Raw genomic sequence first — 278798 nt, forward strand, 5'->3', positions numbered from 1 at the left:
AAATAGACCTAAATAAATATGCTAAACTGATCTTTGACAAGGAGCAAAGGTAATACAATGGAGAAAATGTAGTCTTTTCAACAAATGGTACCGAAACAACTGGACATCCATATGCAAAAAAAAAAAAAAAAAAAAAAAAAAAAAGAACCTGGACATAGATCTTCTGTCCTTCATAAATTTTAACTCAAAATGGATCACAAACCTAGATGTAAAGTGTAAAACGATAGACTACTAAAAAATAACATAGGAGAAAATCCAGGTGACCTTGGGTATAGCAATAACTTTTTAGATACAATACCATCAATGAAAGAAATAATTATAAGCTAGACTTCATTAAAATTACAAACTTATGCTCTTTGGGGTGCCTGGGTGGCCCAGGTCATGATCTCATGGTTCACAAGTTCGAGCCACACATCAGGCTCTCTGCTGTCAGTGAAGAGTCTGCTTCAGATCCTCTGTCTCTCTCTGCCCCTCCCCAGCTTGCACTCTCCCCTCTTTCAAAAATTAATAAACATTAAAAAATTTTTAATAAAAAATTATGCTCTTTGAAAGACAATGTCAAGAGAATAAGAGGTCAGCCATAGACTGGGAGAAAAATTTGCAGAAGACCTATCTGATAAAGGGAGGTTATCCAAAATATACAAAGAACCCTTAAATTCAACCATAAGAAACAAACAACCCGATTAAAAATTGGGAAAAGGACATGATCAGACACTCACCAAAGAAGATACATGGATGGCAAATAAGCATATGAAAAAATACTCCACGTCAGAGGTTATTACAGAATTGCAAATTAAAACAGCAGTCAGATATCACTACAAACCTATTACAATAGCCCAAATCCAGAGCACTATCAACTCCATATGCCAGCGTGGAGCAACGAGCATTCTCATCCATTGCTGGTTGGGGTGCAAAGTTGTATAGCCACTTTGGAAGACAGTTTGGCGGATCCTTACAAAGTTAAACATCTTCTTACCATACAATCCAGCATTTGCCCTCCTTGCTATTTATTCAAATAAATTGAAAATCTTTGTGTGCACAAAACCAGCACACAGATGTTTATAGCAACTTTGTTCATAACTGCCAGAACCTGGAAGTCACCAAGGTGTCCTTCAGTAGGCGAACAGATAAATAAACCGTGGTACATCCAGGCATGGAATATTATTGAGGAGTAAGAAGAAAGGAACTATCAAGTCATGAGAAGACCTGGAGAAAGCGTAAGTGTATATGACTGATCTGAAAAGGCTACACACTGTATGATTCCAACCATACGACACTGTGGAAAAGGCATACTGTGGAAACAATAAAAAGATCAGTATTTACCAGGAGTTAAGAAGGAAGAAGGGATGAATAAAGTGATCACAGAGGATTTTCGTGGCAGTGAATCTATTCTGCGTAAGACTATTAATGGCAAATTTGTGTCATTATACATTTGTCAAAACTCAGAATTCACAACACAAAGAGTGAATACTAATGTAACTTTTTAGATACAACACCACCAATGAAAGAAATAATTATAAGCTAGAATTCATTAAATGAAGTTCTGTGAACTTTGATAACGATGTGTCAGAATAGGTTCATTGATTATAACAAGTGTACCAGTCAGTGTGGAATGTTGATAGTAGGAGAGGCTGTTCATGTGTGAGAACAGGTGTTATACGGGAACTCTCTGTACTTCATGCTCAATTTTTTGGTGAACCTAAAACTGCTCTGAAAAATAAAGTCTATTTTAAAAAAATAAAATGTTCTTCAGAATTTCAGCTCCAGTATCACTGTGATATATAGAAGGGTTGGTGTATCGCTTCTCGGCCTTTTGGCTAAGGTCAAGTGTAGAAGGGTTGATGTGAAGCTTGGAAGACATAGTTTGATAATCAGCACATTCTCTTTAAAAGCGTCCAGAGTGTGGGTTACCTGGCGTATGCATTTTCAAAACTCATTGACCTACAACATATAAGGCCTGTGCGTGTAAATTTTACCACAGTAAAAATAAAATTAGATGAAAAGCAGTCAGGGAGACAGATTATCTTCAAAGGAGCAGCAGTTAGACTGAAAACTGACTTCTCAATGGCAATAAAAGCCAGAACACCCTATAGATGTTATCTTCAGATGAAAGAAAATAACTTCTGGGAATGTTACGGCTAGTGAAAATTTATTTCAATAATAAGGGCAAAATATAAATATTTTCAAAACAAACAAACAAACAAACAAAAACCCAGGAGGTTTGCAATCAGCAGGATGTCATTAAGGAAAATCCTAAAAGATGTACTTCAGGCAAAAGGACAAGAATTCTAGATGGAAGGTCTGAGATGTAAGAAGGAATGAAATGGAGAATAGGTAAAAATCTTGCATGATTGGGTCGCCTGGGTGGCTTAGTGGGTTGAGTGTCTGACTTTGGCTCAGGTCATGATCTCACAGTTCGTGAGTTCAAGCCCCGAGTCGGGCTTTGTGCTGACAGCATCCAGCTCTGTATCTCCCTCTCTCTCTCTGCCCCTCCTCTGTCATGCTCTCTCTCTCTCTTAAAAACCAAATAAACATTGGGGCGCCTGGGTGGCTCAGTCGGTTGAGCGTCTGACTTCGGCTCAGGTCATGATCTCACAGCTCGTGAGTTCGTGCCCCGCGTCGGGCTCTGTGCTGACTGCTCAGAGCCTGGAGCCTGTTTCGGATTCTGTGTCTCCCTCTCTCTCTGACCCTCCCCCGTTCATGCTCTGTCTCTCTCTGTCTCAAAAATAAATAAACGTTAAAAAAAAATAAAAAAAACACAAACATTAAAATTTTTTTTAAAAAATCTCACATGATCATTGGCAGTAAAAAACATACTAATGTCTTCTGGGAGTTTAATAACTATTAATATAGAATGAGGGGCACCTAGGTAGCTCAGTCAGTTAAGCATCCGACTCTTGATTTCGGCTCAGGTCATGAACTCACGGTTGGTGAGTTCGAGTCTTGCATCGGGCTCTGTGCTGACAGCATGGAGCCTGCTTGGGATTATCTCTTCCTCTCTCTCTACCTCTCCCCTGCTCACACATACTCTCTCTCTCTCAAAATAAACAAACAAACATTTAAAAAAAAAAAGAACAAAAACACACCAAAATAATAACGTACACATTGGGAGGTCAATGATTAAAATTAAATTGTTCTAGATCTGCTGTTTTTCTTTAGTGTTACTCAATTTCACTGTGATATGTCTGTGTGTAGACTGGTTTTCATTTATTCTGCTTGAAATTCATTTGGCATCTTGAATCCGTAGCTTTGTATCTTTCATTAGTTCTTGAAAACACTTGATCTTTATCTTCATTTCATTCTCTTTTACTCCTTTTTAAACTTTTATCTATGTATCTGTCTATGTCTGTCTATCTATCTATCTATCTATCTATCTATCTATCTATCTATATCCCACAACCCTGGGGTCATGACCTGAGTCGAAATCAAGAGTGGGATGCTCAACCAACTAAGCCACCCAGGCACCCCTCTTTTACTCCGTCTCCAACTCCGATTCGTTATGTATCTCACTTTACTCTCTGTATGTCTTATTTTCTCTTTCATATTCCTTTCCTTGTTTCTCTGTATTTCATTCTGGATAAATTGTTACAATGTATTTTCTAGTTCATTAATTCTATCTTCAGCCAAATCTAAACTGCTTTTTAAGTGTTCTAAAAGAAAATTTAAATGAAAAATTTTAAATTCAATCAAAAGTAAACTATAATGAATCTCCAGGTATTTATCATCTTGCTTCAACTATTATAAAATATAGGTTCCATGTGTACCCCCACAATTTCTTCCAGACTACCACAATGCTCTCTCACTCAAAAATAAATAAAACACATTAAAAAATAGAAAAAGAAACTCTATTTAAATATGTTATATCATTTTTATAGTTTCCTGTTTTCTGATGTATTTTCAATTTTCTCTTTTATTTCTTTAAGTATAGTCAACATAATTATTTTATAATCTGTGTCAGATGATTACAATCTCTGAAGTCTTTAGGGCATTTTTTTCATTGTCTTCTACCATACGGTATGGATGAGTTGGTACGCCTAATGCTGTTCTGATTTTTGATCCTTGTATACAACTTGCTCTTTCTCTCTGGAAGCTTTTAGGATTATTTCTCCGTGTCCAATGTTCTGAAATTCTATATTGGTATGTCTTGGTGTGGGCCTGGCTTATCTTGCTGGGCAGTGTGCCCTTACAATTTAGACTCAGTTGTTCATTTCAGGGGAATACTTTTGAATAATTGCTTTAATTGTTTCTTGCTTTCTGATTCTTTGTTCTCTTTCTACAACTGTCATGATTCTTGGGGCGCCTGGATGCCTCAGTTGGTTAAGCGTCCCACTTTGGCTCAGGTCATTATCTCACAGTTTGTGGCTTCGAGCCCCACATCGGGCTCTGTGCTGACAGTACGGAGCGTGGAGCCTGCTGCAGATTCCATGTCTCCCTCTCTCTCTCTGCCCCTCCCCTGCTCTCACTCTGTCTCTCTCTCTCTCTCTCTCTCTCTCTCTCTCAAAATAAATAAACATTAAAAAATTAAATTAACAGAACTCTCATGATTCAGATATTCAACCTTCTGGACTGGTCTTCTAATTTTTATTAAGGATTATTCTCCTTAAGTAGAGCAAATTTGATGGGAATGCAAGTTGGTGCAGTCACTCTGGAAAACAGCATGGAGGTTCCTCAAAAAACTAAAAATAGAACTACCCTACAACTCAGCAATTGTACTACTAGGCATTTATCCATGGGATATAGGTGTGCTGTTTCGAAGGGACGCATGCACCCCCATGTTTATAGCAGCACTATCAACAATAGCCAAAGTATGGAAAGAGCCCAAATGTCCATCGATGGATGAATGGATAAAGAAAATGTGGTATATATATATACAATGGAGTATTACTCGGCAATCAAAAAGAATGAAATCTTGTCATTTGCAACACATGGATGGAACTGGAGGGTATTATGCTAAGTGAAATTTGTCAGTCAGAAAGACAAAAATCATATGACTTCACTCATATGAGGACTTTAAGAGACAAAACAGATGAACATAAGGGAAGGGAAACAAAAATAATATAAAAACAAGGAGGGGGACAAAACAGAAGAGACTCTTAAATATGGAGAACAAACTGAGGGCTACTGGAGGGGTTGTGGGAGGGGGGATGGGCTAAATGGGTAAGAGGCATTAAGGAATCTACTCCTGAAATCATTGTTGCACTATATACTAACTAATTTGGATGCAAATTTTAAAAAATAAAAAAAAGAAAATTAAAAAAAGTAGAGCAAATTTGATTTTCAATTTTATCCTCCAGTCTTTCTACTGAATTTTTATTTTTGCTATCATGGTTTTGATCTCCAAGAGCTCTTTTTGATTATCTTATTAGTAGTTACTTTCTAAATAGCTTCCTGTTGTTATTTTATGGATGCAATATAGTATCTCTCTGAGAATATTAAGGATGGAATTTTGATTTAAAATTTTTTTCTCCCTTGCAATTTGTTTCTTCTAAATTGCTTTCTTTTCTTCTTATTTTGGTTTCTTTCCTGCATGTTACAGGATTTCCTTAAATGTCTAATGGTGTTTGGCTGCCTGCTTATAGTTTACAGTGAAGATATTAAAAAGCTGATTGGAAAGACTGTGGGAAAGTTAGGACGTGTAGGCCAAAGGCTTAACGGTAGAATTCTTTCGTCTATTGCGTTAAGAGAATCTTGATGAGAGTATCTTTGGGATTTCTCTTTTGGACTGGTCAGACTCCCCACAGGAGTTTTGTTTAACTTTGTTTAGAAATCAATTTCTCAGGTTGCTAAGCCAGTTACCATTCCTCCACTTATTTTCTACCTTCTGAAATGTTGCTGCCGTTGTCTTCTTTCCCTTTCTCATACCCAAGTCTTTTTTTTTTAAGCTTATTTATTTATTTTTGAGAAAGAGAGAGAAAGCAGGAGGGAGAGAGAGAAAGAATGAGAGAGGGAATACCAAGCAGGCTCAGCACTGTCAGCACAGAGCCAGATTTGGGGCTGGAACTCACCAACCATGAGATTATGGCCTGAGTCGGATGCTTAAGGACTGAGCCCCCCAGGCGCCCCTCAACCCCCATTCTTTAACCAGAGGCCTTCACAATTTTTTAGGCTAATTTTATTGGAGGACAACTGTAGGATCATGTAGAAAGGTTTTGACACAGATTACAAGATTGCCCTGAAGTTTTATGTATACATGAAAAGAGGAATGTTTTTATATAATAATTGTGTTTTTTAAATTTATTTATTGTTTAATTTACATCCAAGTTAGTTAGCATATAGTGCAACAATGATTTCAGGAGTAGATTCCTTAATGCCCCTTGCCCATTTAGCCCATCCCCCCACACACAATCCCTCCAGCAACCTTCTGTTTGTTCTCTATATTTAAGAGTCTCTTCTGTTTTGTCCCCCTCCTTGTTTTTATATTATTTTTGCTTCCCTTCCCTTATGTTCATCTGTTTTGTACCTTAAATTTCTCACATGAGTGAAGTCATACGGTATTTGTTTTTCTCTGACTGACTAATTTTGCTTAGCATGATATCCTCTAGTTCCATCTCCATAGTTGCAAATGGTAAGATTTCATTCTTTTTGATTGCCAAGTAATACTCCATTATATATATAATATATATAAACATATACGTACCAGATCTTCTTTATCCATTCATCCATTGATGGACATTTGGGCTCTTTCCATACTTTGGCTATTGTCGATAGCGCTGCTATAAATATTGGGGTGCATGTGCCCATTTGAAATAGCACACCTGTATCCCTTGGATAAACACCTAGTAGTGCAATTGCTGGGTCGTAGGGTAGTTCTATTTTTAATTTTTTGAGGAACCTCCATACTGTTTTCCAGAGTGGCTGCATGAGTTGGCATTCCCACCACCAGTGCAAAAGAGATACTCTTTCTCCGCATCCTTGCCAATATCTGTTGTTGCCTGAGTTGTTAACGTTAGCCATTCTTCAGGTGTGAGGTATTATCTCAATATGGCTTTTCCCTAATGATGAGTGATGTTGAGCATTTTTTCATGTGTCTGTTCACCATCTATTCATGTCTTTTGCCCCTTTCCTCAGTTAGTTTTTGGGGTGTTGCATTTGATAAATTCTTTATAGATTTTGGATAGTAACCCTTTATCTGATATGTCATGTGCAAACATCTTCTCCCATTTCATCGGTTGCTTTTTAGTTTTGCTGATTGTTTCTTTCGCTGTGCAGAAGCTTTTTGTTTTGATGAGGTCCCAATAGTTCATTTTTGCTTTTGTTTCCCTTGCCTCCAGAGACATGTTGACTAAGAAGTTGCTGTGGCTGAGGCCAAATAGGTTTTTGCCTGCTTTCTCCTCTAAGATTTTGATAGCTTCCTGTCTTACATTTAGGTCTTTCATCCATTTTGAGTTGATTTTTGTGTATGGTGTAAGAAAGTGGTCCAAGTTCATCCTTCTGCACGTCGCTGTCCAGTTTTCCCAGCACCATTTGCTGAAGAGATTGTCTATATTCCATTGGCTACTCTTTCTTGCATTATCAAAGATTAGTTGGCCATACGTTTGTTGGGTCCATTTCTGCGTTCTCTATTATGTTCCATTGATCTTAACGTCTGTTTTCGTGCCAAATAATAATTATTTTGCAACAACTATTAAGTAACTTTCAGGCGTATTGCATGCACCACCCACCGGTCTCAATCCTCCACCTGGCGGGAGGAGTCTACAATGCAAGAAACCACTTAAAAAAAAAAAAAGAAAAGAAAAAGAGAGGCGCATGACACCTGGAAGAAGACAGAAAGATTACTTCAAAGGGCCCGAGCGTTAGACCTCATCTCTCTGGAACTGGGGGTGAGGTGGAGGGGGTGGGGGTGGGAGGAGGTCTGAGCTCCTCGATGATTGGTTGGTATCTCTGACCAATCAGGAGCAGTGAGTGGTTTTGCTTATCATCGTGATCCACCTCCCGGAGGGTTTTGGAGTCACGTTTACAAATGGGAATTGGGTAGGTAAGAGGGACAGAACATTCAACCAATGAGACCTTTCGGCGTTCGTGGGCGGGGTGAGGCCGCTGCCAGGTTTAGGGCGGAAGGAGCTGCCCTGAGTAAGAAGGTGAACGAAAGATGGCGGCGGAAACGCTGCTGTCCAGCCTGTTGGGGCTGCTACTTCTGGGGCTCCTGTTACCCGCAACTCTGGCCGGCGGTGTCGGAAGCCTGAATCTAGAGGAACTGAGTGAGATGCGTTATGGGATCGAGATCCTGCCGTTGCCTGTCATGGGAGGGCAGGTGTGGAGGCGTGGAAGGGCGAGGATCTGGGGCAAGGGGAAGGGGGGAAAGAGGAAGAAGGGCCGCTGTGGAGTCTGCATAGCGCGCCTAAGAAGAATCGGGAGGAGTAGGTAGGGGTTTTACGATGACTCCTAAGGACCGTAGACGGAGACCCATTCCCCTGGGGCTAGGGACTGGGAGGGGTGGGGCTTCCCGCTGTCAGCTTCGGTTCCAGATAGAAGCACCCAGACTCCTCCCGGTAGAGAAGTGCGAGCGCTCGTTCCCCTCACCCGCCAAACACAGCTGGAAGACTTGTGGCTCATTCCGACTTGACTGGGCTCTTCCCCAGGATCCGAAGAGGGATCTCGTTGTTCTCTCTGATCCCAGCCTCTCTTTGCCTCCCCGCCCCCCGAACCTCCGTCTTTCCCAGAGCCAAGCTTCGGACGTGGTGATTGTCTCCTCTAAGTACAAACAGCGCTATGAATGTCGCCTGCCAGCTGGAGCTATTCACTTCCAGCGTGAAAGGGAGGAGGAGGCACCTGCTTACCGAGGGCCTGGGATCCCTGAGCTGTTGAGCCCAATGAAAGATGCTCCTTGCTTGCTGAAGGTGAAAGGGGCTGGGAAGAATGGAATGAGGGCTTGGGAACTAGCTATCTATCTGGGAACTGGAGTGCCCATGAATGGGGAGGGACGAGAGGACCTATGGGGGTTAAAAAGGCCATTGGACAAGTAGACATATTGTACAGAAGCAAAGAATTCTGCAACCACTGATGACACTTTGCTGAGTGTAGAGGAGGGTTAGGACAGAAGACCTCAGAGTGATGGTTAAGCCAAGATTGAGGTGCCTAAAGAGGGTCACTGTAGGGTAGGAGGGACATTCTCCTAGAGAAGCCTTCCTGGTAAAGTCACCCCCTGCCCCCGTCACTTTCTGCCGGTGTCCTATTTTATTTTCATCATGGCATTTTTCATGATCTGAAATCATCTTATTAACTGAATCATCAGCTTATTGATCTATTTTTTTTAGTCTGAGTCCCAGCACTGGAATATGAGTCCATGAGGTCAGAGAATTTATCTTGTTCACAGTTGTATCCCCGGTGGCTAGAACAGCACAAGGAATATTGTAGAAGTTCAATTAATATTTGAATATTCAAATTTTCCTAGTCCGAGTGCTTCAAGGATACCATGATTCCTTATCTTTATAAAAGGCGAAGAAGGATTTTTAAAAAAATCTTTAAAAAGGGAGGCGTGGAAAGAGCACAGGTGAAAAACATACTTTAGAGGCATTTCTCCCAGGCGCAGAAGGAAAGCAGCCCTTCCTCGTCACTGAGAATCTGGAGAATTGAGTATGGAAGCAGAGGGGATGAGAAGTAGATGAGAGGTTATGTGTCTTGGAGCTAGGAGAGATTCAGGTTCCAAGCAGAGACTTCTGCACGCTATCCCCTTAATTGTTCTTTTTTTTTTTTTAATTGTCAGACCAAGGACTGGTGGACATATGAATTCTGCTACGGACGCCACATCCAGCAGTACCACATGGAAGGTGACTCATGCCTGCATTTTCCCTAAGCCCTCAGCAACACTTCATGGAAGGTGACCTGCCTCCCCAGTCCCCTTCCCTCTTAGTCCTCTTAGAAGGGAGTAACGGTGCTTCACTGTGGTTTCTCTTGTAGATTCAGAGATCAAAGGTGAAGTCCTCTATCTCGGCTACTACCAATCGGCCTTCGACTGGGATGATGAGACAGCCAAGGTGTCAGGAGTTTGGGGTTGGGAGAGAAAGGGGTCCTGGCTGTAGACTCAGAGCCCTAACGAGAAGGGGAGGGTCAGGATTAGCTGACATGTTGCTTGGGGCTCGGTGACCATTAGGACAAAGTGCCATTTTTTCTCTTTGCTGTCTTTCTTCTGCCCCCGCCCTCCCTCTTGATGTCCTCCCCAGGCCTCCAAGCAGCATCGTCTGAAACGCTACCACAGCCAGACCTATGGCAACGGGTCCAAGTGCGACCTTAATGGGAGGCCACGGGAGGCCGAGGTTCGGGTGAGTCTTAAGAGAGGGAAGTTGACACTCCTTCAGTGACAATTCAGACTCTAAGGGAAGAGGGAAGGGTTGCATGTTATACTCAGGAAGTTCTCTTTCAGACCCAAGACTCTTAAGTTTAAGACTCATATTTCCAGCTGGTAGCTGGATGCCACTGCCTGGATAGTCCCGGGCACTTGAAGTCAACATTTCCCAAACCCTTTCCTCTGAACCACTAGCCACACTTATTCTTTTTCCCATGTTTCTTCTTCTGAGCGTTATTACTGACTCTTCCTTCTCCTTTACTTTGTCTTCCGTTCTTCATTTAATGACTCGTCAGTAAGGCTGTGCAGGTGTAAGCATTGGGCCCTGCTCTGGGGCTACAGTGCTGGGCAGACACACAGCCCCTGTCCTCAGGGGATGTACAGTCTAGACAGGAAGACATGTTAAAGAAGAATCACAGAAATGGGTCTGTGACTACAAACTGAGGAGTGGTGTGAAGGAAAGGAATCTAGTTCTCTCAGAGTAAATGACAAAGCCTATTCGTCCTATTTCTAGATTTCTCTGACCACTGGCTTCTTTCCTATGCTTGGTGCCTTCATCTCTCACCTGCATCATTGCCAACAGCCTCTTACCAGGTGCTCCCGATCTAGTGCTCCCTAACTGAGTTCAGGCAAGCAGGCAGATATACGGTGGGAAAGGTTCTTCGGGTGCTAACGTGTATTCGCAAACGTAAACACCTATAGAGATAAGAATCACACACCCGATGACACAAGAAGGGTCTTTCTGTAATACAGACTTGCACATGCAGTTGTATGCTGGTAAATGTTGAGCATTCTGATGGCTAGGAGAGAGTGGGGAGCATGGAGTGGGGAGCCTTGATCTATAATGTTTACCAGTATCTGTGGTATAAGTAGTCTTACCGTGGCCAAATTCATGCTGTCACTGTGATGTCAACCATCTGCGACATTCCTGAAATTTTTCCAGTTTGCTCTTGTGAACTGGTGTGAGCTGACTCCAACACACCCCTACGGCAAGTGTCACTTCTCTGTCCCGTCCTGGAAAACCTTCTGTGATTCTGCCTTGCACAAAGGCTAAGATCCAAATACTTCAGCACAGACTGAGGTGCCTGGGAGGTGATGGGAAGCCCTCGGGTTCGGGACATATTTTGAAGGTGGACCCAAGAAGATTTATTGATGGATTGGGCACGGGGTGGAGTCAAGTATGACTCTGGGGTTTTTGGCTTGAGCAAATGCAACAATGCAACTGTCATTTACTAGAATGGGAAGGGTTGGGTTTGGAGGGGAACCCAGGTTGATGGAGGTCACAATGACTCTAGACATCCAGTGGCGATGTCCAGTTGGTAGTTGGTTCTGTGATTCTGGAGTTCAGGGATGAGGTCTGGGTCGGAGATATAAATACTCGTTGTGTATCTGCCCCACTGGCCTTCTTTCTGTTCTTTGAATCAGTGGGTTTCATTGTTGCCTCTGCTGAAAGCTGTCTTCCTCCAGATCTTTGAGTGGTAGGCTCCACCCTGTCATTCAAGTTATATATCCCTGTGACACCTCCACAAGTTAGCCCTGATGTTGGCACACAGAACACATGCAGCCTTCTGCCACCATCCGGGTAAACACCTACAGAGTTTTATATTCTTCAAAGCATGTATCATTTCCTGAAATTATCTTACTTGTTGGAATTTAACGTCCCTGTCTGTCTACCCCAACTAGAATAAGCTCCAGGAAGGCAGGGACAATGTCTGTCTTCTTTTCTTTCTTCTTCTTTATCTTTTCTTTCTTCTTCTTATTTTTGTTTGTTTGTCTTATTTCCTGCTGTATTCTTGGTGCCTGGAACAGTGCCTGGCACCAAGTAGGTACCCAGAAGTTATTTGTTGAATGACTGGAATGAATAATAAGCCGGTTCAAATGTCATCGATTTTATGTGAACTTTCTTGGCTAAGCCAGAAGGTGAGTTAGGTTCAGCGTTTCACATCCACATATCCATGTCCACATATATCCATGGCTTAGTCTATTTGGGCTGCTAGAACAAGATACCACAGGCTGAATGGCCTATAAACAGAAATTTTTTTCTTAACAATTCTGGAGTGTGGAAGTTAGAGATCATAGTGCTAGTGTGGCCCAGGTCATAGACTTCTTGTTTATTCTCACATGGTGGAAGGGGCTAGGGAGCTCTGGGGAGCCTCTTTTATAAGAACTTTAATCCCATTCATGAAGGTTCTACCCTTACGACCTAAGCACCTCCTAAAGGTCCCACTTCCTAATATCATCACATTGGGCATAGGATTTCAACATAAGACCTTTCGAGGGGCACAAACATTCAGACCATAGCAACCCACAAGCATCTACACACATATGTAATTGATTATAAGCACTTACTTTATTATATTCGAATTATTTTTGTTATTTGCAGCTTCAGTAGGCCAAGAACTGAGGGCAAAGACTGCACTTTCCTCTTATCTATTGAACATATGCCCTGCACCAAGCCCTGTCATAGAAACTGGGGATGAAGTGGTGACTGAGAGACCTAGTCCTGCTCTCAGGAGACAGACATTAAATAAACAGCCACAGCAAGCAGGATAAAGTCTGACAGGTGAACTACATATCATGGGGGTGATAAGGGGGATGCACAATAAAGGAACTAGCCAAGTCTAGCTGAAGGGGAGGCTTCCTGGAGAATGTGACCTTTGAACTGACAGTTGAAGGATGAGGAGCTAGTCCAGCAGCTGTAGAGGAGGGGTAGAGGGAAGAGGGCATTCCAAGTGGAAGGTCTGCTAAGTGCCATAGGCCTGGAGACAAGGGGCAGTTGATAGCTTTTCGCAGTGACTGGAGAGAATTGTGGGAAGGGAGTGTGGGAGGTGAGGCTGGGCAGCAATTAGGGGTCAGCGTGCAGGTCATGAAGCTCTGTAGCTATGTTGAGTTTGGACAATCCGAGAAATAAGGGGGAAGCTAATGAGATATCTTAAGGAGGATGATGACATATTCAGTTTTGGTTTTGAAAGCTCACTCTGGCTGGAATGTAGCAAATGATTGGGAGGCCAGTTAGGAAGTGGTTGCAGTGATCCAGGTGAGAAAAGAAGGTGGCCCAGGGATGAAGAAATGTGAATTTGGAGGGAGATTTAGGGAACAGAATCAATAGAGTAAGACTCATAGGTTTCTGGGTTGAGCATGGATAGATGGTGGTTCCTAAGTTAGGTAGAGTAGAAAGAAGAATAGGTTTGGTGAAGGAAAATGATGATTCTGGTTTTGAGTATGATGATTTTGGTGGCTGCAGGCATCCAAGTAGAGATTTCTGAGGAGGCTGTTAGATCTGTGGGTTTGGAACTCAGGAGAGAGATCCGAATTGAACCCCGAAGGCTGGGAGTCATCAACATATTGGCTACAGTTGGAGTCTTGGTCTGGGTAAAATCCCCCCAAAGAAACAGTATATAGTGGAAAAGGTGGAACAGAACATTGAGGAAGCCATCATTGAAAGCATGGGCGGAAGGGGGCTTTGCCGAGAAGGGGCCAGAAAGGAGACTACAGTGACACATCTCAAAGAGGGGTTGGCCCAGGGCGTCAGTAGCATTTGAACCTTCAGGGAAGAGGAGGATTAAAAACTGCTTGTGGGCGGTCATGGGAATTATTATTTTAATAAAAGCAAAGCATTCACAAGGAAATAAGAACTCCGGCAGTAGTCATGGGAACCAGATGAAAATTTCTAAGTCCTCTACTCCCAGTCTCCCCTCACCAGTCCTTTGGTTGGACTTAATGACAGAGGTAACTGGTGAACTTTGCTACAGCAGTTTCTGTGGGGTGCTGAAGAGGAGATGAAGAAGTGGAAACCTTGGAAGAAGTCTCGATATGCAGGGGAGGGAAAAGGTGAGCACTAGTTGGAGGGGTTATAGGGTTGGAGAGGGTGTTCTTTCGCGTTTTAAATTGGGAGCATGTGTAAATGCTTTTGGGTGGACCTGATAGAAAGGAGAGATTGAGTTATAGCAGAAAGAAGGGGAAGAGAATGGGACAGAGCTGGGATACAGAACACAGGAGAACAGTTACCCTGAGGAGAGGAGATCTAGGGTTGTAACTGGGAATGAAAGGGTGGTGTATTTGGTGGGGAGTCTGGAGGTGGTAGTGGCAGAAAGTTGAGGGCATTCCTATCTGGCTGTTTCTCATTTTTTATTTTTATATTTTTTTGAAGTTTATTTATTTTGAAAGAGAGAGCACACGTGGGTGGGGGAGGGGCAGAGAGAGGGAAAGAGAAAATCCCTAGCAGGTTCTTCACTGTCAGCTCAGAGCCTGACACGGGGCTCGAACTCACAAACCGTGAGATCATGACCTGAACCGAAATCAAGAGCCCAATGCTCAACCGACTGAGCCACTCAGGCGCCCCTCATTTTTTAGTCCTTACATCCTGATAGACCACCCAAGTTTGTTGCCTTCGTGATTGAGTAAACCACATTCCCCCTGCCTCCCCCCCCCCCCCTTCCTGCCTCCAGGGGAAGCATAGTGAAGTCCTACCTTCTCAATGCCTCCTGGGTAGGAGCCGTGTGCATGGTGTTTGGTAAAAGTGCAGTTTTTCCATGGGGTTTGGGAATGGTTAGCCATCTGGAATTAAGCAAATTTGGATCCCTATCTCAATTCTTATACTAAGTGAGATTTCACAGAGATCTCAGATTTTTTACTTTTTAATTTCTAATTGTGAAACATCTTGGACTTACAAAAATAATGTCACAGAGACCCATAAATCCACTGCCAAGTGAAACAGATGTTAACATTTTGCCATATTTGCATCAGAAAGGAATAAAATGGTAATGAATGATGTAGTTAAAGCCCACCTTCTCATTTCTTCTCTCTCCCTCCTCTCCAGAAACAACCACAACCATCTTCATGCTTGCTTTGTACTTTTATTAGTCATACACGTATCGTAGACACCATATATGTTTTGTGTTTTAAAATTATACATTAGTGGTATCAACTTGCTTTTTCGCTAATCACTGTTTGCCATTCTGTGGCATGACATGGAGATCTAGGTCAATGATTTTAATGGCTGTGTGTTTCATTGTTTACTTACTATTCCTCTGTTGAGGAAAAGTTGGATTTCAACTCTAATGCTTTTATACACATTGCTACAATGTAGGTCTCATTGTGAATGTGCAAGAGTTTCTTTGAGGGAAATACCCAGAAGCATATTTTATTGGTGAATTTGGTGCATTGCTCACTTTTTCTATTCTTTTCTAATGTTTGTTTATTTATTTTGAGAAAGACAGACAGAGAGAGAGAGAGAGAGAGAGAGAGAGAGAGATTAAGTGGGGGAGGGGCAGAGGGGGAGAGAGAGAATGAATCCCAAGCAGGCTCTCCACTGTCAGTCACATGGAGCCTGATGCAGGTCTTGATCCCATGAACGATGAGATCATGACCTGAGCCAAAATCAAAAGTCGGACACTTAATCAACTGAGCCACCCAGGTGCCTCTCAATGTCTTTTTCTTTTTTAAGTTTATTTATTTTGAGAGAGAGAGGGAGGGGGGAGAGGCAGAGAGAGAGAGGGGACAAAGGAACTGAAGCAGGCTCTGTGCTAACAGCAGAGAGCCCAATGTGGTGCTCAATCTCACAACTGTTGAGTTTGTAACCTGAGCTGAGATCAAGAGTCAGACACTTGGGGCACCTGGGTGGCTTAGTTGGTTAAGTGTCTGACTTTGGCTCAGGTCATGATCTTACAGTTTGTGGGTTCAAGCCCCGCATTGGCTCTGTGCTGAGAACCAAGGGCCTGGAGCCTGCTTCAGATTCTGTGTCTCCCTCTCTCTTTGCCCCTCCCCCTCTCCCTCTCTCTCTCTCAAATATAAATAAACATTAAACATTTTTTTAGGGGCGCCTGGGTGGCTCAGTCGGTTAAGCGTCCGACTTCGGCTCAGGTCACGATCTCGCGGTCCGTGAGCTCGAGCCCTGTGTCGGGCTCTGGGCTGATGGCTCAGAGCCTGGAGCCTGCTTCCGATTCTGTGTCTCCCTCTCTCTCTGCCCCTCCCCCGTGTGTGTGTATGTATATATATGATTTTCTCCCATTCTGTGGGTTGTTTTTTACTCTCTCTCTTTTTTTATTTAAAAAAAAATTTTTTTTTAACGTTTATTTATTTTTGAGACAGAGAGAGACAGAGCATGAACGGGGGAGGGGCAGAGAGAGAGAGGGAGACACAGAATCGGAAGCAGGCTCCAGGCTCCGAGCCAGCAGCCCAGAGCCTGACGCGGGGCTTGAACTCACGGACCTGCGAGATCGTGACCCGAGCTGAAGTCGGACGCCTAACCGACTGAGCCACCCAGGCGCCCCTCTGTCTTTTTTTAAAGTAGACTCCATGCCTAACATGGCGCTTGAACTCATGACCCTGAGATCAAGAATCACATGCTCTACCTACTGAACCAGTCAGGTGCCCCTGCTTTTTCACTCTCTTAGTAGTGTTTTTTGATGCATAGAAGTTTTTAATTCTGATGAAGTCTAAGTTACCTATTTTTTCTTTTATTGTCTGTGCTTTTGGCCTCATATGTAAGAAATCATTGCCTATTCCAAAGTCATGATGATTTTCACTTCTGTTTTCTTCTAAGAGTTTTATAGTTTTGAGTTTATTTATGTATACAAAGTAAGGTAAGGATCCACCTTCATTTGTTTGCATGTAAATATCCAGTTTTTCTAGCACCATTTGTTGACAATACTATCCTTGTCTCTTTGAATGGTCTTAATACCCTTGTTGAAAATCAAATGAGCAAATATGCTAGGGTAATTTCTCAGCTCTATTCTATGCCACTGGCCTGTATGTCTGTCCTTATGCCAGTACCACACTGTTTCGATTACTGTGGTTTTGTAGTAAGTTTTGAAATTAGGCAGTGTTGAGTCCTCCAACTTTGTTTTTTTTTTTTTTTTTTTTTGAGATTGTTCTGGCTATATGAGATCCCTTACAATTCCATATGAATTTTAAGATGGGTTTTTCTCTGACTATAAAAACAGCCATTGAGATTTTGATAGAGAATGCATTGAATATGAGATACTTTGTATAGTATTGCCATCTTACTATTAAGTTTTCTAGTCCATGAACATAGGCTATCTTTCTGTTTATTTGTGTCTTCTATAATTTCTGTAATATTTTGTAATTTTGTAGTTTTCCATGTGTAAGTCTTTCACCTCCTTTGAGAAATTTATCCTAAATAGTTTATTTTTTGATGGTATTGTAAGTGAAAAAAATTTTTAAATTGCCTTTTTAGAGGCACCTGGGTGGTTTAGTTGGTTAAGTGTCAGACTCTTGATTTTGGCTCAGGTCATGATCTCACAGTTGTGAGATTGAGTTCCACATCAGGCTCTATGCTCATGGAGCCTGCTTAGGATTCTGTATCTCCCTCTCTCTCTCCCCCTCCCCCATGCATATGTGCTCTCTCTCTGTCTTAAAACAAATAAATAAACACTTAAGAAATTGCCTTTTTGGCTTGTTTGTTGCAAATATACAGAAATACAACTGATATTTGCATGTTGATTTTATGTCCTGAAACCTTGTTGAATTTATTTATTATCTGTAATAGGGTTTGTGTGTGTGTGTGGGGGGGGTTCTTTTGGATTTTCTGTGTGTAATATCATGTCACTTGTGAACGGAGATGATTTTACTTCTTTCTTTCCAATTTGGATGCCCTTTATTTCTTTTTCTTGCCTAATTTGCTCTGGTTATAACTTCTGGTACTATGTTAAATAGAAGTGACATAAAGTGGGCATCCTTATCTTGGTTCCTATTACTCGTGGAAAATTTTTCAGTCTTTCACCATTAAGTAATGCTATTAGCTCTGGGGTTTTCATATGTGGCCTTTATCATGTTGACATTCTCTTCTATTCCTAGTTTTTCAAGTGATTTTATCAGGAAAGGGTGTTGACTTTCAAATTCTTTGTTCACGGTTGAGATGATCATGTGGCTTTTTTCTTCATTCTGTTAATGTGGTGTATTGTAGTGTGCAGATTGATTTTTGTCCATTGAACCATCTTAGCATTCCTGGAATAAATCCCACAGGAATCATGATATATAATGCTTTCAGTATGCTGCTGAATTTGGTTTGCTAGTATTTTGTTGAGAAAATTTGCATTTGTATTCACAAGGGATCTTGGTCTGCGGTTTTGTAATATCTTTGTCTGGGTTTGGTATCAGAGTAATGCTGGCCTCACAGAATGAGTTAGAAAGGCATTCTTCATATATTCCAGATTTAATTCCTTAATCTCCTATACACTAGCTATAGCTTGTCTTCTTCTTTTGTTCGTAGTATCTCAAATGTACTTTTAATTTAAAAATTTAAAAATTCCAATATGATTAAAAATTTCAGTGTTTTTCTTTATAGTTTGTATATTTTATGTCTTTTATTAAATCCTTTTCTTTTCATTTATATTTTTCAAATTATAGAAGTTTTCTTCTCATATGTTAGACTTTAATTCCATAAACAATTTAATGTGTCGTGTGTAAGCTTAGAACCTAAATATAGCTATTTTTCATCTGGATAACTGGCTGTCCCAGCATCATTTATTGAGCAGGCCATATTTTCTCCCTGATTTATAGTGCCACATCAGGCATTTATCAAGTTGCCATACATATGTGCATTTTCTTCTTGGCTTCTTTTTTGTTTCAATAGTCTGTCTATTCCTGTGCCAACTCCACATTGTTTTACATACTATAGCTTTTTAGTAAGTCTTGGTATCTGATAATATGCATTTTTCTTTGTTCTTCAAAACTGTCTGAGCTATTATTGGACAAGTTCTGTGAAAAAAGTCTTTTGGGGATTTTAATGGGGAATTACATTGAATTTTATATTAATTTGGAGAGAATTGATATTTTATGATACTGACTTTTCATTCACAATGAACATAATATTTACTTCTATTTACTTACTGCCTTGTACCAAACTAAGATTTTAATTTTCTCTTTGAAAGCTCTTATAGATCTCATTTGAGGTTAGTCCTAGATACCTTGTAGCTTTTTATTTGTGACTTGTTCGTGTGGGCAAATGTTTCAAGCCTACAGGTACCTTATAGTTTTTGATGCTATTGTAAATGGCATCCTTTAAAAGTTACATTATAATAGCTTGCAGGTTCTCATGGATTTTCTATGTGAATAATAATGTCATCTGCAAATAGACACACTCTGATTTCTTCCTTTCTAATCCTTATATATGCCATTTTTCTTATACCTGCAGTGCAATTCAAGGGGTGAGGTAGGCATCTTTGGCTTGATTTTAAAGAGAGTACTACTGAGGTTACACTATTAACATCGTGTTTTCCTGCAGGGTCTTTGTAGACACCTTTTACCCGATGAATGAAGATCTATTTTATTCCTAGTTTGTGTAATATTTTCATCATAGGTAGGTGTGAATTTTAACCCATGTTTTTTATATATCTATTGAGATGGTCATATGGTTTTTCATCTTTATTTGAATTCAACTAATTCATTTTCTAAGTTTTTTTTACCCTTGCATTTCTGGAATAATCCATGGTCATAAAGTTTCCTTTTTGCCTTTTTTTTTTTTTTGAAGATTTTATTTTATTATTATTTTTTAAGTAGGCTTTGTGCCCAGTGCAAAGCACAGTGTGGGACTTGAACTCATGATCCTGGGATCGAGACCTGAGCTGAGATCAAGAATCAGATGCTCTACCTACTGAGCCAGCCAGGCACCCCTTGAAATATTCTTAATACAGTGATGTATTTAGCTTCCTAATATTTTAATTGATTTTATAGCTATTTTCATAAGTGAGTTGGTCTATAATTTTCTTGTATTTTTTTTTAAGTTTTTAAATGCTAATTTATTTTTGAGAGAGAGAGACAGACAGAGAGCGGGCAGGGGAGGGCAGAGAGAGAAGACGACACAGAATCCAAAGCAAGTTCCAGGCTCTGAGCTGTCAGCACAGATCCCGACGTGGGGCTCGAACTCACGAACCACAAGATCATGACCTGAGCTGAAGTCAGTCACTTAACTGACTGAGCCACCCAGGTGCCCCGAGATTTTTTTTTTTTTTAAGTTAACTCTACCTTCAAGGTGGGGCTCGAACTCACCACTCCAAAAGACACATGCTCTACTGACAGCCAGCCAGGCTCCCTGACTGAGAGATTTTTTTTTTTTTTTAATGCACATACAAACATTTATCTTTGAGCCCTTGCCAAATACATATATAAATAATTTCCTTTTCCTTCCTCCCTTCCTCCCTCCTTTCCTTCCTTTGTTTTTTTTCTATTTGTTTACCTATCTTTTTACTGAGGTATTTTTGACATATAACATTATATTAGTTTCAGGTGCACAATATGTTTCAATATTTGTATATATTGTGAAATGATCACCACAATGAGTCTAGTTAACCTCTGTCAACGTATAGTTAAAATTGTTTTCCCTTGTGATGAGAACTTGTAGAATCTACACTCTTGGCAACTTCCAAATATGTAATATATTATTAACTATAATCACCATGCTGTAGATCCTCATTACTTAATTATTTTATAACTGCAAGTTTGTATTTTTTGGCCCCCTTCCCCCATTTTGCCTATCCCCCTCTTGTTCTTTTTTTTATAGTTGCTATCATTCTTTTAAATTAAAAACAATTTTTTTTAATGTTTATTTATTTTTGAGACAGAGACAAAGCGTGAGCAGGGGAGGGCCAGAGAGAGAGGGAGACACAGAACCAAAGCAGGCTCCGGGCTCTGAGCTGTCAGCACAGAGCCCGACGCGGGGCTTGAACTCATGAACCATGAGATCATGACCTGAGCCAAAGTCAGATGCTTAACTGACTGAGCCACCCAGGCACCCTGCTATTATTCTTTTATACACTGTACTATCATTTGGCTAAATAATACCTTGTTGATGGACATTTAGGTTGTTTTAACTCTTATTAACACAAAAGTACTGCAGTGAATAATGTAGGTTATTCACAGAGAATATGTAGGTTAAATTCCTAGAAGTGGATTGGTGGAATTCTTATATGTACTGCCTAGTTACCCTGCTTAAGTAAATTACTCTCCCTCCAGCAATGTATGAGAATGCCTGTTCCCCTGCAGCCATGCCAACCCAATGTATTTTTAAACTTTCAGATTTGGGCCAATCATCAGACAGGCCTCAGATAAACAGTGATTTCTTAGTATGGTTTTAAGTTGCATTTATCTTGGGAAAAGGTATGTAATCTTAATCATATTTAAGAGGCATTTCTCTCTTTCAGCCTTTACTCTTTTCTTTCAACCATCCAAATTCTTTGCTTATTTCCCTAATCAGTTGTTGATCTTTTTCTTCTAAACTGATAAGAACTCTTTGTATAAGAGAGAGATTATCCCTTTGTCCATAATAGGAACCGTGGGATGCTTCACGGACTCTCCTTTCCTACTCACACATGGGTAAAGCTGTCCATTTAACTCCATGTGGGTTGCATCCCTCAAGTTTTGATATGCAGCATTTCCATTGTCATTGTTATTTGTGCTCTGCTTGAAAACTTATTTTAGATTTACGCTTATTATATTTCTAAACAAATGTCTTTTATTTTTGTTTTTATTTTTTTAAGTTTATTTATTTAGAGAGCGAGTGGGGGAGGGGCAGCGCGCGCGAGAGAGAGAGAGAGAGAGAGAGAGAGAGAGAAAATCCCAAGCAGGCTCCGCGCTGTCAGCTCAACGCAGAGCCCGAGATGTGTGGTTCAATCCCAAACCGTGAGATCATGACCTGAACCATAATCAAGAGTCAGTTGCTCTGGGCGCCTGGGTGGCTCAGTCGATTGAGCGTGGGATTTCAGCTCAGGTCACGATCCTACCGGTTCGTGAGTTCGAGCCCCCGCATCTGGATCTGTGCTGACAGCTCAGAGCCTGGAGCCTGCTTCCGATTCTGTATCTCCCTCTCTGTCCCTCTCCCCCTCACACTCTGTCTCTTTCTCTCAAAAAATAAATAAACGTTGAGAAAAAAAAAAAAAAAAAAAAAAAGTCAGTTGCTCAACATACCGAGCCATGCAGGTGCCCCTATTTTTGTTTTTATATATGGCTATTGATTTCTAATTTTAGGCCATCGTGTCAGCGATTTGTTGTATCAAGACTTTCTCTGTGGCGAACTTTAAAAAATGGTGTGGGTGCGCTTGATAGCATGTGTTTTCTCGATTTAGTTCAAGACTCTAACTGTATTGGTCAAGTTACCTACTAATGTTTTTTGGCCAGGTGGCCAGTTATTATTGAAAGGGGTGCATTAAAATTTTCTCTGTAATGGTGGATTTGGCAATTTGTTAATTTTCCCTTCATCTATTTTGAGGCTGTGTCAGAGAAATGTAAATTTAGAGTTGTGATATCTTCATGGTAAATTATTCCTCTTATATTCTCTTGTACCTTAATGTTGTGGCCCTTTTTTTTCTAATCACATAAAAAAATATTGTGAAATATGCCACAATACATAAAATGGTATAAAACACCCATGTATTGTGTAAGGAATAATATAATAAAGGAAATACCTATCTAATCGCCTTGGGTTATGGAAGGATACAGATAGTACCTTAAAAACGCCTCCGTGCCCCCACACGGTGCATCCCTCTCTCTCCCTTCACCACAGAGCTAACAGCCATCCTAACCTGATAAGGAGAATTCCTTTGTTTTTCTCTAGGTTTTGCCATCTGTGCAGGCACCTCATTTAATTTAGGCTTTTTTTTTTTTTCTGAACTTTATACAAATGGTGTCATATTGTATGAAAGCATGCAGAGTGCATACAAGGAAATCTGGGATCTGTTTCTTTTGCCTAGTACTGCGTGTGTGAGATTCATCTCTGTCCATGGCGGTACCTCTAGGGCACTTCCATGCCTGTCTAGTATTCCTTTGTATATTTCATTATCCCCTGTTCATCCACCTTACTTTTCGTGGACATTTGGGTTGTTTCCAGTTTTCTGCTATTCCCAGAAACTGCTGCTATATGCAAAATTCTTTTAAGTACCTCCTGATACAATGTACGAGAATTTCTTGATGGAGAAATTTGCCTGGGTGTACAATTGCTGGGTCGTAGGATATGGTAGTAAGCTCCTGTTCTACCTTATTTGGCACTGCAGAATATTTTCCAAAGTTTTTGTTCCCATTCATATCCTTATTGCAAAAATATTCCCAACATTCCATATCCTGGCCAATATATGTTACCAGACTTTCAAATTTTTATTGACTTACTGGATGTATGACGGTATCTCATTATGAATTTAATTTGCATTTCACTGATTCCTAAGAACTGATCATTTTTTCCAAGTATTTATTTACTAATATGAAACTGATTTAAACTAATATACTTAATTGATATCCTAATATTAAGCCAAACTTTCATTTGAAATTAAACCATTTATTGATTTTCTAATGTTAAACCAATTTTGCATTCCTGAAATGAATGACTTTGGTCATATGTATTATTCTTGACTATCCTTTTTAGGTCTTGCTGGATTCAGTTTGCTGGTTTTTAAAGGACTTATATATATCTCTCTTGAGAAATATTGACCTGTAGTTTTTCCTTCTAGTACTGTCATTATCATGGTTTGGTAACAAGGTTATGCTCCCCTCAAAAAATGAGTTCAAAATGTTCTCACTTTTTCTATACACTGAAGAATGTTTAAGATTACAATTTTTTACTCCTTGAGTGTTTGCAAGAATTCACCTGTAAAATCATGTTTGTCTATGTTTTTGTTGTGGGAAGAGTTTCAACTTGATTTTCTTTGGTAGTTTTTGGAATATTCAAAGTTTTCTATTGCTAGTTGGGTCAGTTTTAGTAAGTTGTATTTTTTAGGAATTTGTCTGTTTCATCTGATTTTTCAGATTTATTGTCATGAAGTTGTTCACGATACCCTTCTATTATTTTTTAATCTCTGTAGCATCTGTGAATAGGTTTTTCTGTTCGTTCCTGAGGGGATTTTGGCCTCTTTTGTTATTGGTCAGTCTCACCAGGGTTTGGTCAGTTGTAATCCTCTTTTCAGAGAACCAACTATTTTGGCTCTTTTGAATTTCTGTATTGTATTTGTTTTCTATTTTATTAATTTCACTCTTTATTTTCCTTCCTTATGCTTTTTTAAAAATTTTTAATTTTTAAAATTTTTATTTATTTATGAGTGCGTGAGCATGAGCGGGGGAGGGGCAGTGAGCGAGGGAGACACAGAATCCCAAGCAGGCTCCACGCTGTCAGTGCAGAGCCCAGCGTGGGGCTCAAACTGACAAACCATGAGATCATGACCTGAGCTGAAATCAAGAGTTGGATGCTTAACTGACTGAGCCACTCAGGCACCCCTCTTTTGTTTTTTAATGTTTATTTTCAGGAGAGAGAGAGAGGGAGAGAATTAGTGGGGGAAGGGCAGAGTGGGAGAGGGGCAGAGAGAGAGGGGAACAGAGGATTCAAAGCAGGCAGAGAGCCTGGGGAGGGGCTCAAACTCATGAACCGTGAGATCATGACCTGTGCTGAAGTCGGAAGCTTAACTGACTGAGCCATCCAGGCGCCCCCTTCCTTCTGCTTTCTTGAGTTTATTTTACCGTTCTATTTTCAACTTCTTGAAATGAATGCTTAATTCCTTCATTTTCAGCTCTTCCTTTTTTTTTTTTTTAATAAATGTTTCTTATAAATTTCCCTCCAAGTACTGCTTTAGGTATTTCTCACAACAACTTTTTGTGGCCATTATAAATTTCTTCATCTAAATTTCAAATGGATCATGCTTTCTCATGATTCACAACCCAGAAGATATAGAAAGGTGCACAATGAAAATTCTCGCTCCCCAACTGCTCTCCCACCTGCTCAGTTCCCCTTGTGGCTTCCCACCCGTACAGGTCACCTTGTTCTGAGTGCTTCATGTGTGTTTCCAGCCTTTCTCCGGGGTTCACAAGCGGTTAGGACTAGAGAAGCTTATTGCTTTTTCTCTCTTTTTTACACACAATATTTAGTATATTAAACACACATCCTACACCTTGTTTTTCTATATCTTGACAATAATTCTTAAAGATCTTTCAATGGCCATCCATCTAGAGCTTTATTCTTTGTTTTTACATCTGCGCAATATTCCATTGTATGAATGTTGCATCATTTTGTCATCATAAATGGACTGAGTAAAGAGTTTCCCTCCATATTTTTTGTGACTACAAAAGCTTATTACGTTATATGTAGTTCATGTGTAAACATATCTTAAAAGTATAATTGCTGGGTACAGGTTATATATATTTAAGATTCTCTTTGCAAAACTTTTGTTGCGGAAGGCTAAAAACACAGAACATCAGAGATAATTGTACAATGACCCCCTGGGATCATCTAGTTTCAACAAATATGGCCAGTCTCACTTCATCTATTTTCCTGCCCACCTCCCTCTACTAGTACCTCTGTTCCCAAACTACTTGGAAATAAATTGTAGATATCATTTCACCAATAAATATTTCTGTAGGTGTCCCTAAAAGGTTAAACTCTTTGAAAAACATAACTCCATACCCTATCACACTAAAGAATTACCAGTAATTCCTTATTATTATGAAATATTCAGTATCTTCAAGTTTCTCTGGTTATCTTCTATATCTCATAATTACATAGATTATTTGATGGTTGTACTATGTGAGTCCTTTAAGTTTGTTGAGACTTGTTGAATGTTCCAGCGTATGTCTGTTTCTATGAATGTTTCTTTGTGCCTGAAAACGTGTACCTATTATTAGCTACAGTGTTTTCTGTATGTCTGTCTTTCAGTTCATGATTGTTAACCATGCTGTTCAAATCTTTTGTATCCTTACTGATTTGTCTTCTGATGTAATTATGCACTTGTAGACTGATCTGTTATTCCTTGCTCTGCTTTCAGTGTATTCATTATTATTCTATCACTTGTTGCATTATGTACCTTGGGGGTATGTATTAATTTATTCAACAAATGTTTATTGAGGGCTTCTACATGCCAGACACTGGAGTAGTTGTTACAGGTATTTCAGTGAGCAAAACAGATAAAAATTCCTGCTTTAGTTGGGAGAGACAGATAATAAGAAAGATAAAGAACTACATACAGTTTTTTTTTTTTTTTTAACTTTAGAGAGAGAGCATGAGTGGGAAAGAGTGTCAGAGGGAGAGAGAGAATCTTAAGCAGGCTCCACACTCAACACAGAGCCCAGGGTGAGGTTCGATCCTATGACCCCATGACCTGAGCGGAAATCAAAAGTCGGATGCTCAACCAACTGAGCCACCCAGGCGCCCCAAGAATGACATACAATTTAAATTATCTTCTTCATAAATTGAGCTTTTTTAAAATATGAAACATAATTTATTGTCAAATTGGTTTCCATACAACACCCAGTGTTCATCCCAAGAGGTGCCCTCCTCAATGCCCATCACCCATGTTCCCCACCCCCCACTCCCCATCAACCCTCAGTTTGTTCTCAGTATTTAAGAGTCTCTTATGGTTTGCCTCCCTCCCTTTCTGTATCTTTTTCTCCCCTTCCCCTCGCCCATGGTCTTCTGTTAAGTTTCTCAAGATCCACATATGAGTGAAAACATATGGTATATCTGTCCTTCTCTGACTGACTTATTTCACTTAGCATAATACCCTCCAGTTCCATCCACATTGCTGCAAATGGCCAGATTTCATTCTTTCTCATTGCCATGTAGTACTCCATTGTGTATATAAACCACAATTTCTTTATCCATTCATCAGTTGATGGACATTTAGGCTCTTTCCATAATTTGGCTATTGTTGAAAGTGCTGCTCTAAACATTGGGGTACAAGTGCCCCTATGCATCAGCACTCCTGTATCCCTTGGGCAAATTCCTAGCAGTGCTATCGCTGGGTCATAGGGTAGATCTATTTTTAATAAATTGAACTTTTAACATGATGAATTGACCTTTTTGGTCTTAAATTGTTTTACTTAACATCTTTTATGTGGTAATGTAACTGGAACAACTTTCATTGAGTTGTTTACTATATATATTCTTAAGTTGCTCCACACCTTGTGCAATGTGGGGCTGGAACTCATGATGCTGAGATCAAGAGTTGGACGCTTAACCGACCTGAGCCAGCCAGACTCCCCTGTATTTTTTTCATCCTTTTACTTTTATCCTTTCTATATTCTTATGTTTTAAATTTGTTTTATAAACAACATATAATTAGTTGTGTTTTTAGGAATTTTAACCATTTATTTCATGTACGTATATATATTTGGATTTATGTCTAACATTTAATTTTCTGCTTTATTTCGTTCCATCTGTTCTGCTTCTTTTTCTCTCCTTTCTTTTGCTTCATTTTGTCTTTTTAAAAATTTTTTAAAAATATTTGTTTATTTTTGATAGAGACAGAGTGCGAGTGGGGGAGGGGCAGAGAGAGGGCGACACAGAATCCCAAGCAGGCTCCAGACTCCGGGCTGTCAGCACAGAGCCCAACCCGAGGCTCAAACTCGCAAACCATGAAATCATAACCTGAGCCGAAGTCAGGCGCTTAACCAACTGAACCACCCTGGCGCCCCTGTTTCATTTTGTCTGAAACATGCCGCCTTTTCTTTCATCTGAAGTTACGTACTTACTTTCTTTTATTTTTTTCAGTAACGGTTTATCGAGATCGAATTCACATCCCATGCAGTTGAGTGTGCAGTTCGGTGGTTTGTAGCGTACTCACGGAGGTGTGCCACCAGCACCACCGTTCCTTTTAGAACCTCTTCACCACCCTAAAATAAAGCCCCTATTCTTTGGCAGTTACTCTCCACTCCAGCGTTTCCTCAACCGCACCCTCCACTCTAGACAACGTCTCATCTCTCTGTCTCTACAGATTTGCCTGTTCTAGACATTTCCTGTGACTGGGATCCTCTAACGTGTGACCTTTGTGTCTGGCTTCTTTCACTCACCGTGTTTTCTAGGACCATCCGTGTGTAGCATGTACCAGTACTTCCTTACATTTTATTCCCAAGTACTGTTGCACACGCTGTTCATCCATTCATCGCTTGATGGACGTTTGGGTTATTTTCACCTTTTAGCTATTACGAACAATGCTGCGTTTAACCTTTGGGATCAAGATTTTGTGTGGACGTAGGTTTCATTTCTCTTGGTATATACCAAGGAAGGAGTAGAATTGCTGGGTCATATGGTAATTCTCTGTTTAACTTTTGAAGGAACTGCCAGACTTTTCTCAAAGCAGTAGAACCATCGTATAGTCCCACTAGTAGTATTTGAGGGTTTCTCCACATCCTCATCGACATTTGTTTTTGTCTTTTAAACTATAGCCTTCCTAGTGAGTCTGAAGTGGCATTTCATTGTGGTTTTGATTTGCATTTCCCTGATGGCTAATGACGTGGCACATCTTTTCAAGTGCTTTATTGGCGATTTGTGTATCTTCTTTGGAGAAATGTCTATTCAGATACTTTGCCTATTTTTTAATTGCATTATTTGTCTTTTAATTATTGAGTTACAAGATTTCTTTATATATCCAGGATACAAATCTATTGTCAAGGGGCTCCTGGGTGGCTCAGTCGGCTAAGCATCCAACTTTGGCTCAGGTCATGATCTCATGGTTCCTGAGCTCAAGTCCCTCTTTGGGCTCTGCGCTGACAGTGCGGAGCCTGTGTGGGATTCTCTCTCTCTCCCTCTCTCTCTGTCCCTCGTGGGTTTCTCTGTCTCCTTCTCTCTGCTCCTCACTTACTTGTGCCCTCTCTCTCTCCCAAAACAGACAAACAAAAACCACAAATCCTTTATCAGATACATGATTTGAAAATGTTTTCTCCCATTCTCAGGTTGTCATTTCACATTCTTGACGGTGTCCTTTGTAGCACAAAAGCTTTTAATTTTGATGAATTCCAGTTTATCTGTTTTTTGTTACTTGTGCCTTTGATGTCATATCAAATAAACCATTAGCTCATCTAAGGCCATGAAGACTTATAACTGTATTTTCTCCTAAAACTTTCATAGTTTTACATTTAGGTATTTGATCCATTTTGAGTTATCATTTTTTGTATATAGTATGAGATAGGGCTTCAACTTCATTTCCAGTTGACCCAGCACCATTCGTTGAAAAGATGATTCCCATCAATGAATTACCTTGGTAACCTTTCAAAAAATCAATGATGATAAAAGTGAAGGTTAATTTCTGGACTCTAAATTAAAAAAAAAAATTTTTTTTTAATGTCTATTTATTTTTGAGAGAGAGAGAGAGAGAGGGAGAGAGACAGTGTTTCAGTGGGGAAAGGGCAGAGAGAGAGGGAGACACAGAATCCGAAGCAGGCTCCAGGCTCTGAGCTGTCAGCACAAAGCCCGATGTGGGGCTCGAAGTCACAAACTGGGAGATTATGACCTGAGCTGAAGTTGGGTGCTTAACTGACTAAGCCACCAGGCGCCCCTGGACTCTAAATTCTATCTCACTGCGCTATGTATCTATCTTTGTGTCAGTATCACACTGTCATCATTGTAGTTTTGTAGTACGTTTTAAAATCAGTGTGAGTTCTCCAACTTTGTTCTTTTTCAAGATTATTTTGGCTATTTGGAGTCCCTTGAATTTTCATATGAATTTTAGGATCAGTTAATTTCTGCAAAGAAGCCAGCTGGAATTTTGATGGGGACTGCATTGAATGTGAAGATCAATTTGGGGAGGATTGCCATCTTAATGTTAACATTCAATATTAAGTTTTTTAATCTATGAGCTTGTATATCTTTCCATTTTATTTCAGTCTTTAACTTTTAACTTCTTTAAGAAATGTGTTATAGCTGGGGTGCTTGGGTGACTCAGTCAGTTAAGGTTCTGACTCTTGATTTTGGCTCAGGTCATGATCTCACAGAGCCACACCGGGCTCCATGCTGACAGTGCAGAGCCTGCTTGGGATTCTCTCTCTCTCTCTCTCTCTCTCTCTCTCTCTCTCTCTCTCCCAACTCTCTGCCGCTTCCCTGCTTGTGTTTGCATGCACTCACTCTCCCTCTCTCTCAAAATAGATAAACTTAACAAAATACTCACATTAAAAAAATGTTTTAGTTTTCAGAGTACAAGTTTTGCACTTCTTTTGCTACATTTCTTTCTTTATTTCTTTTTTAAATAATTTTTTAATGAAATTTTTAAATGTTTTTATTTATTTTTGAGAGAGAGAGAGACACAGAGTGCAAGCGGGGGAGGGGCAGAGAGAGAGGGAGACATGGAATCCGAAGCAGGCTGCAGGCTCCAAGCTGTCAGTGCAGAGCCCGACATGGGGCTCGAACTCATGAACTGTGAGATCATGACCTGAGCCAAAGTCAGACGCTTAACCAACTGAGCCACCCAGGTGCCCCATTTATTTCTTTCTTTAAAAGTTTTTTTATTTTTGAGAGAGAGAGAGAGTGGGGTAGGGGCAGAGAGAGAGAATCCCAAGCAGCCTGCACGCTCTCAGCTCAGTCTCACGAACCCCATGATATCATGACCTTAGCCAAAATCAAGAATTGGACGCTTGGGGCACCTGCGTGGCTCATTTGGTTAAGCATCCGACTCTTGATTTCAGTTCAGGTCATGGTCTCACGGTTGGTGGGATCAAGCCGCACGTGGGGCTCTGCGCTGACAGTGTGGAACCTGCCTGGGATTGAGAGTCAGATACTTAACCGATGGAGCCACCCAGGTGCCCTGCTGCTACATATATTCCTAATTATTGTTTTGACGCTATTGCAAATGGGATTATTTTCTTTTTGTTACTTTATTCATTTTTGAATTGTTCATTGCAGTATATAGAAATACAGTTGATTCCTATATCCTGCAACCTTATGGAGCTTGTAAGTTAGTTCTAGTAGTTTAGTAGATTCTTTAGGATTTTCTGTCTCTAAGACCATCTGTAAATAGAGATAGTCTTACGTTTTTCTTTCCAACATAGATGCCTTTTATTTCATTTTCTTGCCTTATTTCCCTGGTCAAAACTTCCAACCCAGTGTTGATTGAAAGTGGCACAAGCAAACAACCTTGTCTTATTCCTGGTCTTAGGGAGAATCCGTTCAGCTTTTTACCATTAAGTGTAATGTTAGGTGTGAATTTTTAATAGATGCCTTTTATCAGGTTGATGATATTCTTTTCTATTTCAAGTTTGTTGAATGTTTTAATCATGAAGAGGAGTCACATTTTGGTCAAATGCTTTTTCTGTATCCATTGAGATGATCGTGTGCTTTTTGTCCCTTATTCTGTTAGTGGGATATATTAATTACATTAATTGATTTTTGTGTGTGTTAGCCCAACCTTGCACTCCTGGGATAAATCCACTTGGTCTGGTGTATAACCCTTTTTTTAAAAGTTTTTTTTTTTTTTTAATGTTTATTTATTTCTGAGACAGAGAGAGACAGAGCATGGGTGGGGGAGGGGCAGAGAGAGAGGAAGACACAGAATCAGAAGCAGGCTCCAGACTTTGAGCTGTCAGCACAGAGCCTGACACGAGGCTCGAACTCACAAACCGTGAGATCATGACCTGAGCCAAAGTCGGTCGCTCAACCGACTGAGCCACCCAGGCGCCCCTATAACCCTTTTTATATGTTGCTAAATTTGGCTAACTAGTATTTTGTTGAGGACTTGGGGTCTATATTCATAAGAGATATTAGCTTATAGTTTCCTTTCCTTGTGATATATTTGTCTAGATTTGGTATCAGGGTAATAACACTGGCTTTGTAGTATGCATTGAGGAATATTCCCTCCTTTTCTTTTCTTTTTTTTTTTTTTTTCCTGGAAAATTTTGAACAAGATTGGTATTTATTGTTTTTTAAATATTTGGTAGAACTCACCAGTAGACCCATCTGGCCCAGGCTTTTCTATGTGAGTAGTTTCTAGATTACTAATTCAGTCTCTTTACTTGTTATAAGTCTATTCATAATGTCTATTCCTTCTTGAGCCAGTTTTGGCAGTGGTGACTTTCTAGAAATTTGTCCATTTCATCTAAGTTATCTGATTTGCCGCCATGTAGGTGTTCATAGTATTTCTTTATAATTCTTTTTTATTTCTGTAAGGTTAATAGTAACGTCCCCTCTTTCATTCCTGATGATACTAATTTGAGTCTTCTCTTCTTTTCTTGGTAAGTCTAGAGGAAGTTTTGTCCCTTATTGATCTTTTCAAAACAGCTTTTAGTTTCATTGATTTTTCCTTATTGTTTTTCTATTCTCTATTTCACTTACTTTTGTTCTAATCTGTATTAACTTGCCTCTGCTTGCTTTGGGTTTAGTTTGCTTTTTTTTTTTTTTGTGCCATTCACAGTGGAGAGAAATGTAAACAACCCTAAGGATGCAGTGGTAAATCACAAGGGCGTAAAATAAACTGTAGTAAACATTGTACACTGTAGCAATTTTGTAGCCACCTCCTGTTGCTATTGTGATGAGCTCAAGTGTTGTATCTGCTTAAAAGTCCATGATGTGAATCTTCTCTAGTCTCTGCGGAATCTTCTCTCCTCTCTGCGTGAGCAATTTGTCTCCGATAAATTGCATATCACAGTAAAAAGTGATCTCTTGTGGCTCTCACTATTAGTGGTTAAATTTTTGGGGAGTCAGAAGTCATATGCAGATTTTTGACTGCATGAAGGTCAGTGTCCCTAACCCCTGCATTGTTCAAGGGTCAAATGTGTGTGTATATATACACATATACACACACACACATACACATATATGCCGATATATATATATATATATATATATATATATATATATATATACACACACACTGCATATATACAATTGCATAGATAGATAGATAGGTAGATATAGATATATATACTGTATTTATACAAAGGAAGAACGTGAAACAAAAATTGTCTGGTTACCTACAGTGAAGCTGCCTGAATTCGGTTCCTATTTTTGACCACTTACTAGTGGTCAACCTGACCAAGTCCCTTATCTGCATCAAACCTAAGTTTCTCGAGCCACAAAGTTGAGATACTAATCCCTCCCTCACTAGGTTGGTGTGATAATTCAACGAACTAATGTATGTAAAATGTCATATCCCAATGTATGCACAGTACCAGACACACAGTAAATGCTTAACAAAAGGCAGCTGCTCTGAGAACTAAAGCTAATTATTAGTGGTAATTATTATTTGTTTACCCTCTCTGTCCTGGCAGTTCCTCTGTGACGAGGGTGCTGGTATTTCTGGGGACTACATTGATCGAGTGGATGAGCCCCTGTCCTGCTCTTATGTGCTGACCATTCGGACTCCTCGGCTCTGCCCCCACCCTCTCCTCCGGCCCCCACCCAGTGCTGCTCCCCAGGCCATCCTGTGTCACCCTGCTCTGCAGCCTGAGGAGTACATGGCCTACATTCAGAGGCAAGCTGGTGAGTAATTAGAAGAGCAGGGAGAGGAAGGAGAGACATGGGGACGGATAAGCAGAAGATATGGTATTGAGAGCCCAGAGGCATGTGGCCTTGTCCTGCCTACACACTGTTTTTCAGCAGACTCAAAGCAGTATGGAGACAAAGTCATAGAGGAACTGCACGACCTAGAACCACAAATGTGGAGCGAGGCAAAGCCAGGAGCAGTGCCCCCAAGGAGAGCAGGTAGGACCTTGGAGCCCCTGTTCCATGAAACTTCTCTCCATTTCTTCCCTTTCCCCAGTCTTACGATCCTATACTGACTGTTGGGGGTCAGGGGCGGGGGAAGTACTATGGGCCCTGATTCCTTAGTAATAGCAGAGGGGAGTGTACCCCATTCTACTTGCTCCCTTCCGTTTCTCCCCTCCTTTCAGATTCCTCCCTGTTCTCTGTATCCCAGGTGCACGTCCAACCAAGGATGACGGTAAGGAATCAGATTTCTGGAAGATGCTTCGTGAGCCAGAGGACCAGGCTGCTGGTGGGGAGGAGGCTCAGGCTGAGGTGAGAGCCAGCTTCCCAACCATTTCTCCAATAAGGCTGACCCTGGGTGAGCTGAGGTCATTATGAGATGACGTACCCCTTTCTAGGGAGGCCAGGCTATACCCAGAACCACTGCCTTCAGCATGTGGTAGGCATAAACAAGCGTGTGTACTTGACTCTACCCTTCTCTCCACATCAGGAGCAGGAACCAAATCTTGAGGCAGCAGACCCAGCTCCGGGCCCTCCTCATGGTGAGCGAGCCCTCCGTGTGTCCTTGACTGCTTGAATGTATTTGGGGGTGGGCATGGGGTGGAACTAACCACTGGGGGATAGGGGGGAGGCTGGGCTGCCAGGCCAGCAGTGAATTCATTTTTACAGGAGGTGATACTATTTCCCGGCAACAATTCTATTCTAGGGAGATAACAGAACACAGTGGTTCCACCACTTGCTGACTTTGTAATCCTGGGTGGTTTCACTTAACCCCAGTTTCCTCGTCTATTACCAGTGGGTAATAACCCCTACCTTATAGGGTTGAGGTGAGGTTAAATGAGAACGAGTCTGTAGCTCACGGCAGAATGCCTGGAACAGAGTGGACAATAAATGGTTTGTATTTGTGGAAAGGGGAGAACAGTATCTGGGGAAGTGGAGCCTGTGGCCCCAGAGTCTCTTCTGTGGTCCTAAAAACTGGAGTGATTGCCAGCAGGGCCTCGGCCGTGCATGTGTGACTTTGCTTGTTAGTATCCTTCTCTCCCCACTGTGGGACCACTGTAGGTCAGTGCTCTCGGGGTGGGGGGGTGGTGGCTATGTCGCCCCTCATCTCACTACAGGCAAGTAGTCCCGGAGGCAGGGACCATGTCCTTCCTTGGTCCCCTCCTCTCCTCGCCTTAGGAAATCAAAATAGAATTTAGGACACAACTGGTCCATTCCTGCCCTTTCATCTCAGATTTTCAGAACAACGTGCAGGTCAAAGTCATCCGGAGTCCTGCGGACTTGATTCGATTGATAGAGGAGCTGAAAGGTGGAACAAAAAAGGTATAGGCCCGGCTCAAGGGAGGGGGAGAGCCTGCCCCCCTGCTGGGAGCACTTAGGGAACCGCCTCTGACCTGGGCCTGAAGGCAGCCCAGCGGGTTGTGGACTCCCTTTGTTTCCTCCCCCTGAGTGCCCCCTACCACACTCCAGCCACCGTGGGTCTGCCGCCCGTGCGTCTCTGCGGAAACCCCAACCGTCCACCTCTTTCTCCTGATTCCCGTCCACCCAGGGGAAGCCAAATGGAGGCCAAGAGCAGCCTGCAGATGATGCCACAGACGTCCCTCAAAAGGAAGCAGAGGTGAAGGCGAAGAGTGACGCAGATCATCAGAACGAGGTAGAAGAAGAGGAGGAGGAGGAGGAGGATGAAGATGAAGATGAAGATGAACAGCAGTTACTGGGAGAGTTTGAGAAGGAACTGGAAGGGATACTGCTCCCGTCAGACCGAGACAGGCTCCGCTCAGAGGTGAAGGCTGGCATGGAGCGGGAACTGGAGAACATCATCCGGGAGGTGAGCACAGTTCTCACCTTGACGCTTCCGCAGCTGGCTGCTCCTGTGGGGAGGGACAGGCCGAGGGGCTGCAGGGGAGCAAAGGTCAGCATCCACACAGCGCAGGGCCTGGGACGGGGCACCCTCAGCTGGCAGTTGTTTACTTAATAAAAGGAGGGGGACAATAGGAAAGGGGGAGCAGAGAGAGGCATGAGACTTAGCTATTACTCTTCAGTAGAGCACGGGCCACTGACCTTCACTCCCCAGACCCTTGACTCTCCACTCCTGCTTGGGCATTCCAGACAGAGAAGGAGCTGGACCCAGACGGGTTGAAGAAGGAATCCGAGCGTGATCGGGCAATGCTGGCCCTGACATCCACTCTCAACAAACTCATCAAAAGGCTGGAGGAAAAACAGAGTCCAGAGCTGGTGAAGAAGCACAGGAAAAGGAGGGTTGTCCCCAAAAAGCCTCCCCCGTCCCCCCAACCAGCAGGTAAGAGCTGTCAGACAGGGAGGGGCAGTCAAGCCCATTGTCTTTGTCCCTCGGCCCAGGCCCACGCACCCTGGAGGGCATCCTGCTCTTTCCCTTCTGAGAGTGCTTACTCTCTTCCCTCTTTCTGGAACGCTGTTCTCACTGCCTCCATCCCTTTGCCTGGCCACCTTCTATTCATCCTCTTGGGAAGCAGCCTTAAGAGCATGTCTGTCTTGTTTTCTGGTTTGCTCCTGTGCACCCACTGCCTGGCACTTTCCTGGCACATGGTGGGTGGTCTGTAGATATTCATGGAATGACTGTGAATGAGCCTGTGTGCTGAAGTCCACACACCTGTGAAGGATGCAGCCTGTCAACAGTTAGGACTTTGCACCTCGAGAGGCCCCAGCTGGTTGGGTGTGGATAGGGCAAGCCCAGCTATTCGTAAGCCAATTGCCTGGACAGACTTGAAGTTGTTCCGTCTTCCTGTACCCCCTTATGTCCATTCCACAGGGTCCTGTGAGATCAGACATTCCAAACAGAAGGTTCTGTTTTCAACCTTCCATCCCACTATCTCTATAAACACTGGAATGTCTTTCGAGTACCAGCATGTGGAGTACCAAACCACAGTTTCTGAACCTGCTTCTTAAAACAAAACTTCTTTGTTGGCCCAGGTGGCTTGATTTTTGCTTCAGGAAACACAGCCATTTTTCCTGTAGGGGATAGGCAGAATTATTGGTTCGGGAGGGAAGAGGGAGGCTGTAGCCGGGGGAGGGAGCTTTATAGGCTTGGGGTGGGGGGGGCTCTAATTTATTCTGAGCCCTGGTTCATGTATGCGTTTGAGGTGGAAAACTGCCGAAACCCGTTGGTGGCTTAGGGAGAGGTGACCACCACAGCCCCTAACCTGGAGTCACGGCTCTGCTTTGTGTCTCCCTGTGTGTCTCCCCCTCTAAGAGGAGGATCCTGAGCACAGAGTCCGGGTCCGGGTCACCAAGCTCCGACACGGAGGCCCCAATCAGGATCTGACTGTCCTCGAGATGAAACGGGAAAACCCACAGCTGAAACAAATCGAGGGGCTGGTGAAAGAGCTGCTGGAGAGGGAGGGGCTCACGGCGGAAGGTGGGCCCTGGGGCTGGCTGGCCCAAGAGCTGTTGGCAGGGCCTGCTGCCCGAGGTGGAGGGGCTGGGTCCGGTGGAAACCTGTCTGGGCGCCTGGGGGGCAGAGGCCCTGCACCGAGGCTCCCACCCTTCCTCGCCTCTCACTGCCCACGTGGCTCCTTTCCAGGGAAAATTGAAATCAAAATCGTGCGACCCGGCGCGGAAGGGACAGAGGAGGACGCACGCTGGCTGACTGACGAGGACACAAGAAACCTCAAGGAGATTTTCTTCAATATCTTGGTGAGAGGCCGCCGGCCCCCAGCCCCAGATCTCCAAGCCTTGGCCCTGCTCTAGCGCGCCGTGGAGCTGAGAGCGCGGCTCCGGCCACGCTAGCTAGCCCCAGCCTCGCCGCCACCTTCTGTCCTTCTGTGATTCGAGGCTGGCGGTTCTGGCGGCCGGGAGGGTTTGTCCTCGGCCGGAGCCGCTCGCGCGAGCGCCGGGTCCCTGCCTTCCCCCGAGCCGCCCGTGTCCGTGGATCGTCCGGAGCCGAGGGCGCCCTTGGCTCCCCAGCAGCGACCTCACTCAAGGCACACCCTCCCCGCAGGTGCAGGGAGCAGAGGAGGCGCAGAAAGAGCGGCAACGGCAGAAGGAGCTGGAGAGCAATTACCGCCGCGTGTGGGGCTCTCGCGGCGGGGAGGGCACGGGGGACCTGGACGAGTTTGATTTCTGAGACCACCGCTGCCGTCGGCTGGCCAGGGAATCCCGGGCCTGCCTAGACTGGCCCTGCCTTCTCCCCCACCAGCCACCCGGGCCCTGAAGGCTAAGCGGCAGAGCTGAGCCTCGGACCCTGGCATCCAGCCGATCCTGCCCCCCGGCGGGGGGGGGGGTGGGGGGGTGGGGCGTGGCAGGAGCACACGGCTGCTGCTCAGACCTGCCCAAGACCAACTGGGCCTGCCGGGTTTGCTCTCCCAGGCTCCTCCCCACAACCCCTTCCTTTCTCCAGCCCGCCCTGGTACCAGCCCGCCCTGGTACCAGCCCCTTAACTTGTTGGTTCCTTTCCCCTCCCTACCTGGAGAGTTGGTGAGATCTCTTGCGTGGAGGAGGGCAGGGAGAGCAAGAAGAGTGGGGCAGTTCAGCAGGCCCCCCACCCCCTGCCCGAACTGCTCCTCAGGGTCACCCCCTTCCCTTGGATTGGCTTGGGATTTCCCACTCCTCTCCCTTCCCACACTGTTCCCTACAATCCATACTTCTGAGTTGAGGTGCTTCCCCCTCTGTCTCTGAGGAAATGGGAGAGAGTTGCCCACCACCTCTGACACAATCCCACTGAAAAGGGTGGGGTACAGAACCACCCACCATGTTCTTGAACAATCAGGTTTCCAAATAAAGAACTGGACCATCCGTCAATCTTTTTTCTTCTTCTTCTTCTTCTCAGGGGGAGGTGGGGTGGGAGCTCTAGTAGGCATGAGGCTGACTGTTCTCAGGGTGGAGTGCACTCTCTCTGAAACCATTCTGTGCTCCGTACCCCCTAGGTGGCCTCAGTGGGCACTGGGGCACGCGGGAAGAGGCCAGGACAGAGAAACAAAGCCCACTGGCCTGCCAATGACTGCAACACTTTTCCTCACCCATTTCTGTTCCTTCTCTTCTCCCCCTGTATACCCCAAAGCCAAGTGCACACCGCGGAGTTCCCCCACCAGGGGAATCCTCCTGCTGAACTCTCTCCCAGCAGCGTGCGGCAGCTTGTGTTTGCCACCCACACCCCGTGCCCACCTGGCCGTATCGCTTCATTTCTCCCAGTAAAGACTCTACCCTTCACCACGCCCAAAGAGGGCATTGCTGCCCACACATGCCAGCTTCCTACTATGCCAAGGGCAGGTGGGTCTGGGTAGGTCTCTCCATCTCTTCCTTGTTGCCAAGTACAGATGTTGGGCCCCTCACTGCCCCCCCCCCCCTTCTTTACATCTCTGAGATATATAGTCTTTCTGCCAAAGACTGCACTCACAAGGTAAGATAGAGGGCACTGAACTCCCAGGTCTCCAGAAGTGCAAACTAAGAGATTCGATTGTTGAAGGAAGTTGTCTGAGACCAACCCTCTTCTTTCTGAATGTGGACTGGTGCTTATTTTGCATGTTATGCTTAAATCGTTTTATATGGAAATGGAAGGGCACCTGGGTGGCTCAGTTGGTTAAGCATCCCACTTCAGCTCAGGTACGATCTCTTGTGAGTTTGAGCCCTGCAGCAGGCTCTGTGTTGACAGCTCAGAGCCTGGAGCCTGCTATGGATTTTGTGTCTCCCTCTCTCTCTCTGCCCCTCCCCTGCTCACATGCTGTCTCTCCCTGTCTCTGAAAAATAAACATTAAAAAAAAAAAAAAAACTTTAAAAAAGAAATGTAAGCAAGTGGACTTGTGAAATCCTGCTTCCCCAGATCCATTTGTATCTGTTATGGGGAGGAATGCTTTACTGTGCAAGACCTGAGACCCTGCCTCAAGTGCATCTGTAATCAGAATTCTGGGTTCCAATCCTCACTCCTTTATTTACTGTCAGTGGGGCTGTTGAACCAGCTACTTTAGTTTTTGTTTATTTGTTTGTTTTGGTTACTTAACTTTTCAAGTGCTGCTTCCTCCCGGGTAAGTTCTGGATGATTGCACTGGCCTCCGATGATGGTTTTGAGTATTGAATGAAATCTAGTGTGTGTGTCATGCTCTTAGCACAGCACTGGCCCACAGGAAGTGCTCAATAACTTCAACCAGCTCCTGAGTTCTGAAGAGACTAGATGGTTCTTGGAGGCAAGAGCCTTAGAAGGAATCCCAACAGCTGATCTGAAGCTCCATTGGAAATCTTTCAGAATAGGGGAGCAGGCAGAGACTGGGGCAGGAAAGTTCTCTTTGATTTGATAGGGATGGACTCAACATCATCAGAAAGCTGAGTTCTGGAAACATCGCTAGATTCAATCATCTTGTACCTTCAACAGTAAATTCATTTTTGCTTTCCTTTGGCTTTTGGTGAAACTCCCATGGAGAAAGTCGGCCTGCCCCAGCTGTGCTAAGGCAACCAAAAGGAGGCGAGTGGGATGTGTGGCAGATAGCAACCAGGAGGGGATGGGGAGGGACAGCAGGAATCCAGGCAAGGATACCCAAGGTGAGCCGGGAAGGTGGCATGGATGTAAAAGGGCAGCAGCTCCCCTTCAACCCCTACCACCCCGGGGAGTCTCCTTCTAGAATCCTATTCTGCACAGCCTGGAGGGCTTGACGTTTTTGTCATTCCATCCACTACACCCTTTACTTTTCCCACAAGGCCAAAGACACAGCCCATGATAAAAAGAATTCAGTGGATTACTTAGTGTTGGGATTTGCTGCGGGGAGTTGCCGACACCTTGACCACCTTCCGCCACCGGCTGGAAATGAACTTCCCACCGCCCGTGGTTCCCTGTGGTGATTTCATGCTCTCCAGGGTCCTTACTTCCTCCTCATTCATAGTCTCTCACACTGAGCTTCTGAGGAAGGGAGTGAGTTTTTGCCACTAAGAAGTAAAGTGGAAATGGAGCGCGGGAGTCCAGGGTCTCTGAGCCAAAAGACAGACGGGCCAGGCGTTCCTGTTTGAGTCTCTTTTGCTACTTTCCCCTCTTCCTTTCGTTTTGCCTTCCCAAACTATGCCCCTGCATCTGCACCTGTCACTGCCCCTGCGATCCTGCATTCACCTTTCCTGTGTCAGGCTGCTGTGCTGGGTGATCGCTCGGCCTAGAATCCTGGAGAATCAGTGCCTCCACGTGAAAGGGACCTGGACCTGCCGCTGCAGCCACACCTTGTTAGCTTCATGGCACACCTGTAGCTGTACGTCGTCGTCATGGGACTGAGGGGAAGGGGCCTCTACCAGAAGAGGCGGGGCCACTGACTGAATGACAACGTGCGGTGGCTGTGCCCAACCTGCGCTGGCTGCCGGCCCAACACCACTCCACCTAGTCCTTCTATCAGGGCAAATGCTTTCTGCTGCGTGTGACAAACAGGACTGGCTACACGCTGAACCAGAAGAACTGCAGCTGTTGGGGCAGCACTGGCCTCAGTCTGCTGGGGCCTCAGTGGCCCTGTAGATGACATGGAGGTGGGCAGATGTCCACAGCAGCTGGGCATGGAGTCTGCAGACACCCGGGGCCTTTGGCTGGGAGACAGACTTTCTACCTCTGTCCCCAGGTCCTTACTATAATGAGCTCTACCTCTGGTATCAGGTACCTAGGGTGGTCCTCTCCGGACAGTGCTGGAGTCCTTACCAGGTCCTTCTCAACAGATATTGTTCAGGTTATAAATAAACAGATGCCACCAAGGTAACCCGCTCAAGGCCACCCAGCCTTGAAGTGGAGGGCCTGGTTTCAAATTCAGATCTGACTCCAAGGTTCCTGCTCTCAACCAAAGCTACCCCTTCTGCTCGCCTCTCCAAGCAGCCTCTCCCCTGTCCTCAGAGTCCCCTAAGTTCCACACGGCAGCTTCTTCCCAGAAACAGGGTCATCTTGGGAGTCATTGACTTTTCTGCTCCCTGGATCCCCACTGTGGCTCTGCCCTGCCTGTTTCCTTCCACCACATGATGAAGTATCTGACCTGCCACCTCGTGCCTGGATGTTGCCCTGTCACCAGCCCTGGCAGAGGCACCCTCCGCTGGGCCACTCCTGCCTCCAGTTCCCCAACCTTGACCAAGACCGTTCCCTGACCCGCCTCTTAGAGAACAAACCAGCAGCTCAACCCCTAGACAAAATCACTTCCTCTTTAATTGCTGTTGAAGAAGATTCACACCACCTGCCTCAGAGGAGATGGGGGCCTTTCCCCCTGCCCCCATCCCTCTCCCCTCCCCAAAATTACCTGGTCCTTTGAAAAATATTTTAGCCGAGAGAGAGAGAGAGAGAGAGAGAGAGAGAGAGAAAGAAAGAAAAGAAAAAAGACCGGAAACCACTGACACAGACGGCCCAAGGGCTGGATTGATTAAAGGAGGCAGGGCTGGGCCAGGTAAATCCACCCCACCACCCCCTTTCTGGGGATGGGGAAGGAGGCCTGGTAACCCTCCCAGCCACTTCACATCCTCTTAGCCCTGGCTGGGAGGGATCATGGGGTTGAGGGACAGGTCTGGAGCTGCTCCAGTGGAAGGGAGGGACTGGACAGGAAGAATAGTGGGGGAGGGGTCCCACTGTAGGGGTGCCCCCTACCCCAGATCACCACGGGCGCTGCACAGTCACAGGTACGCAGTCACGGTCACAGACACTCACAACCCGAGAGCACCCCCACCCCACCCCACCCTCTGCCCACCCTTGGCTTCCCCTACCCGGAAACGCCCTCCCCGAGCCCCTGCCCGCCCCTGCCCCCTTGTTGGGGAACAAAGCAATAAATTACAAGGTCCCTCCCCAGTCCCCTTAGCCCGCTCTGCTCCTTCTCTTCTCCCTCCCAAGATAGTAGTGAGGAGGGACCCAAGCTCTTGGCTCCCCCGGCCCTTTAGCTTCCATCCATGGGTGGGTGTGGGGGGACGTCCTGATTTCCACTCCTCATGGTCCCTTTCACGGAAAGGGTTGGGGACCCCCCTACCCCCTTGGGCAGCAGGGGTCCTGCCCCTCGCTGCCCTTCCCCCTTCACTGGGCAGTGAGATTAGCATGGAAGAGGTGGGGGCCCGGGTATTGGCCCCAAGTCCCGGGGCTAGCCCTCCCACGTACTAACCCCTCCCCCTGGCGTGGCGTCGCCCCAGGAGCCAGCCTGGGTTTGTGCTCCAGCCTTGGGATTGTCGAGCACAAGCAGGACTGGGTCTTCCCCCCTCCACCCCTAGGGGGCGCGAGCGGGCATAGCCAAGCTCCCTGCTGCAGGTACCGCGACAGGGCGTCTGCTTCCGCAGACACCCAGTGGGTAGACCCAGCGCAATCCAAGTGTGGAAACGGTGGAAAGGGGGCGTGTTGAGCTGGGGTCTCCATGCCTTTTTGGGGAGAGGGAGGTGAGTTTGTGTCTTCTGGGAGGCGTGGGGGCTGTGCCCTCGTGGGGGAAAGAAGTGCTCCCGTGGGGCGGGGTGCGGTTTAGAGAGGTGAGTGGGTGCATCTGTCCAGCGGTCCACCCGGTGTGGTCGTGCCCGGCCCGCGTGGGAGTGGGGGTGTCTCTCCCGCTGGGCAACTATACCAGCGCGACGGGGGCGTCGGCACGGCCCATGCTGGCGGCGCTGCTCCTGCGGCGGGGGCTGGGCGTGGCGGTGATGCTGGGGGTGGTGGCTGCGCTGGGGGTGGTGGCTGTGCTGCCGCCCTCACCCGGGCAGCCGTGCTGGAGAAGGATGTCGGCGCACAGCTGGCTTCCAGCCTGGCGGGCGTAGAACAGCGCCGTGTGGCCCTGTGCGTCGCGGGCGGCCACGTCGGCGCCGTACTAGAGGACAGAAACGGCCGCGTCACCAAGCGTCCCCGTAGGGCCTACACTCGCAGACATTCTCGCCACAATTTCCAGGCCCGCTTCCAGGATCCCCCGCGCCTGGCTGTTTCCTAGGCGGAGCTCTCAAAGACCCCTTTCCCCACCCCAGCACCCCCACGTACCCACAACAGCAGTTGCGTGATGACCACGTGGGCGAGCTCGGCTGCCAGGTGAAGGGGGGAGCGGAGCTGCGGGTCCTCTACGCTGGTGTCGAGGGGCCCGTGTCGCGCATGGGCCAGAAGCAGGAGAACGGTGGCCACGTCCTGGGCCTGCACCGCGGCCCACAGCTGGCGGCCCAGAGGCTCCTCTGGAGTGCCCAGCGGCGCCAGGAATAGCAGCTGCTCGTACTTGGCGCGAATCCATGACTCCCGCTCCTCCCTGCAAGACCAAGGATGAACGGGAAGGGCTCTAGGGACCGTCACCCAGGACCTCTGCCCCTTCCTCGGCGAAACCTCTCGGGATCCGCACACCCTAAGCGACCCCCTTCCCTCACACGTACCGCGAAGAGTCCCGCGTGGGTTTGGTGCGGCCCCGCGTGTCGCTCTCCCACACGCGGTTGGCCATGTCATTGCCAATGGCCGTCAGCACCAGGGTCAGCTCCCGAGGCCAATCGTCCAAGTCCAGCGAACGAACTCGGGACAGGTGTGTGCCCAGGTTCCGGTGAATGCCAGAACACTCGATGCAGATGAGTGCGCCCAGGTTCAAACTGGCCCACGTGGGGTCTGGGGAGGGAGGGCAGAGGTTGGCTTCTGGCCGGACAGGCAGCATTCGCCAACTCCAGCGAATCACATTCCCTCCCAGACCCCTCCGCTGCCCCCTTGCGCTCACTGGGGGCCCCGCAGTCCACGCAGGTAGAGTTGCCCTTGGCGTTCCGGATCGCCTGGATGGCCACCGCTTCACTTTGGCTGTCTGTGCGTAGCTGCAGAAAGGGTTGGGGTTTGTATTGACTCTCCCTCTGAGCCCTTCTCCAGACTCTTGAGACACTCATCTCTGCTCTCCGGCAACCCTCACCCCGACCATTACCTTGACCTTGCTGCTCTCACAGCATTGCAGACTGGCTAGGATCTGACTTTCGATGGCCTGGACCCAGGCATCCCGCTCCTCAAAACTGGCTGCCTCAAAGTGCCACGTCTGACCAGTGCTGGACACGATCAGGAATTCGAAGTTTTCCTCTGGGTGGGGGGATGGGATGAGGGTCATGAGGGACAGGGTTCAAACAGGGGTTGCCTTCCCCAAACCCTTCCTCCCTGATGTCCATCCCAAGCCCCTGGGAGTGGGGCAGAGGGGTTGGGGAAGCAGAAGGTGGGGGAGAGCAGGAAGCCCGAGCACATGCAGGGGAAGGCAAGGGCACCCCCACCCATCTGCACCCCAGCTGAGCGCCCCTCCCAGCTCCCCGCTTGTTACCTGCTTTATAAATATTTCTTAAACTACCAAAGGATTTTAGTTTCCACATTTTGCGCTTGGCTGGTTTCCCGAAGCGAAGGAGATAGAGATAGAATGGAGAGCAGAACAGAGAAAGAGACCAAGAAAGGAGAAAAAGAGAGGCAGATGGAGAGATGGAGAGAAATAGTGACAGAGTGCCAGAGACAAAGCAGGACAGACAGATGGGGAGAGAAAGCAGAACTAAAGTCAGTGGCCCCGGAGCAGAGTAGAGCAGAAGCCAAGAGCCATGAGAGTAGGCAGATCTGGAACCTGGGTCTGAGCACCCAGCAGAGAGCAGGGCGTGGGGACCAGTTATCATGACCAATGAGGAGCCAGGTCTCTGGGAAGGGAAGGGATCTGAGTGAACACAGGGAGAGGGGGCAGAAGCGGAGTCATGGGCCTGGGACAAGGAGGTCCTGGGGTTCCAGAGGAGTCTCAGGGGTCTGGGGAGGTCACCGGGAGCAGGAATGTGGATCACTGTGGTCAAGGGCTGTTGGCAGAGTTTGGTGACCATGAGAAGTTATGGGGAACAGGGGCTGGGTGGGCGCAGAGTCCAGGAGCTGAGGAGTCACTGAGGGACACTGAAGTCAGGTGATGAGTCACTGGGGACCATAGGGGGTTCTGGGTGCAGGGACTGGGATGGCAAGTGGAGTTGAGGGCAGGAACAGAAACCAGAGGGTCATTAAGAGAGGTGACAGGAGCTACAGACTAATGGGGGACATTGGGATGGGGAGTGGCAGGGCTGGGAACTACTGGGTAAAAGGCATCATCTGGCGAACGGGAGGAGGGACAGGAGCTGAGTGGTCTTTATCCATTTCTTACTAAGTTATGTGCAAAGTGGTTATGATAGTCAAGCATTCAGCTCAGGCACTTTTCCTCCTCCTGAAGGAGCTAGGCCGGGGATCTGGAGTTGGGGGTGAGGGTCCAGGGTGGGAGTGGAGCTGCCCACCAGGGCCTCACCTTCAGCCTGCCCAGCTGAGCCTTCGGTCTTGGACGGTGTTGTCAACTTTTTCCTCCTCTGCTTCTTCACCATGGGAGAAGGAGGGGGTTCCCGACTCAGGGGGCTCAGGTCTCCAGATGGGGTACAGTCTTAGGGAGGGGGACACAGCTACCTCAGTTGCCCCTTCCACAGATTTCCTGATTTCTCCATAGCCTGTCTCCTCCCCTGAACTAGCTTTGGTCCCCCTCCTCTCCAGGAGGTCCCCCTTGATCATTCCTGGGGAGGTGGGCAGATGAGTGGTTTAGAGTCAGACCTGCACTCAGATCCTGGCTCTGCCACTGACTGGCCTTGAGACCTTGAGCAAGTCACTTAATCTTCTGAGCCTCAGTTTCTTCATCCCTAGAATGGGGATAACAATCTTGACCTGACAAGGTTGTTGTGAGGATGATTTGTTACCATTTACTTGTCACATATATACGTACATATATTATACCTCCAAACATTCCAAATACTGATGGCTGGCTATGTGCTGAACAATGTTCTCAGTTTGTTTAAGCCTCAAAGCAAGTTCTGAGATAGAATCTATTATCCCCATTTTACAGATGAGGAAACTGAGGCATGGAGAGGTCAAGCAACTTGCCCCAGTGGCAAGCCAGGATTTAAGTTCAGGCAATTTAGCTCTAGAACCCACTTGTGTTTAACCACTATGATAATCATAGTATGACTGAGCTGGTGCCTGGCACCCAGCAGATGCTCAGTGTATCCACTCATGCACTGATTCCAGCCTCCCAGCTTCTACCCCAAGTTCATTTCCCACCCACATCCCATTCAGATCTGGAAGACAGTGGATGGAGGGTGGGTCCTCACTGACCAGTGCTGAGGGCTCGGGCCAAATTCCGGTCTGGCTTCAGCAGGTGCTTGGATGTCTGGTCTGGTGGTGGCTGCAAGGAACTGGGGCTGGGGCTGGGGCTTGGGGTGGGAGTGGTGGCTTCTGTAGGAAGGGGAACGAGATAAAGCTTCAGCGAGCCCCTCTGTCTTTGGGCCCCACTCCTTATGTAGTCCCTCTTTATCACCTACCCTCCCGCTTACCCAGTCCCAGCCCCCACTTTCCTCCTCCTTCTCCCCCAGCTCTGGCCCCTCTCCTGCTTCTTTGTCATGAGAACCACTCACCAGGACCTTCACCCATCTGCACAGTGCTCATGTCCTTGACCAACCCGTTGATGCTGGCTGAGGGGCCAAAAGCAGAGATGGCTCTTGGGGGCCTTTTACCAGGGACTTTGACTGTCGTTCGTAGCAAGTCCATCTCCTTGCCATGGGTACTGTGGATGTAATCCTGGAGGGGGACAGGGGTTGAGAGTACGGAAAGGCTGAGGTCCTTGGTGCTGCTGGGAAGTGGCCAAGAGTATGGGCTGGAGAGGTCCTAGAGAGGGGACACCGTGTTGGGGGCTGCCTGTGTTGGGACGAGCTTCTAGGGGATGGGCCCAACAGATCTGGCCTGTGACTATCTCCTCCAGAAAGTATTCCCTGGATGGCAGACCCGGTGGAGGTCCTTCCTCCATGCTCTCCCACTAGACTGCAAGTCCCTGGGGAGATGTCTTTACTTTCCCATCTCCAGCATGGGTGCACGGTGGATGCCTCACACATGGCTGCTGAACTTAAGAGAACAGGACCAGGGCTTGCCCAGAAATGACATTTACGTGTGTGAGAGCGCAGACCGGTAGAGGCGGAAGGGTGTCCAAGGCCAGCCAGTGTGGTCCAGCCAATCTTTGCCACTCACATTAATACTGGGGTGGTAGAGTAGGAAGCCATTACTGGACAGGGTCACGTATTTCTTCTTCCATTCTTTGTTCAAGGAGTTGCCACTTCGCTTCAGTAGGAAGCTCTGGAGTATGGAAAGAGACATGTGGGAGGAAAGCCAGTCAAGACCAGCTACCTGCCCCAGCCTGCCCCCAGGCCCTAGACCACCCACCTGTTTGATGGGGATGGCTCGCCCACTCCCTGTTGTCTCTCCCCGACTGTCCAAACTGCGCTTCTCAGAGTCACTGCCCCGACGATTCTGGAATGGTTATTGGCATCAGTTAGAGAACGGATAGAGGGATCCACTGATGGAAGGATGGGGAAGACGATGAAAATGGGCCCGACAGAGGAGTCTAGGGACCAGGGAAGATGGGCAGGGAACAGGGAACAGGAGGATGGGGGAGTCATCATGTCCAATACCGCAAAAAGGCTGGTCCTGCGCTTGGCTGCCCGGTGCAGGGACCCTGGAGTGCTCAATCCGGCCACTGCAGCTGCCTCAGCTCGGAGCTCCCGGTGACCAACATTGGGTGAGGATGGGAGGGAGGAAGAGTAGTCGCTAGTGTGGCCCCCATTGCTAGCCTGGGGATCGATGAAGGAGTCAGCAGAACAGTTGAGATGCTCCCGCCCCACCAAGCTAGAGTTACATCTAGTTACGAGGGATTTGAGACACTCCTTGATCTCATCACTGTTGACTTGTATTATTATTAATAATAAAACTCCTCACTGTCATAGTGCCTTAGGTTTTGCAAGTATCATGCCGTATGATCTTCCTGAAACCTTGGGAGGTATGGGTGCTCGAGGACATTACAGCGTTTCAAACCTGGTTGATTTCCAGCCCAGTGCCCTTTTTAAAAAATGGTGTCACTGCCATATCCATTTGTCCCCCTCCCCCACCTCCTTAGGTCCTCTGTACCTGTTCTTGGATCACCAGCCCCTCCTCTGCATCTTACCAGCTGTGGACCCTGAAACCCCAACTCACCTGTCCAGCTACAGGAGTGGAAGCAGCTGAGTGGCTTGGGGAGCTGGGCAGGGACTTACAGGCAGCCAGAAGCTGTTGCTGTTTTCGTAAGGTCACCACCTTCTGGGCCACTGAAGGAAGGGGGAGAGGAAGGATGCACGAACGGGGCAGATACCCAAGACCCCCTGCCTCTGTTGCCCAGTTTTGAGAACTCCCCAGGAGATAACACCGGCGCCAACTTTACCATGGCCTTCATGCCACCTGTAGCCTGAGCAGCTCATTCAGCCCAGAAAGACCATGTGGGTATTAAGCACACCTTCTCTGACCTCTCTGATCCCTCCTCCCTCCCATGCAGGCTAATTTCCCGTCACTCACTGGGAGCGGCCTCGATGCCCAAAGAATACCCCAGGCCCTCAGCTCCTGGCTTCCCACGTGTCCAGGGAGTCACCGTGCTCACCCTCCTGGAAGACCCGGTCCACATTGAGCCCGTAGGTGGCGCACGTCTCGTAGTAGCTGCAGCGTTTCATGTCTGCGCACAGAGCCCTGGCCCGGGCATCGCCCACCACTCGAGGGGAGGAAGCACTAATCCTGTCTGAGGGGACAGGAAAGGGGCAGGATCGGACGAGGGAGCCTTCCCGCCACTTTTCCTACTTTCTTTTCCCTTTGGCTCCAGTCCCAGTCTGGGCCCACTAAGGACAGGTTATGAGAGAATATTCCCTCCTCTTCGAATGCGGGGCCTGGCTCACAAGCCCAGCTGCGGTATGAGAAGGCTGGGTGAGCTCTGTGCACGTGTCTTCAAAGAATACTCGAGAGGTGAGCAGAGTTTCCTGACAAGGTCTGAAGTGGCTGAGACTCACAAGTGACCATCGCCCTGCCCTGCAAACCCAGTGAGCCCTGACCTGAGTGGGAGGTCATCTGGTGTGTGAACTAGGAAAAGACTGAATGTCCACGGGCAACAGGTAGACTGTTCCCTCAGCAGCAAGGAACCAGGAGGCAAGCGGCAGGTGGAAACAGGCCCCTGCAGCATAGGCCTCCAGACAGAAAGTCCTGCCAGCTCAATACCGGTGGGTAAGGGGCCATGGTGGCATCTGAGCGCCTCTGAATCACTTCTGTGAGAATTTTACAATTCTATAAAAATTCTCTGCCCCCTTTATTTTCGCCATCATTTCATTCGTGCTTTCTCTTTGTTAGATACGTTCCTCTGAAAGGTGTCCGCCTGACCCAGCTGAAGCAAGGGAAAGGTAGAAGGCTCCTGTCCACACCGGAGCCTGAGATTTTCTGTTTCCCAGGGTGGTGACAGGAAATGACAGTGTGAGAACACAAGGTGAGTGACATCTCAGAGGAATGGAGATTGCTGTGACAGCTGTCCCTTCCTTCCTGAAGAGTCCTCTTTGCTCAGACCCGGGGATGTTTTTGTTTTTGTTTGTTTGCTTTGGTTTTTTGGTTTAATGGCTCCCTTATTTGGAGACCAGCCTCCTTCCAGGGGGTTACTGCAGTCCCAGGGGCCATTTCCACACCTCACCATGCTCTCACCTATGTTGGGCAGCACCTCAGCAGCCGTCTCAAGGACTCCCCTGAAAGCCGTGCTTCCCCAGACCCTCCTTACCTTGTGTCCCCACCAGTGCCAGTGCCAGGCCTCCTCGTCCTTCCCCCCGAAGGGAGCTCAGCTGCCCATGGAGACGGCTCACGGCCTGGAAGCTGTTTTCATCCTCCAGGCTGAAGACCAAAATGACAGCATCTGCCCAGCCTGAGAACTTGCGGGGCGTGAGGGAGCAAAGGGAGGGTCAGACAAGTCCACTCCTCTGGACATGATGCCCAGGGAGGTCTGGGGAACTAGAGCTTTCTCTCTCTGCCCCTGCCGACCCCAGTCAGCCTGCCTACCCCAACACCTTAGCTCTCACCTTGGCATCAGGTGCCCCGGCTTCCTCTCGGATCAACACCAGATGAGTCTGTCCATCCACCAACATCTCTTTCTTGTGTTGTTCACCTGTCCAGGAGGGTTGGAAGTGGTAGTAGGTCAGGGGTCACAGGTCACGAAGCTTCCCCATGCTTCTTGTACTTTAGCTATTATGGCTGCATCCTTTCCTCCAGAGGTCTCCAAAGCTGCCTAGTCATTGATCCTGGATTCCTGACCCAAAGCCTTAGCTTCCTATGGCTCCTGAGAACTCACTTTCTGTCTTCTCCAGCACCTGGTATGAGCCAGTCAAGAATCGGTGGATGAGCGATGACTTCCCGCTCCTGGCGTCGCCCAGCACGCCCTGAGAACAAGATTGTGGAGTAGAGATGGTGAGGATTAAAAGGAGGCCAAATGCTTGGGCCTGAACGCTCCAGAGAACTCAAAGACTGGCAGTGTTAAATCATCCAAGCAGGAGCCAGCAGGGACCAGATGATGGTGGGTCAGGTGAGGGCGTTCGGGAAGATCAGATGAGCATGGTAAGAAAGGATCCCAAGCTCAAAGTGGACCACAGGCTGAAGATTTTCAGCAACCCAGTACTGTGTATGTGTGTGTGGGGGGGGGGGGGGGCGGTGGTCACGTCACAGCCCTAGACACTGGTTGGAAAGTTTTACCCAATTCTGTGCAACAGAACATGAAAAGCTAAAGGGGAGATGCCAGAAATGAGGAGAAGGCTGGAGGAGGACCATGGACAAACAAGAAAAAAGAGACTAGAGAAGAAAAAGTTGTAAGGATAGATCAAGCCCCAGGAAAGTGCTACGAAGGCAGGATCTCAGGAGAACTGGAAAACTATTCCCCATTCCCACAGAGACAGGGAAGGGAAGAGATGAAGGGGAGAGAATTGAGTGAGGTGGGTGGGATGTTGGCCCTCAGACAGACTAAGGGACTAGGTTACCTACCAGGCGCAGTTCAGGAATGGAGCGGCTCAAAGTCCATTCCTGGCTATTGACCACAGCTTCTGCAATAGGAAAGGAGCCATAAGAGAGGATGTTGCAGGCCCAGGAGCATCCCCACCCCTCAGCCACCCCTCCTCCTTTTTCAGCTTCCCTTAACCCCCAGGACTCTGGCTGGGCCGGAGAACTATGTAGAAAGGCTAGGTTTAAGAGTGGTCCCCAGTCCTCCCATCCTAGCCGCTGCTCTCCCCACAGCTGTTGCTGCCGCTCAGTGGTTGCTTAGCAACGGAGCCAGCTAGACAAAAATACTTCAGTTGGCATCTCCCTTAAAGCACATCCCCAAACGTAAGTCCCTGCCCCAGATGGGGGACCAGGGTTCTGACAGTGGTGGGTTTTTCCCTGTGGAAGCACGGAAGAGGGTCTCCTCCCTGCCGGCCTGACTTGGATTCCCGGGCAGATCCTGGGAGGAGGGGCTGGGACATGGAAGGGAGTGGGTCTTCCTCAATCTCCACTTCACAAGAGAGAAACTGAGGGATGTCCCTCCCCCTTTTCAAGGTCAACAGCATGGTGGCCCAGACCGCTTCCTACAGCCCGAGCAGTGGAGCTTGGATTTGTCTATGCTTCCCTCTCCCACACCTTCCCCACAAGCACCATCTGAAAGAAGTGTGGGGAAGGGCTCAGTTTCCTGGCCGGGAGAAGCCACAGGCCTGGGGGCGGGGGTACGATGCTCCTTCCGCCCGCCGGTCCAGCCCCCGCGCCTGACACTGGCCGGACGTTCCCGGGGCGCCGCAGCTGCGGCGGGAACTCTGGGATCCGGAGCCATCTGCTCCCACCCGCTCCAGAGCCAAACCTCGGGGGCCGCCCCCGCTCCCGAACCCGCCTTCCCTCCGGGGAGTGTGAGCCGCACCAAGAGTCCCTAGCCTGTTTCTTCCAGAAAAAAATAAAAATAAATAAATAAAGACACCCTTCCCCCGAAAAAAACCAGTACCTTCTCGGTACCCCCTCCCAAGTCTCTGGGGGGTAAAAATTGCCTTTGCTGCAGTTCCGTCCCCCTGAGTCACTCCAGGGCAGCCCCCTGGGGGTTTCAACGCCGCTCTGGGGACAGGGTGGGCTGTGGGAAGTGAGGCCTCCCATCCGCCCCCTCTCACTTCATGTTCAAGTATTCATCACGTTCCAGCCCCCACGCACTCCCGTACTGCCCAATCCACCTTCACTGCACGGAAAGAAACTAGAGTCCCTCCCTGCTGCCTCACTAGCCTGGTCTCAGCCCAGGGAAGACCTATCCCTGGCGAGCAGCTGCCTGCAAGGTCACTCTCCAGCCACCTGCCCCAAGCGCTCAAGAGAAACTGAGGCTGCTTTATTCCCTTCCCCTTCAATATCCCTCCGGGCAAGGCAAAGCTCTGTTCCCACGCTCCCAGAGTCCAGCTGAGACTGGAAGTGGGGTCTGAGCCTTCTCTGGGAGCGATTTCCTACAGTCACTCCGACCAAGGGCATTATTTTCCCAAAAAACTCTGAGGCGTTCTGAGTCCCTCTGAAATCCAGGCATCTCTCAGGTCGCACAAGGTAGCTACCCACCTCCTTTCAGGACCCCTTAGTCTTTGGAAGTGGAGTGAATTTGGTTCATCCCCCCACCCAAGAGAGAAGCTTCCTTAGTTCAATCTTGCACACCTCTCCTCCACCCCAAGCTGAGCATTCATTCCACATGCCCTCCCCTCCCTGTTCTCAGGCCCTGGTCCTACTCACTAGGGGAGGCGCGGAGCTCTGCGCCCAGCAGCTCCCTGGACCCGCTGCCAGAAGATAGGCCCGGGGGTCCGGGAGGGGGCCCGGAGCCAGGAGGCCCCCCTGTGCTCTTGGTGAAGATGCCGCTGATAAACTTGAGCATCTTGCGATCTCGAGTGGATGCTCGGCCCCCCTCCCGGCCCCGTTTCAGCCCTGGAGCTGGAGGCTCTAGAGTGATTGGAGGTGCAGGCCCAGTGGGCTGCGCGGAGGCGGCGGTGACAGCAGCGGCTGGAGCCGGGGTTGCTGGGAGGGTTAGCGGAGGAGGAGAACCAGCAGGCGGTCCCGGGTGCAAGTCACTGTTGTCCAAGGTCTTACTCTTGCCTTTCCGAGGGGACAGCTTCCCTCGGGCTCCGGACCCAGCCCCGACCCCACCAGAGGTCGTGGCTGCCGCTCCCCCTCCCCCGGCGGCGGCGGCGGCCGCGGCGTTGGTGGTAGCGGCGGCGGCAGAAGCTCCAGTCCCCGCGCTGCTCTTTGACCCCTTGACCCTGGGCTTGCCTTCGCTTTCGGGCCATGACAGGCGGCTACCCGCGCCCTTGCCCCCGCCGGCTTTGGCGCCACTCGTGGTCACGGTCTTGCAAGGCTTGGGAGCCGGCGGAGGAGGCGCCACCTTGAGCCTCCGACTGCCGGTGCCCGGGTGCGGGGAGGACGAGCCTGGGACGCCGCCGCCAGCCCGGCCTTCAGGTTCCGGCCCCCCCCAGCTCGGGCTGCTGAGCAAGGGGCGCCGGGAGGTGGGGGCGCCCCCGGGCTTGGGGTCAGGGCTCAGCCCCCCGGAGAGCGGGGGCCCCGGAGGGGCGGCCCAAAGGGAGAGGCGGCGGCCGGGAGCGGGGGAGACGGGGCGGGCCGGACTGGCCGGAGCCGGGGACAGGGCGGGGGGCTCGGCGCCCCCGGCGCCCGCGCTGCTCGTGCTGATCCACAGCGCATCCTGCCGGTGGAAGAGACGCTCGTGCCGCTTCTTGCCCGGCTCCTCCGCGCCTCGGGGGCTGCCAGGATCCCCGGTCTCGGCACCTCTGGTCCCGGGGGCGCCGGCTGCGGCCGCAGACGGAGAAGGCGGCGGCGGAGGCACCGACTCGAGCTTGACCAGGGTCAGCGAGATGAGGTAGGTCGTTGTCCGGCGCTGAAGAGCGCCCGCGCCCCGGCTCATGGGGCCCCGAGACCCCCGAGCTGGGGAGGGGAGGGGACTCCCCCGGACTGCCTCAGGGGGGCCCGGCCATGGGGCCGCCCTGCTCGCTGCCCCCAGCCCCCGGACCCCGCTGAGCCCCCAGCCCGGCTCCGCTGTCGCCGCCGCCTCCGCCGCCTCCGCTTGCGCCCCCCTCCCATCACACGGGGCACCCCCTCCCCATGCTCCCCGCCCTGCGCCCCCACCCCGTTGGAGCCCCGGGACCTTGGTGCTGCTCCAGGGAGGCGCGCCGGACCTTGCACCCCGGCCTGGGTGGGGGCGCCGAGATGGGCGGAGGAGGGCGGGGAGGACAGTAGTGGGGGCAAATAGCGGAGAGGGAGGAAAAGGGGGCAGAAAAGGGGGACCCGAGGCTGGGGAAGAAGAAGAGCCGCTGCGGGGGAGGCAGGGGCGGGGAATGGGGACTCAGGGGACAGGGGCCGGGGATGGGGGTCGGGGAGGGGGGTCTGTAGGAAGGTGGGAAGCTAATGGGCTGGTCGTGCGGGGGATTCGCAGGGGCGCGGGGAGGATGCTGGGGATGGAGATACAGGCGCCGGCGGGGGAGGAAGGAGGGAAGCCTTAGGGGGTGGGAACCCACGGGTCTGGGGTCTGGGAAGGAAGGGGCGTGAGATCCCGGCGAAGGGTCCGGGGGGCTCGCCGGGGCTCGGCTCGGTCCGGATGCGCGCTGTGTCCGGGCGCTCCCCTCACATTGAGGAGGAGGCGGCCCCCCGCCCCCCCCACCCTATCTCCCCCCCAACCTTCTCTCCACCAGCTCCGCTGTCTGAGAAGGCGGTACAAAATCCAGGACTGGATTTCCCTCCCAAATCCTGGGCTGGATTTCCTAGAACTTGGACTCACCTACTCCAACAATCTAGCCCCCTCCCCTAGCACACCACGGTTAGGGAGCGCGACTGTTGGGTGCGTCATTTAGGGACCAGGGTAAAAAATCAGTTCGTGGGTGGACAGTCCGAGGGGGAAACGGAGCGAATTTAGGGGGTCATTGCCAATTTGGGGGAAGTTGAAGTAGGGAAATGGGGAGGCCTGAAATCCCTTTCCCAGTACCCCTTGTCTCCCCCAGGTAATTGCACGCTGTTCCTTTCCCCATCACCCAGCCGCCTCGCCCACCCCCACCCTCCGCAGGGCGATGCATTGGTCGGGCCACGACTTGAGCCCAACTGTCCCAAAGTGAACTTGTAAAGTGTTCCCTGGGGATGGGGACAAACATGGAATTTAGCAGGGTAGGAAGGAGGGGGGTGCCTTAGGAGGGGAGAGATCTAAGGGCTCCAGGACCCCAGGCCAAAAAGTGAGTCAAAGGCTCCAGCTTGAGGTGTAAGGAGAAGGAATATGTCTACAGATTGACACCCCCTATACCAAAATGCATCCAGTCTCCATAGCAACCGTAGCTCCAAGAGTGCCTCCGAATCAGCGGGGATAAGCAGAGAGGAGAATCGGTGTGTATGGCGGGTGGGGGGGATCTGCCAGGGGATTGGGGTTAAGGAAGGCACCATCCTCAAACCTGATTACCCACATGTGAGGTTTTTAGCACCCCTGAATACAAGGACCCCTTCAGTTGAGGTGGGAGGCGGCATCTTTTGGGTTCCCATTCAGTCTCCTGAGGTTTTCAAGGTGGAGCTCTTTTAGAAGGTTAAAGAGGAGATAGAATGGAAAACGTCTGTCGGCTTTGTGTCTACCACCCTTCCAGGGACCCTGGAGTTCGACTCACTGTCCTCTACCCGGGGGAGAAGGCTGAAGGCGTTAGGCCCATGGGGAACAGAGGCTGAGTGAGACTTGGCAGGAATGGGCCTGAGTGGTGGGAGGCCTTCCCACAGGCTTGGAGACACCCCCCCCAACCCACTCCCCTTCACCCCCCTCACCTCCCCCCCACTCGGGGAGTCTCAGTGTTCCCCTAATTTGGCGTCCCACCCTCCTGACGCAGCTGAGACTATAATAAGTGCTGGCGTGGGCGGCTCTAGGAGGCAGGAGCCGACAGCGTGCTTGGCCTGGTAGGGGGTGAGGGGGGGGGGGCGGTACCAGGATGCTGGATGCCCTTTGTTCTCCCTGAGACCTGTACCCAATCCCTCTTGGGTCCAGTCCTGAGGTCAGCACCCCCTCTCTCCACCCCACTCTGGGATGACACCATTCCCAGGACAGGAGACTCTTCAGTAGCCTTTTCTGAATTTTCTGAGAGGGTGAGGGAGTTTTGTTGATTCTGCCTTAATTTTCCTTCCTTCCTTTGGTGGCCTCAGTTTTCCTTTATGTTCAGTGGGAACAGAATCCTGACTCTTAGAGGAGTTGAACAACTCGCTAATGAAGAGCGGAGTCTTCTGGGAGATTTCAGCCTCCACCCCTCCTCACTCCCTCCTTCTCCAGAGCTAAGTGGAGCTTCTCTACCTGGACTAAACCTTTTTCCTCCCCCTCTTTCTTTTCTACTGGGATGGGGCTTGGAGTTCCTCCCCTGGGAGGCCCCATGGGGCCACTCCCTCCATGTGGTCTTTCCACCACTGAGGCTGTAGGTAAGGCACCTGCCAGTGGTTGTTCTCAGCAAACGGTGGGGGGGACAGGAGATGAGAGGGGCACTAGCCTCAGAAAGGCAACGGGAAGGGGATCAGACTGTCCCCTGAGGAACCCGAATCAAATGTTCCTTCTCCAAGTTACGGTCTGGTGGCCTCTGCAGTCAGAGAAGTCTGGCAGGAGGTATCCCTGATGGAAAGAATGGCCTCTCAACCCCCCACCCCCACCCCAAGTAGGCCGCTAAGAATGGAGCAGGTGGGAGAGACCAGGATATGATGAAGGATGTGCTCTTCCCAGACACCTTTCACGGACAACATAGCTGGCTTTTGTCGTTCTTTGCCACCTCAGAGGTAAATGGGATGACAACAGGCTGGAGACCACTTTCAGTTCCACCAGTTCCCTAGTGGTGGGGCCTTGTGGATATGGAGTAGCTGTTCCTGCTGGGGCCCCACCACAGGATTGAAGGTTGGGGTGGGCAGGAGGATGTGGCGGATGGTGTTGCCATGGCAGCACTTCCTCCCTGTGTTGTCATCACTTGTTCTAATGGCACTAAGGAGGTAGAGCGGAAGGTGTGTGTGCTGGGGGTGGTGGGGAGGACAGGAACAGGGGCATAGGGAAGAGAGGGGACCGAAAAGAGTCCTGGGGACTTCTTTGCACTTTAGCTGTGCAAAGCATGTAGTAGGAGTGGCAGTGTGTGCCTGGGGGCCTGAGATTCTCTGTGTGGTGTATTTTCAATGTGTGTGTGTTTCTCTCTACAGCTGGAGAACAAGAGGTCACCGATCCTTTGTGGGTCCTGGGAATGGACACATTATCCAGTCCCAGAACCTCCTGCCCCATACTGCTTCCTGCCCTGGACTCCCCAGACAGGGTCCAAGTCTACCATGGGTCTGTCACAGCCTCTCTTCCCCATGCTCACCCACTTCTCCATTGCCAAGAAGGTCAGCTCAGCAGTGACTTGTATTTTGATCCCCTGGGAGAAGGATCAGAATTGGGGAAAGAGGGAGAATGACACCTCCCATATCTTTTTCCATCGTGTCCAAATGTGTTCTTCCCCCGAGTCCCAGCTCCATCTAGAGGACTAGGAAGTGGCTGATTGGGAAGTGACGTGTGACACAGCAAGCCCTTCTATCCCCCTGCTGGTCCCCGAGACACCCAAGTTTGGAGCTAACCCTCCTCTTACCTCGCACACTGTCCAGTGAGGCCTGGATGCTGTTTCGAAGTTCAGGGTCGCCCACCCTCTCTGCCAGCTTCCTGAGGCGGCTTAGAGACTGCTTGGCCACCTCGTGTCGTCTGACTTCTGCTCTCACTGCAGCAACAGCCAACTGCCTCTGGGCATGCATGTTGCCCAGACCTGTCTTGGCAGGCTAACAGCAACTTCTGGTCCTGAAGCCCATGGCCCTGCAGTCCCCAAACCCCAGAAGGCCCCTTCTGCTGTGCCTCAGAGCTCACCGCTCCTGCCCGCCCTTCCGTCTGTCGGCCTCACTTCCTGACTGGTGAGTTTCAAACCCACAGCCCGGGACAGCACTACCTCCTGCACCTCCCACCCCCTCTAGCGTTGGCTCATCAACTTTGCCAGCCAGCCCCTGCTATGATTCCCCCAGCCAGGTGGATGGAGAGACCTTAACAAGGATCCTAGGGCCTCCTGTGGGAGGTAGCTAATTAAGATGGGTGTTGGTGCTAGGAGAATGTGGCAAGCCAGGCCCTGGGTGCAATCCCAAACTCTTGGTGACCAACAGATTTGTGTTCAGTCTCAAACTCTGACAGGAACGCGTACACACTCGGTCTCACTCTTACAGCCCTTCATTCCAGCTTACGATTGTACCCACCACCCACCCCACACATCCAAAGAGCTTGCATACCTACAGTTTGCTCCATAACCCTTCCTTCGTCAGCCACCCCATGGTAAGCACCTTTTAAAAGGCCAAGTAGTTATGGGGAGAACAGGTTATGGAGGAGAACAGTAATTCTAACCAGACAAAACCACCAGGCTCTCTGCTCAATTACTTTCATAATAATTATCTATAACACTTAATAGTTTACGACACACTTTCAAATATGTTGTCTTCATGACAGGCCCCAGGGGTGCAGGAAAGGAAATCGAAGTTCTGAGAGGCCAGTGTGAGGTGAAACAAATCTGTGGGTCTAGGTCTCCTTCTTTTTTCAAGGTTTTATTTTTAAGTAATCTCTACACCCAACATGGGGCTCGAACTCACGGCCCTGAGATCAAGCACTGCACGTTCCACTGACTGAGCCAGCCAGGCGCCCCATGGGTCTAGGTCTTCTGATTATAACTCCAATACTCTTTTCACTATACTCCCCCAACCAAGATGCTTGCCAGTCAGTTTCCCTTATCCCTAATACCACTGTCTTGCCCTTGATGTAGGACCTGAAAGAGAAGAGGGTGGATGAGGAATTGAAGAACAGAATGAAGACACAGGGGAGATATTGGGAGAAAACAGTGGCTAGTGTGATCTAATCGCTTTGCTTCAGGACTCAAACCTTTCTGGGCCTGCCAAATGTCTCTTCGCCTGCATACCTTCTTGACATTAATTTGTGAAGGATAGCAGATTATAACTATGGATTCTTTATTGTATAGTTAAAGACAAGGGAATCGGAGTTGGGTTTATCTACTGGAACTTATAAAACAGCCTGATTATAATAGCGAACATTGAGTGTTTACTATATGCCAGGTAATGTCATAAGCATTCTGCATATATTAACTCATTCAATTCTCCTAACAACCCAAGAGACAGGTGTATTGTTATTTATCCCCATTTACAGATGAGGAAACGTGCAAAGAGAGCTTAAGTAATGGGCCAAAGGTTACACAGCCAGTAAGTGGCAAAGTTGGAACCCGTGCAATCTGACTATAGCAGTTAAGATTTACTGCTCATGCAGTCCTAGAATCTAAGTACATACAAACTGAAATCATCCCGTGGGGTTGAAGGGAGGTTTTTCGTTTGTGTTCCCATTACCACTGTTTCTCTTGGAAAAGAAGAATTATGCCTTTTCTCATCTCCGTGAAAAGCATTTATTCAGTAATAAACATATTGATCAACCTCTATGCCCACCTTCAGAGTGAAAATGTGGAGACTCCTCCTTCCTCTCATATTTATTCATATTCCAGACCCCTCCCTTTGGCTTTTTTTTTTTTTTTTTTTTTTTTTTTTTTTTTTTTGGCAAGCCATGGATCAGGCATGTGTTCTGAAGACACCGACACCGAGTACACTCATATCTGCACTTGTGGCTTTATCACTACAGAAATGTTCTGGCCCGAGGCGGCTGTTTTGCACACTGTATTTATAGCATATTCACACCCAGCTACGAGAGGATATGGAAGAGGATATGTGTACTAGTGGACACACCTGCAAACGCGTGACGATTTGCTGGATGTTGCTGTGCCGAACCCAGGGCTTCTGTGGCCGGGCTAAATAGCTCGATGTTTTGCTCCTCTGGGTGTTCTCGAGTGTGATGCAATAACAACCGACAATGTCGTCATCATGAGATCACTGCGGGACAAGGGGAAAGGGGCGGGGAAGGGCGCTCCCTCGAGGGGAGGAGCCTTTGGGCCCTGCCCTCCAAGCCGCACCTACTCGCTCTTCCACTGGGTTTCTCCTGGGCCTCCTTCCTCGCATTAGCCCTCTTCCAGCTGCGGCCACAGAAAGCTCCGCTTTCAATCCGGGGTTTTGAAGTTTAGGCTCGGGTCCCTATGAGAATCTATGGAAGCCCTACCCCCAGTTTTAGGTTTCAGCCAATAAAGAACCTAAAGGAGGGGCCGGCAGGCGGATTAGTGACGCAATGCAGACTGATTGGCATTCAGACCATCGACGTCCTGGATTAGCCCCGAGTTTCTCCAATCCAGAGGCAGGGGTGGGACGGTGCAGGCGCAGAGAATTGGGTTTGGCTGGACTCGATTTAAAGAGACAGAAGCTGTCGGGGTCCAAGAAGACGGTCCCCAAGACCCTCCCCCCAAGTCCTTGGGACCACTTGGGTCCCCAAAGCTGGGGAGATGGTTTGCGGTGGCTTTGCCTGCTCCAAGAATGCGCTGTGCGCGCTGAACGTGGTCTACATGGTGAGGTTTTGGAGGGGGGTGGGGGGAGAAGCTTTAGGGCGGAAAGAGGAGTGGGAAGAATCTCTAGGGGACTTCCGGTGGGAAGAGGGGTGTACTGGGGGTTCCGGGAAAATTCCCGGGAACTTCCGGCGAAGAGGGAATTCCAGGGGACTTCCGTGGGAAGAGGGGAGACTTCCGGTGATCTGAGGGTTTGTCTGGGGGTGGGGGGAATGAACTGAAGGCTGTGGGTATAAAGGCCAATCCCTCCTTCCTGTGAATTTGTTTCTCTCAAAATAGAAGTGATGGATGAAACTACAGGTTCCTTTTTATATGCATAGACTCTCTGCCTGCTGCCCCCACCCCTGTCCCAGTCATTCTGATCTCCAGTGGGAGCATACACCTCCTCTCCTTCGTTCACGCAAGCCCAGTTCTTCTTTGTCCAAGACTCCCTTTAAGGCTTTTGGCTGTGCTGCACGGTAGAATTCTTTTGAGATGTAACGTGCTCTGTTTCCTGTAGCTGGTAGGCTTGTTGCTCATTGGAGTGGCTGCTTGGGGTAAGGGCCTGGGTCTGGTGTCCAGCATCCACATCATCGGAGGAGTCATTGCTGTGGGAGTCTTCCTTCTTCTCATCGCGGTGGCTGGACTGGTGGGTGCTGTCAACCACCACCAAGTACTGCTATTCTTTGTATCCTGACCTTAAGTGATGGGAGCACCCGGGCTTTGGGGAGGGCTGAATCCGCTAGGAGGAATGTTGGAAAGGGTAGACTTGAATGATCTTGGGGACGTGTCTCCTTGCCCTGCCTTATGCCATACTTTATGAAACCAGAGCTGATTTTATTGTTTTCAACTAACGTGGTTATAGAAGTTCTACGAACAGGTGAGATCAGATGGTTATTGTAGGTGCAACATAAAGGAATCTAGGCCTTTTTTTTTTTCCTGTAACTCTTCCTCTCAGTACATGATCATCCTCGGTTTGGTCTTCATCTTCCAGTTTGGGATCTCTTGCTCATGTCTTGCTATTAACCGAAGCAAACAGGTAAGTGGATGCCCTTTCAAGTACTTGCTTTCTTTCCCCCTCTCCCCTCTCCTCTCCCCCTCTCCCCTACTCCCCTCCCCTAAGTCTGGACCTCTTAGTAGGCCCATTTCCAGACTCTTGAGCCATTTGCTTCCTCTGGGAAATCTGGCTAATTTCCCAAAACCTGAGGTGGATTTTTATCATTTTCTGTATAATAAACCCTTATTTCTGAGGGATGTTGACTCCCTTTGCTGGAATAGGGAAATTGAGGTATTTGAGGTCAGGATGTAGGAGGATCCTTCAGGTTAGGAGCATCCAATAATTTCCCTCTGCCTATATTCTCCAGACAGATGTCATCAATGCGTCTTGGTGGGTCATGAGCAACAAGACCCGGGATGAACTGGAAAGAAGTTTTGATTGTTGTGGCTTGTTCAACCTCACAACCCTGTATCAACAGGACTATGCTTTCTGCACTGCAGTGAGTTGTGCTGGGGGGAGGGGCGGTGTTGGTAGGAAAGCTGGTTAAGGACAATGCCCAAATTGGCAGATTTAAGAGTTTGAATGGGATTGTCTCTCTCTAGCAGCTCTTTTGCTGTGTGCTGGGGGGGAAGGGATGGATACAAAGGGTAGAGAATTAGTCAAGTGAGATTTCAGGCTGTAGGAGAATAATCAGAAACTAGTAAAAATTTCTGGGGCCCTTCACCATTAGTGTTGGGATAGGGCAGCCTAGCAACTGTGCGTCCTACACACACACACACACACACACACACACACACACACACACACACACACACACACGTTTTACCCTCAGATCTGCAAGAGCCGGAGCTCCACGTGCCAGATGTGTGGAGAAAAGTTTCTTAAGCATTCAGACGAAGCCCTGAAAATCCTGGGGGGTGTTGGACTCTTCTTTAGCTTTACAGAGGTAACATTCTCCACTTCTCTCTTATGTGTCTGTAAGTCTTTCTCTATACCTGTAGGTCTTAGCTCCAGAGATTCAGAATTGGTGATAATTTCTTTCCCTTTGCTTTTTACAGATCCTTGGTGTTTGGCTAGCAATGCGATTTCGGAATCAGAAGGATCCTCGAGCTAACCCCAGTGCCTTTCTATGAGACTCTGGATCCTTCTGACTTCTCTCCTGCTCTCTGTTCTCCCTAAGCTTTTCCGCCCTTAGGGAAAACCTAGGGCCTATAGCCCTTTTTGAGAAAAAGGAAAGGCCCTTTGTCACATCCCCCAAAGATGACTGAACAGCCAGGCTGTGTGCCTTGACATGTTTAGGGGGAGCAAGATTATAAGGAATAAAGAGCAACTTCCTCTCTCTCTAAGTGGATATGGGAAGCTCCTAGGAGTGCATGAAATGGGATGGGGATTGGAGTCCTTCCTGGCTCTACTTCCCCTCTTTTCCCTTCCACATGCTGGACCACCTCAACACATCTTGGCATGGCTGGCTCCAAGGGTAAATCAGGGACAGCCAGGAAAAACCATCAAGAACTCTTTCTTACAATAAGTAGGACCCAGTGTGGGGAATTCAGTGAATATAAAAATAAAAGCCATTTAAACTCCACATTCAAAGAAGCAACTTAAGTGCCTTTTTTTCTCTCTTGCCGGTTGGGCTCCACTGCCTACACAGGCTCTGTGACTGACCTGGGGAGAATCTTTCAAGGTTCTATAGTGAAGTTCCATCTTCCACATGGTTTTTCCAAATCCCCAAATGACAAAGCCCCTCAGAAGATGAAATATTTAAAAAAAAAAAAAAAGACCGTATTTCTTTGTTTTGTTTTGTTTTTCCTGTATAAAAAAAGATCCCAATATCAAGATAGGAAGGGGGAGAACAAGGAAGATACCCCTTGGTGTATGGAAATCGGGGGGGGGGGGGCGGGCAGGGGAAGGATAAGGTTCAAAAGGAGGGATGGGATGGGAGGGGAATGTCATTAAGGCAGCAAAATACTCTCTGAAGAGCTGGGAGGAGTTTCCACAGCCTCAGCGATGAAGCTGAGGTCGCCTTCTCAGTTGGGGGGCTCTCCACTCAAGTGTTCAAAGGAAGGGAGACGACGGCTTTTCTTCTCTTGGTCCTGTTGCAGCCACTCCATCGCTCACTCTGGGTTACCTTCTGCCTTTTGTAGATAAGAGTGCTGCAGGGCTCGGAAGGCAGAGATTCGCTTGTGTGGGTTAAAAGTCAGCATCTCCTGAGAAGTGGAGGCAAAAATCAAAAGACCGTGAAAACAAAAAAAAATGAAATGAAATAAAACAAAAAGACTTTTGCTCACCCCCAATAATACCTAGGATGGCGTATATTCTACATCCCTCTTTGTGGATGGCCTATTCACGGCAACATTAAAAACTAGCCCATCCTCCAACCAAGTCTTAGTCGCCATGACAGTTTAAGTCCCTTTTATACTGCTCTGTTTTCCTCCCCAACCTCCCCTGTGCCCGTGCCCATGCACAAGCCCAGTACCAGCAACAGCTGTGCTCCAGACTCCTCCAACTCAGGTACCACTGACTGCACTGGACGGGGTCCTCTGGGGGAAAAGGCTCCTCGGGGCAGAGACACATCTCGGGGCCAGTCATCCTCTGGGGGCAGCCCGATCAGGCTATGGGGAGCAGGAGAACTCTGGTCAAGAGGGTCCTTCTCCAGCCCCCATTTCCAGGGGCAGAGCCAGTTGCCATCCAGGGCTTAGCAGAAAGATTCAAAATGGAAAATTCTTTTCCCCCATGCTGGTCACTTACTCAAAGATTTTGCCTAACTGGTCAGCTTCAGAGTTTCCACAGAAGAGAGGCCTAAGGTGAGAAAGGACACAGGGAGCAGTCATTTTCAAAGATCTGGTAGTGGAATAATTATTGCTAGTGGCTCAAAACAGAGGGTATAGAGAATATGGGGCTATGAAGTTCCTAATTCCAGGCCATTTGAGAGTTCCTGGTTAGGGACAAAATGGTCAAGAGTACTTAAGTGAAACAATGGGCAGGGAGTGGATGCGGTTTACGACTAAGAGATTTGGGAAACTCAAGATAGTTCAGGATACTTGGGTCTCATACTTGCGACGAAACATCTCTGCAAAGATACAGCCAACGCTCCACATGTCCACAGGTGTTGCATACGTAGACTGCAGAAGAACTTCCGGAGCACGGTACCAGAGTGTAACAACCTAATGGGAATAAGAAAAGCGGATGAGGATTGTATGGGTTACCATGAACCACAACTGGTTAATTAAAGTCACAAAACACATGACTTCTCAATTGCTATGGTCAGCCACTCCCCTACCCCCACCTTTCTACTGACCACGGGTGTAAGTGCCATCTGATAGCTGTAGATTCTGGCCAGGCCAAAGTCAGCCAGCTTGACTGTCCCACCACTTGTCACCAGAATATTCTCTGGCTTCAGATCTCGATGAACAATGCAGTTGGCATGGAGGAAATCTAGGCCTCTTAGAAACTGGCGCATCAGATCCTAGTTTGGAAGGGGGAAACACACAGGAACTGGAAACTAGACACCATACCTGAAATCACAACAGGTTCTACCACAAAGGTCTCGATGTACCTCTCAGTGTCTACCCACCCTACCCACCTTGATAGTCTCCACTGGCAAGCCTGGTGGGGGTGCCTTGTCCAGATATGTCCTTAGGTCTTGGTCCACATGCTCAAACACCAGGGTCACTTTGGTCTCTCGGTCAGTTCGGGCAGTGGCACAGACATCCATCAGCCTGGCCAGAACAAATGGTCACTCACTGATCAATCCCTTTGTACCCGATGGCCTCCCCTATTTCCTCAGGGTCCCCACTTCCCTTCTGACCATCACTCCCCACCTTTAGGTTACCTTTTCCCCTTTACTACCCACTCCCAACCCTCTACCTCTTCTTACCGGACAACATTGGGATGTTCAAAAGCCTCCAGCCGCCTCAGTAAGGCCACCTCACGAACTGTGCTGATGGGAAGGCCCCCGCTAGCACCTCCTCCGTTAGGGACTCTCACACTCTTGAGGGCCACAAAGTGGCCACTGTGGGGATCACGGGCCTTGTACACAGTTCCATAAGCACCAACACCAATCTCGGCCACTGGCTCATATCGAGGAGTAGCCATTCTCAGATCAGAGGAGACCCTACAATCACAGAGACTCCTGCCACTGAAAATCCCTTCCAAAGTTCAGATGGTGTAAGCCTGCAGCAATAAAGTGACTCCCACAAAAGACATTACAAAGACACCACCATCAGCATCCCGTCCCTTCCCCAATCTTCCACGAGGCTGGCCCCTCAGGTAACACAATGACCCTAACTCCAACCCCTCCAGCCACGTGAAGCCCTAAAATAAAAAATTCCTCTTCCTTTGGGACAGACCATCGCGCCCCGCACAAGGTTGATCTCACACGACACACCCCCTGCGTCGAAGATCCGACATCCAGTCCCTAAAATGACACCTCCATATGACCACAAAGGAACAAATTACACCCTGCCCCACTTCCCGCCCTCGAGCCATCCTTCCATAACTTGCTCGTGTAGGAAGCCGTGCAGGACGAAAATGGTCCCAATTCCTGGGAAGGGTCTATACTTACCTCACTCCGTGCCTGGAGCTGCGGGGGCGGCCCGTTATCGGGGCCCCGGAGCCAGATCCTGAGGCGCCATACACTCGAGCTCTGTCCGGTGCAGCTGGACGCTACGGGCCCGACCATAGACACAGCCCGCAAGCTAGAGCGGCCCCCTTACCCCCACCCTCACCATGTGACCAGCTGCCAAAGAGGCGCGCGGAAACTGGAGGGGCGGGGCGAACGCCGGACGTTCGGGGCACGTACGAGACACTCATGCGCAGAGGAGCAGCCAGGAGAGGCTTTGACCGGGAAGGGGGCGGGGAGGAGAAAGGGGCGGAGGAGCAATGGCAGCCACGTGATCTGTTGCTATCACACGTGACCGCTTGACTTAGCTCTGAGGAGCAGAGGTGTGGTTACGCGGCAGGGCACGTGACTGACTGCCAGACCCTGGCGGGGGGGAGGGTGAGAGGAAGACAAGAGAGGGTGGAGTCCAATGCGGTGCCATGGCAACCTGGGCCACCCAGATCCCAACTCGGGGCTGCAGGCCGAGCCTGAGCACTTCTCCAGTCTCACTGCACATCTCACTATATGGTGGTCTGGCGGGGAGGGGGCGAGACGTGGCGCGGTCGCCTTTCTGCTTTGAAGCCAACGTAAAACATACTCTCATTTGCGGCTTTGTTTCATTCATTCACTCATTCAACAAATTTTTACTGAGTGCTTGCTTCCTGTGTGTGTATGCAGGGTTTTTGTTTGTGTGTGGGTTTTTTGGTGTCTCAGTCACTAGCCCTTTAAAGTAATGATGAGGCTGTCTGTAAAGATGTAGCCAACAGTGTGGTCGTATAAAACAGAGTAGACAATACCCATCCGAGGGCAAAACTAGTGTTAAATAATTGATGGAAGACAGATTAATGCAGTGATCCAACAGGAAGAGTGGCAAGGTAATGCCCTCCTCTCCTCCCAACTTCTACCCTTTCTTGGGAGTGTTAAAATTGGGAGTGCTTTCTGGCAGATAAGTTATCAATGAGCAAGAGACAGGAATGTTTAACCTTTAAGGTTCTTTCTAGCACTAAGATGCTAGGATATATATGTGTTTGTATATGTGTATACATATGTATACATTTTATACATTTTATATAGATAGATACAGCAGTGGGCATGTGTGAAGGAGTCACCACTACCACCACCTAAGACATGATTTGTGCTTGTCTACAAACCTTGCGATTCCTTGTTTGGGGTCATTCTGCTTCTCTCTTTTCCCCAATGCAAGTTTTCTTAGCCCTTGCTCCCACCCAGAACACAGACTTTTCCAAATGGCCTCTATTCACAGACACCTAGGTAGACAACAGACAGGTTTCTCTGACTTTCCTTGTCTTACTGGCTTTAACTTCCTTATTTATCTCTTAACCCTTCAGGGGAATGGGAATAAGGAGGGAAAGGATCAGTGTCTCATTTGTGAGAAATTGTCTAAAATCTGAAACCATTTTATAACTCTGTTTGCCACTCTTTCCATCTTAACTTCTATTCTCCTCAACCATCCTGCAGAGGATGTAAGAGTTCAGGCTTGAGATGAATATAAACTATGCTCCAGGGCAAAATGGAATACAGGTCAGTACAGATTCCCCCTCTTTGCATTCTGGTAGTTGTAGCTCTGGGCCCTTGCTGGCAAGGGCAGCTGGGACACAGGAAAGAAAGTCCTCAAGGTCTGAATTGGGTAAGGGGCTTCGGAGGGGAATGTTTTATTGGCTACCTTGCCAGGACTGGTTGGTTCATAAACCTTCTGGCAGACAAAGTGTCTCTGAGTGTGTCGAATTTCTTTCCTATGCCGGCAGGGTCCACTTCAGCTTCACCTTCCACAGCTTACTGTCTTTAGAATAGAAGTCATCCTCTATGTTGCCTTGGGTTCCAGCCCCCTTTCTGATTCATGCATTCATCCATGCAAAGCATTTGAATGCTTCATAAAAGCATTACTCTCCTTAATCACTTTTATTGAGGAGACTTAGTTTGGCAGTCTGTCTCTGGTTCCATACCCTCCCTTCTCCTGTTAATTACTCTTTTGCTAATTAATTTTTTTTCCAGTGCGTTTGACCCAATGGGTTCCCCTGGAATCCCTTTTCCCTCAGCGTTGGAGAGGGGAGATGTAAGTGTAAAGCAGAAATGATGTGATGAGAGGGTAGAACTGGTTCTCAGGGTCAAGGCCTCCATAAAAGCAAAAGCAGAGCTGTGTGTGTGTGTGTGTGTGTGTGTGTGTGTGTGTGTGTGCGCGCGCGCGCGCGCCTGCGCTTGTAGTATTCACTTCAGTGTAGTGTTGTGGGGCAGGAGAGTACCAGGAAAGACACTTTAATCCCTTTAGTACTCTTGTCTCTCTTCCTCACTCACCTCCTCACACGTTACAATTACACACTTCTGTTTCTCATACCATCCAAATGCATCTCTTACTAATATGTTTTCCACTGCCCCACACCATGCACACTCCCGTCTTTTGTGTAAAAGTGTTTATTGCTTGAGTCCATCTCTTGTTCACCTTCCTCACACGTCAGACCCTTGCATAGCTCTTTCTTTGCACACTCCTATCTTGCACAAGCTTCTCCCTCCCGGGTGCACCTGCGTCTTTGACCACTCACCTTGCTTCCTCACCCGCTCAGCAGCACCCGACCCCCATTAACACACCTATTCTCCTACCCGTGTGCACACTCCCCTTCCTTGGCCACTCCCCTCCCTCCACCCTCCCCCGGGCTCGCACACTCGCCCCCGCCTCTGGGGACACCTGCTCGTGCGGGGCAGGGCGGGGATGCGCAGCCGCGGCCACTTCTCTCCCGCTCCCCGCCCCGCCCCTCCCTCCATCCCTCACCGGCTCCCCGGCTCCCGCCCCGCCCGCCCCGCCCGCCCGCCGCTCCGGGGGGGTCTCCGCCGCCGCCGCCGCCGGAAGGAGCCGCCATTTGCCACCGCCGAGCGCACGGGCCGAGCCGAGCCGGAGCCGGGAACCCGAGCGGGGCTGGAGCCAGCTGGACGGCGATGGGGGGCGGCCCCGCCGCAGGAGGCCCGGGGCGCGTAACCCCGGGAGCCCGGCCCGCTCCAGACCCGGACCCGCGGGGCGCGGCACCTTGAGCCCCCCTCCCCGCCCCCTGCCCCGGCCATGGCTGCCCGCCCCGCCGCCCCCGGGCCGCCAGCCCTCTCGGCCCCGAAAGCCCCGGAACCCCGGCTGTGGCAGCAGTGAACTGCGCTCTCAGGCCCCGAAGACCCCGGCCCGGCTCGGCTCTCCTGCGCGCGCCCCCTTCCCGGCCTTGTCCTCTCCCTTCCCCCCGCCGCCCGAGAGCCCCCCTTGCACGCCGCCTCCCGCCCCCCCCCCCTCCGGCGCCCGGACGATGCTCAAGTCTCGGCTCCGCATGTTCCTGAACGAGCTGAAGCTGCTGGTGCTGACGGGCGGGGGGCGGCCCCGGGCCGAGCCGCAGCCCCGGGGGGGCGGGGGAGGCGGCTGCGGCTGGGCGCCCTTCGCCGGCTGCTCGACCCGGGACGGCGACGGCGACGAAGAGGAGTACTACGGGTCGGAGCCGCGGGCCCGGGGCCTGGCCGGCGACAAGGAGACGCGGGCCGGACCCCCGCCGCCGCCCGCGCCGCCGCCGCCGCCCCCGGGCGCGCTGGACGCCCTGTCGCTCAGCAGCAGCCTGGACAGCGGGCTCCGAACCCCCCAGTGCCGAATCTGCTTCCAGGGCCCGGAGCAGGTCAGGCCTGGGCACCCGGCCGGGCGGGAGGGGTGGGGGCGCGTACCTGGGGCGCCCGGGCGGACCACGAACAGGGGGCGGGGCCTGAGGAGGCTGGGCGGGACCCAGGACCCAGAGTGGGTACTGGGTGAGGTTGGGGGGCTGACTGGAGAGTCCCCGAGCGCACGTTTGGGGTAGAGGGGGGTCAGAGGCTCCCGGGAAAGGGTGGGGCTTTCTCATGGGAGGGCTCAAAATCCCTCACACCCACTAACGGGGACAGCCTTTCTGTCCCACTTCTCTCACCCCAGGGTCTCTGTAGGCCGAGGGGCCTATTCTCGGAGGTTGGCAGAGTACTTCTATAACCCCCCTTGAAGGGAGGGGCCCAGCCGGGTGCCCTTGCCTCATTCAATATTTCTCTCCGTGGGGCACTTTTCTTCTTCCCATTCCATAACTTTCCATCTCATTCCAAAGAGTACTCTTTGTTCAATGCTATGGACAAAGTTGTCCTGGGATGGGGGGGGGGGGGTGTACCTTTGTTATGAGAAATGATTCCTTGATTAAGGGGAACATATTCCCACTCCCAGGAACTCCCCCCCCCCCCTTTTGATACTTGGAAACTGAAGACGATAACCCATCCCAGTCTGTACCACATCTGTGAAACACTTTACAGCGATGGGATGGAGGAGGAAAGCATGGATCAGAAGCTCTGACCCTCCTGCCTCTCTGGAACCTAAGGGGTAGCTTTCCATCTGGGAAGCCTTAATAAAGAGCACCCTCCCCAAATTTTAGGAAAGGAGAAAACTCAGTCCTCTCCTAGCCCCATTTCGGTTCGTTCTTCACCTATTTGGTCAGGGAAGTTTACCCTGAGCTCTAACTTTTTTCTTTTTTTTCGGAGGCCTCAGCCTTCTTGCCCTGTTTTGGGTGAGAGGCCTGAATTTTTTTAAGGTTGGAGAATGACTGACCTGGAGAGGTTTCCCTCTCTTGGATTGGAGAGGAGTGGGGTCTTGGAGACAGCTGACCGGACCCTCCTCACTCTTCCTCCAGGGGGAGCTCCTGAGCCCCTGCCGCTGCGACGGCTCAGTGCGCTGCACACACCAGCCCTGCCTCATTCGCTGGATCAGTGAGAGGGGCTCCTGGAGCTGTGAGCTCTGCTACTTCAAGTACCAGGTCCTGGCAATCAGCACCAAGAACCCACTGCAGGTGAGATGCTAGGAAGGAACTTCCAGAAGGGGGCAAGGGCTTTCAGCAGCAGAATTAGGGACTCTCCAGGGAGCCTATTTTAACCGCTTACTTTTTCCTCAAAGCACCCCTGCCCACCATTACCATAATCTCCCGTCTGTCTGTAAGTCCTTCCTTCATTTATTCACATTTATTGGGAACCATCTGTATTCCAGGTACTGTCCTAGGCACTGGGACAACGAAAAGGCAAAAGACGATAATGCCGAAGGTGATGATGATAGCAGACGTGTAGTTTGTTCTATGTGTCACACTGTTGGTGTGTAGCAACTCATTTAATCTTCATAATAATCCTATTAGTTATCTGCCATTATTATCCCCATTTTATTTTATTTTTTTATTATTTAAAAAAGTTCGTTTTAGCGTTTGTTCATTTTTGAGAGAAAGAGAGACAGAGCACCAGCAGGGAGGGGGAGAGAGAGAGAGAGAGGGAGACACAGAATCCGAAGCAGGCTCCAGGCTCTGAGCTGTCAGTACAGAGCCTGACGTGGGGCTCGAACTCACCAACCGTGAGATCATGACCTGAGCTGAAGTTGGATGCTTAACCGACTGAGCCACCCAGGCGCCCCTTACTTTCCGCATTTTAGAGATGAGAACACTGATGCACAGAGATATTTAAAAACTTGCCCAAAGTTACTCAGCCAGTAAGTGATGGAGTTAGGATTTGGAATTCAAACCTAAATGGTCTGGGTTCAGAGCACTTGCCTGATCCTGTCTTTCTAACATAAGACAGACAAGTGGTCTCAGACGGTGTGAAAAGTACCCCATACGAGGTTTGATCAGGACACACAGGAGACAGATTGTTAATCCTGCCTGAAGGGTTTCAGGAAGGCTCTGGAGCATCTTCCTCTTCAGGGCCACTCACCACCTGGCCCTCTTTTTCTTTCTGTGACTTTTTGGAGCCCTTTTTCCCACACAGTGGCAGGCCATCTCCCTGACGGTCATCGAGAAGGTCCAGATTGCAGCCATAGTTCTGGGCTCTCTCTTCCTCGTTGCCAGCATCTCCTGGCTCATCTGGTCCTCACTCAGCCCTTCAGCCAAGTGGCAACGGCAAGATCTGCTCTTTCAGATCTGCTACGGCATGTATGGCTTCATGGATGTCGTCTGCATAGGTGAGGGCACCCCTCTCTCCCTTACCTACTCAGTGGTTTCCTCCAACTCACAGACTTAACTTTCCCTGCCCATTCCCTTAGCTCCATAGCCACAATTTTCTACCACTGGGAGCCTTTAGGGCTATCTTGGTGCCCCTCCCTTCCCTGCCTCTTCAGGTCTTTTGCATACCCTATCTCCTCACTCTGGCCTATATTTGCTTAAGTACCCCTGGCCTAGGTCTGGGCAGCAGGTGACCCTGGATCTCTTCTCCCTTTCGCTCAGGCCTCATCGTGCACGAAGGCTCCTCTGTCTACCGCATCTTCAAGCGCTGGCAGGCAGTGAACCAGCAGTGGAAGGTCCTGAATTATGACAAGACCAAGGACATAGGAGGAGACACAGGGGGAGGGACGGCAGGGAAGCCGGGCCCCAGGACCTCAAGGACGGGCCCCCCCTCTGGGGCCACCAGCCGCCCCCCGGCTGCCCAGCGCATGCGGACGCTCTTGCCTCAGCGCTGTGGTTACACAATCCTGCACCTCCTTGGACAGCTGCGGCCGCCAGATGCCCGTTCCAGTTCCCATTCTGGCCGAGAGGTTGTCATGAGGGTCACCACGGTCTGAAATTGAACTCCAGGAGCGGGGATCTTGCATCAGTGCATCGGCCAGAGATAAGCTGTCATGGCTGCTGGAGGTACCACCTGGACAAGGTGCTTGGGGTGCACTGCCCCCACCACTGAGGATCTCTGTGGGCAGCCTCAAGCTGGAGACATTGTCTGGCCTCTACTGCCCCTTGGGTAGAGACACCTGGATGACATTCCAGCCCCCACTGATAGTTCCTCATGCTTATCCTGGGGCAACCAGTGGGCGGGTGGGAAGAGCATCTTTTCTTCCCTAGAGAACCGTCCTTACCTCAGCTCCTAGGGCCTCCAGCCCCCCCAGCTCCACCATAGTGACTTGGTGAAGGGGGACCAATGCCAGAAGAAAGGGGTTGTAGACGCCCCATTCCCCACCCCATGGCCACAGGGCAGCTGGCAATAAGACTAGTATACATTGACCTTCCGTTCCCTGCATGAGGGCGGGAGGGACCTCCCCCTGCTCCACCCCCCATTGCATGGGGGGAGGGCATAAAGAATCATTTATATGCACGTGGAGACTCCTTTCTCATCTGGGGCTTTTCTGGAGGGTTGGGAGGTGTGGGGAGGTTTCTCTGCAGAGGTTGTGAATCCCCAGTGCAACAGTGGGTTCTGAGTTGGAGCTGTAACTCCCACTTGTTGGTGAATAATTCACATTGGCTGCTAGGTGGCAGTGCTCAGAGGGACCTAAGGGGTGGGCCTGCCACCTGCAAGTTGTATGATCCAGAAAAAAAATCTCTCCGCCGTGGTTTTCCTGTCTACCTCATAGGGTTGGAATGAGGATAAATGAGGGACAGGTTGAATGCCATCACAAAGAAAATTAGTGATGGCATAAAAAGATTTCTAGACTAGCTGATGGTCCATTTATTTCAAATAGTAGCTGGTTAACAAATTCCAAAATGTGTTTTTTCATCTGGGGTTGCACAGAGCCTTGGAAATACGTGTCGAGTGTCATAATAGATACGGAAATATGAGGGGAAATAGATACGCAAGTGTGAAGGATGGTGCTTATTTGCAAGAATGAGAGCTCCCCAACCCCCTAAACATTGGGGACTGGGGAAGGATGGAGCTGTCCTTCTTCTTCTGGTGATCTTGTGGGTTCTATTGGTCCTTCCCAGGTAATGTGCTCACCCAGAGAAGTGGCGTGAAATGAATTTGGACTCATTTGGAGTGAGACAGACAGAATGTCCCAATGTTATGAATCTCCAACCCCAGCTTAAGCTATTCCTATGGAAGTTCAGGGTCACAGGTCTGATCCCGTGCCCCAGCTAGTGGTATTAACTGGAAGGTATTGCGCTTGGAGGCAGCAGCATAGAGAGCTGTTGTTTATAGAGAAAAGGTTTGGGAAGGACTGGTTAAAATGTGGGTCAGCCTGAGGCCTCCTCCCTTTCTCCTGAGGCCTTGGGGCTGTGTATTATATGAATGATGGTGTCTTTTAAGTGAACTATTCATCAGCAATTAAAATAATTACTTCATACATTGTTAAGTCAGATCCAGACGCCTTTCCTATTATTGGTCCTTTCCTCAGGAAGATTCTGTTTTGCCTCCTCCCTGGGGATGTTTTTTGGGGAAATGCTTCTCTACTAAAGGTCTACTAAAGGTCACATCCTTGCCTTGGAAATGGTCTTCTCCATCCTTCTGTAAAAGGGGTGTGTGTGTGTGGGGGGGGGGGGGGGGGGGGTCTTGGCTGCTGTCCATGGTGCTGGCACCCAGACTCTCCTGGGAATGGAGGAACTGAAGCTAAAGGCAGGTTTGAGTCATCTGGAAGTACTGGAGTGTATCTCTTCTAACAAAAGAGAGGGAGAGAGATCAAAGAGAGGGGACAGAGGCCGATTTTTCCGGTGGGAAATTGTTTGCCTAGAGAGATAACCCTCCACATTCTTCACCTGGGAAGACAGAAGGGTCAGACTTTCCTGATTTGCTATTCACAAAATAGCTGGTGGGGACCAGAAGGAAGACAGCAAATCAGAGTGACTACTAGTACCTATCCTGGCAAATATGACAGGTAGGTATGACATAGGTGGGGTTTCTTGTGCCAAACCTGGGCTGTTCATGATGATGGCCCTCCTTGGAAGCTTAGACACACCAAAGAACATATACACACAAATACACTCTCTCCAGTTTCATTCTGGGTCCTAAAATTAGGTCAGTTGAGACAGTATGTTTCCCTCCCTTTCAGTACCATTGGAGGTCTTGCTTGGTATGGGGGTTGGGACCAGCAACCAGTATGGTCCTCTCTCCTTCCTTTTTTCCAACTTAAAGAAATTCTAGTCTAGGAAAGGGGTCATGGGACTGCTGCCCTCAAGTGAGCAGTCCTACTTACCCAATGAGGAATGTGGGTGTACAGAGTTCTCATCACTGATTCCAGGGGACAGGGTGTGAGAGGAAGCTGGGCTTTATTCTCCCTCAAAGCTCAGATCTGCTAAAAATCAGGTCACTTAGGTTCAAGTTAAGCTTAGTGATAGAGGAGTGGGGGTGGAGATGGAGAATACAATAGAGAGTTGAGAGGAGGGGCAGTAAAGGCACACAAACCTTAGTCTCTGCACAGTGCCTTGGGTATATTGTGCCCCTCTGTAGATCTTACAAAAATGGATACCCCCAGAAGGCCCAGTAGCAGACAATGTCTGTGGTCAGGTAGCCATGTCTAGGGCAGGGGGCCGATGTGGTAGGGGAGGAGGAGGAAGTGTGAAGTGAAGAAATCTCCATCTCTATCTAGCTAATCGGAATGGAGAGGAGCAGGAAGAAGGGGGGCAAGTCTTGACATGGGGAGGGGAATCTAGGCTACAGAGGGGCTGCTGGGAGTGTGCTGAGAGATTTATTTGTATGGAAGATGAGTTAATCTGTATACATCACAAGGGGAGAACTGTGCCCAGCCTCTCGGGGGGCCAGAGAATGCTGATTCAGGGAAACAGAGGCTCCTTCTGCCCACCCCCCTTCTGCCTCAGTGCCCCAGGGCTTCTGGCCACCCCCACACTCAGGTTTCATCCTGTCTGAATTCATTTCTGTGCATGTACCCCTGTCTTTCTCTGAAGAAAATTAGCTTGGAGCAACTTTTCCAGAGAGGGCAGACATCCTCCAGTCCTGGCAGTCCAGGTTCCAAAAGCACTTCCACCAGAGTCAGTTGCCTCTGGCCATCTCTGCAAATCCTGTGCTCCCCAACCCACTTTTATAGCCTAGCCCTTGCAGGTACTTTTCACCACCACCCCCTTAAATCTCTTCTAGGGAGCCAGACTTAGCTATTCCCTGTACAGACAGAAACGTGTTGGGTTTGTGATGCAAACCACTCTTCCAGGTGTCTAGACCTCCCATTGTTATGGAGGTCACTCCCAGGACCAGAGAAATCAAAGTAGGGGATTTGGTTGAGGGCCTTGCCTCTAGGACTTGTAGGAAGTAGAAGTGGAAGAGAAGTAAATCAAAAGTCAAGGATGAAACATTCGATTCTTTTATTTCAAAACTGTGAATATTGAAAAATTCCACATATGATAGGAAGGTGTAGGCAGGTACAGGCCCAAAGACGTCTCTGTCTGGGAACTAACTGGTGGGACAAGCCAACTCCTAATAGTGATTAGAGAGTCAAGGAGAGTTTTAAAACATCATAAACCAGGTGAGGGCACACTCTCCTTGGTAGGGGCAAGATGAGGAAGGAAGAGAGTAGACAGAGCCTGATAAGCTGCTTATCCCTTCTGCCACATGGTCCAGATTCAATCTGAGAACCTGTATGGAGTCACCCAATCAGGGATAGGCCTTGGCAGGGGATATAAAGACTGAATAAGGTCTCATTCTTCCTCTCAAAGAGCTCACATGCAAGGAGCCAGGTGCAGACCAGATGCACAATCACTTAGCTCACATGGTGATAAGTGCTTAGCCAGCAGCTCCTAAACACTGTAGAAGCCCCAAAAGGGCAGTGGTTGAGTCCTTCCCCAGGCCACCCAACATTATTAGTTAAAATTTGAGTTGGCGCTTGAAGGATACCTATGATATGACCAGAAGAAAGGCTGAGCAGACACAAGGATCATGGTTTTCTCAGGGCCTGATGGGTGAGGCCAATGCCTACTTCACACCTTGGTCAGGGCTGCCTCAAACAGTTTGCTATGGTCCCTTTAACCAGTCTGGTCAGATAGACAGGTTTCAGGGGGAATACATATCTCTTGGTCTTGTGCCTGATAGATCCCTGCAATGAGAGAAAGTGTGATGATGACAGCCTCCATCCACAGGACTATCTGTCCACAAACTGTAGGTTAATGCTCCTCTCCGGTACCAGGACAGTCCGGGTCATGGGTCTGACTGGGGCAGCACCGGGCTCAGGCTGCACCTCAAAGTGGGTCAAGATCTGGAAAGGGGAGGAAGAAGGCTATCACTATGGGAGGGGTCTACAATGGTGGGTGTGATTGGCAAAGGGCATTATTAGTGTTAGGTTGGTCGATGTTGAAATGGCACCTGTGGTCAGTAGAGAATTTCTTGGTTAATGAGGGTGAGGGATTATGGCAGGGAAAAAGATAGTCTAAATACCTTTGCTCACCTTCTAGATCTATAACAGGATTGCGATATTTCAGAGGATTAGGTTTACCAAGTCATATATTTTGCTATGCTTGTCAGAAGAGTTCATGGCTTTAGAGGGTTAGAGTCTCTCATGTCTAGATCACTCACCTGAGCCAAAGCCATTTGCAGTTCAAGCTCTGCGAGGCGTCTCCCCATGCAGCTGCGTTTGCCAAAGCCAAAGGGAAGAGATGCGAATGGGTGGGGGGCTGGACCTTCCCCCAGCCAGCGAGCTGGACGAAAAGAATTTGGCTCTGGGAACTGGGCAGGATCCCTTGAAGTGGCATAATGACACAGTGTGACCAGCGTCTGGTGGGAAAGGAACATAAACTTGTCAGTTTGGGCCCATGAATGCAGGGAGGGACATGGAAAAGAGGATACATGGATTGGAGCAAAGGCAGGCTCTGGTTGGTTATGGTGAAGTTTTCTGGGGCTACTTTTGGAATGATTTCTCCACTGTCCCATTTTATCCTAGAGAGAGGCATTCAGGCCAAAGGGAGGGTGAAGGGCTTATGTGGAATGTTTGAGAAGAGGACGGGGCCCAAGAGAGTGAGGGGATGGCTTAGCAAAAGGGATCCATAGGCTCTACTCACATTTTTGGGGATAATATAGTCACCCACACAAATGTCTTTGTCTGGGACACGGGAATTTCCAGGCACCACAGGGTATAATCTGGATTGCAGAGCCAGAGGGAAACAGCAAGGTGAGGCCAGGACTTGTAGCCTCCCTCTCATCCCTCAGCCCACAACGTCCAAACCCATTCTTGGCCAGGAGTAGAGTACCATTTTCCTCTGCTCTCTCTCCCTACTCCCACTCACTATCTGCTTCCCCAGGCCTTCCCAGCATTTTCTCTAGCTCCTCCTGTCCTGTTCCCTCACCTTAGCACTTCCTTGACCACCGCCTTCAGCAGGGGTAGCTGGGATAGAGCAGTAGCTGAAGGATGGGCATTGGAGCCAGGGCCCAGGGCAGCTGTGATCTCAGAGTGGAGTGCTGTCTGGACTTCTGGGTGCCGAGAGAGTTCATATAGAGCCCAGGAGAGTGTATTGGATACCTGAGAGGACAGGTGAGAGCATCAGAGGCATTACGAGTGGAGACCCAGTGAAGAGGGCAGAATATGAAGTAGTCTGGAGCTCAGGAGGTGTTAAGCCAAGCTGGCCTAAAGGGCCATAGTGGATCCCCTGCAGCAGCAGGGTGGCCCCTGAAACTGGAGAGGATAAGCTCTGGAAGTTGGGCTCCCAACAGGGAGGAGAACCTCACTGTGTCCACTCCGGCCAGTAGCAGCTCTGTCACATTGCCCAGGATGGACGGGGCAGGCAACTCTTCCTGGAACAGGAAGTAGGTCAGGTGTGCCCCAGATCCCACGTCCTCCTCAGGCTTTCCCTTGCTCCTCAAGGCTACCTCGGCCTCTCGCCGCTCCACGTGCTGCTGGGCTGTGTGAGGAGAAGGTACAGGGATGCCTCACCATCCCCGAACAGCTTTATGTTCCCCTATCCTCACTTCATTTCCATGCCTTACCAAATGCAAACATGTGGTCCCAGTCTCGGCAGAGGCGGCCCCAGGGTCCGGGCACGAGGCGGTGAAGCCAGCTAGGCATCGCCATGGTCAGCAGCGTGGACACAAATACCGATCCCACCGCGCGGATGAAGGTCTCTGTGTCTGGAGGCACTTCGGCCTCCAGGCAGCCCAGGCGTGAACCCAGGAGCACGGCGGCTATCCCTGGGCGCGAGGGGGCGCTGTCAGGGCACTGAGAAGCCCAGGCGGGTGCCTCCTACACTTGCCCCTGCCTTGGGACTCACCTTCTAGTCCAAACTTGTAAAACTCTCCTGCCACATCCCGAACCAGAGCGGGCGGCCCAGCGCCGCGTCCCCGCTGGCGCCGAAGACGCCGCACAAGGTCATGGACCACGTCGTCTAGGGTTCCGGCGTAGCGGGCGGCAGCTTGAGGCCGGAGGAGCAGCGGGGCCAGGAGGCTGCGGAGCCTCTGCCATTCTTCGCCTTCCCTACGGGTGTGCAGAGAGGGGGCGCATCAGAGCGGATGGGGGTGTGTGGGGGTGGTTGGACGGAGCTGGCTGCAGCGAAGATGGAGCGTGTTCGGCCGGGGTGGCCAGAAAGAGACTGCCGCCGCTCCCCTGGGGTACCAAAACCTGCCCCTGCCTGTGCCCGCTTTCCATTCCCCTACTTCGTTACTCATTTCCTGCCCCGGAGGGGCCTGGGTTCCTGGGTAACTTGAGTCACAGAATCTGACATTCCACCTAGGTCCTGGTACCTTCGCCCCTTCGGCGGATTCCCAGGCTTTTGGCTTCAAAAGACAAAGAGATGGGCGGTGGGGCAAGGGCGGGGCTTTACCTGAGCTTGAGCGAAAATGGCAGGGGTGGGAAGCCCCATTTACCAGAAGGTTGAGGGAAAAGGCCGACCTCCCTCCACACCCCGAGACAGACTGTCTCCAGACCAGCCACAGGAGAGGGGCGCAGCAGGACGTTTGGGCTTTGAGGCCAGAGAGGACTCACGCGGTGAGCAGTCCGCAAGCCCGCTGGCGGCGGCGACGGTGCTCTGCCCAGGGTGAGAAGCTGCAGCGCTCGGGCCGGGGACCCTCCTGTCGCAAGAGCTGCTCGATGAGTGTAGGGGCCGCCACGTACACAGTGCGCACCTTCCCGAAGCTGGCCAACCACACGGGACCGAAGCGCGCGACGCCCTGCACCTGGGAGAAGGGGAGGCGGACACTGGAGACGTGGGCCGCCGGCATCCAGCTCGGTCCGTACCAACTCCAAGGGTGTTCGCTGGGCTGTGCAAGGGGGAGCTTCAGTCTCTTCACGAGCTCCCAGCTGGTATGTAGCCCTGACGCTTCAAACCTCTCCTCCTTCTCTTTTCCTCGCTTCACATCCCTAGGAAGTTTGAGTGTGATGGGCACGACGGAGGAACTTTGCACAAAGCGGACGGACATTCAGGTTCTCTCTTAGGTCGCCCGGGGTAAACCGAGGCGGAGAGATCCCAAAGGTTCCTCACGTGGACTCTCTCTGGACGAGCCCCCAGCGACTGAATAGGAGAGCCTGTAGCTTTAAGCTGGAAACGCGGCTAAGGTACTGTGCGTTTCTGCCTCCCGAGCACTTGTTCTGGACTTAACTCGGCCCCAACTTCTACAGAGCAAGAAGGCGCTTTTTGAGCGCACTCTTCTGCTGGGTATAGGGATGGACTCCGAGCAGGTCAAGCCACTGCCGGCAGCCCCAATTTCTCTATAGTTCATGGGCATCTGTTCTCACTGGACCTCTTCCTACTTTCTGCACTAGTCTGTCCTTTCTAGCGTCGTCAAAGCCAATTTCTCCAGCATTAATTTCCAGGAACAATGTCCCCCCTCTACCTGCAGCTCGTGTAGCCGCGACAGACCTCCCTTGCAGAAAAGTTCAGCAAGGAAGACCGGCGTGGATGGGCCTGGGATGTCCGCCAAGCTCCTGGGCGCGGAGTCGGAGCCTCTGGAACCCAGTGAGGCGCTCAGCTTGGGAGCACGGTGGACGCGATGAAACACTCTGGAGGCGAGCTTGAGAGTCTGGGTCATGGTCTGGTTCAGGGAGCCCGTGAAAGAAAGCGCTTTTCCCAAGCACCTAGCTTTCTTGTTTGAACCCCTATTTAAGCTTTGGGAGGGATAGTGGTGACGCCCCCTCTTCAAGCTCCTCAGCCAATCTCCTCCCCTGAGTGGTCAAGTTGGGGATTGGGGATTAATACCCAGGAACAGTAGGCGGAGCTGGAGTTGCCTGGCAGCTCTCTTGGGTCTCATGTTGCAATGACCCTCTTGGGAGGTGAGGCCTGCCTTAGTTTCCCCTTCTGGGCTGGTGCCCCAACCCAGCAGCCTGAAGATCTCTTCCTGGGAAAGGCTATTCGGTGAGGTTTAGGATACCGAGGTACAGGGTCAGCCCCTAGTATTCCCACTTCCCCAGGGAGCCAGGCCCCCTTGGGCCCATCCTCAGGAATTCCCCGTCCTCCAGCTCCTTCCGGACTACTGTAGCTGTCTCCACAGTCTTGGCTTCTGGGGCTGCACCTTTTCTGGATATAAGCAGAACTTTCCCACACTACCACATCTCTCCCTCCCCCCTCCCATACCTGACTCTGGGCAGAGGGTGGGTGAGTTAATGGCTTAAAGTGGCTCCAGGAGCCTTCATCTTTGTTCCTCAGGAGGAAGGGGGTGGTGTTTTAGGTCAACAAACTCTGTCCTTCCAGCCATGGGAGTCTGGGGCTTGACGAGCAGAAACAAAGGAACTTTTGCAAGTTAGAAAAGTTCAGAGATTTCTCTGGGCTCCTGGATGGAGCAAGGGCTAAGTGTTTGCTCTGAACCTCCAGCTGACTCAGTCCTCTTTGGGGGGGGATTTCTAGTCAGCAGCTGATTTTCACTTTTAGCCTCAGAAGCCAGCATAGTTTAGTTCTCTGCTCCTCACTCCCCCACCCTGCCCCTACTGGGATCTGTGCCAGTCAGTTAGCTCTGAAGTTCTGGAACCGAAGGTCAACATGAAAAAGGAGAGGGTCTCTGTGCCCCCCGCCCTGACTCTCCTGAGACAGCAACAATAAAGGCAGCAGATTCCTCAGGTCAAGTCTCAGGCAGGGAGAGGATGGGGGAATGGGAGAAGGCACGGGACACACGCTCTGGTCTTTCCTGAGAAATAGCAACCCACGTATACATGTTATCCCCAGGACTGCAAAGTAACACAAGTGGACAGGCGATCTGAGTCTAGCAAGCAGTTTAGATGGACAGTGGAGAATTCCATTCATCACTCCAGCTGAGAAGGAGAGATCCCAGAAGGAGAAGGAAGTGCTAAGGGAGAGCAAGACCCCACATCCTTCCAAACATCCCTTCTGGTTCAAGGTCTTTTGACCTTCCTAGTCAGTTTCTTTTGCTTTCTGCTGGTGGTAGAGGGGCAACAAGGTGAGGTCAGGGGTAGTTGTGAATCCCAGGTTTCTGCCCTGGGCAGTTTCCCAACTTCTTTGAAAGACTGTCGCCTCTTGGTCCTGGCAGTCTCAGCTCGGAAGGTCCAGGGGTCAAGCTAAGGCAAGGTAAGCAGTCAGTGGCCAAGAGAGGGGGGATTAGGAGTCACTGTCTGGAGGGTGGGATCCTGTATTCTTCGGAAGATGGCTGGGAAATTCTTGCCTCCATTGCGTAAGACTTTCTTTCCCTCTTCGGTTGAGGTGCCCAGGTGTCCCACAATGGGGTCTTCAGTCTGGGAAAAGGAAGAATCCAATAAATCCTTGCCCACCTTTCAGGTTGCCCCTGGCCCTGAGACTCCTATCTCATCCCCCTGGCACTGAGCTGGGTTCAAAGACTACAGAACCACTCTGGAAAAGGCCTGCATCTTTGCCATTTCCTTTAGGCCCCCTACTTACCAGTTCCTCCAGAGGCACACGCTCAAACAGGGGGTGCCTTTCAAAATGGGTACACATCCAGTCGTGTAGCTCCAGCACATCCGTTATGGTATACACCAGCCCCTGCACAGGCAAAATCACTCTAGACAGGGGGCTGCATGCAATTGAGCGGGGAGCTGATGGGAGAGGTGGTGTGAGTCCTACATGCACCCCCACTGAATCCTTAGTGGAAGGTCTCTGAATAGGCCACTCACCCCACCCTCCCTCCTACTCCCGACTCACCCCGACTCTAAGCACGTAGGCATATTCTGCCAGCAGTGTGGGACTGATGATTCGCCACTTGTGCTTCGTCCGCTTGAAATGTGGGTCAGGGAAGAGGAAGAACATCTTTGTCAGCTGTGAGACAGACATGCATCGACAGGGTTGAAAACCTGGCCTCCGTGCCTCACCTGCCTACCAACCTAACCCACGGGGGCCCCTCCCCACCTGGCCCTTGCGGAAGAAGTTAGGAAGATGTTTCATGGCATTGCTACGGAGACAGGCGATGTTCTGGAAGCCACCTCCAGGAGCTGCTCGTAGGGCCCGAATCCGGTCCTGTACATAGTCTGAGACTTTCACCCGGATCTCCAGACCCAGAATCAGTGTGTCTGGGAACAATGGTGATAGTTCCACTGGGCACAGAAATAAGAATGGAATCGTCAACCTCATACTGGTTTTCATACACTGGTTTCCATACACCTCATACATGTGCAGGGTTTTCACACACTGTCTCATTTAATCCTCGTAACACTCTGTGGTAAATTGTGAAGATGACAAAACTGAGGGTCAGAAATGCCCAAGATCTTAGAGCTAAGAAGAGGCAGAACTGGAACTTGAACCAAGGTTTTCTGCCACCAAGTACCATGCTTTTCCTCTCTCTGTCATGCTGTTACCTCTATGGGAAGAACTAAAAATAGGGGTGCCTGGGTGGCTCAGTCGGTTAAGCATCCAACTTTGGCTCAGGTCATGATCTCACGGTTCATGGGTTCGGGCCTGGCATCAGGCTCTGTGACACAGAGCCTGGAGCGTGTTTTGGATTCTGTGTCTTTCTCTCCCTCCTCTGCTCACACTCTCTGTCTCTCTCTCAAAATAAATAAATAAACGTTAAAAATAAAAATAGAGAAGTGGCCGGGCATGCACGACTGGGACGATACAGACAATACAAGAGTAACCTGAAAACATGGGAGTAGAGCAGAAAGAATGAGTTCTGGTGAATAAGGGGGGAGGGGAGGAAGAGTGGTGGAATCCCTGAGAAAGACAGTTCAGGATCACTGGCCACAGTGACTAATCTCTGACGCTTGTGCTGACCAGCTCACTGACCCGGCACCTTGCAGGTGAAGTGGCTCAAGTAGGGAGTGAGGCCGGGGTGGGGCCAGACAGGACAACAACCCAAGTTCTAAGAAGCATTTGAGACAACACCCTCCCTTCTCCAGGGCAAAGGCCACAGACCCCGAGTACAGGGAAGGTAGAGGCTCTCCACACTGATGTCACAGCACTGGTGTCTGGTCCGAAGGGGAAAGGCCAACTATGGCCCCCACCAAACCTGCTGAGGTAGCAGAACCCAGGCATTGCCTCTCCTTGCCCTAGAGAAAAGGCCAGAATGTTACCTAACAGGCCACCATAGCCACAGCCTATGTCTGCAAACTCTACTTGGGCCGGAGCTCTCTCTTCATTCTTATCCTTTGGGTCATCATGGCTCTTATTTTGAGTCAGTGGAGTGAAGAACTCTGGGTATAGCTCAGACCAGTCCATATCCTCTGGCTTCACAGGGCTATTGGAGAGAAGACAGGAGAGACATGAGAAGGTGGGTCATGCCATTGCAGAAATGGTACTACATGTGTGTGGGCGAATATTGTAAGGGTGGGAGGTAAATGGAAAGAGCATTTCTCAAAAATTCTGTTAACAGTGGGCCCTGTGGTCTCTAGGAGACACAATGGAAACCACCCTTAACCCCCAGTGTGAATCATAGGCCCATCATGAGGCTCATGATTGCTGACCTGTCCATCCTCCACTTCTAGGAGTTGATGTGACTCCGGTCAGGCAGCTCTCCTTTCTGGGGCACAAGTTCCCCTTCCCCCGGAGACTGACTGACTAAGGCACTGGGACCTTACTCTTTTTTATGTGCTTTGTGGTAAGAGGACAGAGTAAGGGGTGGGCGGGATTCATGTATATGTTTGTCTTTTTATTAAATCCTATCAACGAAACCGAAAGATGGAAACGCTATTCTGCCTGCATCACTCCAGTCTCAGCAAGTTACTCTCTCTCCCCGGACTTGGGCCGCCACTGAGACTACCGCCAGAAGCCACGCCCCCTCCCAACCCTCCAACTCCGCCCCCGCCAAATCTCCGCGTCCCACCCCTAAAGCTGACGTCACTCTGCCTATTATCCCTTGTCTGAGACCCTGCTGACCATCCCAGCACAGTAGTCTTTCCCGGCTGCTGCGAGCTGCTGCGAGCATTCCTCCCTCCTTTGCCTCCCGCTGCTCCCGTCCCCCTCACTCACTACCGCAGCGTGTGGTCTGCCATGGGGTTGGAGTGAGCACGTTGCCGATAGTAGCGCTTCTGGGGCTGCGGGGCCTCGGCTCCTGCCGCGTCCCCAGTCTCGGCTCCCGCCATGATCCCGGCTCCGGGTTACTCCACTGAACCCACGTGGAGACCAAGGCCCGAGTCGCACGATAATGACGCAGTCAGGCAGGTTGTGAGCAGACCCCGCCTTTTAAAGACCCAGAGTGAATTCGGTGGCCCTCGGCGCGGAGGGCCGGAGGGGGTCAGAGCCCGAGGGCGCCTTTGAGGCACCGGTCTCCTGCTGGGCTGGCAAGGCTTGACTTGGCACCTTGCCTCTTTGCTTAGCCCGCTTCTGCGTGGTCTGGGTTACCATCCTAGTTGCAGGCACCTATGCACCCCGCAAGTGAGAGGGGTCCCAGGACCCCGCTTCCTACACAATTGATCCTCGCTCCACGGCCCCCACCCCGTACCCGGGTCTCGGACCAGTCCGCCAGGGCCTGCCCCCCGTGGTTCGACGTGGGCCCCGTCGGGTGTCTGCTGGGGACCGGAGCGGGAGGGGCAGCTCCTCATCCCACCTCCAGGAAGTCAAAGTGCAGGAGGGAGGGCGGACTCGGGGAGGCGGGGCTCGGTGCCACCGAGGAGCCGAGTGGACCCGCAGCCCCCCACCCCTACCCCGCCTCAGATCCGGGATCCCAGAGCTGGACGCGGTGTCCGCGCGCTCTCTCGGCCAGATGGCGGACCCCCGCGCAGATCCTGAATCAGAGTCCGAATCCGTGTTCCCGAGGGAGGTGGGGCTCTTTGCCGACTCTTACTCGGAGAAGAGCAGCTTCTCTTTCTGTGGGCACGTGCTGAGCATCACACAGAACTTCGGCTCCCGCCTTGGAGTGGCCGCGCGAGTGTGGGACGCGGTGAGGAGTGGGCGGCTCTGGACGAGGGTCCCAGGGAGGTCCAGATCCCCGACTCCCCCTCTCCCATATGGAGCCGTCCCCGCAACAGTTTTTTTCTCTCTCCCCTTTTTCCCCCGTAGGCTCTGAGCCTGTGCAACTATTTCGAAAGTCAAAATGTGGATTTCCGAGGCAAGAAAGTGATCGAACTGGGCGCGGGGACGGGCATCGTGGGGATCTTGGCTGCGCTGCAGGGTGCGTGAACTTCGTGGCAGGAGGGAGTGGCGGGGACTGGGTGGTGGAGGAATAGTCACTCCCTGGATTCTTGGGAGAAGGGAGTGGTTTGCAACCAGATCAGTCTCTTTTTAACACAGTGTGTGTGTGTGTGTGTGTGTGTGTGCGCGCGCGCGCGCGCGCGCGCCAGAGAAAGCACCCAGGGTAGTTGATTTGGGGGCCGGAAATAAAAATCGGGCAGGCTTTAGAGGAAGGAGTTGTTTCCACCTTTTTGCTCTTTGTGCTTTCGTGGACAATGCTGTCACTTAAAACCGCCTTTGCGGTTTTTGTCAAAATGCATATGTGGGGGGGGGGGGACTCTGTAGGGGGAGCAATCTGCATGTATTAAACCTCAGGAGTGCTTTATAATTTTATCATGAATATATTTTAGATTTGTAAGGCTTTGACTGCTTGAGAGAAATAAGCTTGAGTTTCTGAGGGTTAGGGTGTGTTTTGTGGGAAGTGGGGTAGGAATTAGGCACCACAGACTTGGGAAAGGAAAAGGGAAGGGAAGTTTTGCTTCACTTTTGTCAAGAACCCGAAACTACAAAGGAAACATTTCCTTAATTTATAATCTAACGGACAGGCAAAACCTCACACCCAACACACTCATTTAAAACACTTATGATGTCAATGCAAATTTCTTCGTTCATGGGAATACAACTAGGTCACTTTCAGGGAGGTCTTCCCAGAGGCAGGCATTCATTCTTCTCTTCACTCAATCAGTATGTACTTGGAGTCTTCTATGTTCCAAGAATCATGCCAGGTATTGGGATACAACAGTGAGTAAGACAGATTTCCTGTTCCTGAAGAGCTTATGGTCTAGTGGGGAAGGTAGAGGAAGATGTTCCAGTACTGGAATTATGGTGATGTATGCACAGAGCCAGTGGGCATGCTCTGGCTATGTCTCCCTTGACTCCCTGGGAATTCATCAAGGGAAAGCTCTGTCCAATGAGAAGGTGAACAGTGTGAACACAGCAGGCTCAGAAAGAACCAAGGGAGTGTTAAGAGCAATTTTCCACAACGGATGAGCAGACGAGAGGTGTGCAGTTATGCTAAAATGGGAGAAAAGTGTGGAATATGGATGGGAACACCTGTTTCTATATGCTCGAAGACTGGCTTCACCTCCTTTGCCCCTGATTCAGCTGCCAAGTAAGAAATCCGGGTGTCATCTTGTCCCTTGCCCTCTCCCACTCACATCCCTGCAATCAGTCAATCCTGGGGGTCATATGTCCTTAATATTTCCCCTACTGTCTGCTCCTCTTCCTCCCATCTCTAGTTCAGGCCACTTCCCTGGGTTTTCACAAGTGTCTTCCAGCTTTCCCCTGGGAAGTTTAGCATGCCTAAATTAGATCTTGTGATCCTCCTGAACCCAGGCTTCCCCATCCCAGTTAATCAAACCATCATCTCCCCAGTGGGAAACCTAGACATCACCTTTGACATACATGCCCCTTTTTCTCACCCCCATATCCATTACTCAACTCCTACTGATTTTATGTCCTAAAAGCCTCTTGAACTTCATGTTTTTCCATCGACACTGATGGTTCCTCAGTCCATGCCTCCACCGTCACTTGCTTGGATTACTACATTTAGTCAAACTTGTCTTTCTGCTTTGAATCCTTGCCCCCACCTAGACCTCTGCCCACTCTACCCAGCAGTCAGAGTGATCTCTTCAAGAATGCAGTTGTACTTACCTTTCACCTCCATCTTTCAATGACTTCTTGTTCTTTCAAGATCAAACCAACACCTGTAGCATGGCCTCCAAGGTCCTGCCTCCCTCTCTGGACTCTTTTTGTGCCCTCCCTCCCTTCTTGTACTCCTCGTGCTACATCTTGGCCTTCTGTCTGTGCCTCAAGTCCATCTTGATGTTCCCATCCTTGGAGCCTTCACACAGACTACGCTCTGTCTGCAGTGCTTGGATCACCTGGTTAATTCATACTGATCCTTCAATGCTCAGCTCAAACATCCCTTCCAAGGGAAGGCCTCTTTGATATCCCCACCTCCAGGCTAAGGTGGGCCCTCGTAGCGTATACACAACTGTGCTGACTGGTTTCATTTTAAATTTATTGTTATTAACCTCAGGTGAGTCCTTACCTGCCACCCAGCTAGTCTATTACACTTCCCTTGCTTACCTTTTCGCCTTCAAACCTGCCAATGCCTCCTCCCCCGTCTTCACCCTCAGCTGATGACTTTCTTGCCCATCTCTTCTGATTGCTTCTATTTTCTCATAGAAAATGTCCACATGTTCTTATCACAACGTCTCCTCACCTGTCTATATCTTTTTTAAGGGTTGCCTTCTCCCCTGTTACCATGGATGAACACATTGTGCCCCTAGTTAAGGTCAAGCCCTCCACTTCTCACAAGACCCCGAAACTTCTCATCTGCTCAAAGACATTGTTCCAGCAAACCTCCTCCCCACTCCCAGTCCCCCTGCATTATCAGTTTTTCCTTGTCTCTGGAACATTCTATGTGTGTGTGTCTATGCATGCATACACATCTATATCTATATCTATCTATCTATATGGTATATTTTCTCCTATCTCAGAAGGAAACTGTTGGTTGTCCATATTCCTTCAGTTACCACCTCATTTCTTTGTTCTGCTTACAACAAAACTCCTCAAAAGAGTTACTTGTCATTGTCTGTAGTACCTGTCTTACTATTCTTCCCTCCATCTGTTCCACACTTCCACCCCCAGTTGCAGGAGTCAAGGTTGTGAGTTTCATTTCCAACTTTATTTCCAACCAGAGTCGGCCATGAAACCACCTTACTTGACTTTGCAGCATATGACTGCCCTTCCTCCTTGAGATGCTTCCTTTTGTTTCTAGAGTACCACACCTCTGCCTTCTGCTTACCTTACTGGCACTCTTTTCCAATCTCCTTTGGTTTCTTTTTATCTTGACAAATGGAAGTTTGAGTGTCCCAGGGCTCAGGAGCAGTCCTTTGACCCCTTCTGTTTTCAGTCTACACTCACTCCTGAGCAATCCCATCACCTCATGGGTTTAAATAACCTTTCTGTGCTGATGACTCTATAATTCCCTCCTTTCCATCTCCAGACTTGTTTATAGAACCTCCTGCCTACTGATATCTTCATGTGGTTGTCTGGGGGGGCATCTCATGCTTAGTGTGTTCAGAAAGGAACCCATGATCTTCATGTCTGGTCCTGCTCCTCCTACAGCCTTCCTTCTCTGAGTACATAGCAATTCGGTCTTCTAGCCAGTCAGGTCAAACATCTTGGACCCGTCCTCAACTTCTGTCTCTCTCTCTGTAGTATTTCGTATCCAATCTGTCAGCAAATCCTGTTGACTGTACCTTCAAAATCATTCAGGATCTGACCACTTCTTAGATGTTGCTATTGCCCTGGTTTAAACCACCATCACCTCTCACCTGGGTCACTGTAGCTGCCTCCTAACTGGTCTCTGGTTCTGGCCTTACCCCTCTGTGGTCCTTTCTCATCATAGCAGCTAGAGTGATCCTTTTAAAAGATATTTATTTTTAATGCTTATTTCTTTTTTGAGAGAGAGATACCATAAGCAGGGGAGGGGCAGAGAGAGAGAGAGAGAGAGAGAGGGAGACACAATCTGAAACAGGTTCAATCTGTGCTGACAGTTCAGAGCCTGATGCGGGGCTCGAACTCATGGACCGCGAGATCATGACCTGAGCTGATTTCGGATGCTTAACCAACTGAGCCACCCGGGCACCCCCAGAGTGATCCTTTTAAAGCTGAAGTCAGTTTATGCCATTCTTCCACTTAAAATTCTCCAATAGCTTCCTGTCTCAGTAAATGCCAAATTTCTCACAGCCTCCTTACAAGGCCCTGGTGAGGATCTGACCCATGCTTTCCTCCTCACCTACTCTGCTCCAGCCACCGGCCTTCCTGTGGACACACTTCTGGTGCAAGGTCTTTGCACTTGCCAGTCCCTCATTTAGCCTGAGAGGTCCACATGGTTTGCTCCATCATTTCCTTCAGGTCTTTGCCCAAACATAATCTGTGTAGTGAGGCTTTTCCTAACCACTCAATTTAAAATCACACTCCCTGCCCCCTCCCATAAGCAGTTCTCCCCTTTCTCTGCTTAACGCTTCACCATAGCGCCTATTACCATTTGATGAACAGTGTCATTCCTTTTACTTGTTTCGTTCATTGTCCACTTTTTGCCACTAGACCATAATTCCCATGAGCGGAGGGATTCTTGGCTGATTGGTTCACTGCTGTATTCTCAGCACCTGGCATATAGGCACCTAACAAATATTAACGAAGAAAGGAATCCTTAGTACTTCCTGTTCTGTAACAGTCATCATGATCATGGTTAGTTTTGCAGTACCTAGTGTAAAATAAAACTCAAAACCTCTGAAATAAAACCCAAGGAAGGCTGAGGTTTTATCTTGCGCACCACTATACTGCCAGAACTTAGTGGGTGCTCGATACCTGTTATTTCTTGCATGAATGAAGCTTTCTGAAGTGCTAATCTGATTATCTTCACTCTCTGCCTCTACCTATAAAACCCACCACCCTCAGGATCAAGCCTGAGTCTCTTCAGCATGTCGTCATTATTCTCTTGTCTTGACACTTTTCTCCTCCCTTCCACATGCCCTAAGATTCAGCCTTCCTTGAATATGCATGCCTCTCACCACCAGGCCTTTGTACTTTCTGTTCTCTGCTTGGAAGGCTCCACCTGACTAACTAACTCCTACTTGTTCTTTAAGGCTTGCTGAGATCATGTCTTCTGGGAAGTTTTCCCGACCCATGAAGTTTGGTTTCGGTCAGTAGAGGCTGGGTGCGCAGCCCATGTCCAGCTTGGTCCTGCCCAGGCTTCTGCTGACAGCTGATTGTTGTGTGTTGGGCAGAGAGGTTGAAGATTAGCTCAGAGGGAACGCTGATGTTATAGAATGTAATGAGAGCGGCAGTGGGTGAGATGGAGGTGAGGGTAACTAAAAGCCAAAATGTTCACTTTGGGCTGTCAAGACACTGTCCTCTAGGCCCTGAGGTCTCTGGATCTTCTGGGCAGGAGCCAAGACCCCTCGATTGGTCCCTCTGACTTGCATTTCTCCTCCTTCCTCTCTCTCAGGGGGGGATGTTACCATCACTGACCTGCCCCTGGCCCTAGAGCAGATCCGGGGCAACGTCCAGGCCAATGTGCCGGCTGGAGGCCGGGCCCAGGTCCGCGCCTTGTCCTGGGGGATTGACCAGCATGTCTTCCCCGGAGACTATGACCTGGTGCTGGGGGCCGATATCGTGTACCTGGAGCCCACCTTCCCGCTGCTGCTGGGCACCCTTCAGCACCTATGCGGGCCCCATGGCACCATCTATCTGGCCTCCAAGATGAGAGAGGAGCACGGGACAGAGAGCTTCTTTCAGCATCTCCTCCCCCAGCATTTCCAACTGGAGCTGGCCCAGCGGGATGAGGATGAAAATGTCAACATCTATAGGGCCAGGCACAGGGAACCAAGACCTGCTTGACATCACCCTTCTGTTCCTCTGAACCCCTTGTCCTAAGAAAGAAACTGCCATATCTCCAAAGCCATAAACACAAGGAAGAAAAGTATGGGTTTCCCTCACCTCTCTCTTTCCTCCTTTTTTGGCCCCCCCGCCCCCCAGATGCTCTTAGGCAAGCGCAGGAAGGTGCCTGCTTGCTAGGAGTCTCAGAGCCCTAACAGCACTGGGTTAGAGCACAAAGGAAGTCCCCAGCTCTTGTTCTCAGAGGAGGAAGATAGGAGGGTGTCCAGGATTTCTAGGGGCAGGGGAGGCAAATGGGAGGTGAGAGCAGTGGCTGCAGAGAGACTGTCACTGAACGTTTCTGCTCCTGCTCCAGGCGGATGGATTCCAGATTCTAATGGAATTTCTTTTAAAGGGAAAGAAGATCATTTCTGCATCCAAAGAACTCTGGCTTTTGCTGGGGTGGGGGTGGGCGCTAGGAAGGAAGAAGCCTCAGACCAGCCACTTCTTGCTTCTAGAGTCTGGTGGGACCATGGCCCTAACTGGGTCAAGTCCTCCCTGCCCTGAAGCCAGGGATAGGCAGCAAAGTTGTCCTTTGGACTCTAGCTTCTTTCATCTATTTTCGAGTTAGAGCCCTGACCACTAAGTACTAGGTTCTTCTCATCTTTGATTTTTCTTTAGGTTTCCAAGTGCTGTCGGTCCTTCCTTCCCAGCATGTTTTGTCTTCACCTCTATTCTCTCCCTGCTGCGGTGTCTCTGCTTGGGGCTCTCTTTACATACTCCTTGGGCCACATAACACCTCCTCCGGCCTCCTGGCCTTCATTCTCTCCCCTTCAAGCCATTTATCAAACTCTTGTGATCTTCCAAAATCAGCTGTGACTGGCTTCTGCTGCCTACAGCAAGAATAAGCGCCTTGGCTTGGTGCTCAGTCTATCCTGTGTGACCCCAAACCACCCTTCCATTGCATTTTCAACTGGTTTCCTACATGTACTGCAACCCCTGGGCAAATTACAGATGTCTACTCTGTTCCCTAAATCCACACCCAAACTTCCTGCTTTCTTCATTCTTTTTGATGATTCCCTGCCTGGAAGGGCTATTTCTACCTGTCAAAATCTTTATTACTCTTAGCCTCTTTCCTGAAAAAAGATTTTACTGAGCCTCTTGTTTGGATGTGATTTCTTTCTCTCTAGAGACCCTGTCACTGTTCCTCTTATGGGTATGTCTTGGGTGGTCATTGGTACCGGTTCCCTATTTTCTCGCCATTAGATTACCTTGGAGGGTAGGGCTGGGGTTTACTCCTCTCTAATTCCGTGAAGCATAGCACACCTCGCGGCATACGGTAGATGTTCAACAACTATTTTGCTCATTCAACAAGCATTCACAGGGTTTGTTGAAGGGACTCCACCCCTACCTCCTCCCTAGGCCACCTTGGCCAAATTTCTGAACCCACCCGCCTACCTTGCAGTTTGTCGTGTCTTAAATATATAATGACTGTGAAAGATGAATGTAAATAAAGAAGCATAAAGTGTTGCCGCATGTCTTGGGTTGTTATTTTGCGACGACTTTGTCTCACGGTTTGCGTTATTTTCACCGAGAGCGGGGAGGGGGGGCGCGGTAATTTCCTTGCGAAATGCAGTTGCGGAAAGTGAAGCCGAGTTGACGAGCGTGCCCACCCCCGGTCAGCAGGTGGCGCTGCCCTCGCTTGTCGCGTTGAAGTGGAGAAGTTTGGCCCCGCCGCCACGCCGTAGGCCTGTGGCCTCACCGATGAGCCAGCCGCCGGAAGTGTGCTCGGGGGCCAGAGAGATGTCGCTGCTGCGGTCGTTGCGCCTCTGCCTGGTCGCGCGGGCTGGGACCTGCCCGGTGAGGGGTCTTGGCCTCGGCACCGTCCCACTCTCCTTGCACATCTCCCGTGCGCTTGGAACGCACCCTTCCCTTCCTCTGTCCCCCCGTTCGACTCCGTCCCATCCTTCCTCCGACCTCAGTGTTTCTTCGCGGTCCAGTCCCCGGTTGGCTGCCTTTCCCCACCCCCCGGAGCCCCAGTCTCTCCTAAGGTGGCGTCCCTGCTGACGTGCTTTCGGCCTCCCAGTGCTGCTGGCTGCTTCCTGCTTCTCATACCTTTCTTCTCACCCCTGCAGGCGGGGCCCCTTCAGCTTCAGTCGTCTCAGCCCAGGCACACATTTCACACTGGGCCCAGGTTGGCTTCCTCGGCCTCCAGCAAGGAGCTTCTCCTGAAGCTGCGACGAAAAACAGGCTACTCCTTTGTGAACTGCAAGAAAGCTCTGGAGGCTTGTAGCGGGGATCTCAAACAGGTGTGGGGGAGGGGGACGAGGGGAGCGGGGCGGGGTAGTAGGGCCTGACCTCAGTGTCTCAGAGAGGTGCTGCCAGGGAGCAGTAAATCAGACCTGCTGCCCAGTGGCCCGAAACGGCACAGCTCTAGATAGGATTCTGGCTTAAAATGACAACCTCACCCTTTTACTGTGTTTTGGCCCTAGAAGCAATGAGCTCAGGATCCCACGGTTAACAAACCGTATTCCAAGCACGACTGCTGTGCTGTTTCCTGCTGCTTGGAGCCGACAGGGCTTGTGTGGGCTTTGGGAGTCAGACCCACCAGGACTTAAACCGTGATCTTGGACACCTTACTTAGTCTTTCAGAGTTGCATTGTTCTTGTCTGTATAATAAAAATGCTATTGTCTGCTCCATAGGGTTGTTGTGAAGATTAAATTTATCCAGAGCACCAGGCGCTGGTGCTGGTATTTGGCAGTTGGTAGGCTGCCAGTAAATGATAGACTACTTTAGTTTCCGTTATAGGATTAAAGAGAAGCAGAAAGAATCAGGGAACCTGAACATACTGTAGAGCCCCTTTCAGTTCTAAATTCTGTGACTCCGTCATCTGCCCTGTTTTCAATTTATAGGCAGAGAGCTGGCTCCACAAGCAGGCCCAGAAGGAAGGCTGGAGCAGAGCTGCCAAACTCCACGGCAGAAAAACTAAAGAAGGTCTGATTGGGCTACTTCAGGAAGGAAACACAACTGTATTAGTAGAGGTGAGTTGTCCGAATTCCAGAGACCAGGAGCACTTACCTCTTGGGTGTGAAGCTTTGTGGTAGATACTTTGCATTCTTTTTTTATTATTTTATTTTGTTTTGTTTTTCTAATTTACATCCAAGTTAGTTAGCATATAGTGCAACAGGGATTTCAGGAGTAGATTCCTTAATGCCCCTTGCCCACATAGCCCATCCGCCCTCCCATGACCCCTCTAGTAACCCTCTGTTGTTCTCCATATTTAAGAGTCTCTTATGTTTTGTCCCCCTCCCTGTTTTTATATTATTTTTGCTTCCCTTCCCTTGTGTTCATCTGTTCTGTGTCTTAAAGTCCTCGTATGAGTGAAGTCATATGATATTTGTCTTCCTCTGAGTGGCTAATTTCGCTTAGCATAATACCCTCTAGTTCCATCCACGTAGTTGCAAATGGCAAGATTTTGTTCTTTTTGATTGCCAAGTAATACTTCCTTGTATATATATACCACATCTTCTTTATCCATTCATCCATCGATGGACATTTGGGCTCTTTCCATAATTTGGTTATTGTCGATAGTGCTGCTATAAACTTGGGGGTGCATGTGTCCCTTTGAAACAGCATACCTGTATCCCTTGGATAAATAGTAGTGCAATTGCTGGGTCGTAGGGTAGTTCTAGTTTTAGTTTTTTGAGGAACCTCCATGCTGTTTTCCAGAGTGGCTGCACTAGCTTGCATTCCCACCAGCAATGCAAAGGAGATCCTCTTTCTCCGCATCCTCACCAACATGTGTTGTTGCCTGAATTTTTAATGTTAGCTATTCTGACAGGTGTGAAATGGTATCTCAGTGTGGTTTTGATTTGTATTTCCCTGATGATGAGTGATGATGTTGAGCATTTTTTCGTGTGTCGGTTGGCCATCTGGATGTCTTCTTTGGAGAAGTGCCTATTCATGTCTTTTGCCCATTTCTTCACTGGATTATTTGTTTTTTAGGTGTTGAGTTTGATAAGTTCTTTATAGATTTTGGATACTAACCCTTTATCTGATATGTTGTTTGCAAATATCTTCTTCCATTCTGTCGGTTGCCTTTTAATTTTGCTGATTGTTTCCTTTGCTGTGCAGAAGTTTTATTTCGATAATGTCCCAGAAGTTCATTTTTGCTTTTGTTTCCCTTGCCTCTGGAGATGTGTTGAGTAAAAAGATGCTGCGGCCAAGATCAAAGAGATTTTTGCCTGCTTTCTCCTTGAGGATTTTGATGGCTTCCTGTTTTACATTTAGGTCTTTCATCCATTTTGAGTTTATTTTTGTGTATGGTGTAAGAAAGTGGTCTAGGTTCATTTTTCTGCATGTCGCTGTCCAGTTTTCCCAGCACCATTTGCTGAAGAGACTTTCTTTATTTCATTGGGTATTCCTTCCTGCTTTGTCAAAGATTAGCTTGCCATATGTTTGTGGGTCCATTTCTGGGTTCTCTATTCTGTTCCATTGATCTGAGTGTCTGATTTTGTGCCGGTACCATACTGTATTGATGATTACAGCTTTGTAATGCAGCTTGAAGTCCAGATACTTTGCATTCTTAAAGAAGAGATCTAAAAGGTTGCTGGAATTAAACTGTTGTGGGGCACCTGGGTGGCTTAGTCGGTTAAGCATCTGACTCGATTTCAGCTCAGGTCATGATCTCAATGATCTTGTGGGTTCGAGCCCCAAGTCGGGCTCCACACTGACGGAGCAGAGCCTGCTTGAGATTTTCTCTCTCTCCCTCTTTCACTGCCCCTCCCCCACATGCATGTGTGTGCTCTCTCTGTCTTTCGCTCTCTCTCTCTCAAATAAGTAACCTTAAAAGGAAAATAAACTGGTGAGACCACAGTTACTGTGAACTCACATAAGTGTAGAAATGCACAGGTGTGTTGACAATTAAAGGCCCAGCAGTCAAGAATATTATAGATATCCCCCAGTTTTCAAAAGCTTGTGTTACACACCCTGCTTTTACAAAAGACCTATATTTGTACCTGTTTTTGTTTTTTGTTAACCAAAGAAAATCTAAAGAGTACTTTCACTTTTATGAAAAAGGGCAAAAAGTGAGAATAGCATTCAGTGTTGGATTTGCACTGAGCCATTAAAGAGGTAGGGGATACTGTAGCAGTGAGAGTTGCCCCGCCAAACTTCTTCCCCCATGAACTATACTCAGCTTCCAGCCACCACAGCTTTGATCTTTGTGAGCATCTGTGCTTTATGTGCATTTATTTTGTGTATCCATTTCCATATAAATGAATGGTAATTGGTTTTTCCGCTTTGTGCCATTTTAGCTTACGAAAGGTTTTATAGGAACACTACTTTTGGATAGTGGGGCAAACTTGTGCTTCTGAATGTGAGTCTCCTGTAGCCTTACACCTTTTCATGGATTGTTTCCTGGAACAGATTTTAAAGCCAGGAATTTATATTAATTAGTTGATGGATAGCAAGTAGGTGTTTTTTTTGTTTGTTTGTTTTTAATGTTCATTTATTTTTGAGAGAGAGAGCATGTGGAGGAGGGGAAGAGAGAGAGGGAGACAGAGGATCAGAAGCAGGCTCTGTACTGACAACAGAAAGCCCGATGTGGGGCTCATACTCACGTGCTATGAGATCATGACCTGAACCAAAGTTGGACACTTAACTGACTGAGCCAACCAGGCGGCCCAAGTAGCTGTTTTAGAGGAGGTTTAGGGGCCTTAATTGGCGAAGAATCAGATGGGGATTAGTATAGAGTGAGAAAAGGAGATAAGCACGCTGACAGCCAAAGTGGTTTGGTGTTGGAGGAGGCTGGAGAATGAGGTGATGAAGGCCTACAGCCACAGGCAAGTAGTGAACTCGTAATGAATCCTTTGGGGACACCATGGAACCATCTTTTGAATGTGTGGGTCATTGCTAATTCACTGGCAGAGCAGGAACCGCTTCATTCAGTTTCTGACTTCAAGCTAGGAGAGGAACTGCAGCTTTAAAATTCTGGGGTCATTAAATGTCCATCGACTGATGAATGGATAAAGAAGATTGTGTGTGTGTGTGTGTGTGTGTGTGTGTGTGTGTGTACACATACATACACACAATGTAATATTACTTGACAATGAAAAAGAATGAAATCTTGCCATTTGCAAGATGCAAATGGAACTGGATGGAACTGGAGGGTATTATGCTGGGTGAAATAAGTCAGAGAAAAAAAATTAAATTCTGGGGTCATTTATTTCTGTCTTCTTGAGCCTGCAGCTTGTTCTACAGTACCTTGGTTTACTCTGCAATCTTAAGGCACTTTGGGAAACCATCAGTGAACAGCTTACACAGCCATATAACTTTGTTCCCACAGGTAAACTGTGAGACAGATTTTGTTTCCAGAAATATAAAATTTCAGCAGTTGGTCCAGCAAGTAGCCCTGGGCACCCTGTTGCATTGTCAGAACCTAAAGGATCAGCTCTCCACATACAGTAAAGTGAGTTGTGGGGACTGTCAACATGCTGGGTTTGCACACACACCCCTTTCTTCGGGTCTTTGCTGTTCTCTTTTTTCAGACGTTCTCATGGGTCCTTTCCTTGCTTCCTGTCCCTGCTTAAATGTTCTCTCTTTGGAGAGGAGTATCGTTCCTCCTGTTGCTCTAGTCCCTTATTTTGCTTCATTTGAGATTTTTTGTTATATACTTACATATTATGTTTTTATTTATTTATATATTGCCTTTCCCAACAGAATGTGAGAACTTGTCTTTTCACTACTTTGTGTCTGGTGAAAGAGGAGTGGGCCCAGCATTTGGTTCGGGCTCATTAAATCTGTGTTGAATGAATGAATGCCAGTGGGGCAGAGTCTGTCAAGTCAGGGGAAGCTTTGTATTCCGAAATCTAGAATGGCCTAGAGAGGATTTCTAAATACAGGTATTGGAGGAGGCACAATTTAGGAGAATAGGCATATTCTTGTCCAAAGAGGATCAGGATGGAATTATATCAGTCTACCTTTGGTTCATCCTTACTATTAAGGCAAAAACAAACCCAACTACTCAAAATAGTTTTTTTATGTTTAGTACCACCTTTTTCCTCCTATCTATCCTTCTCTTGAGAGCTCATAGTAACTGTTAATTGTTACTGGCATTAAATAGTCATTATATGGAAAACCATGTGGTGATTATTGAGTATTGAGTAGATGAGCCACTTGAGCTACAAGTTCTAATTTTTTTTAAAGTGTATTTATTTTTGAGAGGAAGAGAGAGTGTGCACAGGGAAGGGGCAGGGAGAGAGGGACAGAGAGAACCTGAAGCTCACGAACCATGAGATCATGACCTGAGCCGAAACCAAGAGTTGGATGCTTAACTGACTGAGCAACCCAGGTGCCCCCCCCCCCTTTTTAATGTTTATTTTTGAGAGTGAGAGCATGAACAGGGGAAGGTGCAGAGAGAGAGGGGAACAGAGGATCTGAAGTGGGCTCTGAGCTGACAGCAGAGAACCTGATGCAGGGCTCAAACTCATGAACCATGAGATCATGACCAGAGCCAAAGTGGGATGCTCAACTGATTGAGCTACCCAGACAACCCATTTTTAACTTTAATTTTGAAAAACATTCGGACTTACAGAAAAGTTGCCAGTGTTTTACAATAAGCTACTTGTATTTTTATGTAGATTCACCATTTATTAACATTTTGACTCATTTGCTTTATCACTTTTTTTTTTTTAAAGCTTATTTATTTGAGTGAGAGAGAGTGCATGCACAAGGGAGGAGCAGAGAGAGAGGAGAGAGAGAATCTCAAGCAGGCTCCACGCTGTCAGAGCAGAATCACAAATCATGAGATCATGACCTGAGCCAAAATCAAGAGTCAGACACTCAACCAACTGAGCCACCCAGGCGCCCTGCTTTATTACTCTTTATATACATCTTATTATTATTATGACTATTTTATTTGATTTTATTTTTAAGATTTTATTTTTAAATAATCTCTACAGCGAATGTGGGGCTCGAACTCACAACCCCAAGATCAAGAGTTGTATGCTCAGCTGACTGAGCCAGCCAGGAGTCCCATCAATATTTCAAAACTTTTTGCAAGTATGTTGCAGACATCAAGACCCTTTTCCCCTTGAACACATTGTCTCCTGAAAATGACATTCGTCTATGTAACCACAGTTTAGTAATCACATTTAGGAATTGAAACATCGATACAATATTTTTATTTATATAACATATGATAACATTCATATTTTGCCAGCTAGCAATTTTTTTTCTGATCCAGGACAGTGCAGTACAGTTGGAATTAAGTGTATTGCAATTACTTGTATGTCTGTTTAGTCTCCTTTCTTTGTTCCTCAGCCTTTCTTTGTCTTTCATTACATTGACCTTTTTTTTCTTAAAAGATTTTATTTTTAAATAATCTCCACATCCACGGCGGGTCTTGAACTTACAACCCCAAGATCAAGAGTTAACATGCTCTTCTGACTGAGCCAGCCAGGTGCCCCCATTGACATTTTTGAAGGGTTTAGGACAGTACTGCAGAATAATCTTCAGTTTGGGTTTGTCTGATGTTTCTTCATAGAGTATAGATTTTTAGCATGAATATTAAATGCTTATTTATTTTTGAGAGAGAGAGAGACACAGAACGTGAGTGGGAAAGGGGCAGAGAGAGAGAGAGACATAGAATCCGAAGCAGGCTTCAGGCTCTGAGCTGTCAGCACAGAGCCCGATGCAGGGCTTGAACTCACAAACTCTGAGATCACAAACTGAGCCCAAGTCGGACACTTAACTGACTGAGCCACCCAGGTGCCCCTTGGCATGAATATTTAATAAGTTATCCTGAATTTTTCTCAGAATATCATATCAGGAAGCATGTAATGACTGTTGGTCCCATTATTGATGTTAATTTTGATCTCTTCTTGGTTAGGGTGTAAAGTTATTCTGTTCCTCTTTGTAATTAACAAGTAATCTGTGTGGGAGATTCTTTGAGACTACGTAAATGTCCAGTTCCCCAAAAAACTTACCTGAAAGTATTAGCATCCACTGACTCTTGTCAGGGTCAGTTATTTAATTTATTAAAAAAAATTGTTTTTAATGTTTTTATTTTATCTTTTTTTGAGAGAGAGTGTGAATGGGGGAGGGGCAGAGAGAGAGGGAGACACAGAATCTGAAGCAGGCTCCAGGCTCCAAGCTGTCAGCACAGAGCCCGACGTGGGGCTCAAACCCACGAACCGTGAGATCATGACCTGAGCAGAAGTCGGACATTTAACTGACTGAGCCGCCCATGCGCCCCATGTCAGGGTCGTTTATTACTATGATAGTTGCATAATGGTTATATTTTTAACTCTTACAGCTTCTTTTACATGTATTAGTTTTATCAGTTGGCATTCTACCGTAAGAAAGACTTCTCCCTATGTTTAGTGATTTACTTAGTACTAGCATCAATGCATGTATTATTTTATACAATATGTCGTAATTCATTATATGATCCATTATTTAGTTTGATGCTCAAATTATCCCTGGATTTGGCCAGTGCAAGCTGGCTGTACTGACCGTTTGAATATGTGCTCATTATTTTCTGAATATTTCCTTACTTTGTGGCATAACAAGATACTTTGGGCCTATGTCATACTTTCCTTGCCCCACCCGTGGAATTGGCCACTTCTCCAAGGAGTCCTGATCCTTTTTAATGGGGGAGTAGTTTTTAGAAACCAAGATCTGGTCATTACATATGCTTATTTCGACTGAGATGTCATTGCTGCTATGCTCTTTCAGCAGACAGATCCAGGAAGAGAGAGAGAGAGAGAGAGTATGTGTGGGTCTGTGTGTGTCCGTGTGTATCCTAATCCTCCATCACAGGGTTCTTCCTTTCCTTCCCCCATTCTATATTTGTATCTTTCTTCTCTCACAGTTAGTACACTTGGCTCTTAGCAACTTCAGTATGTTTACTTGTTTACCCATTGGTATAATACACACTAAATTGCTTTAGAGTTTCTATACCTGACCGCTGCAAATAACAAACCTATTAAGGAGTTCAAGATTTCTTTGATCTTCTTTTTTTTGTCTTTACACTTATGTGGTCAAAGGACTATTCTGAAAGTTACTTGGATTAGTTTTTTTTCCCCTTTATGTGAAGTTACGTTACTCATTTGAAATATAGTTAGTCTTATGTTTCTGTTTAGTCAGTTTCGGTTTTACCTAAGAATTCTCTTTAATCTAATTTTGTTTGCAAATATGTAAAACATTCACAAGATTCTGAAAGTTAAAACTGTAATGCACACACACAGATCTCTCGCTACTTCTCTCCTTTGTACCATATTCTTGTCCACTCCTGTAGATAACCAGTTTCATCGGTTTTTGGTTTTCCTTTACCTTTTTTTGCAAAACTCAGCATATTTCTATAAATACTACTTTCTTACACAAATGGTGGTATACTATACTTGTGCTCTTTTTAATTGCTTTTTTCACTTAATACTGTATCCTGGAAATAATCCATAGCAGCCTTTGCAGATCTTTCTTTCCTTTTTCCTTTCTCCCAGCAGCATGGTTTTCCACTATGTGGCCGTGCCATGGTTTATTCAACCAGTCTTTGAGCTTTAATGTTTTATGATTGTTTGAAAATACTGTTCTTGGTATCTAGGAAATTACAATTTAAAAAGTTAGGCCAGAGGATGGGATTGGGATGGAATTGGGGCTGGTGCGGTGATAGAATAAAATATTTATAAAAATGGAACTGTTACATCTTTGGCTTATTGAAAACATTCATTTGTATGTAGTTGTCTTAAATCATTTTTTGAGAAATACGCTATTTTTGCCTAGACTCTTGATCATTTAAATAGGACAGAACTGATTCATTCATTTTCTTTATGCGCTAAGGGCTTCTTGAATTCCTCCGAGCTCTCTGAACTTCCCGCTGGGCCTGAGACCGAAGGCTCTCTCAAGGATCAGCTAGCCTTAGCAATTGGTAAGTATTTGTAAGCATTGTGGGAGCTGGAAGTTGAGAACTGGATCTCATGGTATCTTTGGTATTCTCCACACCCAGATTAAGAATCACAAACTCATGTGCCTACATGGGTCAGATGCTATGAATGTGGGAAGTGGGTCGTGTTGTGTGTTAGATACTAGTGAGCTGTAGGCTCCCTGAAAAGCTCACGCTCTGCTGAACGAGACCATTACCAAGCCCCAGCCGTTTGTTACCTCGGGGTCCCAGTGTGGTCAGAATTTTTAAATTCCTTTAAAAGAATTTAGCTTTGTATGCAAAAATTTTAGTTTTTTGGCTATTTGCTGCTAATCACAATCATTTTCGGCACTGCAGGCCTCACTTTACTGACCAAACTAATAAGCATGTCTTCAGGCAGGGATGGCCTTTGGCACCTTCCAGTTGACTACTTCTCTCTCTACACTGTGGGAGAAACAGTACATCGGAAGTCATCTCACCTTCTTTATGGAGGGATCCAGGAATATTTTGGGGTGTCGTGTGTAGGAATTTCATCTCTTTTTTAGAACAATCTGATCCTGAATTTGTGAAGGTACGTTCTCTCAGAACCCACTGGCTGCAGGAACCACATCTGGGTCATTGTGCCAGAACGGGTGGGGATTTTGCTTTCTTTCTACATGTCCTTGATGGAAGCAGGGAAGTAGGGATGGGGTTGAGCTTGCTGGGAATTTACTACTCATCCGACGTTTCCAGTCAAGACATCAATTCTTTTTATCAGGTTATCTTGAAGTATGTATAATTCAGTGAGTCATAGATGAGAAACCAGGCAGACAGCTGTGAATGAGACTTATTAAGAAATTCTGGAAGAACTGGGTGTTTTAGCCATGTCAATTTCTGAGAATTAACTATTGTTTGGATGCTTTGAGTAGTTTTTTTTTTTTTTTTTTTTTAATGTTTATTTTTGAGAGAGAGCATGAGCAGGGCTGGGACAGAGAGAGAGGGAGACACAGAATCTGAAGCAGTCTCCAGGCTCTGAGCTGTCAGCACAGATGTGGGGCTCGAACTCACAACCATGAGATCATGACCTGAGCTGAAGTTGGACACTTAACCAACCGAGCCACCCAGGCGCTCTGAGATGCTTTGAGTAGTTTTAAGATTTATTTTGATTTCTGGATACTCCCCCGTTGAAGACTCTTAGATAGAACTATGGCTAATGGAGGGATATATACCCAGATCCCTTTTGGGGTCTTCTGCTCCTTCCTGCCTTTTAGTTTATTTGAATTTCTGTTAGAGACAGGGAAAACTGGAATCATGTTTATTTGTTTTTTTTTGTTAATAAGTTTTTTAAAAGTTTTTTTTTTTTTTTTTATTTTGAGAGAGACGGGTGGGGGAGGGGCAGAAAGAGAGAGAGAGAGAGAGAGGGAGAAAGAGAATCCCAAGCAGGCTCCATGCTGCCAGTGCAGAGCCTGACGTGGGGCTCAAACTCACGAACTGTGAAACCATGACCTGAGCTGAAACCAGGAGTTGGATGCTTAACCAACTGAACAATCCGGATGCCCCATTTTTGGTTCTTAAAAACAACTCTGAAAATGTTGCCTTTTTGTTTCTGATGGGAGGAAGTTGAAACTATCTGATGACTTGGGGTTTTGGATTTTCTGGGGCTTTTAGAGTTGTGGACTTTTTCCTGATATAGTGGACGATGATGAAGAGTTGTCTGTGTCAGTTAACGGTGATTTTCGGAAGGGATGGTAACTTGGGGAGGAAGAAAACTCTTACTTGCTTTGGACTGAGATGTGGGTTTTACTTCCAGCTCTGCTGTGTGACCTTGGGCGGGTAGCTTGAGGTCTCTAAGCCTAAGTTTAAGGTAGTAACAATAGCCCGCATTTGAGTGTCACTGCGTGCTAGATACTGTAGTTATGTGCTTTTACATGTGTTTCTTTGTGTATTTCTCCTAAGAACCTTCCTTTCCGGTTATCTTAAGCAGTGTCCTCTCCATCTTACAGAGGAGGAAACCAAGGCTTGATAAATTAGTAAATGGGGTTATGTCCTTAAGTGGTTGCCTAAGGTCATATAGCCGGTAAGAGGCAGAACTGTGTGACACCCTAGCCTGTGTTTTTAAATCCCAGGGTGGCACATAGTTGGTGCTCCATAAAGGTGTTCTCTATTTCTCCCACCCCCACCCACCTACACACCTTTTCCTCTTTCAACTGCAGATGGTATCTTTCCATCTTAAAGCATTTCCACAGTATGCGTGCAGAGGACTGTCTTCCAGACTTGACCATCTCTATCCATATTTTGGTACTACCACAGTCATTATCTCCTGGAAGTGTGTTATCTGCTTTTGCTTTCTTATAGGGAAACTGGGAGAAAACATGACCCTTAAACGAGCTGCATGGGTGAAGGTGCCAGCTGGGTTCTATGTTGGCTCTTATGTCCACGGAGCAATGCACAGCCCCTCGCCCCACAACCTGGTGCTGGGGAAGTACGGGGCCCTGGTCATCTGCGAGACATCTGAGCGGAGAGCAAACCTCGAAGACCTTGGCCGCCGCCTCGGGCAGCATGTGGTGGGCATGGCCCCTCTCTCTGTCGGTTCTTTGGATGATGAGCCTGGGGGAGAGGCGGAAACCAAGATGTTGTCTCAGCCATACTTGCTGGATCCCTCCATCACATTGGGACAGTACGTGCAGCCTCAAGGGGTGTCTGTAGTAGACTTTGTGCGGTTTGAATGTGGAGAAGGTGAAGAGGCAGCAGAAGCTGAATAGGTTCCAGAGACTTGGCCCGGGAGGAAATGCTTATTCTTAGCTCCAGACATCGTTATGAAGAGAAGTTATTTCCTGAGCGTCTTCAAACCCAGAATTTGTTTTTCATTTGCATTTATAATGAAGCGATAAACTCAAAGGGTAAAGTTATTAAATAAAATTATATAATAATGAGAGTAGAATCTTTTCCTTGTTTGCATAATGCTGACTTTAGCTTTTCTGTCCTTACTTGTGGGAAGTTGTAGAAAACAACAGGTGGGCTTTATTGAGGTGACCGACAGTGTCTGCGGGGACAGGCAGGTGTAGTCATGCTGCTGCTCCCCCCAGCGTTATCCCTAAAATGTCTGACTCAGTTTATCTTACTGCTTCTGTGACCTGGGACTCTTGTTCTGCTTTAGACTGTGCTTCTATCCTGGAACTTCCCCAGTTACATTACTTCTGCCACATGGATTCCTGGGGAATTGTTGACTCAAACTTGTAGTTGTCTGGAAAATGTGGTTCATTTTGTTGATGTCTGTAGTGTGCTTTGAAGGCTGTCTGCAGTGGTATACATGCTGGGCTGGCCTCATTACTAAAATCAGTACCACATGGCTCTATTTGTCTTTTGGATAATGGGAGTGTAGATGGGTGGGGACGGAGGTTTCCTGGACAGCTGGAAGGCAGATTTTGGCATTCTTGTGCCAGAAACAGGACGTACAGTGGTCCAGTTATCCCGAGAACTCACTCAGCAGTGCCTCTTTATACCCAAGGGCTGAGACATTTCTCCCAACATAACAAAATAATCACCGTAAGAGGCAAACCCCAAATACTGAAAAGAACTATTTTCTCATACAGATATCTTTACTTGAAAAGTTAAAAATCTCTGGCACATACAGATCTGGGCATTTGGATTTTGACTTGGGGTATATATGCAAATAACTTCGGTGATTGGTGGGTTAAACTGATTTCGGAAATACGGATCTTAAAATTTATTTATTTTAAAGTTTACTTATTAGAGCACGCACAAGCGAGGGAGGGAGGGGCAGACAGGGAGAGAGAGAATTCTAAGCAGGCTCCACGCTGTCAGCACAGAGCCTGACTTTGGGCTCCAGCTCACGAACTATGAGATCATGACCTGAGCTGAAATCAAGAATCTGACGCTTAACCGTCTGAGCCACCCAGGTGCCCCCTGATCTTAACATTTAAGACCAATGTGTGTCCTTGCCCCATTATTAAATGCTTTAAACTTTGTTTTTTTTTTTCTCTTACTTTGACTTCAGTGGATTCATGATGCAGGTTTAGTGCTTTCTGCTGGGATGCCGGAAGGCCACAAAAATCGAAAACTGAGTATTTAACATTTTAGGTATATAACAAGGAATGCAGGGATGAGAAGAATGGAGAACATGCTGTGATTTGCATCTGACTTAAGGAGCTGGCTATTAGGCAAAAATTGGCAGGTAAATTCTTTTCCTGATATTGGCACGCTCTGCTCTCTTCTGTGGTCTTGCAGTAGGCATATAGCTTCTTGCCTTAGAAAAGCCCCTTTTCTTTCTTCATTTGGAGCTGCTTCCAGCCAGGCAGAGCAGCAAATTGCCCTCTTGTGATGCCAAACACAGAAATAAAGTCCTGTTCAGAGAGGTAATTCTAAGAGAGAAAACAGAGTCTCCAGTTAGAAGGAAAACATGGCACCTATCAATGCCAGCAGAAGTGGGGAGGGTAGAGCCAGAGAGTGTCTTTGAAGGGGGAAAGAGAGTGAAGTTTTCAGAAAGTCTGTAATAGACTTAAATTACTCATTGAAGAGTTCTTAGGTTGTGGGGTCTCATTTTGGCCCGAGGAGAAGCTGACTGGATTTGCTGCTCTCATGGTCCCACCTGGCACCAGTTTTTTTCCAGAAGAACAAGAATGGGTTATATATGATGAATTCTAGACATTAGGTTTTGGCTGAATGGAGAACTGAATTGAGTGATGGTTTTCCGTGCTTCATGCCCTATCTGCCATTTTTATCCAGACGTTTTCATTTTTTTTTTTAATGTTTATTTTTGAGAGCGTGTGCACGTGTGTGTGAGCAGGGGAGGAGCAGAGAGAGGGCGGGGGGGGGGGGGGGGGGCGGGGAGAGAATCCCAAGCAGGCTCCTCACTGTCAGCACAGAGCCCGACGTAGGTCTCAATCCCACGAACCACAAGATCATGACCTGAGCCAAAATCGAGTCGGACGCTCAACCGACTGAGCCACACAGGCATCCCTAACCAGACATTTCCAAATGCATGATCAAGTGGATCTTGTTGAGCGCATAAAATTCTCCTAACGTTTATTTATTGATGCTTACTGAATATTTTCTGTCTGAATGAAGGTATGGCCTCTGTTTTCAAGAAAGTTGTAGTTCAGATACTTAAGAGTTGGTTGGATAAGACATTGGGGGAAACCCAGAGGCCCTTCCCAAATCAACTCCTTCAAGGGGAAAATGAGTTAATTAATTCAACGTGTTCATTCATTCAGCCAAAACTTAAAGAGGGCCTACTTGTGGCAGGAACTGTTACAGGCGCTGAAAAGTGGAGAATGTGGTGGCGAATGAGACAGACAAGGAGCTTGCTCTTAAGCAGTATTTGACGGGGCGGTCAGGGAAGGCCTTTCTGGGTGGGCATTGAAGCTGAGGCCTAAACAGTGTGGAGGAGCTGGCTCTGTGAGGATCTGAGAGAAGAAAGTATTTTTGGGTGGGAGCAGTAGCAAGTGTAAAGGCTCGAAGGCTGGGATGAGCAGGTTTGAGACAGAAAGGGAGCCACAGGCCAGAGTGGGTGGGAAGTGAAGAAGGCAGTGGTCGATGAGGTGAAATCAGAGAGGTGGGCAGGGGCCAGGCTGTGTAGAGCCTTGGAGGCCACAGAAGGGATTTTGGATTCTGTTCTAATTGCAGGGGGAAGCCACGTGAGGTGTTTCGAGCAGAACAGTGTTACCTGTGTTAAAAGCCTATTGGCTGTTATGTGGGGAACTGATCGTAGGGACAAGGGTGGAAATCAGTTGGGGAACTATTGCAGTCATCCATGATGGCTGGACAGCAGAGAGATGGAGGGGAGGGGGCAGAGGGTGGCTGATGGGTTGCTGTGAGAGGTGATTAAAAAAAAAAAAAAGGAGCCCTGGGGTTTTGTCTTGAGCTACTGGGTAGCTCAGATGTCTGTTGAGGGGCCTACAATGTGCCAGAGCTGTCCTCCTAGGCTGTAGATTGAGACAGGTGCTTTCCTCATGGAGAGCTCCACTCACATTAGATGCAGCTCCTTTAGCTACTTACCTCCTTTTTGGCAGGGTTCACATCCTCGGGCAGCTCCTGATTTTGATTTTTCAACAGAACTTCTATAGGGTAATATTTTGGCTCAGAATTCAGGGAGAGGGTTGCGTTCCTCATGTCCTGGGCAAGGTAAGAACGTAGACGGGATAAAAGACTGTTCAGGTTCTGTGCAATTGAAGTTCTGTATGTATAACATTTAATATTTCGGCTTATACCACTGCACCCTTTGTGATCACCTTTTAGAACAATGGTCCCTAAAGCTGACTGCATGTCAGAATCATCTGGGAAGCTGAAATATTCAGATTTTGGGGTCCTGGGGAAAACTGATTAAGTCTAGGGTAAATCCTGTATAGCCATTTTGGCATAAACGCTGTGCCTACATCTCATTTAAATACTGTGATCACGTACCTTCTTTTGGCACTTGTATTTAAGCTCTACATTTCCAGCCTTTAAATGACTCTCAATTGAAGTCATACTATTCTTTTTTTTTTTTTTTTTTAAAGTTTATTTATTTTTGAGAGAGAGAGAGACACATACACAGGATGCGAGCGGGAGAGGGGCAGAGAGAGGGAGACAGAATCCGAAGCAGGCTCCAGTCTCTGAGCTGCCAGCACAGAGCCCGATGAGGGGGCTCGAACTCATGAGTCGTGAGATCATGCCCTTACCAACGTCAGGACGCTTAACTGACTGAGCCACCCAGGAGCCCTGAAGTCATACTATTCCTACATATATTTTAAAGATACTACATCACCATCAGTTTTGGAATCTTGAGTTTGTAGAGCACAAAGGATAGAATTGCAGATGGTTTGGACACCTGGTACCATGTACTCATCCTGATGTTAAAGAAATGTTGGATTCCTGGCCAGAGGCTCCACTTCCTGTAGCCATTGAAACGGGGGTAATGGCCTGAGTTTCTGTGGACCTGACCGTCAGAAATCGGTAAGCATATCACGTAGGTTAAAAGCTTATTGTTTATGAAAAATACCACCAGTGTAATCTGTCCTGAATAACAGACTTGAATAATAAAATTAGTTTTTGTTTTTGTCGTTTTCATTTGTTTGTTGTTTAGCTTAAACAGCAAACATTTCTCACCTTTGTGGAGGCTAGGAAGTCCAAGACCACGATGCCTGCATCCTAGGTCAGGCGAGAGGCTGATTCCTGGCTTGCAGGTGGCATCTTCCCATTGTATCCTCACATGGCAGAGAGCAGAGAGCAAGCCCTCATAGCTCTTCCTTTAAGGGCACTAATCGTATTCATGAAGGCCCCGCCCTCATGACCTAATTACCTCCTAAAGGCCCCACCTCCCAGTACCATCATGTTAGGGGTTAGGAGTTCAACCTATGTATTTTGGAGGACAAAAAATTTGGTTCATAATACCAGGTAGTTCATAGGTCGTAATTCCTTGTATTTATATTTAAAAATATGTTCGGCTTTTTTTTTTTTTTTTTGGTGGGGTCGGGGGGGAGGCGCCTGGGTGGCTCAGTTAAGCGTCCTGACTTTGGATCAGGTCGTGATCTCACAACTTGTGAGTTTGAACCCCTTGTCGGGCTCTGTGCTGACAGGTCAGAGCCTGGATCCTGCTTCCGACTCTGTGTCTCCCTCGCTTTCTGCCCCTCCCCGCCTTGTGCTCTGTCTTTCTGTCTCTCTCTCAAAATAACTAAGCATTAAAGGGGCGCCTGGGTGGCTCAGTCGGTTGAGCGTCCAGCTTCGGCTCAGGTCATGATCTCACAGTTTGTGAGTTCAAGCCTGCTTTGGATTCTGTGTCTCCCTCTTTCTCTCTCTCTCTCTCTCTCTCTCTCTGCCCCTCCCCTGCTCGCATTCTGTGTGTGTCGCTCTCTCTCAAAAATAAACAAGCATTAAAAAAAATAAATGAATAAAAATATGTTTGTTTTTTTTAAAGCAGCAAGTCTCTTCTAAATTCTGGAAGGCAGTAAAATGAGGGACTTGGCTTTGAGACCTGCTTTTCTGTTGATTAAAACAATCCTAAATCTGGGGGCACCTGGGTGGTTCAGTCAGTTAAGCGTCTGACTCTTGATTTCCCCTCAGGTTGTGATCTCTTGGGTTTGTGGGTTCGAGTTCTACTTTGGGTTCTGCGCTTACAGTGCAGAAACTGGGATTCTCTCTGTCTCCCTCTTCCTGCCCCTCTCCCACTTGCATCCTCGTGCTCTCTCTCAAAATAAATAAACTTAAAAAACACCCCAACAATCTTAAATCAAAATGGACCACTAGAGCGATACTAAGAAGGACGAGATAGGGTTTTGCCCACACGACGTCTGTAGCATTTGCGGTTTCTCTCGGGCTCTGCTTGCTTCTCCAAGAGTAAACCCAACTCACTGCGGTGATTCTTGTGATAGCAGCAGTGTCTCCCAGCTCTTCTTTTAACTGTTCATACGATTTCCCTGCCTGAAACAGATACAAAACAGGACGCGGTGCTGTTTCTGCGGGGAGTGACACCTCAGGCCTAGGCTGTACCCTCAAGGAGAGCAAACAGGTGAAAGAATCAGGGAATCAGAAGACATTGTGGGGGGCGGGGGGAGCACAGATGAAAATTCCCCCTTCTGGTCAAGGCCAGGCTGGAAGGTACTTAAACATGATCTGCGCTCTTTGCTGGTGTTTCCTAATCCTCTGTATGAGACTGAAGACAGAGAGGTCGGCTAGGAGTCAGAAATCCTGGCTTCTTCCTATTGGTTAATAGTGACTTTAGACAAAACCCCTCTCCTCTAAGCCTCCTCATTCATAACATGGGAAACAGGTTACAAATGCCCCAGCTGTCAGGGTGGCTGTGAACCTCAAAAAGGTGATGTGTGTGGATAAACATTATAAACTATTGCCTCCACGCACTGCTTATTCCTGAGACAAGCTGTGAGTTTCCCTAACTGGTGGGTGGAAAAGAGAAGGAAAGTAAAAAGCAGGGAGTGGGGAGGGGGCGGGGGGAATGTGGTCCTGGATTTACTCAGCCCTTAAGTCGGGACCCCACTTTCCCCCTGAGCTACCAGCGCTCAGCTCCCAGGCGGTAGGGATATCTCGCCCATGCTCTCTGTTCTTACACTCCACATATGCGAGTCCCAGGCCAAGAACCATCCTGTGAAGGTGGGAGGCTCAAACCCCTGTTTAATGATCAGGATCGGTGTGTCAGCATCTCGGCCACTGGGGTGAGTGTGCAGGTACTCCGCGGCCGTTGTGAGGGCTCTTTCCCTCTCTGTGGCATTGGCCTCAGCCCCGATCCACAAGAATACCTGTTGGAGAGGTGGAACATTCATGTGCTTATATCAAGGACAAGGTACCAGACCATATACCCTGCCCTATCTTGCCCCCTCAGCAAGTCACAGCCTCAGAGAACTTTCCCAGCTTGATTTGTTCAGCAGAGAGAAAAGTTTTCCCAGAATTCTAATTGTACATGTATCTCCTAGATCTCGTTAAGCTTCAGCTTCCTGAACCCAACTTCTTGCAGGACCCCCCTCATCGTGGTCTCCGAGCACCTCAGCTACAACACCCCCAAAGGCAGCTCTTCTCTTCTAGACTTGGGTCTGTGTCTCCATTCTTGGTGAATGGCATCCATCGGGTCACCTCGGGCAGTGCCCCGGGAGTCATCCCAGATGCCCCTGTATCCGGCATTTGGCAAATCTGTCACCATCCCACTGCCCCTGTGCAGCTTATGGTGGCTCTTACTTGACTGTTACAATACTCTCCTGGCTGGCTTCCCAGTGTGCAGTGTTCTGTTGTCCCGTCCCCCCCGCCGCCATCCCTCCTCTCCTACTTTCCAGAATGATCTGTTGAAAGCACAGTGACCATGTCACTCACCTGCCTAAATTTCATTAGCTTTCCAGGATGAAATTCAAACTGGGCCTGGTGGGTACGGCAGGTAATCTACTTCTTAGCTTCATCTCTAACTCCTTAACTCTATGGCTTGATGGGATATCGATGGTAGTTCCCTGTGTATTAGACTCTTCCGTGCCTTGCTTTTACTTGTGCTGTTTCCTTTGCCCAGGATGCTCCCTCTACCTCTCTACCGAGCCTACTTGTCCTTGGAGATTCAGCCTGGGAGCCATCTCTTCTAGGGAGTCTTCTCTGAGCCCCTAAACGGTGTTGCGTGCCCCTAATTTGTGCTCCCGCGGCACCTCACACCCCCATCATAGCAAAAGGATGTTTCTATGTCCAGCTCCTCCATCGGTCTGTAAACTCTGAGAGCAGGGGCCCTTCACCTTGGTGACACTACACCCACCCCAGGGGCTGGCATGAAGGAGGGGCTGAGTATGTGTGCTGAGCTGAATGTCAGGGAGGGGTTGCCCCGAAGATATCCCCTTTACACCCCTATATTCCCTAAAAGGCCCATATCTCCGAGTGTGGAGCCTGTTGGCGGAAGAGAAAGGAGCGCATGACGATAAGATGGCCTGATTTTCCCAGGGCAAAGTGGGAAAATCCCCAAGGTGGCAGTTCTAAACAACCTTCTGATTTCTCCATCCCTGGCAAAGAGTGGGCTCTTCCTTTGGTTACCCTTGACGAATGTTTGGTTGACTCGAGGGTGGGCCAGAGCTACCCTGGGTTTATCCTTGACAGGGGAGGCACTACACAAAAAATAGCCTCAACTGTGGGGATCTCTGCCACTCGTTCTCTGGCTGCGTCTTACCTGGTCCCAGGTATCCAGGAGCATCACATCACCTGGGTTCAGGTCATCCTGGGTGAAGTCTGTGATCTCAGTGACAACGAACCGCCCTGTCTTATTGGAACATTCAAAGAGACGGGGCTGCGCGTCTAGGATTTCCTGCTGTAGTCTGCAATACAGTCCGTTCAGAAGGAACTGAGCGACGTGGAAATCAGGTTTTTAAAATGGAAAGGCATCCTACAGTTTGTGCAGTTCCCAAGCCTGGGCGGCAGGGGGAGCCCAGACGAGGGGGCGCTGTGTTCCCCTACCTTTTGTCATTGGCGTAGGCAGTCTTGCCTCCCAGCAGGTCCCAGAACTCAGCCGGCTCCTGGCCCTCGGCCACAGTGTCCTCAGTGCCCTCGCAGAGAAGGCTGGCCAGCTCCTTGGCCATTGCCCGCTCATCCCCACTAGACCCCTGAGTGGGGTGAGGAGAGCACAGGGGTTAGTTATACATAGATGCGTTGATGTAGGGGGCGAAGCCACACTGAGAGTGTCCTGGGATCAGCTACCAAAGCCACAGCACCTCAGGAGGGGGAGAGGGGTTTGTTCTAGTGCTGGGAGAGGAGGGGCGGGGGAGAGGAAAGCAGCGTGGTGGCAGAGAGCAGGACTGGACTCTGAAACCCACACAGAAGTCGGCAAGAGCCCCCTTGGTTTTGGCTTCACTTGGAATTTTAGCACCGACTTCGGATTCTTTTTTAAGAGAAAAAAACTTAAATTTGAAAAGTTACTTATTCAAGAAAATTCACTCTTTTTGGTGTACACTTCTATGAGCCTTGACAAACACACAGAATCATGTTACCACCATCAAAACGGAAGGTCTAGAACATTTGCCTCAGCCCCGCCAAAAATTCCCTCGGACTACCCCTCTGTGGTCGGATGCTCCCCACGTCCCTAACCTCCGGCAACCGTCTGTTCTCCATCACTACACTGTTGCCTTTTCCAGAATGTTATACATGGAATCACGCACTGTGTAGCCTTTGAGGCTGGCTTCCTTAGCACAGCGCATTTGAGATTCAGCTTTGTCGTGAGTATCGACAGCTTTTTTCTTTGCGTTGCCGAGAAGTATTCTACTATGAATAGTAGTATGAATATACCACTGTTTTCATTTTCTAGTTGAGTTGCTTCCAATTTTGGGTGCCAGTGAATAAAGGTGCTATGCCTATTTGTGTGAAGGTAGTTTTATTATCTCACATGGGTAAAACCGGGCGTGGGGCTGCCGGATCTTATGTGTGTGTTTTATAAGATTAACCGTCAAATTGTTTCCCAAAGGCCGTATTTGCACTGCCAGCAGCAATGCCCACGAGTTCCTGTTGCTCTGTGCCCTCATCTGCACTTGATATTGTCTACTTTTTTTTTTTCTTTTTTTTTTAGCCACTCTCCTAGCTGTACAGTAGCATCTCTGTGGTTTTCACTTGCACTTCCCCGGTGAGTGTGGCATTGAGCATCTTTCCCAGCTCCGTTCTCTTTTGTAAGTGTTAGTGCTTTTTAACGTAGATGCGATCTGAATGGACAGAATCGCAGTTCTAGCGCTTTTGCTCAATGTTCATGCCTATCCTGTTACATTCCACCAGACCGGTGTGGAAAGATTGGCTTATCAGCCTCCGTCTGTGTAGAAGCTTATGGAGTGTCTCCTGGGTGTGAGCAACGTGGTCAGTGAGTTTCTAATTGCAAGAAAACACTCGCAGTCCCTTTGAAGATCCTTTAGGGAAAGGCTCATCTTCTTGAGGACTGCTCCGGCCTACTGTTTAGTTCCTCTGGCCTCGCTGACGGGAGGGAGGGCCCAGGGCAGGGCTCCCAGGGGCTGGTGTGTCCACCGGGGCCAGACGTCTTACCTTGCCGTACCACAGGTAGTGTTCTGCTTGGGCCCGCAGCAGAAAGACATCATTGGAGTTTAGGGAGGAGGCCAAGGCTGGAACCTCCACCGCTTTGGTGTTGGATTTGTCATTTCCTTGAATCCGGAAGAGCCTCACTGGAGGGTCGGGCTCAGCGTTTCCCTTTCTGGAAGTCCCACCCTAGAGAGGAGAAGAGCAGAATCTGGTTCTCTGGAGCCCCACGTGAGCGGAGCTCTGGGGTCGCCGTTGTAGAGACTGTGGATGAATTCAACACTGCTTTTGCCCACTGGGAGCTGCCATGCACACTGGAAGAGGTCAGGTGAACTGGCATCACTGAGCCAATAATATTAGCTCCCACTCTGAGACTTTTATTGTCTGTTAGGCTCTGTGGTTAGCACCTCACCTACATTATTTCACGGAACCTCAGAATAACCATGTGAAGTAGGTATGATTATCCTGCAGTACAGATGGGAAAACTGAGGCTTAGCAATCTGGTTAATAAATGACAAGGCTAGGACTTGACCACAGGCTTGTGTGATATCAAGCAAATGACATTACACATTCCTGGTGTTGCTTCGGCCAGAGCTTCATGGAGGAAGTAGGACTTGAGTTCGAAAGGGCACATCCAGTGGGGGAGGGAGGGTTGGACATGGCGGGGCTGGACGCGTGGCACACGTGAGGTCTCATGAGGAGACTCACCTCACTAGAGTGAAGTGTGTAGGTTAGGGAGCTGAGGGTAATACACCTGCAGAGGTAATATGGGTCAGATTATGAAGGACCTTGAACATTAATTGGGCAGTGGTTTGGACTTAAAGTCCTAGGCAGTTGGGATTCACCTGAATGGCTTGGAGAGATTAACCCTCTTCCCCTTCTTCTTCTTTGTAAAAAATGTTTATTTTTGAGAGAGAAAGAGAGGGACAGAGAGAGAGAACACGAGCGGGGGAGGGGCAGAGAGAGAGGGAGAGAGGGAATCCCAGGTAGGCTCCATGCACTCATTGCCAGTGCTGAGCCCGGCGTGGGGCTCAAACTCATGAACTGTGCCCTCGAGCCACCCAGGTGCCCCGAGATTAACCCGCTTCTTGTCTGTGTCTGCCCCAAGCCCTGGTCTCCCTCCCTCCTCTCCGATTCGGTAGCCTCCTGCTGACCTGCGAGTTCTGGGCATTCCTGCTCATGGTGTAATCTTATCTGAGGGGGTCTCACCTCAAAGATAACGAGCTTCCCTTTGAAGATGGCCATGAAGTGGCGTGGCTCCTTCCCCATGGTAACTCGAACCTGCACAGGGGCCCCAGCAAACTCCTGATCCACCTCCACGGCCTGGTATGCCGAGGCTGCCAGCTCATCCTTTGAGGCGTGGCGGCCCTGCGGTGGTTAGAGGGGGAGAAATGGGTCCCCACCACCCCTTGCCCCCACTCAGGGGCCAGAGGAAGCATCAGCAGCCAGAGCTAAGAGCCTGCTTCAGGCCTACCTGCCAGATGTACAAGACGTAATGTGGCTTCCCATTCACCTCGTACGTGTAGAGGACCAGATAGCAGTCTCCCCCATAAAAGAAGCCATACCACCGATGCTCCACAGGGACCAGCTCCAGGTTTTCAATTCTCCAGACCTGGGCGCAGAAGGAGACACAATTTCCCAGGGATGGGAAATTTCCCAGGGATGGGGCTCCTGTTCGAAGGGACAGCTGCGGAAGGGATTGGGCCGTGCTCAGCAGAGAACGCAGCAGGAAAGACACTAAAGTCCACTGAAAAGTACACCTTCCCTCCCTGGTTCTTCTTTCCTCGCCGTGAGGGCTTTTCACACTTGCAGGATCTGAATCCCGAGGAGAACCAGATCATTACCGCTCAGGTGCATCCCATCACGGCTCGGGGATGATTTGAATCTATCTGCCAGGTGAGTTATTGACAGCACGCTGGGCTGTCAGCCTTTCACGTCCCTGAGGAACTGTGGGAAAGCTTTGCAGACTCAGATACCTCTTAGAGACTGCTCCTGAGGTGCCAGAGGGGTGCCAAGGCAGACACGGAATCACCTGCTCCCTCCTCTCCAGCAGGACAGCTGGGAGGGCCGGTGCCTCCTGCCCCCCCCCCCCCCCCCCCCCCGAGGTGTGAATCGCTGACTCACCTCAACTTTTCCATTGCCATCATCGACCATCCTTTCCTGGGCAGCCACCTCCGGCTTGGCGTGCAGCAGGGTCACATCAAATTTCTCCTGGAAAACTTTAGCTGCAGAGAAGGGGTTGGGAGAAGCCGAGTGAGTGAACGGCACCCGTGGCTGCCTTTCTAGAGAGTCCCAGCCGTGAGAAGGCAATCTGAGGAGCAGCCTCACCGATTTTGCCAATGCCAAATGTTTTCCCCAGGCCGGTGGTCTGGTCCTTCACTGACCACTTCTGGAACAACTGCTTAAACATGGCCGACTCGGCACCATCGTTGACGGTCTCCACGTTGGTGCTGCTGGGGTAGCCCTTCATCTGGATGAAGCTCTGCAGACACCCCCAACCCCGGAAGGCAGGCCAATCAGGGAATACACTGGGTTCTTTGCTCGGCTGCTGACTCACCCCTTTGAAGCCAGTTGATAGGATTGCTCCCTGCTGGGAGTCAGAATCAAATCCTAACTCACTTATGTGTAGTGGCCAAGTTACCTGCCTCAAGGGAAGGACAGAGGGAACAGTCCCAGTATCTCTTGATTGGCCTGTCATGATTATGACTAATTTTTTTTTTTTTCAAGATCGTCTATACTATGTGCTTGCAGCACTCACGTACTCCACTGATTTCGTGTCAAATTCGTTTGCTCGTTTACTGCTTTGTAAGTGCATCCTGCTGGGCTCATCTGCATGGGCCTGCACGGCATCATAAGCTTCTTGAGGACAGGGCTGTCAAGCGTGATGGGACATCCCCTTCGATAACAGCAGCCGTATTTTCTGAGCAGGGGTAGGGGCCAGGTACTGTTCTAAGTGCTTTGCAAATGTTATTTAATCCTCAGAACCCTCAGAATCCTCCGAATATACCGGAGATATATAGCAAACCTGGATTTGAATCCCAGTTTGTCTATCAGACTGAAGTTCACATACGTGACTGTGATGTTCTATGCCCCGGTTCCGAATATGGCTACATGTCTGAAGTGTTACTACCAGAATTTTGGGGACAATACCATATGCCTGTGGCTCCTACCAGGGCTTTAGACATGGCTGTCTGTTTCTCAATCTTTGTGGCCCCTCTTCCTTTCCACACGTAGATCTTGGTTCCACTTTGGTCTAAGATGTAGCAGTCCTGAAGCAGTCGGGGATAAAAGTGGTTACTGCCACTGAGGAACATAAGGAAGGTCTCTAAAGCCAGGGCTGGCCCCAGACGCCAAGCCCACCCAAGCTCTACTTACATCATGGTTCAGTAAGTCCTGGACCAGTGGTCTTGTTGCTACCTCTGTGACCGCCAGCTGCCCAGCTGAGTCTGAGACACTGGAAAAGGGGAGAAATTAGCCTGTGCTTTCTCTTCTACAAAGCATCTTGTAGTCAATTTGGTATTTTTGCTGGCTTTTAGTGTGGAGTTTCTGGATAAATTTTGACTTCTTATGACAGGGGTGGCTTAAATGCAGACAAGAATGTAATGGACTCTGTTCTCTAGAAGACTGCTGTGCATCTCTCTCCCAAACATTATCTCCTCCACCTTCCGGGGCATATATAGACTCAAGTAAAGGAAGACCTTCCTCAAGAGACGAGGAAGGGTTGCTGACAAGAATAGACAGTAGCTGCCTCCTTGGGTGGGGAACACTGAGCTCCGTCTAGAAGCTGCATATGAAAAGGGTTAAAAGAAAGCCAGACGCCTGTACTCAAAATGAGGAGCCAAGCACAGGTGCTTGGTTTTCCAGGAGACATCGTCCCCCTACCCCGGCTTCCAGCCAGCATGTAGGTTTAGTTACTCACTGATACAACATGATGTTTGATTTCTGCTGCTGATCTATGATCTCATCGGGGACTGCAGGCTTGATAATGGAGCGTTGGCCGAGGGTGTCCTGAAGGACCTTCATCAGCTCCGGACTCGCTGCCTCCTTGTCTCCCTCGATCACACCTATTTCAGCACGGCCCCCTCGCTCTCTGTCCCGAATATCCTTTGCCAGAAGCATAGCCTATCAAAGAAGCCCAAGGAAGCATTTAGCCCCACCGGGGCCCCTTCTGCACCTGCTGGCTTTGGGAGGAGCAACCCGGGTCCCAGACATAGGGGTTATTCTGATGCTTAGGACCCTGGAGTGAGTCACAGACTCACGCACTTGGCCTGTCTCTGAAACAGATTCTACTCAAAGGCAGAGGTCTGTCTTGCATCTCAAGGGAAGAGCCAGTGGAAGAAAGAAAAAGGAAAAGGCAACTGAGAGATTGCAAGCCCCATGAACCACACCTTCAGGCGCTCTCCGCTGTTGCTCTCTGGGCCATTCCATTGGATGATGACCTTCCCAAGGTCCAGCAAGAAGACATCACCTTGGTTAAAACTGTCCCAGCTCATTTCCACCTGCAGATGGGAAGCAGACATCGTTCAGGAGGAATTCTTAGGCTCCAGGTGGAGCAGACAGACGGTGGGGAGGACTTACCTCGGTGGCCCTGATGTTTCTTTTCCCCTTCACGTGTAGCAGCCGCTTCACATCATAGGTGTTGGTCTCCACATGCTTCATCCCGGAGGCCACACCCCCCTTCTTGTAGCTGTGGGAATATCCAAATAACAGCCAGTTATTTACCGAGCACCTGCCACGTGCTGGGTACTGGGGGGGACTGTTGTAAACTACACAGCTGCGGCCTCTGCCTGTAGGGGCGACGACAGGACATAAGCAAGTAAACATGAGTGATGGTCATGGCTGCCACGGAAGTAGACTGAGTGACAGACTTTTTGACAGAGTGGTCAGAGCAGTCTTCTCTAAAGGAATGTCAATCAAGCTAATGTATTAAGAGGGATAGGAACCTGCCAGACAGAGGGCTAGAGTTCCAGAGGGTTCATCGTCAGTGCGGAAGACCCTGTGGCATGAACTTGCTTTGTTCTAGCAACTGTCTGAAGATCAGTGTGTGACAAAGAAAGGGGCACAAGTCGGGAAGCAGCAGAAGCATCAATGACACTCGGGCCTTAAGACAAATCCTCTCTCCAGGAATCAGCCCTCCTATCCCTGGTGTTTGTCCCAACCCGGCCTCCATCCCAGGGTCCTCCACCTGAAGGGCATGCAGAAAGCCACCCCGGAGCCGAAGGTTTGTCTTTGGGCTTCCTGGTAACACCTTGTGGTGCTCTGTGCCCAGCAGGTCCCCAGTCAGTGGGGACTGCCAGCCTGCAAGAGGCGAGCCTTGGACCAGCCTCAGATTTCTCCAGCTCGTTTGAATTCCTCTTGTTGTTTTTGATCTCAAGTGCAAAGTTTGGAGTTAATTAAACTCCTCCGTTCATGGGACATTATCAGTACTGTCCTTTACAAGACCCCTCACTCGTTTTCAGTATTTATGTATTCCCTTTTATCTGCATATGCTCGCCCATTCCTCTCCCTCCCACAGGCATCCCTTCCAACAGTGGAACAACTATCTTTTTCTTTTCATCCTGATAAGTGTGTCCTGTTGTTTGGTGGGCATATATTTTTTAAAAACAGAAACTGGCATTGTCACGTAGTTCAAGTCTGTGTCTTTGTTCAGGAGCACCATGGATGTAAGACCCGCCCACACGTTAGGCATGTGTCTGACCCATTGTCTCCAGCTGCCACACAGTGCTCCTTGGCGTCCTGGAGTATTTCTCCTGTCCAGTCTCCCAGGGGTGGGCACTCTACCTGGCCTACAGCTTCCTGCCACCACTAATGGCACTGCTGTGGACATTCTGGCTCACGAGCTCTTGCAGACCCGGGTATATGAGAAGTCCTCTGAGTCATGCCCCCAGAAGTGGGATTTGCCTCCGCGGAGCAGACTGCTCTCCAGAACGCTATGGCGGTCCCCCTGCCAGGGCGGCACGAGGGCTCCTGTTTCCCCACGGCCTTGCCACCACCTGGCCCTCTGATCCGGCCTACTCCGACAGGTGGAAGTGATAGCTTTGTTTTGATTTGCATTTCTCAGACCCTTCACGTATTTATTGGCCTTTGTGGTTTCCTGCTGGGTAAGCTGCCACTTATGTCCTTGCTCTGGCGTAACTACTCACACGATGCCCTGCTTGAAGTAGCCGTGGAAGGTGTCAGACTCATGGTACTGGACCTCTCGGTGCTGCACGGGGCTGCCCCCCAGGTAGTCGTCCAGCTGTGTAGTGTAGATGGCCGCACAGCTCTGCTCGTCCTGGGAGGAGTCCTTCCCGATCCAGAAGTGGATGTCCTGGGAGAGGAGGCTGCCCACTCTTCGTGTCTGGGATGTCCAGAGAGATCGGGTCGGGGGCCGGCTCACCCACCCCGCCCCTGCTCTGCTGCTGGCCCCTCCGGTGTGGGAGGGACACAGCATAGGGTGGCTCGTGTCCCGCCCTAGGGGGGCTCGGGGCCTCTCTCCCTTGCGGCAGTGGCCTCTGTGCAGACCTGCTGTGTGGCCCAAGCTCCAGCAGCCCACATTCCTCCCACCTTGGGGGCAAGTTGACAGCTTACTGTTCTCAAACTACATGGAGACCAGTGAGGATCCTTTCCAAGGCAGGGGGCAGACTTACCTTGCTGCCCCCTGCCCTTACACAGCTGGCACAGCGCTGGTCTGTCTATCTGCGTGGCTCTGTTGGCATCGTTCTTTGGGATATTGTTTCCTCAACTAGAACGAGCACTTTGAGGCACGGCCTTGTATTTACCTGGCCTTCCTCCACACCACTTTAATGTGGGGTCTGAGCCCCGGGAGGGAGAAGTGATGCTTGCGGGCTACCCGCTGAGGTTCAGACTGAGGGCTCCATCCCCTAAGAATGGCCTTTGAGACCCAAGCTGGAGGCCTGTTCTGTAAAACACTGAGGAAAGACCAAGACGGATACCAAGGACCTGATTAGCGTCAGCAGCAGATCTCAGCGGAACCGGGGAACTGGCTCTCAGGGGAGAAGTTCTTGGGAATAAGGAGACGGTGCTCACCGAGAGGATGACGTAGCAGTCCCCCTCATAGAAGTTGCCATGGGCACTCAGGGGCACCAGCGCCAGCTCCAGTTTCTGGAAGGACAAGGGGTGTGTGTAGTCTGCAATCTACCCCACCCCTCCACCCTCCCTCTCCTCTCCATCTTTTGGCACATGTGGCAGGGGAGAGGTAGGGGAGATGTCACCACTGATCCTACGGGGCATAGCGGCCGGCCACAGGATCCAGGGGGCCGCCCCCCTTGCTTTTGCTCGGCTCTGCCTGCATGGTCCCAGCTCTGAATCTGGGTCCCCATCTTCACCCCATCCTCCTCCCCACCACCTGCATGGTCTCGTCTCACTACACTGTGAGGAGCCTTTGCAGGCTTTGCAGGCAAAAGAGCTGGATATAAGCTGACAAGTGAAATCCCACCTCGGAGCAGCCGCTCCAGTGCCTCCAGCACTGTTCTCCAGCCCTGACCGCCCAGCGCTGGCCAAGGTCTGCAAACGGGACGTGGGGATACCATGGGGCTGTGGGAGGCGAGTGCCAGCAGGTGCAAAGGGGCTCCATGCCCGGTGTTCTGTATTGCAGCCTGGGGTGGGGGCCTGAGCTGCCACCTGCACGCATGGCTTGCCCCAGGAGAGCCATGCACCTGGACTCACACGTGCATTTCCATCACTCTCGCCAAGTGAGGTAAACCTGAGTCATACTTGTGTGTGTTCTATGTAAAATGTGCGTGTCAAATGTAAAAATGCTAAATAGACCATACTTTTGGTAACGTTTAGTACCTAAATTGAAACGAACAGGTAGCCTTAAGTGCTTTGGGTTTTCTGCAGCAGCCCCTCTCTGGGCTCGGAGCAGGGACGTGGGGGCTCGGGGAGGGGGTCTTTACATCTGGCAGGTGGAGCTGCCCCGGGGCCAGGGCTGTTGCCAGCTACAGACTGTTGGAGCTGGAGCTGGAGCTGGGCGGGAGAGGCCCCCCCCCCCCCCCCCCCGCCAGAGGCAACCACGCCCCCTACCTCCGCTACCACTTGGCAGGAGCCAAAGTGCCCTGTGGAAGACAGGTTCTGGTTTTCCCACAGAAGCAGCCAGGAGTCGCAGGTCTCCAGGGTGGGCCCAGGCCCCACCCATCGCCCCAGGGCATTTACGGGAAGTGCAGACTCACGGAGCAGATGGCGGGATAAAGGGCAAGCTTATTTTTGCTTGGGGCCCTGCTCTCCGGGGCTAAAAGCGTTTCTTCCACCTGCCGCCACCTGCTTTGAGCACCCAGGAGGGGTCAAGGATAGGAAAAGGTGGCTCCGAAGCCGCCCCTTGCTGTTCCCAAAGACGGGAGGCTCGGGAGTGCCAGAGGGCCGCCAGAGCCGTGCCCCGCGGTACAGGGAGGAAGGTGTGCCTCCGGCCCAGCTCACCTCGATCCGCCAGGTGATGATCCCAGGCTCGTCGCCCACGGCCCTGAAGGCGCCGCTCAGAGACATGGTGCTGGTCTTCGCAAGGCTGCCACGGCACAGAGTGAGCAGGGGAGACGAGGCCCCTCACGGGGGGCAGGCACCCACCCAGCTTTTCTCCTAGGTCATTTCCTAGCTTCTCATCAGCCATCCTGCCACGTCCTTGTGGTGCGCCCTGCGGCTCCACGGTGCGGGGGCGGGGAATGACTCATCGGAGTTCTCGAGGGAAGCCTGGCTGGTCTGGGGGTCCCCACCCAGAAGGTCTGCTCCCCCCTTGCCACTTCCCTTGTCAAGAGCTCTGGTCAGAGTCACTGTCATTTACTGAAGGGATCATAAATATGTCAAGCCCTGTGTTGGCTCACGTTCTGTCACTTAATTCTTATAAACGGAGTATATTTTATCTTACATTGCAGGCGAGTTGAGGTTCAGAGAGGTTAAATAATTTGCCTAGGGTCACACACTAGAGCGAAATCCGTATCTGACCCTAAAGCCTGTGCTTTTTAGTCACTTCGATGTCGCGTAACCCTTCCTAAACGCACCTTCCTTCAGTGGCTAACGGGGAGAAAAGCTTACGTCGGAATATTTCCAAGCTGGGCTGCCTTCTCTCACTCATTCCTTCCAGCTCTTTCCAGAGGTCCTGCTTGCCAGGTCCTCTGCGGGGTCAACTCTCTTTCTCATTGGGCTTTTACTTTCCAGACTTTTCTAAGTAAACTATCCTAAAACTTGAACAGCTTGTCTTGCTTTTGTCTGATGACTAATATGTTCTCTGGGCCTCGCAGAAGAGGGAAAGTAAAATGGCAGAGCCTGGGCAGGGAGAGGGGGAACAGAGTTCAGGGAGCCAGCAGGGAAAGGCTGGGTGGCCGGGTCTTCCTGGGGGCTGATGCCCTCCTTCCCCCTCTCACACAGATCCACAGGAGCCAGTGGTTCAGTGGCTGCCCACGAGGCAGGGTGGGGAGAGGGAGGAAGTGGTGAAGAGAAGTCCGGTGCCCCACCATCTGTATTCAGGGCGTGTCCAGGGTTATCAAGTACTTACACACATGCATGGTCATCTAGGGGCTTTGTATAAATAAAATGCCTGCCTGTTGTCTGGTTCTTGCTCTCAAGGAGCTTGCATTCCGATACGGATAACTGATGAATGTTCTCAAGAGGCAAAGGAAAAAAGATGTGCTTGATGGATTTACAGAAGCAAAAAAAACCAAACCAAAACAAACAAACAAAAAAAAAACCCAACAAAATAAAAACAGAAACAAAAAACAAAACATGAAACAACCCACCCAGAAAGGGCCGTATGGAGTTTTGCTACTTGGAGGCATACTGTGCTTGTTAAGAGCATGTCTGCCCATTCTATCCTTGAGCCTTGGTGGATGAAGCCAGGTTTGGAGAGCTTGTGCCATTATGTAGTGTGTGGACTTTGGCAAAAAGCGCAAAAGAAACAAAAAAAACAACAAAAAACCCAGACTCCCTTTGTGTACTGCTGGAGCAAGACTAAAGCAGGGCACAGACCCGGAGTAGCCGGCGTCTGAGGATTTCATTGGATAACTCGTGCTGCCCCACCCTACCTGGTGCTGCTCAGAATTGCCAGGAAATATTTGTTCAAGTTCTCTTCAGACCCTAGATTTCATTCATTAAATGCAAATGCCATGACCCAAATAGGGGAAGGGGACAAGGGCCAGTGAATTCATTCGTTGAAAATAGACAAGCTTCCACCTGGTAGAATCGGCATTCATCAGGGCTGTGAGTCTGAGAGGCCAAAAGCAGTCCCATTTCCCAGCAGGGACTTAGCAACAGGGAAGGAGCTCACTGGGCCAAGGTCCCCCACTTAAGGAGAGGACATGCTCAAGGAAGGGACTTCCTGCCTCCCTGGGACACCCAGAAAAGTTGATGGCAGCTGTGACATCAAAGTCCCCCAAAGCTCAATCTCTTCCTCCCTCTTCTCCAAGTCCTTAATTCAGCACTTTTGAGGCCCCTGCAGAAACCCTTGGGGTGGGGTGTTTTGGAGGCCCAGGCTAAAAGCCAGCGGCCCTTAATTCTCACAGATCCCCCTGTGAACGGAGCCCAAGCAGAGGAAGCAGTTCTAACCTCCGCCTTGGCCCAAGGCGACGTGTGAAAGGGGTAGTCTCCACACTTCCCAGCTTTTGAAAACAGTGCTCTATCTGTTCAGTGGTTTCTAACAAGGGCCTTAACTTCGCAGCAGGAAGTTTGCACAACTCGTTACAAACTCCTGGTTTAATCCTTTAAAAGCCTCATCCAAGAAGACAAAGGCACAGAAATGTCGATCTCCTCTTCCCTTGTTTCTTCCTTGCTCAGTAGGATTGCTCTGCTGATGGACACCCACACACCAAATAGACCTTACCTTGCCTTCTCTCCCACCGGTCTTCCTGGTTTTCTGGCGAGAAAGTAGCAGCAGTTCCGGAGAACCAACCCAAAGCAGAAGGTGCCAGGTTCCGCTGCCTTAGCCTAGTAATGGCTGCACAGACACTGCCTTATATTTGCTTGTGTTTGCATCTTAACCTCATTTTCCCAGTCCTGGCCAATCACCGCCAACCTAGCCCTGGGCTTGACTTATTCAAACCAGAGGGGAAGCTTTATCTGTTCCTATTCAAAACAGCAGAAAGAAGTGCAGACTTTTAAAGGCTTCTTTTCTCTTTTAACTCCAGCTCCACGCCCTGATCTAATTGATTTTTTTTTTTAAAGTGCATCGCCCATCAATAATGCAGGGAAGAGGGTGGGAGGATATGAAATTTGCCATATTGTAGATATGGATGCATTATGCTGATGACAGGAGGCAGGGGCCAGAGCTGCCCCCTGAGTGCCTGTGATGTCCAGGCTAGCAAATGCCTCCCTGAGAAGCTTCTGGGCATTTCTCGGAGGGAGGGAAGTCTAGGAGAGGGGCGATCAGGTCATCCTGTTTTGCTCCTTAGGGTCTCCTTTGGGGTCCAAACATTACTGGAGTGCCTATTATGTGCCAAGAACCATGCTGGACTCCCAAGTTCTAGGGATCCCGCTTTGGGAGCATCGGTAAGGAACATGGGAGAGTGATGACTCCCAGTCCCTCGGGGCTTCCGGTTCGCCCTCAGAAGTCGGTAGGACACCAAGTGTATGATTATTAAGCACCTGGATGGCAATGGAGTTGGTTCCAAACAGGGGCCAAGAAAGAACTAATGCAGCCCGACTTCTGTAACCTTGAGCAGAAGCCCAGTGCTGAGTCTGCAGCTGGTCTCCCAGCCGGAGGCAGCCGCTTGGCCAGCCTGGGTGCGCCAGCTTCATCGTGACAGAAGGGGCTGCAAGGCAAGACGAGTGTGCCTGCTAAGTGCCCAAATGAACAACAGCAAGGTCAAGAAGCAGCTCCCATTCCTGGATGGGTTTTTTAAAACCCGCTTTTATTAATTAATTGTAAGTAATACAAATATTCCAAAAATATAAACAGACACTTAATGGCGTCCTACATTTCAAGTTTTTGAATACAACAAATTTATCAAACCATGAATCTGTAAGCAAGGTAGTCAGAGTCCCATAGCCCAGTCACAGTGGGGAGCAGATGCCCTGCCCTCCAAATGGCATCTTGAGGGGGAAAGTGGCATGACCTGGAATGTGTCAAACTTGGGATACTATACGCAAAGCTCAAGGGGCCCAAAGAGGGTCTGCTCTGGGGCCGACCCCTACAGCGGGCACGGGACAGTGGGTCAGACCTCCGCCTTCCCTCCCCTGCTCGAATGCAAATATTTATTGGCATTTTAAAAAAGAAAAAGATAAAACGAACTCCATTTTACAAAAAATGACTGAGGAACAAGAGTGGTAACCGATTGAAGACCTGAAGGGGGAAATAGGCTTACTTTCCACAGACACTTGGCCTGGCTGGGAATGGGAGGGAGGACAGCCTTCCCTGGGGGCTGCCCTACTGAAGGAGGCCTCAGGAACAGGGTAGGGGGAGCAGATTTAAATGGGATCCATTTCCCAGGGAATGACTGCCTGTCTACACTTCCCATGCTTTTAGCACAAAGATGCTTCTGGGCCACTGTTTATAGAGGTGAGTTTATACATTTACAAAATGGTCAAAATCTTTGGGAGGCAGGAGGAACTAAACGGAAGGTCCCAGGTTAACTGAAGGCAAATGTACTCAACCTCTATAGTAAGGGACCCCTGGGCCTACAGAGCGTCCCCTCTACAATGTGCAGAGTGACAACTCTTACCTTGACCGTTTCCAGACTGGTCCTGTGTCCAAAGCTCCCCCTATGAGAGGGACACGAACATCAGGCTTTTGATTTAGAAGCCCAATCAGAGAGACACAGTGTGTCCCTGAAGAGGCACCTTAAAGAACTGACCCTGGCAGTTGGGCAGGTTCCTGGCATGGCTTGGACGGGGGCTGACCAGGCACAGCGGCCGACTGCCTCCTGAAGACAGTCTCGGACAGGAAGGGCTGCTGGGAAGCCCCAGAACACATCCTGGGCTGAACTGACTCCCTCCCAATCCTGCCCTCCTCCAAAATGGAGTCTGGCCTGATTCCTCTAAGGAGCGAGTTTTGCAATCATCACTTGCCCCTAACACACTGTGGAACTGGAAACCAGACAGCAAAGGACTTCAGGTTGGCTCTGGTCCACACGGACGGACCCTGTTTAGGCTTATTTGGCTGAGCTGCTTCTCCGCAGACGGCAGGAGAAAGGGGACAGTGGGAATATGGTATTTCTGTTGAGGAACTGCAGGTGGGCAGGGCTTCACATAGAAGCAGCAGGGACACCCCTCACCAAGCTGACCGGGGGCTCTGGTCATGAGTCACACTCGGGGCATTTGGATAGGCCTGGTAGGAAAGGGGGAGGCACAGGCTCTTCCTTCACCTGGAGAAACATGGGAGACCCAAAGGAGGGCAGAGAGGGACCGAAGAACTGGATCAGCTTAGAGCCTCTTATTGCTTATTTAGTCAGAAAAGCTTGGCTGGGCCCAGATGGCAGATGTGGCCCAGGGGCTAACACTTAGGGTGGGGCTTGGGAGAGAGACCCCAAGGCATTAGGGTAGAGGCCGAGCCAGGGCCTTAGAATCAGAAGCTCCCATCTTCCTTCAGGAGGTACCCCTCCCTGGCTAGCACCGGAGCCCTCTTCCCCTGCTTGCAGGACCCCGGGGGCCCCGGAGAAGGATACTGACGGAAAGGGCCACATGAGCTTTGGGGACCTCTGTTCCACTTCTGTGACACCAAAGGGAAAGACCAGGCCCTTTGGCCTCGGGACGAGGAGGGGAGGTGGTAACAAACAATGCTGGAGAAAGACGCTCGTCAGCCCAGTGCCACTCAGGACACCAAGCTGCTGCCCTACCGCCTGCTTTGCTCAAAACTGGTCAATTCCTCAGGCCGGACCCAGTGTGGATCCAGTGTGGACACTGCAAAGGGTAACAGGGCTAAGAGTCCTGAGTGGGGGGGGGGGGGGGGGGGGGGGTGTGTCCTCACACCTGAAGCAACTCACAAAGGCTCTGTGACACCTGCCTCCAAGGAAAACAGAACTGGGGAGGGGAGAGGAACTCCCTCCTGCCCTAGAAGGAGAAGGGAGGGGAGGCCGTGATTAAGGCAGTGATGCTGAGGTGGGGCTCAGCTCCTGAGGGGAACCCCTTGTGCTCCCAATTCCAGCAGTACTTCCTTCCCCTTTTGTTTTCCATCCTCAGGAAACTTCCATTTTGTGGCTATTTTTTGTCTTTTAAAGCATTCACTACTGAGAAAGTCTGAAAGCTGGGGGGTGGGTGGGGGGGGAAGCAAAGTGCAGGTGTGTCAAGGGCTCACTCACACCTGTTACGAGAGGCGAGCGGCGCGTGCATTATGTTGGCAAATGAAATGACGACAACGCCCGTTCCCCTCAGCCCAGGGAAAGCAGGAGTGCCTCTGTGGCCCTGGAGGAAAAAAAGCAACAGCCAGAAGGGAGGAAGACAGGAGTAGACTGAGAGAGGCACAGGCCAGGCCCAGGGGAAGACACAATGGGAAAGAGCCCTGCCCAAGAAGTGGGAGGGGCCGGGCCGGGAGCGCCCTTCCCGGACTTTGGAACACAAGCCCTCGCACCAGCACCAGCAGAGAATCCCTGAAGCACAGACTTAGGGACGCAGTCCCATACTCAGCTGATCTACAAGCCAAGGGGACACACACATTCATGCTTGGGGGGGGGGGGGTCTTCCTCCTCCCTGCACCCCCAGAGCCTCCCACATTCATCACAGGCCCAGGGCTGCAGCTCTGTCAGAAACAAAACAGGCCCAACACTCCATGTTTAGAAAGAATTTTAAAACAGAGTCGAAAGAACGGAAATCAGTTATCTGTCCTCTTCCAGGGCAGGGAGAAGACCTCCTTCCCCACAGGTTCAAGACTATGGCTGGGTGGTGAGGAAGGCAGGCCCGGAGCCCGAGCCTTGGGGAGACACAGAAAGGGCCCGTGCCAGGCACTTGGCTGGAGGCGAGCGCAGCCCTCGGACCACAGGACGTGATGGCCACTGGGGCTACCGGTTCTGGAAACAAGCTTTCATCTTTCCAGAAACGTTGTCTTTCTGTATGCAGAAAGCTGGCTAGAGAAAGGTTTCAGAAAGGTGTGTGCCTGGGACACCAGACGGCAGCCTTGGACTCCCTTTCTCCTTGGCACGAGCCTTACAACACTGAGGAAAGGCGCTGGGTTTGGCAGCAAAAGCCTTCAATCGTCTTCATCCCTATCGAGCTCAGTGGCTCCCAGGGTGACCGGACAGGAGACAGACTAACTCCGGGAGTCTTCATCTTTCAGTTTCTCCCTCAACGTGAAACACTTATATCCCGGGGCCGCAGTTCAAGGGGAGACACACATATACACACAGACACACACAGACACAGACACACACACACTCACATCTGGGAGCCCAACTCAGGGAGCAGGCAGCTCTAGGTGCCGTCGGTCTGGGACGTGCCTGCTTGGCATCTATCCTGTCCTAAAGCTCTTTCCAACCACTTCTATTCCCAGGCCCCGTTTGGTGAGATGCTCCAGCTTCCGCTCTGTCAGGCTGGTCATAAAGGCACAGTGTAGGAAAGTCCCCTACTGGGATGGCCATTGCTCGGAAGCAGGGAAGGCTAAGGGGCCCGCAGCTGCCCGAGGCTGGTGTAGACATCCTCTGCTCCGCTCAATTCCTCAAAGATTGGGATTAGGTTCAGCAACTCAGTGTCTGCCATGTCATCAAACCAAGACTGCACGGGCACCTAGGGCAGGGAAGAGGCAGCGTAAATCTCCTGCCAGTTCCTCCCTCCCTTGCCCCAAAGCCCCAGGAAGCTGGCTGGGTACACCTGGGTGCCATGCTCCTCTGGAGAAGCCCGGGCTTCCGATGCCCACTCCCTCCCCCCTCTGCCCGGGACTGGGGCTCCCCAGTCCCTGCGGTGTGGCTGTGTCCGGACCACTCACTGCGTTTTCTGGGTGGAAGATGTAAGAAGCAGGAGAGTTGTCCAGAATGAGGGTTTTCCTCAGATCCCTTCCCAGGCGGCTGAGGTCCTTGACATAGCAGCCTTGGTGGAACACACAGGACTCCCGGAACAGGCGGGCCCGGAACACCCCGCACCTGTCCAGCAGGTCCGTCACTGGGTCGGCATACTAGAAGAGAAGGTGCTTTTGCTCAGATGCAGTCCTGGCTCCCCCCGCCCCCACCACCGTGGCTTCCCGTGGCCCAGCAAGGGGCTGTGGGACGCCCCCGCCCTGAGGCTGCCACAGCCGCTCTTGGCGCCTGACTTCCCTTCCGCCCTCAGGTACCTTGGCCAGGCTGGCAGTGAAGAGAACACATTCAAAGAGCTCCCCCATTCGTCTCAGGAACTCATCCACGTAAGGCCTCTTGAGCACATACACCTGAGGAAAAGCAGAGAGGCTTGTTGGAGGCAGCCCCGTGAGGGTGAAGCACTGCTCATCTGTCAACGTCACCACGTCCACAAAGACCAGCAGGTAGGTTCACACCATTCCTGGTCCGGCCCCTCCGCCCCAACCTCTGGGGCCACCTGGCTGGAAACCTTCTGCCCACCCCCCCCCCCCCCCCCCCACACACACACAAGGGCACTGTATCACCTCCTCACCAGGCTTCTGCGGGCTTAGTGGCCCAACCTTGACCCAGCTCAGGAAGAAATGCACGTGCCTCTGTCCCAGAAGCCATCTCTGTTTCGGGCGGCGAACCATCAGCTGCCTCCAGAAACAAGTAATCAAGAATAGGCCTCACAGACGGAAACAGCCTATCCTGGATTACTTGAATCCAGCCACAGCCTCAGTGGGAGCTTCCTGTCCTTGGCTCTGGCGGGACACTCTGTCCAGGTCACCATCACGCGAGCCTTGGTGGAAACCAAGGCTGAAATCACACGCCCTCACACAGCTTCTCTGAAATGCGCCAGGGAGAAGGGACTTCTCTCCGTCAGTGACCAGGTCAGATGCTGTGTCTTGCTCAAGCCCCACACCTGTCTGTGCTTGCTCCAGCCAGCCACCCTGAACGCTCATGCCCACCTTTCATCATCTCGCACGTTTCCGCCTGAAAGTCTCATGGGCCACATGTACCTCATCGCTCTGCATCTACCGCTTCCCTGCCTCTGGGATCTCCCTCTCCCCTAGCCTTGATGCTACCAGAACCATTCCTTCAATGCTCTTGTTATCCACGGCACTCCCTGCTCAACGAGCACGTGCCTGCCATGACTCTCCCTCCTTGGAGGTGGCCCGAACCAGCCACTGACTCACCACACCGCTGGTGGCTTTGCCACAGGAACCCTCGGCTCCGAGCAGCCACAACTAGGTTCCCCTGGATTTGCCGTTTCTTCAAACTTCAACAAGTCCCTCCCTCTTCCTGGCTGTTTATCAAGCCAGGCATCCCCCTGCCCCTCTTCTGCAGGTAGCCGCGCACCAATTTTAATCTCAGCTGTTTTTCACGATTCATGCTGCTCCTTGTTAATCAGGAGTTCACAGTGCATATCTGCCCGTTTGCAAATATGCCTTCGTCTGGTCTCTGTGGGTTTTGTACATCTCCACACGTGCAAATGGACTGTAAAGGGTAGCTGGGCAGAGGCTGACCAGTCCAAGGGCAGAGGTGGTGTTAGGGATGAAAGCCTCTAAGGGACAGAGGACAGTGGTGACTTGTCAGGGAAGCCTCAATCCCCTCCTTCTCTACACATAAGTCTTCTATTTAACCAGGCCATGTGAGCAGGTATCAGGGCAACCCGGGCGTTGTTCCTGGTGCTTCCTGACGCTCAAGCAGGTCTTCTGGGCAAGCATTTGGAGTAAATGCTTTTTCGCTATCAACACCTCATGATCCTGGACTGAGTAGGCTATGCAGGGCCAGAGCCTAAGCTTACTTGGATTTAAGTGCTCTTTGAATAACATTTACTGGGGGAGAATCCAGTGTAGGGACCCAAGGGGAGGGGGAGTAGAAAAGCTTCACAGAGGGAAGTGGAGAAGCCAGGGCTGGGGAGGAAGAAATTCCTTAGCCAGGAGGAGTGGGTGGGCCCGGGGAGAACAGGAAACAGCTAGTACTGGCTTCCTTGCCTGTTAACAGGCAGAGACACCACCTCTTCAGGATTAGAGGAAGTATCATCGTTTAATAGCACTGGCCACATTGGCCAGGAGGTGGTATTCAGTAGATCACAGCTATTACTATTATTAAATGATACTTTAATTTTAAACAGCTTGGCTTCAAAGCAAAAAAAGACGACAGCTGGATGGAGATGAGAAGCGGATTTTTTTTTTTAAGATCAGAAAGCCTGGAGTGTGAGAGGTTCCGATACAGAAAGGAGGCTGAAGTTGCAGGAGAGGGACCAGTGACGGAGCACACCAGAGGGGTGGGGGCCCTGAGGCCTCTAGGCTGGCTGTGGCCTGGCAGGCAGCTCACCTGGTGAGTGGTCCCCTCAATCTCGACAGGCACTATGAAATCGGCGTTGTTGATTGGCTGGAAAGCAGAAAAGTTAATGAGGTCAGCATGGTAGGAGGGAGACAAAAAGCCTCGGCCACACCCCCACACGCATGAGCACACGGTCCCTGCCACAGCACCACTGCGCTGTCCCCTGGGAGGGGCGGGGAGAAACAGGTCTCAGAGACTCCAGGAAGCTCCTCCCACCACCCTACTAAGAAGCACGCACAGTATCCCCTCCAGGTTTTCCTTACTGCCACCACCCCCAATTTTACCCGAGCTGACAGAATTTCAGGACCTTCTTGAGTTAACGAACATCCTGACAAAATGGAGGGGGGGCAAGGTCCAAGGCTGATTCAAACCCTCTTACGTAGGCCTGCCCTGTACAGAGCCCTGGTGGCTCTCTGGGCTGTGTGACAGACAAAGCCCGTTGGCAGTGACTGGGTGGAGCAGGGATTCCTATTCAACATTCTTCCGTGTGGCCCCCGAGTATGTGTGATGCCAGTGTGGCCAAAATGGCAGAGCCCCCATCCCTCACCCAGCTCCCCTGCCTCATCAACTTTATGCTGCCTCCGAGCACCTTCAGTTAGACGGGCAAGACAGCCCGAGATGGGCGTAGGGAGGACTCCAGATACAGAGTTACCTTAAAGGAGCTATGCACAAGGGTTTCATCCAAGTCGATGACCACGCAGATCCTTCCTTGATCTTCCTCTGTCACCTCTGGGAGCAGGCAGGTCCCCGGGATCTGAAACCAGAGCCAGGCTGCCGAGGTCTGCCACCAGGAAAGCCCAAGTGTTCTCTTCAGCAGAACTCTGGGAAGAACCAGGCTCATCGAGAACACAGAAGACCCCCGAGTTCGACCCAGAAGAGGTGCCGTTTGAAGGCCAAGAAGTACACAAAGAGATGGAGTCAGCTCCTCGGCTCCAGCCTCCCACTGGACTATGGAATGATCTGGACACTGAGATGCAGGCCAGGGCGGCTGTGGGACGGATGTCAGCTGTCCCCCCCCAAAAGCTAATGTCTTTGCAGAGTGGGCCCTCAGCAAATATCTGGGACAAATGGCTTCCCGGGGTGGGGCCAGCCAGGCACTGAGGAATAAGGGCGTCACCCAATGTGATCACAGGGTCTGGGGCTTTTGGGCATGTACCTGTCAGATTCCCATACCTGATAAAACTGGTACTGGAGACAGTGGAGCAGATCCGACTGTGGGAGGAAAGGAAGCAGTCAGTACCGACCGGCCAATGCCGTCCTACCTGAAGCCCACTGCTTCTGCCTCAGGCCTGGTGGGTAAAATTCTCCTCAAGTTCCCAGCCCCCTGGAACGTAGGGCATAACAAAAGTGACTTTTCTTTCCTTCCCTTTCCATTTATTCTGAGAGAACAAGTGTGTGCACGAGTAGGGGGAGGGGCAGAGAGAGAATCTTAAGCAGACTCTGCGCCCAGCACAGAGTCCTACCGGGGGCTCAGTCTCCCAACGGTGAGATCATGACCTGAGCCGAAATTAAGAGTCAGACGCTTGACCCACTGAGCCACCCAGGCGCACCTCTTTTTTTTTTTTTTTAAAGTAAGCTCTACACCCATCATGGGGCTTGAATTCATGACCCTGAGGTCAAGAGTCACATGCTCTGCCACTAAGTCAGTCAGGTGCCCCAAAAGTGACTTTTCTTAAGAGCTGCACAGGAAAGGGGAAAGGCCAGAGCTGCCTTTCAACATCAGGTCTGATGAAGGATGGAGAAGGCAGTGTCTCAGTTGGACAAACCGAGGGACGGGGAACTCAGTGGCTGATGCAGGGACACGGGAATCAGACACAGAACCAAAATCAGAACTCCTCACTGTGGTGGTTCAGCGTCTTTGTGAGTCCTGGAACCCAGGCTTCTCTTTGAGAACATGTGTTTTCTATACTCTCTTCTGGGGGTGACACACGGTGCGGGGAGGGCGCCGAGCCCCTAGGATACATCAAGTATGCCAACGTGAGCCCACACTGTGGGTCCTGAAACGTGAGGGGGGGGGGTGGAGTACAGAAAGGTCAGAAAGGCTTCCCTGGCCTTTTGCTAATAATAGAGATGTTGTTATGACTGTCAAACGTGATACCTTGAGGCAACATTAAAATCCTAGCATTTAGAAAAAATTCACGTTGGCATTTTAGTGTATTTCCTTCAAGTCTATTTTAGCAGCCCTTCCCCCCATAATATGTAATTTCACATTCTGCTTTTAGACTTAATGTTGCGACTCAATACTTTTTCCGTGTTACTGTGAACTTTGTAAGAATCAATTGCTAAGTAATACTGTCACGTTGCACTTTATTTAAGTGCACTTCCGCCTACTGAGTAATGTACTGATGCATGTCTTCAGCCTGGTTTTTAGAGAGGAATGGGACAGCTAGACCTTGGTTATGTCGGAAAGAAGTAACCAATGGCATTGGGGGCAGATGGGTTTTTGGTCAGGGCTGTGCCCACCCTTGAAATGCCAGACATACCTTCTGTTCACTGGGAGGCTCAAAGACACCCATGAATTTCCCAATGTCCCCCCAAGACAGGTGAGAGTGCTGGAGTGTGGCAGAATTTCAAGAAGTCAAGTAACTTGGAAGACAGCTTTGCATAGTAAACAACAACAACAAACACAGGTGTCACAGCCAGAGAGATGGGGGCTTGCACTCTGATACTACTTACTATTTATTAACCACTAACTCTTCGGGGGCTACACAGACCCTCTGGATCTCTGTTTCCAGGTGTGTAAGTGGGAAGAGCCTGTGACCCTCCCTGCCGGGCTGCCGGTTGCACCACATGAGACAGTGTATGCAAAGCGCCTTGTATGGTTCCTGGAACATGGGAGGATCTGGACCAGAGGGGCTCTCAGAAACCACAGGGATATCTGCATGGCCCACATCGCAAATGGGAGCCAGGAGAAAGAAAATGGGCCACTCTAGGAAAGCCAGAGGAGGGGCCTCTGAGCCAGAGGTCTTTGAGACTTCAGGGAGGACTACCTTTGCCCACATGCCACGGCTGCAGGGGCCCCCACTAGCAGTCCCCTCCTTGCTGGCGTCCCGCCACCCTGATCTAGCTACCTTAGCAATGGTGTTGGCTTCCTCCTTGTATGCGGAGAGCTCAGTGGAGGAGCTGGACTGGCCAACATGCTGGGCGCGAAAACAGCAGAAAAAGGCCTTGAAGATGTTCCGTCCACGAGGTTTCTTAGGAGATGACTTGGAGACCAGGCCTAGGGCAGAGGGAACGATGAGGCATTAGCTACCGGGTGGCTCTGTCCACAGGTGGCCCCGTGCCCGTATCCCCTCCAGTCCGGAAGCCCCACCAGGGCACAAGCCACGTGCTGGGCAGATCACCAAATACAGTCAACACTGAAACACACACGCTTATTCTGACGGTTCTCTAAAGCAGAGGCAGCAGGAATCCCCACTCTCTGGTTTAGGAAATGAGCTGCAGAGGATTCGGTCTTCACTCCCTGGTCGGGGAGGGGCACCAGGTATCGAGTCCAGGTGTCCTGCACTCTGGAAGCGGCACACTGAAGGAACCCTCAGGAGTAAAATTCACCAGCACAAAAATCCTCCTCGACCAACCCCAGTTCGCAGAACTAGCCGTTCTACACGAGGGAGAAACCTAGGCCCCTGCAAGTCCGTGGAGCTGTGGTTCTGTTCAGGGTCAGCTTCCCTAGAAGCTGGGTCAGTGGTGGCAGGACTGAGGCCAGACTGGAAACAACAGGCTAGAAAACAGAGCAGCTGCAGCCCAAGGAAGAAGCTGTGCTCCTCCTTCAGTGCCCCAGCCACTGTCCCTGCTGCTCTCCCCTCAAAAGGCACGAGGCCTGATCCGTAAGCACAGGCACGCTGACCCCTGGGAAACACAACTGGTGTCGCATTCTAAGCTAACGGCCTTGCTTCTAGACCAGAGCTGCCCGTCAGTCTTGCCTTTGTAACTCAGGCTTTGGATATACAAAGCCATGTTAACAGGATGCTCAGCAAGGCAGCCCCAGAAAAGCCAAGCTGATACAAAAAGCTATGGGCATTACAGGATCAACCAGAAATGGACTTCAGGGTATCTTTCCAGTGCCTCTTGCTTTTACAGGAACTATTCTGGCAACTGTTCAGCAAGTATAGGAAGACACGGTGGGTCCTGTGGCCAGGAGGTGGCGCCACATAACTGCTGCCAGACCGGTCCCCAGCCACAGGTCTCCACCTAGGCGGGAGGGGCTGAGGATTAAACCCAGCCCACTTCACCATAAAGCATGGGGCAAACTACAGTGCAGGAAACAAAATGAATCTGGAAACGCTTGTCTTTGTGGGGGGTTAAAAAGGCAAACAGAATGTGGCACCAAGGACAACCCTCCTCTGGCTGTTCCCTTTATGAAGGGAAGGGGGAGGCAAGCAGGTGGGGCCCACCCCAAAGCAAGGTAGGGGTTAGTCGTCTGAGCACAGAGGCCCTTGCAGAGAGGCGGTGGGACAGCCATTTAATACCCAGTTGCGGCTGCCTGGAACCCTGCAGAGGAGAGAAAACCAAACTCTATTCCCCATGACTCAGGGTGAGGAAATGGCCGCTGAACAGCAGTCAGTCAAGTGGCAGCCAGCACTGCCCCGGCCAACCTACTCCCTCCGACTCAACAGAAGCAGAGGGCTTCCTGCAGGTGCAGGCTGGCATCTCTGCCCTTCAGAGCTCGCTCTCCCTCCCTGGGTGAGGCCAGACCCCCTGACACTGGTATGATCATTAGAAACCTTCCAGTAAGTGACCAGGCCTCCCTGGCAATTCGCCTACATACCCGGGGATCACTCTTGAGCTCTTGGCCCCAGTGGAAAAAGCAAGATTTCCAGGGACTGGGGATTCTGTGATAAAAGGAAGAAATTGCACTGGGGCCCCCTCACCACGCCCCCACCAAGGCCCCTGTATCAAAGAGACAAACCTCAGAGCAGAGCCCAGTACTAAAGAGCAGGATGCGTGGCTCCTTGGACTTTTTCCTACTCTTAATAATCTATGCAGGAATCAGAGGGCAAGGGCGGCTTCTCCACCTGCCTGTATGGCCCACATTCAATTCCGAGCCCGGGGACTCCAGCAGACGCTGACACAAAGCTCCAAGACCAAAGCTGAACCATCACTTTTCCTTTGGTTTATGGTTTCTTCACGCAGAACCACATTCAGAGGCTTAACCCGGGCACGGAGCCTTTCTTAAAAGGCCACACAGCCCGAGCCTTTCCTGAAGAGAGGCCGTCAAGAACGCAGTCAGCATCTTAGTGACAGACGATGTGAAGGCTGAGTAATCTTAAGAGGCAGGGGGGTGAAAGGGGCAGCTGGCTGGGGCCACAGAGAGGCCTGGTCGGTGCCCACTGTGGGAGGCCCAACAGGCAGAGGCGCTTGGGCCTTAGACGCAGAGCTTGGTGGGGTGGGGGGCAGGGCTCCTCAGCTTCATCTGGACTCAGCAGGGGATGAAGGTCTTCTCAAAAACACAATGTGACCAGGCAGCCCCTGGGCCTCAGGGACCACAAATGCCTTGACCTCGGGGGCAGGCGCCTGGAGCAGAGCACAGAGCTGTGGCGCCTGGGGAGGGTATCCCAGGCCAACAGCAGCAAGGTCAATACCCTGCATGCCCCTCTGTTGGGGCCCTACCTCCCTCAATCCTTCTCCAGGCTGTCTGTCCTCCTTATATTTACCAACACTGCCTCTGAGAATCTATCTGGGCCTCTTTAGCCTCCCCTCAACATGGCTGCCTCCTGACGGGGCCTGTAATGGCCTTGGCCGAGAGCATTCACCAGCCTCTGGAGCTCAGCACAGCAGGTACTCAGTAACTGTAACTGGCTCAGTGAACGACTGCGGGAACTCCAGGGCCCTGGGTGTCACTACTACGGAGCCCGGCCCCGTGGAAGCCTTCGCTGGTTTGCAACAACCCGGAAGACTTAGAAACAGAAAAGCATTCTCTATGTGAGGACAGTGAGGCAGGCACTGGAGGAGCGGAGCACCTGAGGCAATCCCGTTCGTCGTTCCGTGCCTTAGTCATGTTTACCACGAACTGATGACGTGCCAGCCCTTTCTTAGGACACTTGACACCATTACTTCATTTAATCCTCACTACAAACCCATTTGTAGGCACTAATGCCCCGTTTTACAGAAGCAAGACTGAAGCAGAGAGGTTAAGCAACTACTCCAGGTTACACAGGTAGTATGAGAGCAGAGCCATTGAACCTAGATCTGCTAACCCAGTGCCAGAGCTCTTACCCACTACCCCACAGGGCCCCTGACAGGGGGCATCGTGTACATTTATTCATATGACAGCAGGGATGCTTGTTTGTTCTACTCCTCTCTAGGCTAGGATGGTAAAGGATTAGTTTGGGGCCCACGCCCCTCTTTCACTGTCCTCTTGGGCAGGCCATGAAAGGTGCAAGGCTCTGGTATTCTACCCCAGGGCTCGCTTCACCCCCATCCCAGTCCTGCACCTGCGCTGACAGATACCTCTGGGAAATCAAGAGGACAATGGCAGAGGGAGAAGGGTAAGGGCTGGAGACAGGGCCTCTGGACTGAGACCTGCTTTGTTCAGTGGGTTTAAGGGTAAGGGGGAACACTCATCAGAGTGGGATCTGAAACTTGTGTCAAAGAGTCTTTCAGAAGCTCCTTTCAGCCGGCACTCAGTATTATGCCCCTGACGGCCAGGGGCCCCTAAACCCCTTTCCGGGGCCGGGAAGATGGGGCACGAGAGGACTTCCAGGTCCCTGGGGATTTCATTGCACACGGTCTCCCAAACAGGGAGGGCAGGATTCCAGGGGGTGCCATGGAGCCCCATAACTAGCTGCTATCCCTCATTCATTCCTCCTGCTACCTGCTTTGTGGACACCCAGCCTTCCTCTCCTGCCCGGCCACCGACCCGCATCTGCTCTCCCTGCTCTAAACATCTGGTGTGGGCCTGAGCGTCGGAGAGGACCAGCACAGACCTAATGAGAGGACCTCTGGCTTAAGAAGAAAGCGAGCAGGTGGCTGGGAACAGGGAAGCCAAGCCACTCCTCCAGTTCACTGGTGCAAGGCTTCCTGCCAAGGCAGGGTGTGAAGAGAAAGTGGGGTATGGCAGGGACCCCCACTCCGAGTATCGCCTGGGCTGGAGGCCAGACCCTGCCAGTTACTGACTCTGACGTACAGTCTCTTTGACCCTCAGTTTCCTCATCCACTACCTGGGATAACACCAAGACCTCCCTCCTGAGTGAAGGGAGAAACAAAACCTGCCCTTCGCACGGCAACGTGCCGCGCAAACTCTACAACTCAATGCTGTGCTCGTTTTAATCATCTAAAGGGAGATGACCACTAGTGAGCAACACTGTGACCTCACTGCGGGAGACCGACAACAGGGGACCAGGGGCCCTCCCGCTCCCAGCATGTGGCTGAAGCTCCAGAGGAGATTTGTGAGCGAGGTGCCAAAGGACTCTGATCGTGAGCAGGTTTCACGAAGTCTAAACAGCCCCTACCTTCTTCCAAATCCACTACAAAAGTTGTTTCCCAGCTTGCAAACACCCTGGCTAATATTCTACAAATAACAGGAAAGCAGGTGAGGCTGCTCCACTTGAAATAAACAGTGCCCTCTCTCCGTCTGTCTACCACCGCTGCCCCCAAGAAGCACCAGATGGGGACACTATTTGCCTCTGCCTCTTAAGAAGCTTGTGCATGTACAGGTCTGTGCGCACACACACGCGCACGCACACACACACATACAGATGAAGATTGGCTTTGCCAGGACAACACTATTTATAACCCTCTTCTGAAGGTCAGGTTCAGATATCACCGTTGCCAACAACACAGCTTCGTGTCCCAGCAAAGGAACTCCTCACACATCCGCCTAGGAGTCGGCAGAAGGCAAGCTCTCAGGCAATCGGGTTTTAACAAGCCCATTCACGTAGAAGGATGCTTTCTTGGTTCCCTCAGAAGTACTTCCTTCCCCACCATTTCCCATCCCCCCATAAGCAAAGGATTTAGTCTGGCTATCACTATAAAATGGCCTCTCTGAGGGGCCTCCCTCCCCTTAGCTATTGGAGGAAGGAGAGTATTTGGAGCATTTCCGGCCCTTCTTGGCCAGCTGCCTGGGCCCTGCAGCCAAGACACGTCTGATTGGGGCTCCCCATGGAGAGGAGTCCTCCCAGGTCCACAGCAAGGGGCTCCTGGGCCTTGGCTGGGGATAGGCCCTGAAGTGCCAGGTGGACGGAAGGGCTCCTTGGACCAGCAGGTGAGTCGGCAGGGGAACAAGAGGCTGAGAGATGCCTAGACATCCCCCACACAGAAAAGACTGGAAACAATGGGGAGGGTATACCAGTTTTCACAATGTCAATTGCTGACACTGTTTTCTGCAGGTGACAAGGCAGGCAGGGTTTCACGCAGTTCAGCACCAGCTCCCGAAGTTCCAAAGAGCATCTGTGACTGTGACGGCACAGATTTTTAAAAGTTGTTTTAGGGGTGCCTGGGTGGCTCAGTCAGTTAAGTGTCCGACTTCAGCTCAGGTCGTGATCTCGCGGTCCGTGGGTTCAAGCCCCGCGTCGGGCTCTGTGCTGACAGCTCAGAGCCTGGAGCCTGTTTGATTCTGTGTCTCCCTCTCTCTGACCCTCCCCCGTTCATGCTCTGTCTCTCTCTGTCTCAAAAATAAATAAAGGCTAAAAAAAAAAAAAAAAAAAAAAAAAGTAGTTTTAGCCAGGCTCTTTAGCTCACACCAGCATGTTCTATGCTGGTGCCCTCCCTGCCCTCCCGTATCCAGGCTGATTTATTCATGTGGTGTCTCTGTTAGTCCCCTTCTCTGAGCGGGACAGCTCCTTGTATCTCCGTTTCTTCTAAGAAAGAAGAGCTTTTTTCAGTCCCAGGTCTTTAATGCCACCTGTAGGGTGGGGGTCACAGGTCACTAGCTATTCACCTCCTGCCCTTCCCCCTGCCTTTTACCCCCAACAATCTGGTCACCGATCTCAACACAGGGCCTCAATTTTAGGGACCTCCCTCAAGAAAGACCGTCTTAGGAGCAGAGGATTCCTGGTAACTTCTCAAACATGATCAAGATACTCTACCAAGCAACCTTTATACAAGTCATGGCCAAGACACCCACCTAGGCAGCTCTAACATACTTTAAAACCACACTGGGGTGGGGCTGGGGTTCCCAGAAGCAGCAGCAGGTCCTGGACTAGGGCCGAAGAAGCCGTTTCCTCACATAGGTGTCAGCGGAAGGCTCAGCCCCCAGCCGCACACCAGAGGGCTCTCAGTGGACAAGCGAGCGATGGCCCACAGTGGTAGCTGAGACAGACAAGAGATACCATCCGGGAGAACCCAGAGAGCTGGATTCTGCCCCTGCCTCTGCTGGAGGCCTCGCCCCACGCACGCCAACTAGGGCAGAGATGTCATCGTGGGGGCCTGGAAACCACCCTTGCCCACCTTGAGCCTCTCTCTCCCCGTGGAGGTGCTGAGCAGGCCCCTGCGGGAGGCTGGGAAGCTAAGAGAAATCTGCCCAGCAGGACAGAAACACCTTGGTGGCTGTTTCAGCCCTGGTCTTGGCTCTCTGGCCGACTCCTGGAATGCTGGATTTGGTGGAAGGCCCCGAAGAACCCGGTGCCTCTTCCCCCCCAGCTCCGTAAGCCCGCCTTCCGTGACATACGCATGAGCGAGCTGAAGAGCAGTGAAGGCACAGGATAAAACGAGGGACCCTCAACCACCTTTCCTCCGACGGGTGAAAAAGACAGTGGTTACCCAAAGGGCCACGGACTTGGGTTTACATCCTGGCTCTACCACATATAAGGTATGTGGCCTTGGGCCTCAGTCTCTTCATCTGTAGATGGGAACTAACTACCTATTCCACCGAGCTGTGAGAATTGTAAGGAGCCTGGGGTGTGGCCTGGCTCTAGTGTCAGCTGCTAGTCGTTCAGGGTAAGGCACTTTCATATCCTAATCTTGATCTCAAAATGTTCCCACTGACACAGACCATAGAGATTTCTTCTCATCCCAGAGGTCACACAGAGGTAGTGACAGGGCCAAGCCTGGGAAGTGGCCTTCTCGGGGACTCCACAAAAACCAATCAGTCTCTCTGTCTCTCTCACATACACACACACACACTCACTCACTGAGGTTGACCAACCAGTTCCTTCCTTCCTCTAGTCGCTTGGCCTCTGCAGAAAGACGGGAAGGAGTCTGCCAGGGAAGGACTGCCAGGGAGTCTGTCCGCCTCCAGGGAAACTCACCTGCTCCTACCACACCCCTTGGCTTCACCTGGGATCAGCCAACCGGTATAGGTGTGTCCAACTGAGAAAGCACTGAGCTAGAAGTCAAGAAACCCCGCCCCACTTCGCTTCTCAACCAGCTTTGTGGTCTTGCCTGAGGTGCAACCTCTCTGGCTCAGTTTTCTCCCAGGTCAATGGGAAAAGGTCGACACTACAGGGTCCCTTACAAGGTGGCTTCAGATTACCTGAAGCTTGTGCTTTTAGAAACTGGAATGCACAATGCAAATAAATGAGAGGCAGTGCGGGTCATGGTTAAGGCCTGACTCTGGAGTCAGGGTCCTGGCTGACACTCACTAGCCGTGTGTCCTTGGACAAGGTGCTTCAGCTCTCAGCGGAGTTTTCCTCATCTGTGAAGTAGAGATAATTCCCATCTCTCATCTCCCAAGTCATTGTGAGGATTAAGTGAGATGCTAGATATAAAAAACCAGGAACAGTGTCTGGTCCATGGTAAGTGCTCTATAAATCTCATCTGGGATCATTACTCTGTCCGTTCACACTCAGAAAACTTTAGGATTCCCCTTTACGAGCCACCAGATCTTTAACAAACAGCAAAACTGGATCCCTCCGGGGGACTCTTCCTGCTCAGGGCTAAGCAGGCAGTTGGGGCCATTGCTGTGTTTACCTGGCTCTTCTCCAGGGACACTTGTCAGAATCATAGGGAGCATTTGGAACACACACATGCCTGGCCCACCTGCTCATGCTCTGATTCGGCAGGACCCAGGTGGGGTCTATATTTTTAGTAAGTGTCACAGGAGATCCTGATGTGTGTCCCTGGCTGAGGGACAATACCTAAAGGTTGCCAGTGGTCCTTGACTAACCCTTCCAGGACTGGAGGATGATTCAGCCAGCGGCCCCTTGGTCCCTCTTCCCACCATGTCTCACTGGCTCAGTGTTTCCGCTATCTCAGAGGACTTGTACCAGTGGGGTCTGGTTTTCCTCTCTAGGAGTACTTGCTCTATCATGGAGTCAAAAAGCCTGCTATCTCTTTTTGCAGACCCCTGTTCCTGTGAAGGAGGGGCCCCAACCCCATTCTGCTATGGAAACAGAGGAGCTGGGACTCACCACACTGGGAAGGCGCTCCCACAGCCTGTGTTGTGCCATTTGAGCCTTCCCATGAATCTGCCTGGCTCTCAATGGGAATGGGGCTACACTTGTTCCCCGAGAACGGTGCAGGTGGGGAAGAGCAAATTCTACAGGATGCAAAAGCTATTCGTTCCTCAAGAAACGAGAGTAGCAATAAAGACAGAGTATGAGCAAAGTTTCAATTTTAGGGGGCAAAAGAAGGACTAGGGGCACCTGGAAAGGGAAGGCAACTGTCAGGAGATGTACTCAGAGATCAGGTTCAGGGCTGACCCCTAGAAGAGGTGACCAATAAAACAGGACATACACACCTACTGCCTAGAGGGAGGCTGGGTGCTCCCTGGAGTACTCATTCTGTAATAACAGACCTGATGCAGGCACACAGACCTGAAAGGGCTGGGCCCTTTGCTGGACAAAGAAACTCTGTTCTAGTTGGTTTCTGGTCCAGAGAGGCTTCTAGTTCTAAGTCAATGTCTCCACTTTGATTTCTACTGGTTCCTTCATAAGGGTTGCACATTAATAAGCTCATCTATAGTTCCCAGTTGGGAACTATGCCTCCATTTCAGAAGAGGGAGGGAATTATGTCAGGGCCACACCCAATCCCATGACCCCAAGACAAGTGAGTTAATTCTGTGCTTTGCGAGCAGGCTGGCCTGAGATAGGATGAAAAGCAATTTAAGGCTGCTTTTTGTGCTTTCTCAATGCTGTACCCCCAAACCACAGCAGCAAAGACACAGCTTAAGAGCATCTATTTCTTTCCGAAATCCCAGTTTTTATTTCTCTCCTTGTTACTAGAATTCCCTAAAAGAAATGTGAATCTCACTGCGTCCATTAACCTTCCTACAACGCAGCACAGAGTTGTCCTAAGTGTTCATTATATCCATTTCTGAGAGGCTGAGCAACTGCTCAGAAGGCTTGGACTTCAGAAACTCTTCACAGGAGGGGCATGGCTCCCTGGCCTCCCATCCCCAGATGCCCAGACGCCAGGCAGAGCGGCAGATGCCCTAAGGCACACGCTACTCGCATTAGTGCAGATAAAATCCCATTCCAAGTCACACAGGCACAAAGAAGGGGTCTATGCAGCAAGGCTGTTTGCAAGCCTCAGAGGTTGATCCTTCCAGAAGGCCCAAGCCCCCACATCAGTGTCCCCTCTGACCCCCAGCCACCTGTCTTTAACAATAAAACTCACATGACCCTGTGCTGTTTGCACTCTGTCCTTGGGGGAATGGAGGAGGAATGAGTAGTGGTCTGGCTGTGTAAAAAAAAAGGACATTAATGTTTATCAATCATCTCCTAAGTACTAGGCATTACAGAAGTATAAATATCAATATTCCTATTTCACAGGTAAGTCACTCAGAACACTAAAGTGATTTGTTAAGTCTGTGAATAAGAAAAGCAGGGATGTGCACCCAGGCCTGAAGCAAGGAACTCTGCTTCTGGAACAATTCTTTTTTTTTTTTTTTTAATTAAAAAAAAAAATGTTTGTTTATTCTTGACATAGAGAGTGTGAGAGAGCAGGGGAGGGGCAGACAGAGAGGGAGACACAGAATCTGAAGCAGGCTCCAGGCTCTGAGCTGTCAGCACAGAGCCCAACGCAGGGCTCAAACCCACTAACTGTGAGATCATGACCTGAGCTGAAGTTGGACGCTTAGCCAACTGAGCCACCCAGGCGCCCCAACAATTCTTTGAAGTAACAATGAACACCTTGCTGCCCCTGCCCTCCACCCCTTCCCATTTCACCCAACACAACAAGCAAACTTCCCAAGATGGGAATAAAAGACACTATTCCTAAATGACCCAAAAGTTAGCAGGAAGAAAGCTGACGAGGAAGAGGCAGGGATATACATTTGCATATAGATATGTATACTTTTGCATATTGTCTGTCTTTCCTTTTCCTTTCTTATAAATACTGCTATTATTTAATTCTCCACCGAGGGGCTGGGAGCATCAATCCACCTTGGCTAGAAACGTTACTTCTACAGTATTCACCATCTTGACAAAGCCCACGATCATAAAAGATGTGGCCATTCCCACACAGGACGAAACAGCATCTCCACTGCCAGTTTCGGTAAGACCCCTATAGCGGAGAAGGGAGGAGACAGAAACACCACCACCCGTGCCATCTCTGAAGGGTGTTTCACAGCAATTCCGAAGTCCTTCTCCACAGAGAGCTATGCCAGTCAAAAGCAGCAGCAGAATGGCAAACTCCCAGCCTCAGGATGTTAAAAATTTACAAACTTGGTTGCGGAGTTAGCAGCACTCTCCTGGGCTATTCCAGAGGGAGCAAACACAGTCTTTAAGTCACCACACAGGCCCCTATCCCACTCCAAGATGGAGGAAAAACTCCAAAGGGAGCCTCAGAGCCTCAAAGAGGCCAAGACTGAGAGTGGATGGGGACACATGCATCCCGGACCCACAAAGAGCAAACTGAGGAAGAAAGCCCCAACGACATTTGTTCGGAGCTTTTCAAGTGAAGGGCCTGCCTCCGACATGAGAAGTGTTTGAGCTTTTTCATGAGAGAATAGGGCAGAATTTCCTCCTTATGGGGAGAAAGCAAGAGCTAGAAAAATGTGCCACCGTCCTGATTCTGGGGGATGGTCAGCTACCAGAACCTGTGCAGTTTCTCATGTGAGAAGACAATCCCCACACTCTCCCTGAGAGGAAGGGTCATTAGGTCTCATGGAAAACAAAAAAAGGACCTGATTCCTCCCTGGCCCCCCCCCCCCCCCCCAACTGTGGGTCACTTTGAGCCCTGGAAGAGGCTGCCTCCACTCCCTCCTCTTACACGGAGAGGTGACAAGTTTGGTCCTGTTTCCTGGGCTTTTCCCCCATCTAACTCTAAAGCCCCATGGCACAACCTCCCAGCAGCAGGGCCTGCACTCTCGTATGGGGCTGTAATAAATGGCTGTTCTCTGGCCAAACTGGTATTAACTTTTCCTTTTTACTTTTGATGTTACACACAACCCTGTCCTTGCTGTACCAGGAAGCCATTTCACCCATCTGGCTGGGAAGATGATCCAATTTTGGTCCTTTTATCATCAATGCTTTCAGTAACTTTTTTCTACTTCCCTTGCTGTAATTACTTTTGAATCATCAACACACCCAGCCAGCCCTAAAGCTCCAAGAACAGAATGCTAAAAAGGAAAAACACACACACACACACACACACAAACCTAAAATCCTGTAATGGCAAACAACCTCACTAAAAAGCCACCCAAGCTGAGAGCAATTTAGTTTTCTCCTAGAAATTTACTTATTGATAAACTGCATTACACCCCCTCCCCTTTTTTTCAAAGGAGGCAGGAGGGCACAGAGATGGGATGCTGGCAGAAAAGGGGCAAGGAACTCATAAAGGAGAAAATTGAAACATCTTCTCCCCACCCCCACTTAAAAAAAAAGGGATGCAGGATTTGTAAATAAGGAGAGACTCAGAAAGTTGGCTTGCTGGTTGCTGGGTGCCCAGGCAGCCCAGGAAAATAGTATGTCTTCTCTGGAATGCAGTCCAATTACATGGAGAAAGACCCATGGTTGCTGGCTTGGGAATTCAGATTCCTCCAGGGATAAGTCTGAAGGACAAACCACACACAAAAAGGAAAACAAAAAACGTAACTCCAAGAAAATCCAACCAACATCAGCAACCCAACACTGTACAGAAGCCAGCTGCTCCGCTTCCTGCTGTCATCTATTCTGTTCCCCAACACAGGCCCTTGTGGCTGAAACGGCCAGCTGATATGTAAGATGCCCCTTCAGCAGTCCTGCTCTGTCTCACTCCTGGTGTGATTCCCTCACCAGGAAGGCACCCTCCAGAGCCTCTGCAAGAGGAGGACCAGAGCAGGGAAGCACAGGGTGGTTCTTCCCAAGTGTCATTAACACAGACCCCTATGGAATCCTTCCACGCCTAAGCTCTTCACTTATGGCTACCTCCTGGGATGAGACTGGGACCAGACAGGAGTCAAGTTCTCAACCCAGAAAGCCTCCACTCTTCAGGCCTCAGCACAGCTGGGCGGCCAGCAGAGGTGAAGTTGCCCCTGGGGTCACACAGCCTAGTTAGTGATGCAGCCAGGAGAGCAGGGCAGAGGGAGGCAGGGGTTTTTCTGGGGTTGGGATCTGAACAGGCAAAGCTCTCCCCCTCCCTAGGACAAGCTTAATTTAAAGAAGGCCAGAAATTCAGGAAGCACACAGTGCCCCCTCCCCAATCCCTTCCACTCCAGGAAATAGGGAAAGGCTGACACTAGCAGCCCTTGCCCCTAGGCAAGTTAGGGGAGCTCCTTGGGACTGTGAACCCCAGGAATAAGTGACCTGCTGACTAATGTTTCCAAATAGGGGGGATGTGGGCGACACCGAGGCACCACAGCTGGCCACCCACCAGGGTCTAGGCCTGGATATGTTCAATTGCAGTACTGGCCCTGCACGTCCTGTTCTGGGGGGGTCGGAGGAAGGGCAGGAACGCTTCAGATTTGGTACCAAGAGCGTGCTTTCCCCAGTCTCAGGGCCAGGTGGCCTCAGTCCGGGAAGTTCTCCAGAAAAAAACAAAAACAAAAAAAAAACCCACAAAAAAAACAAACACCCCAAAAAACCGACGCTAGTCCTTACTCCCGGCAGAAATTCTGTCCACTATTTTAGACACATTCCTCAAGGCTCCAGGAGGAACGTGGGGGAGGGAAAAAAGAGTTTCGGGGCTTCCAGTGACCGAACTAAGAGATTCCACCCTCGGGCCCGACCTTTCCCCGCCCTCGGGAGAGGCCGAGGCCTTACCCCGCTCCGATCGCCAAGACCACCCCAGAGAGGGCCCGCGACCCCCTCGCGTCTGCACCTGACCCTCAGGAAGGCGGGGGCCGCGAGCTGCTGCCCACGGAGAACTCGCACTTTTTCGCTGCGCGATTCAGAAACACGCCGGGTCTGATGCCATCCGGCGAATTATGTAACCAGGGACACCGCTCCCGGGCTAAACAAACGCGGCTCTGTGTGTGCAGCGGCGGCCCCGGGGAAGCGCACCGGGGCAGGGAGGGGCTCTGGCCGGGCCTCGGGGTCGGGCTCGTAGGCTCAGCAAACGCGGCAGGAGGCAGCCCAGCCGGAGCGCCGCGCCGCCGAGGTCCCGGGCCCAGCGCAGGGCCACGGGCGGGCCAGTAGGTCCCGCAGGCTCGGCCCCTCCCCCACCGCGGCCGCCCCCGCCCCCAGGCGGTGAACTTGGTCCCAAGTCCCGCAGGACGCCGTCACCGCCCGCGGCCACCGCGACCTCGGGCTTAGGGAGCCGCTGGGAAGTGCTGGACTCCAGTTCCGGCTCCATTCCAGCTCGGGACCCCTCCGTCCCCCTTCCCACCCCTCTCCCCGCCGTTCTGGGGCGGCTGCGCGCCGTCGTGCGGGAAAGTGACGACCCCACCTCCCAACTCAGGAGGGGACGGACGCGGGTGACTCGCGCTTCGAGCGCTACTCCTCAGTCTCTCTATACGGGGGGAGGGGGTGCAGGACGGGGTGACAGCTGCGCGGATGACGCCCCTCCCCCTCGGGCGCCGGGAGCCCGGGCCCCGCACCGCCCCCATGGGGGTCTGAGTGCGGACAGAGACGCGGGGGCGGATGGACTAGGGAGTCTGGTCGGAATCTAAGGCTCTGATCCCCGGGAGGTCAGGGGCCGGGACTCGGGTTCGGGGCTTGTGCTAGGCCCCACCCGCCCGGGGGCGACGCAAAGTTTTGGGAAGTTGCTGCCCCTACCTTGCTTGGTGAGCACCAGGGCGTCTTCCCTCCGCGCCTGGGTGATGATGGAGCCGTGTTCCATCTAACAATCCCGCGGGCCCGGGCTGGCTGGGCGGGAGGACCGGCGGGCGCGCAGGCTGGGCTGGGCTGGGGGGCCTGGGCGGGGGCCCGCTCCGGCTCCGGCTCCCGAGACTCGGACTCCCACAGCTGTTCACATCCCTGCTCTCGTTCCCTCCCTGGGCCGGGAAGGGAGGCGGCCTGTACGGAGGGCGGGCGGCCCGGGCAGCGGCTCCCCGGTTGCCCCCGGCCCCGATCCCCCGGCAGCAGCTCCGGGCTCCTCAGTTTGGGTCCAACATGGAGAATCCGGAGCGAAAACAAGAGGAGGAAATGGGACACGGGGCGGTTTCCAGGCTCCCCCCTCCCCTCCGTACTCCGGATAAACAACCCGCGGCTGCAGCGCCCACCCCCGCGCGCCTCCTGGCTCCGGACCCGGCCTCTCCACGGCCGGCCAGTGCCTGCCGCTTCGGAGCACAGTCCTAGGCCCCAGGACCCTTCACCTGTGAGCTGCTGGGGCTGCGGAACATCCGGAGCTTTGCTATTTTATCACGGAAAAAGCGAATCCCCGAGGGGGGTGGGGTGGCGGGCGGGCAGGCTGGCGGGGGAGACTTGAAACCGCTCCGGCGCTCCAATTGGCCCTCCTGGAGAAAAGGGGCGTGGCCCCTCCTTACTATGCGGTGCGAGGACCCAACAACATTCCAGTCGTTGCGGCCACGCCCCCGGGCCACTCCCCCCCTCGCCCCGCTGCGGCCTCCCAGTCTCCTCGGCCACACCCCCTTCCCAACTACTTAAAAGGACACTCCAAAGCTCACGTTTCCCTACTCGGTGCTTGTGTGTTCACGTCTGTGCATCTCTTCTCGGGTAACCAGGGCAAGCCGCGAAGCCTAACCCAGGTTGGGTCAGGATGGGAGGGTTCGGGGCAGTTTTCTTACTTCCTGCTTGGCCCTCGAATCGTGAACCCCCAGTTTCACATAAAAGAGTACAACCATTGAATACCGAAAGGGATGTGTTGGGGGGGGCGGTGAGGGGGAGGCGGACTCAGGATCCCAGAATATCAGAACTGGAACTGATCTCGGGACGGTCTCAGCCCCCCCCCCCCCCCCCTTCAAATGAGACATGAGTTGCAGGGCTTTGCTCAAAGCCCCTCACTCATTCCCATTCAGAGCTTACTCTCCTCCCCCCACCCCCCCTAACCCGGTAGTCCCAGCCTCAGTTTAGATGGATAGAGGTCTCTAAGGGAAGAGCTTTTCTCAGTGACCTCAATGCTGCCCTCCCTCTTTGCTCTTAGGCCTCAGACACCCTCCCTTGGCTATGGCTCCTGGACTTTCAAGGCTGTAGGTGAGGGACACACACACACACACTTGTTCCCAAGAGGCTCCAGAAGAGCAAGTTTTAACTCCATATTAGATCCTTCCCAGTGAGCTACATCTGTCCACAGGTGATGTGGGCTGCCTTGGGAGGAAGGGAACCATTCAACACTGGCAGGAGTGATGTAGGGTGAGATTGCACTGGGTGACTTATGAGCTATTCGAACCCTAATAGTACCTGATTTAATGGAACTCACCGACCAAGGAAGGGGCTTCCAGAAGGTAAGGACTTCTCTGGTCTCTGGCAGCTGGGAGCAGCTGATGGCCTTCCCTCTGCAGTTCCCATTGCCCAACTTACACCAGGTCTCACTAGGAGGTGGAGGACAAGTAGGTCATATCTGAACTCTCCAGGTACCATCAAATACCTGACCCCCACAGTCCCTCCTTCATGAGGACAGGTGTGGTTGTGATGTGTATCAGCCTGTGTGCCTTAATAGTGCTCGTGTGGGCCTGTTTCTTCTGTTCCTACACACACATTGACAAAACCTTTTTATATAACACTATTTTAATGGAAATGCTGTTTTTCCAAAATGAGAGCTGTTACAGAAGATCTGAATGATGCTTATGTAACTTTAAAAACTGAGTTTGGGTAGATCTTAATTTGTTAACGGAAGGGGAAAGGGAGGCGTTCTTGTGTATTTATCTCCCATCATTATTAAAAGATCACTAAACCAATAGGATTCTCGAAGGTAAATCTTCATTAGTTAGGTTATGATGGGGCCTTTTTGGGCCCTGCCCCCTACACCTTTGCAAGTTAGTTCAGTTGATGGGAGGAGGGAGAGTGCAGGGAGGAGGGGAGAATTGAGGATTCAGAGGGACCTGCTACCCCCACCTCTGTAGTGGTGGACAGGACACTACATCTCTCTAGACTTCAATTTGCTCATCGGTAGAGACAATCCCTCCCTCATTTATAGTTTATAAAGTACTCACACAGACACTGCCTCTTTTAATCTCTCATGTCTTTGAGGTTGACAGCAGTTTTATGCCCATGTTGTAGAGGAGGAAACAGGGTCTGGAAAGGTTAATTGACTTACCCAAGGTCTTTCACAAGCTTAGTAAGAGGAGGCAACACTAAACTCTTTTTTTCTTTTTTCTTTTTTTATAATTTCCTATGTGTAGAATGGAGGAAATACTAGAACCTAGTCACTGTCTTTTCTTGCTAAGAACTCTAATTATATCACCTCCTCTGGGAAGTCCTCCCAGATACCCACTCTCACATCAGGGTTTTACAGCTTCCTACATACTCTGAGCACTTAACATTTTGTCTTGCAACTGACAGTTTGCTTATTGGCTTCCCACCCAGAAGATGGATTGAGATTAATTGAGACTCATGAATAATGTATTATTTATTAGTGTGTCTCTTGTACCTAGCATAGTACCTGCCACAGAGCAGGCAGCCTTATGTGTTTGCTGTATGAGTCTTTACTCTATGTCTTAACCCGTGTTCTTTTGGACAGGGGTTCAGAGACCCATGGCAAGAAGCACATTTTATACTACAAGATAACTAAAACAATTTTCTATTGTATTCTATTTCATGTTTTTAAGGTGCTGTCCGTGACCCACTAATTTGATTTCATGACCCACTACCAGGTTGTGACTTTTGGTTGGCACAACACTGCTGTCATTTTCTGTCTGTTGTAGATGCCTTCTCTGTGTACTGTTGAACTGTCCCTAATAGATGCAGAGGATATGGTGCTCAGGTAGCCATTGTTATGAGGTCAAGGAAAGGTTTATATATATAAGAAAACAGAAACCCTTCCAAGACTAGAGAGAGGCACAAGGATGCAAACAGAAGCCAGAGGAGGGGGAGGGGATAGATGAGGGAAGGTCTCCGAGAGGCCTGCTGGGAACCTTTGTGCCTCCAGAGACTAAAAGGCAGTGCCAGCTTTACTGGAGCCTGGAACCCCAAACACGAATAGGCCATGGGACTCTTATTGATCTGCCCCCAGAGTATAGGTCTCCACTCCAGAAAGCTCTCTGTTAAGGGGGTGGGGGAAGTGAGGGGTAAGTGGACATTCCCACTTCTGCCTAAAACAGCCTCTTCAATAAACCTCTTGCCTCTAGGCCAGTTGCTGACTATGTGACTTTGGGTAGGCTGTTTAATTAGGTTCAAGGTTGAGGGTTGAAGCCAGGGCTCTCTGGGCCTCACAGCTCTCCCAAAAGAAAGCTCACCTACCTGTCCCATCCCTATACCTCACCGGGAGGGCTGGTGAGAGGCAGTGTGAAAACAGAAGCACCCCCACCCCCAACCACCAGCAAGTGCCAGAACAGTGGCATGGTGAGGGTGGGGCTCCAAGGAGTGGCTGTCCCTGTCCGTCCCTGTCTGGTGGCCTGGACTGGGTGTTCCTGAGCCAAGGTTTGGGAAAGGGAAACAGAGCTGGAGGGGCCTCCTCTCAGGGAGATGCCTGCTGCTTCAGAACCCTGCCCCCTTCACCACAGAAAATAAACACAGGATTGGGCCAAGGAAGACCTTTCATGACCTTCTGATGTCACCGAAATGTTCCATTGAAAAAAAAATGTTTATTTTTATTACAAACGGAACACATCCATTTTCTTGTTTTCTCTGTTCCCGCAGAGTCTCAGTTCCGTTTTGTGTTGTAACTAGGAAGGTGGGGTCTCGGCACCAGGGTTTGAGAGCCCTGTGCCCTCTGGTCAGTCGCAAGGCTTGTTTAGTCCTGTCCTGGCTGCTCAGGGCAAAGTCCCGAGGGGGACATGGGGTGGGTTGGGATGAAGGAAGGAGAACCAGTTACCGTGACTGAACAGTTGGTGGGGGTACCAGGTACTGGGGGCTGGGGAGGAGCTAACGGTAGTGGGCATAGCTTCTCTGCAAAGTAACCTGGGACCCCTCACTGGGGCTTCAGATTTGGGAAGATGAATTCTGCAAGGTGCAGGCATGCTCACATCCCAACCCTACCACCTAGTTACTTAAACTTTTGACTACCTTCCTCATATTAAAATGCGGCTAACAGTAGTACCTACTTCATAGGTCATTGTGAAAATTAAATGAGATAATATGTGAAGTGTTAGTGCCTGAAACACTAGAAGTGCTTAATATTACTCTCACCATCATCCACCTTTCCTCCAGAACTGTTCCTCCTGCATCTGCCCAGTTCCCCAAGCCAGAAACCTGACGTCACCCATGCCTCTTCCTCCGGATTCATGTCCCCGCCAATCAGTCCTGAGGACCAGTGACTCTTCCCTTCCCAAGTATTTGTCAGGATTCGTTTAAAAAATTTTTTTAGGGTGCCTGGGTGGCTCAGTTGGTTGAGTGTCCGACTTCAGCTCAAGTCATGATCTCACGCTTTGTGAGTTCGAGCCCCGCATTGGGCTCTGTACTGACAGTTCAGAGCCTGGAGCCTGCTTTGGGTTCTGCATCTCCCCCTCTCTGCCCCTCCCATGCTCATGTTCTGCCTCTCTCTGTCTCTCAATAATAAATAAACATTAAAAAAGTTTTTTTTTTAATTTTTTTAATGCTTTTATTTATTCTTGAGACAGAGACAGAGCATTAGCAGGGGAGGGGCAGAGAGAGAGGGAGACAGAATCTAAAGCAGGCTCCGGGCTCTGAGCTGTTCGCACAGAGCCCGATGTGGGGCTCGAACCCATGGACCGCGAGATCATGACCTGAGCTGAAGTTGGATGCTCAACCAACTGAGCCACCCAGGCGCCCCAAAAAAGTTTTTTTTTTTTTAACGTTTATTTATTTTTGACAGAGAGAGAGGGAGACACAGAATCCAAAGCAGGCTCCAGGTTCTGAGCTGTCAGCACAAAGCCTGACACGGGGCTTCAACCCACCAACTATAAGATCATGACCTGAGCTGAAGTTCGACACTTAACCGACTGAGCCACCAGGCCCCCCAGGCCTTCCTTACATTCCCTGCTGGTACCTCAAGCGTGGCCGACAACAGGCTCCTAATCAAACTCTCTCGGTTCCAAATTTGAACCCTAGCACTGCTAGAAGATGCAAATCTCATCCTGTCTACAAGCCACTTCCAAATGGTCTTCAAGATCTGGCTCCTGGTGGCTTTCCTACCCCATCTCCTACACCTTCCACACACCCACTCGTGCTTGTGTCCAGAGGAACTAAACACTTGTGACACCTTTTGCCCCATACCTTTGCATGGGCAGCTCTCTGCCTAGATGCCTTGCTTCCCCAAATCCTCCCAGTTCTGTCCTAGATGCTTCTCTGTGCTCCTATATTTCCATTCTGGTATCCTGGATTGTCCCCCCACCCCCACCCCCATCCCCTCCAGTATAGGTTCCTTGAGGGCAGGTACTGTCTTTTTTTTTTCCCCTCTACAGTCCTAATGACTCTCACTGAGCCTGGCCCACGGTAAGCTAGGTGGCAAACCAGTGCCAGTAGGCATCTTCCTCCTTGGGCACTGCTTATCTCCTGGGGCACTGAGCCAGGAAGGCGGGGAGGCAGGGTGCTAGCCTCCTAGGCTCTTTCTCTACCACCCAGGAAGTGGGAGTCCCGGACCCAGAGTGGAGCCCGGGAGCCTGACCACCAGCACAGACACAAGAGCCTAGGACTTCGGAGTCCTATTTGCCCCGGGATTTGAAAACTGGAGGCTTGGTGAGACTGACAGACACACCTGGCCCAGGCAGTGGAAAAGGGCTCGTTGGGTGGGCGGACCTGCCGCAGGGCAGATCCTAGGCCTCCCCACCCCACGGTCAGTGTGCAAGAGTGTAAAATAAAGACAAATGGTACTCTTTGGGGTGGGGGCGGGCCGGCCAAGCCTGGACACCCGCCTCCTTCAATCCAGGTTCCTCCCGAGCACAGCCTCCCCCCATCCTTCCCCATCACTCAGTCCTAGGTGGCCACGTGACCTGCGCCCCCTGCAGCCACGGATCGCCTGGCTCCAGACCTCCTAAATAGGGAAGGGACTGAAGCAGATCGAGTTTCTCGGCCCGCATTTACAGGTTCCCTAGACGAAGCCAAACCTCCTCCTTCCCTCGCTGCTCCCCCGACTCGGCCCCCCCCCCCCTCCCCAAGCCCGCCTGGCGCGGTGGGGAAAGGAAAGAAGGGGCCCCTCCTGCGCCCCACCCCCACCCCTCCACTCGTTTCGGCCCGGGGACCGCCCCTCCCTCCACCGCCCCTCGGTCGGCCCCTCTGGGGGCACAGCTAGGGTCGCCACATTCCAAACCCCGGGCGGCCCTTTGAGGTCACGTGGCGCAGTGGGGGTGGGGCGGCAGGACGCCCCTAACCCGGCGACCTAGAGGCTTTCCAGTGCTGCAGATTCTGGTCCCTTCTCCCTGGACCTAGCGTAGGCCAGATTTGCTTTGGCTTCTAGAGCCCGGTGAGTGATGCACGGCGGGTTTTTACCCTCCAGCGTGTACTGTGTGTCTGGGCCACACTGAGCACTCAGGTTTCTTACCTCCAGCCCTCCCTGCACCCCAGGCATTGGCCGCATACCTTTACTACTGGAAGACACTAGCAGGCAATCGCCAAGGGAAGCCAGCTCAAAGGGCTAGAGTCTCAGCTCTTGGCCTGCAAAGTGGACAGGGAGGCAGGAAGGCTGGGTCGAGCCAGTCGCCGAGTTTAGGGCACTCTCTATCCTTGTTAGGAAGGCCGAAGTCAAGAGCTCACCATGTTCCCTCTGGTTAGCCTGGGTTCCAGACCTCTGAGAGCTGTCCTTTGGGTCCGGGGACAGGGACACTAAGAGGGGATGGCTTTCCTTATGGGCTGGGCAGATAGTCCCTAAACTGTTCACTCTATTCTAGTGCCAACTCAGATAGAAAGCCCTATACTGGAGCTGACCCTGGTCACACCAAGGCACCTTGGCTTCTTTTGAGGTTGAGAGGGGAGTGAGTGGATTGGAAGGTGGGGCACTGGCCACAGCCAACCTGCTGGAGACGTATGACCTTGTAGGAAGGAGAGTAGATGGTAGAGTGGACATGGCAGAAAGGGAGGCATATTTTGGGTGGAGGGAGAGGGCTGCATTTTTTGAATCATTAATTCACTCATTCGACTATTTACTGAGCCCTTACTAAATGTGAGTCATGTATTCAATCATTTGCAAAATCATTGACTTGCATAATCAGCAATCTGTCCTGGGGCTACTGTGAGTAAGACAGGATTCCTGTCCCCATAGAGCTTACAGTCCAGTGGGAAAGGCAGGCAAGAGAGGGGCATTCTCTGGAGCTGGGAGCATCGTAGGAGCAGGGTTGTGTAGAAGAGGAACACTTCACCCAGATTAGGTGGGGGAGGAGGCTCCCTAAAGAGAAAGTGTTATCTAAACCGAGGCCTGAAGTATAAACCATCTTTAATCTGTTGGGCTGAGAGTAGGGAAGGAAAGAATAGCCTTCCAGGTAGAAAGGCACAGCGCATGCAAAGTCCCAGAGGCACATTCTGGAAATTGCCAGTTAAGTAGGGTTGGCATACAGCCAGCCACTTGGGTGATGGCTGACAGAACAGGAGGAGATGGAGAGATTGCATCTGGGAGAGGAGGAGGGCTGAGCTGGTAAATAATGCCACCCGCGAAGATGGTCCTTGGAGTCCACGCGGGGTGCTGCAGGAATACTGTAGGGGAGGATGTGACGCCTTCCTTTTATAGTTGCTTTCTGAAATCAATATTTATTTTTATCAAGATGCTACATACACATAGCTTTAAAAATCAAATAGTTCTAAAGGGCTGTACGAAAACAGAAGTCCCCTGGCCTTTTTCCCAATCTTTATCCTACGCCTAGGGGCAACCACTGTCAACTGTTTTAGCTGTTTCTTCTGCTATTTCCTTCCTTATTTCTAAATAATATACGCACTGCCATTCTGGATTCATCTATCTAATTTGTTGACTTCTTGTTTTGGTAGATGAGGATTTTGATTCTCTTAAAGTCTTCTCTTCCCCTGCTCCCACCCCACCCCCTTTATGTTTATATCATAATTTATGGTTAAATCCATGTTCAGTGATTTCATTATTGAGTTTGTAGATATTATTTACTTTTGAGGCAAGTATTCTGGTTACATTTCCTCTTCTAATATCACTTTTTGTTGTATGCTGTGTTTACATTTCCTTTCTTGTACAACTTTTTTGTTTTTCCTGGAGTTAATTGCCTCATTTTTTTCTTCGCGTGGTTTTCTTTGAATCTCTGGCTCTGTCTTCCCACACCCTTCAACAGTTCTGTGAAACGCCTTCTCAGTACAATTTTGCATATGGCCAAGGCTGTCATATAATCTTACCGGTTCTGTTTTGTTTTTCCTTGGAGACATTTGTCCTGGGGCATGCCATCCTTCCGCTTCTCTCTGGATGCATTGCTCTGCAGGTCTGTGGCACATCTGTCACCCTCGGACTTCCCTTTGCCCTTTTCCTCTTTCAGGGACTCAATGTCTTTCTCTTTCTCTGTTTACTTCCTTGTTTGGATGAAACACATCTTCCAGATATTCCAGTAGCTTCTTGAGAGAGTGCCTGGGAGGTATAATATTTTAGAGCCTTTTGCATACGTCAAATGGTTTTACTCACCCTCACTTTTGATTAATATTTTTGGCTGGGTATAGAATTTTAGGTTGAAAATTGTTTTCCATCAGAATTTTGAAGGCCTTGCTCCTTTGTCTTGCAGTTTCTAAATGTTGCAGTTGAAAAAAAAAATTAAAAAATAAATCAGTAAAATGTTGCATTTGAGAAGACTCAGGTTATTTTGATTCCTGAGACTTTGAATTCATCTCCCTCCCCCACCCTGCCTTCTCAGATTTTCTCTTTCATCCCTGATACATTAAAACATCACAGGGGCACCTGGGTGGCTCAGTTGGTTAAGCCTCCGGCTCTTGGTTTCCGCTCAGGTCATGATTTCATGGTTTCGTGGGTTCGGGCCCCACTTCGGGCTCTGTGCTGGCAGGAGTAGTCTGCTTGGGATTCTCTCTCTTCCTCTCTCTCTCTTTCTCTGCCCCTCCCCCACTCACACTGTTTCTGTCTCCCTCCAAATAAACAAACAAACAAACTTAAAAACAAAAATGAAAACATCATGATGTATTGACATGGGTCATGTTTCATGGCACTTGATAGGCCTTTTTAATGGAACAGTGGTTTTCAAAGTGTGGTCCCCAGACCAGCAGCATCAATACCACACGTGGGAGGGAACATGTTAGCTATGCACCTTGTGAGCCCCACCCCCCATCTAGTGAATAGAAACTCTGGTTAGGTCCCAGCAATCTGTGCTGTTGTTGTTTTATTGAGAGATGACCGACATAGAACATTGTATTAGTTTCAGGCGTACAACGTAATGATCTGATATTTGTATATGCTGCGAAATGATCACCCCAATATGTCTAGTTAACATTTGCCACCTTACATAGTTACACATTTTCCTCTTATGATGTGAACTCTTAAGATCTACTCTCTTAGCAGCTTTCGAATATACAATACAGTATTATTAACTGTAGTCACCATGCTGCACATTGTGCCCCTGCAACTTATTTATTTTACAACTGGAAGTTTGTCTCTCTTGACTCCCTTTCCGCACTTTGTTCACCTCCACCCCCTGCCTCTGGCAACCGCCAGTCTGTCCTCTGTGTCTCTGAGCTTGGTGTTTTGTTTGTTGTTTAGATTCCACATATAAGTGAGATCATACAGTGTGTGTCTTTCTCTGTCTGACTTATTTTACTTAGCATAATGCTCTCAGAGTGCATCCCTGTTGTCACAAATGGCAAGATTTCCTTCTCTATGTGTTGAATTGGCTGAATAGTTTATATATTTTATATTAATATCATATATTAATATATACTTATACATGATAGGTGATATATATAATTTGGGTTTTAACAATCCCTCCAGGTATTTTTGTGCATATTAAAGTTTAAGAACCTCTGTTTTAACAGGGTAGGCCTTTTAGTTCTGGGAATTTCTTTGTTATTTCTTTGGAATGTCTGTAACTCCTGCTATTTGGATACTGGACCTCTTGGATTGATCCTCTGATTTTCTTATTGTTTCTCTCTTATTGGCCATCTCTTTTTTCTATTTTCTGGGAGATTTCCTCCATGCTATATTCCAATCCATTTACTAAGTATGTTGTCACGAATCCTTTTCTTTTCTTTTAATTCTCAAGAGTGCTTTCATGTTCCCTGGTTTTTCTCTTCTTTTCTTTTTTGCGTGGTTTCCTGTTCTTGGTTCTCTCGATACGTGCAGTACCCTCTCTCCGAGGATATTAATTTGTTCTTCTCTCTATATTGTCTCAGTTTCCTCTGATTTCCCATTTTCTGCTGTTTTGATTTGTATCTCACTGGAGCCTTTCCACAGATGTCTGGTCTGCCTCGGCCGTCCTTTCGTATTTGAGAAGGAGGCACTGGATGGATCTGGAAGTGCTCCGTGTGGGCTTACGGTAGGGCAGTTAGGTGGCTGGCTGGACTCTTTCACTGGGGAGCCCCAAAGGTCAGTATCGATGGCGCAAGCTTGGTTTTTTTCTGGAAAGGTCCTTGAGTCTAGTCTCCAGCTGGAAGCCCACCACCTGCCCGGAGTTCTAGAGCTGGGTGTAGCATTGGAAGTGGGGAGCGGCATGTGGCAAGCGGGCTGAGGAACACAATTCAGAATGCTGACTTTCGCTCAGTGTTTGTTCCCACTCCTTCTCCACCTCCTCCCCCAGGAAAGTTCAGTATCTCCAGGATCCATCTTCCTGTTTCCTGCGTGAGTGGGGAAGGGGACACAATAAGTCATTTGGTTGTGTTGGGTACAGCTGACTTTCCTGACTATCGAATTGCTCTTTAAATAGATCTTGGAACAGGCCCCCAGGTTTTGGACCCCTGTCGTCTAGTTTACCTGCAACTTCCAATTCCCGAGCTTCTCTAGGGTTCTGGGGGAAGAGTTGGCTTGCTTCTTATAGGTATATGACTCTGGATGTTTTGGGCCTGCCTTTCTTAGTCATTTGTCACTTTCCCATCTACTTACTGTTTCCATATGATGTGGTCCAGGATTTTAAATGTCTCCTAGTTTAGTTAAAGATGGAGTTTGGATTTCTATTTCTTATTCTCCTTGTCATTTGGGGGGGTGATTTTTTTTTTAAGACTTAAAACTTTTTTTAAATGTTTATTTATTTTTGAGAGAGAGAGAGAGAGAAGGAGAGAGAGAGAGAGCCAGCAGGGGAGGGTCACAGAGAGAAGGAAACACTGAATCTGAAGCAGGCTCCAGGCTCTGAGCTGTCAGCACAGAGCCTGACGCAGGGCTCGAACCCATGAACCGTGAGATCATGACCTGAGCTGAAGTCGGATGCTTAATCAACTGAGCCACCCAGGTGCCCCAGGGGGTGATTTTTGAAGAAAAAAGGTGATGGAAAGAGCTTTACCCCGCCATCTTGTGACCAGAGGTCTGAGTGTCTTCTTGAGGTAGATAATAGTGATGTCTGTGCCCAACACTCTTGCTCCTGCTGACAAAGAGGGCGTGGGTTATTTGTAGGAGAAGGGCGAGCAGGGAGAGGAGGGGAGGTTCAGGAGCTTAGGAGAGCTGCTTCAGGAACTTGACTGGAAACCTCCCAGAGATGACAAGGATTACTGGGCTCCAGGGAGGTCTAGCTGAGGTGAGACAGTGAGAATCAGTGGTGAGAACAGCATGGAACAAGGATGGAGGTAGTGAGCAGTGGGGAGTAAGCCTCAGCTCAGAAGAAGAGAGTGAGAAGGGTGGGGGACATTCTAGAAGCAGATAAAGGGGCAGCAAAGGGGCTGGCTTTGAGGCAGACTATTCACCGTGAGGCAGAAGAGGATAAGACGAGATCGACAACCACTAGTCAGATGTTGGTTGTGTGCCAGGAACTGGACCAAGTTCTTCAAAGCAGGCTCAGTGGTGGGGACGGTGGGAGGAGGGAATGGACAGGAGGAAGGGAAGGAGTTTTAAGGTCCCAGCAGGAAGGTCTGACTCTCAGATTGGAGGGTGGGGTAGGTCTGAGTGATGAAGGAGTCTTATGTCCAGAGGGGGGATTGCTGCTCAAGAACAGAAGCACAGAGCACCATGTCCGTCCGCCATGTCTGCGCAGAGAGCGAAAGAGGAGGTGGGGGAAAGGGCAGTGCACTCGCTCAAGTCTTCTGAAGGAAAGGCAACGGGTGGGAGAGGCCGGTCATCTAGATGCATGGCCCCCTGCACACCAAGGAAGGATAGAATTTTAAAAAGGGAGGGTAGTCAGGGCGCCTGGGTGGCTCAGTCGGTTGAGCGTCCGACTTTGGCTCAGATCATGATCTCGTGGTTTGTGAGTTCAACCCCCCGCGTCGGGCTCTGTGCTGACAGCTCAGAGTCTGGAGCCTGCTTTGGATTCTGTGTCTCCCTTTCTCTCCCTGGCTCTCCCCCGCTTTACACTCTGTCTCTCTCCCTGTCTTGAAAATAAATAAGCATTAAAAAAAAAAAAAGTTTTTTAAAAGGGAGGGTGCTCACTTTACTTCAGTATCTACTGAACTACTGAAGGTACTGAAGCACCTTCCCCAGGTCACAGAGCCTCGGGGTACAGTCATAGTGAGGTTGCCTGAAACATACAGCCTCTGACTCTGAGCTCTGACGACCTAGCTTTCAAAACCCACCAGACATTTTCTCGGGTTTTAGGGCTGTTTCACATCTTCCATCTCATGGACATGTGCTGTCCTAGCCGTGCTTGCTGCTCCTGTCACTCCTCACTGCATAACCCCAGATCTGCAGCTGCCCCAGAATTCTGTGGTTACAGGCCGCAGAAACTAACGCTGGCTAACTTAAGCAGGAAAACAATTGATTGGAAGGTTATCAGACAGCTCATGGATGCGACGGCACTCCCTGCCTTTTGTCCTGTGCTGGTACGCTTTGATTTTATTCCTGAAAGTACCTGTCCTCTATCCAGGCCACAGGAGAGGAATGCTGATAAGTCTACGCAGCCAGTCAGGGTGTTTCTGCCTCTTGGCCAGCAGCTGGTTCAGGCCCAGACATGTGATGCTACTCTAGCCAATGAGACACGGGGGAAGCCCACTAGGCCAGGGATCCTGACACAGTCACAAGCTGCCTGGAAGTTTGAGTGGAGCCTCGACTTTATTGAAGGCAGAATTAACCCTCTTTGCCTCTGAAAAATGATATACTGGGGCGCCTGGGTGGCTCAGTCCATTAAGCCTCCGACTTCAGCTCAGGTCACCATCTCACGGTTTGTGGGTTCGAGCCCCGTGTCGGGCTCTGTGCTGACAGCTCAGAGTCTGGAGTCTGCTTCAGGTTCTGTGTCTCCCTCTCTCTCTGCCTCTCTTCTGCTCTCTCTCTCTCAAAAATAAATACATTTTAAAAAATTTTTAAAAAATGATATACTTGCTGATTGTTTAAGCCACATTTAGTTGGCTTTCTATTGCTTTCAACCAAGAGGTTGAAACTATCACATAAATGCCAAGTATCTTCCGTGGGTGGTTGGTGGGGCGATGGAGGGGAAAATAAACTGACGGCTGAAAGGGTAGCATTAATAAGATTTCAAAATAAAGGAGGCTGATGCATCTTTTGGAGACACAAGAATTACCTCATAGATAATAATTGACTGAAAATGCTAGCGAGAAGAGGAAAACTCGGGGAGGAGCTCACCATTCATTAAGTAGACACTTGCTGTATACCAGGCACTGTGAAGGGGGCGAAGATATAATGATGACAGAAGACAAGATCCCTGCTCCCTGGAACTTTCAGTCCGGCTGGGTTGGGGAGACATTGAGCATGCAAGTAACAAAATAAACAGGATAAGATAATGGAAGGTCATTTTAGGGGAGTGGTTAATTTTGGTAGATGGTAGTCAAGGAAGTCCCCTCTGAGAGACCCAAAGGGAGAATGAGCCAGCCATGTGAATAACAACACGGAGATTCCCCCAAAATGTCTCAGGGCAGAAGTTGGCTCTGTCCTGGCTGGGAGTCCAGTGCTCATTCCAGAAAGGGAAAGAGGTGGTAACAAAGCTGGCCTTGGAGGCTCAGGCAGGCCAGGGGTGACAGAGTAGCTGGAGACCTCCCTCTGGCAGGACAGGCTAAGTGTCATTGACTTTCTAGAGGCTGGAAAAGTTTGAATGGAGTATTTGGAGGGAGAGCCTGTGGGTTGAAAGAAAGACACTTGGGGCCAGCAGATGACCCTCTGGTGTCTGAGTGCCCAGCTACTTCCTGTCTCCCCTTGCTCATCCAGTCTGGACTTCCAACCTGTTCCCCTGTTTTAACATGTCTTGATGTGGGCTGCTATAACAGAATGCCACAGACTAGGTGAGGCAGGCTGGGAAGTCCAAGATCAAGGTGCTGGCAGCTTCAGTGTCTCGTGAGGTCTTGCTTCCTGGTTCATAGATGGCTGTCTTCTGGCCATGTCCTCACATAGAAGAAGGAACAAGAGAGCTCTGGGGTCTCCTTTATAAGAGCATTCCATTCCATTCATGAGGCCTCATGGCCTCATCACTTCTCCCAAAGGCCCAACTTCCTAATACCATCACATTGGGGGTTAGGATCTCAACATATGAATCTTGTGGGGACACAAACATTCGGTCCAAAAAAACCCAGCTCAACCAAATCAGTAAGCACCTCCAGAGTGTTGGCTTTTTGTGTGGCTTCTGCTCAGAGTTTGTGTAGGGTGGATACAAAGATAAGACCCGACCTCAAGGAGCTTGCTGGTCAAGGATTCAAGAGTACTGCATCTGAAACAATTATCCACAAAAAAACCCCAAGGACACCCCACAGGGTTAGAGAACATGGGTGGCCATTACAAGCCGTTCTCACTGCATTGGTCACTGCATTGGTCACAACCTCCCAACCTAGCACCAATAGCCCTCTCCTGGCCCACGGGTCCCTTCTTCCCCTAGGGCTAAGGGTCGCCTGTGTCTTACTGAACCTCCCAGATCCCTTTAAGAGTAATTCATCAAGTTAGAGCCCGACACATGACTTCTGCTCATTCTGTGATGCCTTCCTCCAGTCTCCTGGGGATGTGAAGGAGGAGGAGGGAGGGCCAGTCAGCTGGACTAGGACTCCTTCGCCTAGAGGTGACATTGCCACAGTGGGCTTACCCGGCACAAGGTCCCAGTTTTGGGGTCCTGTAGCTGAACAAATAAGGAAAATGTTGACTCCTTACCATATCGGTATGTCGAAGAGGCAGACCACTAGCATTTTTCTTGTATTACCTGATTATATCCACACAACAGCCCTACAAGGTGAGGACTTTATTCCACTTTACACAGAGGTAGAGTCACCTGTCCTGGTCAAACAACTAGTAAGTGATGCAGCCAAGATCTGAACCCCAGCAGTCTGACTGAAGCATCCCGAGTTGACGCCATTGTGCTCGCTGCCAAATTGGCTTATTCTAGGAATTTCCCTTCTTGCCACAACATTAAGAACTGAGCTAGAGGCCATTCTGAGCAACGCGAAGAGAGGGCTTTGGGATCCAAGAGAAGAGGAATTCCGGGAAAGACACTGCCATTTTGGCTATTTTTTCCCTCATGTTCCCCAGGCAGGGAGCGCTAACTTTTGATTTGCCAGGTGTCTGTCTGTTCTTCTAATTAACACCAGAGTCCGCCTTTAGTCAGAGCCTCCCTATAGCTGGAATCCATAACCCCGTAGCTCTGGGGCCAGTCCTCCCTGAGAGCCAGGGAGGACAAAGCAACTCCCAAGTCGGGGTGGAGTTTCCTGTGATGACGTTCCCTTTGCCTGTCTATAAAAAGCTCCAGTATGATCTACCCCATTTATGGTGGAGGCCAGGGGGGCAGAGTGCGCTGGAGGAGGAAAAAATCAAGCTGAAACAGCTCCTCTTTGCCTCCCTGGATTCTCTTCCAAAATGCTGTCAGCACTGCCAGTTGGAAAATATTTTTCTCCCTCCCTTTGTCTTCTTTCTTATTTAAAAAAAAAAAAAAAAAAAAAAAGCCATCTGGTGTCAAATTCACTCCTGGCACATCATAAAGGGTAGCACTAAAAATGTCCCTGAAAAACTAAAAGCAAAACCACAGCAGTACACATGGGATTTAATCTCAGCATCCTAGAGTTTCAGAGTTGCCAGGGGCCTCAGAGATCAAACCTTTCCTTGTACCTGGGAGGAAACTGAGGCCAGGCGTGGGGGTGGGGTTAGGCCACTCTTTTCGGAAACGTTTGTTGAGGGCCTACTATGTTCACAAGGCACTGTTTGGCGTGGGAGATTAATCGTGAACAGAAAAGACAAAAATCCCTGCCGCCTGTTTTCGGTGGGCGGTTCTTGCCTGGTCCTTGGGCCCTGCCTCTGCCCCGCATTCCCGAACGGCCGGGCGGGGGTGGGGTGGGGGTGGGGGGTGTGCTGGCTTTGGCCATCTTCCGCCGCCCCCCCCCCCCCCCCCCCCCGCGTGGTTGTCACCTCCAGGCTGCGGGTCCGCGGGGGCCTCGGGCGGCGCCGCTTCCCGGGCCTGGGCCGCTGTTTACGTTCGGGCGAAGTTCGCCGCGCGCCGCCCCGGCGCGGTCCCCGGCGGCTGTCGTCGTAATCTCCCGCCGCTTCCTCCCGCCGCCGCTGTGGCTCCGCATTCCTCAGGGTTGAGCAACAACTTTCCCTCCGAGGGCGGCTGGGCCGGGGCCAGGAGGGGCGCGGCCCGGGCCTCGGTTCCTCCGGCGGCACCCCCAGCGCGCGGGTCGGGTGCGAGCGCAGCGCGGCGCAGCGCAGCCTCGACTCCCTGCCCTGGGAGCCGAGGCCGCCGCGGGGCGGGGGGCGAGGCCGTGGTGCCGCGCCGAGCTCCCCGCGGCCGTGGCCGGATTGCCCGAGCGCCCGGGTGGGGGAGTGGGCCTGACCCTGGCCTTGATCGTGGAGCTGGCGGTCCCCGCTGCCCGCCCGGTCTGGTGGCCCGCGCGGGGTGAGCATGCAAAGTTTTCTTCGATGTTCTGCTCCACCTTCTGAGGATTCTTTGACGGCGGAAGGAGGAGGGTTTGTAGTAACTACAGAAGAGAGCTCCTAACCCAGTTCTTGGCCGGAATGTAAATATTTACAGCAATCATATTAATACAGGCACTTGAAATACACTCTCATGCCTAGTGAACTTCAACGTATCTCTGGAGGGATAAAGTTGATTTCTTACTCTTTCCCTTATTTCAGGAACTGGAAAGCCCAGGCATGTAGTTCCATGTCTAGTCAGGAGCCAAGAAGGAGTCAGGCCAACGGGGAGCACCCTCCCTGGAGCCTCCTCAGGTCTCCTGACCTTCCTGCACCCTCATGGGCCCGGGAACTGGCCGCACTTGTTCCACTCAGGAGCTGAGTGCTGGGGCCAGGAGGGTGGAGTGGGATTAGATAATATCAAGCTGTCTACCCACTAAAATATAAACTCCAGGAGGGCAGGGATTTGGCCATTTGTTTACTGCGGTTATCTTTGGCTCTGAAAACAATGCTTGGCCCATAATAGATGCTCAATAAATATTTGTTGAGTGGATGAATGACCATAGTCCAGGTCTTCAGATTCCTAAGAATTCCTCTTGCCCTTTTACCTTACCTTTAAACTTATGCTTTCCTTCTCTTCCTGCCTTTTAAATCTTGAGCTAAAGGTTTTAAAGGCTCTGTGTGTTTTCTTTTAGTTAATTTGGAATAATTTTAGACTTACAGAAAAGTTGAAAACACAGTATAGAGAGTCTCCACATACTCCTCACCCAGCTTCCCCCAAAGTTAATATCTTAGGTCACGTCACTGTGGTACATTTGTCAAAATGAAGAAATAACATTGGTGCAATACTATTAACCAAATGACACCCTTTATTTGGATTTCCTGTTTTTCCACTCGTATCTTTTTTTCCGTTCTGAGACCGATATGGGATATCTCCTTGCATTTAGGGCTGGAAGCCTTTTAATATGTAATCCAGATCTCACTGTGTAAAGTCTCTGTCATTGGCAGCGACGCAGGAGGCGGTGCCCCTGGCACTGGACTGAGCTTCCTGTCCTGGGGGCCTGGGAAACACCTTGAGCCCTGGATCTCCTGAGAGTGATATCAAGGGATCACTCCTGGGTCTGCTCACTGGTTCTGGTAGCATCTGGTACGAATCCAGACCCTGAGGCCGACACTGGGTCTCCCCTCCCTGCCCTGGTACCCTCACTATGCCTATACTGGAAATGGGATGGATATGACGTTGCGGGTGATCTGACCCAGGTCTGCATTTCCTTTGGGACCTGACTCTTCTCTGTGCCCCTCATCACCTGGCACCCATTCCTTCATCTTCATAAGGGACAAACCCCATTCACGTCTCCCCTGCCTCACTCTCTGTTTACTCCATTCTGGAATCATCCTCCAACCTGAAATCCTCAGGGAAGCAACTTCTATTTCGGGCGATGTTACTTGCTCACAGCGCACCATTGAGCTAGCCTTGGGATTGAGTGGAGATGAGTGAAGTAAGGGACAGCCTGCTTATGCAATTGGCGAGGATTTATTGAGCCTGTTTGGGTCACAAAGACGAACAATTCTGATCCTTGCTCTCCAAGGTCTTACCGTGTGGAGGAAGAGGCAGGTAATGTGAACGAATAATCAGGGGACAGCCTTTAATAGAGATAATGTGGGCACACACTTGTGTGGCAGCACAAAGGGGCAGAGCCTGCTTGTTTGGGCTGTGGAGGAACATTGGGACAGCTCCTGAAGTCATGCTTGAGTTGGGTCTTGAAAGATGGATAGGAAGTGGTAAGTGCCCAGGAAGGGGGCAGGGAGAAGAGAGAAGGAGGGCTCTCCCAGCAGAAGGGAAACCAGGTGTGAAAGTGCAGGCACATCTGAGAGCAGAGCATTTAGGGGAACTGGAGGGTGGCCCAGTGTGGCTGGGACTTGGGGGCGTGTGGGAGATGGCGAGAGGGAGACGGTGCCAGATAAGTAGACTGGTCAGGTCTTAGGTTCCACAGAAAGGAGTTTAAACTGTGTTCAGCCGATGGGGGAGCCTGGGCTCCGGGCGAGAAGTAATGGGGTCTGAAACAGGGCGGTGGGGTTGGGGCAGAGGGGACAGACACCAGAGAAACTCAGACGCAGGGCCTGGTGATTGGATAGTGAGTGGGGTCACGGGTAAGAGGAGATAGGGTGACTTTGGAGTTCTGATTTGGAGGATGAAGAGGAGAGAGACTGAGGGGGAAGTGGAGTGAGCTAGAGTTGTTTTCTCTACACACGCATGAGCATCCTGAGAAGGGGCGAGGATGGGTATTGTGCACGTGGTGTGGCTGGGCCCCAGCCTGCTCACCCAGAGGACGGTCTTAGGGCAGGAAGGCAGTTGCAGGACAGGCAAGTGAGGGTTGTATTTCTAGGGGGAACTGGCCTGGGAGACATTGGTGGAGAAGTGGGGAGTGGGGAGGCCAGGGTCTGGAGAAGATGGGGTGGGGAATGAGAAGGGGAGCAGTTTGGTTCGGGAAACCGAGTCATTCCGGATTCAGAAGCCAGAGGAGGCCTCAGCGCCCTCCCCTAATCTGGGCACTGACTAGATGGGACCAGGTGGTCCACGGGGCCCCGAGAGAACACTCAGAGCTGAGGAGGTTAGCAGGTGCAGCGGCTCCCCTGTCTTTGGGCATTTCAGGGCCTGCTGGAATTCTGGAAGTGGCTGAAGTTCACCTGAAGACTGCTCCCTCTGGTTGTGGAAGGGCCAGAGGCATCTGAAAACACCACTGTGGGGGTGCTTGGCTGGCTCAGTAAAGAGCAGCATGTGCCTCTTGGTCTCGGGGTTGTGAGTTCAAACCCCACAATGGGTATAGAGATTACTTAAATAAATACTTAATTAAAAAACGAAACAAAACCAAGCACCTATGTGGATAGTTCAAGTAGCTAGGAAAGGACTTGTGGCAGAGTTTTAGTAACCATCCCTGCAGAAACCTTGATTCTTAGCTGGGCACTGTCAAAAATTATGAATATCTGCAATTTTATCCTATTTAGAAGCTAACAAATTGGCCCATGTCATAGCTGCTGGCAGGTGTGTGCGTGTGTGCGTGTGTGTGTGTGTGTATGTGTGTATGTGTGTATATATATATATATATATATATATATATATATATATATGTATGTACATGTATATCTCCACATATATATGACCCAGGAGCTGAGGCTCCTGGGTCAGAGATGAGGACATGTTATTGTTCACAGCAATAGCAGTAGAACAGGGTCAGCCTCAATTCCCACAGGGCCTCACAAAGAGGGCCAGGTGATGCCTGGACACACGTGGGTTGCATTTCAGGAGAGGAAGGCAAACTTGGGGATATGAAATCTTTTAGAATGGGCAGCATGCCTGTCCTTTGCTCTGGAGGAAGGCACTATATACCTTCTATGGGTGTTCACTATCCTGGAAATGATAGTCAGGAACAAAGGACAGTCAGTGTTTCACTTCTAAGACATAAAGAAATGGAATAGAACCGTGGAGAACAGTCTGCCGGCAAACACATGGCCATAGAAAGCAAATGATACATTTCCCAGCCTCTCTTGCACCTAGGTGTAACCATCTAAGTCATGGTCTATTAAGCGTGAGCTTTGGTGTGGCAGCTTCAGGGAAACTGCAAAAGATGGCTGGCATGTTCCCCGGGCTCCTTCTTCCCATCTTTTTTCCTGATGGCTGGAATGTGGACATGATGCTGGAGTGTGAGCAGCCATGTTGGGCCAGGAGTGGCGTGTAAGGACTAAGGATGGCAGCGAGATGAAAGAAGCCTGGGTCTCTGATGGTTTTGGAACCCACAAACTAGGTCTGTGCTGATTATCTTCAGATTTCTTTAGGCGAGAGAAGAATAAACTTCCATCTTGTTTTAATTTTTTTTTTTTTTTTTGGTTTATACAGCCAAATTTGATTCTAACTGGTAACAGGGCTAGCACAGAGGAGGATGGTTTAAGGGAGGGTTAAACCTGTCAGCAGAGAGAAGGGTCAGGGGCACTTTTCCCCCTTCCCCTCACCTCAGCCTCGGCAGTGACAGGGGGAGGGAATGGGGAGTCACCTCTGGCTTGTTCACCACCCACTGGCGATGCCCCATTCACAAGGGGGCCCAAGCTGGCCACGCGACCCAGCAGCGTCCATTTGAAGGCAGCAAGCAACAAGCTGGCTCCATTCACAAACCCTGTCCTCCTTTGAAAACCAATCACCGTGCAAAGCGTGACTGGGTGGTGGCCAGCACTGGCCCATCTGTCACGCCCTTTCAGAGAGCCAGGCGAAGGCAGCCGGCCTGGGCGAGCCAGCCCCTTCCCTTTGTACCCCAGGGACACGCACTGTAAGGAGATCACAGCGCCTACTGAATTATTCAGCGCTGCCCTGAGTGTCAGTTTTATTATAAACATGCAGATTGCTCCGGGCTCCAAACTTCCAACCCTCCAGCACCGGCTCCCTCCAGGATTTTTCACTGGCTGCTTTGTGCCTGTGATTCTAGACTCCCCAGGTCTTGCCGGCCTAATTTGCCTTTGACTGGTTCCTACCTGACGCCAGGCAATGAAGGCCTCCGTGCCCTTTAGCCTCGGCTTCTTCAGGCCCCATTCTTTGCTCCTGGACTGTCCTCACCGCCACCTCAGCCGTCCTGCCTCTTCCCCCGTCTCCTCCTGGCTTCACCGCCCAAGCTGGTGACATCAGACTCTCCTGAGTGCCTGCCTGTTGGGGACATGCTAATAACAGGATCCCCCACTTCTGTGGGCCTCCCTCTAGTCCCCGTCCTGGTGAGCTTTCCCGTCTCCCCTCCCATCCCCATGTTCTGGCCCCACCTCAGCACTCTCCCCTTCCCCACAGGCCCCAGGTTCTCTCTGGAGCTGGTCTGGAGAATACACCCCCCCCCCCCCCCCAGCTGGTAATGAGGCAGAGATGGTAATGCACATTTAAGAGTAATGAAATGCAGTGATATTTCAGGCCTGACAGACCTATTTCTGGCAGCCTTAGAATTAAAGTGTGAGGCTTTGTACTGCAGCTGCTACTAGGAGCCTTCAGAGTTTTTCTAAAGATGTGAATAAAGCTTCCAGGGTTTCGGCTCAGATCACTGGGGCTATTTATCCTGCTGCTGCTTTCATTGTACCTTTTTATTTGAAATTTTAGAGCTTTTAGATGAAGGAAACACAGCAGCAAGTGCAAAGCATACAAAATATCCTGGTAGGGGGGAAATGTCCTGGTTTTTCTCTGCGATTGTCCACGCGGCTCTGAGGAAGAAGGGCTTCCTAATGTGGAGAGCGTTGCTTCTGTCTCCCCTTTGAGTGGGGTCCTCCTGGATTCTTGCCCCGTGGCAGCAGGGAGTGCGGCCTCTTGAGAAAGCTCTAGGAGGGAGTCCATGCCACCAAGATTGATGGGGCTGGGCGTGGGCTGGCCCTCCCCCACCATCTCACTGCTCTGAGCTGAGTATATGCAGTCTTCGGTTGGGGAATGTGGTAGAAAGAAGTAGATCCACTCTGGGCGACAGCAAGAGCTCATTTCCCAGACTTCAGCCAGAGAAGCCAGCCTGCTAACTCCCATTTCTGTACCCAATTCCATCCCCCCATGGCCACCAGGAAGATTGGAACCATCCACTAGGAGAGGCCACGGAGGGCAGTGGTGCAAGGCATGGGCTTCGCCATCACACGAACCTGGGGGTTCATCCCGGCTCTGTGCACCAGCTGTAGTCCCCAGGGCAAACCGCTTACCCTTTTGGGACTTTGGTTTCCCCACCTGTAAACTGGGGATAATGATGCATCATTTATTGTCCTTGTGATGTATGTAAGGTACCTGCCACATATGAAGTTGCAACGTCTATTATTTAAAAAAAAATTTTTTTTAATGTTTATTTGAGAGAGAGAGAGAGAGAGAGAGCGCATGAGCAGGGGAGGGGCAGAGAGAGAGGGAGACACAGAATCGGAAGCAGGCTCCAGGCTCTGAGCTGTTAGCACAGAGCCCCATGTGGGGCTCAAACCCACGAACCGTGAGATCATGACCTGAGCCGAAGTGGGGCTCTCAACCGACTGAGCCTCCCAGGTGCCCCACAATGTCTATTATTAATAGTGAAGTTGTCACTGGAGTCAGAATAGCAAGGCTTCCTTCTTGGCATTGCCCCTCATGGGTTAAGTCCCTTCTCCCCCGTGGAGCAGTGGAAAGGGAAGGTTCTTTGGGGTCAGACAGAGCCATGTTCCAGCCCCAGCTCCACCATTTTCTGGCTTTGTGAACATGGGTAGGTTGCTTAACCTCCTTGATCCTGGTTTCCTCATCTGACAACACAGTGATAATAAGCACTCACATCAAAGAGTTGTGGTGAGTATTAGATGAGATAATTTTTATAAAGAATCCACACAGGGGTGCCTGCGTGGTGTAGTTAAGCATATAACTCTTTAAAAAATTTTTTTTAATGTTTATTTATTTGAGGGGTGCCTGGGTGGCTCGGTCGGTTAAGCGTCCGACTTCAGCTCAGGTCATGATCTCATGGTCCGTGAGTTTGAGCCCCGCGTTGGGCTCTGTGCTGACAGCTCAGAGCCTGGAGCCTGTTTCAGATTCTGTGTCTCCCTCTCTCTCTGCCCCTCCTCTGTTCATGCTCTGTCTCTCTCTGTCTCAAAAATAAATAAACGTTAAAAAAAATTAATGTTTATTTATTTGAGAGAGAGAGAGTGTGAGTAGGGAAGAGGCAGATAGAGAAGGAGACACAGAATCCGAAGCAGGCTCCAGGCTCTGAGCGGTCAGCACAGAGCCCAACGTGGGGCTCAAACTCATGAACCACGAGAGCATGACCTGAACTGAAGTTGGATGCTTAGCCGACTGAGCCACCCAGGTGCCCCAAGCATCCAACTCTTGATCTCAGCTCCAGTCTTGATCTCAGGGTTGTGGGTTCAAGCCCCATGCTGGGCACCATGCTGGATGTGGAGCCTACTTAAAAAAAAAAAAATTCACACAGTGCCTGGCATATAGTAGATGGTGTATAAATAATGGCCACCTTCCCCCTCCCTTGTCCTCTCTCTGTTTCTGTTCAAAGAAGGGAAGTTTCAGATCCAGGCAGTTCACAGGAAATGCAGGAGGAAGACAAACATGTCAGATGATAGCAGGGGGATACCATTGGTAAAATCTAGAATTTGGGAAATTCCAGAGGAGACATGATCCAGAATCTTCAACTAGTATGTGACAAGACAGAGAAAGAGGGAGAACCACATGGAATGTGTGGACCCTGTTTGGATCCTGATTCAAACAAACCAACTGGGAAAAAATAAGAGACCATTAAGGAAATTATGTGAATGGCTGGATATTTGATAATGTTACGGAATTGCTGTTAATTTTTTAGGTGTGATAATGATATTGTGGTTATGGTTAAAAAAAGTATTGTTTACATTTTTTTATTGAAAACATTTTAATGCTTATTTATTTTTGACAGAGAGAGAGAGCATGAGTAGGGGAGGGGCAGAGAGAAAGAGAGAGAGAGAGAGAGAGAGAGAGAGAGAGAGAGAGACATAGAATCTGAAGTAGGCTCCAGGCTCTGAACTGTCTACACAGAGCCCGATGTGGGGCTCGAACTCACGAGCCTCATGAGCTGTGAATGACCTGAGCTGAAGTCAAACACTCGACTGACTGAACCCCAAGAGTATTTATCTTTTAGAACACATACAGAAGAAATTACAGATTTCTGGCGATTGGGATTTGCTTTAATCCCATAAAGTGGAGGGAAGCAGGGTCTGGGGCATTGATGAAGCGACATTGGCCACGTGCAGAGAACGATTAGAGCTGGGTGACGGTAGATGGGGGTTTGTTAAACTATTTCCTGTACTCTTGTATGTGTTTGAATATTTTCATTAAAAAAAAAAAGGCAGTGATCCTTTCTAGATGGGAAGTATCTTCTCCCATCTGTTTCTTCCTCGGCATCCTCCCAGCCCCACCCTCGGCTCTTGCCGCGTTATCCTTGCCTGGACTGTCTGTTATGACAGCCTCCTATCGCCTCCCAGACTTTGGTCTCTCTCCCTTCCCGTCTCCTTCCCATTCTGCCACCAAGTTATCTTCCTAAAACACAAATCACATCAGGTTACCTACTCGCTTAACAACTTTTTGGTAGCTCCCTATTGCCAATCGTCTATTAAAGTGTAAAATCCTTATTATTATGATATTCAAAGCCTCTCACAGTGTAAACTCGGCCTTCCTGCCTCGTTCCAGTTCTGGCCCAGTCCTCGCGCCCTCACGAAACCTGGCTTTGGTCACACTGGTCAGGCCTCTGTGACTTCTCTTATATGGCTCTCTATTTGGCAGGGCTTCTCCCTTGCCCCTAACTTCATTTATTGAAGACTAAAATATTTTTCAAAGCTCAGTTCAAATGTCATTTGTCTTCATGCTTTCTGGAAGTTTTTACACTGTTCACCAGATATCTCTGCCTCTCTGCCTTCTGGCATATCTTCTGGTAGAATCTCACTTCCTGGCTTTCTGAGGTTGGATGGGGCCATGTGACCAGTTTTAGCCAATGAGTTATAAGTGGAAGTCATACATTTCATTCCTGGGCCAAGAATTCAATTGCTAATTCAAAACCCTCTGGAGCTTTCTTTCCCTCTGGCTCAGCAATATCCAGATATCAGCTGCTCCATCAGGCTGGGTTCTGGCTTGAGCATGATGCCATGGATTAGAACTTCTTGTCCACCTTGAGGGCTACGTAGTGTGGAATAAATAAATCTGAGGGGTTATTTGTTTCTCCAGCATAACCCAGTCTGCCCTGACTAATAATTCTTCCCTCTCTGATTTAGAATCAACTGCGCTATTCTCTGTACTTTGGCATTATCGTCCTGTGTATGTAACATGTTTGGATGATACAGCCCTTCGGGTAAGGAGTTCTGTTTTATGGTCTTTGCATTCTGGTCCCCAGCACTTGGCATGGAGTCCTGCAGAGCAGAGGCATGAACTGAATGCCCAACCGTCCATGGTTGTGGTTGGTATAGGTGGAGTACGCACAGAGATTAAGATGCCCCTTTCTTGTGAAGGGGCCCCCATATACTCACCATGGTTTGGAGGTGAAGCCAGAATCTGGCTTGATGTTCTCAATGGATGGAATGCCCAGCCCCAGGCAATGGATCAATACTGGTCTAAGGCAGTCATAATAATCCCCTTCCCTTGTGGTTATGATTAGTGTACACACGGGGATACGGGCTGGTTCCAGATGATGAGTTATAGGGGGAAATCTCGTTCCATCCCTGAACAACAGAAAGAGAGATGAGAGGTGCAACTAGTCTGTCCTAATTTGGATCTCCCTGAAAGCAGAGACCGAGAGAGGACTCGAATGCTAGTAGTTTACGTGGGAGGGGACCCCAGGGAGCAGGGGAGAGAAAGTAGAGACGATGAAATGGGAAAGGAAGACAAACCAATAAAGGGTGTACTTCTGAGCTTGTTCCACGGGGGCTCAATCCTGCTGGGGACCCACTGAGGGACGTCAGAATTGTCCCTCCAAATGGCAGGAGGGAAGGGCAGTTATCTAATGACTTTCATTGGTTGCCGATTGCCCCTAATTATACTGGAACTGGATGTTCACCGGTGACTTCTCGGTGACCAGAAGCCAATGGGCACATCCAATTCCTTCTTTGCTGTGTCGTCCTCTACTTTCTGCTCCTGAACTTTCTCTTCTGTCCTGGTTTCTAGGATAGGTCTCCGTCTAATGCTTCTCTGCAGCCTCTCCGGCCATGTCTTTTTTATTTCCTTCCCAGGCTTCTTTTCCTTTTTCCACTCTGTAGATGAGATCTCCTGAATTCTATTCTGGTCTTCCCCACTTCTTCTACCCACTCTCACTGGGAAAATTGATTCATGAAATGGTTTCAACTGTTACTGCTGTGATGCCAGCTCCCAAATCCACCCCCACCCCCACCCCCCGGCTTTCTCTCCTGGTTCTGCAGGCTTGTATCTATTCATCTATCCAACAAATATTTTTTGAATGGTTTGAATATGCCAGAAGTTGGGATAAAGCAGTAAACAAACTCACCTAGGAGTGCTAGACAATGTGGAGCTAGTGAACAAAATTCAAATAAATAAGTCAGATGATTTTGGACAGGGATAAGTGTTATGCAGACAATAAAACATGTCGATGTGACAGAGCTTGAATATGTGTGTGTGTGTGTGTGTGTGTGTGTGTGTACTATATTACAGTGACTGCTTAAGGGAATGGCATCTGAGCTGAGATCATGTACAGGCATACCTTGGAGATATTGCTGTCTTGGTTCAACACCACCTTAATAAAAGGAATATTGCAATAAAGGGAATATCACAATAAAGTGAGTCGAACGAATTTTTTGGTTTCCCAATACATATGAGAGTTGTGTTTACACTACACTGTAGTCAATTAAGTGTGCAATAACATGTCTAAAAAAGACCCATGTGCTTACCTTAATTAAAAAATACCTTATGGCTAAAAAATGCTAACTATCAGCTGAGCTTTTGGCAAGTCATAACCTTTTTGCTGGTGAGGGGCCTTGCTTTGATGTTGGTGGCTGCTGACTGATCAGGGTGGTGGGTACTGAGGTTAGGATGACTGTGGAAATTTCTTAAAATGAGACAATAATAAGATTTGTGGCATCACCTGACTCTTCCTTTTGTGAATGATTTCTCTGTAGCATGCGATGCTGCTTGACAGCATTTCACCCCCGGGAGACCTTCTTGTAAAACTTGAGTCAGTCCTCTCAAACCCTGCTGCTGCTTGATCAGCCAAGTTTATGTAAGATTCTAGGTCTCTTCTTGTCTTGTTGGCAGTCTTCACAGTGTCTTCACCAGGAGTAGAGTCCATGTCAAGAAACTCTTTGCTCATCCATAGGAAACAACTCCTCAGCTGGGAAAGCTTTACCATGAGATTGCAGCCATTCGGTCCCATCTTCAGACTCCACTTCTCATTCCAGCTCTTGATATTTCCACCACATCTGCAGTGACTTCCTCCACTGAGGGCTGGAGCCCCTCAAAGTCATCCTTGAGCGTTGGCGTCTCCCAAACTCCTGTGAATGTTGATATTTTGACCTCCTCCCATGAATCACAAATGTTCTTAATGGCATCTAGAATGCTTCATCCTTTCCAGAAGATTTTCAATTTGCTTGGTCCAGATCCATCAGATGAATCACTATCTATGGCAGCTGTAGCCTTTCAAGATGTATTTCTTAAGTAATAAGACTTGAAAATCAAAAATCACTCCTTGGTCCATGGGCTGCTGAATGGATATTGTGTTAGCAGGCATGAAAACAACATTAATCTCATTGGACATCTCCATCAGAGCTCTTGGGTGACCAGACCCATTGTCAACAAATTGTAATATTTTGAAAGGAATCTTTTTTTTCTGAGAAGTAGGTCTCAGCAGTGGGCTTAAAGTACTCAATAAAGCATGTTGTAAAACAGATGTGCTGGCACCCGGGTGCTGTTGTTCCATTCACAGAGCACGGGCAGAGTAGACTCAGCACAATTCTTTAGGGCCCTAGGATTTTCAGAATGGTCAGTGAGCACTGGCTTCACCTACAAGTCACTAATTGCATTAGCCCTAAGGAGATAGTCTGTCCTTTGAAACTTTGGCACTGACTTCTCCTCTCTAGCTATGAAAGTGCTAGAAAACATCTTCTCATAAAGGCTGTTTCATCTACATTGAAAATCTGATGTTTAGTGTAGCCACCTTCATTAACGATCTTAGTTACATCTTCTGGATAACTGGCCAAGGTTTCTACGTCGTCACTTCCTGGTTCACCTTGTACTTTTATGTTATGGAGGTGGCTCCTTTCCTTAAACCCTATGAGCCAACCTCTGCTGGCTTCAGACTTTTCTTCTGCAGCTTCCTCACCTCTCTCAGCCTTCACGGAACTGAAGAGACTTAGGCCCTTGCTCTGGATTAGGCTTTGGCTTAAGGGAACGTGGGGGTTGGTTTGATCTTCTATCCAAGTTGCTAAACTTTCTCCACATCAGCAAGCGGGCTGTTTCGCACTTTTATCGTTCACATATTCACTGGAGTGGCACTTAATTTCCTTCAGGGACTTTTCCTTTTGCATTCACACCTTGGCTAACTGTTTGGTGCAAGAGGCCTAGCTTTCAGCCTGTCTTGGCTTTTGACATGCCTTCCTTGCTAACTTTGATCATTTCTAGCTTTTGATGTAAAGTGAGAGACATGGAACTCTTCCTTTCACTTGACCGCTTAGAGGCCACTGTAGGGCTATTCATTGGTCTAATTTCAATATCATTGCGCCACAGGGAGTAGAGAGGCCCGAGAAGAGGGAGAGAGAGAGAGAGAGACAGGAGAACGGCCGGTCAGTGGAGCAGTCAGAACACACACACAACATTTACTGATTAGGTTTGCCATCTTCTATGGGTGCGGTTTGTGGCACCTCGAAACAGTTACGGTAGTAACATCAAAGGTCACCGATCACGGACTACCATGGCAAACATAATAATATTGGAGAAGTATGAAATATTGCGAGAATCCCCAAAATGTGACATAGAGACATGAAATGGAAAAATGGCACCAACAGACTTGCTCGATGCAGGGCTGCCACAAACCTTGAATTTGTAAAAAAAAAAAACCAGTATCCTCAAAGTGCCGTGAAGCAAAGTGCAATAAAATGAGGTATGCCTGTCATGGCATCTGTCATCTGTAGTTGTGCAAGTGCAAAGGTCATAAACTTATTAGTGTGCTTGAGGACGAGAAGGAAGGCCAGCATGGCTGGAGCCATGTCAGCACAAGGTCGCATGGTGTGAGATAAGATCAGAAAAATGGCAGGGGCCAGGGCAAGTACAGCAAGGTGAGCTTTGATTTATGATAAAATCCCCAGGTGATGCTTATGTATACTTTTGCACACACTTGAGAACAACTGGGGAAGATGGAGAAGAGATCTTTCCACTGAAGAGAAACTACATAAAAAGTCATCCTTGGGGCACCTGGGTGGCTTGGTCTGTTAAGTGTGCGACTCTTGATTTCAGCTCAGGTCATGGTCTCACGGTTCGTGAGTTTGAGCCCTGCATTGGGCTCTGTGCTGACAGTGCAGAGCCTGCTTGGGATTCTCTCCCTCCCTCCCTGTCTCTGCCCCTTCCCCACTCTCTCTCTTTCTCAAAATAAATAAATAAATAAATAAACTTATGAAGAAAGGTATTCTTTAAAAGTGGTTCTGGAAAGTGTTGAACACCCAAAAGTTTAACATACTGCCACAACCACTTATGTGCCCATCACCCACCTCAACACCATCAAGTTAATTTTACAAAGGAAACTGAAAATAGTAGCCAGGAACGTAGGAGGAAAACCAGGGAAGTACTGTGCCTGGGAAGCATGTCAGAGAGAGAGAGAGAGAGAGAGAGAGAGAGAGAGAGAGAAATCAGTGGGGAATAAAGGCAGAAAGGTCCCATATGCTTAGCAGAGGTCGTATCCCTGTGGTCCCATGGGTGCCTCACAATGAACATGGCGGTCAACATGCCGGCAGCTTCCCTTCAACCTGCTTCTCCTCTTGTTCGCTCTGTCAGAACATCTTCAGTGGCTGCTGTGTGGGATGAGGGCAGGAGCTAAGGTTTGGATGTGGGTTCGGGGAGTTTATCGGGTGTGATGGGGGAGCAAGGAGAGGGAGGCAGGAAGAAGCAAAAGCCATGAAGAGTGTATTACTGAGCGGGCCACCACTGGGGGCAACTGGGGCTCAAGCTGGCTAATCACAGTCCTGAGGAACTGGGTGGAATGTATCTCAAATTGTCGCTCAGAAGAACAGGAGGCTAGGACGTCTATTCAATGAACTTTCACCCCCATTTCTGAAAGGTTGTGCTGGGAGCATTAACCTCCTGCACTTTGGGGCCACCCTGCATGCTGGCTGAGGGAGCTCACCGGGCTTCATGGGACAGAAAGCCAGACATGCGGTGGCCACCGAGGAGGGCTGCTATCGGTGCACGGGGGGCTGTCTGCTGCAGCTGCGGCCCAATCCGAGATGGGCCGCGGACACATAGTGTGGGGCCCCCAGAGTTGTCTGCTGCAGCTCCTGCCACCTCCATGATAGGATCTGAACTCCTTACTGTGGCTCTGGCCTCTCTCTCTCTTACCCAGTCCTGGAACCTGGGAGTCATTCTAAATGCTTCCCTTATCACCCTCTCCGTTTGCCTCTGCCGTCACCCCCTTAGAACAGATGGTTATTTCTTTGAAACAATTTTTTTTAACGTTTATTCATTTTTGAGAGCAGAGAGAGACAGAGCATGAACAGGGGAGGGGCAGAGAGAGAGGGAGACACAGAATCCGAAGCAGGCTCCAGGCTCTGAGCTGTCAGCACAGAGCCCAATGCGGGGCTTGAACTCATGAACTGCGAGATCATGACCTGAGCTGAAGTCGGATGCTCAACCGACTGAGCCACCCAGGTGCCTCCAGATGGTCATTTCTTGAGGACCATGGTGGTGACCTACTTACTTTTTATTAAGTACCAATGATACCAGATAAGTGATGTACTATGAAAAAGTTCAAGGTGCTGTCAGCACGAAGGAGTGCACAGGAGGGTACCTAACTCGGTACCGGAAGCTCAGGGCAAGCTTTCAGGAAGACGCGATAACTAAGCTGGAATCTGAGGAGTGAGGGGGAATTAGCCAAGCTTAGAGGGTTCAGACAAAGGGAAAAGCAAGTGTGAACACTCAAGGAGAGCAGAGCAAATGTAAGACACTGGAGGGAGGTCGGCATTCAGAGCGTGGAGGAGCAAGAGAATAGACAGGGATCGGAGGTAAACAGCGGCCAAATCATGCAGAATCTGGCAAGCCTTATTAACAAGTGTTGACTTTATTCAATGGAAATGGGAAGCCTGAAGGATTTAGAGCAGGAGGGTGTTGGGATTGAATCAGAGTTTTAGTGAGATCACTTTGGTGTAAGTCTAGAAACAAATAAGTGGTTCATGCAAGATTTGAGGAACAGAGAGCAGTTGTGAGAAGGTGACAGTTGACAGGGCAAGAGGGGATGACGTGCTGGACCAGGGCAGGGGCAGTGGGGATGGAGAGAAATGGATGCATTGGGGAGATATTTAGAGGAAGACTCGGAAGGACATGGGGGTGGGAAATGAGGGCCCAGGAGAAGTCTGACGAGGCCCAGGTTTCTGGCTTGGCAAATGGGCAGTGCATCGGTTAGCATGGGGTACGTTATGTTGTAGCAAAAAACAAGTCCCCAGTCTTGGTAGCTTAATGTCACAAAGTTTGACTTCTCATTCTTGCTGTGTATCCATCACAGATCGTTAAAGGAGTTTCTTGTTAGCAAGGAGCAGCGTGACAGAGCCCGGGTCTCAGTGCATGTTTCCACAGTCACTTGAGTCAGCAAAAGGGGATGTGGCAAATCCCTTAAAATTAGCATTCAGTGTTATTTAGCCCAGACAAATCACGTGGCCTCCCCTCATTTCAAGGGGGCTGGTAAATGCAGTCCTACCATGTGATCTGCAGTGGGGGGACTGGACATGTTAAGTGAACAACACTAGCGACTGCCATGGATGGAGAGTGATGGTGCCATTCACTGAGATGGGGAAATAGGTAGGACCAGCTCTGGGATCTTGCACCTCTCCAACACGTGGTGCACTCTGTGGCCAGAATTCTTGTCCTCAAACAAAACTTTCATGTCGTTCTTCTGTTCAAATCTCTTAAAAAAAAAAAAAAAAGGTGGGGAGGGGGGAGGTGCGCCTGGGTGGCTCAGTTGGTTAAGCATCTGACTTCGGCTCAGGTCATGATCTCCGGTCATGAAACAGGTCATGATCTCACGGGTCGTGAGTTTGAGCCCCGCATCAGGCTGTCCGCTGTCAGTACAGAGCCCACTTCCGATCCTCTGTTCCCTTTTTCTCTGCCCCTTCCCCCCACTCAAAATAAATAAACATAAAAAAAAAAATCTCTTTAGGGGCGCCTGAGTGGCTCAGTCTGTTAAGGTCTGATCAGCTTCGGCTCAGGTCTGATCTCACCATCCGTGAGTTCAGGCCCCGTGTCGGGTTCTGTGCTGACAGCTCGGAGACTGGAGCCTGCTTCAGATTCTGTGTCTCCCTCTCTCTCTGCCCCTCTCCTGCTCTCTCTCTCTCTCTCTCAAAAATAAATAAACATTAAAAATGTGTTTTTAAAAAAGTATAAAACATTAAAAAAAAAATCTCTTTAGAAGCTCCCTGTGACCTACCTGGTAACTTTGTAAACCCATAGTGTGGTCACGGGGCTTAGCACTTGCCTACCTGTCCTCTTGCCTAGCTCCGTCCACTGGTATTTCTTTCTATCCGAGACACTCCCTCCCCCTTTATTCTCCAGCAGGACGTGGTGTGCCCTGAATGTGCCTGACTTTCTCAGCCTCCATATCCTCGTGCATGCTTTTTTCTCTGTGTCACATGCCCTCCTTCATCCTTTGCCTCCCTATCTATCTGGAAAGCTTCTATTCCTCCTTTAAGAAACCTTTCTACATGTATCCAGGCAGACTTAGGTGCACGTTCTTTTTATTCTTCTGGCTAATGTTACCCCATTTCTGTTACAATCCTTCATTTTGATCAGAACACTTAAGTGTCTGTTTCCCTCGACATGTGGCTTCTAAACTCCCTGTTTGTTGTCTACTCAGTAGCCGTTCTCTATGCCCGCTTTAGAGGATTTCACTTATTCCCAACCAAGGGATTCAGGTAGGAGGGACTCTTATCCCCAACTATCCCTTTGCTACTCAGCATAGTGGCCAGAGTAACTAGCTCAGGGATGGGCACTTGACCCATTTTAAATGAATGGGAGAATATGAGTCTTAGGACTTGTTAAGCAGTTACTAGTATAAGGATGTGACTCTGGAATTGCTGGCGCCACTTTACGACTGCAGGGGGAGAACCTGGAGCTGCCGGAAGGCCACGGGGTGAAACGTGGTGATGAAACCACCATGAAAGCCTGCATGGCAAAGGGGGGGAAACTGAGTCCTTGGTGATATTGTGTGAAGTCTTGGATCAAGCCTTGCTCAAAGCCAGCTCTTCCTCAGGACTTTAGAGCTAGGTGAGCCAAGAAATTCTCTTGACTGCTTATGCCCATTGAGTTGGATTTGTGTTTACTGCAACCTAAAGAGTCTTAACTAGGACAGAAATTAGTACCATGAGTGGGGAGGGGTTTCAAGAGGCAGGACCCCCAAGATGGAATTGATTCAACCAAAAGAGGTAAGATGAGGGCAGTAAGAACCCCTTTATCTTGGGTTGAGAAATTGGTAATCTGATATACCAGTCTGAGAATTGGTAACCTGATATAGCTAGTTATGATATCTTGGGATGCAGATCATGTGCCTACTGTGGCTGTAGCTGGGATTCTATAAACTTGCAGGACTGGAAAATCCCAAAAACTTTGTCCCAAGTGATGTTACTATAAGCAGAAACAGGGAGGGGAGAATACATTGCATGAGATAAGACTGGGATACAATTAATTCTGTTCCCTAGCCCTTTCTTAAGCACCTACTGTTTTTTACTACCTCCAAGACAGAGGGAACTCTCAATCCCACCAGAGATGTATGTGGGATATAGCCTACAGGTAAGGACCAGACTTAAGGTGCCTAAGATACGGTTTAAGATACGGTTGTTCTAAGATAAGGTTCAAGATTAAGTGTAAGGTTGAGTGTCAGGAAGAGCACCAAGGCCTGTTGCTTAGAGAAGAAATACCCATACCAGACTCCAGACCCGGGATAGTCTCAGCAAGACCTCTGGTTTTATATATTAGCTCATAGAATACACCAGAAGCAAATAGACTAGAAGCCTACCAAGGGAATTACAGTGCCAAAGAAACTCTAAGCCCAGATGACAGTGGCTAGAGACTTTTCAACTCTTAGGTCCTTAAACACAGTGAATCAACCTTCATAGAAATAAAACATTAAAGCAATAATTCTCACACTTTTTATGGACATAAGAATTTTATTAAAAGTATCAATTTTAGGGGCGCCTGGGTGTCTCGGTCAGTTGAGCATCCGACTTTTGTTTTCGGCTCAGGTCATGATCCCAGGGTCATGGGATTGAGTCCCATGTTGGTCTCTGTGCTGAGCATGGAGCCTGCTTGGGACTCTCTCTCTCACCCTCTGCCCTTCTTCCCCACTCAAAAAAAAAAAAAAAAAAAAAAAAGAAAAAAAAGAAGTATAAATTTTGGGGCTTTGTTCCCCCCCCCTTCCATCAAATATGACTCCTCTTATCTGGGATTGGGCTCAGGAATAAGCATTATTAACAAATGTCCCTGATGGTTCACATGTAGGTGATAAGGGAACCCTACTCTGGGAGACACTGCATTTAGGGAAATGTCAAATTCCTCAAGGACAGGCAGCAGGACTTCTTTTGTCCTCATAGTATCTAGCACTGTGTAGGGCACAGAATGGGAGCTTAGCAGAGCCCTGTCTACTAGACCTGAAAAGTGTGGGTTTTCAGAGCCAAGGCAGATTTGGGCAGCATGTAGACTGTGCTTCCAGAGATTGGGTTCCTGCTGGGTTCCTGCTTCCCTGCTCCTTGAGTCTGCTTGATCTTGCTTTGCACCTACTGAGGCAGCCATATCCAGACACTGAGTTGGCGATGAATATGCCTGGGATCCTCTGTCAGTGCCTCTTATGGAGGCAGAGAGTTTTGGATACATCTTCGGGGTGAGGAATGTGTCAAATGTTGGAGAGAGTGTTTACTAGGCTTCTCCAGGTTTATTTTCTTCCTCCACCACACCTCAGGACAGGGAGGGTTCTGAGAGCCTCAGTGAAGCAATTATACTTTTCTGGCACCCTGGGTGACTCATGTGTCTCAATTCCACACACCATCAAAGGCCTTGGGATTGTCAAGGTCAGGATATTTAAAACCGCATTCTTGGGAGTGTTCTGGACACTGCCAGTTCAGCTCAGGAAGAGAGAAGTGCCCAGAGGACAGCTGTCAGGGTTAATGCCCACTGTTTATGGCAAGTCTAACAGCAGACAGAAGTTATGAGTATGGTCATATTGTTGTTTAGTTCTAGCTGGTGATTGCCAAGTGACCATAGAGTTCTCTTTATTCATCCTCTTAAATATTTAATTCAGCTCCAGGGAGGATACAAAGATGTGTAGCTCACTAAGGAAGGACACACAGCTTGGAGTGGTGGAGATGATGGTGGGGTATAGGGAAATCTTCTGGTAGTAGGGTCCTGGGCTAAGTATGTCAACTTAAGTAGAAGTTAACCAGGCCAACTTCAGTTTCAGGCCAAGATGGAATAACAAGGATAGAATTTACCCTACCACCTGAAGCAATGAACAATTGTACAAACTATATGAAGCAAAGGTTTTGGACATCAGAGAGTGCAGGACAATGATCCTCAAGAGAGGGAAGACAACTAAGGTGAGCCCTGTGGTTGCTTCAACCTATTGCCTTGAGAGAGTTCCCAGCCTGCAGCACAAAGAGGAGGAACCCAGGTGGAGTTCAAAGTCTCTCTGAGTTGAGGAGATGGACCAGGGGGTCTAGGGAGGTCAAGGAAGCTAGTGCTTTCAGGGCAGAGTACCAAAGAAGAGTGAGATGTGGAGAGGGGAAGAAGGAGAGGAGAGGAGAGGAGACAGAAATAGAGAAAGAGACAGAAACAGATATCCAGAAATCTGCAGAGGGTTCCCTTGAGTACTGATCAGAATATGTGTGTGAAGAAACCACCCAAGTCTAGGGAAAAAACCATGAAAAAGGAGCAGAGGAAATACTCTTTGGAGCTCACACAAGGCAAAGAATAGTTTATGTTTCCACTAGCCAGAACGGCAAACCTCATACATCACAAGACATCAGACAGAGTACTCAGAAAGGGATTACCTAGTAGTTAGCCAGAATTAGCTCTAGACTAATAAATGTTCTGGTCTCAACTAAGAAAACTTAAAAACAAACCTGAAAAGTATCAAACTGTTTTCAGGTAACTTAACTGTGTCCCAGAACAAAGCTCAGGAATATTTATAGAAATACAAAAATGTCCAGGACCTAACAAGGTAAAATTCATGGTGACTGTCATTCAGTCCAAAATCACCAGGTATGCAAATAATTAGGATAATATGACCTATAACAAAGAAAAGAAATCAATCAATGGAAGCAGAGTCAGATTGACACAGGTGTTAGAATAAGGACATTAGTAGACAAAGACATATAATGTTCAAGAAAGTAAAAGGAAGATTAAGCATGTTAAGTAAAAGCATGGAAGATATAAAAAAGATCCAAATCAAGCTTCTAGAGATGAAAAACATAATATGAAGTGCAAAAATACCTTGGATGGGGTTAACATCAATTAGACACCGAAGAAGAAAACATTAGTGACCCTGAAGATATAGTTGTAAAGACTATCCAATATGAAACATAGGGGAAAAAAAGACTGAGGGAAAAAAAAGAACAGAACGTCAGTGATCTGTGAGAAAACTTCTGGGACTTAACATATGTGTAATTGGAGTCCCAGAAAAAGAAGGAGGGCAGAAAATATTTTAAAAAAATAATGGCCAAATATATTCCAATTTTTTAAAAAGTTTATTTATTTTGAGAGAGAAGGAGAGAGTGTGTGTGTGTGTGTGTGTGTGCATGAGAGTGGGGGAGGGTCAGAGAGAGAGAGAGAGAGAGAGGGAGAGAGAATCCTAAGCAGCCTCTACGTTGCCAATGAAGAGCCCAATGTGGGGCTCATCCCATGAACTGTGAGCTCATGATCTGAACTGGAATCAGGAGTCAGACACTTAACTGACTGAGTCACTCACGCATCCCTATATTCCAAATTTGATGAAAAGTATAACCCCACAGATCCAAGAAGGTCAATGAATGCCTCATATAAGAAACTGAATTATACAAAGGCATATCATAGCCAAACTGCTTAAAAGCAATACTAAATAGAATATCTTACAAGATATTTTTTCCAGAGGAAAAAAAGATAAGACACTACATATAAAGGGACAAAGGTAAAAATGACAGCACACTTCTTTTAAAAACAATAAAAGGCAAGTGTCAATGGAGCAAAATCTTTAAAGTACTGAAAGAAAAAATGTCACCCTAGAATTCTATACCCAACAAAAATATCTTTCAAAACTCAAAGTGAAATGAAAGCTTTTTCAGGCAAAATGCGAAAGAGTTAATCATCAGCAGACTTACACCATGCAACATGTTGACAAAATCCTTCAAACAGAAGGAAAATTACGCTAGAAAGAAGTCTGGATCTACGCAAGACAATGAACAGCACTAGAAATGAGGTGTTTCATCTAATAAATGAAAAAGGAATAATATAATTAGAATACCACAATTTTGAAACCCCTACTGAGTAATGGATCTAGACAATCATGAACAATGGCTGACAAGACGACAAAAAGAGAGACAACCAGATATCATAAACATCGATAGAGACACGCTTCACCTATGTGAAGTAACCTTGACAAAAAACCAAAACCAAAACCAAAAAGAAGTCATAATAGTCAAACCTGAATCTGGCCTCGAGATCTAACTACCAATTTACAGGATATAGAAGGGACAGAAAAAAATTGAAGTGACCACTTTGTTTTAGTTAAAAAAAAAAAAAAAATTCAGACTTGGGAAATTCTATAGGATAAACCATCAGATTTTTTCCCTCAAAAACCAACAAACAAACAAACTTGCAAAGACAGACAGAATGAATGAGAAAGACTGGCATTTACATGATGGGGGAGTATGGACCTATCAGTTAGTCACAGCGCGTGGCTCTTGTTGAGATCCCTAATTCTGACAAAAAAGGGAAAATTATAAGGCATTCAGGGGAATGTGAACACTGACAGGTGTATGAAGGAATTATTGGAGGAAAAAAAACATTACCCAGGCCAAGAGAGGAGGCAGGGTGGGGATGTTCCAGAGGGTGGGGACAGCAAGGGTAAAGGCATGCCCTCTTAGTGAGGGGGTGTCATCCGGCAGTTTCCTGCTGCATAAGTGTCCTCTCTTATCTGCGGGCTAGGGCTGGCTGTGGTGCCCCGGTTTCTGAAGCAGGAGAAGGCAGAATATTGACATGGAGACTATTTCTGGAGGCCTCTTCTGGCTTCTCTGGGTGTAGGGACCACCTGGGGGGTGGGAGGAGGAAGTCCTGAGGGTTGTCAAGGCCACTGTCAGCAACAAGGGGCAAGGACCTGGCAGTGTGGGGTGAGACAGAGGCTCTGAGCACCCTAACTTCATCCCCCCATCCCCCCCCCGCCCCCCCCCCCCCTGCCTGCCCAGCTCTGCCTGGGGGTAGAAGACCAAGAAGCGGAGACCTAGTGAGAAGAAGAGGAAAGAAAAGAGGGAAGGAGAGACAGGGAAGAGAAGAGAGGAAGGCATTAGAGCTCAGTGTGCACTCAGGGGCTTCAAAGTGCTGGTTGGCCCCAGGCTCTAAACGTTGGGTAGAATGCTACCCTCCTCTCTTTGGTGCCGGCCACAGTTCAGTTCTGAGGCAAAGCTTCGAGAAAGGAGGGCTAAAGGGAGGTTCGGGCTGCAGAGATTAAGGAGTCTGCTCAGGTCAACAAGCAAGCTGAGGTGATGAAATGGCTGACGGACAAGCCAGGGGACCTAACCCTGGTTTATCCATGGTCACTTGGATCTACTGTGTATGCCACAGTGCCTCTGTCCTGTGGGTCATTGTTGCACCAAGTGCTCGAGGAGAAACGACAAGAATCTTATCAGCTAATGTTACTGAGTGCTTACTAGGCCAGGCCCTCTTCTAAGTGTTTTACGTATTCATTCATTTCATCTCCTCAACAATCCTTTGAGGAAGGTACTGTTATTAAACCCATCTTGGGGCGCCTGAGTGGCTCAGTCAGATGAGCGTCTGACTCTTGAGTTTGGCTCAGGTTACGATCTCACGGTCAGTTGTGGGATTTAGCCCCGTGTCAGGCTCTGCACTGAGTGTGGAGCCTGCTTAAGATTCTCTCTCTCTCTCTCTCTCTCTCTCTTTTCTCTTTCCCTCTGCCCCTCTTCCCTGCTCACACACTCTCTCCGAAAATCAAATAAATCTTCAAAAAAATAATTTAAAAAACCCCCATCTAATAGATGAGGTAACAGCCCAGAGAGGATAAGTAAATTACTTAAGGTCACACAGGTAGTACGTGGCCCAGTTGTAACTGAACTTAAGAAAGTCTAGCTCCGGACCTCACTGTCCTCAAAAGTCCCCCGAACATCAGTGGTGACCTGGGTCCAGATGAGTGATTTCAGCCCGCTAACCCGGGACCAAGCTTTGTATAGGCTCTTCCTTTCCTCCCACAGCAGCGGGGGCTTAGGGCTGGAACTGAGGCTTCCCGGTATTCTGGAAGAGACCTTGGAGCCACACTGGAAAAGCCACCCTGTGCACGAAAGGCTGTTAGGGCCCAAGGCTGGGGAAGAGTTTGCCAAAAACAATAGCGAGCCTGCCCTAAACTGTTCTCAGCTGCACAGTCTGGATGCTAGTATGCTAGTCCATGATTCTTATCAGCTCTCTGAGAGACAGAGAGAGAGAGAGAGAGAGAGCGAGCGAGCTTTGAATGGCGAGCATTCCAATCCCAGAATATTATGAGGGAACTGGGGAAGGGGGTGTCTGCCGGGGAGAGGGCTCGGGAAGGCGCAGATCCGAAGCCCAGCCTAGCTCTTGGTGGGCAGCTGGGTCCCCTCCCCAGGTTCTGGCAGAACACCCTCGAACAATTTAGCCTGAAATAGCAGAAGAACTTCTTTCCCATTTTTTTTTTCCAGGCTTTTGGATGAAATTATATTTTACAAATGACTCATTATTATATTTATAGCCTCTCTCCAAATGATTCAAATTGTGGTTTGTCGCCTCCCTGTCTCTCAGCTCCCCCCAGCTCGACAGGAAGAAGTGCTGTTTACTGTACGGCCAGGTGTGGCTGCGCAGAGTGGATCTGCCCTCCCTATAATTACGCGCGCCTAAGCCTGACAAGCACCCCAACGCGGTTAGTCATGTGCAGCCTTTGTTCCAGCATGTTGTCGGGAGACAGTATCCGACATTAACTCAGCTTGGAATCTGCTCCTGTAGGAAGTGCGTGTGCGCAGTTGGGGGAGTGGGAGAGAGTGGGGAGCAGGAGGAGGAGGCCTGTTCTCGGGGAGGCAGTGACAGAGGGTGCTTTTGTGGGGCGCAAAGGCTGGGGCAGCCGGAGCTGTGGTTCCTCGGAGCCCCCTGTGAGAAGGCCGGGGTGCGCCAGGGCCCGCCTCTTGGGGGCAGAGCTGCGCCCCCCTCCTGCCACCGGCAGCCTCCAGTGAGGAGTTGAGAGGAGGCTGGCGGCTCAGACATGTCACGTTGTTGGCACTTCACGGTTTCTTGCGAGGAACCACTCTAGCTTTTGCAGGGAGGTGGGGGGGGGGGGTTCTTGAGTCCCCCCCCCCCTTCCAGAGAGCTCCCGGCCTAGTGACTGCTCAGCTCCCCTCTCCCCCCTCCCCACCCGGCTGCTCTGAGCTCCCAGGAAGGTGTGGTCAGGTTCTTGTGGGGCGGCTTGCCCTTGAACAGGCCACCTTTGAGAGGAAGGGTGGAGAGGAGGCCGAGAGGAGGCCTTATTTGCAGTAACAGTTTATTCTACCAGGTGCCCTGGGATCAAAGTGGGATCAAAGTCCCCTTGGTCGGCTCTGTCTGGGTAGTAAGAAAACTGAAAAGCCCGAAAATAGGAAAGAAGAACATTTTGGAATTCATAGTGACATTCTGAGAGCCTCACAACCGTTCTCCTTCCCTCGGGGTCCTCGGATCTCTGGTGGGGTGACCCGCAGGTGCCTCTGGCCGGCTGTGGGATGAGGGCTCTGGGGCAGCAGCAAGGACAGGCTCGCCGGGGCGGAGCACCCATAAGGCCCAGGGGAGGGAAGGCAAACAGGTCACTCTGGAGGGAGTGGGCGTCCCTGGAAATCTCTGCATCCCCCTTCCTGGGCGTGAAGGGAAGAGCTAGCTTCTCGAAGTTACATCACAGATTCCGCAGCAGCTGTGCGGGAGGCTGGGCTGGACGAGGTCGGCAGCCCGAAGTTGTATGTGGTCTGAGCCTTGGGCCCTGGTTGTGTCCCCAGATTGCCTGCCCGGGGTTCCTTCAGGCCTGCTTCCATTTTCACTTCTTGGCACCGCCTGAGTGAGTGGGAAGGGGACTCGGGAGGAGGTGATGTGGGAATGGGTGTGGATAAGCATAACGTAATTATTGGTGAAATCAGTATGAAGCCTTAACCAGATGACTTCCATCTGGGCTGAGCTGGGTCCCCGAGAAGCACACGAGATGGTCCCGAGGCATTGCCGGGGCCAAACACTGGGAGTCCTGGGACCTCTCCCTTTGGAATGTTCCATGGGAGGTGGGAAGGGGCCAGTCATGTCTCCCAAAGGGAAGGGGAGGCTGAGAGAAGGGCCAGAGAGGTCTGTGATGTGGTAGGGTGGCAAGGGGGTAGAAAGGGAAGGGCCAGATGTGGACTTACCTGGGCCATGGGTGACCTGAACTTCCTCCTTAGACCTAAGGGAGGGAGGGAGGGAGATATTAGAAAGAAGCGCTTGGAGCTCCTGGCTGGCTTAGTAGGTGGAGCATGTGACTCTTGATCTCAGAGTTGTGGGTTCAAGCCCCCATGCTGGATGTAGAGATTACTTAAAAAAATAAAATCTTTAAGAAAGAAAGGAAGGAAGGAAGGAAGGAAGGAAGGAAGGAAGAAGGAAGTTCTACCTCTTACATGCTGTGCCAGCAGAGTCGGGGCTGGTGGGGCTCTAGCAGCAGGGAATCCAGCTGGTGGTCAGACTGACAGATGGCCAACTTGGCCAGCTGAGGCCATCTTTGGACCACCTTCTTTGGTCACCTTTCCACCAGCCTTCTGATGGTCATGTCAATGTAGTAGCATGTTCCAAACACTATTAGAAGGTGCCATTTTTGATTGTGTGCTCATGGGGTACACCTCTTCTCCCTGGCTTCTCTCATACCCCCTGCCTCAGCTGTGCTCCTGCCTGGAACCCCGCTTCACGCTTCATCAAGGCAAAGCTGTGCGCATCCTGTGGGCAAGGCTGGAGGCTGGCTCTGAATCAAAGCTAATCCTGGGGAAAATAAGTATCTCAACAAAAGTGGGTTTTTGTGGCAGAGGACAGCCTCTGAAGGATTTGCTTTACTACATGTTGGATGAGGAGGATGATTTGGGGATGTTGACTGAAGATCAAAGCATTATTTTAGGTTGTATTTGGTGGGTTATTTGTGTCTACCTCCTCACTTTTAGGTAGCACCTTCCTTCTTTGAGATGTTTTTAGTCTGACAAAGTGAAGTGAGAGAGGATGAAACCAGCTTGCACACACTTCTCGAAGTGTGTTCACATCCATGACCTCACCCGGGGCTGCCTATTGTCTTCTCCGTTTTCTTTAAAAGGATATTGACATAGGTTAAATACCTTGCCCAAGGGTGCACAGCTCATGAATGACTGAACTAGCTTTAGAACCAAGGTCCAAAGGCTCCTGTTCCATTGGCGACCCCTTTGTGGTTCTATTTCCCCCCCACGTTGAAAAGGGAGCATATGCCTACAGTAAGATGGTCAGGGTCAGCAGAGGTGACTGACCACGGAGTCTGAGAGTAGGCGAGGGTGCTCCCTTAGCTTTGGAGTGCTGGGACAGGGGTTCCCAGAGCTGCTGTGGTCCCAGGGAGGTGGAGGAAAAAGCCCCCATTTGTTGAATTAACTGCAAATCTCTTTTGGGTGACGTCAGAGTTAATGTTGTTGACATTACTTTTTTATTGTGGTAAAACATACTTAACATGGAATTTACCATTTTGTGTGTGGTTTGGTTGTGTATTAAGTACATTCACATTGTTGTGCAGCCACTGCCACCATCCATCTTCAAAACCTTTTTCATCTTCTCGAACTGAAGCTCCAGGGGTGCCTGGGTGGCTCAGTAGGTTAAGCGTCTGCCTCTTGGTTTCTGCTCAGGTCACAATCTCGCGGTTTGGTGAGTTCAAGCCCAGCATCGGGATCTGCACTGATGGGGCGGAGCCTGCCTGGGATCCTCTCTCTCTGCCCCTCCCCTACTCGTGCTGTCTCTGTCTCTCTCAAAATAAATAAATACAACTTAAAAAAAACAAACAAAAAACCCGAAGCTCCATCCATACCCACAGAACGCTAACGCCCGTTCTCCCCTCTCCCCAGCCCCTGGCAACCGCTATTCTACTTTCTGTCTTTAGGAATTTGACTACTCAAGGCACATCTCATATAGTGTTTGCCCTTTTGCGTCCATCCTGCTTATTTTTAATTGGATCATCACTTTCAATGATAACAGAGGCGCTGGTTAGCAGCGCTCTGTGCCCATCGAGGACTGAAAAAAACAAAAACAAGAAAACAAAACAGGGAGAGAGAGAGAATGGGAGTGGTTTGGGGTGGATTTCTTGACTGTCAGGGGTACCAGATGCAAGGGGGCGGTGGTGGCGGGTGGATAGGAAGAAAGTGTTACATAGAAGACAGAGTGCTGTGCTTTGTCACTCCAGGGAAGGGGTGGCGTTCCCCCTGGAGGTAGATGCCTCTGTTTTGAGGCTTATGGCATGATGGACCCTGATGGGGAAGCCGCTCCCATGAGAGCAGTGTGGCCCTCTGACCATGCTGAGGGCAAGACAAATGGTTCTGCAAGAGAACCACAGGAACTTGGAATTTGGGAAGCATCTGGAGGAGAAGAGAAAGGCTGGAGGAGACGGGCTAAGAGTTGGGACATGGGATAAAGGGAACTGTCTTGAGGCGGGAGAAGGCTTGATGAAGTTTTAGGGGAGTAATGTCTAGGGGCACCTGGGTGGCTTAAATGGAGCCTGTTTAAGATTTTCTCTCCCATTTCTCTCTGCCCTCCCCTGCTCACATACATTCTCTCTCTAAGAAAAAAAAAAAAAAAAAAGAGAGATTACTGCCTAACTGCCTATTCCTGGATTCTAATGGTAATGGAGGGGTCCATTACCCCAAACTTTAAGTGAATGTCTGCTTCTGTGCCCATTAGCCTTTTGTGGGCCCAGGGGCAGCTGGGGGAATAGGAGCAAGGGACAGAGCTGAGAGGGAGGGACAGCGGCTGCAGGAGGTGAGATGTAGATGGAGGGGAGAGGGAAAGGCAGGGAACCAGAGCCAGAGGGCACCAGAGGAAGCATAAGCCCGCTGCGAACCGTGGGCACAGAGATGGTGGTAGGCGCCAGAGGCGAGAGAGGCTGTGAGGTTGGGGGGACACAATGATGGGGTCCCCACAGTTGGTGGGACGGGGCTCAAGTCATTTTCCTGAATATTATGTGCAGGCATGCGAGGTAGACAGCCTGAAGGAAGGGTGGACGTGGGTCTTCTTCTCTCGGGGACCGAGTGGCAAGATCTAGCCGGGGCATAGCCGGTTCACTTGGGAGGCCGAGGCTCTCTGAGGTCCCTCAGTTCACTCACCGCCTCCAGGATTTCCATATTCATGGGGGAAGGGTACTGCTTCTTGAGAGATGGAGACGGAGCTAGAACCGAAGCCAAGCCCACAACATGGCTTGAGCTTTCAGAACACCATTCTCTTGAAAATCGTCCAAGGGCAGAGAGCCGGGGCTCCGACCAGCTCTGACGGAGGTGGGTGCCTTCTGGACCTCCTAGACATACCAGGAGCCCGGTGAGAGGGCCCGTCCGCTCCCACCCAGAGACCCCAGAGGAGCCTGGCATGGCAAGCAGGTTGCCGGGAACGCTTGGAGTTTTCCTGACCAGGTCCTGGGCTGAGTGTGGGCTGGGGTGGAGCCCTGCCTGGAATTAGTGATGCGCCCTGAGATCTTGGGACCAGCCTGTGCGGTGGCGGCGAGGCCGACCGAGGACATCTCCCTCTGGTCCTCTCCAGTCTTGGCCCAGAGAACCAAGGCTCAGGGCTTGTCTGGCCGGACCTCATTTTTAACCCAGCCCAGTAACCCTTCATCAGTGGGTCCTGGGGAAAAGGGCCCGGCTTGGCTCACACTGCAGGAATGTTTGCCAAATGTGTTAGTTGCCACTAAAAGCTCGTAAACTAGGGTGCGGGATGCCATGGGGCCTGGGCTGGCCAGAGGCTACGCTCTTTAGAAGTTCCAGAAGTTCCCTGCCTGTTGGGAGGGAGGAATGTCCCTGCAGAGTCAGAGGCGAGCCTGCGCTGGGGCCGGGCCAGCTTTCCCTCTGGCGGGCCCCTCTGCTCTGGGGGAGCTGTGTGCTCCCTTCTCCTCTGGCGGCTTGGGAAAGACCAGAGGCCTTTTCAGGGAAAGAAGAAAGAGGAAACCGGCCTGAAAAAGCTGCAGTGAAAGCTTAATTCTGAGCTTCAGCTGTGGACCCAGGCCCGGAGCACACATGCATTTTCTACTCGGGAGAATGTGGAGTGTTCGAAAAAGTTGTTTAGGGCAATGGTAGAGCCTCAGAGCTTCGGTGCTAGGAGGATCTTAGGGACTGGCTAGGATAGCCCCCTCATTTTGCTGGAAGGCTAATTTGAAACAGAATGGAATTTGGCAGGGGCTGGGATGCCTTTTCTCTTCTGAGGCCCCGTTTCCTGAAAGAGTGTTCGAGATGAGCGGATTCCACCTATTTACTCGTTGCACTCCTTGGTGCCTTTTAAAGAAAATTCGGAGGTCTGACTTGGCTTCTTTGAAAGTAACAGAGTTTGCGGCTTCCAGGGTGTTTTCAGTTTGGAGCCATGATTTCTGTTTGTTCATCTAAAATGTTCATTCACCACAGGCTTATTGCCAGGTTTCCCTTTGCACGTTATCAGGCTGTGCTTGTGAATGGCTGAGGGAAGCCAGAAACAGGAAAACTCAGGAAAAGACTGGACTAAGGCAGGGGCTGGTGTGGTCTGGGAGGGTCATAAGGGCAAGGTCGAGAGGCCTGTGGTTAAGGGTGACCCTCTGAGCACCCTCCTCACGGAGCCTCACTTGGATAGGTGTCTGTGCAGGGCTGGAGGGCTCAGGCCCTCTGTGGTGAGCTGCCCCCTAGGAAGATGGCACCTGGGCTGGTCAGGGCAGGCTCTGAGATGCACAGGCCCCGGGCACCGGAAGCTTAGGGAAGAGCGGCCCTGGATGGGGGCAGCCAGCATATTAGAAAAAGAGCAAAGAGAGAGAGAGAAAGCAAGTGGCACTGAGTGAGGTGGGGCCTGAACTGAATTATAAATTTTGGGAGGGGCCCAGGAGGCCGCCAACTTTGATCTCATCTTCTGGAGAGGCCTTTGGGTTACTTCTTACACCCACCACCCAATCACCAGAGAGTTAGCGCCTTCTGATAGAAGAGGCTCTTGGCAGACGCAGGAGACATATGCAGCTGGAATTGGGGGCAACACATGCTGGGTGTGGGCTGGGGAGGGGACGTACATATGCTGGTGGAGGAGAGGAAGCTCTTCCTGGGAGGCAGAGTGGGAGAGCAGAGAGGCAGGGCTCAGGGCAGCCGTGGTGTCTGTCTTGTTCCCACTGTACCCCCGGTGCCCAGCTCAGGGCCACGAGCACAGAAGGCATGCACTGAATAACTGAAAGGATGAGCTCACCGACTGCTATTCTCTTGAACCCTCAAGTCACCTTATATTTTTCTTCTTTGGGATTTAAAGACTAACGGAGAATATTGGCCTAACTTGTGCCTTCCCTTTCAGGAAGGATCTTCTTAGGGCTGGTGTGACAGGGCATTGAGGCACTGTTCTGGAAACGGTCTCAGCATAAAGACCCTCCACTTCAGCAGGATGGTGGGGTGGGGGTGGGGGGACTGGAGGAAGGCCAGGATGATCTCTCAGGGCCCACCTGGCTCTGGGATGCAGAGGGTGGATGAAATTCTCCAAGCTCTGCTGGCCATGGCCGAGGTCACAGCAAGATGATGCATTAGCAACCCCCTTATCTCTGACAAGGATTAATCCCTGGAATTGGTTATTCCAAGAGGCTATGGGTTGCCTTCCTCGGATGATTTCAGAGCCCATCCTCCTGGTTCTGGCACTGACAGAGATCTTACCTCTCCTCCCAGTTGTCTCCCTCCCAAAGCCCCCCAGCTTCTCTTGGGCTTGTTTTTGGAAGTGATAGTGAACCCCCTCCCACTGTAAGCACTTCCTGGAAGGGCTTGGTGCGGTCTTCCAGAGACAGGGGGATGGCTGAGATGACCTCTTCAAGACTTGCCCACCCAACCGTTTCTGCATCCTCAGGAGGATCTAAACGTTTCCTTTCGTTCAGAAACTGTCAGAGTTAACTCGGCGTGGGCGTGGGCTCCTTGTAGCGACACCACCCTCCCTCTAATATTTAAAAGATCTGTGCTGGTTCTTCGGGGCTCCAAATCTAGTATTTATTTTCCTTGGCTCCGTCTGAAATGGCCACATCAGGTTTCCCACCCCCACCCCCGAAAGCCAGGTCCTCTGGGCTAAACGCAACCGCCTCTCAGCTCCAGAAATGGCTGATTTTCATCCTGCCTTCCCTAACCAGATTATTTCTTAAATGGCTCTCCCCCTTGCTGGGTGTTCGGGGGGGGGGGGGATGGGGGGGCGCACAGGAGCGCGTCTATGGGGGCCCCGGCTTTTCTCCCTCCGCGAGAAGTTGGGGGAGAAGCCTCAGTTTCTCCAGGCACACTCTGGCCCGCGGGCGGCAGGCCGAGGCGGCCCGGGGGAGGGGACGCTCGGGCGGCGGCGGGGGACCGGGCCGGGGCGCCTCCCGCCCGTCCTGACGAACGTGACCGGCCGCGCCAGGCCGAACGCCGCCCGGCCCGGGCGTCTGGGGCCCCCGCGCAGCGCAGCGCCGCGGGAAGGGAAGGGGGCGCCGGGGAGGGAGGCCTCGGGCGCCGGGGCCCGCTCCCTCCCGCCGAGCCCCGCGGCCGGGCCCCTCTGGGATGGGCTGGAGGCGACGCGGGGAGGGGGCCGGGGGAGGAGGGAGCGTTCCCGCAAATCACATGATTTTCCCGCTTATATAAATCACAGCTTGTTTTTCTCCGCCGGCTGCAGACTTAAAGGTGCAGTGTCTTCTTTCTCTCCTCGGGGCCGGTGCCCCGGGGGGCTTCTGCCGGCCCCCGAGCTGCCGCTGGAGGTGGTTTCACCTACGAGGGTGCCAGGGCTCAGGGTTTAGGGCCCCCCTCCCCCATCACCACCCGGGGATGTGTCCTTTTAGCTGGAAACCAAGGAAGGACCTGGAAATTCGATCACCGAAGGAGCAGGCAGAGCCGGGTTGGCGATGTCGGTCAGGCACCTCTCTGGAGCCCAGAGGGTCCTGAGAGTGGCTGATGCCCTGGATGCCTGTGAGGGATCCCGAGCCGAGGGGTTAAGGTGAAATTGGCTTGTGGGAGATCTGTGGTGGCCAAAATCAGGCTTCCAAGGCTGACGCTTATTCTCACCAGCCCTGGCTATGTATTTGAGGCCAGCATATGTGGGAAGAAAACACACAGGTATTCGGCACCTACTGTCTAAGTACTAGGCATGTAGGGAGAAACCAAGACCTATTAGTCTTCACCTTCAAGTGGCTTGTACAGTTTGGGTGATGAGATACAGACTTGGGGGAGATTAAATAGCACTGGACCATTTCAATGCCTGTTCCAGGGTAAATAGAAGAGTTCCAGGCGGTACATAATTACTACCCTTGCACAGTACAGATAATGAGTCCTGCAGGCTTCCAGGGAGGGCGGGAGAGGGCAGGAGGGAGAAGGGGGGCAGCCTTTGGGGGACCTGGAGGCCTCAGGTGGGGCAGGAAGGAAAGGAGCATGGTGTTGGGGGGGGGGGTGTTGTGCAGTGAGCAATCCTTTTGCTAAACCGAGGAAATGGGGAGTGCGGGAGCGGGGCATGAGGCCGGAAAGCCCCAGGGGCCAGATGCAGGCAGTCTGGAGTGCTGGGCTGTGTAGATTTGATTTGACGAAGGCAGTGTGGGATCTGGCGACAGTGCAGGGCAGGTAGGTGGTTCGATGCTTCTGGCAGCAGTGCACAGCATAAACTGGGAGCACTGACGGCACCGGCTGGAGGCTTCTGTAGAAAGGAGGCAGACACAAGGTTCACAGTGCTAGGATGTTAAGGGGAAAAGTAGAAATGAAAAGTGAGAGGTAGGAGATGTTTGGAAGAAGGAATGGAGGTAATTGAGTGATTGTGTATTTGGGGAGGAGAGAAGTGATCAAAGGTGATGGCGATTTTGAGCTGGGGAGGCAGGGAGAAGAAGGTGGAGAGGGTGTGTAAGTGGGAGGTGAGGAGCTCCTTTCAGAGAGTTTGTAAGGACAGTGGGATCTTAACTGGGAACTGTCCAGGGGGCTGGAAATCAGGACAGAGGATCAGCACAGAGGAAATAACCCAAAAGATGAAAGAGATACTACAGATCTGAAAGGAAGCTAACAGAAAGGGAGAAAGAGAAACAGGGCCAGGGAACACCCACGTTTGGAAGGAGGAGCCAGTGGTAAGGCTGTGGAGGGAACGTGTGCTGTGGAAGCAGGCTAACCTGCCTGAGTAGTCGTTCTGCTCTGTGCGGACTTGGTTAAGTTGGTTTTTATGCTTTCTGAACCTTAGTTTTCTGATCTGTAAAATGGGGATAACAACACTTGCATCATATTTTGTTTGGATTAAAGGAAATACAGGAAGCATCTCACACACTGCACAGTACTGGGCACATTCAATACAAGTGCCCTTTCTCTCCACACTTGCTTCCCTCCTCACCCCCTCCCTCATTTCCTTGAAGTGGCAGGCACTTTGAACGTAGTATAATTCTCCCTTTAAAAATTATATCTGAGCTGTTGTTGCTGCTGTTGTTTTTCTTCTTTTCAACGTTTTTTTTTTTTTTTTTTTTTTTTTTTTATTTATTTTTGGGATAGAGAGAGACAGAGCATGAACGGGGGAGGGGCAGAGAGAGAGGGAGACACAGAATCGGAAACAGGCTCCAGGCTCCGAGCCATCAGCCCAGAGCCTGACGCGGGGCTCGAACTCACGGACCGCGAGATCGTGACCTGGCTGAAGTCGGAAGCTTAACCGACTGCGCCACCCAGGCGCCCCTGTTTTTCTTCTTTTAACTCCCCTTCAGCTCCTCCTCCTTTCCCACCTTGTCCTCCTTCTTCTGCTGCTGCTTCTCCTTTTCCTTCTAGAAGAAACACAGCCTTGCTTGCATGACTAATTATTTGAACCGGATATACGCTCCATTAATAAAGGAAGGAAATAATAAATTTGTTTCCTAAGGGCCTTTTAGCTGAAGATGGCTATTACCTCATTTGATCTTTCCAGAGACCCTGCAAGGTTCTGGAGGACAGGTATTATCAGCCCTCCCCCCCCCCCCCCCCCCCAGAAGAAGAATGGTTGTAGCAAGTTTTGTTGTGTTGGAGAACCACCTGTGTATCAGTCTATGTCAAAGACTTCCAAACTTTTATTTTTAGCACTCTTCTTTTTGGAAGTAAATTTTACCTGGTGGTCGAAGAGATGCACAAAACAGAGTTCTGCATTCAGTGGAGCAGGGAGGTTCTGAGTCTCAGGTGCTTGGCTCTGCTCCCACTCCTGGCCCCTAGGCCAGCCTAGGAAATAGGACTTTGCTTCTTGGGGAACCCAGAAGCACCCAGAGCCACTGTCTCCACACTCAGCTGCTTCTTTCTCTTCCTTTTTAGCGTCCTGACTTCAGAGGCCAGGCCTGAGCCCTAGAAGGCTTCTCGGACCCCTGGGCGTGCTGGTGCTGAGGCCAGCAGCCCGCTCTGCCCATGTTTTGGCCTAGGGAGGGGGGTGTGAACAGCTAGGCAGGACCGGTGCCGCTGCTCCAAGGCAGAGGGCCAGGTGTGCCGTCTCTGGTCTGACACCAACAGGAGCACCCGATGTCACCAGGGCTCGGGAACCACCTCGGCTGGGGTATGCTGGCCTGCTCTGCTAATGTGCTTTGGGTTCTATTTTCTCTTTTTGGATGTGTTTCTTGGAAAGCAAACTGTTTGAGGTAAAACAAAAGCCAGTTTATGCTTTTTAGAATGTTGATTCGAAATAAAGCAAATATTGGCAACATGCTCTGCAGTCAGTTATGTAGAACTGTGAAAGGGCCGCAGAGTTTACTCTACGTGCATTGGTGATTTTGAGCCGGGGAGGCAGGGAGAAGAAGGTGGAGAAGGTGTGTATGGGGGAGGTGAGTAGGACAGCACTGGTTATTGTCCTGTGCAAAACAGCCGTCTTTAGGACTCATTTCTTTGCATGATATCAAGTCCCCAAGAGAAAAGCATTAAAAAAAATGATTAAAAGAATTTAATTGGATTTTTGCCTTTACAATCTTGGTAAACCAGCATCCTAATCTTATGCTGTTATTTATTTTTTCCACTGATTTACTTATTTATTCATGTTATAAAGATAATACACACTAATGGTGAGAACAGAAATGCAAATCACCCTGAAGGGTATAAAATGAAAAGTAGAAGTCTCTTCTCATTACCCGTTCTTATTCCCCTTAGATGATTGAAGTTAATGGTTTCTCGTGACCCCCAAATTTTTTGTTATACATATACGTACGTGTGTGTGCATCTAATCTAATATTTTTCCACAAATGATCTAGTCCTACGTTTTTCCCCACTTAAATATGTATCTTGACATATAGGCCTGTCTCATTCTTTTTAATGATTGTCTAGCTCTGGTGTTTCCTTGAATATTGTATATAATATTCCCATATTATATTGCTTCTGTTTTTTCCCCTTATAAGCTGCCCCCAAAGCATCTTTGTATATATTATTGCACACTTGTGCATATGCTAATATACATGTAAGGTAAACTCCTAGCAGTGGAATTAGGTGAAAGTATATAGACGTTAACTTAAAAAAATTTTTTTTAAGTTTATTTATTTATTTTGGGAGAGACAGAGACAGAGACAGAGAACCAGTGGGGGAGGGGCGGGGGCGGGGGACAGAGGATCTGAAGCAGGTTCTGTGCTGACAGCAGAGAGCCCGATGTGGGGCTCAAACTCACGAACCTTGAGATCATGACCTGAGCTGAAGTCAGATGCTTAACAGACTGAGTCACCCAGGCTCCCTAGACATTATATTTTTAAAATTTTTATTCTGTACTACTTAAAGCACACACAAAGAAAAAGACATAAGGAATAAAAGCTTAAAAAACAGTATTATCAACACAGGTAAATACTCCTTTGTACAACACTGGCCCCCCATTCCACCTGAAGGATGCCAGGATCCTGAATTTGATATTTATCATTCTCATGTGATGATTAGAATGTTTTTGCATTTTACATAAATGGTACTTTGCTGAATGTATTCTTCTGAGACTTGCATTTTCTTCTCAGTATTATATTTCTGACATTCTTTCATGTAGATACCGTTTCTGAGTTAATTTCTTTTCAGTACTGAATAACTTCAAATTATATGAATTTAACACAATTTAGGTATCCATTTTAGGGCTAATGGACATTAAGGTTGTATGAGGTTTTTTTTTTTCCTATTACAATGTTACTATGAATTTTTTTTTGAAAGAGTTTATTTTTAAGTAATCTCTAGACCCAACAGGGGGCTTGAACTCACAACCCAGAGATCAAGGGTTGCATGCTCTTCTGCCTGAGCCAGCCAGGTGCCCTTGCTATGAACATTCTTGTGTATATCTCTCTGTTGTAAGCATGTGGGGATTTCTCTAGGGTATTTATTTGCCTAAGAGGGAATGACTGATTCTTGGGATAAGAATAGGGGCAGAGAGAGAATCTTCGATGATTTTAAAAGAAGTTGTTCTTCAAAGTGTTCTTACACTCTTAACCTGCCTTAAGTTACTCCACATGCCCACCAACGCTTGGTATTGTCCTGATTGTCTTTTCACCTTTTAAATGGGTGCCTTTTGATTAACAGAAGTTGACTTAATGTGAGTGAATTTTACATTTAAATTTTCAATATTGTTTTTTTTTAAATGTTTATTATTTATTTTGAGAAAGAGAGAGCGTGTGAGCTGGGAGGGGCAGAGAGAGAGGGAGAGAATCCCAAGCAGGCTCAGCACTGTCAGTGCGTAGAGCCCGATGTGGGGCTTGAGCTCAGGAACCGTGAGATCATGGTCTGATCTCACAGCTCAGTCGGATGCTTAACCGACTGAGCCACCAGGTGTCCCTAAATTTTCAATATTGTTAATTGCCCAATTCCTACTTCTGTCAATAGTGCATATGACCATGCTTCTGCCGACACTGGATATTACTGGTTTAACTTTTTGTTAATCTGATAGGTGAAAATGGTGTATCTTTTTTGTTTGTTTGTTTTGGTTCATTCTCTCTCTCTCTCTCTCTCTCTCTCTCTCTCTCTCTTTCTTTTTCATTTTTCTTTGGTGCCTCACTGTTTTGGTGTCTTAATTACGGGTAAGTCTATTGTTACAGGGTTACTGGCCTTTTGCATTCTTTTTCTGGTTTTATTCTTCATTTTCCTATTGGGTAGTTTGCTTTTTCTTCATTGACTTTCCAAATCAATTTCTAGGAGTTTCTGAATGTTAAAGAAATTTGCCTCTGTTCTGCCAAGTGTGTGACTATATGCCATATGTTTATCCCTTAACTGCAGCCCATTGAAGACAGGACTAGGGAAACCTTGGCCTGCATAACACATTTATCCTCTTTGGCCCTTGAACCCTTGGCCATATTGAGCAATGAAGTAAAAAGCTGTTATTGGAGACTTTGTGGGGGTTGAGGGGAGTCAGCACAGTTCTGTTAGGTAGGGAGTACTGAGGTAGAGAGTGTGTTTGTGCACTGTGGGCGTCCATCTGATGTTGAAGTATAATAAAAATGGAGACTGGAGGGGCGCCCAGGTGGCTCAGTCGGTTAGGCGACCGACTTCAGCTCAGGTCATGACCTCACGGTTTGTGGGTTCAAGTCCCGCGTCGGGCTCTGTGCTGACAGCTGAGAGCCTGAAGCCTGCTTAGGATTCTGTGTCTTCCCCTCTCTCTGCCCCTCCCCTGCTGGCGCTCTGTCTCTCTCTGTCTCAAAAATAAACATTAAAAACAAAATAAAAGAAAAAAGGAGACTGCAGAGGAAGTCAGGGGAGTTATGGTGTGGCCTGTAGTCTTGTTCCTTTCTTTCCCTTTCTTTCTTTCTTTCTTTCTTTCTTTCTTTCTTTCTTTCTTTCTTTCTTTCTTTCTTGTGTGAGAGAGAACGAGTAAGCACAAGTGGGGGAGGGGCAGAGAGAGAGGGAGAGAGAATCCCAAGCAGGGTCCTAGCCCAGTGCAGAGCCCAACTCGAGCTCAATCCTGGACCTGTGAGATCAGGACCTGATCTGAAGTCAAGAGTCGGATGCTTAACCGACTGAGCCACCCAGGATCCCCTGTAGTCTTGTTTCTTAAGTTGAATGTTAGTAATGCCTGGCTGAGTAAGTCTGAGGTGTCTTGGGTAGTGTGGCTCCTCTTGGCTCCTCCTACTTGGGGAAAGTAGGGAAGTTGAATAGTTCTGAGGGTCCAGCATATGCCAGGCACCGTCCCGGGGGAAACATTATTAGGTGGGGAAGAGGAAGCTCCAGAAGGCTGCCTTGCTCCAGGTCACACGGCTGTAAGTGGCCAAGTTGGAACTCAGCTCTGCAGATGTGAATGGTTTTTCCATGATTAGGCTCAGTTAGGGGAGGACTTGGTTTTTTTATCAAGACATTTGTCAGAACCTTCTAACAAGAGAGTAAAATTGGGACATATTTTAAATAGATTGCCATCTCAACAGTGAAATGTCACATTTCTATGTTTCAACGTTAGTAATTGGCTTAAGTAGTCTTTCCAGGAGAACACAGGTAAATGAACAGTAATTATAATTGGATTCTGTTGAAAAAGAGCAATAGTCTTAATAGTCCTGTTCACTCCTAAAAGATGTTCAACATAGAAACCAGCCAGGATTCTGTTACCCACACCACCCCCCCACCTTGTATTTGGTGCAATTTAAATGATGCTAAACTTTCTCTTCACTCATTCGTTCATTCAGCAACTATTTACTAAATGCCTACTTTGTGCCATTTCGCTAAGAGCTGAGAGAGTGAACAGAATAGACCCAGGTCCTGCCCTCATGGAGCCTAAGGTCTAGTAAAAAACCAAATGACATACTAACTGTCCCAAGTGTTGTGAAGGACACTGTGACCGAGTAATATGGGGGCTGACTTAAGACAGGGGGAGTCAGGGAATGTCACGTACATTTTGTGGATGATTGGGCTCTAACATTTATTTTTTGGTTAAAAACACCTTCTATAATCAGCCTCCCTATAAGCAGTTTTCTTTTAGCACAGGAGAAACAGCAACAGTCGGTGAAGAAGAAAAGCAGGGCATGGAATTGTTCCTTCCGGGGGCTACAAAATTAAAATAAAGGTGAAGCTCCCTGGACAGTCTCTCTGGCTCAGCTCTCCTGAGTGAAAGCACCACGTACCCCTAATGCAGTCTTTTCGTACCGTCTGGGTGTGAATCAGGATTTTTACTGGAAATTTCTTACCTGCAGTAAATAACTACCACCCGTCTTTCACGGGAGGGCCTGAAAGCATTTGTGGAGAACATAAATCCCAGAGGTCTGTCCAAAACCAATACGAAGAATCCCTCTCCTCAGTTTGCTGCCCTTTAAGATAAAGCAGCTTCCCCTGAGCAGGTTTGGGGCATTTGCTTTCTGCATGCTGGTCTGCCAGGGGCCAGGTAGCAGGACCTGGGTTCAGTGTTTTCTTGGCCCAGCAAAACTGTCTCCTGCAAGGACTGTCTTCATCCACAGACACTCTCGTTTTGGTTGTTTGCACCATGATGACAATACCAGACTTTCAAGAATATGATCCGATGATCATGGTTAGGATCCACCCAACTAACCCAACTTAGTTAGTTTTCTTTTCTTTTCTTTTCTTTTCTTTTCTTTTCTTTTCTTTTCTTTTCCTCTTTTCTTTCTTTCTTCTTCTTCTTCTTCTTCTTCTTCTTCTTCTTCTTCTTCTTCTTCTTCTTCTTCTTCTCTTTCAATTATATTTATTATTTTCTTAACCAAAACCCCATTAACACACCTAAAAAAATTAATGATAATTCTTTGGATCCACCTAAATCCTCAATCCACAGCCAGATCACTGGGCTTGAACCAAATCACTGGTTCTTTTCTTGGGCTTGAAGTGGACCTCTCTTTCTAACCGTTAAAAAAAAATTCTTAGCGATGCTCCTCTTTTTCTTGTATTACCTCCTTCGAAGCAAAGTTACACATAGCTCTAGACAATTTCCAGGGTTTTGGCTAGTCACCTGTGGGTGTGATTTTACTTTTCAAGAAGAGGGAATAAAAGAAAACTGATCTAAATCAAAGTGCACCTGATCTAAATGAAATCTTTGCTTCCATTAAACTGGTGTTTGGGGTCCCTCTGGTGGCCAAAAGGTTTTAACACAAACTGGGTCTTCTGTTGCCCTCTCGTGGCCAGAGGTGGTATGACACCCTAGGAATCCTTCCCCTGCCTTGTTTAGGATTACAGAAATAAAGATACAGATCAGGAAGGAAGGAAGTTAACAGTTTACTTAACACCCAGGAGGCAGATGGGGCTCAGAGGTGAACTAGTAGTAGTACCAGCACTGGCATGGAATCTGTGGTTGCCGCTTGTTGCCAGCAGAAAATCCAAATTTACAATTCTGTGTGAAATGGGGTGTGAATATATGACATCTTCTCAGTTATTAAATTTTTGATCTTTAGCCTGCGCCTGAATCGCAGAATTTTAAAGCTGGAAAATATTTTATATATCAGCCAACAAATTTTTATTTAATTTTTACCATCAGCCTCTATACTAGTGCTGTTAGGGACTGAAGATGAATAAATCTTGTCCTTAAGGGTTACAAGTGTAATGGTAAAGGCAGTAAATAAATAAGCAAATGCCATCCAGTGTGCAATAACAGTGGAAGAGCATGCGTGCTCTGAGGACAGAGATGCAAAACGGTCACCTCAACTTGGAGGTCAGCGAGGGCTTGAAAGACAGGAAGTAGCAGCCGATCTTGCAGAATAGGGAGTTTTTTGGGTAGGCTGGGTGACGGTGGAGATAGAAAAGGGAGGCTGAGGCAGTTGGAAAGCCCATGCAGGAAGGTGGGATTGTACTGGGTGTCCAGCTACTGCAAATATGCTTGTAGCATATGGTGTGAGGGGCACCGTAGTTGCTCCATAAATCCTTGAATGAATGAATGAAATGAATGAATGAATGAATGAGTGATGGTGGTGGGGAGTGGTGAGAGACGAAGGTGAAGAGGTTATGTGGTGGGCAGATATTAACACTAAGGAATGTGAATGTTATGTTGTAAGAGATGAAGGAGGGTAAGGTGGAGGGCCACTGGAAGCAACAGGGTTATAGGATCAGATTTATGTTTTTAAAATAACTTGAGCAGCAGTGAGAAGGAGGCAAAGAACTAATTAGCAGGCTACTAGAGTAATTTGGTGAACAATGATGAATGCCTAAGACCGTGGAGATGGGAACAGTGAGAAAGGAATGGACTTGAGCACTAGTTGTTATTTATATTTTTATTTATTCCAGTTTTATTGCAATATAATTGACACATAACTTTGTATGAAAGTGTACAACACGATGATTTGGTATATGTATATGCTGTGAAATCGTTACCACAAGAAGTCTAGTTAACATCCATCACCTCCCATAGTTTCAAAAATTTTTTCTTGTGATAATAACTTTTAAGATCTACCCTTTTAGCCACTTTCAAATATACAATACAGTATTGTTAACTACAATCATGCTGTACATTCTACCCCCAGAACTCACTTATCTTATAACTGGAAATTTGTGCCTTTTGATCACTTTTACCTAATCCCCCACCCCTCATCTTTCCACCTCTGGCAACCACCAATCTAACCTTTGTTTTTAGGAGTTTGGTTTTCTTTAGATTCCACATATAAGTGCGATTACATATTTGTCTTTGTCTTAGTATATAATGCCCTCAAGGTCCATCCATGTGGTTGCAAATAACAGGATTTTCTTTTTATGGCTACATGATATTCCACTATGTGTGTGTGTGTGTGTGTGTGTGTGTGTGTGTGTGTGTGTGTGTCACAATGTCTTTATCCATTCATCCATTCACTTAGGCTGTTTCCATGCCTTGGCTATTGTGAATCATGTTGCAATGATCATGGGGGTGCAGAGATTTCTTTGAGATCATGATTTCGTTTCCTTCAGATATATACCCAGAAGTGCAATTGCTGGATCACATGGTAGTTCTATTTTTAATTTTTTGAGGAACCTCCACCCTGTTTTCCATAGTGGTTGCACCACTTTGTGTTCTCACCAGCAGTGCACATGTGTTCCCTTTACTCCACATCCACACCAGCACTTGTTAGCGCTTGTCTTTTTTTGATGATAGCCATTCTAACAAGTGTGAGGTGATACCTCACTGTGGTTTTGATTGGCATTTTCCTGATTAGTGATGTTGAGCATCTTTTCCTGTACCTGTTGGCCATGCATATATCTTCCCTGGAAAAATGTCTATTCAGTTTCTCTGACCTTTCTTTAATACAAAAAAAAAAATTTCTTTTTGCTACTCAGTTATATGAACTCTTTATATATTTTGGATATCAACCCCTTATTAGATATATGGTTTGCAGATATTTTCTCTCATTCCATAGGATGCTTTTTTTTTTTTATGTCATTGATGGTTTTCTTTGTAGAAGTTTTTTAGTTTGATGTAGTCCCATTTGGATTATTTTTGCTTTTTATGTCGTTGCTTTTGTTGTCAAATCCAAAGAAATCATTGCCAAAACTAATGTCAAGAAGTTTACCCTCTATGCTTTCTTTTAGGATTTTTGTAGTTTCGGGTTTTACATACGAGTTTTTAATCCATTTTGAATTGATTTTTTGTGTATGGTATAAAATAGGGGTCCAGTTTCATTCTTTGGCATGTGGCTGTCCGGTTTTCTCAACACCATTAATTTTTTAAAGTTTATTTATCTGAGAGAGAGAGAGAGGCAGAGAGATAGGGAGAGAGAATCCCAAGCTGGCTCTGCGCTGTCAGCACAGAGCCCGTCACGGGGCTTGAATTCACAAAGCGTGACATGATGACCTGAGCAGAAATCAAGAGTGGGATGCTTAACAGACTGAGCTGTCCAGGTGCCCCTCAACACCATTTATTAAAGAGACTGTCCTTTCCCCATTGTATAGTCTTGGTTCTTTTATCAAAAATTACTTGACCATGCATGCTTGAGTTTATTTCTGGATTCTCTGTTCTGTTGCATTGATCTATGTGCCTGATCTTATGCCAATACTATACTGTTTTGATCACTATGTACTTTATACTATGTCTTGAAACCAGGAAGCATGGTGCTTCAGCTTTGTTCTTCCTTTTCAGGATTGCTTTGGCTATTCAGGGTCTTTTGTGGTTCCATACAAATTTTAGGATTTTTTTTCTATTTGTGAAAAATGCCGTTGGAATTTTGATAGGGATTGCATTGAATCTGTAGATTGCTTTGGGTAGTATGGACATTTTAATGATATTCTTCCATTCCATAATGCAGAATACCTTTCCATTTATTTGTGTCTTCTTCAATTTCTTTCACTGGTGTCTTATATCTTTCAACATACAGATCTTTTTCTTTTTGATTAAATTTATGTATAGGTATTTTGTTCTTTTTGATGCAATTGCAAATGGGATTTTTTCTTAATTTTCTTTTCTTATGGTTTGTTATTAGTGTATAGAAACACAACTGATTTTTGTATATTGATTTTGTATTCTGCCACTTTACTGAATTTATTAGTTCTAAGAGTTTTGTTTTGTTTTTTGGTTTTTTTTTGGTAGAGTCTTTAGGGTGTTCTATATAGAATATCATGCCAACTTCAAATACAGTTTTACTTCTTCCTTTCTGATTCGGAGGCCTTTTATTTCTTTTTCTTGCTTAATTGCTCTGGCTAGGACTTCCAGTACTATGCTGAATAAAAGTGGCAAGAGGGGCATCTTTGTCTTGTTCCTGATCTTAGAGGAAAAGGTTTCAGCTTTTCACCATTGAGCATAATGTTAGCTGTGGGCTTGTCATAGATAGTCTTTATTATGTTGAAGTTTATTATCTCTATACCCACTTGGTTATGAGTTTTTATCATGAATAAAACTTTTATTTGAATTTTGTCAAATGCCTTTTCTGGATCTATTGAGATGATCGTATGATTTTTATCCTTCATTTTGTTAATGTGGTATATCACATCAATTGATTAACAGATGTTGAACCATTCTTGCCTCCCACTTGATCATGATTATGTGATCCTTTTAATGTGTGAATTTGGTTTGCTAATATTTTGTTGAGGATATTCGTATCTATATTCATAAGGAATATCGACCTATAATTTTCTTTTCTTGTAGTGCCTTTATTGTTTTTGGTATCAAGGTAATGCTGGCCTCATAAAATGAGTTTAGAAGTGTTCCCTTGTCTTCTATTTTTTGGAAGAGTTTGAGAAAGATTGGTGTGAATTCTTTGGTAGAATTCACCAGTGAACTTATCCGGTCTTGGACTTTTTTTTTTTAAACTTTTTGTTTATTTATTTTGAGAGAGAGCGAGAGCACAAGCAGGGCAGAGGCGGGGGGGTGGGGGTGGGAGAGAATCCCAAACAGGCTCTGTGCTGTCAGTGCGGGGCTTGATCTCATGAACCGTGAGATCATGACCTGAGCCAAACCAAGAGTTAGACACTTAACCGACTGAGCCACCCAGGTGACCCTGGCCTTTGACTTTTGTTTGTTGTAAGGTTTTTTTTTTCCCCCTTAACATTTATTTATTTTTGAGACAGAGAGAGACAGAGCATGGATGGGGGAGGGTCAGAGAGACAGGGAGACACAGAATCTGAAACAGGCTCCAGGCTCTGAGCTATCAGCACAGAGCCTGACGCGGGGCTCGAACTCATGGACCGCGAGATGGTGACCTGAGCCGAAGTCGGCCGCTTAACCGACTGAGCCACCAGGTGCCCCTGTTTGTTGCGAGGTTTTTGATTACTGATTCAATCTTCCTTCTGGCAATTGGTCTGTTTAGGTTTTCTATTTCTTTATGATTTAGTCTTGGAAATTTGTATTTTTTTTTTTTTTTTTTTTAGTAATCCATCCATTTCTTATAGGTTGTCCAATTTGTTAGCATATAATTGTTCATAGTAGTCTCTTACGAGCGTTTGTTATTTAGGATTATAGAATTGGTAGAGGAAGTGAGAGAAAGGGAAGAATCTAGGATGGCAACCCAGGGTTTTGGCTTGGAGTCTGGGTGAAGCAGATTGTGAGGGAAGGGTAAAGGACGTAGTGGAGTCTGTGGGACTTCCAGGTGGATGTCAAGCAGGCATATGGATACATGAGTTTGGGTTTAGGATCACAAGACTGAATGAAAGTAACCCAGAGAGTACTTGGAAGAGTGTGTGATTGAGAGAGCGAAGGACTCTGGTGAGCAGTGGGGTGCTGGGAAGGGGGAGAAGAGAAGCTAGGCAAGAAGTGGAAGGGAAACTAGCAGTGGGACAAGGCATAGAGGATAGGGAAGGGGACAGCAAAGTATGGGCTAGAGTCTCCTCTAACAGCATCAGAAAGCTAGGCTGCCTGGATTTTTTTTTTTTTTTTAACGACTCTTGTGTTTTCTTGCTGAGTGTTTATTTATTCAATGCTCTTCTTAGTGTTTAGTGAAGTTTTTTCTTGCAAGAGCTAAATCCCTAGAGTCTCGTTCCGTAAACAGAGGCTGGCTGCGGTTGTAGTGGAAATGGGCCCCCGCTGCCAGGCTCTCGCTTCCAACCTGGCTCACGACTGTGATCTCACTGCCTTGGTTAATGCACCGCTCTGATGGCTTTTTCTCATCACAATCGTTTGTTGTCCCTTTCTTCATCCCCTCGTCCTCGGGCTCCCCACTGCCTATATAATAATTTGCTAGCCTGGCATTCAGGGCCCTAAAATCTGATCCCAACTCCTCTTTCAGCTTTATTTGTCAGAACTTGCCTACATTTCCACTAAGCCAGACTCAGATACATTGAAACACATTTCCAGTCTCTCCGTATTGCCACCAGAATTCTTTCCATCCTTTAGGGTCAAGACTGAACAGTCCTTCATTCAACTTTCCCTAATTCTTCAAGGCCAGACAAATTGCTTTACTTTTCTGAACTTCTATAGCTGCTAATATATTCTCTGTTCTTTTGCAGTGATTTTGAATCAGTTTTATTTCTTCTAGGCCTGTTAAGGTAGAAAGGTCTTATTTTCCCTGTTTTCTCCCAGGAGCGCCATAAAATGTCCTGTATATATACAGATGCTGCATGAATATTGAGGAATAGTTGCGTATACAAAAACCCTTAGGAAGTGGCTTAAGTGGGGGTATTATGGTCTGAATATGTGTACCTCGAAGTTCATATGTCAAAATCTTAATGCTTGATGTAATAGTAAGTTGAGTCTTTGGGAGGTGCTTAAGCCATGAGAATGGAGCCCTCATGAACGAGATTAGTACCTTATGAAAGGGGCTCCAGAAAGATCCCTAGCCCCTTCCACCATGTGGGGGCACCATGGAAAGTGCTGGCTGTGAATCAGGAAGAGGACCCTTGCCCTACCATGCTGGTGCCTTGTTCTTATACTTCCCAGCTTCCAGAACGGTGAGCACTAAGTTTCTATTGTTGATGAGCTACTCAGTCTATGGTATTTTGTTATAGCAGCCCAACATACTAAGACATGGGGGCAGCAGCAAAATGAGTACGTTTTTTCCAAGCTAGATGTAAAGGATTGGAGAGACGCTGGGAGGAGCAGTCCTCTGATGCAGTTTGGGTGCCTGCAGAAAAGGACAAAGAGGTATATCTGGGGACTATCAGAGGATGAGAGCCAGGATTGGACCAGCCTGGGGGTCAAAGCTAAAGCAACATTGTGCTAAGAGCTTGATGATGTATAAGTCATGCCAAGTATGTGTAAGGACTAGTCTTCATGGAATTTGCCTGACTTGAGTACAGTTTGTGTTCCTCATCTTCATAAGCTACGGCAGTTGAAAGTCTTAGGCGGTGTAAATTCAGTGTCCACTGTGGAGCAAGACGATAGGCACTTTTCACTCATTATTTCTGATCCTCAAAAATAACCCTTCAAGATAGGTATTATTATTATCCACCTTTTACAGGTGAGGAATATGAAGTTCATTGAGCTTAAATGTCTCACTCAGGGCCACAAAGGTACTAAGTGGTAGAAATAGTATTTAAATTGGCTTCTCACCCTTGCAGGTCCTTCGGTTGAGGGAGGGTTGGTGGGGGTTGGGAATGAAGAGTGGGTTGAGACCTGGGATGCCATGAGGAGCTGTGATGAGGTGAACAGACACAGAACCAGGTTTTGTGGGGCTGAAGTGTTTACAATTTGGGGGGGGGACCCTTTAAGAGAAAAGCATGCAAAATTATGTACAAAGTTGCCCATTTAGATACTTATTTAGGGTGACAAAACGAATTGCAATGAACTATTGATGCTTTGGAGATTCAGATACTTTCTTCTGATATATTTTTAGGCAATTTTCCAGAATTTCACACAGAAATCCTTCCCGATTGCCACCTGGCTTCACCTCCCACCAAGATCCCTCTACAACTCCCAGTAACTCCCAGAGCCCTGAAAGTGATGGGTCCTGCGGCTGCAGCTTTGTTAGTCTCCCCGTGAATCACCTTTGGAGGTGACTACAGCGTGGGTTGAGGGATGGGGTGGAGATCAGAGTTGAGATAGAAGGATCAAAAGAAGGATATGGATTCTACACACTACCTGATGAAAAAAAATGAAGGGAGTAGAGACAGAGTGTGGGGAGAAATGATGTTTTATTTTTCAGGTCTTATTGAAAAAATGCCCCACATCAAAACCACCATGTTAAAATGTGGTGTCCCCCTTTCCACCATGGTGGACTGTAGCTGATGAGTAGGTGTTGTGCTTGAAAAGCCCTCGACATCTTGTCTCTAGAGTCAAGGACATGGTTTAAGGAAAGGGATACCTGGCAACTCTGAGTTTTGAAAATGAAACAGTCTATCAGCAACAGTTTTACTCTTTGAATTTTCTTTATTGCAACCACCCATCGAAGAAATGGTTGTGTGCTCGTGAGAAAGAGAGGCAGAGGAGAGGGAGAGAGAGGGAGAAAGGAGGAGCTTGTAATGGAAGAAACCCATGCTTCACTATCTGAATAATTTTTATTTTTCTATGACTTTTTAGATTGGCTGCTAAATCTTGTCTTAAACTAAATATGAAAAAAATCATTGATATTGATGAGGGCAATTATTCCTAATACCGTTTTACATTTGGTTATTTCTCTAAAGGCCAAGGATGCTATGAGGAAATATCTAGGGCAGATGTCCTTAACAAAGGAGACAGTTGAAGGTGGTCTAGGCCAAGAAAGCCGGACCTTTCCCTGTTTAGTGCACCCTCCCTCCGTGGTTGTCTGTAAGTTTAATGATAGGCAGACTGATATTCTCTCGAAGACCTGTGAGCTAGCTGGTGTTGAAGGTCTGGCACAAAGGATGAATCTCTTAGAAGGGAGAGGGGTGGATGATAGTCCCCACGATACAACCTAGTGAATGGAGTTCATTGATGACAATAGGAAAACAGAAGACCTATGTGAGTAGATATAATAAGCCTTGGGTATAGCTGACTTGCAATTCCCAGAAATTTAGTAACAAATTTTCCATAAGTTTTAATAAATTTTTCAAATATATATATTTATATATAAATGTTTTACTCTAATATTATTACAGAAGGGTTATTACTTATCAGTCTTTAACAATTTAGAGTGACTTATTTTATTAGATCCCTTCCAGATGGTAACTGTGGAACTTAATTTTTTTTAAAAGAGGAGGAAAGGTAGAGAGATAGAGGTAAAGTCTGGCCTGAGGAGTGGGAGAAGCAGGGTGCTGTTGGGGCCCAATTATGTTGAGTCTTTAAGTGGGGGTACTGGGTGGCACTTTACTAATGAGTAACTGAAGAAAGACCGAGGAAGCTGTTGAGGACAAATACAGCCTCACACACTTTTTGCGGAGGGACACCTTGCATAGGGGCTGTGCTCAGAATGGAGCAAGTAGCAGAAATGCAGGTGGAAAGGTGTGGTGGGTAGAATAGTGGCCCCCTGATCCCTGGCATCTGTGAATATGTTAAAGTATATAGTAAAAAAGACTTTGCAGAGGGAATTAAGATTATGAACTTTAAAATGGGGAGATTATCCTGATTATCCAGATGGGCCTAATGTGATCACATCATAATCACATGAGCCTTTAAAAGTGGAAGAGAAAGGCAGGAAAATGAGTCAGAGAGATGTGGCTGAAGAAGAGACAGGGGAGACTTGAAGCTTGAGAAGGCCTCAAACTTGGCTTTGAAGACAGAAGAAGGAGGCCATGAGCCAAGGAATGTGGGCAGCCTCTAGAGTGAGGAACAGCACTCAGGTGACAGCCAGCAAGGAAATGAGGACCTTACTGCTACAACTGCAAGAAACTGAATTCTTCCAACAGCCTGAATGAACAAGGAGATGAGTTGCCCCTAGAGCCTCCAGAAAGGAATGAAGCCCTGTCTTGATTTTAGCCTGGGGAGACCGTGTCAGACTTCTGATGTACAGAGCTAGAAGATCATAGATTCGTTTTAAGTCACTAAGTTGATGGTAATTTGTTACTGCAGCATTGGGAAACGAATACAACAGGTAGGGCGCTACTTAATTTCTTATGTCAGTGGTCCTTCACTTTTTGAACAGTCATACAACTCGCCCTTTGAGAACCTGATGAAAGCTACAGATCTATCTAAAAGAATTCAAATACACATGCAACTGAATACAATTTCGAGCAGTTCATGAAGGCACCAAAGCACATCTTGTGGGCCCAGGTTCAGAACCTTTGCAGGTGGTAATGTTCAGAGGAGATGAGCAGGGTAAAAGGAGGCTTCCTAGTGATAGCCTGGTCATCTCCCACCAAGGCTGTCACGGTAGCCAGGAAAGCACTTGGCTGGGTTGCACTGAACTAATTCAGTTGTAATGATACGAATTTCCTAGACAGTGAAGCTGATCTAGCTGTGATCACCCCAGCCTGATCTTTTACTGACTCCTTGGGATGAGGCCACAGTGTTGAGTATGACAGTCAGCCTTTACCAGACAGCGGCTGATATCTAGTGATCTGAGGATCACTCCAAAAATTAAAATGCACAAGTCACTGAGAGCGGGTATTGATTTTACTCCCCAGAGACTATACACAGGAAAAAGCTCCCATATTCCTTAGTAAATTAAATTTACTACAAGTTAGTGATAATCTTGTCTTAGAGATGATTAATGTTATGTAGGCATCTCATTTGTTTAGAGCAGTCTTGTTCAATGGGAATATAATGTGAGCCATTTAGGAAATTCCAATAATCGTATCAAAAAAGGTAAAAGGAAAAGGTAAAATTAATTTTAATGATATATTTTATATAATCTAATATATCGAAAATATCATTATTTCAACATGTAATCGATATAAAAATGTCAATGACATTTTTTTTTGTCAAATTAAGTCACAGAAATCTAGAGTGGAGATTATACTTAGAGCACATTCTTAATTCAGACTAGCCACATTTCAAGTTCTTAATGGCCACACATGACTAGTGGTGATCATATTAGTACAGTTTTAGAGAATAAGGAAGCATTGAAATAGAATTTTTGAGGCATAAATATTATTTAATTACACATGTATACACATATATGAAAAAAGCCTCCAAGGCTGTTATGTACAGGAATGATTGTCACTCACTACTCCCTTTGATCATATGTACAGTGACACCATTGGCAATAATGTGTGAAGGAAGAAAAAGAATACCTAAAGATTATTTTTTCAGTAGGTTTTAATTTAATCTGGTTGACCTAAAGAAATATGTGACCTTTTCTGTACATAATAGGCCTTTAATATACATCTGTTTATTTTTTCCTATTAAAAACAGAATTTTAGTATTGGAAAAGACTTTTACAATCCTTTATTTCATTTTTTATTTTTTTAATTTTAATTAAAATTTTTTTCATGTTTATTTATTTTTGAGAGAAAGAGAGACAGAGCCTGAGTAGGGGAGGGGCAGAGAGAGGGGGAGACACAGAATCTGAAGCAGGCTCCAGGCTCTGAGCTGTCAGCACAGAGCCTGACACAGGGCTCAAACTCATGAACCACAAGATCATGACCTGAGCTGAAGTTGGACGCTTTGCCAACTGAGCCACCCAGGCGCCCCTAAAATCATTTATTTTTAAAAGTGAGGAAGCACAGATTAGAAGATGGATAGAAAACAAGGAATCTAAGGCCTAGAAGTCTCATGATAATGTGTTCACGGTCATAAAGCTCATTAATACAGAGCCAAGAGTCAAACCTACCCTTTTATAGTCCAAAGCCCGTGCTGTTTCTAATATGCCATGCAGCCTCTGTCAGGCTGGGGAAGGAGAGGACTACGAAGGACTTGTTGAAGTACTCGTGGATGATCAGTGAAGTGGCCACGGGAAGGAGGGGTGAAGGGTAAGAGAGAATGAACAAAGAGTAGACATGTAGTATAAGTGGGGAAATGTGGTTGGATGAAGTGTTAGAGTTAGTAGGGTGGTTTTTTCCACCCTCCATGGGTTGATGGCTTGGAGGCCCCACCTTGACAGCCAGCCAGGCAAGTGGGCTTTGAGGAGGTGGAAGAGGAACACATTGGTGAGTTGCTTGATTCCTTTAAAGGGAAGCTGTGCTATAGGGCTGGTTACACAATCTTGGCCCATGTGCTCTTTCCTGCCTGGGATTCTGACGATGGTAAGAACAAAGTGAGGGTTAAAGGCACGTGCCCTCTATTCACACGACATCGCTGAGCCTCTGGTATCTGCTGTCTTCTCCTTGCATACATCTCTTCGTGATGTTTAGTTTCACACCCAGAGGTTTAGCTTTTCCTTGTTTCTTTGTGCTAAAGTTAACAAAGGCAGAAAATTTTTTTCTTGTGGGATGAAAATATGTGAATGAAACAAAGATACACTCTGGGGGGAAGATAAACACAACACCAGTCTTTAAGACAATGATAATGACAGAGGTGCATGGATATAAATTTGGTTATCCCCAGGGCATAATATTTCTGCTGCAGCCTGCTCCTGGGTGACAGACCAGCTACAGGTTTTAGGAATGCACCATGCTTTTTTCAAGTTCCCAAACACATTGTTCCAAAGCATAGCTGCCAAAAGGGGGAGGGCAGCAAAGTCCAAATAGAAAATCCACATAATGAAAACCATAAACGTGAAGGGTGCTTATAGTTCTACGGACTTCCACCTAAAATTCTTTTGGGAAAAGCACCAATTTCAGGAAATACAGATAGGCATGAATGATGGTTATGACTATTTTTTTTTAAATGAGTATTACCAGTGGTTTAAAAAAGCTGTGAACTCTCTTGGTTAGGTTGTGGAAAAACAGGAATTCTCATCTATTGCTGGAATGATTGCCAAATGATATAATCCCTACAGAAGAGAATTTGGCAATATCTGTGAATTTACCCTTTTACCAAATTCTGCAGGAATTTATCCTGAAGAAATATCTCCAAATAGTAGCAAATTACACATGTGGATTATACAGGGCAATGTATTTGTAACTGAAAAGTGTTGGAGATTATCTAAATATGTATACATAGGAGACTGAATACACAATAAAGTCATGTACACATAATAAAGTACTAGGCAGCTTTTATGGAGTGATTTTCAGGATTTACTGCTCAGTGAGAAAAGTAAAGAGCAAAAGCGAATATATATCATACGCTACTTTCTGGGTAAGAAATAAGGGGAAATAATATACATATATCTGTTCATTTTTACTAAAATATACATTGGAAGAACAAACCGGAAACTAATGACATTTGCCTACAGGAGAGAATGACACTTCTCTGGATAAGCATTTGTGTATAGCTTTGACTTTTGGAACCATGTAAATATCTAACATATTTATAAAATAAAGTAAAATCAACAAGTTTGGGGAGAAATCCTAAAACTGAATACAAACAGAAATAAAGGAACTGAACTGTACATCAAATGGATAATCATATAGAATAAAAAGGAACTGGGGTGCCTGGGTGGCTCAGTTGGTTAAACGTCCAACTTTGGCTCAGGTCATGATCTCATTTGTGGATTCGAGCCCTGCATCGGGCTCTGCACTGACAGCTCAGAGCCTGGAGTCTGCTTCGGATTCTATGTCTCCCTCTCTCTCTGCCCGTCCCCTGCTCACACTCTGTCTCTCTCTCAAAAATAATAAATAAACATTAAAAAAAAAATAACAGCTGAAAGACAACCCAGTTGATACATGGGTGAAGGATTTTAACAGATTATTTCTCTAAGAAGATATACAAATGGCAAATAAGCACATGAAAAGATGCTCTACATCATTAGTATTAGGGAAATGCGAATCAAACCCACAATGAGATACACCTCACTCCCACTAAGATGGCTATTATAAAAAAGATGGACAGTAACAAGTGGTGGCAAGAATGTGGAGAAATTGGAAGTCACATTGCTGGGGGTGGATGTAAAATGGTGCAGCTGCTTTGAAAAACGGTTTGACAGCTCTTCTAAATGTTAAACATGGATGGGGCACCTGAGTGGCTCAGTCGGTTAAGCGTCGGACTTCAGCTCAGGTCACGATCTCACGGTTCATGGGTTTGAGCCCTGTGTGGGGCTCTGTGCTGACAGTTCAGAGCCTGGAGCCTGCTTCGGATTCTGTGTCTCCCTCTCTCTCTCCCCCTCCCCCACCCACACTGTGTGTATCTTTCTCTCAAAAACAAATACACATGAAAAAATTTTTAAAAAAAAGTTAAACATGGAGATACTATATGACTCAGTTACCACTCAAGAGAAATGAAAATGTAAGTCTACCCTACACAATAACTTGTACACAAATGTTCATATCAACATTATTCACAATAGCCAAAAAGAGGAAACAACCCAAATGTCTACCAACTGATGAATGGATAAATAATATGTGTTACACCCATATAATGGAATATATTTGGCAATAGAAAGCAATGAAGTACTGCTACATATACAACATGAATGAGTCTTGAAAACATTTTGTAAATAAAAAAAGCCAGACACAAAGACCACATATCATAGCATTCCATTTATATGAAATATTCAGAATAGGCAAGTCTATAGAGACAGAGAGTAGATTAGTGGTTGCCTAAGGCTAGGGAGGATTGGGGGATTGATAAGGGGTGACTAGGCATAAAGGGTGTCTTGGGGTTATGAAAATGTTCCAAACTTGTGGTGATGTTGTACAACTTTGTGAATATACTAAAAATCATTAAATTGTACACTGTCAATGCGTGAATTGAGTGCACAGTATGCTATAATTTATTTTTAAAAAGAGATTATAATTGCTTATGTATCTAAAAACATGGAAGGATAAATAATAAAAATAAATGGTTATTTACATAGTGAGGGAAGGATAAGACAGGAAGGACGGGGTAGAAGCTAGATTTTTCTCTGATAGTTCTTGTTTTATAGACTTGACTTTAGAACCACGTAAATATTTTATATGAGTTGTAAAACAAAGCTACATTAAAAATGCAATCTCTAAAAACTAAAATCAAGATTAAACAAATTAACCTAACTGTACTGAGTTGGTGGCATAACCACACATGTGGACCCTCTCTAAGTGACTTTAAAACACAGTAATATACTACACATCCTTATTGAAATATACCCTAATGCCAAAAAGACTTACAGAAAGGCTCCCATACCCCCAAAACAACAACAAAAACCCCAAACTGCTTTCAGTTAATCATATTGTGGTTGGAGTGCCAAGACCGTATTCTGAGAGTTGTTTTTACATGGTGGGATAAAGCAAATGAGTAATTATGTGGATTTTAGGCATGGGGAAAAGGAGATACAGATGTGAGACTGCTGAAGGTAGTTCTGATTTTGAATTGGACATATGTGTTATATCTTTAGAACACCACATTTCTTAGCTCCACCCACTAGAAAGGTCTAGAAACCATAAACCAACCACCCAGTAGCAATAAACACCCTTACCAGATTGTGGCCTCTAAAATACCATTTCCCATTGAAAAGAACCAGTGTTCCTTGGAGAAGTGGCTGATTCCAGGTCTGCTGCAGGAAATGTTGAAGATGAGTCTGGAACAACTTGTCATTTAGAAAGCAAGGAAGTTAGCAAAGACTTAGAGCATTGTGTCAAAGACCAGGGGAACCTGGGTGGCTCAGTTGGTTAAGTGTCGACTCTCGATTTCTGCTCAGGTCATGATCTCCTGATGTATGTACACACCACTCACCTATAAAATATTCTTGCCAAAGACATTGAACCTGAATCTGATTGTGCTCCTAGATTTAAGTATCAATTCACAGGAAATAGAGGGAACAAAGAAATGTGTGTGTGTGTGTGTGTGTGTGTGTGTGTGTGTGTTTATGTTTATTTATTTTTGAGAGAGAGAGAGACAGGGTACCAGCAGGGGAGGGGCAGAGAGAGAGGGAGACACAGAATCTGAAGCAGACTCCAGGCTCTGAGCTGTCAGCACAGAGACTGACGTTGGGCTCGAACTCAAGAACCATGAGATCATGACCTGAGCTGAAGTCGGAAGCTTAACAACTGAGCCACCCAGGCACTCCCAAAGAAATGTGTTTAATAATATCTTGGGGATGTGATCAGCAAATCCAAGACTATGGGAAATTCTACTGCAGTATTGTCCTCCGACCCATGCAAGGGGCCCCTGCTCTGACCCTCCTCTAGCTGTACCCCTCTAGATGGTGAGAAGTCCTTGGGCTTCCCAGGGGACACACTCCACCCAGAGTTGATGCCTCCCTTTCCAGACCATATTCTGGCTACTCTTTCTCTCTCAAAAATAAACAAACATAAAAAAATTAACATGATGCTTTGTAACAAGGTCCTTTCACTCAAAAGTACATTTAGACTCTTATTTATAAAACTTTAAGTTGGTCTCAATTTTTAACCAATGTTGTAATAAACATTCTTGCACATGTATCTTTTCTGGTTTGATTACCACCTTTGGATATATTCTTAGAAGTATCATTGCTGATTCAAAGGTATGCATATTTAACATTTTGATATGGGTTGCCAAACTGTAATTCAAAAGGGCTGACCCTCTTTATACTCTGACAGAGCTCTATCTCCTATCTCTGCTAATAACACCTTTTGTAAACTTGGCTAATCCAATGAAAACATGTTATCTCATTGTTGGGATTATTTATATTTCTTAACTAGCAAGAATAAAAATATTTTCCTATGCTTATTTGGTGTGTGTGTTTGTGTGTGTGTGTGATTTGCTTGTTCATGTTCTGTACCAGGTATGGTTAGGGTGTTAAACCTTTTTATTGACATGTAAGAGATCTTTGTATATTAATAACATACGCTTGTGTCATGTATTTTGCAAATATTTTCTCTTGGGTTGTTGTTTCAACTTTAACTATAAATGTGCGTGTAGGTGTGTGTGTGTGTGTGTGTGTGTGTGTGTGTGTGGGTAGGGGGGTGGGTGGGCAGGGTTTTTACCATGCAATAATTTTTAATTTTGTGTAGTTTAACCTAAAGTTTAATAGTATTGGGCTTTGGAGTCACGTTTAAGAAGCCCTTTCTGACCACAAGACTATCTACAGTTTTTGTTTTTTTAAAACCTCATGCATCTTGGGCATCCTCTTTTGTCAATATACATCTACCTCATTCTTTTTTACAGTTGCATAGTAATGAATTATATAAATGAGTTTTTTTTTCATTCTCCCCCCCCATTATTTTCCCAAGAAGCCTGTTTATACATTTTTTTCTTAATCATTCCCTCCATGAAATTTCAATACCACATATATACTGTATATCTACATATGTCAGGCATATTTGTGCTTTATGCATAAAAAATAGTTTTTTTTTTTTGTCCCCCACCTCCTGCCAAGAACCAATTTTCATCTCCTTGGTTGTGATATTGCCCCTCTGAGATTGCATGATATAGATACTCCATAACTTAATTATTCCACATGTGGGTAATATTTTTGATATTCCAGTGCTCTATTATCCATACTTATGTTTATATATACATTTTGTTTCTACCGGATAAATTTCTAGAATTGAAAAGTTGTGTCAAAAGGTATTAATATTTAAAAATTTAGCAGATAATGCTAAAGATTGTGCCAGTAATATGCCAACCAATATATATTGAGAATCTGGCTTCAATTTTCACATTTAAGTCATAAATCTATTTGGAATTTATTCTGGAATGATGAATAAGGTAAAGATCTAGTTATTTTTCTCCCCCAAATCTAGCTCATTGTCCTTAAATATTAAATACTTTATCAAATTAACCTTTACTTGATTTACCATATATTAAATATGGCAAATACTCCTATTATACTCAGCCTTTGGATTCTGTTACATGGCTGTTTGCTCATACTCTATTACCACCCTATGTTTATTATTATTGCTTTATGTTTCAGTATCTGATTATATCCCCCTATTTTTTTGGTATTTTAGTGTTTTTTCTCTCAGTGAACTTTGGAGTAATTCTGCCTAGGCAGAACAACAACAGACAAACAACAACAACAAAAAGCTCTTGAAATACTATTGGGATTAAGATTGGGATTGTACTAAATTTATTAATTTAGTGAGAGCTGTGGAGTATTATTACAAAGTACATTATAGAGTAACAAATTTAAAATAAGGCATAGAAGAAACAGAAATAATGTTGACTTAATGAAATATACCTGTATTAGGATGTTTTCAGTAGTAAATGACAAAAGTCCAGATAAAACCCAAGTTTAAGCATAAAAGAGAGTTTATTGGCTCATTTAACTGAAAAGTCCAGTGGCAAAATAGTCTTTGGGCATGTTTGGATCCCTGGGCTCAAATAATGTCATCAGGATTTGGTTTCTATCTTCCAAGTTGGCTTTTTAAGCTTCAATTTTAAATAAGCTTCCATGGAGTAGCAAAGGTGGCCTGTCTACTCCATGCTTATATGGTCTTTAGCACCTGCAATATCAGAGGAAGAGAGTCTTTTTCCTTATAGGGTTAGTCAAAGTATCAGTGATGGTTGTCATTGGCCAGATCTGGATCAACTATAGGAGGAGGGGCAGGGTGGGGAGTTGGGAATCAGTTCCACTTGAACTACACAAGCTACAGCTGGGGAGAAGTGGTTTCTTGAAGGGATGTGGAATAACAACAACAAAAAAAATGCAGGAATAATGTACTATAATACCTACTTACTTATAAAAAGAGGATCTTAAGGAAGCACTAAGAAATAGTAGAGTTGAGGTGCGATTGGGTGGCTCAGTTGGTTAAACCTCTGACTCTTGGTTTCCACTCAGGTCATGATCTCATGGTTCGTGAGTTCAAGCCCTGCGTCTGTCTGGCTCGTCACTGACATGGCAGAGACTGCTTGGGTCTCTCTCTCTCTTTCTCTCTGCCTCTCCCCCAACCCCCTCTCTCTAAATAAATAAACTTTAAAAATTAAAAAAAGAGAAATGTTACAAAGTTAAAGTTTTAAGACTATTTTCAGCATATCAAAAGTTACTTTGGGGCCATAAGGGTAAAAAGAAACCACGTAACTACTTAGGAAAATATGTTGAGAGATTAAGGAAAATATTATCTCTGTTATTAATATTTGTTAGAATTATAATGCTGATTCTTGACAATGACTCTTCTCTCTTTTCTTGATCTCATTACTGTTTAGATCCTCCAAAGTCTTGGTTCATGAATTTATTTTTTTTTTTTTTTTGCAACTCAGTCCTCTTCTTTTCTAGATTTTCCCCCTGTTAAGTAACTCCATTCCCTCCCTCCCTAAGCAAATCAAAAGCCTCTGAATTCTATGGTCTTTCATGCTCCTCTCCCTTCTAATCATTGGTCAACTATAAAGACACTGTTTAGTTGGAAGTCATTGATGATTTCCTTAATCACTACATCCAATGGCCTTTGATCCTCCTCCATGGCTTGCTGTTTCTATAGTATTTGACAAATACTGATTGACCTGTCTTGCTTGAAATGTGGATTTTTGGTTCCTATGTAACTCATTCTCCTGATGCCTCTCTTAGTTTTCTGATGACTTCTTCCCCATCCAGAGCCCTCACATAGAATTTTCAGGTTCAAGGTCTCTGGGCTTAAAACTCTTTCTTTATCAGGCCCCGAGGCCTGAGTCCTTTATCAGGTAAACTACAGGTAAACTAATTCTCAAAAATTAAAATATTTGTCCCAACCTTCCTAGTCTTTTTCTTCTAGTGCTTACCTATATATCTCTCATTTTCCTGGGGTGTTTGTGTGTTATCCAAAACATACCCTAGGCATTCCAAACTTTTTGATTTGTTTAGTGCTGTCCTCTCACCTAGATTATCTTTCCCCAAACTCTGCCTGACATAGCTTTTCTACCCTTTAAAGTCTATTTGAATGCTATCTCTCCCATACAGTGTAGTAGTTAAGGTGGTTTTCAAGGGACAGAACTGGCTTGAAATCCTGGCTCTTGTCTTTACCAGCCATGTGACCCTGGACAATTTATCTGATCTCTGTAAACCTGTTTCCTCTTTTGCAAAAGGGGAGTACCATCCCCTTTTACAAAAGGTTAAACGTGATCCCACTGGTTGAAAGCCTTTCTGTGTATTGCAGGAATCCCATCTCACTTTTTTGCTTCAAACATTGTCTTGATTTATAGTTCCTCATGTTAGTGATTCTGGTATTCATCATACTAACTATTCATCTTACTAGTTTTTCATTAAATATCATAAATATGCAATTATGTTATAGTTATTCTTTCACAATAAATGAGGGCAGAAACTTTGTCTTACATGTGTTTCTATTTCTCACTGTACTTAATAAGAGCTTGTAATTACTGAGTTAATAAATAGGAATATAACCTTTCTGAGATGTTGCTAAATTCTATGAAAATAGAATAAACACAATAGTAATAGAGGAATCTCATATTATTCCCTTACCAGGACCTAGGGAAGAATTTTTCTCAGGTTTCTGTACCAAACTATACTTCTGTCTTTAAAAAAAATTTTTTTTTAACGTTTATTAAAAAAATTTTTTTTTCTTAACGTTTATTTATTTTTGAGACAGAGAGATAGAGCATGAACGGGGTAGGTCAGAGAGAGAGGGAGACACAGAATCTGAAACAGGCTCCAGGCTCTGAGCTGTCAGCACAGAGCCCGACGCGGGGCTCAAACCCACGAACTGCGAGATTGTGACCTGAGCTGACGTCGGACGCTTAGCGACTGAGCCACCCAGGCGCCCTTAACGTGTATTTATTTTTGCGACAGAGACAGACACAGCATGAATGGGGGAGGGTAAGAGAGAGGGAGACACAGAATCCGAAGCAGGCTCCAGGCTCTGAGCTGTCAGCACAGAGCCTGACGTGGGGCTCGAACTCACGGACCACGAGATCATGACCTGAGCCGAAGTCGGACGCTTAACCAACTGAGCCACCCAGGTGCCCTTACTTCTCTTAAACAACTTAAAAAAAAATCTTACAGACCATGTGAAACTTAGAACTATGTTTTGCTTTAGTTGCTAGGGATCTCAGACTAATTTGTGGTAGCATGCCTCTACCAATTACATAGGACCTTTTGGCATGATTATTTTGGGGGTATTAACATACCCTTGCCTTTATTTTCTTTGTTTTCCAATAACCTTTTACCTTTTCCTGTCATTTTCTCCTATTATGGCATATATCTCTTTCTGAGCACACTCAATCTTTTCTGAGACTGGTGGGGGCATTGATAAATTATATGCATCTATAAGATACATTTAAAAAATAGTTCTCTCAGGTTGTTAGAGTATCAAATCTCTTTTGATCTTCTATTTCACAGAGAGCCATCATCTATTTCAAGGTCATCAGGAGAGCACTTCCCCAACTTCCTTCCTCACTTACAAAGTTAGTCACACCTTTATTTTATTTATTTATTTTTTTTTAATTTTTTTTAACGTTTATTTATTTTTGAGACAGACGGAGCATGAACAGGGGAGGGGCAGAGAGAGGGAGACACAGAATCTGAAACAGGCTCCAGGCTCTGAGCTGTCAGCACAGAGCCCGATGCGGGGCTCGAACCCACAGACTGTGAGATCATGACCTGAGCCGAAGTCGGACGCTCAACCGACCAAGCCACCCAGGCGCCCCAGTCACACCTTTAAAAGAGCAACATTACGGGGCGCCTGGGTGGCTCAGTCAGTAAAGCGTCTGACTTCAGCTCGGGTCATGATCTCACAGTTCATGAGTTTGAGCCCCCACATTGGGCACTGTGCTGACAGCTCAGAGCCTGGAGCCTGCTTCGGATTCTGTGTCTCCCTCTCTCTCTGCCCTTCCTCAGCTCCCACTCTGTCTCTCTCTCTCAAAAATAAACATTAGAAAAAATAAAAGAGCAACATTTTATATGTCCTGAAAAATATATATTTGTCATGTGGAATACAGATAAGCAGAAAGCAGAATAGCAAAAAACAGAAAAACCCACCATGTGGTAAGAACCTACATATCGCTGCTTTCATAACCCACTTTTCTCTCTTAACAATGTACTTTACACATCTTTTCTTAACATTAGTCTTCTAAATAATTTTTAACGGTTCAAGGCATCCCACTGATTATGTATCAGGGTAGTCAATCAGACTGCAACTCTACATTCCCTTCCTATAAAACCTGAAGATGCTCTTTTTTTCTTTCAATGTTTATTCATTTTTGAGAGAGAGAGAGAGAGAGAGAGAGAGAGAGAGAGAGAGAGAAAGTGCCAGCAGGGGAGGGGCAGAGAGAGAGGGCGACACAGGATTCAAAGCAGGCTCCAGGCTCTGAGCTGTCAGCATAGAGCCAGATGTGGGGCTCAAACCCATGAACTGTGAGATCATGACCTGAGCCGAAGTTGGACGCTTAACTGACTGAGCCACCCAGGAGCCCCATAAAACCTGAAGATGCTTTTAAGGAAACTAATATAAGTAAACTTCTCTTATTTGCAACCATGTTATCCATGTCTAAGAAGTATGGGTATAATGCATTTCACCTATCTTTCATTGGTGGGCAAGCTGAAATGAACTCCATCCAGCTTAGTATGTGTGCAGTTTTGATTACTTCCTTTTGAGAACTTCCTAGAAGTACACTTCCTTAGACAAAGTATATATACGTTTTAAGGATACAGAGTCCTAAAATGTCTGGGGGGGTGCCTATTTAACTGAGCCCTTGCCCAACACATATATTATTTTCTTTTTAATCTTTGCCAATTTTTTTTTGCATACTCTTTAAAAAAATGTTTATTCATTTTGGAGAGAGCGAGTGTGAGCAGGGGAGGGGCAGAGAGTGAGGGGGACAGAGGATCCAAAGCAGACTGGGAGCCTGATGTGGGCTCAAACTCAGCAACTGTGAGATCATGACCTGAGCCAAAGTTGGATGCTCAAGCAACTGAGCCACCCAGGCTCCCCAATCTTTGCCAATGTAATAAGCATTTAATATTCCATTTATAATATTACTAATGGGACTGAGTATACATATTATTTGCCATATATATGTATTTTGAAATATCTTCATTACTCTTGCCAACTTATAATAGATTTAAAATTATAAACATCCACACCCCCTTTGACATCTTCCTACCAGGTTCCATTTCCTAAGCTATTTATGTACTTGATGTGTGGATCTTATCTCCTCCTATTTCTTTTTTTTTTTAATTTTTTTTTAACGTTTTATTTTTGAGACAGAGAGAGACAGAGCATGAACAGTGGAGGGTCAGCAAGAGGGAGACACAGAATCCGAAACAGGCTCCAGGCTCTGAGCTGTCAGCACAGCTGTCGACGCGGGGCTCGAACTCACGGACCGCGAGATCATGACCTGAGCCGAAGTCGGCCACCCAACCGACTGAGCCACCCAGGCGCCCCTCTCCTCCTATTTCTTTACAGAATCATTCAATCAGTTATTCTCTTTGTTGGCAGTATCTTTAACCTCTGACTACTAGTTGTTGTTGTTGTTGTTTTTTTTTCTCTTGTACTAATAAACACCACTACGTCTCCTCTTCTTAAAGAAAAATCCTAAATTTTTTCTTTTCCTTGCCATTCTTCTCTGGCTACTGACCTTTATCTTTTCCTTTACAGCCAAACTTCTTGAAAGAATTGCCTTCACGTGCTGCGTCCGCTTCATCTCTGTCTCTTCAATTCACTACAAAACAAGATTTACATTCAGGTCTTCAAAAGCCTTCTCTGTTGCTAAGATTTTAACAACGATTACATCCTATGCATATTTATGAAAAAGCAGGGTACAAGATGATTTTCCCCAAATAAACTCAACTGTGTAAAAAACATTTGGGCTGAGAAAACAGTGATAGGTAATACCTGACAAATTGAAGTCACTGCTAGGTAGTGGGGAGGACGGGTGGCTTTTTTCTTTTTACTCACCTGAAAAAAATTTACTTTGATATTAGAACACATTGCAATGTAATATTGGAATTATCAACTTAAATTTTCTACAAGGAAGAAGAAAGCTTAGAGAAGTGACACGAGCCACTGGGCCACACTTACTTTCTTCTCCAGGAGGGCGTGACCCAGAACCCCCCCCCCCCCCCCCCCCCCCCCCCCGGGACACCGGGTGCAGGTGTCCCCGGCGCGGGCACGACTGGATGACCTCCTGAGAGGACAGTCTTGTCTTAGAAAGGCCCTCATGCCCCTCATGCTGATCCCAAATGACCTCTGAGCATCCCGGACTCTACTGCCTAACAGCTTCAAACCGCGGATAACCGCCAATCGCTTCCAGTTGCCCTGGCAACAGCCAGCAACCCTCGCCCCGCCTAACCCGGCGTCTGTAGGTCTTCCCAGAATGCTGCGCGCCTTCTCTCATTCTCTTCTGGTTCCGAGGGCTGGCTCCTTCCGGAAGTAGATGCCTGTCAGTCTCCTGTGACTGCTGGCGAAGAGGCGTTTTTTTCTGCGGAGGGCTGGGGGGGCTTGGGGGGCTGGGGGGTGGGGTGGGGTGGGGGGAATGTTTTGTTCTTTCCCAACATTCAAAATGACTGGAGAGCTAAGGAAAGGCTGTAAAGCCGTTCCATTTTTGTGGGCCCTAGATAAATGGATTAAACCTTATTAAAAAGCTGAAAGATGGAACACACTTTAAAATGATATGCAACTTCACGTGTTGCTGTGACATACTTAAACAACTTACAAGTAAAAAGCAACTATTTTTGCTTTAGAAAACGAAGAGAAGCCCAAAAACAAAACAAAACAAAACACCCACGTCTCAGCCACAGAGAAATAAACACTGGGGTAGCCTTCCAGACTCTTGCCACAGATACAGTAAATGAAATTTCAAAATGGGATCGCGTTTATGCTGTTTTGTAACTTAACTTTTATGAATATGTTTAAAAGGACACTACAACAATATGGTTTCACGTATTCCATTGTATCTCTTGGACACTGAAACAGTTTCTGTCCTTTTTGCTCTTGTTTGGTGCTGCAATGGAGAAATGAAAATCCTTGTAGCTAACTCTTTGCTCATGTTCTCATTTCTTTGTGATAATTACTTTTCTCTTTCTAACTTAGTCCTTTGTGTTTGCACTTTCTTATCTCTCCCACAACACCTTCCCATTCCACTCTGTCTTTATACTGTAAAGGGATGAAGGTACACACACGGCATCCAAAGCCTACTCAGTTTTTTAAAGTTTACTTTTCTGATTGTAAAGGTAATATGTGCTTATTGTGGGACACTAGGAAAATTCAGAATATAATAAAAATATCCCAGTATCTAGGCATCTACTGATCATGTTTTGGTGCAATTTTTTTCCAGTTTTCCTTCTTTGTTGCCTTCAGTGATGAATATTGAAAAAAATATTTGCTAATTTGGTGGGGGAAAGTTACAGCTTTTACTTTGCATTTTTTTCCTTATTCATGTAGCTGGATAGGATTTCCAATAGTATTTCACATGCTTACAGGCTATGGTCCATGTCAGGCCCCATCTTCTCTAGCCTTTCCTTAGTGTTGCAGACTCATTACAATAACTTGTAATGGCGTAGTTTTCTATATGTTTATGTGGTAGCTCCCTAACTAGATTGAAAGTTGGTTGTGTGGTCCTGGATAAATTATTCAATATTGCTGATCCCACTTTCTTTATCAGCAAAATAGTGATAATAACACTTATTTTGCAGGGTTGTAGTCAAGATTAGAAATAATGAATTTAAGGTGAGCTCAATAAAGTGGCTTAAAAAACTATTATAGCTTTAGCAATCTGTATTTAGGAGGTGTTCATGTTTTCATATTTCAGATGAATGAATAATCCTAGCAACCCATCCAATTTGTGTGTTTTTCATTTCCCCCCTCTATTAGCCCATTCGTTTTGCCCTTTTATGCTATTTCTTCATGGTTTTCCTTGTAATTACAACATGTATCCTTGACTAAATAAATCTACTACAAATTAGTACTTTTACCACTTCCCAATCAATACTAAGCCAGTAGAACACTGTTTAACCCACGTGACTTTTGCTGTCATTTATTCTACATACATTTCATTTTTATCTTTCTATGATTTTTTTTTTCTTTTTACCTTTTGACCTCCTTCACCTGGTTCTCCCATTCTCTACTCCCACCTCTGGCAACTACCAAGCTGTTCTCTGTATCCTTGAACTTGTGGGCTTTTGTTTTTGTTTTTTTAGTTTGCATATCTGAGAGAAATCATGGTATTTGTCTCTCTGTGTCTGACTTATTTCACTTAGCATAATGCCCTCGCAGTCCATCCATGTTGTTGCAAATGGCAAGATTTCGTTCTTTTTATTTTTTGACTGGACAGTATTCCGTTGTGTATTTATACCGCTATTTCTTCATTCATTCTTCAACGGACACTTAGGTTGCTTCCCTATTTTGGCTATTGTAAACCATGCTGCAGTGAACACGGGGTGCATATATCATTTCAAGTTAGTGTTTTTGTTTTCTTCGGCTAAATACCCAGAAGTGGAATTGCTGGATCATATATGTTGGTTCTATTTTTAATTTTTTGAGGGTTCTCCAGGCTGTTTTTCACAGCGGCTTCACCAATTTACATTCCCATTAACAGTGCACAAGGGTTCCCAATTTTCCACATATTCATCAACACTTGTTATTTCTTGTCTTTTAGATAATAGACATTCTGAGAGGTGTGAGGTGATATCTCATTGTGGTTTCGATTTGCACTCAATCTAGATATTTATGAAGCACTCATGACACATAAAGTACTCTTTATAATCCTCAAGGTCTCTTGAACACGAATAATTTCAATGTGTTTCTCACATAAACCATGTGCTCCTCTTCAACCTCATCAATTCTCTTATTATTGCCTTCTCAGTCTCTGCCATTATGCTTGGTCCATCATAGTAGGTGCTGAAGAAATATGTGAATTGAACTGGGTAATTTAGTGGAAAAAGAGAAACACAAATTAGTTAAAACCCGACAAGTTGTGATGAAAATGATAACAGATGCAAAGTACTTGGTACGCTGGGAGACCAGGAGAGAATAATTTTGATTAAGATATCTGGGAATACCTTGCAGAGTGGGTAGATTTGATCACGACCTGGATCATAAGGACTGAGGAAAAGGGCTTAATAGATGGAAGTGAGTTAAGGCTTGGAGATGGAAGGAAACTGGTTGTGTTATGTTATCAGAAAGTTATTTGGGGTGGCAAGAGAGCGGGGTGGGTGAATGGGCCCAGGTGAGACAGAAAAAAAGTAGTTGTGTCCCACATTTTGAGGATTTTGAGATGACCAGTCATTATAATTGCAGCTTTCAAACGTTTCTGAGAAGTACTGCTTTCAATATGGCTTGGGATGTCAGGAGACAGGTGGGCCAGACTGCAATTGGTCTGCTGGTTGGAAAAGGCAAGGGAGTGGGACGGTGCCTGAGACCTTCGGAGCTTGAAGGGACTTAGTGGCTAGTACCGAGGAAGGCGTGTCCACAAGGAGGCGGGCTGCTTAACCACGCTTACGAGGACGGGCCAACCAAGCCAAGGGGGAGCAGCGAAGCCCACAGCAGTGTCCGAGACGCTTGCAAGGGCACTTGCCAGGCTCGAGTCTTTCCGCCTGTAGGCGATCCAGAGCCCCGCACCCTCTCGGCCCCCGCTCCTCCCTGGGCATCTAGCCCCGCCCCTTCCCGCCTCTTCCCGCCCCTCCTCGTCCCTCCCGCGCCTCTGGCCCCGCCCCTCGCCTGGTCTCTAGCCCCGCCCCTCCCCGCGCCTCTCGCCCCGCCCAGCGTCCCTTGCTGGGCTCGGAGGCCCAGCAGCCGCAAAGTCCTCAGACACTGTGCGTGGCGGTCACCCTGCCTGGGGCCGGTTCGGCCGGGCACAAGGAGGATCTGGGCGGCCCGGTTGGCGGGAAGGAGGTTGCCTTCCCCGGGTCTCATACCCGGCCGCCCGATGCAGGAGGAAGCAGCGGCGAAGTCTGCGGGCGGCATGGCTGGAGCTCCGGACGAGAGGGGGCCCGGTTCTGCTGCGGGGGAACAGGGGCAGCAGCAACACGTCGCGTGCCAGGTCTTCCCCGAGCGGCTGGCTCAGGGGAATCCCCAGCAAGGGTTCCTTTCCAGCTTCTTCACCAACAACCAGAAGTGCCAGCTTATGCTCCTGAAGACGCTGCAGACAAGTAGGAACCGTGACCCGGAGGCCGGGGGTCGGCGGGGTGGTGTCTGCGACCCAGAGGGCAGGGGTCTCTGGGTTCACCCCCAGGTGTGACATGAGCAGGGTTCAGGCATCTCTGCGCAGAGTCCGGACAGATTCGGCCTCGTGGGGGCGGGGTGGTGGTGGTGGTGGGGGTTTGGGCCTCAGTTTCCCTATCAGAGGTGGTGTTGGGGCCTTTCAGCCCTACTCTTGCTTGTGGATTGAGGGAGGAGTCGGATAGAAGTTTGCCCTTTTCAGTCACACTCACGGGTCTGATAGATCCTCTGATTTCTCATGTAAATTATGCAGCAGTATGGGGACTTCAGCGTGTGGGCGAAGCAGAGTTTTAAAGAGACTCGTTAATTAAGGCATTACTGCCGGCAGCGCAAGAACAGTTTTGCAAACTACCTTCGTTGGAAGGGGTTCTTAACCTTCATGCATGGATGGGCTTCCCAGCGTAGAAACCTCTGAAATGGACTACGAAATCGTGTGCATGCATCTATCTGAGTGCATTTTTCTGGGGAGAGAGTTCTAACTTCATATTCTGGAAGAGGCCACGGATCCCCAAAGAGGCAAGAATCACTGCTGTGGGTTAAATAGGGACACAACTACCTACTGACCAATTTCTCTAGCCCCAGGGACATTACACTAGAGATTTCTTAACTCCTTTACATTGACATGGACTTCCTAAATTTACTTCAGATACATTTAGAAAATCGAAGTCTTAAACCTACTTGTCCAAAAGCAAGGTTACTATTTCATAGCTGGCCAATCACAGTTCAAAAGCCAACCACCTAGAGATTTTCCAGCCTTCTTGAGTTTAGCCGCATGTTAGGGAATCCAGGGAGCGGGGAGGGGAAAGGGGCTAATGGGAATGATGAGGTTGTATTCACTTGGAAATATGTATCCAATGCCTTCTAAGTTCTGGTGTGGGGAAATACAAAGATGAGTAAGGGTCTGGACGGTGCATTTTAGAAGTTGAAAGTGGAACGCAGTGGAAAGAGCCGGTCTGCAGAGTTGGATATAGGTTCAGATCTGGTCCCTCTCCTTATCAGGTGTGGAAGACTGACTTAACTCTCTGATCTCCTTTATCCTTATCTGCACACACAAAAAGGGAAGGGTAGGGATAAAAATACCTCTTTTAGGGTTGTGAGGAATGGATTTTATAAATGTAGATTGTGACCATGTCAGGAGCTGAGTAATGGCTAACTGTGCTTACAGTGGAAGAGACAAACAGTGGAGGCGATGTAGAGAAAGGATGTGAGGAGGGTGGCGAGCTGAGCATGAACCCCAGTAGGAATTAGCAAGTCTCAATTAGCAAGAACCCCTGGAGGGTTGCTGGGAGAAGTGTTAGTGGTATTAAAGCATCAACTTATAGCTTTACAATCCTAAACCTGGGACCTGGCCTCAAGGGAGATCTTTGTTCTCTCTCTCTCTTTCTCTCTCTCTCTCTCTCTCTCTCTTAAATTTAAATCCAAGTTAGTTAACATATAGTGTAATGATGATTTCAGGAGTAGAATTTAGCGATTCATCACTTACATCTAAACCGAGTGCTCTTTTTTTTTTTTTAAAGCAAATCCATTCTAAATACTTCAGGTCCTGTCTGAACCACTGTGCTCCCTGCACTAATAATAATAATAATAATAATAATAATAATAATAATAAACTATTATTATTTTAGTAAGAGTACTATAGACTTTGGAACCCACTTCAACTTTGTAAAACTCTCTTAGTTGCTTGAATAATAAAACACTTAATATGGTTCTTGATGCCTGATATACACTAAAAACACTTATTACTAATAATTGTTTTACTGTTCATACTCTTAAGAGGGGGCAGTTAAAGTAGTAACCTATATCTGTCTTTTTCATCTCCCTACTTTTCTTTTACTCACTTGTTTTTCCTTTCAGCACTTAAAAAAAAAACCTTGGTTTCGTTTTCTAATTTTTTGCTTATGTCATATGGTATGCTGTGCATTTGTGTGTTGAGATAAGACCCCTATGTGGAAAGATGATATTAGAGGCATTTGGGTTTGTTTTACTTTCCCGTAATTATTACAGGCTAATAGATGCTTAGAAGTGGAAGGTCCTGGGGGCCCCTGGGTGGCTCAGTTGGTTGAGCATCTGACTGCAGCCCAGGTCATGATCTCGTGGTCCGTGAGTTCAAACCCTGTGTCGGACTCTGTGCTGACAGCTCAGAGCCTGGAGCCTGCTTTGGATTCTGTGTCTCCCTCTCTCTCTCTGCCCCTCCCCCACTTACGCTGTGTCTCTCTCTGTCTCTCAAAAGAATGAAAAATGTTAAAAAAAATAATTAAAAAAAAAGGCAGTGGAAGGTCCCACAGGACCTTCGCACACTACACTGGAAAACCACTGTGCCATCACTGACCAGAGAGTTTATACACCTCTGCTGGAACAGGTTACCAGTTCTTCGAGGCTCCTTGTGGCTACCTGTATATTGTAGTCACAGCTTTAATTGTTGGGAAATCCTTTCTCATACTGTAACTTCTACTCTTTGGTCCTTGTTCTGCTCTCTGAACAAATATTATCTGCATCTATTCCCACACGGCAGCCCTTCAGATACTTGAGGCCATTGTGGTCCGAGTTAAGATTTTTATTCTCCCTTCCACATCCACATCAACAACTCCTTTCTTGCTTCTTACTGAGCATAGTCCTGTACTGTTCTAGTTGCCTTCCCCCGGGGAAGAGCTGAAGTTGGCAGGTCCTGTTTAGAGTGTGGTACTTAGAATGGGACACTGTTACCCTGCGGTCTGATCAGGAAAGACGCCAACGAGCCACTTACTCCCTTCCTCTCATCTGGATGCTGTGCCGCAGCTCATTTCTATGGAGAGGCCCCAGATTCCCTCATTCTTTTGGTATATGCTTTAATGCAATGTTTTCGATCATGTAACTAAACATGGGCTTTACAAGCATGTTTGATATCATTTGAGATGTTTAGTAGTATTCAGGTATTTGTGTCACAGTTTTATTTCATTAAGGACTTACTTTTATGTTAATTTAAGCTTGTCTTTTCATAACCATCTTTTACCAGTTTTAAGATAGTATTACTTCATTAAGATTTGTGGCTTACTTTTCTTTTTTTTTTTTTTTTAATGTTTTTTACTTATTTTTGAGAGACAGCAAGACAATGTGAGCAGGGGAGGGACAGAGAGAGGAAGACACGGAATCCGAAGCAGGCTCCGGGCTCCAAGCTGTCAGCACAGAGCTCGATGTGGGGCTCGAACCCACAAACCATGAGATCATGACCTGAGCCCAAGTCAGATGCTTAACCGACTGAGCCACCCAGGCGGCCCATGACTTACTCTTTCATAATATCCTATACTGCTTTTTGGAGAATTTAATTGGTGCTCTTTTTTCCTGATTAGCATACCTAATTGAATCAAATATCTTTCTAGATCCCTACGTCAAACTTCTACTTGATGCCATGAAGCACTCAGGTTGGTAAGTAAATCTATTTAAAGTGGTCGTCTGTATTCCGGCTGCTAAAAACAAACAAACAAAAAACACCCCAATCTGCAACTTCTGACAGTTTTTCACTTCTGGCCACAAAGCCTTTTCCATATGGTAGGTGTTGGTGATTCTGCATTCTTTCCAGACAGGTCTGGCTCTCTTCAGACATCTTCCGCCCTAACTCTAAATCTCTGGCTCTACCGTTCACCTCCGGTATTTAGTAAAGACCACACTTAAAGTCTTGTAAGTAATTACCAAACCTGGCTTTCCCGCTCTACCAGCCTCAGCATCGTCCTTCATGGAGAAGAAATCTCGGCTTGTTATGTAGGAGCCTTCCGGGTGTTGTTGAACCTTGAGGAAATTAGAGAAAGTGACGTCTGAGGTCCACTTCTTCAGTCTGGCCCAAGGATAGCAACTCCAGCATACTTCCAATGTGGCCTTAATCAGTTGACCAGATGCTTGATGGAACCTCGTCATGGGAGTTGAACTAGGATAGATTTTGCAGGGATGATTTCCTTATTTTACAGATGAGACAACTGAGTCTTGAAGGTGTTAGTTTTGAGAGGGCTTGATGTTATGGGGCTCCCGACTCCTTGCCCAGGGCTGTTTCCCTTGCACCACTCGCACACTGCTTTTGCACATTGTCTCTTTAATCCATTCTTGCCTTTTAGTGCTGTTAACAAAGAAAGACACTTTTCTTGCGAAGACTGTGATGGAAATGTCAGTGGAGGTTTTGATGCTTCAACATCTCAGGTAGGTATTTTTGCCAAGTTGTTCTCTTTCCTGATGTTTGCTAAGCACCTTCCACATGCTGGGCGTTCTGTTTGGTAGACTTTGTGTACGATTCAAAAACTGAATCTTATGGTTCTTACTCTTAAGGAGCTTATGCTTTCCTAAGGGAGATGAGCCACCAACACAGAGAATGATAAAAATTTGAGGGGGGTTAAACTATTTTACGTGGGTGTAGTTACCACAATGGGACTGTGATATGAATGAAAAATACCAACAGATTCAGCTAGAGCATATAAAGCTTCTTCAGGGACAAAGAAGACAAAGACTGTTGCCCACAGAAGGGGTATTGTGAGCAAAGGTGGTGTATTGGGAAAGGACAAAGTATATTTAGGGAATGGCATGTTGTCTAGTGTAGCAGGAGGGCAAGACTGTGTGGGGAATATGGGGAAATAGGGTTGGAAAGAAAGGTAAGCCATATGGTGGGAGGCTTTGAATGCGTAGTTAAAGAGTTTCACCTGTACCTGGTGAGAAGTGATATACCTTTGAAAATTTTTGATTAGGGGAATAAGGTTTCTCATTTGGAAAATATGGCTAATGATTATATCTGTCTCATAGAACAGTTATTAGAATTAAGTGTGATACCTCATGTAAGGTGCTTAGCATAGTAAGCGCAGTAAGCATTCAATAAATATTGTTAGTTTTAAGTAATTGGAGAGTTTTGACAGTATCTTGGAGTTGGTAGAAGAATTACATTACCCTCATGTGATGAGGGTAGATGAAGGTTTTATAAGTAACACCTCCCATCTTGAACAATCCCTGTTTAACAATACTTACTTGTTTCCTCCTGGGGAATTTTATATATATTTTCGTTATTTATAGCTGTTTCACAGTAATCATGAGAAAAAAAAAAAAAAACAGCATAGGAATGAGAGGTCTGGGTCTTGGAGTCTGGTAGAATTGAGTTCAAATCCAGTTCCCCTGCTTATTGGCTGTGGGGCTTGGGCAAGCTGTTTGCCTTATGCTCAGTTTCCTCATTTGTAAACTGATAGTAACAATCCCTAATAGCTCTCAAAGTGGGTCTTGGTAAATTCATCCCCCCCCCCCCCCCCCCACCGCCCCGCCTTGGGGTTAAATAGAGTGGACATTTTGAACTTGTATCTTACTTCTCAGTAGTGTTGAGCATTGTTGGGCACTCCTTTTATTTTTTTTAAATTATAATTTGTATTGTGAAGTGTTTCATTCACACAGAAGAGCAAGAAACCTATACGTATGCTTTTGGTCACAGTAATAAAATGAGCACCCGTGTAACTGCCACCAGATTTGAGAAATAGCACATTGCCAGGATTTCAGAAGATTGTGTGCCCCTCTTGGATCACATTTCGTCTCCCTTTCTTACTCTGACTTTTGTGATAATCATTCCCTGCTGTTCTGAATAGTTTTACCATCTCTGTGTACAAACAATGTGTTATTTAGTTGCCTGGCTTTTAAGTTTTATACAGGGAATATTTTGAGTTCTGTGTGATACTTTGTAGTTTTATGAAATCACGCAGTAGTTAGTTTCCCGGAACAATTCTTTTGTTGAGCGTCCTGAGATTCTTCCATGTTGTTGTACACACCTCTGGTTTGTGTAGTTTGGCTGTTGTATAGTGTTCCTCTGTATGTCTATACTGCACTTTACCGTATTTATTGTTTCCAACTTTGTTATTAAGAACAATACTGCTGTGAATATTTTTCACATCTTCTCCTGGTGCACATGTGCAAAAGTCACTCCTGTGTCTATGCCTAGGAACAGATTACTGGGTCATATAATATGCATACACTTGGCTTTAGCAGGTAATGTCAGACATTTTCTTCCCCTGGTTTCCAGTGTATGACCCTCTTTGCTAGCTCACCTCCCTCTACCAGCTGTTACACGTGGAAGTCTCTTAATCCTCGGTGTTAGATCCCCTTCTTTTCTTCCTCTGTACTCTGCCAAGGGGATCTCATTTCTTTTCCTAGGTCAGAGCTCTCTTTTGAACTTTATATCTGTATATCCAGATGCCCACTTAGTACCTACCCTTGGATGTCTTAAAGGCACCCGAGACTTCACAAATTTGTTCAAATCCAAACTGATGATTTATACCATCCCCTATCCCCACCCAACCTGGTGTTGTAGTTTTGCATATCTCAGTGAATGGTACCACCATCTATCCTGTTACCCAAGCTAGAAATGTAGAGATCATCCTTGTACCTCTGATTCCCTTCCCATATTCTATCACTAACTTTTGTCCAATTTGCCTCCTAAATATTTTATTTTTTTTGGGGGGGGTCTTACTGTCCCTGCTCAGGTACCATTATCTCTTGCCTAGAATACCTCATTAGCCTTCAACCAGTCTCTCGGCACCCAGTTTGGTCATCTGCTTATTTTTACAACTGGAGTCAAAGGATAAAAACAAACAAAAGCACCTCCCTGTCTCACTACTCCCTTTCAGTGACTTCCCACTGTTCTCAGGATACAGAGTGATTTGGCTCTAGCGGACCTCACCAGCCTTATCTCATGCCTGTCGCCTGCAGCTCTGTGCTTCAGCAATACGGGCCTGCTTCCAGCCTCTCGTTCTGTTCCTTAAGTGCTCCTCTCCTTTGCACAGGTTGCTCTGTCTGGCAGGCTTCCTTCCCACCTTCAAATTTAACTCCTAATCATCCCTGAGATCCTCATTTAAACATTCCTTCTGCAGAGAAGCCTTTCCCAATCCTCCAGACCAAGTCAGGCATTCTCATTGTATGCATTCATGACATCTTGGATTTTTCTTCATGACACCTGTCATTGCACGTATTTAAACATTTTGGCAACTGTTTGATTAATTTCTAGGGCCATTAGTATATATTATAAATTTTAATTATAAATTATAAGTAGTAGATCTCAATAAATATTAGTTGAAGGATGAATGTTGGATGAATGTGTATATCATTCATGTTGGATGAATAGCACATATCTCAGTGTCTGGAACATAGTAAGTACACAATAAATGGTAACTATTATTACTAGGATCCCTCATGTCTTTATTATTCTTATAGGGTCCTGCTCAGTGTGCTGTTGGCTTTTTGCACTTCTTTCTGAAGGTCTTTCTGAGGATTTTTCCTGGCAATTCTAGTAGAATGAGACAGTGGTGGTCATTCATTGTTGATTCATTGCTCATTCAGAAACTTGATAAGAAGCAGTTTACATATATTCTCATTTAATTCTCACAATTCTCTGAGGTAGGTACTCTCATGATCTCCTTTTTATAGTTGAGGAAACTGAGGCACAGAGACAGAGGTTAAGAAACATGCCCAAGGTCACCGAGTTAGTAAGGAGTGGGGCTGGAGTTTGAACCTGTCTGCTGCATTCCAAAGCCCGCTCCTAATATGGTGCTGTGGAGTCCACCAGCTCACCGAGGATGGCATTTAAGTGCTGCTGTAGTTGAGAGAGAAAAGGGAGAAGTTGGTCACTGGGAAGGCTTAATGGAACGGGTACATTAGAGCCAGACCGTGATCAGTAGGTAGGTGTAGGGTTGAGGGAGTAGGGTGGGTGAAGGCTCTGCCCAGCTGGTGAGAAGATGGGATTTACAAAAAGAGAGTGGATATTATAAATATGGAACTTCCCTTATTTTGTTGCCTCCTAGATTGTTTTATGCCAGAACAACATCGGTAGTCAGGCCCATATGAACAGAGTGGTCACCCATGAGCTCATTCATGCGTTTGATCACTGTCGTGCTCACGTCCACTGGTTCACCGATGTCAGACATTTGGCCTGCTCGGAGGTGAGTCTTGTCGTAAAAGATCTTCTTCCCCCTGGAGCACTCTGAGTTTGGACATTTTATTGAAGCATAATTTACTTAAACATATTCCTTTTCTTACGGCCGTGGCTTCATGCCATTCTTAGGTTTCCGTTTTTAACGACTGAACACGATTTTGAGACACGAGACATTTTAAGCATCTTTTTAGAATTGTCTGAATTATAACCTTTAAATTCTAATACTAGTGGTGACTTGATAATTATAAACTATTTTTCCTTCTGTGGATTCTTACTTTGTTCACCACAGTCCATTGAGGTAGATGCTACCATCCCCATTTTATATATGTCGAAAGCGAGGCATTTTTTAGATCCATGGGTTCGGAAGTGGCAGAGGCAGAATTACAACCTGAGTTCTTAACTGGTTTGTTGTGCTCCCTCCTCTAGGTAAAGCTCTTTGCTTGCCTGAGAGTAAAACATTTAGTCTCAAAAATACAACGTAAGAAGTTTTTTTTAGTATTAAGCACATTGGATTGTTCTCAGAAGCGCGATATATTTATGCTCTTAGACGTATGTATTTAATACTTGCATTTCATTACTTGAAGAGTGCAATGTGCTGAGAAGTTAAAAAAACGAATATACATTTCAAGCTGATGCTTTATAACTCAGATTATTTTCTCTTTCCCTTGAAATGAATAAGCAGCCCCATTGCATCTAATTATAACTCATTATTTGGAGAGTACACTGAAACCTGAGTTTTTAAGTAAGTCTCTCTCTTGGGTGTTATGAGAATGAATGCCTGTGAGCCAGTTCAAGTGTGTTAGGTGCCTCGAACTCCTCAGAGGAACGAGGCCATGGTATTGTAGAAGTAACAAGAAGTGGGCCATTTCTGGCTGCAGTGCTTTGGCAAAAATGTGGCCAGGTTGGCTGTAGCATCTATGTCGGTAGTTAGAAGACTGTTTCATCTATTGAAGCTGCATTTTACCTTAAAAATATAGTAAATTAGAAAATATGCCCTAACTTCAGGCTGTCATGCTCATAGCATGACAGGTGTAGAATGTTCTTGATTCTTTGAAAAATTAAGAACTTAAGTTTCAAGAACTTAATTTTTCATAGGACAGTTGCTGCCCTGGAGGAAGGCATGAATTTACACAGGCTTAAGGGAGGTTCCAAGAGAGTTGTGGTGTTTTGGGCTAGCGGTAGGAGGTTCATATTCTCAAAGAGTCTTAGATACTGATGTATTCAATTTTAAGCTCACATTGAAATTCGCTTTGTAGATCTTTGAAAGCATGCTTTCTTGAAGTCTTTTTGGTAATCTATAGAAATATATCTTGTAGAAAGTGTGGACTTTAACTCTGACGTCCAACTTTCTGACTTTTGGTTCCAAAAGAAATTAGTTCTTTCAATAAGGTTATTGTATAAAGTTTTGAAAATTCCCTTTGCTAAATGATTGACCGCCCCCCGCCCCCCGCCAGCCCGTTTATTTTGCATTGTCTAGCATAGCTCATGGATATCTGCTCTTTAAAAGTCTATTCTCAGAAAAGCATGCTAATGTTAGATTCTCTTACAATTTTTATAGAGCACGAGCACTTATTTTCCTTTTGTTCACCTGTCTTTGTGATAGGTTCGAGCTGCTAACCTTAGTGGAGACTGCTCACTTGTGAATGAAATATTCAGGTTGCATTTTGGATTAAAACAACACCATCAGGTAAAACTAACATATGAAATCGCTTACCCTCCAGAGTGCTATGAATGGAAATGATGAATAAAGAAATGAGAAGTACGTTTAGCATTTGAAATTTGAAAGAACTACTTATATGGAAAGAATACAAAATACATACTGTGTAAGGCAAACAGATGGAATTTAGTTTTACTTTTTATTTTATTATTATTATTTTTTTGTTTAAAAAATTTTTTTAAGTGTTTATTTTTGAGAGAGAGAGAGAGACAGAGACAGAGAGAGACAGAGTGCAAGAGGGGGAGGGGCAGAGAGGGAGGGAGGTCACAGAATCTGAAGTGAACTCCAGGCTCTGAGCCATGAGCACAGAACCCGATGCAGGGCTCAAACCCATGAATTGGGAGATCGTGACCGGAGCCGAAGCTGGATGCTTAACCGACTGAGCCATCCAGGCGCCCCTAGTTCTACTTTTTAATTACGGGTGAGCTGTGTGACTAAGTGAGAGGTTTTAATAGTGAAAAGAACTACAATCTTGTTCTTGGGGTACTTTTGGAAGGGGGAGAGATAAAGAATGGACGTGAAATCACAGCCTGTCTTCTATCCAAGCAGTACTGGACTTAAATTTTGAAATGACCACAGTATTCTTGAGTCAAAAAGTAATACCTTTTGACAGAGACTGCCCTGCCGCACAGATTATGGCTGGTAGTGCCCCTTTCCAGGCCCAACGATGTGATAGCAGAGCTTTGAACTGGCACGGACTTGATTATGATAAGTGTCTCTTTTTCCCTTGGATAGCAGCAGCAGAAAATGAATAGAACTAGCAACAGGATGGAAAATATATGGAGGTAGCAGGACCCTGCTACCCTCCCTGAGAGAGAGAGAGAGAGAGAGAGAGAGAGCACGTGTGTGTGTGTGTGCAGGAGTGAGCAGGGGAGGGGCAGATCGAGAGGGAGAAGAGAATCCCAAGTAGGTTCTGTGCTGTCGGTGAAGAGTCCAACGTGGGGCTCGATCTTACTGTGACATCATGACCTGAGCCGAAATCAAGAGTCAGACACTTAACCAACTGAGCCACCCAGGTGCCCCTGAAATCGTAGTTTTAATAGAAATATATTATATTTTGAGAAGAATTAAACCTGACCTGTGGTCTATACATGTGTCTTCCCAAACTGTAGCTCCAGGAGATAAGTTTTTACCGTGCTTTTTCTTCCTGGAAGGGAGAAATTTCCTCTTTCTGGCAATTGTTGTCATAGCTCCAGGTGGTTCTTCCTCTCTTTCTTCTTCCTTTCTGCCTGGAGTGTATTTTTAAGATCGTTGGTTAGTGTAATTTAGGTCAAAAGCACTGATTTATATTTTCATACTAGTGAGCATCTCTGGCTCAGGCATGCTAACCAGGGTGAAATAAAATAGGGAACACACATAGAAAATGAATGATTGACAGGATGCACAGCCATAAGAACCAGTATTTGGTTATTTTTCATGAAAAGGTTAAATGCTATTCTTTTGAGCTTTAGTTTGGGCCTAGTGGAGAAATAAATTGATTTAAAAGTCTCCAAGAATTGGAATGGCAGGACCTAACATATTTAGGATACTGAGAAATTCTAGCCTATTACTGTGTAACATTAGATAAATTATTTTCTTAGGTACCCATTGCAAAGAATGCTCAGGAAAAAAAAAAAAGTTGTTTGATTTTTTTTTTTCCCCCTGAAAAATTAAGACGCCTTTAAATTTTGTGTGTGTATGTGTGGTTTCCTCTTGCCTCCATGGGAGAGCGCCCCTCTCGAAGGAAGAATTATCTATTATGGGCCATCTGAAAAGTAGAGGAGAGAGACATAGAAGTAAAGTATGTTTTAAATCTATTTAAATTTTATTAAAAATCCAACCAGAACCTTATTTATAGAGTTTTGTTTTGTTTTGATATTTGCAAATTGGGACTGACTATTTGTTGGACTGCCTGAAACTTCAGAGAATGACGTCTGGTTATATTACTGGAAATGGTGAAAAAAATGGAGGAGGTCTTACTTATACCTAAGTAATTTTAGGCTGAGTTTAACATATTCCATAACTTAAGAATTATGTTTCTACTTTCTTTTTTTCTATTTTATTTTATTTTTTTATTTCAGAGAGAGAGTGAGAGTGCAAGCAAGGGTGAGGGGCAGAGGGAGAGAGAGAGAGAATCTTAATCAGGCTCCACTCTTAGCACGGAGCCCAATGCAGGACTCGATCCCACAGCCCTGGGATCATGACCTGAGCTGAAATCAAGAGTTGGACATTCAACAGACTGAGCCACCCAAGCACTCCAATGTTTCTTCTTTAGAATGACATAAATTTGTAAAATAATATGAAAGGGAATTAATTCTGATGTGGTTAGACATTATATAAAATATTATTTTATGATTAATTTTTCATATAAAATTAAAGCCATATACTTTTCTTTCTCCTTAGACTTGTGTGCGAGACAGAGCCATTCTTTCTATCCTGGCTGTTAGGAATATCAGCAAAGAAGTAGCTCAAAAGGCTGTTGATGAAGTTTTTGAGTCTTGTTTCAATGACCATGAACCTTTTGGAAGGATCCCACATAACAAGACTTATGCAAGATATGCTCATAGAGACTTTCAAAACCGTGATCGGTATTACTCAAATATATGAAGACAATGACATTTTATGTTATGGAGCTTCTGTGATCATGAAGAAAATATTGTTCTCAAGTGGACAAATATATAAAATGTAAATGATCAATTAAATACATTTAAAACACAGAAGATGCTGATTCTAGCGTATGTTCAGAAAAAGTGGCTGTGGTAAAAGTGAAACTGTCTTAAACTCCAAGGCAAAAATTGTAACTTTACAGTTAGCCATTTGGTAAATAAGGCAAATAAATTACATTCTTGTATTTTCTATGTTGTACTTGTGTTTTTTTATTATTTGTATTTTTAAAAAAATTGTGATTTGTTTTTATTACATGTGGTTATTTTAAAATTTGATTATGGGGGCCCCTGGGTAGCTCAGTTGGTTAAGCAACTGACTTTGGCTCAGGTCATGATCTCATGGTTCATGAGTTTGAGCCCCGCATCAGACTCTCTGCTGTCAGTGCAGAGCCTATATTTGGATCCTCTGTCCTCCTCTCTCTGCCCCTCCACTGCTCATGCTGTCTCTCTCTCAAAAATAAATAAACATTAAAAAAATAAAATTTGATTATGAAACCTGTGAAGTGTGCTCTTGTATGAAGTTGATAGGTGACTACTGTTGGTATTTACATTAAATGTAAAGAAAAATATACTGATTTCATTACAGGACATTTACTGAGATATTAGCATGATCAAAGTATGTAAGGAATGAAAGTTGGGAATGATTTCATTCAATGATCAATGCTTCCCTTCTCCCTGTTCATTCAACATGTATGTTGGGACCCTATGTCTTAATTTTCTGGGGACAGCCCTGATTAGACTCTTCTTTTGTAAAGGCAATGCATTAAATTTATAATTTAATTGAATTTAATTTTTATGTATTTATAAGATTTTTCATATAATCATTCTCAAATGTTTTGTCAAGTCCTATGTTTGAGTTTTATTATTTTTGTTTTTTAATTAAAAATTTTTTTAAGTTTATTTTGAGAGGGAGAAATCATGAGCAGGGGTGGGACAGAGAGAGTGGGGAGAGGGAATCCCAAGCAGGCTCTGCTCTGTGTCAGCACGGAGCCTGATGTGGGGCTCAAACCCACAAACTGAGATCATGACCTGAGCCGAAATCAAGACGCTTAAATGACTGAACCACCCAGACGCCCCTTTATGTCTGAGTTTTAGATTCAGACATCTTATCTATCGGAGCTGCATCTTCCATTTGTCCCTGGCAAACATCTCCTGGCCTGTGTCCAGGCTGAAAGAGTGATCCCTGTGTGTAGATGTGGCTAATCAAGGATTTAAAGACAATGAAGTTAGCATTACTTCTTTAGAGTTAAAATTTAATTAAAGTTATAAAGTGATACTCAAGCTTAAGAACTTATTAAACATTAGAACAAGGTTTGAGGATTCTGGGAAGATAACAGAGTAGGAAACAACAGAAATCTGTCTTCCCACCTAGACAAAGTTGCACCGGCAGAATCTTATATAAATATTTTGGATCTCAAATCCAAAGGCTCCTAACTTTCAAGAAAAGGCTTTGGTGGTAAATTGCAGTTAATTTCGATAAATTTCAGCTCTTAACCTAGTAGTAGCTACCCATTTCCCACCATTCTATGTATGCTCCCGTCAGACAGCTATGTATGTGTTCCTGGAGTAGCTTGTACACAGATTGTGGAGTTAGGGTGGGCAAAAAGCACCCTGTCTTCTGTATATTTGGGACCTGCTCTGATTGCTGCTCCTGAACACAGAGGTTCAGACAAAGAGGTGGTGGCATTGTTGCATCCCCTCCCATTTTTGCCAATGCCAGCTGCTTCCCATTTGGCTGAAGTGACTTCTAGCGTCATTAAAGGGGCTGGTGCCTTTCTTTTTTGCCCCTCACTTTCCCCGTTTGGGAACCAGACAGTGAAACTAAGACCATTCAAAAATAATGTCATATACAGGGGGAATTAGAAAGTCACCAGGCACGCCCAGGAAATGGTGCTGGCTCAGAAAAACCCAAGAAGACCCAAGTTTACACCTCAGGCTGATCCTTGGCACAGAGACAGCCTACAATTAAGAGCAAAACCAAAAACTGGAACTCAAAACAATAGCTAACTCTGGGGAAGCAGGAGAATGTGATTTTCAGAGTTACCACATTATTAGAGGCAAATGTCCAGTTTTCAAACCCTCCAAATCACAAGACATACAAGTGATACATAAGGTATACATAGGAAAGTGTGGCCCATTCAAAGGGAAAAATAAATGAATAAAGTTTCTACTTTCCCTGAAAAACACCTGATGGTGGATTTACTAGATAAGATTTGATTTAAAAAAAAATTTTTTTTAACGTTTATTTTTGAGACAGAGAGAGACAGAGCATGAATGGGGGAGGGTCAGAGAGAGGGAGACACATCTGAAACAGGCTCCAGGCTCTGAGCTGTCAGCACAGAGCCCGATGCGGGGCTCGAACTCATGGACCGCAAGATCGTGACCTGAGCCAAAGTCGTTCGCTCAACCAACTGAGCCACCCAGGCGCCCCTCACTAGACAAAGATTTCATTTATTTTTATTTTTTATTTTTATTTTTTTCAATATATGAAGTTTATTGTCAAATTGGTTTCCATACAACACCCAGTGCTCATCCCAAAAGGTGCCCTCCTCAATACTCATCACCCACCCTCCCCTCCCTCCCACCCCCCATCAACCCTCAGTTTGTTCTCATTTTAAGAGTCTCTTATGCTTTGGCTCTCTTCCAATCTAACCTCTTTTTTTTTTCCTTCCCCTCCCCCATGGGTTTCTGTTAAGTTTCTCAGGATCCACATAAGAGTGAAACCATATGGTATCTGTCTTTCTCTGTATGGCTTATTTCACTTAGCATCACACTCTCCAGTTCCATCCATGTTGCTACAAAGGGCCATATTTCATTCTTTCTCATTGCCACGTAGTACTCCATTGTGTATATAAACCACAATTTCTTTATCCATTCATCAGTTGATGGACATTTAGGTTCTTTCCATAATTTGGCTATTAGACAAAGGTTTTAAAACAACTGTCTTAAAGATGCTCAGAGACCTAAAGATGCACCACAAATGTGCAGAAAATCAAGAAATGATATATGAACAAAATGGAAATATCAATAAAGAGAGAGAAAACTTAAAGGAAACCAGAGAGACCTGGAAAGTACGATAACAAATGACAAAAATCCACTCGAGGGGTTCAGAGGCAGATTTGAGCAGGCAGAAGAAAGAATTAAGAAACTTGAAGAAAATGAAAATTATTGAGTCTAAGGAACAGAAAGAAAAAAGATTGCAGAAAATGGAACAGAGCCTAAGGGACCTGAGGGATGCCATCAAGTTGGCCAACATATGCATTGTGGGAGTCCCAAAAGGAGAAGAGAGAGAAGGGGGCAGAGAGAATATTTGAAGAAATAATGGTTTGTAACTCCACATTTTCTTTTTTATATAATTTTAGAGACCAATACATTAAAAAATTAGTAGTTTATGTTTTGGGGCATACAATGTATAAATATGTAATTCTGGGGGCACCTGGCTGGTTCAGTTGGTTAGGCGTCCGACTTTGGCTTGGGTCATGATCTTGCGGTTTGTGGGTTTGACCTCCACGTTGGGCTTTGTGCTGACAGCTAGGAGCCTGGAACCTGCTTTGGATTCTGTGTCTCCCTCTCTCTCTTAACCCCTTCCCCATTTATGCTCTGTCTCTCTCAAAAAAAAAAACCAAAAAACAAAAACCACACATTAAAAAATATGTAATTCTGTGACAGCAACAAATGAAAGGGATAAAGACAGAGTTTTTTTTTTTTTTAATTTTAAAGTTTATTTATTTTGAGAGAGAGAGTATGACAGAGCACATGAGTGGGGGAGGGACAGAGAAAGAGAGAAAATCCCAAGCAGGCTTCACACTGTTAGTGAAGAGTCTGATGTGGGGCTTGATCCTATGAACAATGAGATCATGACCTGAGCCAAAAATCAAGATTTGGACGCTTAACTGACTGAGCCATCCAGGTGCTTCAGACAAAATAGACTTTAAATCAAAAAAGTGTACAAGAGACATAGAAGGATATTGTATATTAATACAAGCTTCAATAGAGCAAGAAGATATAACATTTACACACCTAATAACAGCCCATCAAAATATGTGAAGTGAAAGGGACAGAATTGAATGGAGAAATAGACAGTTCTACAATAATAACTAGGAAAGTTGATTACCCCACTTTCAATAATGGATAGAACAATCAGACCAAAGATAAACAGTAAATAGATCTCTTGAACAACAAAATAAACCAGCTGGATCTAACAGATATATACAGAACACCCTAACCAACAACAGCATACACATTCTTCTCAAGTGCACATGGGACATTTTCCAAGATAGACTATATGTTAAGCCACAAACTAATATATCAATATATTTAAAAAGATATCATACAAAGTATCTTCTTTGACCACAAAGGGATGAAAGTTAGTAATCAATAACAAGGACAATTGAAAATTTACAAGTTTGTGGAAATTAAAGAACACACACAATCGATCAAAGAAATCCCAGGGAAATTAGAAAATACCTAAGATGAAAACAAAACCACAAGGTACCAAAAATTATAGGATATGGCAAAAGCAGTGCTAAAGGGAAAATTTATAGCTATAAATGCTTATGTTAAAAAACAAGAAACCGGGGTGCCTGGGTGGCTCAGTTGGTTAAGCATCCAACTTCAGCTCAGGTCATGATCTTGCAGTTCATGAGTTCAAGCCCCGCGCCAAGGCTCTGTGCTGACAGCTCAAAATCTGGATCCTGCTTTGGATTCTGTGTCTCCCTCTCTCTCTGTTCTTCACCCACTTACACTCTGTCTTGCTGTCTCTCTCTCAAAAATAAATAAAGAATAAGAAAAAAAAAAACCAAGAAAAATCTCAAATCAGCAACCTAACTTCACAACTTAAGGGACTAGAAAAAGAACAAACTAGTCCCAAAGCTAGCAGATGGAAGGAAATAATAAACATAAGAGCAGAGACCAGTGAAGTAGAGAATAGAAAACCAGTAGAGAAAATTAATAAAACCAGAAGATCAACAAAATTGACAAACCTAGATGGACTAAGAAAAAAAGGGAGACTTCAAGTCATGAAAATCAGAAAATGGGAACATTACTACCAAACTACAGAAATAAAAAAGATTATAAGAGAGTACTGTGGACAAATGTACACACACAAATTGGATCACCTAGATGAAATGGACAAATTCCTAGAAATGCAACACTAACCCATGGAGAATAGAACATCTGATTAGACCTAAAACTAGTAAGGATTGAATTGAAAGTTCGATTCAATTCAAGGTATTTTCTAATTTCTATTATTCAAGGTATTTTCTAATTTCCCTGGGATTGAATCAAAAATCTTCAAAGAAAAGCTCTGGACGTGATGAATTCTACCAAATGAATTCTACCAAACACCATTGAATTGTTCTACCAAACACCAATGAATTCTACCAAACATTTAAAGAAGAACTACTACCAATCCTTTTCAGACTTTTCCAAAAAACTTAAGAGGAGGGTATGCTCCCCAACTTACTCTGAGGCCAGAATTACCCTGCTACCAAAGTCAGACAAAAGCGCAACGAGGAAAGAGAAATACAGCCGCAAATCCCTTATGAATATTGATGAAAAGAAAACTGAATATTGAATTCAGCAAACTGAATTCAGCAACATATTAAAAGGAATACATACCATTACCAAGTGAGATTTATTTCTGGAGTGCCAGGATAGTTCAACATGTGAAAATTCATCGATGTAATAAAGGGAAAAAAATCCACGTGGTCATCTCAATTGATGAAGAAAGAGCATTTGACAAAATTCAACACTCTTTCAGGATAAAAACATTCAACAAAGTAGGAGTAGAAAATAAAAACTTCAACATAATCAAAAGCCTTATATGGAAAGCCCACAGTGAACATCATACTCAGACAAAACACTTTTCGCTTATGGTCAGGGACAAGGCAAGGATGCTTGCTTTTCTCACTTCTATTCAACATATTGTTGGAAATCGTCACCTTTGAGTTTTCCAAACTGAAAAGGGAGAAGTAAAATTATTTTTTATCTTTGTTTGCAGATGATATGATCTTGAATATTCAAAACCCTCAAGATTACACACACACACACACACACACACACACACACACAATTAGAGGTTATAAATTCCTCAAAGTAGCAGGATATAAAGTTAACACACAAAAATCAGGTGCATTTCTATACACTGAGAGTGAGCAATCTGAAAAGGAAATTAAAGATATAATTCCATTTACAATAGTATAAAAAAGAATAAAATACTCAGGAACTGACTTAATCAGGTAAAAGACTTGTACAATGAACACAACAGATCATAAAGACACTAAAGAAGACATAACTAAATGGAAATGCATCCCATGTTCATGGATTGGAAAAACTTAATACTGTTAAGATATCAATACTACCCAAAGTGATCTACAGCTTCAGACTAATGTCTAAAAACATTCCAATGACTTTTTTTTTTTTTGCAAGAAGTGGAAAAACTCATCTTAAAATTCATATGGAATCTGAAGGGAACCTGAATAGCCAAAACAATCTTGTAAAAAACAAACAAAACTGAGGTCTTATAGATCAACGGGATAGGATAGGGATAGGGACCCCAGAAATAAACCCTTGCATATATGCTCAAATGATTTTTGATAAGAGTGCCAAAACCATTTAATAGGGGAAAAGATGACCTTTTGGTCTTGAGAAAACTAGATATCTACATGCAAACTAATGACTGGAACTTTACCTACCACTGTATACAAAAATTAACTCAAATTGGATCAAACTGGGCTAAAGACATAGGAAATAAAAATGATAAAATGTTTCTGGTTGCTAAATTAGACTTCATTCAAAATTAAAGACTTCTGCCCATTGAAAAATATTAAGAAAATGAATAGGCAAACACCAGACTGGAAAAAAACATTCACTTATCTGACAAGGGACTCTTGTGTGAAAATATAAAGACTTTCTCTAACTCAGTGATAAAAAGACAAACAACCAGGTAAAAAGGTAGACAAAACACTTGAACATTTTCCAAAGGAAGATACATAATTGGCCAAAAAATTTGCAAAAAATGTCTAATAGCATTAGTCATCAAAAAAAAAAAAAAAAAAAAGGAAATTGAAACCACAATGAGAAACCACAACACACCCCCTAGAAAAGCAAAACTTTAATTGGCTGCTGACAGTATTTGTTAGGATATGAAGCAAACAGAACTCTCATATACTACTGATTCCTACTACTGATAGGAATGTAAAATAGCACTGTCACTTTGGAAAGAGATTTGGCAGTTTCATATAAAGCTAAACATTTACCTGTCTTTTGACTCTCTTATTCTATGCTAAGTATTTTACTTAAGGGAAACGAAAACAAATCCACCAAAAGACTTGCACAAGAATGTTAGCAACCTTATTTATAAATACTTAAAAACTGGAAACAACCAACCATCCCTCAATAAGAGAATGAATAAGTAAATTGTGATATATTCATACCATGGAACAGCAATAAAAAGGAATAAATTATTGATACATGTAATAAGGTGAATGGTGCTCATAGACATTTTGCTAATTAAAAGAAGCATAAGATACAGAATAGTACATATATGGTGATTCTATATGAAATTATTGAACAGGCAAAAACTAATATGTTTTTGAAAACAAAATCAGAATGGTGGTTGCCTGGAGGGTTGGGGAAAGGACAAAGAATTGACTGGGAAAACACAAGTAATTTTCTGAGGTGATAGGAATGTTCTATATTTTCATTTTGATGTGGGCTACATAGATATATCCAATGTCAAAGTTGTACAGTTAATATTTGGGCAGGTGGAGGGTAGGTGGAGGTATAGATTAAACAAAAGGGCAGAATGTTGATAATTGTTAAACCTGAGTGATGGATCCAAGGATATTCATTATACTATTTTGTGTACTTAGTAACTGTTTAAAATTTTCAATGATAAAATCTTTCTTTCTTTTTATAGATGGGATTTTTAAAAAAAAATTAAATTCAAGTTAACATACAGTGTAGTCTTGGTTTCAGGAGTAGAACCCAGTGATTCATCTCTTACATATGACAGTCAGTGCTCATCCCTAAATGTGCCCTTCTTAATGCTCATCACCCATTTAACTCCCCACCCCACATCCCCTCCAGGAACCCTCAGTTTGTTCTCTGTATTTGAGTCTTTTTAAAGGAGGAAATGAATTAGAAAGATTAGTAGGCACTGAATTCTAAATACAATATCTTTCTTTTTTACAAAAAGCTATGTGAGAACTGGTATAATCACACAGTCTTTGCTATACAATTAGGAAACCATTGTTTATTATTCATTTCTGCCCTTGGGACAGAGAAGGAAGGGTGGACCGAAGAATGAAACGGGACAATCTTAGTCTGCAGCAGTCAGGCCATGCTATTTCAACTATTCAACCTCCCCTTCTCAAGGGGATAGAGATATCCAGCCAACATATTACCAAACCTAGTTATTTGCTAATTAAACTCACTTCAGAGAAATACCCTGAGTGTATAATTAATTAAATGTTAATTTATGTTGATGATAATGTTGCACTTGAATTTTTAAATTTTTTCTGAATTTAAAGTATTTGAGAAGCAAGAGCCAACCATTCTGCTAATAACCTGTATTTTTCTCTTTCTTCTTTCTCTTCCCTGCTGATTTCTACTTCTAACTTTTATAATGTGAGAGTTAGAATCCCCAAGAGCAGAATTTGGTTGTGTAGAAATCACCAAGTAGAATATCTGGGATTTTATAAGGACAATAGTGTTCATTCAACAGGTACCAAAGCTAAGTTAAAAGGAACAAAAAAATAATCATGCAACCTCGCTAAGTGGTTAGTGGCAACTTCTCTGAGTGCTAACTGCATTCATATTGCCTCATATCCAAGGTGGTTAAAAAAAGAGGGAAGAAAAAATCAAACTAAGTCAAGAAAATTCTCCTGCCATGTGCTTCTCTTTCTGAAAATTAGCAAGTCACAGAGCCCCAGTGCAAAGGCCAAAGCTATATGCACCTCCATATCTGGATCTGTAAGGTCAAAGCCAGACATATCTGGAGGGGGTCAGGCAGGCTGCTGGAATGATTATTAGTAGGAAGCCCCGAGGAGCCTCAGAAAAGCCAAGCGGCTGGACTCAGGGTTCACCGAGGGAATCACAGCTGCCCCTCATTCTGCAACCACTGAATGAGGAAGAGAATGAATCTGAGGGGAAAAAAAATAAACATTGCATTCATTCAGTAAATATTTATCAAGCATTCACTGTTTATTACGTACTGATGTGGACAGTAGGGACACTGACGTAACCAACACAGTTTGGACTTTTATCATTGTGGGGAACAGCTGCACCAAAGAGGAAAAAATATGGGGTGATTTGGGGCACCCAAATGGAACCCAGCTTAGAGAAAGTGCCGTATAACTGATACCTGGAGTGTGAAGAGGGTGGGGAGAGGAAATTTCCAGACAAGGAGAGACCCTTTGTGTGAAGGCCTTAGAATGGAGCAGGGGTGATGGGAGAAGGTCTATGGAATGGGATAATGTTGAACAAAGTACCTGGTTCCCAAGGAAACTCACACCCAGTTCCCAGAAAGAGGAGACACTATGTGACTTCAGTGTCAAATCAAAAAGGTAAACAGTGGGGAAGAATGACATATTCTGTAAATGGTTTTGGGGAAATGGAGACATCTGGAAAAAAATTGACTTAAATCCCTATATCATTCCTATACCAAAATAAATCCCAGAGATATCAAAGACATTAATAGGAAAGAAAGCCATAAAAATACCAGAACATGGGAGAATTTTTTATCATCTTAGAATGGGAAAGGCTAAAGCAACATAAAAATCATGAAACCATAAAAGATGATATTGCATACTTAATGGCATTTTTTAAATCTTCAAAAAAAAAAGCTAAATAAAAGACTATTTTCAACAATATGTCGTCAAAGATTTGATATCATTCACAATAAAATGATGACTATACAGTTTTTACATCTACATAAAAAACAACTCAACAGAAAAATGAACAAATGACATGAATACAAAATACATATGGGTGCCTCTCAAAGCATAAGACTTATGTGACCTTTCTCATAATGAGAAATGTGTAAACCATGACATACTATTTTTCACTTAGGAGATTGACAAATATGATGTCTATCAAACGAAAAAGAAGCCATCAACAAAGCGAAAAGGCAACCTGAGTGAGAGAAAATATTGGTAAATCATATATCTGGTAAGGAGTTAACATTCAAAATATGTAAAGACCTCATACAACTCAACAGCAAAAAGCCACAATCAGATTAAAAAATGGGCAGAAGTCATGAATAGACACTTTTCCAAAGAAGACATGCAGATGGCCATCAGACACATGAAAAGTTGCTCAACATCACTCACAATCAGGGAAAAACAAATCAAAACCGCAATGAGCTATCACCTCGCACCTGTCAGAAAGGCTATTGTCGAAAAGGCAAGAAATAGCAAGTACTAGTTAAGATGTGGGGAACAGGGAAGTCTTGTGCACTGTTGGTGGGAATGTAAATTGGTCTACATTGGGACTGTATTGGTATACACACACACACACACATATGCATATTATTCAGCCGTAAAGGATGAAATCTTGCAATTTGCAACAACATGGATGTTGCTTGAGGGCATTATGCTAAGTGAAATAAATCAGAGATAGACACATACTGTATGATCTCACGTATATGTGGAATCTAAAAAAAAACAAAAACAAAAACACACATTTGTTGTTATTCTTCCTAATTTTTTCAAAATTGTTATGTCAAATAACCAATGAGTCTTTGTTAGAAGTTTGAACAAATAATATTAGCCTGGATGTTGTGAAATATATGATAAATTTATTTCCATCAAATTAGTTTCACTTTTCAAGCCATCGCTCCAAACCCACTCTTTTTTTTTTCTTAAACTGTCTACCTTAAAGTTCCCATTTTAACTGGATTCTCTTTCAGTAGTCTTAGTGCTGGCACACGTTATCTGTGATAATGAGGAGTCCCAAATACTCATTTCCAAAGCTAAAGTGCGTGCTGTATTTGTACTGTTCATTTGTTCTTATTGTGCTACCATACACATAAAATTCACCATCTTGGGGCGCCTGGGTGGCTCAGTGGGTTAAGCATCCAACTCTTGACTTTGGCTCAGATCATGATCTCACTGTTGTGAGATTGAGCCCTGTGTCAGGCTCTGTGTTATTCATGGAACCTACTTGGGATTCTCTCTCTCCCTCTCTCTCTCTGCCCCTTCCTTGCTCATGGTGTCTCTCTCTATCTCTCTGTGTCTCTATAAACAAACAAACATTTTAAAAAATTGCATCTTAACCATTTTTAAGCATATGGTTCAGTGGCATTCAGTACATTCGTATTGTTGTGCCAACATCACCACCCTCCATCTCCAGAACTATTTTCATCTTGCAGAACTGAAACTCTATGCTCATTAAACAATAACTCCCCAATCTCCACCTCCTGATCACCCCCAGCAACCGATATTCTGCTTCCTGTCTCTATAATTTTGACTACTGTAAGTACCTCAGAAGTTTGATGTGAGGATTAAATTAGTTGATATACAAAAGACTTGGAAGAGTGTCCACACTTGTATGACTAGCTGTTGTTATCTAGGTGTCGCTGTCCAGTAGAACTTTCTGTGATGATGGAAATGTTCTTTATCTGAACTACCTCATGTGGTACATGCTAGACATATGCGGCTGAGTATTGAAATGTGGCCAGTGGGGCTGAGGAATGGAATTTCAAATTTTGTTTAATTTAATTTTTATTTTTATAAATTTGTATTCATTTTTGAGAGAGAGAACTAACGAGGGTGTGAGCCTGTGCGGCACATGAGGTGGGGAGGGGCAGCAAGGAGGACAGAGGATTCAAGCGGGCTCTGCACTGACAGCAGACCTGAGCTGAAGTTGGACACTCAACCGACTGAGCTGCCCAGGCATCTCAAATTTTGTTTAATTTTAATTAAGTTTGTTAGCCACCTGTACCTAGTACCTCCCCTATTGAACAGTGGGGATCTAGACCTTGGAGGAGAGGCCAGGCCTGGAATTACAGAGGGAGTAATCACCTTATGGGTGATGGTTGAAGCCATAAAGAGAGAAGGGATAAGTAAATGGGAAGGGAAGATGGCCGAAGATTAGAAACTGGATATATCAGCATTTAAGGTTTTGTCAGAGAAGGAAGAGATAGAGAAAATGTGGTCAGAGAGACCAGAAAGAGTGGTGTCCTATAAGAAAATTAGAAGATTATTCCAAGAGGAGGAGTGGTCACTTGTGCTATATCCCATTGGCTGAATCATTAAAATGAGAACTGGGGGCGCCTAGATGGCTTAGTTGGTTAAGCTCCCAACTTCGGCTCTGGTCATGATTTCACTGTTCGTGAGTTCAAGCTTCATGTTGGGCTCTGTGCTGACAGCTCAGAGCCTGGAGCCTGCTTCGGATTCTGTGTCTCCCTCTCTCTCTCCCCCTCCCCTGCTTGTGCTCTGTCTCTCTCTCTCTCTCTCTCTCTCAAAAATAAATAAACATTAAAAAAATTTAAAATGAGAACTGAAAATATCCTTTACTATTCATATGTGTTCTGAGTAGGTCTTGCACCTTTGTCGGTGGTGGGATGGGGAGAGTGGCCATCTAGTGGAAACTGAGGCACCATTTGTGGCTCCTCTGCCTTCTCTGATGAGCACATGCAAAAAGGCATTAGACAGGGATTAGCTTTGATTGCTTTATGAGTACTTGAGGAATAATATTTTAATACTGATTCTCACGACTAATTCTGGAGAGATTTTTATTTTTATTTATTTATTTATTTATTTATTTATTTATTTATTTATTTATTTTTGGAGAGATTTTTTAAAGACAACACTATGTGTACTGTTTTCTACAACATATCTCTATAGAACATTATTAGAAGGCATTGGAAGATTATGGTGGCTGTTTCCATATTAAAATATTAATGTATGAGTCAAACTGATGGTTTTTGAACCTGAAGGATCAACTAGTTTCATTTAATTGTATTAACCAAATTGATTTTAAACCAGCAGAATTATTTGCAGTGCTTAAGAAGTCATTACGCTCCATCCAAGCGAGATATATGGGTCACCTTGGGATTTGCAGCTGGAATTTTCCTTTATGACAATACATTGGGAACCAAGTCATTTGTCCTAAAGAGACTCTTTCAGCAAAGGTTCACCAAACCTGTCTTGATTAATTTTTCAAAAGCACATGAGGAGATTTACCAATTACGCTTTCAAGGGTTGATTTGATCAGTTTCACATGGTTGAACAATCTGCATATTGCCGCTTTAAGCTCCAACAGACTAAAATGGTTAAAAAAGGTCTGATGGAAATGAACTATGAGCTAAATGCTAATATGATCTAAGTGTGTATGCTTTAAATTACTGCATATTTGAGATGCTGCATATAAAATGATCTAATGCGAATCTCATACCGTTTCTGAAGAAGTAGCTGGGGAGCAAATATTAGCTCCATTTGGCCTGTGAGGGATATTGTGACAGAAACAGTAAGATAATGAAGATGATACAGTAACCCATTGCAGAACGATTAGGGTAAGATTTCCTTTCACTGTCCTTCCCTCTTCATTTCTATGGCAGTTATCATTACAGCAATGTGGTTGTAAGTAATCTGCATTTTCTTTCTCTTTTAATTTTTCTTTCTTTTAAAAAATTTTTGTAATCTGCATCTTCAATTCACCCAGACATACAATTCCATCTTGAAACAAACTGCCTTTTCTTTTTTGGCCTCTCCTAAACTCTTGCTGCTTAAAGTGTGGTCCTTTGCCTAGCAGTAACTGCATCAGTAGGAAGCTAGTTAGAAATGCCCAGATTCGGGGCGCCTGGTTGGCGCAGTCGGTTAAGCGTCCGACTTCAGCCAGGTCACGATCTCGCGGTCCGTGAGTTCGAGCCCTGCGTCAGGCTCTGGGCTGATGGCTCGGAGCCTGGAGCCTGTTTCCGATTCTGTGTCTCCCTCTCTCTCTGCCCCTCCCCCGTTCATGCTCTGTCTCTCTCTGTCCCAAAAATAAATAAAAAAAAAACGTTGAAAAAAAAAAATTAAAAAAAAAAAAAAAAAAAGAAATGCCCAGATTCTACTAAATCAATCTCTATTGATTCACAGGCACAACAAAAGCAGGAAGCATTCCCCGAAGGGACATGATGGCCCGCCCCAGGACAGTGGGTGGCCACCCTGGCTGCATATTAAAATTGCGTGGGCTGCTTTTAAGCTGTTAGATTCTTTGGGATTCCAACCTCAGGGAATCTGATTTAATTGGCCTGGAGATGGAGCCCAAGTATCCTTGAGTTTTAAAACTTCCACAGGCAACTCTACTACGCAGGCTTGAGATTCACTGCTTTGGGATTCCAACCTCAGGGAATCTGATTTAATTGGCCTGGAGATGGAGCCCAAGTATCCTTGAGTTTTAAAACTTCCACAGGCAACTCTACTACGCAGGCTTGAGATTCACTGCCTTAGGATAGTGAGGCAGCTAGGTGCCCTTATTTTCAAATTTACCATTCTGAAAACAAAACAAAACAAAACAAAACAAAACAAAACAAAACATTTTATATATTTTGTATAGTAACTTTGTTGCTGCATAAAAGAAGCCTAGGAATTCAGGATTTCTCTCATTCAATCCATTCGTTAATTCAATAACATTTTTAAAAGACAAAAATGCTTTTAATCTCATGCCTAGATGACCCTAATTCAATCTTTTGCTTTAAGCTTTTTTTTTTTTTTTTTTTTTTTTTTTTTTTTTTTTTTTTAAAAGAGCAGAGAGAGAAAGAGAGAGAGAATCCCAAGCAGGCCCCACGCAGAGTGTGGAGCCCAACAGGGGGCTCCATCCCAAGACAGAGAGATCACAACTTGAGCCAATATCCAGTCAGATGCTCAACTGACTGAGCCACCTGGGCATCGCTTTTGCTTTAAGCTTTAATCTGTTAAAACGAATCGGTGTCTCACAAAATGTGAGGGAATAGAAAACAGAGAAAGTGATGTTTTGCTTTTATTCATTATTTTGGTAGGGCAAACGCTGAATGTCACAAGAGAAAAGAATTTCAATTATGAAATTTGGAGTACATGTGAAAATAGGTAAGTTTGCCAGAAAAAAATACAGGAAATCCAGTTAAATTTGAATTTCAAATTACCAATGGATGCTTTTTTGCTCAATAAGTTAGTATTTTTTTTAGTATAAGAGTTTAGCATGAGCATGTCCCATGCAAGTACATGGAACATACTTTTATTTGCTAGATCTGGCAACCCTCAGAAATAGGCCATGTAAAATGAGGAGTACATTAAATCTATAACGAGTAAAAGTTGGAACCTATATTCTGTGCTAGCAGAATCCCTGTGCAAAATGCCTTTTATGGAATATTTTATGATTTAAACACGCTCCCTGATTACAGCTCAATAGGAAATTTCTTGTTTTGACCAAAACACTTCTTTGAGGTGAGGAATGAAACACAAGAGATTAGCGCTGGGTATTGTATGAAGTGATGTATCACGGGAATGTACTCCTGAAGTCAAGAACACACTGTATACACTGTATGTAAGCTAACTTGGTAATACATTATATATATATATATATACGTATATACGTATATATATATATATATATATATGAAACACAAGATAATAATTTAAAATAATTCCATGCATTCTGATTGCCATTATACAGATAATCTTTTTTTAACCAATTTATGTGTAAAAAAAAAGGAATCAGAGTGAAACACTGCATGTTCTTAGAAGAAAACAAAAACAAAAAAACAAGAGAAAGAAAAAGAAAAGCAGTATCCAACAACCTGAACTGTTGGAAAATCTAGCCAGCAGAGGGTGCTAACGTATCACTGATGGATTTTGAGTCACAAAAGTCTCCTTTTTGCAAAGCGTTTCGCAACTCAGATTTTATTGAAATATTTATTATAGTCAACCTCACCATGCAGTGTTGCTAAAACAGATTAGAAACTAAACACAGTTCTGGGGTGCTGTTCAGCTCTTGAGTTGCCCTAAATGATATATTTCTTCTGGCCAAGATGCTTGGCTAAGACATGTACTTAGCCCATCTTGGAAACTGGAACACTATACTTCTGGTTTAGGTCAGAATGCTGGGGTCTTTGCAAGTATATGTGATTGTGGGAGAGATCACAGGTCTAATTTAGCAAAGGCACTGGCGGGTGGACTTTTACTAAGTGAAGGAAGTAAAAATCCCATTTGGGTGGGAGATGGCCATGGCTGGCCTGACTTGATTCTTGAACCAAAGACTGGAGCGTCATGTGCTATAGTTCTGTCCTCAAGAGTGGGTATGGGTCTAGTGAAATTCAGGACACTTTTATTTTTCCCACAGTACTGCCCTATAGGCAGAGAACGAACATTCATTGCAGGCCTGCTTTGTGCCAGGCGTGGCAGTTTATGTGTTTGATTTCGTTTCAATCTCATGACAACCCTATGAGGTAGGTATTCTTTTCATCCGTTTACAAATAAAAACAAAAACAAAAACAAAACCCACTGAAGTTGTGGGAAAGGGCACGGACACGCTTCTTGCAAACAACGTATTCTTATAACATTTGTCTAAGGCAGCATTTCCCAAACTTTGTTCTGAAAGACACTGGTGCCCTTCAAGGTTTCTTGTTTTCCTTATTAAACAATTTTTGCAAAATGTTGCAAACCTTAATTATTTTTTAGAGTTTCACAATGCAGAAAAATGTTCTAAAATTTCTTAAGAAATTACGTGGCAGTGAAACATTTAACCTTGTACAACTCAGGTTTCTTAATCTTAATTGGCTAATGAGCCTTCTCTCCCTCCATTTTTAATAGAATGCCCCCAATATTGCAAGACATGCTGTACCTCCTGTGGCACACATTTTGGGAAACACGGGTCTGATGACTACATAGAAAGACTATGTTCCATAGTAGGAATTATGGAAATTGGTTCATTATTATTATCATGATCCCCAAACATGTATTCAGCTCCTTTTGTTTGTAGGGCATTGGGTTAGGACCCAGAGGTATGACACAGACCCTGTTGTAAAAGACTTTCCTGTTCAGATGAGGAGGTGAAAATGCTGTTTGTTTGAATGGGAATGTAACTTTAATTCCTGTGACCTTATTTCTCCCATTTTTAGAGGAGGATGGCCCTAGTGGCTACCAGAGTTTCCGATTTCTTAATGTGGCATTCTGTTTTGTTCCCCTAGTGAACAATTACCTTTTTCTTCCATTAATTTAGTATGGCTCAGATGCTCAGAAGATGAGAAATTTAAACATTTGATCACAAGTAAATCCTAGATAGAAGTCGTTAAGAATCGTACATCTTTGACACAGCCTGGGAAAACAGATGTTCTCCTTTTCACACGCAAGTGCACACACACTCAATTTCATCTCATCGGTGCATCGTATCTTCATGTCATTTGTTAGATGAACAGGAGCAAATGAAGGATGTGGATTATCTATATCAGGGGATTGGCCTAAGGATTTGGAGTTTGAAGAACAAAGAATTGCAGGTGTTTATCAGTAATTTTGATGGCTTGGAAGTTCTCACTAAGCCAGAGTAACCTGTAGCCTTTCTTCTCTAGAGATGTGATATTTCACCTGATTCTGGCACCCTTTCTTTAAGAATCTTTTAAAGCCTTATCAAGCAATGTGGCATACTACCAACAGGGAAAATGAAATCTGTTCATAGTTGCACCACTAATAGAGGAATTGGAAATGAAATATTCAGTTGTGATTAGATATGCAAAAGGAAACGTGAAAATGATGAAACATAATCTAGATAATTCCATCTTGAAATATATTTTCCTGAGGCATTCAGGTGCCAAAACAAAAAGTAGATTTTTCCTTTTGAGTTGCCTGATGTAAGCCAGTCCCATGACTTCACCCTATGTGCCCCTTTGAAGCAGGGCTCGGCATGGAAAGACCCTGGGCACACAGCCCTGCTTTGCAAAGTATCATGACCTATGACCTATGACTATCATGACCTTCATCTAATGGAGCTCATCTTCTTGGAGAGAAGAGACAAGGGGTTTTATATTAGCTTCTACATATCTTAGCAACCTTCTCATCCTATTAGACCAGTGGGCCTTATTTATTCAGGTCACAAATAACTGAGCAGTGTAGAAATAATAGGATACTGGTGGCAAATTGTGTTTTTCCACATCATGACTGTAAATAAGTTACCTGAGACAACTTTTCAGAAGCCAATTTCAGTAGAACGGTTTAAACCAAAAATCCAATGAAAGGAAATCATTTTTTTCACATAATGCAGTCATGATTAAGAATGATTATTTTCTCTTTATATTGATAACACCTAATCCTTATCCTCCTTATGAGATTTACTTTGCTATTGAAAACTGGTGGACACTTCTGGAAACATGCTTACAATGGAACTATGAACTCACTAGGAATTGCAGAGAATGTCCACGTGGGTGTTTTCCGTATGAAATTGGAAGTGGCTCACGACATTACTGTGGATAGTTTCCTAGCGGAACAAGACACTTATCTGACAATATAAATAGCATAATTCATGTCTTGGTCCAAATTGGCACCATTTTCAGGCTTTCTGCCTTGATGTCTCTGTGTTTCACAGAAGTACACTGTGCCAGAAAGAAAGAAACAGGTCAATTCATCGTTTAAACTCTTTTTCCTACATTAAGAAATTGAAGATGCAAAACAAAAGGAATTGAGCCTCAGGGTTACTGGCTGCAATTTCTCCCAGCACCACTAGTAAGTCTATTGTAAACATGTTAGGTCAACTTGAGCAATGAAGGACTCTGTAATCACTTGTCTATGACAAGTTTTTAACACCCGTAACTCCAATTATGGGATAAAATCATCACTAGATTCAATGAACCAAAAACCTCTTTCCAATACTAATATTTGTTTCTTCAACATATATTTATTGAGTACATATTTTGTGCTAGACATCATTCTGGGCACTGGGAATGATGAACAGGATGGACGAAATTCTGGCTCTCTTAGAGCTTACTGTCCAGTGGGACTAAGACAATAAATAAGTTTACATAGAGTCTATGAAGAAAATCAAATAGAGTGATGTGGTTGAGAGTGAGGGGTGTGGGTAAGAAAAGGCATCTCTGAGGGAATGTTCTTCAATAAGATGGAGTCAATTATAAGAAGGTGAGGGAGAAGAGCATCTTGAGCACTGGAAATGGCAAATGCAAAGGCCCTGAGGCAGCAGCAAACTTGGCATGTTCAAGGCACTGGAAGGAGCTGTTATGGCTAGAGCCTAATGAGCAAGGGTGGGAGAATGGAAAATGAGGAAGGAGAGGCTGGCAGGCATGGGCTCTGTGGGATTTTGTAAGACCCTAGTGAAGAGTTTGGATTTTATTCTATGTGTCGTTCAGAAACTGTTGAAGAGTCAAAAGAAATTGTTCTAGCTACCATGAGGAGAATCACAATGGGAGCAGGAGTGGCAGCAGGAAGACAATCTGGGCCAGTTCAGGTTAAGTCCAGGATCTTTGGACTAAAGTGGAAATAGTGGAAATGCAGGGAAGTGGTTGATTCCAAAATATACTTTGGAGGTGGAAATAATAGGATATATTGATAGATTAGATGTGAAGATTGAGGGGAAGAGGTATTTGTCCTGAGCAATCTACTGAGATGGGAAGGAAGAATTTTAGGGGGCTGGGACATTTACAGTTTGATTTGAATGTGGTTAGTTTCACATGTTTATTGGACATGAAAACACAATGATGTCAGGTAACTGACAGAGCTGAAGGTGTAAGTAACTGAGGGCATCATTTGCATATGGATGGTTATTTGAAGACCAGGGACTGGACTAGCTGACCTTAGGAGAGAGTGTAGATCCAAGAGAAGATGGTCCAGAACTGCATCCTAGGTTACATCAATCCAGAGGTTGGGAAGAGAAGGAGGAGCCAGCAAAAGAGATGGAGAGAGAAAGCATAGCCAGCACAGTAGGTGGAGAGCTGGAGCAACGAATGTTATGGAAACCCAAAGAAAAAAGTGTTTTAGGAAGGAGGTGTGTAACATTGCTGAGAAATATGTTGAGATGAGAACAGAGAAGAGAAATGGTCACTTCAATTCACCTCTTAAAACTCTTAAAAACTGAGAACAAACTGAAGGTTGATGGGGGGTGGGAGGGAGGGGAGGGTGGGTGATGGGTATTGAGGAGGGCACCTTTTGGGATGAGCACTGGGTGTTGTATGGAAACCAATTTGACAATAAATTTCATATATTAAAAAACAAAACAAAACAAAACAAGCAAACAAACAAAAAAATTCATCTCTTAAAGGTTATGCATGACCTTGAGAAGAGTGAGCCCTTTGATCAGGATGACAGAGAAGGTGAGACTCAATCTATTTTTTCAAAGAACTGACCATGTTGTCTCAGACACAACCAATCCTAAGCAGCACTCCATTCTACGGCCACATGTGGCTTCTGCGTATCTGTGTTACTGTGGAAACCCAGTTAGCCTATGGAATATTATTATCTCTAGATTTAAGGGCCCCTGAAGGTCAGGTAGTGTAAACTTTCACCTTAAACCTTCCTCAATGGGCAGACAGATGTCAACGTTTGCATAGACCTTTCTGGGGAGAGAATTTCATCTTATAAGAGAGTTCCTTCTATGGTTGGATGGCTTTGGTTTCTGAGAGCATGGAGGTTTATCATGTCAGGATTTTTTTTTTAATGTTTATTTATTTTTGACAGAGAGAGACACAGAGCATGAGCCGGGGCGGGGGGGGGTGTGGGGCAGAGAGAGAGGGAGACACAGAATCCCAGAATCCGAAGCAGGCTCCAGGCTCTGAGCTGTCAGCATAGAGCCCGACACGGGGCTCGAACTCACAGATTGCGAGACCATGACCTGAGCCGAGGTCGGACGCTCAACCCACTGAGCCACCCAGGCGCCCCATGTCAGGATGTTTTTAATGTATGTCTATACATTCTCTATGCATGCCATTTCTTCCTTTTCTCCTCCTATTGTGTGTGTGTGTGGGGGGGATGGTGGTAGTGAGTAGAAAGAGCATGGGCTTCTGAGTTAGACAGATAAAGGTTCATATCTTGGGTCTGGTTCAGTTTTAAGCAAGCTATTTTACTTTTTGGGCATCAGTCTCTTGATTCATAAAATGTGGATAATACCACATATTATGGGGGCAGAATGAGATGTTCTGTGTAAAACACTCACCAATTGCCTGGTAAACAGCAGGTGCACAGTAGATGTTCATGACTCTCCCCTCCCTTAGCTCTGTGGTGACACCAGCTTTTGGTTTGGCTGGAGGCTTCCTCTGGGTACCTTTCTCTTTTTTTTTTCTTTTGATTTTTAGTGTTTTTATTTATTTTTGAGAGAGAGAGAGGAGGGGGGAGGGGCAGAGAGAGAGAGAGGGAGACACAGAATCTGAAGCAGGCTCCAGGCTCCGAGCTGCCAGCACAGAGCCCAATGGGGGGCTTGAACTCATGAGCTGTGAGATCATGACCTGAGCTGAAGTCGGAAGCTCAACTGACTAACCATCCAGGCACCCCTGGGGAACCTTTCTTGACTTTCCCCATTCCTTTGAACCACACTCAAATTTTCTTCCTTTATTTCCCTTAGTGCATACCTTCATCAGACTATTTAGAACATAGCATTCTGATTCGTTACTCCAGTTCTCCCGAACTAGATTGTAAACCCTCAGAGACGGGGAAGTGTTTTCATTTTTAGGGAGATAAAATAGCACAGTTATCAGGGGTGTGGCTTGAAGCCAAATTGTTTGCATTTGAATTTCAGCTCCATCTATATCAGCTGAATGGTCTTGAGCAATTTACTTAATCTTCCTGTTCCTGGTTTCCTCCTTTGAGGAATGGCTATAATCCTAGTACTGCCAAATGTGGGTGAAGATTACATTAAATAGTTCTGATAAAGTTCTGGGACAATTCCTGGCATGTAATCAGCAGTCCATAGATGCCTGGTTTTGCAAGAATGGTCTTTGAAGTCCCTGCAGTGCCTGATTTGGGGGCTAGTGCCTTAAGGGAGCTAGTGTGGAATGACTGAAAAAGTGACCAGAGAACATGGATCACTGCCTAGAAGGGTAAGTATATCACAGATAGTAATATCATTGTAAGTGATCTTTAAAAAAATAGAATTTCAGAAATGACACATAAAAACATTCTTTTTGTAAAAGATCCAAACAACAGAGGATGATATTTAAAATTTTTTTTTAATGTTTATTTATTTTTAAGAGACAGAGAGACAGCATGAGCAGGAGAGGGTAGAGAGAAAGAGAGGGAGACACAGAATCGGAAACAGGCTCCAGGCTCTGAGCTGTCAGCACAGAGCCGACGTGGGGCTCGAACCCCTGAGCCATGAGATCATGACCTGAGTCGAAGTCGGATGCTCAACCGACTGAGCCACCCAGGCGCCCCTTTTTTAAAAAAAAATTTTTTTAATGTTTATTTACTTTTGAGGGACAGAGAGGATGATATTAAGTAAGAGGAAAGAGTCCCCACTCTTTCTCTTCCCCAGTTCCTCCCCGACCCCAAACATACCGATGTTAAACTCAGTGTGTAGCCTTCCAGCCTTTATTATTTTTTGCACATTGTAGTATAGTATACTTTTTGTAGTTCAGGTGTGTGTCCTCATGTCCATGAATTGAAAAACAACATCTACTACCCATTCACCAAAAATGTCAGAGATTAATTAAGTCATTAGAATTAATTAAAAATTAATTCTAAGAAACTTATTACTAACCACTCGTTTTAAAAATAATTGCTTTATGCCTGAGTTAAATCTTTCGTTTCCTTTTCAAGATGATTTGTGTGCAAAGAGACTGCCCTTGAAGGAGTGTTTGGAGACAATGAGAAGGGGTGCCTTGTTAAAAAATTCTCTCCCAGGGGCACCTGGGTGTCTCAGTCGTTGAGTGTTCAACTTCAGCTCGGGTCATGATCTCAAGGGTTCGTGAGTTCGAGCCCCGCATCAGGCTCTCTGCCCTCAGTGCAGAGCCCTCTTGGGATTCTCTGTCCCCTCTTTTTCTCCCCCTGCTTGCGCTCTCTCAAAAATAAACATTAAAAAAAAAAATTCTCACCCACGACTCTATTTTAAGCTACTGCCAGAGTAGAGCTGACATTTGTGAGTTAAGCTATTATTGCCAGAAAGCCCCTATAAAGTTGCAAGTAAGCACAGTTCCTGGACAAGGCAGTTTGTGGGGAAGGAGAGACCTGAGAATCTCGGGAAGCCGTTTGGTGTCAGTCTGGCCTTTGGTTCATCTTGCTCTGGGCACCAGGGACCCAGCTCTGACACGGAAGTGTTAACTCTCTTGGTTCCTGCTCCTTGATTTTGTCATGGTCTGCTTCTTCAACGAAAGTTCCTCTCTTCAGACTCCTTTTATATTTTGAAAAAACAGTAGGAGGAGCTCTTTGGATGAGCTGAGGCTATAGTCATCCTTTGATAATAATTTTTTTTTTTTTATTTCTGAAGCACCATGCATAGACCTAGAGGCATTTTACTGTGGTAGGTTTTTATCTCTTTTTAAAAATAAACAGAAAGGGACACATGAATTTTTATTAAATCATCGATCTAAAAACAAAGCCCATGGTAACAGAATGTTGCCCCATATTTTCTAATAATGCTTTATGACTAACATTTTTTTATTATCCTAAAAACTAGTTATTTCTCTTCTGATTGTGTGATAATATAAAATTATTGGTTGGCATATTCTATTATAGCTGTTTTAGATATGAAGATTTATTTTGGGACTGGAGTTACATTGTTGGGGAAAACATGATTGTATAGTCATAGCTGTTGGGGATTTCTTGACAAAATCTTTAAATTTTTATAATATTTTAAGACTTTTATTAGTTTTAATGTTCCAGTCATCAACAAGCCAAGGGTTAGTGCCTAAGTGTCATTGTGTTTGGGACAATGAATGTCATATTGGTAATTCAGGGATCCTCACTGGTTGAAATCTGGATAGGTGCTGCTGTTATGTTTCTCCCCTCTGTGGCTAGTATTTTATGTAGGAGCTAGGAGCTATTAATCTTCACTACTAACTTTTCAAATGATTATAATTTTTTAAAAGTTTATTTACTTATTTTGAGGGGGGGGAGAGAGAGAGAGAGAGAGAGAGAGAAAGAGAGAGGGAGAGAGACAACATGCAAATGGGGAAAGGGTAGAGAGGGAGAGAATCCCAAGCAGGCTCTGCACCACCAATGCAGAACCTGATGCTGGGCTTGAACTCACAAACCGTAAGATTGTGACCTAAGCTGAAGTCAGAAACTTAACTCTCCTTCATTTATTTAATGAAATAAAAAGCCGTTTTAACAAAGAAGCATAATTGGAAAAGAAGTCCATTCATTCAGTTATGCATCAGCAAACAAATATTTGTTGAGAACTGGGAAGCACACTAAGTGCTGGTGAGATACGAAGTCACGGTTGTCTTTGCTACCATTCCCTCCAAAAGCAGAGACTGACAAGGCCTTACTGGTAGGAAGTTTTATTTTGGGAAATAAACAAGAGTGGGAAATGGAAATAATGAAATAGGGAAAGAAACTAAATGATACTGAGCTGGCTTATCATTGTGGGTAACTAGGGTCCAGCCCCACTGGAAACCCCCTGAGAATGGTGTAGGATGTCCCTCAAAATTGCCCACTTGAAATATGGAACTGGCCAATATTCAATCCCTTGAATAAAGATTATCTTTGGCGGTATTAACTTCTTCCACTTCTGTGTAAGAATCAGAATGGCTCAGTGATTCTTGGTGTCATCTAGCAGAAGCAAAGAACCCCCAATAGAAAGTGAAGAGAGGGGCTCAGTTGGTTAAGTGTCCGACTTCGGCTCAGGTCATGATCTCACTGGCTTTTGAGTTCGAGCCCTGTGTCGGGCTCTGTGTTGACAGCTCAGAGCCTGGAGCCTGCTTCAAATTCTGTGTCTCCTTCTCTCTCTGCCCCTCCCCTGCTGACGCTCTGTCTCTCTCTCTCAAAATCAAATTCAAAATCGAAATCAAAAACATTAAAAAAATTCAAAAAAAAGTGAAGAGAATGCACTTTCAGCTTTCGTCTGCTGGTTGCCATGGCCAAAGCCAGACTAAAAAGAGGGCCAAGTGGATGCGAGATAAGGTAGAAGGGGCTTCTGTGCTGATAAAAAAGCCCACTTTTTTTCATAAATCTTATTATCTGCTGGTGGACTGAGACAATAGGCAACTGCAAACAATTAAACCTGATACGTGATAAGAAAAAGAGAGTTTATCAGCCAGAACTGTGTTGGACCACACACAACAGATACCCAACAGTAGTGGTTTCATCTGATGGAGTTTATTTTTCTTTTGTAACAACAAGTCCAGAGAAAGGCAATCCAGGGCCGGTCCAAATGCTGAAGAAAGCCATGCAATATCAGGCTCTATCCAACCTCCTGATCTCCCATCCTCTGTGTCTGGCTTTCATCCTCACAGATACAAGATGATTGCTCTATTTCTAGGTGCTCTGATCATGTTCTGGGCAGGAAGATAGGGAAAGGGTAAATGGCAAGGGCTGTGCCCGCTAAGTCCATCTGTTTTTATTAGGAAAACTGTAGCTTTCTGGAAGCCACACCCAACAGAATTCTACTGACATATCATTGACCAAAGTAGGTCACAGGATCTCTCTTGGCTCAAAGGAGTCTGGGGCAATGAGTATTTTTAACTGGACACATGTACACTAAACAGAATTGGACTTCTGTTAGTAAGGAAGAAGGGGGAAAGGATATTGAGTTGGTAACTTACAAATTTTGCAACCGAAATCCAGAGTGCCATGGGAGCATGAGGGAGGGGTCCTAAACATGGACTGGGGTGGAGAGAGGGTGGTCAGAGAAGTCCTTGAAGATGACTCTTGAGATAGATCTTGAAAAGTGAGTTAGAATTAGCTAAGTAGAAAATATGTAAGCTTGTGTATGCTGTATGGTGGCAGGGGGTGGGGAAGGGAATGAGTAGAAGAACAATTTAGACATGTAGAAGAAATGAAAATATAATCGATTATAAACACTTAAGAATGATTTCAGAGAGCTACAACATGGCTAAAGAATTGAGTGCAAATGAGTAGTGATGAGATACAATTCCAACAAGTGTTCTAGGACTAGACTAGACTACAAAGGATCTTGTAGGCCATAAGGAATTTGGGTTTTATCCGGAAGGTTATGAGAAATTGTTTGAAGCATTTGAAGAAGGAAATGTGATAAAATTTGTATTAAAAAAATCAATCTGAAAAATTTTTGGAAAATGAATTGGAGGATGCAAGGTGGGCAATAATCAACTATTTGCCATAATCCAAGGAAAAAAGTGGTGTGGACCTGAACTGACAAGGGCAGAGAGAAGGGGACAGATTCATAAAACATTTTGGAGACAGAATATATAGGATTTGGTGGACAGCTTAACAACAGCAACCATAGGAGGAGAAGTAGATTTCAAGGGTAAGACGGTGAATGGACATACTAAGGTGGGGGCTCCTCTGACACAGCCAGGAGGTGATGTCAAGAGGTGACGGAGTGAGAATGTTGGAACTGGAAACTGTAAGAAGTACAAGCCAGAATCACAGATGGGAGGTCATTGGCATATACTAACAATTGAAGCATTAGACATGAGTGAGGTCCGTCAGATGGAGTGAGTATAAGAGAGAAGAGCATTGAGGGCAACATCATAGGGCCCACTGGCATTAGAAGATAAAAGAAGAGAAGCCCATAAAGGAAACAGAGAAGGAGGGTGAGGAGATAAGTAACTCCAGGAGAGAGTGATGTACTGAAAGCCAGAGAGGAAAGAGATGCAGTGTATGCTGGTAGTTTCCGGGTCAGACAGACCTCATTTCCAGCCCGGGTTCTACCTCTTACTAGTTGTGTGATCCACGTCAAATTGACTTACTCTCTCTAAACCTCATTTTCTTTCCTCAAAATGAAGAATGTTTGCCAGTCTGTTTCCTCATTTTGAAAATGGGGATCATAATAGTACCTACCTCAATATTGTCTTGAAGAGTAGATGAAATGGTGTATAAAAAGTGCTCAGGGCTATACCTAGCATAGATAAAGTTCGTAAAGAATGAAACAAGTTGGAAAACATCCTTTGGATTGTGATTCAAGGAGGTCATTGGGTCACTGAGTACAATGGCATGGCAGAGGCAGAAGCCAGAATTGGGTGTGTGTGTGGGGACTCAAGGGGGTAAATGGATTGTGAGGAGGTAGATGATGGTTGGTGTATAGGAGTTCACTGTACTATTCCTCTACTTTTCTGGGTGCTTGAAAATTTCACGATAAAAACATTTTAAAGAGGATTAAATAAAGATTGTTAATCATTAAAAAAAAAAGCAAACCACTTTACTTTTCCTCCAAAATATTCAACACATGATAGAAATAGCAGAAGCCTTCAGTGAGTTGGAGGACTCAGAACTTTGCCTGATGGAGAGAAGCTGGCCATAGCCCATGGAGGATGATTTCCAGAGTTCTCATGTTAGCAACTGGAAACTCGATTGTTTGTATGTGAAAGAGCGGACCTAGGCCGGCCGACTCCATTTTGTTCTGTGTCCTCCATCTTGAGTGACTATGTCTCCGACATGGCCCCCTTTCTGGGAAAACCGCAGAAAGAAATTCCCGCTCAAACCTCAGGCCATGCCTCCTCCCCTTGAGTAACTTTCAGCTCACCCGTTCAAACTTCCCGTTCAAACCAACCCCGCTCAATGGGACACTGACCCTTCCCCAGCTAATCGGCCAAGGCCACGACCATCACCCCACCAACTGCCCCTAGATCCCTATAAAACCTTTGTGCTTTTGAAACTCGCTCGCTCTCTCTCCGGCATCTCACCGCTGCGTCGGTGCAGGTAGGGAATTGAGCTCGAGCTAGCTCGAATAAAGGCTCTTTGCTTTTGCATCGGACTCGGCTCCCTGGTGGTCTTTGGGGATCACGAATTCTGGGCATAACATATGTATTAATCCAACTCAGAGTAGGTATGTATTGAGATTCACACCAGCCTGAGCTGTGGAGTCAGACTGCTGTATTGAAATCCTGGTTCCACCGCGTATAAACTGTGAGATCTTATTTAACCACTCTGGGCCTCAATTTTACAAATTTATAATATAAAGGTAATTGCTCCTACCTCACATGGTTGTTAGGAGGAATTCATATAAGGTGCTTTCAGTAGTGTTGGGAATATACTAGAGTGTTAAAAAATGATGTATTTCTATATTTCTATCTTCTACATTTCTAGCTAATCTAACATTTTCTACTTAAAAAAAATCTTATATTGAGTAATGTTTTCCCTAAGGGAATTCAGAAGTTATGCTGTCTTTTTGCTATTATCCTTCTCAGGACAGTGGTAAGTATAAGTGATATTTCTCATGACACATATGTTCACACCAAATCACCACATACACCCACATAATGCAGACATTATAAAAATCGCAAAGGTACATTAACTCCTCCCTAACACTCCCTCCTCCTCCAGTAACCACTACTGAAGCTATCAGCTTTTTCTGTTCCACTTTCAAAATTGTCAGAAATTTTCGTGGTAGGGACACATGGACAGGTCAATTCAAGTGGGAAACTGACTTTCTTGGACAAGCCCAAGTCCCTTTGGGGGCTATGCACAAATATTCACACAAATATTCAAGAAGCTGGCTTGACATAGTCACAGGTGGGAAGGGAGGAATTATTTCTAATTAACAACTCCATGGAGAGCCTCGCCTGTGGTTTGTGCTTGTTCACTCCCCCACCCACTAAGGGAGGGCCAAGTTGAAATCGAGCATCTTTCATTTTCATCAATCATTTTCACCAAAGAAATATGTTTCTTAAGTCATACTATTTTCTGCAATGATCGGAGTATCTCAACCTGTTTCTCTGGTGTGGGGTGCTCTCCTCCCTTTCTTCACCTTTCCAAATCCTATTTATCTTTTCAAGTCAATCTCAGGTCTTGAGTGGGAGGGAGTAAGTGAAGGTGACTTCTTCCATGAGAATCAAGCAACAATGACATAGAAGTCATGCAGAAGGAATTCCTCTGAGATATACATCACTGAATTGAGACAACTGCTACCATGTTAGTCAGGATATGCTATGCTATGCTACAGGGACATATTGGCCCCAAATCTCAGTAGCCTACCCCATAAAGCTTCCTTTCTTTCTTAAGCTGCACATCTAATTTGAGTGGTCAGGTGGTGGGACACAGAATGTGGGATAGCATGGTGGTGGAACTCTGCCCATATAGTCACTCAGGGGCCAGTCCGACAGCAGCTCCACCATCTGGAATGTTTCTGTCCCAGCTGGGCAAGAGAGAGAGACTGGGGAAAGTCCAAACAACTGTATAATGTCACGTCACCTCCTCAACCTACAAGTGACACAAATCACTACTCACTTTTTTTTGGCCAGAACCAGTCATATGGCCCCTTCTAACTACAAGAGGGCTGGGAGGTGTAATCTTCTGAAATCTAGTAAGAAAAAAATAGAACTATATATGGATGAGGATGGGCGATGTCTATCAAAGCACATAGATATTTAGGTTGCTGGGGTTGTGCTCACAGGTGGAGGGGGCAATGTGAGAGATGATGGGTTTTACTCTCAGAAATATCACCGAGACTTCTGGGTACTGGCTAAATGTACCTGAGTGTATCTGGCCTTTGGATAATGAGATAAACTAGAGTCAAAACCCAACTTCACAATCTTTGGAAGCCCAAAGTCTCAGATAGGTGGTTGAAATGGACTGTGCATGCCAAATAGACTCACCCAGTCCTCAATCATGGACCACAGGAAGACTTCTGAACTCAAAAACCAGGGCACTGAGGCATCATTTTTTTTGCTTGTAACTTGTCCTTTACTTAACACTTGGCTTCAGCTGGCACACAATAACTCTGAGCAATAATAAATCAATTAGAGTCAGCTGTCCAATAGTTTAGGTTATAAGATTTAAATGTAGGTAAATGCTAATTTATTCATTTATGCCTGACTAACTGCTAAAACATGGAAATACACGCTCTCTTGTAAATAGAAAATAGCAACCAAAGTGCCCTTGGCAAAGAAGTAGGTCCTCCTCTCCCCAAGAGGTAAATTTAAAACAGGACTTGAATTGGATTTGAATATTTACATAAGAAGTTTTTAAAAACGAAGACATTTTTTGGAAAGTTAAAAACATTTTTAAGATGATGAACCAGGAATGAAGGAAGTCTGGTCAGAGTGGATCGTGTTAGGAGAAAAGCATTTGGATTCTTTTATTACATAATTGAGCCAAAAATTCTACTGGTGTGGAATCTTCAGGGGTAATGCCCTTTGTTAGCAGGATTCCTGTTCTTCTTTGATGACACGAATCCTTTCTTTACGTTATTAGAGAATGATGGCGAGAAGCATATACTCTGCCCAGTAAGAAACTCACTGGAATGATGTTTGAGGCTTCCTCCTGGAAGATATTTTACCTAGCTCAAATCCTCAGTGGGCCAATAAATGATAATACATTCATCCATTTTTTTCCCCTTCGAAATTACCTACTGGCTGAGATATTAGGGGTCTTAAGATAGGGTGTCAAGGTGGTCAATAGACCTTTTCCTGCTGAAATGACTATAAATCCAATTTCTCTCTTTCCTCGCTTTTAAACCTATGAATTTGGAAACAATCTAGTCTAGACATAAATCTGAAGCTGATCCCATGGAAAAATGAGCTGTAACCCCAGATGACTGCATTTTATGTTCACACCAAAACTTTTCTTTTCCATGTGGCTGGCAGAAAGAATAAATTTTACTGAGGCTTAATATTTGTGAATCATCCATTTCAGTATTGTGTAGACCAAAAATGGAACCTCGACAACTGCTTGGGCTGGGAATATCTAGGCTAGCTGGGTTGATTTGGGTCCAATCATGCAGAAACATTGTTTCATTTGAGAGGGAAGATTAAGGTTCTGATCCGATGGGCAGAAATGACCCCGGTGGCTAGGAAGTTTGAAGCGGGGACTAATTTTATAGGTGGCCAGTTTGTTAGTGGATTGTTTCTAATTCTAATGACTTTTGCTTGTAACTGAGGTCTAGAATGAATATTCTGAAAATGAGGACTCCAGTAGAGCATGATACATCTGCTCATATTCCATTCCAAGCAAGTTATTTGGCCATTCCCAGAGTATACTCCATCCATGGAGATGGTGGAGGAGGAAGGGAATGTTTCTGAGGAATATTCTAAACCAGCATTGAAAGCTGCAGATGAGGCACCCAGAAGATGCCTCTCCACCCTCTCTGCAGAACAGAAGGTGCATGGAGGTAAGTCCTGGGGAAGTGGGGAACGATGGAGAAAGCCTTTTCGTGGCCCAATGTGGACTGGTGGGTCTCTCCATATTACAATATTGTAGTCATGAATAGCACTTGGCTGTACTTACATAAATGAATACCATTTATTGAGCCCCTACTACATGCTTGGCATTGTGCTGAATGATTTTCATGCTTATTTCAGAGGTCAACATGTTTCTTCTGCTAGGGGCCAGACGG

At 47.0% G+C, this 278798-nt stretch overlaps 13 protein-coding genes and 3 long non-coding RNA genes across 32 annotated transcripts; 7 read left to right on the forward strand and 9 right to left on the reverse strand.

The window, feature by feature from the left end:
* Nucleotides 1–8054: 8054 nt before the first annotated feature.
* Nucleotides 8055–38456, forward strand: OS9 (OS9 endoplasmic reticulum lectin). 4 transcript variants are annotated; one of them, XM_042947003.1, is made up of 15 exons: nucleotides 8056–8251; nucleotides 8661–8837; nucleotides 9704–9767; nucleotides 9898–9974; nucleotides 10161–10259; nucleotides 33245–33455; nucleotides 33573–33677; nucleotides 33892–33992; nucleotides 34171–34222; nucleotides 34915–35003; nucleotides 35230–35508; nucleotides 35790–35979; nucleotides 36910–37074; nucleotides 37240–37352; nucleotides 37657–38456. In XM_042947003.1, the coding sequence occupies exons 1-15, from the start codon at nucleotides 8090–8092 to the stop codon at nucleotides 37780–37782; spliced, it is 2010 nt and encodes a 669-aa protein (XP_042802937.1). In that variant the 5' UTR covers nucleotides 8056–8089; the 3' UTR covers nucleotides 37783–38456. The 4 variants fall into 4 exon arrangements, with proteins under 4 accessions (XP_042802939.1, XP_042802937.1, XP_042802938.1 ...); XM_042947004.1 differs by having other exon boundaries at nucleotides 33576–33677; XM_042947005.1 differs by lacking the exon at nucleotides 36910–37074 and having other exon boundaries at nucleotides 8055–8251.
* On the reverse strand, nucleotides 34562–35824 carry LOC122224749. Its single transcript, XR_006204913.1, has 2 exons — nucleotides 35742–35824; nucleotides 34562–35551 (listed from the first exon to the last, which is right to left on the reverse strand). It is a non-coding gene; the product is annotated as an uncharacterized LOC122224749 (long non-coding RNA).
* A 3904-nt stretch (nucleotides 38457–42360) lies between the features above and the next one.
* Nucleotides 42361–58351, reverse strand: AGAP2 (ArfGAP with GTPase domain, ankyrin repeat and PH domain 2). 2 transcript variants are annotated; one of them, XM_042947008.1, is made up of 18 exons: nucleotides 53173–54380; nucleotides 51436–51494; nucleotides 50753–50840; nucleotides 50484–50569; nucleotides 50189–50336; nucleotides 49040–49174; nucleotides 48604–48713; nucleotides 48045–48203; nucleotides 47797–47883; nucleotides 47605–47709; nucleotides 46998–47160; nucleotides 46699–46818; nucleotides 45848–45976; nucleotides 44489–44637; nucleotides 44294–44384; nucleotides 43965–44187; nucleotides 43588–43843; nucleotides 42361–43423 (listed from the first exon to the last, which is right to left on the reverse strand). In XM_042947008.1, the coding sequence occupies exons 1-18, from the start codon at nucleotides 54347–54349 to the stop codon at nucleotides 43181–43183; spliced, it is 3528 nt and encodes a 1175-aa protein (XP_042802942.1). In that variant the 5' UTR covers nucleotides 54350–54380; the 3' UTR covers nucleotides 42361–43180. The 2 variants fall into 2 exon arrangements, with proteins under 2 accessions (XP_042802942.1, XP_042802943.1); XM_042947009.1 differs by lacking the exon at nucleotides 53173–54380 and adding an exon at nucleotides 58053–58351 and having other exon boundaries at nucleotides 42364–43423.
* Nucleotides 58352–60398: 2047 nt separating this feature from the next.
* Nucleotides 60399–63510, forward strand: TSPAN31 (tetraspanin 31). Of its 3 annotated transcripts, none has more exons than XM_042947012.1 (6): nucleotides 60399–60944; nucleotides 61441–61608; nucleotides 61879–61959; nucleotides 62285–62416; nucleotides 62750–62863; nucleotides 62976–63510. In XM_042947012.1, exons 1-6 carry the CDS (start codon nucleotides 60882–60884, stop codon nucleotides 63048–63050), a joined length of 633 nt encoding a protein of 210 aa, XP_042802946.1. In that variant the 5' UTR covers nucleotides 60399–60881; the 3' UTR covers nucleotides 63051–63510. The 3 variants fall into 3 exon arrangements, with proteins under 3 accessions (XP_042802946.1, XP_042802947.1, XP_042802949.1); XM_042947013.1 differs by having other exon boundaries at nucleotides 61441–61569; XM_042947015.1 differs by lacking the exon at nucleotides 62750–62863.
* Nucleotides 63511–63702: 192 nt separating this feature from the next.
* CDK4 (cyclin dependent kinase 4) lies at nucleotides 63703–66863 on the reverse strand. 2 transcript variants are annotated; one of them, XM_042947010.1, is made up of 8 exons: nucleotides 66482–66863; nucleotides 65795–66031; nucleotides 65501–65636; nucleotides 65204–65383; nucleotides 64972–65081; nucleotides 64666–64716; nucleotides 64394–64529; nucleotides 63703–64124 (listed from the first exon to the last, which is right to left on the reverse strand). In XM_042947010.1, exons 2-8 carry the CDS (start codon nucleotides 66010–66012, stop codon nucleotides 64032–64034), a joined length of 924 nt encoding a protein of 307 aa, XP_042802944.1. In that variant the 5' UTR covers nucleotides 66013–66031; nucleotides 66482–66863; the 3' UTR covers nucleotides 63703–64031. The 2 variants fall into 2 exon arrangements, with proteins under 2 accessions (XP_042802944.1, XP_042802945.1); XM_042947011.1 differs by having other exon boundaries at nucleotides 65216–65383; nucleotides 66482–66856.
* A 2953-nt stretch (nucleotides 66864–69816) lies between these two features.
* On the forward strand, nucleotides 69817–74598 carry MARCHF9 (membrane associated ring-CH-type finger 9). The gene is made up of 4 exons (XM_042944626.1): nucleotides 69817–70173; nucleotides 71197–71352; nucleotides 72308–72500; nucleotides 72763–74598. The coding sequence occupies exons 1-4, from the start codon at nucleotides 69817–69819 to the stop codon at nucleotides 73095–73097; spliced, it is 1041 nt and encodes a 346-aa protein (XP_042800560.1). The 3' UTR covers nucleotides 73098–74598.
* A 2437-nt stretch (nucleotides 74599–77035) lies between these two features.
* On the reverse strand, nucleotides 77036–81193 carry LOC122223653 (25-hydroxyvitamin D-1 alpha hydroxylase, mitochondrial). Its single transcript, XM_042944628.1, has 9 exons — nucleotides 80999–81193; nucleotides 80151–80341; nucleotides 79441–79643; nucleotides 79160–79360; nucleotides 78902–79074; nucleotides 78523–78695; nucleotides 78238–78316; nucleotides 77756–77953; nucleotides 77036–77438 (listed from the first exon to the last, which is right to left on the reverse strand). The coding sequence occupies exons 1-9, from the start codon at nucleotides 81191–81193 to the stop codon at nucleotides 77325–77327; spliced, it is 1527 nt and encodes a 508-aa protein (XP_042800562.1). The 3' UTR covers nucleotides 77036–77324.
* A 1159-nt stretch (nucleotides 81194–82352) lies between these two features.
* On the reverse strand, nucleotides 82353–86146 carry METTL1 (methyltransferase 1, tRNA methylguanosine). The gene is made up of 6 exons (XM_042947016.1): nucleotides 85528–86146; nucleotides 84633–84796; nucleotides 83473–83657; nucleotides 83269–83382; nucleotides 83008–83109; nucleotides 82353–82844 (listed from the first exon to the last, which is right to left on the reverse strand). Exons 1-6 carry the CDS (start codon nucleotides 85638–85640, stop codon nucleotides 82689–82691), a joined length of 834 nt encoding a protein of 277 aa, XP_042802950.1. The 5' UTR covers nucleotides 85641–86146; the 3' UTR covers nucleotides 82353–82688.
* EEF1AKMT3 (EEF1A lysine methyltransferase 3) lies at nucleotides 85704–93632 on the forward strand. Of its 2 annotated transcripts, XM_042947018.1 has the most exons (4): nucleotides 85704–85722; nucleotides 86212–86437; nucleotides 86557–86668; nucleotides 91751–93632. In XM_042947018.1, the coding sequence occupies exons 2-4, from the start codon at nucleotides 86261–86263 to the stop codon at nucleotides 92140–92142; spliced, it is 681 nt and encodes a 226-aa protein (XP_042802952.1). In that variant the 5' UTR covers nucleotides 85704–85722; nucleotides 86212–86260; the 3' UTR covers nucleotides 92143–93632. The 2 variants fall into 2 exon arrangements, with proteins under 2 accessions (XP_042802952.1, XP_042802951.1); XM_042947017.1 differs by lacking the exon at nucleotides 85704–85722 and having other exon boundaries at nucleotides 86155–86437.
* Nucleotides 93633–93883: 251 nt separating this feature from the next.
* Nucleotides 93884–105952, forward strand: TSFM (Ts translation elongation factor, mitochondrial). Of its 2 annotated transcripts, XM_042947021.1 has the most exons (6): nucleotides 93884–93978; nucleotides 94254–94427; nucleotides 95032–95160; nucleotides 98466–98588; nucleotides 102959–103046; nucleotides 105375–105952. In XM_042947021.1, exons 1-6 carry the CDS (start codon nucleotides 93922–93924, stop codon nucleotides 105779–105781), a joined length of 978 nt encoding a protein of 325 aa, XP_042802955.1. In that variant the 5' UTR covers nucleotides 93884–93921; the 3' UTR covers nucleotides 105782–105952. The 2 variants fall into 2 exon arrangements, with proteins under 2 accessions (XP_042802955.1, XP_042802956.1); XM_042947022.1 differs by lacking the exon at nucleotides 98466–98588.
* A 1225-nt stretch (nucleotides 105953–107177) lies between these two features.
* On the reverse strand, nucleotides 107178–126580 carry AVIL (advillin). Of its 2 annotated transcripts, XM_042947020.1 has the most exons (20): nucleotides 126304–126580; nucleotides 123915–123999; nucleotides 122529–122603; nucleotides 121643–121839; nucleotides 120078–120186; nucleotides 119888–119998; nucleotides 119419–119621; nucleotides 118875–118953; nucleotides 118670–118768; nucleotides 117828–117981; nucleotides 117624–117724; nucleotides 116974–117111; nucleotides 116709–116867; nucleotides 115509–115688; nucleotides 113946–114091; nucleotides 113662–113806; nucleotides 112082–112270; nucleotides 111369–111437; nucleotides 109038–109154; nucleotides 107178–107401 (listed from the first exon to the last, which is right to left on the reverse strand). In XM_042947020.1, the coding sequence occupies exons 2-20, from the start codon at nucleotides 123978–123980 to the stop codon at nucleotides 107288–107290; spliced, it is 2451 nt and encodes an 816-aa protein (XP_042802954.1). In that variant the 5' UTR covers nucleotides 123981–123999; nucleotides 126304–126580; the 3' UTR covers nucleotides 107178–107287. The 2 variants fall into 2 exon arrangements, with proteins under 2 accessions (XP_042802954.1, XP_042802953.1); XM_042947019.1 differs by lacking the exon at nucleotides 126304–126580 and having other exon boundaries at nucleotides 123915–125090.
* Nucleotides 126581–127309: 729 nt separating this feature from the next.
* CTDSP2 (CTD small phosphatase 2) lies at nucleotides 127310–151196 on the reverse strand. 2 transcript variants are annotated; one of them, XM_042947024.1, is made up of 8 exons: nucleotides 150802–151196; nucleotides 136858–137006; nucleotides 134960–134998; nucleotides 134439–134567; nucleotides 133778–133834; nucleotides 131674–131766; nucleotides 131332–131517; nucleotides 127310–131132 (listed from the first exon to the last, which is right to left on the reverse strand). In XM_042947024.1, exons 1-8 carry the CDS (start codon nucleotides 150863–150865, stop codon nucleotides 131007–131009), a joined length of 843 nt encoding a protein of 280 aa, XP_042802958.1. In that variant the 5' UTR covers nucleotides 150866–151196; the 3' UTR covers nucleotides 127310–131006. The 2 variants fall into 2 exon arrangements, with proteins under 2 accessions (XP_042802958.1, XP_042802959.1); XM_042947025.1 differs by having other exon boundaries at nucleotides 134439–134540; nucleotides 150802–151193.
* A 14895-nt stretch (nucleotides 151197–166091) lies between these two features.
* On the reverse strand, nucleotides 166092–167941 carry LOC122225417 (balbiani ring protein 1-like). Its single transcript, XM_042948323.1, has 2 exons — nucleotides 167447–167941; nucleotides 166092–166106 (listed from the first exon to the last, which is right to left on the reverse strand). The coding sequence occupies exons 1-2, from the start codon at nucleotides 167939–167941 to the stop codon at nucleotides 166092–166094; spliced, it is 510 nt and encodes a 169-aa protein (XP_042804257.1).
* Nucleotides 167942–225299: 57358 nt separating this feature from the next.
* On the reverse strand, nucleotides 225300–231280 carry LOC122223654. Of its 2 annotated transcripts, none has more exons than XR_006204378.1 (4): nucleotides 231183–231280; nucleotides 230831–230893; nucleotides 230574–230657; nucleotides 225300–225511 (listed from the first exon to the last, which is right to left on the reverse strand). It is a non-coding gene; the product is annotated as an uncharacterized LOC122223654 (long non-coding RNA). The 2 variants fall into 2 exon arrangements; XR_006204379.1 differs by lacking the exon at nucleotides 231183–231280 and adding an exon at nucleotides 231017–231044.
* Nucleotides 227917–230234, forward strand: LOC122223655. The gene is made up of 3 exons (XR_006204380.1): nucleotides 227917–227957; nucleotides 228337–228401; nucleotides 230204–230234. It is a non-coding gene; the product is annotated as an uncharacterized LOC122223655 (long non-coding RNA).
* A 3436-nt stretch (nucleotides 231281–234716) lies between the features above and the next one.
* On the forward strand, nucleotides 234717–247620 carry ATP23 (ATP23 metallopeptidase and ATP synthase assembly factor homolog). Of its 5 annotated transcripts, XM_042947028.1 has the most exons (8): nucleotides 235048–235083; nucleotides 238510–238555; nucleotides 238710–238807; nucleotides 239236–239317; nucleotides 242351–242533; nucleotides 242938–243075; nucleotides 244672–244755; nucleotides 247168–247620. In XM_042947028.1, the coding sequence occupies exons 6-8, from the start codon at nucleotides 242977–242979 to the stop codon at nucleotides 247369–247371; spliced, it is 387 nt and encodes a 128-aa protein (XP_042802962.1). In that variant the 5' UTR covers nucleotides 235048–235083; nucleotides 238510–238555; nucleotides 238710–238807; nucleotides 239236–239317; nucleotides 242351–242533; nucleotides 242938–242976; the 3' UTR covers nucleotides 247372–247620. The 5 variants fall into 5 exon arrangements, with proteins under 5 accessions (XP_042802964.1, XP_042802962.1, XP_042802961.1 ...); XM_042947027.1 differs by lacking the exon at nucleotides 242351–242533; XM_042947030.1 differs by lacking the exons at nucleotides 238710–238807; nucleotides 242351–242533 and having other exon boundaries at nucleotides 234717–235083.
* The last annotated feature ends 31178 nt before the right edge of the window (nucleotides 247621–278798 follow it).

This window comes from Panthera leo, chromosome B4 (assembly GCF_018350215.1).
Source record: "Panthera leo isolate Ple1 chromosome B4, P.leo_Ple1_pat1.1, whole genome shotgun sequence".
Taxonomy (NCBI): Eukaryota; Metazoa; Chordata; class Mammalia; order Carnivora; family Felidae; genus Panthera; species Panthera leo.

Bases quoted from the DNA above. Each gene is read 5' to 3' on its own strand.
- LOC122225417 (XM_042948323.1), bottom strand. From the start codon at position 167,941: ATGCTCACCCCGCGCGGGCCACCAGACCGGGCGGGCAGCGGGGACCGC.
- OS9 (XM_042947003.1), top strand. From the start codon at position 8,090: ATGGCGGCGGAAACGCTGCTGTCCAGCCTGTTGGGGCTGCTACTTCTG. The intron at 9,975-10,160 runs GTGTCAGGAGTT...TGTCCTCCCCAG, and splicing joins GGGATGATGAGACAGCCAAG to GCCTCCAAGCAGCATCGTCT. The intron at 37,353-37,656 runs GTGAGAGGCCGC...CCCTCCCCGCAG, and splicing joins AGATTTTCTTCAATATCTTG to GTGCAGGGAGCAGAGGAGGC.
- TSFM (XM_042947021.1), top strand. From the start codon at position 93,922: ATGTCGCTGCTGCGGTCGTTGCGCCTCTGCCTGGTCGCGCGGGCTGGG. The intron at 94,428-95,031 runs GTGTGGGGGAGG...TTCAATTTATAG, and splicing joins GTAGCGGGGATCTCAAACAG to GCAGAGAGCTGGCTCCACAA. The intron at 98,589-102,958 runs GTGAGTTGTGGG...TTATGCGCTAAG, and splicing joins AGCTCTCCACATACAGTAAA to GGCTTCTTGAATTCCTCCGA.
- ATP23 (XM_042947030.1), top strand. From the start codon at position 234,861: ATGCAGGAGGAAGCAGCGGCGAAGTCTGCGGGCGGCATGGCTGGAGCT. The intron at 239,318-242,937 runs GTAGGTATTTTT...GTTGCCTCCTAG, and splicing joins TTGATGCTTCAACATCTCAG to ATTGTTTTATGCCAGAACAA. The intron at 244,756-247,167 runs GTAAAACTAACA...CTTTCTCCTTAG, and splicing joins GATTAAAACAACACCATCAG to ACTTGTGTGCGAGACAGAGC.
- CTDSP2 (XM_042947024.1), bottom strand. From the start codon at position 150,865: ATGGAACACGGCTCCATCATCACCCAGGCGCGGAGGGAAGACGCCCTG. The intron at 133,835-134,438 runs GTAACTCTGTAT...TCTGCTTTCCAG, and splicing joins TTGTGCATAGCTCCTTTAAG to CCAATCAACAACGCCGATTT. The intron at 131,518-131,673 runs GTACCTGAGGGC...CTTCTCTTCTAG, and splicing joins TCACTGCCAGCCTGGCCAAG to TATGCCGACCCAGTGACGGA.
- METTL1 (XM_042947016.1), bottom strand. From the start codon at position 85,640: ATGGCGGGAGCCGAGACTGGGGACGCGGCAGGAGCCGAGGCCCCGCAG. The intron at 83,658-84,632 runs GTAACATTCTGG...TTCTGTGCCCAG, and splicing joins TGGCTATGGTGGCCTGTTAG to TGGAACTATCACCATTGTTC. The intron at 83,383-83,472 runs GTGGGGAGGGGC...TCTGTCTCACAG, and splicing joins ACTTCTTCCGCAAGGGCCAG to CTGACAAAGATGTTCTTCCT.
- AVIL (XM_042947020.1), bottom strand. From the start codon at position 123,980: ATGTCTCTGAGCGGCGCCTTCAGGGCCGTGGGCGACGAGCCTGGGATC. The intron at 122,604-123,914 runs GTGAGCTGGGCC...TTGTCCTTCCAG, and splicing joins TCATCACCTGGCGGATCGAG to AAACTGGAGCTGGCGCTGGT. The intron at 113,807-113,945 runs GTAGGGGAACAC...ACTGTATTGCAG, and splicing joins GCCTACGCCAATGACAAAAG to ACTACAGCAGGAAATCCTAG.
- MARCHF9 (XM_042944626.1), top strand. From the start codon at position 69,817: ATGCTCAAGTCTCGGCTCCGCATGTTCCTGAACGAGCTGAAGCTGCTG. The intron at 70,174-71,196 runs GTCAGGCCTGGG...CTCTTCCTCCAG, and splicing joins GCTTCCAGGGCCCGGAGCAG to GGGGAGCTCCTGAGCCCCTG. The intron at 72,501-72,762 runs GTGAGGGCACCC...CCTTTCGCTCAG, and splicing joins CATGGATGTCGTCTGCATAG to GCCTCATCGTGCACGAAGGC.
- TSPAN31 (XM_042947012.1), top strand. From the start codon at position 60,882: ATGGTTTGCGGTGGCTTTGCCTGCTCCAAGAATGCGCTGTGCGCGCTG. The intron at 61,609-61,878 runs GTATCCTGACCT...TCTTCCTCTCAG, and splicing joins ACCAAGTACTGCTATTCTTT to TACATGATCATCCTCGGTTT. The intron at 62,417-62,749 runs GTGAGTTGTGCT...TTTTACCCTCAG, and splicing joins ACTATGCTTTCTGCACTGCA to ATCTGCAAGAGCCGGAGCTC.
- EEF1AKMT3 (XM_042947018.1), top strand. From the start codon at position 86,261: ATGGCGGACCCCCGCGCAGATCCTGAATCAGAGTCCGAATCCGTGTTC. The intron at 86,438-86,556 runs GTGAGGAGTGGG...TTTCCCCCGTAG, and splicing joins CCGCGCGAGTGTGGGACGCG to GCTCTGAGCCTGTGCAACTA. The intron at 86,669-91,750 runs GTGCGTGAACTT...CCTCTCTCTCAG, and splicing joins GATCTTGGCTGCGCTGCAGG to GGGGGGATGTTACCATCACT.
- LOC122223653 (XM_042944628.1), bottom strand. From the start codon at position 81,193: ATGACCCAGACTCTCAAGCTCGCCTCCAGAGTGTTTCATCGCGTCCAC. The intron at 79,644-80,150 runs GTGAGTCCTCTC...GCACACCCGTAG, and splicing joins GCTTGCGGACTGCTCACCGC to GGAAGGCGAAGAATGGCAGA. The intron at 78,696-78,901 runs GTGAGGTTCTCC...CTGTCCTCTCAG, and splicing joins TACTGGCCGGAGTGGACACA to GTATCCAATACACTCTCCTG.
- AGAP2 (XM_042947008.1), bottom strand. From the start codon at position 54,349: ATGAGCCGGGGCGCGGGCGCTCTTCAGCGCCGGACAACGACCTACCTC. The intron at 48,204-48,603 runs GTGAGTTGGGGT...ATCGATCCCCAG, and splicing joins CCACTCCTGTAGCTGGACAG to GCTAGCAATGGGGGCCACAC. The intron at 44,385-44,488 runs GTAATGGTCGGG...CCCTTTCTGCAG, and splicing joins GTGAGAGCAGCAAGGTCAAG to CTACGCACAGACAGCCAAAG.
- CDK4 (XM_042947010.1), bottom strand. From the start codon at position 66,012: ATGGCTACTCCTCGATATGAGCCAGTGGCCGAGATTGGTGTTGGTGCT. The intron at 64,717-64,971 runs GTATGAGACCCA...TTCTCACCTTAG, and splicing joins GCAGAGATGTTTCGTCGCAA to GCCTCTCTTCTGTGGAAACT. The intron at 64,530-64,665 runs GTAAGTGACCAG...TGCTCCCCATAG, and splicing joins CAGTTAGGCAAAATCTTTGA to CCTGATCGGGCTGCCCCCAG.